Consider the following 276368-nt stretch of genomic DNA (forward strand, 5'->3'; position numbering starts at 1 on the left):
GGCCTGGCTCCTGCTCGGCAACCCATGGTGTATAAAGAAGAGGGAAGAACAGGGAGAGATGAAGCAGAACTGGCTACAAATGGGTAATAGTTGCAGCTGGGGGTGGGGCGGACAGGAGGAAGAGGGTATTCTACAATTCCCGCTTCTCTTATATGTGTTTATACTTTTCTTCTTTTGTTGTTTCATTTTTGTTTTTTGTTTTTTTTGTTTTTTTTTTTAACAGGGACAGAGAGAGTCAGAGAGAGGGATAGATTGGGACAGACAGATAGGAAGGGAAAGAGATGAGAAGCATCAATCATCAGTTTTTTGTTGTGACACCTTAGTTGTTCATTGATTGCTTTCTCATATGTGCCTTGACCGTGGGGCTACAGCAGACCGAGTAACCCCTTGCTCGAGCCAGCGACCTTGGGTCCAAGCTGGTGAGCTTTTTGCTCAAACCAGATGAGCCTGCGCTCAAGCTGGCGACCTCGGGGTCTCGAACCTGGGTCCTCCGCATCCCAGTCCAAAGCTCTATCCACTGCGCCATCGCCTGGTCAGGTGTGTTTATATTTTTCATAAAAAAAAAAAAAAGAGTGGAAGGCAAAGAACAACAATGAGATGCCACTGCACACCCATCAAAATGGCCAAAATCTGGAACACTGACCACATCACAGGCTGGTGAGGATGTGGAGCAGCAGGAACGCTCACTCTCTGCCGGGGGGGATGCAGAACGGTGTAGCCCCCTTGGATGTCAGTGCGGCTGGTTCTTACAGAACTAAACACATTCTCTGCGTAGAATCCAGCCATCACGCTCCCAAAGGAGTTGAAAACTTTTGTTTTTTTATGAAAAACATCCAGGATGTTTACGGCAGCTTTATTCATAACTGCCAAAACTTGGAAGCAACCAAGAGGTCTTTCAGTAGGTGACGGATAAATAAACAGCAGTCCATCTGGACAATGGAATATTATTTAACACTTTTTTTAAAAAAAAGCTATCAAGCCATGTGAAGACACGGAGGAAAACTAAAGACACATTACCAAGTGAAAGAAGCCAATATGACAAGAAGTAGAAGAAGAAAGAAGGAAGAAGAAAGAAGAAGAAGAGGAGGAGGAGGAGGAAGAAGCCACCAATCTGACAAAGCCTCACACTGTATGATTCCAAGTGTGTGACTTTCTGGAAAAGGTAAAACTATAAAACTATAGAGACAGTAACAAGGTCTATGGTGGCCAGGGATTTAGGGGCAGGGTGAGGGGTGGGCAGGCAGAGCACAGAGGGGTTTAAGGGCACTGAAGCTACTCTGTGTGACACTCTAATGAGACTCTATCATGACATGTACGCACATGTCATTATGCATCTGTCCAAAGCCCTAGACGGTGCCACACCGAGAGGGAGCACCCATGTGAACTAGGGGCTCTAGTGACAATGATGCTCCAGCACAGGCTCAGCCACTATAACAAATGGCTCACTCTGGTGGGGGATGTTCGTCATGGGGGGCTTCTGAGAGGAGAGGGGGTCTATGGGAAACCTCTGTAACCGCCTTTCAATACAGCTGTGCACCTAAACCTGCTCTAAAAATGGTCTCAAAAAAAAAAAACCCTGCTAGGAAGTCAGGGAGAATCAGTGGAGTGGGTGGTACTGGTCCAAGCCCGTGTGCACAGGGAGAGACAGCACCCACAGAGCCAGGGCCCTGCCCTCCAGGAAATGGTGTAAAAAGCAGAGTGGAGCTTTTCTGTTACGCGGGGCCCCTGTCACCAGGTGCAGAAAGACAACCTGACTCACCCCAGTCACACAGCCTTGGCCTCCTTCCTGGTCACTAGTCGCTGGGTCTTCTGGGGCAAGTGCCCAGGGTTGCGCCAGGTGGGACGGCCCCGCCCGTTGCCGACAGCTGTGATCCAAGCATCACTCTTCCTCCTGAGAAATGTATTATTACTTGTTCGTAGCTCGATAATAATCATACCAAGAATTTTTTTTTTAACCTCTGGTATAGAAACATACCAGCCCTTTGCTCCTGTCTGGTGCGAGCAAAATTACCCGGATGAGTTACACCTCCCTGCACAGATCTATAAGCGGTGCCCTCATATTTTTCTAATTTGTCTTCCTGGTTCTTGTTGCCCTCTCCTCAGCGACACAAGTGGCCAGGCGGTGTCACGGCTCATTATTTACATGCAGACCAGGGCTCCAGGGTCATCGTCCTCTGTTCCCTAGAGGAAGCCAGGCCGATGTCCTCTTTGGCCAGCTGCATGGAGTTTTGACCCGGTGGCTCTCCCAGCCCTGAGGAGAGTCTCCCGTCTGCCCTTCCTGTGGGTGGGCATCCCAGGCACCACAGCAGTGCATGCTGTAGGTCATCATGTAGAAACGACCTCTGGCCCGAAGGAGTGACCTCCTCAGCCTGCCCTCTGTCTCCTCCTGTCTGTGCGGGGACTTCGCTGAAGCCAGGAGCTCGAGTGTGGGCAGACAGACCCTCCCACGGCTGGGGAGGGTCAGACAGAGGCAAAGTCTGGGCTGCAAGAATCCCATTTTGCAGATGGCAGAAACACGCCTCTCACATTGGGATAACCAGTCATCCAGAGAAGTGATTCACCTCCCTCCCTAACCATCTTCAGGGCGCCGCATTTTTCTCTTTTATGACCTACGTACACCCTATGGTACTCTTTCTTTATGTTTTTCTTCTTTTTCCAAGTGACAATCATCTTCCTCCTTTTTTTTAAAGTACAAGATAATACATTATCACACACATCACACAAATACAACAGAGCAGAGAGAACTTAAGGAAAGCCACATTTCCACAGACTTGGGGGAAAGATATTTGTCCTCTCAGTGTAGGCACTTCAATATCACTTTATTTCATTCATTCGTTCATTTTGCAAGGGTGTTTTGAGCTGTTACTATGTGCCAGACATCAGATACAACGTCATCAAAATAGGGCTCCTGCTCTAAAAGACATCAACCAATGAAGACAGAGAACCAGACAGGCAATGGTGCACAAAGACTGACCGCCTGTACAGGTGTGTACAGGTACCACAGACACAGGTGCCTTCTTTCCAAGTGCAGCCCCGTCATGCTCGCTGTATGCCTGGGTTTGGGTCTCATATAGCAGAAAAAATCATTCATGTCAATGGATTCATTTCAGAACAACAAAGACAAAGCCTTAGAACTCAACCTCATAAGAACTGTAAACCCACATGAAGAAAATCAAATGATTTTTACTGAAGATCTTTCAAATAAAGATTTCTAAAAATCAAGATATAAATCACATGCAATGCCTCAAAGCTGTCAGATTGATTCTCTACAAATTAACCTCTGTTTTGATCAACCCCAAACAACGTCCACATAGATTTTGTTAGGAACTTGTTCATGTTCTCAAGATCATCTGAAGTGTAAATGCCAAGAATAAAATACCTGTATTAAGAGCCGTTGGAAAGATTTTGCCTGCAAATACCTAACTATGATTTAAGAAGCAGCAGGCAAACAACATCATATGGACGTAAGACTATGAGAGATTGGTGAAGGACAGAAATCCTACAAACTGCTCTTCAATAAAGTTTGGTTTTAATTTGGCATTTCAAATTAAAGAGGAAGCAGTCATGGAGTATTTATTTGATAAACACAGTTGGAATAGTCACATGTTCTGAAAATGAATCTTGCACCTAACTCCAAATAATAACCCCAAACTAATGTCCAATGATTTAAAAACTCAAAACAGTAAAAGTAGTAGAAACATAATAGAAGAAAATATGATAAAATTTTTAAATGTTTTTTTGGGGTGGGAAAAGCATCCTCAGGCAAATCTAGCAGATGTAAAGAAAAATAACAATGGTAGCTTTAAATTTCTCTCTATAAAGATACTACAAAGTTTTTTTTAAAAAGCCTCGGAATAAAAAAATATATTTGCAATATGTTTAACAGAGAAGAGAGTAATAGGTAGAATGTATGAGAATCTTCTACAAATAACCAGGAAAAGACAAAATGTTTATGATAACATTGAACAGAAAACAGGAAGAAACAGCTCAGAGAGGAGGAAGTATGAATGGCCGATGAATGTATGGAAAATTATTAAAGTGCTCCAATGCTTGGGAAATGCAAATGTTAATGGACATTGTATTTTATTTATTGGATTGATGAAAATTAAATACTTTAACTTCGGGTGTTGGAAACTGTGAGGAAAAGGAGCTTATTAACAGCTGCCGGAACGTGATTTAGGAATGGCATTTAAAATCTGTAAATGTGTGAACCCTTGGACTCCGCAATTTTCCCTAGAAATAAACCGTCTAGAAAACATAACATTACAACTCTATCCAACATGAGCAAAGATGCTGACAGCCACTGGGCAAGATGGCTGTTGACTGGCCAAACTTTTACAGAAACCCTTGCCCCATTGGTGGACACCGCTGGACAGCGAACTCGCAACTTAGAAACGCCCGCTCACCACTCGGACCCACGAATCTTTCCAAAGTGCCTTTTTCATGATCCAAACCGTGAAACCAAGTATTCGGATGAAATAAAACCAGGACCACACTTCTAAACGGCTACATCAGAAAGCGTTAATCAAGGTTTTCAGAAATAATGAAACACATTTAATCACGTTGCCACTCACCAAGAATAATATCATAATTAATATTTGGGTGAGAGCAAAAGAGATTGTGTTGCTAACAAAGAAGTTATTTTAAATTTTGTTTATTTTACCTCTTATCTTATTCTCTTAAAATGTGTGCTTGTGTCCCGTTTTGTGATAGGCCCAGTGGAATGGCACCACAGTGTCCAGCAGACCCTGGGTGCGGGGACTTGGGTGCAGGCCATCTATGTGGGAGGTGATCTGGGGGACCTGGAGGGAGGGGTGGAGGAGGGAGACAGAAAGGGGGAAGAGGGGATGGGCCCCCCACCCTGCCCCTGCCACTCCCACAGAGGCCAGCAGAAATAACATATAGACTGTGGTCGAACTGTCCCACCGAGGGACAGGGGGAGAAAGAGAGGGGGTCCCACCGAGGGACAGGGGGATAAAGAGAGGGGGTCCCACCGAGGGACAGGGGGAGAAAGAGAGTGGGTCCCACCGAGGGACAGGGGGAGAAAGAGAGTGGGTCCCACCGAGGGACAGGGGGAGAAAGAGAGGGGGTCCCACCGAGGGACAGGGGGAGAAAGAGAGGGGGTCCCACCGAGGGACAGGGGGAGAAAGAGAGTGGGTCCCACCGAGGGACAGGGGGAGAAAGAGAGGGGGCCCAGACTAGACCCCAGAAGAGGGAACTGTGAGGAGGACTGAAGCCTCCTGATTAAGGGGTACGGGAAGCTGGGAGCTGCCCTGTGGTGAGACCATGGTCCAGGTGCATGTGGGTGCTGGAATCTGGGACCGTTCGGCCATACTTGAAAAGAAGCGGGGGGAGGTATCTGTGTGGCGGGGTGGGGGGCCGGGGGACTCCCAGGTTCAGTGCTCCCTGCCTGCATTGTCCCGGCTCTCGGGCCCGGATTCTTCCACCAAGACCCCTCACATGCCTGACCAGGCAGTGGTGCAGTGGATAGAGCATCGAACTGGGATGCAGAGGACCCAGGTTCGAGACCCCAAGGTCACCAGCTTGAGCGTGGGCTCATCTGGTCTGAGCAAAGCTCACCAGCTTGGACCCAAGGTCGCTGGCTCGAGCAAGGGGTTACTTGGTCTGCTGAAGGCCCACGGTCAAGGCACATATGAGAAAGCAATCAATGAACAACTAAGGTGTCGCAACGAAAAACTGATGATTGATGCTTCTCATCTCTCTCTGTTCCTGTCTGTCTGTCCCTATCTATCCCTCTCTCTGACTCTCTGTAAAAAAAAAAAGACCCCTCACAGGCCAACGCTGGGACTGCCTAGGGCCCCTCAGCTCCCTTTCTCAAAGCCTCATCTGTGGGAGGAGGGGGTGTCCGCCAGGCAGCAAGGACCCTCCCTGTCAAGTCCTGCCTGATTCTGCAAACCCCCAGACCCCGACCACTCTCCCCACCCCACCCCACCCCCATCAGCTTCTCCAAGGCCTTGGAGACCTCAGACCTACATTCTCACCTGGCCCAGACAAAGTCAGGAAACAAAAGACAGGGGGAAAAAAAAAAGTCTTTGGAGGCAAGAGTAATATACTGGGTCATGAATATGGTAAACCACATTACTAGAATCTGCTGATTGATTGATTATAGACTCGCTAATCTCCTGGATTCAGACACACCTGAAGAAGATGTGAAAACTTGGGAATTCTTTTCAAGTATTGAAGGGGTCCAGCTAACTGGTTTTCTTTCAAGGGACGGAACCAATCATTTTTGGCTTTAAATTCTACCCGAACGCTTCATTAAGTATCCCATACATTGACTCTTTTAACCATTTTACATCACAGCTACAGGATGTGAGTACCTGACTTGTATATTTATGTGACTATTGTTAGAAGTGACTAATTGGGTTTGATTAGCTCCACCATTAATATTCTGTCCATAATTTAACATGCTTCAATAAAATACCCTAAAGCAGTATAATGATTAGATTTCAGGAATATGTGTTTTGCAATTAAGTTCTTCTTGATTTTGATATGCAGATGAAGAAATGGTGGTCTCATTTAAAAAAAAAAACTGCCCTTATTAACTCAGCAGTATACTCTGAAGATTAGGTAAGAAATCCAAGATTTTCTCTTTGTATATGCTAGTTAAAATGTATTTCAATCAAGCCTATGTGGGCAAATCAGATTTGATTAGTTTAAGTTCTCAAGTCATTCTATCTAAATGAATAATGTGTCACCTAACATTGCAAAAATTTGATTAATAGTTTATCAGTTAATTAAAAACAGGTTTAATTTTTTCTTTTTTAGGAAAACGCAAGGTAGATATTCCTTGTCTTCATCACGAATGCAAATGATTTCAGTTTGAATCTATTGTTCCTTTTTGCTTCTTAGCCACACTGGCAAGAGAAATAAAGCTCTCAGAAGTACCTCTGGGAAGGCGGGGCAGGAAAACTTTCTCTGCCTCCACCAGTGTCCTTCTGCCTTGGGAGGCGGGGGGCTGCCGCCTGGGCTTGGCTTCTCCAGGCCCCTCCCTCCCTCCCCCTTGTCTCCCACTCCCCATTCTCCCCCCCCCCCAGGCTTTGGCCACAGACCCTTCCAAATGGCCATGTTTGTCACCCCTTTCCACAGGACCTCGACACATGTCACCAGAGGTATAGGAGACCACCAGCGCACTCCTGTCTCCTTGGAGCAGGTGAGGACCCTAGGTGCCCTTTGCCATGGGTGGATTCACCACCGAGAGGCTGCTGGGCAACCTGAGCAAAGGGGGTTCCCCCGGGCACCGGCCGGGTGGGAGGGGGTGGTGTCACCAGACAGGGAGGGGGAGGAAGCCCGCTCCTGCGCGGGACCCAGCAGACTGCCTGCCCTCAGCCTTCCCAGGGGCAGGAGGACAGGGCCCTTTTCCACAGCTCTTCTTGTCATGGACTGGACGCTGCCCCCTGGGACCTGAGCTCCTGGCGCCTCCGTGTGTCCGGCACACACAGGAGCAGAGCAGGCGCCCGCAGCCTGAGCTGGCCCCCGGCCACTGGAGCCTCCCCCAGGGGCTCCTTGCTAGGGTGGCAGTCCTACTCGCCCTCCTGAAGTTAGTCTTAGCTTTGGGAGGCCCTGCCAACGCGGGCTTCCCAGGAACCGACCCTGTCCGGGCTCAGCTGGGAACAAATCCCGCCGTGGGGGTCATGCTCCCATTTCTACGTTTCTCTTCAGTCACCTGCATTTCAGCCACAAGTGTTTCCCATACACCCTCCCCCATCAACCCCACTCCTGCTTCTCAGAGCTCGGAGCTCAGGACCTGGTCTGCACCCGGGACACGTCACACGCGGGCCTCTCTCCACAGTGCAGGAGCCTGGACACACGCCCACCCATCCCACCCCGCCCCCGCTGCTCCAGGCCCTGAGAGCAGACAGCCAGGCAGGCTGCCGGCCCCTGAGCCCTGGGAACTGGCTGTGCCTCCTCTAGAGACCGAGCCGGCGCTGGGGACTCACCTTGTTTCCTCAGCCACAAGCAGGTGTGAGGCTCTCCAGCTTCTTTGGAAGTTCACTTGAGGAGCGAAGGACAAGTCTGTCTGCAAAGTCCAGCAGCCTGGGCCTGACCCGGCGATGGTGCAGTGGATAGAGCGTCGGACTGAGATGTGGAGGACCCAGGCTCGAGACCCCGAGGTCGCCAGCTTGAGCGCGGGCTCATCTGGTTTGGGCTCACCAGCTTGAGCCAAGTAAAGGGTCACTTGGTCTGCTGTAGCCCCCTGGTCAAGGCACATATGAGAAATCAATCGAACAACTAAGGAAGCACAATGAAGAATTGATGTTTCTCATCTCTCTCCCTTCCTGTCTGTCTGTCCCTATCTGTCCCTCTCTCTGACTCTGTCTCTGTCTCCAAAAAAAAAAAAAAAAAGTCCAGCAGCCTGGGACCCAGGGCTCAAACAGCACACCAGGTCCCCGCTTCCCACAAGAGGCTCAGCTGTCCTCCGGACGTGGCTCCTTGAGACAGGTTCCCTGAGCTGATGGACCAGGCAGAGCTGGGGGCAGGGGGGTGGAGGGGACATTTCCTCAAGCAGTTCCTGAGTCTGGTTCCGATGGTCCTGGCTTCCCTCCGCCCCCTTCCCCTTAACAACAGGTTAGCTCCACCCAAAACTGCATGCAGGAAGGAAAAGTCCCCGAAGGAGGCATCAGGGAGGTCCCCACGGTCCAGACAGGTGGCAAGGAGGAAGTGACAGGTGGACAGCTTTAGACACGGGGAGCTCTTGAGAAGAGTCCACCTGCTCCTTCTCTCCCCTGCAGGTGCCTCTTCCCCAGTTCCACCCAGAGGGCACGGGAGAGGGTGCCAGCGATCTTTATTTTCCGCCCTGAGCCCGGCGCAGGTGACTCACCAGGGGCATCTTTCTTTTTTTTTTGTATCTTTCTGAAGCTGGAAACAGGGAGGCAGTCAGACAGACTCCCGCATGCGCCTGACCAGGATCCACCCAGCACGCCCACCAGGGGGCGATGCTCTGCCCCTCCGGGGCGTCGCTTTGTTGCGACCAGAGCCATTCTAGCACCTGAGGCGGAGGCCAAGGAGCCATCCCCAGCGCCCGGGCCATCTTTTGCTCCAATGGAGCCCTGGCTGTGGGAGGGGAAGAGAGAGACAGAGAGGAAGGAGGGGGGGAGGGGTGGAGAAGCAGATGGGCGCTTCTCCTGTGTGCCCTGGCTGGGAATCGAACCCGGGACTTCCGCATGCCAGACCGACGCTCTACCACTGAGCCAACCAGCCAGGGCCCAGGGGCATCTTTTTTAATGAGGGAAGGAAAATGTCAGAACAGCGATCAGCCGCAATGCACCCAACAGACTTAAAAATAAGCAAAAAATAACGTGAAAATTCACTTTGCATTAGCTGCTGTATGCATCACACCCTGATTAGTAGGGGAATGGTATGGTGAGCTCCGTCACGTAGGGGGTGGGGAGGTGTCACCCTCTCCAGGGGACATGCCTTACAGACAGGACAGTCCTTCCAGGAATCATTTTATCCCATTTAAACCCAGAGCTAAAGTTGGAGGCCGAGCTCCACACCTGCTCCTCCCATACCTCCAGTTGTCTGAGGTCTGCACCCTCAGCCCCCTCCTGGGAGGCTCACCTTCTTGCCTTTGAATGTGTATTGGGGGGGTCCCTGCCACTTAACAATGCCAACGCTCTGTGAACACACATCGCCCCTAAGCAACCCTGCAAGGTCCGGACTGTCTCCCTGTTTAAGGCTGATGCAGGCTTATCCACAACCTCCCTGCCTGCCTGTCTGTCTGCCTGCCTGTCTGCCTGTCTGTCTGTCTGCCTGCCTGTCTGTCTGCCTGTCTGTCTGTCTGACTGCCTGTCTGCCTGCCTGCCTGTCTGCCTGTCTGCCTGTCTGCCTGTCTGACTGCCTGTCTGACTGCCTGTCTGTCTGTCTGCCTGCCTGCCTGTCTGCCTGTCTGCCTGTCTGACTGCCTGTCTGTCTGCCTGCCTGCCTGTCTGCCTGTCTGACTGCCTGTCTGTCTGCCTGCCTGCCTGTCTGTCTGTCTGCCTGTCTGACTGCCTGTCTGTCTGCCTGTCTGCCTGTCTGCCTGTCTGACTGCCTGTCTGACTGCCTGCCTGTCTGTCTGCCTGCCTGCCTGCCTGTCTGCCTGCCTGCCTGTCTGCCTGCCTGTCTGCCTGTCTGCCTGTCTGACTGCCTGTCTGCCTGTCTGCCTGTCTGTCTGCCTGTCTGTCTGCCTGCCTGCCTGTCTGTCTGTCTGCCTGCCTGCCTGTCTGTCGAGAGCAGACATTAAATCTTCCCTGGCCAGCCTGACCAGGCGGTGGCGCAGTGGATAGAGCATCGGACTGGGATGCGGAAGACCCAGGTTCGAGACCCCGAGGTTGCCAGCTTGAGCGTGGGTTCATCTGGTTTGAGCAAGGCTCACCAGCTTGGACCCAAGGTTGCTGACTCGAGCAAGGGGTCACTCACTCTGCTGTAGCCCCCGGTCAAGGCACAGAAAGCAATCAATGAACAACTAAGGTGTCGCAACGAAAAACTGGTGATTGATGCTTCTCATCTCTCTCCGTTCCTGTCTGTCCCTGTCTATCCCTCTCTCTGACTCTCTCTCTGTCTTGTTAAAAAAAAAAAAAAAATCTTCCCCGGCCAGATGAACACCCGAGGTCTGGCCCAGAACCGGCGAGGCGGCCCTGGGGCCCTCTGTTGAGACTACGTGGGTTTGGGGGAGGGGGGCCCTGCTCCCACCGGACCACGTGCCCTGAGCGCGGGCACCCACCTCACAGGCAGGCTGGGCACAGCAGGAGCGCCCAGCAGGGGCTTGCCGGTGGCGGCGGTGCTGCCAGGAGCGGGGGCTCTTCCTCCTCACTGATTCCAGGCTGAGGAAGCAGCAAGGATGAAGAAAGGGGCCGAGCCCACCCTAGAAGGGACAAGATGAAAGTGTGGGTGACTAGCCTCATGTAGAGCCGCACAGAGAAGGAGAGTGAGAGCCACTGAAGGCCGTCCCCAGGGCCTGGCCCTTCTCCCTCCTCTAGCCGTGGAGGTGACAGCGGGGACAGCAACTGGGCCACGAGAGAGAGGCGCATGGCAGCCACCCCCACCGTCTTCATGGCACAGGTGCGGGGGAGAAGGTACCGGGGGAAACTGAGAGAAGGAGAGAGTCGGGGAGAGAGATGACAGCTGGCACAGGGAGGGACAGCAAGGGCGAGCGAGGAGGAGAGGTCCAAAGAGAGGGACAGGCCTGACCAGGCGGTGGCACAGTGGATAGAGCATCGGACTGGGATGCAGAAGGACCCGGGTTCGAGACCCTGAGGTCACCAGCTTGAGTGCAGGCTCATCTGGTTTGAGCAAGGCTCACCAGCTTGAACCCAAGGTCGCTGGTTCCAGCAAGAGGTTGCTCAGTCTGCTGAAGGCCCGTGGTCAAGGCACATGTGAGAAAGCAATCAATGAACAACTAAGGTGTTGCAACGCGCAATGAAAAACTAATGATGGATGCTTCTCATCTCTCTCCGTTCCTGTCTGTCCCTGTCTATCCCTCTCTCTGACGCACTCTCTGTCTCTGTAATAAATAAAAAAAATAAATAAAAAATAAAGGGACAGGCGGTGGACTGTGTCCCCTCTGCACCTTCCCCCACAGGGACAGAATGCACCTTCCCCCACAGGGACAGAATGCTCTGCCTCTGGTTAGGTTGGACCCCGGCTGTGGGCGGGGTGGGGGGACCCTAGCAGGAGACTGGGAATGGAGGAGCATCATTGTGTGGCCAGTCTTACGGCTCCTCCTCCTTGGGTCGCCCCCTGTCACACCTTGGTCTCCAGATGGAGGTAGCTCCACCTTCCTGGGACACAGGACCCAGAGTGCTGCCTCTCCTACATGGGTTCCCTTGGTAACGAAGTCCCTCCATTAAATGCTCCCCAGATGGCCGGAATGAGCATGCCACCTGCCTCCTGCCAGACCCTGGCTTCTCATGTTGAAGGAAAGAGACAGAGGTAGAGTAAGAAGGCCCTGGCCTCTGAGGTGAGAGGCTTGTATTCCCATCAGAGGTCAAGGACCCAGGCTGGGGGCCGGTGGGGAGCGGTCTTGGGAGCAGACTGCTCCTCCTTTGGAAGGTCCCAGGAGGCGGTCTCCCCCTCCTGCAGGCCCCTGGACACTTGAGCCAGCCGAGTGCATCTCTGAGCTCTCTTGCAACTGTCCCCAGAGGATGGCCCTCTAGATAAATAAACGACTTCACTGACTGCATGCAGGTGTCCGGACTCCGGGGCCTATTCTTAGAATATAGGACGACTTCCTCCCAGAATAGACAAGACACGCTAATCCGGGAGGGAGGCCTGGCGGAGATGAAGACGTCGAGCCTAGATATGAATTAGCCGTGAGCATATTATTTGAAGAAATGTTGAACAGCTAGGCAAATATTTGATACCTTTGAATTGGAGCCGGCGTTTTCCTGGGTGGAGCGGCGGCAGCTGCCTGAGACGCCCCCCTCCTGGCGCTGGCTGGTGTACCTGGCTGTCACACCCGGTTCTGAGCGTCCCCCCCCGGGGGGGGGGCACATGCTGAGAAGTAATTAAAGTGGGAATTGTGTGTGAGAGGCAGTGTGCACACACACCAGACCTGTGTCTAGGGGGGCAGGCAGTGCCCAGGGCACAGAGGGATCCAAACTGCCTTTTCTTTCTTCAGGAAGCTTTCTTTTCCTTAAATAGTCTACCACCCATATCATTAAAGGGATGAGTCACCTGCTGATTCTGTGGAGCCTTTTTTTGGTTGTTGTTTTTGGAAGAGAGCATGACCCCCGCTTAAGACCCTCTGTCTGTGACCCTGGGGAGGGAGGTTTGCTGGAAAGCCACCATGAGACCTGGGGCACAGCCTCCAGATTTGGTCAACAGCTGGGAGAGGTTTTTGTTTTTGTTTTTTCTTTTAGAGAGAGAGGAAGGGGGTGAGGGAGAGAGACTGAGATTCGTCGTTCCACTTATTCGTGCATTTATTAGTCGATTCTTGTTTGTGCCCTGACGGGGCACAGAACGCGCAACCTTGGCATATCGGGGTCATGCTCGAACCAAACGGACCTACCCGGCCAGGGCCCGGAGCGTCTTTTTTTGTTCTGGAAGAAAATTCACCGCTGGGAAGCACGCGCTGCTGGGTGGTAGACAGAGAGAGAGGGAGGAGAGAGAGAGAGAGAGAGAGAGAGAGAGAGAGAGAGAGGAGGCTGAGGTGGTAGAGGAGCAATGCCCAGACAGTCCTTGCACAGGCTCTGCAGGCCGCGCTTCTGCCAGCCCCCTTTACAGATGAGAAAACCCGGTCTAGATGAGAAAAGGGGGTCCTGCTAAGCGTCACCCACCAGCCGGTAGCCGACCACTGCGCGGCACTGCCCCTCCAGATACCCCACTCCGCTAGGAGAACGCGGAGCAGCACGGAGGCGTGGGGCCGGTCCGGCGTCGCAGGACGGGAGCTCGGGGCTCGGGACCCGCGACCTTGACCCGCGCGCCCCGCTCGGCCTCCCCGCGCGCCGCCACCAGATGGCAGCAGACGCCTTGCGATCTCTCCGCCGGGAGGGAGCGCATCGCGAGGCCGGGGCTGGACCGGGGCCCGCGAGGCCCAGCCGCCGCGCGCTCCCCGGGAGCCGGGCCGCCTCCTCCTGCCGCCCGTCCGTCCTGCGCCATCCCCGCGGGCAGCTCAGGCCGTGCGAGGGTCGGACCGGACCCTGGCCCGTCGTCTGGCCGCCGCCTCCCGCTGCTCCACGCGCGTGTGCTGTTTGGCGTTGGCGGAGGCCGGGGCGCTGGACGAACCATCGACCCCGCGGCGGGCGGCGGGGACAGAAGGACAGCCACCCCGCAGCGCTCCGTCCAGCCAGCCGGTTCACACGCCTCTCGCTCCGCCCCTATGAGAGGGGACTGTCACACAACTGGCCCTCCCCCGACCCCGAGGAAAGCGTGGCGCGGACAGTTCCAGGGCCTTGCCAAGAACGCACCGGTGGCGGATGGCTGAGCGGGACCTTACTCGGGGCCTCCGCGCCACGAGACCCCGGCCGGGGCTCACCCTGGACGACGCCCAGCGCCTGGCTGCAGCACGGACAGCGATGCGCTCGGCCAACCGGGGCAAGCGCTGGACACACTCTGAGCCGGCTGGAGGGACGGGCGACAGAGGGGGGGCAGGTTCCCACCTCCAAGCATTTGGGGAGAGTTCGCCTTCCGAGCAGGGCGCGTTTGGAGCGGAACAGGACGGGTTGTGGGCTCCGCTCAGCCAAGGGACGATGAAGGAACCAGGAGCCCGCACCCTCTGCGCCCGGGGCGCCCACCCCGCGCCCTCACTCTGCAGAGCGACCGCGGGGGGACTCGAAGGGGTGGGGCGAGCACAGAGGAAGAGCAAGCCCGGAACCTGGCTCCCGCGGACGCCTGTAAGGGGCTGGAGACAAAGTGTCTCAGAGGGGCCGTAAATAAAAAATGACCTTCTCAGGCCGCGCCACGCAAGCCACCGGCCGTGAGCACTTGGCGCGGCCATCACACCCTCCGCGGCCCCTGGGCCGGCAGCCAGGCTGTGCGGAGGAGGGAGGCCCGGCGGCGGTGCCAGCGGCCCCCTGACCTCTGGCTGCCCCAGCTTGGGCCCCATTGGCTGCCGCGGTCTGGAGCTAGACCCCGAACTGGCCGTGGCAACGACAGGCCAGGAGAGCCTCTGGGACCTACTGTATGCGCAATGCTCACCCACACATTACGCAGGGGTCCTCAGACAAAGGCTAAAAAGTTCAACAAAATACAGTGAAGAGAAATAAGGGGAAAATACTTTTAAAAACAGTGATGTGGAGTCAAGACAGCCTCAAGCCCGTTCCTGGCTCCGTCCCTCACGCCCTCAGTGCTCTGGGTCTACCCAGAATCCCAGCTAAGTGGGAGTCACCACGCGCAGCCAAGATTGTGTGGGCGGTGTAAGGCAGGGGTCCCCAAACTTTTTACACAGGGGGCCAGTTCACTGTCCCTCAGACTGTTGGAGGGCCAGACTATAAAAAAAACTATGAACAAATCCCTATGCACACTGCACATACCTTATTTTAAAGTAAAAAAAAAAAAAAAAAAAAAAAAAAAAAAAAAAACGGGAACAAATACAATATTTAAAATAAAAAACAAGTAAATTTAAATCAAGAAACTGACCAGTATTTCAATGGGAACTATGGGCCTGCTTTTGGCTAATATGATGGTCAATGTGCTCCTTTCATTGACCACCAATGAAAGAGGTGCCCCTTCCAGAAGTGCAGCGGGGGCCGGATAAATGGCCTCAGGGGGCCGCATGTGGCCCCCGGGCCGTAGTTTGGGGACCCCTGGTGTAAGGCCATGCGCCCGAGCGCCTCAGCAGGAAGGCTCCGAGATCCTCCTTCACTCCGCAGTCTCACTCCCGGCGGCGTCCCTGCCTCTTTCTCGTTTCACTTGAATTTTGTTATACTTATTTCATTGCTTTTATTCTTTGTCTAAGGAGTCTAGCATCATGCTGGCGCACCCCCACACCCCTGTCCCCAGCCCTGTCCAGGCTGTGAATGTGTGGGGGTTGGGGCTGCCGGAGCCCTGGGTCATTCTGGCAAGCTCTCTGGCCAGGCCCTTGGGAAGAACCCAACAGCTAGCTTGGCCCTGCTCACTTGGTCCTTGTCATGTCCCATGCCTCCCTGACCTCTAAACAAAAGGCTCCTACAAATTAAGAAGAAAAAAAGCAACTGATTCATAGAAAAAATGGGCAAAGGTAGGACCAGCTGCCCATGTCCCATAACCGTGTGAAAAGACCCTCAACATCTGTGTCAGGACATTCGATGAATACAGCACCCACAAGGGTGACAAAAAAATTCAAAAGAACAAGAGCATTTGCAGCTGGTGAGGTAGGAAGGAAAGAGACACCCATAGAGGTCCTTAGAGAACTGCTACATATTTTCAACTGTGTATGTATTATGTACTACAATGTTCATGTGTCTGTAGCAGAATTTTTACATATTACCCCATGTGACTTCTCTTCGCCACCATGGCCGCCGCTGCCCTGTCCAATGCAGGCAGCTGGGCCGTTCTTTGCTCACTATCTCAGGAAAGAAGTGGGAGGGTGAAGACAAAGTATTTTTAAAACTTTGGTTCCCTAAACCCAGGCCCTTAGTGACAGAGAAGACACTGGGCCCAGAGAGAACATTCGGAGAAACATGAGAACAGAAAGGGTTGAAGGAGAAGGAAGCTCCCCTCTCCGAACCTCCACCTTGCCCTCCAGAAAAGACTTCTCCGGGCTGGGGTCCAGCTGGGTGGCCTTCTTGGAGACAGAGAAAATGGCAGGGGATGGCCCTGGGAGAGCAGGGAAGGGCTGCTGGACCAGCCTCTGGGGGTGTCAGGCCCTCACCTGAGATGAAGAGCTACAGCAGCTGTGTGGGCAGAAGTTCCCTGGCTGATCCCAACCCTCAACCACACACCCCAGAACCAGGACAGACTGCTGCTGGGCCTGTAGAGTCCAAGAGCCCGTGATGTCGCTGAAGCCGGAGAAGGACGCATTCCCACCACCACCCTGGACCTGGGCGTTTGGGGGACCCAAGCGTAGACTCCAAGTCAGAAGCAGAATCCTAAATTCCTAGGATTAGCTGCCGACGTGAAGCTGAAATAGGTTTTTGCAGGAAGACACATGGCTGTCCTGTGCATCGCAGGGCCCAGCGCCGTCCAGCACGGACGTCTTCCTGAGCCAGCACTCCCGCCCCCCAGACTGGACCTCACAGAGCATCACAGGCAGACACCTGGGCAAGGTATGGCCCGCCGCTTTGTGGGTAAGACAACAGAGCTGGAAATAACCCAACTGTCCATCGATGTGGGGAAATCAATTGTAGAGACAGAAAGGACCATCTTCATATTCAGATGCTAAAAACACACACACACAAAAAAGAGATGTTGAAAGGTTTCTGGATTCCAGATTCCTGCCTGTCCCCTGACGGGTTGACTGTTTAAATGGAGAAGTCACTTTATTTCTTCATTCCTGCTCTCCTCCCCTACCCCTGCCACCCAGCTCCTCGCAAGAACTCTCACACTCTGGCTGTCGCTCCCTTGCGTCCTCAGGAGGACCGCTGTCTTGGTCCCTTGCTGCTGACTGCTCCCCCCCAGGGCTCCTGTGTTCTCAAAGAGGGGGTGCCAGTCTCCCCGGCCCTGCGTGGCTGGGGGTTCTCAAAGACGGGGTGCCAGTCTCCCCGGCCCTGCATGGCTGGGGGTTCTCGAAGACGGGGTGCCAGTCTCCCCGGCCCTGCATGGCTGGGGGTTCTCAAAGAGGGGGTGCCAGTCTCCCCGGCCCTACATGGCGGGGGGTTCTCGAAGACGGGGTGCCAGTCTCCCCGGCCCTGCATGGCTGGGGGTTCTCGAAGAGGGGGTGCCAGTCTTCCCGCCCTGCACGGCTGGGGGTTCTCAAAGAGGGGGTGCCAGTCTCCCCGGCCCTGCACGGCTGGGGGTTCTCGAAGAGGGGGTGCCAGTCTTCCCGGCCCTGCACGGCGGGGGGTTCTCGAAGACGGGGTGCCAGTCTTCCCGGCCCTGCATGGCGGGGGGTTCTCGAAGACGGGGTGCCAGTCTCCCCGGCCCTGCATGGCTGGGGGTTCTCGAGGGGGTGCCAGTCTTCCTGGCCCTGCATGGCGGGGGGTTCTCGAAGAGGGGGTGCCAGTCTCCCCGGCCCTGCACGGCTGGGGGTTCTCGAAGACGGGGTGCCAGTCTTCCCGGCCCTGCACGGCTGGGGGTTCTCGAAGACGGGGTGCCAGTCTTCCCGGCCCTGCATGGCTGGGGGTTCTCGAAGACGGGGTGCCAGTCTTCCCGGCCCTGCATGGCTGGGGGTTCTCGAAGACGGGGTGCCAGTCTTCCCGGCCCTGCATGGCTGGGGGTTCTCGAAGACGGGGTGCCAGTCTTCCCGCCCTGCATGGCTGGGGGTTCCCTGGACACAGGCAGAGACTCTCTACTCCACCAAACTCCGCTCTGGCTCCCCTGAACTCCTTCTCAACTAGACTTCGTCCTGTGGAATCCCGTGTTTGTCTCTGCAACGTCCAATCTCAGCAAGAATCCAGCTAGGTCGGTTCAACTGGAACCCCCGTATCTGATCACCCTCCATATCCAATCAGGTTCCTCATCATCCTTCACACTCCTTACCCCCCCACCCCCCAAGGATGCCCACTTGCCCTGCTTGCCCTCAGCAAGACCTCTGTCAGTTCGGTTTAGCCAGAATCTCCCGTACTCATGATGTTTCCTCAATGATTTTCTATCCGCTGACCCCACCTGCTCCCTGACTATAAATTCCCACTTTCCTTGTATTCAGAGTTGAGATCAATCTCTGTCCTGCAGGTCAAGAAGCACTGCAGTGGGGTCACACTACCTCTGTGCCCCCTGGAGTTAAGGTCTGCCTCACCACCATCAGCAAGCGGCATGAGTGGTTTTTCCATAACCACCATGCCCCTGCAGGTTGGGCTGCTCGCGTCTTCTGGGCAGTGGCAAAGCAGCCCTACAGTTTCCGCCCTTGTGGGCATCTCTGTGTGCACTGGGACATCCCTACCCTTCCCGCGGGTGCTGGTGGTGCCCGCCCAGGCTGTGCAGGCAGCAGCCCCCCAGGTTTCCAGAGACCAGCAGAGATGCACAGACCACCTAGCTCCCTGGAGCCCGGACAGACTGAGGGCCTGGGACGCAGCTCTGGGTAGAAACTGAATATTGGCGAATTGAGTCCAACTCATTAAAAATATATTTGTGGCACACCTACTGTGCCAGGAACGGTCCCAGTGTGTGCATGTGGGACGTAGTGAATGATCTCTGGGGAGGCCGCCGGTAGTCCTCCCTCCCAGTCTGTGCAGGGCCCTCCTCCCAGCAGGAAGGTCTCACTCCCCTGCCCTGCACCTCACCGTCCCTGTGACTTGCTCTGACTCACTGAATGGAGAAGTTAGCTGGGCCAGCTTGGGGCCCAGCTGTCAGGAGAAGTGGCAGTCTCTGACTTGGGTCTCTTGGACCCCAGGGTAGGATGTCAGAAAACCAATTCCCTCACCCAGAGGGAGCCCAGCCAGCCCTTGGCCATTCCGGCCACGCCAGCTGCAGCAGCAGACACATCAGCAAAGCCATTTCGTGTTCCAGCTCCAGCTGGGCTCCAAGCTGGATGCAGCCATCTGAGTGACCCCGGCCAACACCACGTGGAACAGAGCTGCCCAGGGAGCCCCGCCACCCACATGGTCATTAGGAAGAATAGACTGCTGTTGCCCTTAGCCACCAAGGCACAAGGTGACTGCAGCAGCAGACAGTGGGACAGCAGGGGTCAGATAATAAACAATGAGCATAATAAAGATTATTTATTATCGATCATGTTGTTTATTTTCTGTGATCAGTCAGTGACTCCCAATTCTTTGGCTTTATGGCCATGAATGCTGGCCTTCCCTTCTCCTGGGGGTGAACGTCCCTGTGCTCAGCACCTCCCTGCTCATCTCTGCCCCACCCCCACCCCCACCCCCAGGCACAGTTAGATGGCTGCACAGGTCACAGCAGCACAGACCCCCAGACCTGCCCAAATCTCCCCAGGTGTCTGGTCCACAGTGGGGGCTTTCTCAGTGCATCGGGCTGGCTTGGTCAGAAACCCGCCATCACCAGCCTCTGCCCATGGGGGGGGGGCCCTACCAGGGTGGGGCCTCCCACCCTCCTCTCCACCCCCCCCACCAGGAGAAGGATCAAATGACCCCTACACCCCTCCCGGCTGGGGAACCCACGACGTGCTCGGGCTGCCTCCCCCCTGCCCTAGCCTGGCCACCTCTCCCGCACCCGTGGGGCGTCCTCTGCAGCGTAAGGCCCCCGGGCAGTGGGCCACCCTCCTTTCCCCCACACCCACTCACTCTCCCTGTGGTAACAGCACTTGGACTCTTCTTGGGGGGGAAGGAGAGTGTCCTTCTCTTTCTGGGTCCATCTGACTGCATTCCCACTCCGGGCTGGGCACTTGGCTCACCCGAGTGGACCAGGGTGCCTCGGCAGGGTCCAGTGACCGGTTCAGGAGTGGGCCCCTAACCAAAGCCGTCCAATGAGAGCTGACGGCAGAAGCTTCCTGCTTCTCTCGGGAAATGAGCTGCCTCTGCCCCAGAGACATCCCTTTGTCAGGATAAGTAAGCCAGGAACCCTGGGGCCACGGCAGCCAGGACAGCTGGCGCAGGGACCGGCAAGGCGGAATGCGGGGCAGAGACACAGTCACACAGCAGGAGACACCGTCAGCACAGGGACTCACCCTTCCCGGCACAGGTGCCTCCTCCATCCGCACGAGCAGAGGCCACACTCAGGGAACCCTAACGCACTGTGCTGGCAGGTGAACGAGCTGCCCTCAAGCATCACTCACAGTGAAACAATTAGAAACCATCTTATCTGTACACAGGAGGCAGGGTGGCAATGGGCGGAGGGCGCTGGCCAAGCCTCTGTGGTTGTGAGTGGCAGGAAGACGATTTCAATTGGCTTAAACCAGTGGTCACGTATCGGCCCACCTGTCCTAACACGGAAGGAACAGCTGGATCCAGAGACGAGAATACTGTCTTAGGCGTCATCTTTTCTCTTTGCAGGTCACGTGCGTTCTTCCGTGGGGTGGCTTCCTCTGGCTGTTGGGGAACATGGCCTCGTGCAGTCCCCAGCTTACTTCCTCAGAGATTCATCACCAGAAAGAACAACAGTCGTTCTCCTCTAACCTCACTTAGAAAAATCCCGAAGAAGGGTCCTGATGGCCCAGCGGGGACCACTCGTCCATCTGGGTGGTCAAGGTCAGAATCTGTTATCACCCGCAGAAAGACTGGTGCCCACAGGGCCTCCAGGGGAGCCCAGTAGCCAGCCTTAATTGTGCCTACACAGAGAGTGGGGGAGGGTGGGGAGGGGAGAGAGGGGAGGGGAGAGGATAGAGGGGAGGGGAGGGGAGGGGAGGGAAGAGAGAGAAGGGGAGAGGAGGGGAGGGGAGAGGAGGGGAGGGGAGAGGAGGGGAGGGGAGGGAAGAGAGAGAAGGGAAGAGGAGGGGAGGGGAAGGGAGGGGAGGGGATAGAGGGGAGGAGAGAGGAGAGAGGAGAGGGGAGAGGAAGGGAGGGGAGGGGAGGGGAGGGAAGAGAGAGAAGGGGAGAGGAGGGGAGGGGAAAGGAGGGGAGGGAAGAGGAGGGGAGGGGAAGGGAGGGGAGGGAATAGAGGGGAGGAGAGAGGATAGAGGAGAGGGGAGAGAGAAGGGGAGGAGAGGGGAGGAGAGGGGAGGGGAGGGGAGAGGAAGGGAGGGGAGGGGAGGGGAGGGGAGAGAGGGGAGGAAAGAGGATAGAGGAGAAGGGAGAGGAGAGAGAGAAGGGGAGGGGAGGGGAGGAGAGGGGAGGAGAGGGGAGGGGAGGGGAGAGGAAGGGAGGGGAGGGGAGGGGAGGGGAGAGAGGGGAGGAAAGAGGATAGAGGAGAAGGGAGAGGAGAGAGAGAAGGGGAGGGGAGGGTGAGAGAGGGGAGGGAAGGGGAGGGGAGAGAGAGAAGGGGAGGACAGGGGAGGGAAGGGGAGGGGAGAGGAGAGAGAGAAGGGGAGGAGAGGGAGGGGAGGGGAGAGGAAGGGAGGGGAGGGGAGGAGAGGGGAGGGAAGGGGAGGGGAGGGGAGAGAGAGAAGGGGAGGACAGGGGAGGGAAGGGGAGGGGAGGGGAGAGAGAGAAGGGGAGGAGAGGGGAGGGGAGGGGAGAGGAAGGGAGTGGAGGGGAGAGAGGGGAGGGGAGGGGAGGGAGGGGAGAGAGGGGAGAAAGAGAAGGGAGAACTTTTGGGGGGCAGTGGGGAGAATGTCTCCTGCACAGCCAGCCTATACCTAACCAAACAGTGATGCCCAGGGCATGGGTGTCCTGAGTCCCAGAATCAGACTGCAGAGTGGGGTCTTCCCACCAGACCCTAGGACGGCTGCAGTCTTAGGAAGGGGGTGGGCAGACCCAAGAGGAGGCTGACTTTTCTTTGAAAGATGCAGAGTGGAGTGTCACAGTGGCTTTGATGGTGTTTAATTAAATGTTTGCCACACTTAATTAAATATTTAAACATTAAAGATGGGTTCTGGTGGGACTTGGTGGACATTATAGCTCAACAGCCATCAGCCCCTCACCAGCCCTCTGACCAGAGCAGCCTTGGCCTCCCTCCACCGCAGGAGCAAGGGCCCTGGAGACACTGGGCAGCATCCCTGGGCTGGGTTGCTTCAGAATGCCATGTGTCCCCTAGATGGGGGCCTCTGATTGGGTCCCAGGCAGGTGGGAGAGGTAGGAGCCCAACCCCTGCATGGCAAGACCTACCCAAACCTACACAGGCAGCAACACACACCTGCCGCCGCCTCTATCCGGAAACAGTCCCAGCACCCCCAACGCCAACAGATTGCCTCCTTGGTTTCAAGCCACGTCCCCTCCCCATGACCCGCCGTCACCCTGGGGCTGGGAGCTCCCTGGTAGCCTCCGAAAGGGGCAGGGCTTCCTCCAGTAGCCCATCATGAAGTGCGGTGCCCGCACCCACCCCCACCAAAGCCTCAGAAGACAGGGTGGGAGGGAAATCTAAAGATGGCTCTTCCAGCTCCTCCTGGGCCAGGGGGGATGCTGGGGGACTCCCCACGTCCCTCAAGGTGAAGTCCAGACTCTTCACTCAGGCTGCCCTGGCCCTGCTGCCCTCACCAGTGTCCAAGGTCAGCCTGACCCCCCAAGACCCATTCCAATATGCTACATTCCAGCCACACCAGCCGCCACCGACCAGTTCCTCAGGGCGCCAGGATATCCGTGCCCTCCGGACCTGGGCGTATTTCTTTCCCTCTGCCTGAAATCTTTACTATCTTTCAGGTCTCACCTAAGATGCCAACTCCTCCAGGAAGTCCACTGGGCTTGTGCAGGGACCCAGGCATAGAAGGGTGGGTGGGCAGTCCCAGGCAGGGGCAGCTGGACGTCACTGGGCTGCTCCATCTGGCTTCTCTCCACATCCCAGGCGCACACCAGGACCTCTGCCCAGGCACCTGGAGACCCCAGGCAGAAGGCTCAGAACCACCACCTACTGGCCACTGAGAAGAAAGGGCCTCGGGATGCTGCCCAGAAGCAGCGGTGAGGAGGGTCCGGGAGCCCCTCCTCACCCCTACCTCCACACCCACGGAGACTCTGTGACCAGAACTGGAAAGACATGCCACAAGAAGGTTACAAGAGCCATCGCCTGTTTAAAATGGGTAAGATGAACAATCTTACGCTGTTTAATACCAAAATGCCTACAGCACAATACAAAAAGAACATGAAGAATTTACTTAAAAAGCATTTGCTCAGAGAACACTGCAGGTGTGGGATGGATGTCAGCATCTCTTCCCTCCTCTAAGAGCAACCTCACTTGGGCACTACAGTCCTGTGGGGACCCTGAGGCCTGGGCCCAGTGGCCGGAGAGGCTCCTTCCTCTGGGACCCACAGAGCTCTGCTCCCGGTCCCCAACCACCAACCCTAGCAGAACCGGACCTCTGTGACTTCAAGATCCAGCCACTGCCCTGGCCGGTTGGCTCAGCGGTAGAGCGTCGGCCTGGCGTGCGGGGGACCCGGGTTCGATTCCCAGCCAGGGCACATAGGAGAAGCGCCCATTTGCTTCTCCCCCCCCTCCTTCTTCTCTGTCTCTCTCTTCCCCTCCCGCAGCCAAGGCTCCATTGGAGCAAAGATGGCCCGGGCGCTGGGGATGGCTCCTTGGCCTCTGCCCCAGGTGCTGGAGTGGCTCTGATCGCGGCAGAGCGTCGCCCCTGGTGGGCGTGCCGGATAGATCCCGGTCGGGCGCATGCGGGAGTTTGTCTGACTGTCTCTCCCCGTTTCCAGCTTCAGAAAAATAAAAAAATAAAAAAAACAAAAAAACAAACAAAAAAAGATCCAGCCACCCCTTCCACCTCCCTGGGGGGCCCTCTCTACCTACGGCATCCAGCGTGTCCCTGACCTTTATGAATATGCATTGGCCCAGAGAAATGGAGGGGGGACCTCTTTTCTGAAGGAAAATTAACCACAATGACAAACTTAGTTATTCATGCAAACCATCAGCCTGTTATCCCTGATTACGCAGGACGCAAACTGTGAGTATCTGAGGGGCTGCATGCCCATCAAAAGCGCCATGGGCAGCGGCAGCGGCCAGCCCACCTCGCCGGCGTGTGAGCCTTTGTAACCCCCCAGCCCGCCCCGCCCGGTGCGGGCCAAGGGGCCGCCCCCCTCTATCAGCACCCGGCGCCCACCTGGCAGCGTACTGTATTTTAAAGGATTAATTAACCTTGTGAGATTGGCGGGGAGGGCTCCACCTGGCTGCCTACTTCATGAAAGCATCCACTCACCAGAGTATTTTAAGCCCACAGTGCCGACCATATGGTATTTCAAAGAACAGAAGTTGAAAGTACCATACATATTTTATTCCTTCCACAGAGAGCATTCAAGGGGTTGAAGTATTTCATTAAAGCCTGTATGTGCGGGCGGGTGTGTGTGTGTGTGCATGTGTGCGTGCATGTGCGTGTGTGTGCGAAGCACACGGAAATATACTTCACGCCGAGAGAGAGAAAATAGGCGACACAGATTTATTTCGCCTCTCCACCAACCCACCCCATAGCAACAGTGAAAACTTGCTCCATGTAAACTTGAGAAAACAAGAAATATTTTATCGCGTCGTCTGCACTCAGGGCCACTGCCAAGTCCTTCTTTTCCAAAACTGTAAGAGCTGTCTCCTGGGTGTCAGGATGGCAGGCAGGCAGGCAGAGGGGAAGGAGTGGCCGCCCTGCCTTGGCAGAGCCCCGAATCTGGTGTTTGGAGAACTTGCTGCAGGAGGCCGTTGACGGCATCTTTATCTAGCATCCCAGCTCTTGGGAACAGCCCCAGCCTTTTCCTGGAAAGCCCCTTTCTGTCTCTTGGTCCAGTGACTGGGGTGGCCAGTGGCCAACGGTGCCCATTCATAGCCCTGCCTCCAGCTCGCTGGCCTCGGTGACCACCAGTTCAGGAGTGGTCACATGACCCAAGACAGCTCAATGAGGCTCAGTCTCGGACTCTGGCTGGAACTCCTGGGAACCAAGCTGTCTCTTCCCCCAAAGGACTTGCTCAGCTTGGGAGCGTGGAGCGCATGGCCCACCCAGTGTGCGCAGAAACCCAGTGACAGAGTCTCGGGCAGTGCCAGGTTCTCCAGGAGGCTTGGCGCTTTGTTCAGTGACTTCGATTTCAACTCTGGGCTTGGGGTCCCCTCTGCACCCTCTCCTCCCCCTGAGTTTCAGGGGCTAAGAGAGAGTCATAGCAGTGGGGACACTGGCAGGGAAGAGAGATCTTCTTGGCTATCCAGTGTCATTCCTCAGAGGTCCTGCTCTGGTCAGGGCCAAAGAGCTCCTATCTGGCCAGCCTTCTGTCGGTCACAGTCACACAAGTTCTCACACGGACAACTGGACACAAGGCAGGGACTCAAGGCAGGCAGAGTCGATGCCCGCGGGAAGCGAACAGCACTGGGTAAGTATCCCGTTCTCGGATGGCTTTACACCCAAGGGCAGGCAGCAAGTAAAAACTGGATAGAAGGGTCCTTACTGGCTCAAAGAACCAGGGGTCAGAGCAAGGACAGCAGATTAAAAAAAGTCACTGTGGGGACTCCACAAAAAAGAGAGAGCCACAGCAGGCGAGCCCCAAACCAATCTCCTCCCGAACACGGTATGCGAAACCCATCACAAAATCGCAGCAAATCAAATCTAGAAATACGTATGTGTAAAAGTGGATTTTAATGGCAGGACCTCTGGGCTTGTGTGCTATTCAAAAGTCCGTGGCTTCACGGTGCTAATCCGACAGAAGGGGAGACTGCTACGTGGTCATCTCCACGGGTGCAGAAAACACAGTGGAAACATTCCGTATCTGTTCACAGAGCTAAAGAGAGGTAAATGCTACAAACGAGGGATAAAAGGGAAGTTCCTCAATCTGACAGAAAGCATCTCTGACAGGCCTCACGTCCCAGCATCACTCTTAATCGGGGAGAATGAACGCCTTCCTTCCATCAGCAGGAGAAAGGCAGGGGGCCCCCTCGCCGCATCCTCAACACAGTCCTGGAGGTCCTGGCCAATGAAACAAACAGGAGGAGAAAGGAAAGGCGTACAGATTGGAAAGGAAGGCCTGAAACGATCTTTCCACAGAAGACATGATTGTCTTTGTAGAAAATCCCCTACAAATGTACAAAAAAAAAAAAAAAATAGAAATTGTCATTGGTCATCAATACTGCTTAAAATGACACACACAAAAATGAAATACTGAGGGAGGACTCTAACAAAAACACATTTAAGGTTTGTATGCTCGAATGTACACTATAAAACCTTGTTGAGCCTGACCAGGCAGTGGCGCAGTGGATAGAGCGTCGGACTGGGATGCGGAAGGACCCAGGTTCGAGACCCCGAGGTCACCAGCTTGGGCGCGGGCTCATCTGGTTTGAGCAAAGCTCACCAGCTTGGACCCAAGGTCACTGGCTCCAGCAGGGAGTTACTCGGTCTGCTGAAGCCCCCCCCCCTCCTCCATCAAGGCACATATGAGAAAGCAATCAATGAACAACTAAGGTGTCGCAAGGAAAAACTGATGATTGATGCTTCTCATCTCTCTCCATTCCTGTCTGTCTGTCCCTATATGTCCCTCTCTCTCTGTCCCTGTAAAAAAATAAAATTAAATTAAAAAACCTTGTTGAAAGAAATGAGAAAGGCCTCTAAGTGAACGGAGATAGGACCCCTGCTCATGGATTAGAAGTCGCAACAGCGTGAGATGTCGGTCCTTCCCAAATTAAATTGATCTATAGATACAATACAATCCCAATTTCTATTCCAGAGGGTGGGGGGCTTTTGTGGGATGACCATCTAATTTTTAGTCTTATTTTTAAAAATGCAAGAAAGGCCCTGGCTGGTTGGCTCAGCAGTAGAGCGTCGGCCTGGCGTGCGGGGGACCCGGGTTCGATTCCCGGCCAGGGCACATAGGAGAGGTGCCCATTTGCTTCTCCACCCCCTCCCTTCCTCTCTGTCTCTCTCTTCCCCTCCCGCAGCCAAGGCTCCATTGGAGCAAAGATGGCCCGGGCGCTGGGGATGGCTCCTTGGCCTCTGCCCCAGGCGCTAGAGTGGCTCTGGTCACGGCAGACGCGACACCCGGAGGGCAGAGCACCGCACCCCCTGGTGGGCAGAGCATCGCCCCCTGGTGGGCGTGCCGGGTGGATCCCGGTTGGGCGCATGCGGGAGTCTGTCTGACTGTCTCTCCCCGTTTCCAGCTTCAGAAAAATACAAAAAAAAAAAAAAAATTAAAATGCAAGAAAGTTAAAATGGCTACAGCAACTTTTTAAAAAGGTAAATTTGGAGGAGTTTCACAACCCGATTTCAAGACTTCTCCAGCTATGGTCGTCAAGACAGCGTGTTATCGATGTGTGGGTATCAGAACTACGGACTGGGGAGAGGGGTTACCAACCCTGCCCACCCCCACAGAAGGCTGCTCCAAACTTTCCAGGGTTGGGCAAACCCCAAAATAGTACAGGAGTTGAGACTTGAGTGGTCTGGACCTGATGGATGAGTTCATTACCCACTTATAAGCAGCAGTCCCTGGCCATGAGCTTCTCCTGAAAGGCCTCCAGACTGCTAGCAGGTGATTAGAAAAATGTGTGAAGACCCCCCCAAAGAATGAGGGTCTCCATCAGTCCATGCTGTTATAAAACAAGAGGAAGGCAGGGAGGGAGAGAACAATTTCAGATACCACCTCTCCTTTGACTCCCAACCCCAGCTCTCAAAGTTCGACCTTGTTTTTGTCTCCATGTCACTGGGCAGGAAAACAAGGTTCACTGTGCCTGGGCTTCCGGCCCTAGTTTGTGCCTCCACAAAGTAGACAAGGGATCAGCACCTACGTGTGTGCACTCCAGAGCTGGAGTTGGGCCCTCCACACCCCTTTCTTCTTCGATACCGGGGCAAGATCTTGAACCCTCTGAACGCCGCCTCCTTATAGAAAAGTGAGAATATGCCTCATACTTCACAAGTGACCCCAGGGCACCTGCCAGCTTTCTCCTCTGCCAAGTTCCAACGCACGTCCCGGTGGGAGGGGCGGGAGACTTGGTGACGAAGGTTCAGAGACCTAACAATGCACGCCCAGAGAGACGCAGGTGTCCTCCCTGATGGTGTCTCACTCTGGGGAGGCGAATGGAAGTCCTTCTGTCCTGCTCACAGCTTTATTCAGCAGGTCCCTTCCCCCCCTTCTCAGAGGCCAGCGCTGGGCAATCTCGTCCTCCATGAAGGAAGGTCATTATCTTCATTCACCAGATACTACTTGTCCAGTTCCCTCCTCTACTGTCATAGCAACACTTAGAATGGGCATCCTCTCCTGTCCATCACGCCAGCGCTCAGTACCACCCGTCACTTGGTTGGGGTGACGTGGCATCTCCTTCCTTTACTTTGCCTTTCTCTGATGTCCAGGAAGGATGAGCCTCTCTGAAAATCTTAGCTATTCTAATTTCTCCTTCTCGGAATGGCCTCTACATACTCTCTTTTTTTTTGGGGGGGGGGGACTCCTGATTTGCAGGAGTTCCTGACTTTTCCAATTGCAGCCTTTTGTTGGTTTAAGACATGGAGAGTATCTTCTGGTTTACCACCTAATATGTCCATTCTTGTCTACAATAAAGCAGTACTTTCCATTTTGATGTTAAATCCATCATTTTTGTCCTCATGGACTAAATTCTGGAGGTTATGATAACTCCTTTCCTATCACTGGGATGTTATCCTACATTATAATTGATCAGCTTTATCTTTTAACCTCTAATAACTGAATGCTTAACCTATGTGTAGTTGATGCATATGGTATGAGGTAGGGATCCAATTTCATTTTTTTTACTCTTCTATAGTCAGTATTGCCAGTGCCATTCACCAAATAATCCAGCCTTTCTGTAATTAGTTGTAATTTTCTCTCTATCATTTTCCAAGTTAACCACACATAAATGAATTTATTCTGGACTCTCCAAACTACCCCCCTTATCTATTTGCCTCTGTACCTTCATTACTATGGTTTTGTATTAAATCTGTTTGAATTCCTGTAGAGGAAGACATTCCTTTTATTCTTCCTTTTCAAAACTGTCTTAACAGATTGTAGACTTTTATTCTTCCACATACTATATTGCAGAATCAGTTTCCCAAGTTCCAGTACAAACTGGGTTGGAATTTTTACTGGAATTACATTGAACAGACAAGATCATTTGGTGGAGAAGTTACAGTCTTTCGAGGTTAAGATATTATCCCACTCTTTGTGCATTCAGGGTCTTCTTTAAAATCTGTATGTCCGAGTTTCAGATTTAGCTCCTTAAAGATCGTGTGCATTTTTCATAACATTAATTCCTAAACATCCCAGTATTGTGCAGGATATCATATTTTTTTATACTTTCAAGAAATGTGTTCTTACTGCAGGGACCCCGTTATTGAGTCTACATTCTGATTCTGCTCGCGTCACCCTTGTTGGACTCTCTTATCAGGTTAACTTGTCTGTTGATTCTCTTGCTGCCCGTGTTGGGGCTCACCTGACAATCACTACTGCTGCCCTTTTTGCTTCTAATCCTTCTACCTGACTGGACTTTCTCACGTGGCCTTGGCCAGGACTGTCAAGTACCACGCTAAGTGCCAGGGTCAGAGAACATCCTTGTCATCCTTCCAACTTTTAAAAGGATGAGGAGAGGCCCTGGCCGGTTGGCTCAGCGGTAGAGCGTCAACCCGCATGTGGAAGTCCCGGGTTCGATTCCCGGCCAGGACACAGAGGAGAAGCACTCATCTGCTTCTCCATCTTTCCCCCTCTCCTTTCTCTCTATCTCTTCCCCTCCCTCAGCCGAGGCTCCATTGGAGCAAAGTTGGCTCGGGCACTAAGGATGGCACCATGGCCTTCGCCTCAAGCACTAGAATGGCTCGGTTACAACGGAGCAACGCCCCAGATGGGCAGAGTATCACCCCCTGGTGGGCATGCCGGGTGGATCCCAGTCAGGTGCATGTGGGAGTCTGTCTCTCTGCCTCCCTGCTTCTCACTTCAGAAAAAAAAATTAATAAATAAACACAAAAAATATATAATATAATAAAAGGATATTATATATAAATAATAAAAGGATGAAAATATTTAGGTGTTAGCCTAGTGCTTAAATCAGGCGGCTGCAGTCACTAGAAATACACTCTCTCCAGGAGACTCCCGCGTAGTCCATGCAGGCTGGCCTGGGGGGAGTAAGGCCGAAGACAGGCAAGACAGAGACCCTCCAGGAACAGCGTCAGGTGTCCAGGTGTAAAGAATGACCTGGTCCGCCTGACCTGTGGTGGCGCAGTGGATAAAGCATTGACCTGGAATGCTGAGGAGGACAGTTTGAATCCCTGGGCTTGCCTGGTGGTCAAGGCACATATGGGAGTTGAAGCTTCCTGATCCTCCCCCATCTCTCTCTCTATTCCTTCTCTAAAATGAATAAATAGAGTAGTGACGTCAGAGAAATGGCGCTGTAAGGACCGCTACCGATAAAATGAATAAATAAAATCTTTAAAAAATAATAAACAGCCTGACCAGGCGGTGGCGCAGTGGATAGAGCGTCAGACTGGGATGCGGAAAGACCCAGGTTCGAGACCCCGAGGTTGCCAGCTTGAGCGCGGGCTCATCTGGTTTGAGCAAAAAGCTCACCAGCTTGGTTGGACCCAAGGTCGCTGGCTCGAGCAAGGGGTTACTCGGTCTGCTGAAGGCCCGCGGTCAAGGCACATATGAGAACGCAATCAATGAACAACTAAAATGTCGCAAGGAAAAACTGATGATTGATGTTTCTCATCTCTCTCCATTCCTGTCTATCCCTCTCTCTGACTCTCTCTGTCCCTGTAAAAAAAAATAATCATCATCATAATAATAATAATGATAATAAAAAACAAATAATGACCTGGTCTAAACTGGTGCCATGGAGATGAGTGTAGCTGAGAGTATTTTGGGGGGGAAAGAATAGCTGGGATTTGGGGGCAGATTAGGTTCGGAGTGAAGAATTAAGATGCAAACCCTGTTTGGGGGAGGGGGTGTTGGCTGGGAGGAAGTGATCTGGGAAGGAAGGTAGGTTCCACTACAGACACGTCCGCTCCAGCCAGCACGGGGTCCAGCAGGCGCGCGCACGGGGCGGCCAGGAGCCCGGGGAGGGGTCCGGGCCAGCGGGCAGAGGGTAGGACGAACGAGCGCAAAAGGAGGCTCGCGCACATGGCCGTAGCGCGCTAAGGGAAGCGCCTGGCGCACGTGGGCTGGCTGCCGCCGGGACGCTCGGGGTGACCCGCGCAGGGGTGGAGTTAAAGCGAAGGAGCGGCCCCCGGGCGACAGCAGGAAGGACGGCAGAGGAGACTGGCTCCGTCCAGAGGTCAGAGGAGCCCGGGCGCGAACGTCCGAGCTCTGCGGGCCTCTGTCTCCCGTGACGGGCTGGCGCGCCGCGACCCGCCTACCTGACTCCAGCCGCTCCGCCACACGCGGGACAGGCGGCCAGGACCACGCTGGCCACGCCCACCGGAGGCCGACGAGCGAGCCTGCGCAAGCAGGCCCCGCCCACCGCACGCGGGCCACGCCCACAAATCTCAATCACGCCCCTTCCGCGGGGCGCGCTCAGTGGCCGGGCGGGGCCCGGGCGGCGTCACGTGGGTAAACACGCGCACGTGGAGCCGAGGCTGAGCGGGGAGGGCGGTGCCGGCTCCGGGCTGGCGGAGGGCGGCTGGTGGCTGCAGCGCGCGGCCCGTGGGCCGGAGGGGAGCGGCTGGGAGGCGGTGGCCCGGCGCGGGCCACGTGCGCCCTGCGGAGCCTCGGTCTCCGTTCTGGTCAGGCCGTCCTTGCAAAGGCCCAGTGGTGCTGGCCGTGCCCTAAGGGACGTAATCAACCTGTGACAAGCCGGCGACGCGCACACCGGCCCATCTCACGGACCCAGACAGCGAAGGCCGGAGCGGCTAGGAAATGCGCCCAGAGCCACGTGGCCAGAAAGGGCCGCGCTCAAGGTCCGAGCCCGGGCGGTCAAGCTCCTCCCTGCAGGGGCCGGGGTCCTGCTCTGGCATCCTGCCCCCGCCCTTGAGGTTCGGCCTGGTCTGGAACATGCGGGAAGGCCTATATTACCCGATTGTTCGGTGGGGTTGACGGTGGTGCCCGCCTCCGGCGGAGGCTCAGAGGCGGCGCTCTCCAAATCGTCGCGATAGCTTCCGCCGGGCGTGGCGTGGATGGAGCTGGAGGGGCCCCTGGCCTGATGTCGCTGCTTACCCGACGGCCCCTCCTCCGGGACCCACCTGTCTCTTCCTAGAGCCCGGGGTCGCCAGCGACCCCAGCAGCATGGCGGCTCCCGGGACACTCGGCTCTTTCTCGGAGTAGACTTCTCCCCAAGCCGCCCCCCCTCCTCCGCTTTCTCCTGCTCCTCCTCCTCCTCCTCCTCCGTCCACCGCGTGACTGGGAGGCGCCTCAGTGGAGCTGCGGTGTGGTCTGGGAGAGGTGTCCGGGGCACCAGAGCTGAGCTATCCGATTCCGGGGGTGAGATTCGCTCTTCCCAGGCCTGTGTAGCCCAGCCTCCCTAGGCACACCGTCTTGGAAAGCGATACTTGGGCCCCAACCCTCAGTTGGGTTTGGTGGTTCGAAAGAGCTGGTGAATGGGGTTAACCAAGCTTGGGCTTCTCACGCAGTGTGACCGTGGGTCCGGAAGCCAGCACATTCCCGCCCGGGTGACCTTGGTTAAGTTTCTGAACCTCCTGGGGTCTCGGTTTCCTCCTCTCTAAAATGGGGTTGTGAGGAATGAAATGACTAGACTGAAACCTGGACACCAGTGCCGTGAACGTCGTGAACACTGCCGGTGAGTGCGCGTGGGGGGGGATGGGGCAAGGAACTGTCCTTTCCAGCTCTCTGAACTGAGCCCCAGCCTCTGACCCCAGTTCTTCTCTCCAACTGTATTTTATAGCACTTTCCAGGCCGGCAACTTCAAAAGCATCTTATCCTGATGCACGCACTGAGACAGGTCAGGACAGTGACCCGGGCCTGTGTGGTGGCCGCTCCTCCTGCTAGCCTGCTAGCTCACGTCCCTGCTGGTCAGCCTCAGCACATGTCTCTCAGTGCCTCTTCCCCACCCTGCCCTCATCTCAGGACCAGTGGCCACACCTGGTGGGGAGCCTCCCTGAACGGCAGTGTCATGTTGGACTGGGCACCCTTATTCCACTGAAGAGGATGAGTCCACCCAGAGTGGTCATCTGGGTGGCAGCCTGAGGCTTTGTGCCTGAGGGGACCAGGAGGCCTGGAGCTTTGGCTAGTGAGGACCCTGCTGACCTCTGTCTTTTTCCTCCAGAGCAGGTTGGGAGACAGCGGGTGACGGTGTTGGGAAGAGAAAGGTGGAAGCTAAAACGCAGGGAGAACTAGGAGACAGCAGGGAGGAAGCTTGGGGTAAGGTTAGGAGCGAGGCAGACCTCATGGTGAACAGCTCTCACACTTGGGGCTCCAGGCCGTGTGCTGGCTCATTTGGGGGGGACACAGCCTACGAGTGTCTCCATAGTGTGTCTGACAGAGGCTTCTGCCTCCTCTGGTCTCTCTTCTGCCTCCTGCTCTGGCTTTCTTGCCCAGAGTCTGTGGCCACTCAGCCCACAGATGCCCTTCCCTGTGTGTTCTCTGGGCCTGACTTGTCCCTAGTTGGATCCCAAGGGGCCTGGCAAGAGGCTCTCAGCAAACGTGGGTGGTAAAAATGAACCGGTCATCGAAGCATTGGGGGGGGGTGTTCAAGAAAGCGGAGTCCCCAGAGCTCCCTCTCTCCCATCTGCCACCTGCCCTTGGCCTTCTTACAGCCCCTGCGCCCTCTTCTACCGGTCACCTGACCTGAGACCTTGTCCCAGTCCCTTCACCATTTCATGGATGACAACATGACCATGGCACCCCAGAAACACTTGCAAGGACACTCCCTGGGGGACACTCCCTGGGGGCCGTGGCTGCATCCCACCAGCACGCCAGAAGGGGTGAGAACACACAGGAGGTGCGGACGCTGGCGGAGCATTCCCAAAACATCTGTCCAGAGAAAAAAGGGGGGGCCCAGAATCGCAAGCTTTGTTATTTTCACTCTGTGGTGTGAGGGGCCATCTGTGCAGGTTGGAGCTCGTCTGGAGGAAACCAGGATTTGGAGATGAAATTCACACATAGGAGTGCCGTGCCGGCTGTCAGGCCGAGGCCGTCCCCAGGAGTCGGGCAGCAGAGTGTGCCGGGGCCCAGCAACAGTTCGGGCCGAGCGGGCACGTGCAGCCTCTTACCCGAGCATCGTTCCCATCTCAGCCCCGTCTTCTGGGTCCCAGCTCACCAGGGGTGCGCCGGCAGGGGCCTGGCCCATCAGCTGTGCGAAAGGAGCAGCTCCATCCTCAAGATGTGCCTACAGCCCGCCACTTTCAGCTCAGGTCACCCTCGAGCCCCCTGTGTGGAAATTCCAGAATGGCCCTTCCTGAGCTGCCCTGGAAATGGCCAAGTAGGGACCCTTTCTAGAATCTTCCCACACACCAGCGTGACCTGGGATGGGGTGAGGCATGCTAGTGTGTGAAGCAGGGCAGGCAGGTCATTGAAATGCCACCTGCAGGTCCTTTCCAGGGTGAGAGTCCTGGATGGCGCTGGCATTTGAGCTGGTAGCCGTCTCCCTGCATGGGCTCTCCCGTGAAGCTGGTGCTCCCACAGTGTGGGCATTAGGTGTGCCCGTGTGCCTGGCCCCTCTGTACCGGCAACATCCTTTAGTGCCTGGAGGCTTTCTCTCTTGGGCCAGAGGGGCAGCAGTCCCGTGTGGGGTCACCGGGGAGGGGGACGAGAAGACACTGACCATTAGTGAACTCAAATTTGGGGACTCTTCTTCAGTGCCATTCCTGACAAATCCTCCTGGGTTCCTAGGGTGGGAGGAGGCGACAGATGTGGGCCAGTGGCCTGTGTCTCTCAGTCATCACTCTGTCCCCCAACACACATACCCTTTACTAACTTAGGCCAAATAATAAAGTCTGATAATGATAGGGATTGTGGGAAGAAAGTCCATGACCTATATTTTTCTTTTTCCAAAAAGAACCCACAGTTGAGGAATGTGATTTCAGGTGTGCCAAGGGACATCGTGGCTCTGAAGTAGAGCTGGACATACACTGTACACACCACACATACACACTCCACACATGCAATAAACATGTGACTCCACCCATGTCAGAGTACCTTCGGGGGAGTATTCAAAAGCGGAATGGAGGAGCGTGGGGACAGGGCCTGGGGACCCAGCGAATGGCCACTACCAGGCAGCACTGCGCTTGGCACTGTCAGGGAGAATCAGGACACTAAACTGAAAGGGAGAGGGGCCCAGGAAGGGCGCCCAGGGCCACCGGGCTGAGGAGCTTGGGCAGAGACCTTTCGCTTTTCCTTTCTTTAACGGAAACAAAAGGATGAAATCTTCAGCATCAATGGGGAATATTCAGTGTAGATCATGGATGTGCCCTCGTCCTGAGGATAAGAGCAGCACAATGAATAACACCTTCCCAGCCCACCTTTTGTGCTTCCTGAGAACTCGTCATTGGTGTCCACAGCGATCTCGGTCACCGACGGGCCATCGTCCGTTGCCCTGGATGTCGCTAAAATGAGCAGCACAAAAAAATATCACTCCCTTGACTGGAGAAGTTGTTTTGTGCTGCCATTTGTCGTGCCTCCGTTTTCAGGGTCACAGGGACAGAGAACCGGGGAGATGGTGTTCCCGCAGCTCGGTGCGGGGCTCCATCCCAGGGAGAACACAGCCCCGTCGCCGCGCTGAGGCTCTGAGGAAGCCCGATGTCCCTCCCACCAGGACCATGACCAGGGCCACCTGGCAGGGCCAGGCACCAGCCTTCGGTTGGGGAACCGTTTTTTGGGCAGCAGCCCTGGAATCACATCTGCCCCACCTCTGACCTTGACCTGCCCTAGATGGGCTGAGTGTCAAAGGTCACACTGGGGGTCACCCTGAGGACCAGGTGGAGGTGAGGCTGCTCCCAGCCCACCTGCTTGCTGGTCCTACTTTGCGCCATCCCTCCTGCTGTCTAGAGAAATGAAACCTCCTTTGCATGACAGGAAGTAGGGGAGGTTCCTAAAGTGTGACTATGAACCTGAAAACACCCCAAACTCAGCTTTTATTGCCACCTGGAAGACGAGAATTTGAAAAAGAAACAGAAAGTGGCCCCTGTGAGGCTGGGCTCACACAGGGCATGCAGACACTCCACACCCCGGCCTTCCTGCCCACAGGGCTGAGAGGAAACAGGCCCGGAATAGGTAAGGGATGAGCAGAAAGCCCCACACCCCCACCTGTAAATCCAGGAATCTGAAACGAACACCTGTGAGAAGCAGGTTGCGTGTCTTCGGGCTCAGAACTTTGTCCTGGATATTCAACGTGTTTAGGTATTCTGTGCGTCCAGGGAGCGTGCGCTTCCTCTGTCGCTGTCCTGTGCGTCCAGGGAGCGTGCGCTTCCTCCGCCGCTGTTCTGGACACCTCCCACCTCCTGCTCTAACCTGTGTTTTTAGGTACAAGAAACGCACGTCCTCTCAGGAAGGTGGACAGCACCTGGGGCCCTGAGACAGTGCCACGCCAGGTGGGGATTCCGGGTCTGTGCAGGGACTTAGACCTGCCCTCCAGCTGCCCAGAGCAGGGCGCCAAGTCCAAGTGGGAGCTCTCCCGAGTGTGAAAGGTGGAGTCAGTGTTGCAAAGCTCCGTTGGAACCCAAACACTGAAACCCCAGGACATCACAGACTGGCACCCCCCGCGTGTGGCCTTTCCTCAGCTCTGACTGTTGCAGGGACCCCCCCCCCATAGCCCCGGGACAGACGGGGATGGATGGAAGACAGAATTTCAGGGGTGGCTGGCTCTTCAGACCAAGTCATCGTCTCGCACAGAGAGACACAGAGATCTTTCTGGATGACTCAGGCTAGGAGTGCTGGAATATGTTAACTTTGGATTCCTGGTTTTGTCTTTTAAGGGGAGGGGGCTGCTTGGCTGGTTCATCAGTCCTGGGGACTGGACTGTCTGTCTGTCCAGCCCTCTGTAAGCTCACGCGTGGGAGCCAGGGCGCACGTGCCAGCCCAGCCTCGCCATCGTTGCAGGAATTGGAATTCAATGGGGAGTGGCATCTTTCCTCTGAAAGGCACCAGAACGATCATCCCTGTTAGTGCCGTGCTGTTCCGTGTTCGCGCTGATCTTTTGCAAGTATGCTGCTCACAAAAATCAGGGTCTATTTTATTGCTTTATATTCATTTTGAAATATCCCCTAACTTTTGTGGGCAGTATAGAAGCTAGCCTAGAGTCTTCTGCAATAGTAAGATGTTTCATGAACGTGACTGTTCCGTGTTGTAAGAATCAACCCAGCTGTCTGGTCATTCATGGAGCAGATATTCAAGGAGCACCTGTTAAGGTGTCGGGTCCCGACGGTCTGTGTGGAGCAATGAAACCACTTGGCAGGTGCTCACTGAAAAATAGCAATAAAAAGAAGTGAGCTTGTAGGTGCAGGTGCATTTAAAACCACTGAGACCCTGGGCCGGATAGCTCGATGGGTTCAAGCATCATCTCAAAGTGCAGAGGTTGCTGGTTTGATCCCCAGTCATGGCATTTATGGGAACAGATCAATATTCCTGTCTGTCTGTCTGTCTGTCTCTCTCTCTCTCTTCCTCTTGCTGAAATCAATAAATAAAAATAATGATACTAAAAACCACTAAGAGATGATACAATTGGATAAAATAGCCCCATAGGAAAATACTTGCATTTATTCATTTGTGAGTGTATGTAAAAAATAAAAATAAAATAAAAAATAGTGGAGCAATCTACACTAGTTTAGCACCAAAACTGTTAAGCATGGCATCTCTGGAGATTCTCAGATCTATATTGTGTTCGTGGTTTTCTAACTTCTTACAACAAGCATGCTTCCCTTGCATAACCTGTGGTCGTGACAACACTGGAAAGTGACCCGTGGGCCAGCGATGGAGGGCTCACGTGCACATGGTGCGACCACACAGAGCAAACTGCACCACAGTCAGAGAGGATGAACCCAGCCCCATGGCCCCACGGGCACCAGTGGGGAGAGGGGTGTATCCTGAAGATAATGCTAAAAGAAATGAACAAGAAGCAGGAGGGTGTATAAGGCTTGATTCCATCTATGTGAATTTTTCAAACACCCAAAGCAGTGTTTTCTGAAAATCGATGGCTGTGGATCCAAACAGAAATGATAAAACGTGGGGCGGTGCTTTTCTCTGAGGAGGAAAGCCCGGAGAGGGAGATAGGGCTTCACCTGTGTCTGTAACATTGTATTCCTTCACCGAAGTGCCATGAAACCAACAGGCCGGCCCATCCCTCCCCTCTTCCCAAACGCTGGCCCCTGCTGCTGGGACCCTGGGCTCTTCAACTTGACAGCGAACGCCCTTTGGGACCTGTTCTCGTCTGTCCTTCTGCCTGGTGTCCCTCCCTCCTCCATCCATTGGTGACCGCTTGCTCCGGCCGCAGGAGTCCTGTTCCCACGCTCCACTCGCCCTTCCATGCCACCGCCCGCATGGATTCCAGCTCACCTGTGTCCCGGGCTCACCTGAGCTCTCCCACTGCACCCTGCCTGCCGGGCAGGGGGTACCCAGCACAGGGTAGAGGAGGCCTGAGGGAGGGCAGCTCATGTGTCGTAATAGGGAAGCCAACCCTCACTCACCCGTGAACCCCAGCGCAGTCGGATGCTACCCGAGTTTGGGGGTTGGCATCGGTCAGGAAGAGGATTTAGTAGTGGGGAGGAGGGAGCATTTATTCAATGAAGGGTATCACCGCCCTCCTGTCTGAGGCTTTGGGGAAACGGACCCTGGTAAACGCGTGGATCTGAGCACGTTAGAGCCTCCTGCAGTAAAATTTGGAACGGAGATGAGGTAGAGGAAAAAAAAAATCTATGCTCATTGAATACAAAATACAATTGCCTGTCGGCACAGGAGCTGAAGTATCTGCAGCAAATTATATCTAAGACTCTATTGTCACAGGCAGATTAGCTAATGCGTGGTTTTAAGTACAGGCGTCTAATGCCATTACTCCTGGTTGGCTCTGCCTGGCAGGTAACCCTTGTGGAACAAATGACTGCGTGGCTTGAATAGCGTATTTGATCAAACAGGACAATTCTTTTAAAAATTGAGTTCTCTGTGGCAATTTGAGACCCCATAATCAGCAAATTAGATGATTACAGCAGGGATAAAAATAGTCCTCTTAACAATGTCCAAGGTAGAAATGTGATTTGAATTTCAAAATGTAGCAGGAGGACACATTTGGGTAAATGTGACGAGACAGGATGCGATTTGAAGTCTCTTCCCATCCCTGCTCAGAGCTGGAGCCCGATTTTGGCCGAATACACTCCAGTCTTGTTGGTGTCTCGGTGAGGGGACAGAAGCGTGTCTCACCCGAAGGTCTAGGTCTTGAAGGGTCCTCCCTACAGCTTGATGTATCTGCCCCCCCATACTTGCACCGCCAGCATGAACTCTGACAGCATCTATTACCCATTGGCATGAAGGGACCTCATGGACCAGGAAGAGTGTTCCACACAGGGCAGGGGACACTGGAAAACCTTCCACCACATCCGCTGAAGACACGTGTACTTTTTCTCTTTCTCGGGCACAGGGGACGGATGTGAGCACGGCTCTGATGTGAGGTCCATGTGAGGTCTGGGGGTGACTTCTGAGAGCTGGGGCACATGATGAGGACGGTCAGTCCTCCCATGGGTCGATCGGTGGTTCTGTTTCTCTGTCTCTCTCACAAGGAAGACGCACAGAGGGCCATATGCCTCCCCCTCTGGGTCCTTCCTGCCCAGCAACCAGGGAGTGCACAGCTAAATGGAACAACAAATGAATGCCTCTCTCTCTCTGTCTCTCTCCCCTTCCTCTCTCTGTCTCTCTAAAATCAATAGGTAATAAATAAATGGAAATTCACTTACCCATCGTGACTTACCCTTTACTAGCAGAGACAAAAGAGCTTCCTGTGGCAACACTGTCATTGAAGAAAAACTGATTTCAGCCTTGGCTGGGTTGCTCAGTGAATAGAGCATCATCCCAGAGTGCTGAGGTCATGGGTTCAATACCGGGTCAGGGCACCTATGAGAAGCAATCGGTGAGTGTACAACTAAACAGAACAACTAAGCGGAACAATGAGCTGATGCTTCTCTCTCAAATCAGTAGGGGAAAATAATTTTTATTTTTTATTATTTTTTTTAATTTAATTTTTTTTAATTTATTAATTTTAGAGAGGAGAGGGAGAGACAGAGGGGGGGGGGAGACAGAGGAGCTGAAGCTCCTCTGAGAGAGAGAAGGGGGGAGGAGCTGGAAGCATCAACTCCCATATGTGCCTTGACCAGGCAAGCCCAGGGTTTTGAACCGGTGACCTCAGCATTTCCAGATCGACGCTTTATCCACTGTGCCACCACAGGTCAAGCTATTTTATTTATTTTTTATTCATTCATTTTAGAGAGGAGAGAGAGAGAGAGAGAAAGGGATGAGGAGCAGGAAGCATCAACTCCCATATGTGCCTTGACCAGGCAAGTGCAGGGTTTTGAACTGGCGGCCTCAGTGTACCAGGTCGACGCTTTATCCACTGTACCACCACAGGTCAGGCCAAAAAAACTTTAAATACAGACTTCCAGAAATGCATCATTCTAACAACTTAATATGTAAGGCAGTTTCATTTCATCAGTCGATAAGACCCTGCAATATGATGGCTCACCAAAAGGTCTGTAAGTTAATATTTACCTCCAATATGCTTTCCCACCAGCGTGACCTCACTTAGAGCCCTCAGATGTATAAAACTTTGCAAAAATGTTTTTAGTGCCAGCTTTTTTACAAACGTAAATGAACTACTTTGAGGATTTTTGCAAGTCACTTACCAAATGATCACTGTTAAAAATTAACTTTTTTTTAAATTTAGAAATTAAATCTAATGGGGTGACGCTGATTGATAAGAGGACCTAGGTGCCAGGGGAACATCTCTACAGCACTGGAGCTGTTGGGCCGTGTACTCTCACCCAACGTCCTTTTCCATCACGGTATTTCTATCCCTCTTTACTCCCCCCCACCCAAATCCACTGCTTTGTAAGATGAGAGCACCGCTGCCTGAAATGGAAGAAATAATTAGGAGTGTCATTTCAGGTTAAGTAGCAGCACACAGAGACTTACAATGAATTTTTATTAGGAAACCGTATTAGAACTTGCCAGAACTGTGTGACATCACGAGAAAAAATACAGTCACTGCCCAACGTCACATAAATACGACATGTTTAAAGTGGCTATTTTTCTACTTCAGACAGATTTTTTTTTACAGAATAAAATGACAAGTTGAAAATATGTTTATTTCCTCATTCACCCTGCCTTGCACAAACCCACACACATACACCAGAGCATCAAGGAAGAGGCTCAGATACGACAGGCCTCCACGCTGAGCGCTCAGCACACGCTGTGAGCCGTGGACACGAGGCCTCCAATGTGGGCCCCCGGCCATAGACGGGGTCCCAGCGGCGTGTGCGCCAGGGCGGAGCGCACACCTACCTCGCGGCCTTGGGCAGGTCGGGGAAGGCACGGAGCTGGGTGCTAAGGGAGAGGCTAAGTTGGAGCCACCTCTCTAGCCTCCAGCCTGGGCCCGTGGAAACCCAACGCTCACTTCATGGGCTTTCTCTTATGTGTATCTGATGAAACCTTGAACATCAAGAACCACGGAGTTGAGCCCGAGAGCCCGACACTGCCCCATTCAAGCTGACTTAGAACTGAAATGACCAGACACGGCTCATCAACCAGCTGTCTCAAAGACAGTGTCATCTTTATTAAAAACGGACAGACATAGCAGCACTTAGAAACAATAGTTCATAAAAGGCATTGTACATTGTCAACAGATAATGCGGAGGGCGCCCCAGCAAGGCTGCAGCCGTCACAGCACCAACAAGCACCTGTCCCGCACCCAGGACACCACGGGAGGGCGGCAGCACCCGGGCTCCTCAGCCCCGAGCTCTGTGGCCTGCGTGGACGGCAGTCGGTCAAGCAGCACCTTCCTTAGCAGCATCGCAGCACTCACGGTGTCTGGAGGTGGCTGGTGCACCTGACCCACTCACTAACTAAACCTAAGCTTCCGCCAACACGCTCCCCCATCCAGCGCCGTCCACAGAGCATGCGTGCTGCGCCCGGAAGCGGAGGGGCCTCGGGGCGCGCGAGGACCGGAGCAGGCACTTGGGCACAACTGTCTTTGGTGAAGAGGCTGACGGGTCACGCTGTTCCGTGCTCACCGTTCTGCTTCTTACCACTCGGTGGCGGGGTGAGGAGCCCGGAGGGGAGAGGAGAAGCCCTATTCTGTTCAGACAATATGGCTTTCTTGCCTTGGGCTTTGTCCTGTTGGTAAGAAAAGGAAACAGTGTTACCAAGGGAGAATATGTCCTTTGGGCCTGACCAGGTGGTGGCGCAGTGGCTAGAACGTTGACCTGGGACACAGTCCCAGGTTCAAAACCCCGAGGTTGCCGGCTTGAGCATGGGGTCTCCAGCTTGAGCATGGGATCAACATGATCCCACGGTCACTGGCTCGAGCAAGGGGACACCAGCTCGACTGCTGCCTGCCCTCGGTCAAGATCAAGGCATGAATGAGAAGCAGTCAATGAACAACTCAAGTGCCACAACTATTAGCTGATGCTTCTCACCTCTCTCCCTTCCTGTCTCTCTCTAAAAAAAGAAAAAAGGAAAAATGTGTCCTTCCGGCTAAACTGTGTGCTTTTTTCCACGGAGGTAAGGGGGGAAATAGCAAAGAACAATCTAGAAATCTAGAAGTCTGCGCGACCCAATACTTAGATATGAAATTAAAGGGATCGGGGCCGCCGGAAGGCAGTGAGCGTCTGCGCGGGGGACAGGGCGGGGCACTGACCAGCAGGTCCAAGCTGTTCAGATGGGTCTGGATGTTGTGGGCGTCTTCAGGAGGCACGCCCCGGAACTGCTTCAGCTTGCAGCTTCCTGCCTCCCTTATGACCATGGCGAACGGGACCATCCACCTGACGCACTTCTCAATGTCACACCACTGGTACCCTGCAGCGGGCACACACGTCAGGCTCCCCAGGGCCGAGGCGGTCTGAGTCCAGCGCGCCCGGGGGTGCCCGAGAGCAGACGTACCTGAGACCTTCTGCATCAGCTCAGATGAGGAGAAATGGTACAGGGCAGAGGCAGCAAGGACGCCGTAGGGGAATTCTAAGCAGCCAACGTCCAGGACGCAGAGGTCCAAGAGCTACGTGAAAGAACAGAACGCTGAGGGACGCTGACTCCTGCTTCCACGAGCTGTGGGCGGGGGGCTGGCGGCCAGCAAGGCACGGGCACACCCCAGGCCACGGGCACTGACCTCGGCGATCTGGATGAAGACATGCTGGGGATACTGAGGCAGGAGCACCTCGTAAAAGTCGTTCAGGTAGGCCACCTGCATGTACACGTTCAGCCAGGACACAATGGTCAGGGGACTTAAGCTCCACTTGAGGGCCTGCGGGAAACAGCAAAGAGAGGCCTGTGCTGAGAAAGTATGGAGACTTCCACTCCCCTTTGTCCTCCACAGGAGTGGACAACACAGCCCCGCCCGGGCCATGGCGTGTCCCGCGGGGAAACACATCATCCCACTGGGCCACAGCAAGTCCTGCAGGGAAACACCTCCCAGAGCGCTGCCCTCCAGGGAGACACCCCCAGAGCGCTGGCCCTCACAGGGGGACACCCCCAGAGCGCTGGCCCTCACAGGGAGACACCCCCAGAGCGCTGGCCCTCACGGGGAGGGACGAGGTGGGGGTCAGTGGCTAAGGCCCGAGGAGCGGAGCTGGGACCTACCTTCATGATGATCAACTCCATGGTCAGAATGTCATCTCCTGAACACGCCCCATCTGTCACGTAGGCGAATTGGTGCAACTTTGGAGGATAGATTTCCTGAGGGGAAACACAGGAAGAAACGACTAGCCCGGTGTTAACTATAATGAACACCCAAAGTTATTCCTCCTAGTGCCAGCAGGGAAAGACAGGGGGAGGGTGCTGAGGGGACCACCCTGGAGCCACTGCAGGGGTCCACACTGCGTTAGATGGAGAGAGATGAGACGCCCCCTCGCCAGTCACTCAGTCAGTCAAACTGCTAGTCCTGGTGAAGGCTGAAACGTCCATCTTTCCCGATGCCTCTAGCAACATCTTTGCAAGTTGGGCCCATCCATCCTTCTAATCACACTAAAATTTTAATCCCTTTAGGTCAAGGTTTCGAATTTTTGCTTAAAGTAACGACAGTAACACAAGCAAGCGGCTCACCCCTCGACTCGGGGAACCAGTACCTGCCCGCCGCCTACCTCGAGCTTGGCGGCAATGAACAGCGACGAGATCCCAATGAGCTGCAGCAGTGTCTTCACGATGTCTTGTTGGGTCGCCATGTATCGATCGAAGAAGTCTTGTGCCAAGTAGAAAGTCTCTCTGTGCAGCTTGTAGACTTCACACACCTGAAGAAACATTGAGAAAGGTTTGCAACGCTGCTTGAGGAAAAAAGAAAGAAACGTGCTCTTTCTTTGGTGAAGGACACTTGTCACAGATTGAGACAGAAGTTAGCTCTTCAGAAAGGACGGTCACCCTGCTTGTCCCCAAGTACAGGAACAGTGCAGACGGACTCGGAAGGGGTAAGTGTGCCGAGATCTGCAACAACTTCAGAGCAAAGTTCTGAAAAAAAATTCCCAGCGTGGAGACAGCAGCATTTTCACGGAAAAAGGAGACTTTTCTCAGCCTGCTGCCTCCCCCCCAGTAAGTTTCACAGTGACTTGGAAGCACTAACATTTCTTCAAAACTGGGCAAGAGCAGAACATACATTTATGTAAAGACTACAGCATATCCAAACTCAATCACAAAAAAGCAAAGCTTTCTATGTATTAGCATTTAAAAAAATTGATTGGTTTGAGAGAGAGAGGGAAAGAGAAACATTATTTGGATGAGATGCTGTGGGGAGAGAGACGTGAGTTCCCAGGCATTAACAAAAAGCGATGCAGGACTACCGACTACAGAAGGTGAGCTTGTTCATACATTTTTAAACCGTATGGCGGCAGCTGTCAAATAGCTGCTGCCTGCATTCCACCGGATACGTCTAAAGGCAATGTAATCAACAAAGGTCAAATATCAATTTTTACAGTTCACTGGAAAAGACCACCTTCTCAGTGACTAAAACCGTGATGAAGAAAACGAGGTGCCTATTCCACTAGATGCCAAACCAGGACATGAGACAGAAGGCTGAACCCGGATCGTGAGAGTTCCCAGGACAGACATGGTCCGGGGTGCTTCTCACAAGGAAGGCCATCCATGTGCCTTCCACTTTCCTGCCCTTCTGTTTTTGGCAAAAACGCACCCTCAACTCAGACCCCACGGCCCCAGTGGTACCCCAGCCGCCCTGTTCAACAGGAAAGCAGTGCTGAGACTTCCCAGCGCTGTGAGGCCACACTATCCGACCAAAAGGCTGGTCGTCAATGCATCTTTCTGAATGACTTATGACCAGAAGGGGGAATTGTGGACAGAAAAGGGGTCTATGGGAAGGAACCTCCCAGGGTGGCCTGATCATCAGTTCCTAACTGGGCGGGTCACAGTGGGTGGCTGTGCCCCAGGCACAGAACTTACTTAGTGGAAGGTTTAAGCAGCCCTGATCATTGTTTTTTTGCATCTAGGTGAACACACCTTTGAAATGCCAGAAGTAATATCTCTCAAAGGTCCTGACTCTCAAGAGAACCCATAATCTAACAATCCTGTAATCCCGTCCCCGCGTTGCTGCCTCCCACCCTCCTGGACTCTTCCTTCCGTCCCCTCCTGGATTCCAAACGCACAAAAGCTGCAGAAGTGTAAAGAAAACAATTAGATGCCCACTGAAAACTCTCCGGGGGGTAAAGAGACTTCAGAAACTCTGCTGAGGAAGCCTGCAAGCTCACGAGAAAGTTAGACGGTGGCAGCGCGTGACCACTGCCTCAGGCGTGACCACAGCCTCAGGAACACGCCAGCCAGGGCACAGCCACGCAGGGGAACGGTGCCACGGTCCCATACAGGGCACCGCTGCCCGCTGCCGGACCCGCTCACCTCCATCAGCCAGTCCAGGAGGATGGCTCGCATCTTGGGCTGCAGGAGAGGGTGCCGCTGCAGGAGGTGCTGGTCCCTGAGGTACATCTTCTCCTTGTTCAACATGATCTTCCAGACCTCCTCTCGGTTCGCCCAGCTACGGAATACACCAAGCACAGAGACCACGGGTCAGCACGCCCCCACAGCCCCAGGGGGCAGGAGGCTGCCCAGGGAGGCCCAGGGCAGACGCTCACTTCAGCACGGGCAGGGGCGAGGCTCTGGGCGGCCTGGCGCTCGGAGGCTTGTGCGAGGAGCTCGGGGACAGCAGCTCACCCTCCTGCTTGTCAGGCGTGGGGGCCAGGGGGCAGGGGTTCTCAGGGGCGGCGTCACTGTCCCAAGTCTGAAAAGGAGAGTCACGCTTGTAAGTGTCCGATGGAAACCAGCTAGTTTTACATTCAGTGATTTGTACAAGAGCCTGTACTTCAAAACATGTCCTCGGACGAGAGAACAATCTCCAGGCCCAAGCAGAATTCTGGCTGAGGGCCGGATGGAGATGGCACAGGCAAGTAAGAGCCACAGGAGTGACCCCAACCTTCCCTGTCACCTCCCTTGTAGCTTGAGTCTGCAAAAATGACAAGGTCATGAGCATTTTACCCTCCAATCACCACTCTCACATGAGTGTATGAGCAGCGAAAGGGGTGCAGGAGGCTGTGACATCCCGACCAAGAGAAGGGACACAGACCCGAGCGTGGCTCAGCGAGGCGCTGGGCTTGACTCCACTGTGCACGTGGGATTACTCGGTCACGGCTCAGAGACGTGTTTTTTTAACAAGGACAACTTGTATAAAAATTTCTGAAAAGTGCAACATACAGTTTCCAGTAAAAGCATTTACATTAGCACTTCCCCATTCACAAGTATAAAGGAGCGACCGGGTACCTTGCCATCGATAATTCATCTCCCCATTTTAAAACAGAATGTCACTCGAAATATGACATCTTCCTTGGGTGGTGGGACTAGCCAAAGGCATTATGTCACGGGGACCTCTCTTTCCCTCAATTCAAAACAGAACAAAAGGACGTCTGCCCAGTTAAAACCCAATCAGGCCATGGTCACAGGTCACGCCGAGCCTGTGGAGACAGCAGAGCCTAGATGTCCCGGGAGACCTGGGACTCCTGCCCCGAAGCCTGCACTCGGGGCAGAAGACACAAGTAACTGATGAGTGAATGCACCAGCATGACCAAAATGAGGCTCTTTTAAAAGATTCCAAATATTTCATGTTACTAATTTTCAATACCTGGAAAATAGCAAGGTCATTTTGCCATTTAGGAAATTTTCTTTTTAAAACTACTGTTTATCGTCCTCCTCTAAAAAGAAGCCTATAATTGGTTTGTTTTAGTTAAAAAATTTTAAATTGTTATTGAGTGTATTGGGGGTAACACTGGTTAATAACATTATATCAATTTCAGGTGTACAACTTTATGACACCGGAATGCTTCACTTGTGCGCACACCAGCCATCACCCCTCCTACAGTTGACGCTTTCCCATTTTGTTCTCGCCCACCCCCTCCCCCTCCAGTAACCACCATTCTGTGGTCTACCTATGGCTGGTTTCTTCAATTGTAAGATGGCGACGCAGTTGACAATACGAGCAGTAACAATCCTGCAGGCGTGGACGCCCTATCCAACTGACACCCTTGCCATGTTTTGTTTTTTAAAACTGAGATCTATCGTTAACGTTGACCAAAGAGATCACTGGAGTGACTATAAGTGAACATGGATGAACATGGAGACCTGGGCTCTAAGTCTACCTGTCACAGCTCAGCGGCCGCTTCCAGAGGGAGCCAGAGCCCTGCAGCCCTGAGGAGGGCAGAGCCAGGTAGAGCTGTCTCCCTCCCAGGTGCAGGGAACGGGCATGCAAGTGACCACAGCACACGGCAGGGTGGGGGGAGGCAGCTTCCCAGGCCACGGTGCGGGGAACATTTCCTTCTCTCAGAAGGGGTTCAGTCGCTCTCTCTTCAGAAACGGAATCTCGTTTTGAAGGCAGGAGCTGGGAGCCACCCCTTCCAGCCCAGGGGGCCTTTGGACATGAACTGGCAACAGTTCCCAACCTGCAGCTCGGGCAGACGGGGTGATCAGCGGACACGGGGTTCCAAGGTGGGCCTTTATAGGAACCAGTGTTCAAAGCAGATTAATCAAGTCTGTGTCCTGAAACCTCAGTATCTACCATGCTGCAGAGGAAGCCCGACCGGTCTGGCTTCAGGAGGAAATGGGGTGGTAGCCAGAGGCCCACCCTGACTGCTCTAACCACCTGCGTGTCCCTACGCCACGTTCACGAAGAACAGAACTCCTTATGCAAAACGACATTCTGAGCCAACAGAAAGTCCAGGGTGCCACCTCTATAATAAAGTCGTATCATGTGCAAAAAAAGTAAAACCAAACAACAAAAATGGGTATGATGAATGGACTTTAGGTCAAGTCCGTTTTCTTTAAGGCCCAGGGAGAAGATGAAAGGTCCCGTGTGTTCCTGACACAGCAGTAACCCATGAGTTTAGCACCATGGCTATAAGTAGCCCAAGGCTGTTATACTGGGCTGAACGATAACTTGTAATTCTGTGTAGTTAACAGACAAAAAGGTGCAGTGTTAGCCCAAAATTCCAGCTTCCTGAATCGATCACTCCTTAAATAGCTGGATAATTTTCACGCTATCTGCGCCATAAAATGCGCACAAACATGTTATCACTGATCTCTGGACGACCAGACATGCCTTTTGGTAGGGTATACTAACGGGTATTCACATATCACCACTCCCTGCTGCCCGCAGTGAGGGGACAGGGCCACCTCCCCGCCACGGGCATCCTGGACAGCACACAGGTGACCCTTCAGAACAGACACTACAACGGACGACGTTGACATGGACGGCTCTGCTGCTCCCTTGGCTAGAAATTTCAATTCAAGCACAGCTGGAAGAATAATCTTAAATTTTGCAAAGCAGAGATACATTCTGTCATACCCAAAAATCAGCTTGCTTGGTTTGAAGATTTAAGGGGGGAAAAGGAATTTGGGCTGCACTGTCTTATTTCCTGTCCTCAAGTGAAACAGTTCTTCTAACAGAGTAGGGAGTCATCAACCCCTTATTCGCTCTTCAGGGGAACTGGCCCAGAAATACTAATTCCTGGGGTCTGACAGGCAGTAGTGACACTATGACCGCCCAGAATGTGGACCACAGCTTTGAAGCCCTCCACTCTCCCACACCCAGCTGCCACGGCGGCTGCTCAGGGCTGTACAAAGCAATGTGCTACCCACTGCTCACCTGTCAGGCCCACCCTCGGCTCAAATACTAATCCTGCTCAGCTCTGATCGGTGCGAGGGTCAGAGGCCCAATCAGCTACTTTGGAGATAGACAGCCTTCCCCACTGGAGCCCTAACTACAGTCTGCAGCCATTTCTGGAGGTAAAGAGATAATACAAGCTTTTTCTGCCAGGAACTTCTGATATTATAATGATATCATGAGCATGCAGGAAATTTGGCGGGAAGTCCATGAAGGAGGGGCAAGAGACATAGGCTAGTCGATAAAAAATAAATAAAAGAAATGTACTGAGACACACATATTACACAGGATGTTCCACTAATACTCTGGCTGAGGCCAGGCCGAGCCCCAGACGGCCGTGATCACTATGGGCAATTGCTGGATGTGCAGGAAGAACGTCCAGAAAGAGGATTAAAGCTTTAAACCTGACCTACAGAGACAGTGAGAAGGGGCCAGGGAGAGCCTTACGCTCCACGGGGTTAAAAGACAGGTGTGCATGGGAGAAGCCGTTTATAAACGCACAGAAACCCCCATTACTGCAGTTACCCAAAGAGCTGTGTGTCAGGAGCCCCCCCCCCCCCATTTCAGCAGCCCAGCGACGAAGCTGAAGGAGGGACTCCACCCCGGGCTTGCACAGGACTCCAGGGAGTTTCTTCCTGAGTCTCGGTTGCCTCAAAAGCAAAGGAGAGGACCGAGCCACACTGGATGTCCATGCTGGTTCTTCCAGACATCCGCACGTATTTGGAAAACAAGACCTTCCTGGAAACCCACGCCTGGCAGAGGTCCCTGGCCACTGACAGGCACAGAGCTCAGCCACGGGACCACAGCCACAGAGGACAAGCCTTCAGCAAGCAGCAAGACAGGACGAGACCCCTGTGACCCACCAGAAGCAGGCGCCCCTCCACTGAGGCCCAATCAGCGAGGGAACGTACCTCACTGCCACACTGGCTTTTCTCGGTCTGGTCAATTTTGGCAATTTCTTCATCTGGATCCTGCAAAAACTAACATACAACAACCCCCACCCCCAAGGAAACAGCCCAAACAGCCCCAAGACAAAACACAGAGAGAAAAAAAAGAAAAAGTTGGTTAGGTTATGAACATCATTTCTGCAAACGCGGGCCGCCAGTAAAGGTACCCCCTATCAATAAATACGTGGGCAGAGCCCAGTCCTGGTACCCAGGTAAGATGGGGGGGCGGCATCTGCCTCCTTTGTACTCACAACGGCCACATTGGCCTTCCTCTTCCTTGGGCGGGCAGAGACATCGGTGCCGCTGTCCTCTTTCATACTGTCTGGCTCCGTGGCATCCCTGCACAGCCCGGTTGGCAGAGAGGTCAGGGTGCGCTGTCCCCCCATGCGGGCCCGCCCCTCCCCCACCGCCGCACAGCCTCCCTTCCCCGCAGCGGACGGGCCGCTCACCTCTCCGTCCTCTCCATCGGCATGGTGCAGGGCGCAGGATCAGACCTCGGGCCTGGGGGGCACGCAGCGGGCAACGGGGTGAGGCCGGCGTACGGAGGGGACCAGGGCCCGCCGGCCCGTCCCGGACACCCCTCCCCCTCCCGCGCGGCGGCGGCGGCGGCGGCGGCGGGAGCCTCCCGGGCCGGTGGGGAAAATGGCCGATGGGCCCGGGGTGGCTTGTCACCCACGGCGCCGCCAACAGCCCACGATACCGGGTCCGAACCCAGGGCGTGGGGGGGGCCCCGACGCCTCCTGAAAGCCCTGCCGGCCCATCGGCGCCCTCGGGGCCTGGGCTGCCTCAGTCTCCCCCTCAGCTCCTCCCCGGGATCCCCCTGAAACCCCCAACCAGGGCACCCCGAGCTGACGCCCCCCGGGAACCCGGTGACCCGACCGCGCCCCACCCCCACCCACCCCACCCGGCCGGGCCGGCGGGACCGGGAGCTCTGGCCGCCGCGCCGCACCGCCCGCGGCCGCGAGGGCCCTCACCCGGAGCCGGGTCCGCGACAGGCAGGCAGCACGCGCCGAGGCCGGACGCAGGCGGGCGGGGAGCCGAGCGGAGGCCGGGAGCGGGGCGGCGGCGGCGGGCGAGCGCGCGGCGGTGGCGGGATCCGCGCCTGCCCCCTACACCGCGCTGGCGGTCGAGCCGGCTGCTCCTGCGCCCGGCGGAGAGCGGGACATTTAAAAATCTCTGCGCGCGGAACCGGCCCCCGGCCCGCCCTCGCGCCCTCCCGCCACCCTCCGCCCCGCCCCGTCAGCCCCGGGCCGGCTCCGCGCCGCCTTCCGCCCCGCCCTCCGCCCCGCCCTCCGCCGCGCACACTGGCTGGGCCGCGCGGCCGTCGGGGGGCGGGGACCGCTGAGGGGCGGGGAGAGGCGGGGCCAGCGCGCCAGGGGCGGAGCTAAGTGACAGGGCCTGCGCGCCGGCGGGGCGGGGCCCAGTGACAGGGCCTGCGCGGGGCGGGACGCGGGAGGATGGCTGGCGCGCGCCGAGGAGGGCGGGGCCGCGCCGGGCGGACGCGGCCAGAAGCCGCGTGGCTGGTGCGGGGGGAATGTAAACACGGCGGGCGCCGAGGGTTCGGGTCCGGCCGCGGTCCGACAGGGTCGGGGCCATGGTTCGGGCCATGGTTCGGGCAGGGGCCCGGTCCGGAGACCCCGCTGGCCGCCAGGCTACCGTGCGTGCGCACTGTCTGTCCCTCCTCGCACGTCTTCCCCGCCCCCGCGACGCAGGGTTCCGGGGCCCTGAGTTGGGGCGGGGATGTGCCCAAGGTCACAGCGCCAGGTCGCTAGGCCTAGAGCCAGGGCCTAAGGCCCCCGTGGGTCAGCTGTGATTCCTCGACACACGTCCGCCCAGCCAAGCATGCAGTCATTCATTCATTGGACTAATAGCGCCGCACCTTACACGTGTGCCCCGACCCCACCAACTAGGAGCATCAGAAGACCCCACTGGCCTGGATTCCACGTGGCCCTCTCTAGCCTAAAGCAGTGCGAGTGTTTCCCATCAGCCTTAGGATCAGATCCGCACTCCCTGCCCTGGCCTCGGGGACTGCACACAAACTGGGATTCAGCCCCTCTCCGACCTCCCCCCTTCTGCCCTCTCCCCTCACAGCTCCTGCCACCCTCTGTCTTTTCCGACCTCAGGCCCCTGGAGCTTGTTGTCACCTGCGCTGGCCCCTTTGGACTCCCCCGCCTTCTTGAGACCTGGTCTCAGTGACCAGTGACTGCAGCACCTCCCTTCCCAGTTCTCTCCGCCTCCTGGTCCCCGCTCTGGTTCCCTCACAGCACTGTCAGTCCCTCACACCCGTGTTTGTTCCACCCGTGTCTGTTGCTCCTTGGTTGTTGCTTTGGTTGGTATTCCTCTCTCCACTTTGTGGGTCTTGTTCACTGCGTACCCCCAGGTCTTGGCTTAGTGCCCAGAGGAAGGGAGACACTTAAATCCTATTTGTGAATGAATGCCTGCAAAACATACCTAGATCAAACTTTTGAGGAGATTACAGGCTGTGAGAGGGACGGGTATAAACCAATTGTAACCTGACAGTACCTTCCGCACTCAGCTAGAAGAAGCTGAAGTAGAGGGCTCCTCCCAACGTCCTTCCTGATATACAGCCTCAGTCTTGTGTCCACTCCCCTGCCCCCCTCCCCACCGTCTTCCTGAAGTTAGAGCCTGGTTCTTACTGAAGAGGATAACTGTGCCTCCTGCACACAGACCATTGGCTTTTCAGAGGCTCTGAAGTCAAGGCAGATATCACAAACCAGGATTCCAAAATGGCAGCGGTGGGCTCAGTCCTTCAAAGTGTTATCTCAGTTAAACATCACAATAATCCTGTAACACTGATGCCATGATTGTCCTATTTTACAATGGCAACACCTGCCTACTTCCAAGGGTCCTTCTGAGGATTCACTGAGACAAGGCAGATGAGTGAGCACAGTGCCTGGCACACAGTAAATGCTCAATAAAGGACAGTCATTATAACAATGATAGACAAGACAGAGTTTTCTTTAGTGAGTGTAGCAATCTACACTCCCACAAGCAAAGACTGAAGGTGTTTCATATCCTGGCTGACATGCTCGGCTACGGGTACAATGGAGAAATAAAGTTGGTATGTTCACTCAATGGAATACTACACAGGAATGAAAAGGAAAACCGCTGAGACAGGAGCAATGTGAATCAATCTCTCAGACATAATGCTGAGCAAGAAGCTAGACACAAAAGCGTATCACTGAAGTTTCATAAAAGGCAAACCTGTGGTGACAGGGGTCAGAACAGCAGTTAGTTCTGGGTGGGGATAATGACTGGGAGCAACCAGGGGACGTTCTGGGTACGATGCATGTTTTATTTCTTAATCTGAGTGGTGGTGACATGGCTGTGTACATACATAAAAATTCATTGAGCTATACATTATAATGTGTGTACTTTACTGAGGGTGTTATACTTCAATAAACAATTAAATTCCCTCCTCCCTCCTCCACCAAAAAAAATCTATTAAAACAAAGTAAAGCAAGACTTTAGTAATCCCTGCCCACTGGGGAGCTTCCAGAGTAGAAGGAAGCAGTCGTCAGCGCAGTACAGAGCAGCAAGGACCGAGATGGGAAGATTCTGGGGGCTGTGACTTCACGTGGAGCTGTGGAGGGCAGGGAGAGGGCATCCAACACGCTCCTGGGTGCCAGGAAGGCTGCAGAAAGGAAGCAGCCATTGTGCAGGCAGGATGAATGAGTTTGGTAGAGGCAAGAGAAAAGATAAGTCCGAGGCAGCGGAAACAGCCTGTCAAGGGCTTGGAGGATTCAGAAGTCACTGGTGGTCACTCGTCTGGGGCAGTTCACCTTTGGCCATCTGGCTTCAGAGTGTCCAAGCACTGGCTCAGCCTGGAGGGGGGGGCGTGGACTGGACTAGAGGTGCTGAATCAGCTGCTGGGAAGGGGAGCGGTAGTGCCTTCGCTATGAGACTTTGGGAAAACTCCTTAACGTTTTGGCACCCCAATTTCCTCATTTGTAAAACGGGGTGATTCTCATCATTCCCAGCCTCCAGGATTGCTGTATTAATACCCATCATACATTTGCCATAGTATCTAGCCTGGAGTAAGCTCTCTATGGATAAACAATTATCATTCATAAAGAAATGTGGGGGTATTTGCTAAGCTTCATGTGTGGTTCAGGCCTGACCATGGCAAAATGGTCAGGACTGGGGCCAAGACACAAGGCTTAAGGGGAAGTCAGTTCCCGGGGGGAAGTCCTTCCAGTTGGGCTTCCTTCACTTGGGACCCTAGACAGCCTTCAGGAGCCCCGGACACTGCCTGCTGACCATCCGAACTTATTGTGTGCCCTTTGGGGCAGCTGGTGTATAACCTTTACCATCTCCTTAAAGGCACCAAAAGAAAAGTCAAACAGTGCTACTCTCCAAGAGGACTGATCCGGGAAGGCATGCTCCGGGGCCCGGAGTGGAGCTGGGGGCCGGGGCACTTGCTGTCAGACACAGCTGGACAATTGGCACGGCCTGGTCGAGCCAACAAAGGGTGTCTCTGGAGGCTACAGACTGGAATACCAGAAGGAGAGGGGCCAAACTGGCTGTACCAGCGTGACCTGGGGGGTGGGAGTCAGGGGACCCGAGTGTGGGAAGGGCCCCGGAGGCTTGGAGCCTGCCCTCCCTCGGTCCTGGAAATCGGTCTGCACAGGTCCCAATCTAGGCTCCGGAAGGGGAGTAGGGGGATTGGCCAACCCATGGGTGGTCCCAGCCCTGGCCTAACCTCCTTTACCCTGTAGAGCCCACCCACTCCGTGCTTCTGGAGAGGCTCCGATCAATTTAAAAACTCCATTGAAAATTAAAATTGACCTTTAAACTTAGCACATGATAAGCAATGAGCTGATATTTATAGATCCTATGCCAAACTCAGGGTTGCCGGGAACAGAGACTAATTGGGAGACACTTCAAGAAGTCTGTGTGTGTGTGTGTGTGTGTGTTTGTGTGTGTGTTTGTGTGTCTATGTGTCTGTGCGTCTGTGTAGCGTGTGGGGGGTGTTGCCAGCTCAGGGGTCTGTCATGCGGTAAGGAGCTACCTCTGCAGCATGGGCTAAGATACAAGAGGGCAAGAGGGCCCAGCTTTCACTTAAATGTCCCTATTATTTGTTTGTTTTTAATTCATTCATTGATTTTTAGAGAGAGAGAGAGAGAGAGAGAGAGAGGAAGCACTGACTTGTTCCATTCATTCATCCAGGCATTCACTGACCAATTACTGTATGTGCCCAGACGCGGGATGGAACGCGCACTGGGACACTTTAACCAACTGAGCTACCCAGCCAGGGCTAAATGTCCCTGTTTTGGGTTTTCTGAAAACAGGCACAGCTACTTGACACTGGAGGGTGTGGGCGGGAGGGGGGAAGTCTGGAAAGAGGAGGCCTTGGCCCCACCCGGCTGGTCAGGGACGTACAGTTTCCTTTAGGCACCGCTCTGTGCACTTTGATGGGCGGAGGGTCTTAGGCAATCAGAACACCACATTCCAGACGCTGTGATTGGTGCAGGGATAGGCACGTGAGCCCAGGCTTGGCCAATGAAAACCCTCCTGTGTTGCTAAGCCGGCAGGAAGAGAGCCTGGGATCAGGAGGCCATCTTGCCACTCAGGGTGACCCTCCTTGGAGGGAAGCTGGCTTCTGATTGGCTGAGTTCCACTCCGGCTTAGGACCCGGTTACTAGGAAGTTCCCAGATGCTAGAGCCATTGAATCATTTCCATGTATTTATTTGGCCCTGTTGGGGTTGGGTTCCTCATAACTTGCAACCAAGGGAGCCATGGGTGAGGGACAGGCCACCTTTGACCTCCAGGCCCCCAGGGGCCCTTGTTTATAGGGTCAGTAAACGCACACCGGCTGGTTGTGAGGGTGCCCGGTGAAGTGACTGGCTCCACTCCCCAGCCCCCACGTCCTCCGGCGACATTCCTCAATCATGTAGTGATGTCCTTGCCAATCAGCCAGTGTGAGTGGGCCTGGCCTGACCGGCCTGGACCAGAAGCTCCCAAGGCCACCTCACACCTGCTGGGCACGAGTGGACACAGCCAAGACTTGCCCCAAACATGACAGGATGGAGATCACAGACTATGCTGGTGGCCCACTGTGCACTGGGCAAAGCTGGGCCCCCACCTGTGCGGCGCACACAGCTGACCTCTGTGGCAGGGGGCAGCTTCACCCCAGTCTCTCCTGCCGCAGGGGCTGGCCTGGCCACTCGCTGCCTGACGCTGAGACCCCCACCTGGGAAGGCAGAGCCGGCCTGGCGCCTGCAGAGCCAAGTCTTACACGAGGGAGGGGCAGGGTTCAGTAACCAGCCTGCGAGAAGGCAGAGGGGCAGAGGAGGGGGCGGACTGGGCCTGACCCCCGGGGCCGGACCCCAGAGCATTGGCTAAAACGCAGCACAGGGTCTAGACCAGGTTTGCTGAATAAATAAGTGGATGGGTGGACGCAGAGGGAGCAAAGGTGAGAGGCCCAGAGAGCCTTTCCCAGATGGTGACAGGAAGCCGAGGAGGCGGGGGCATGGAACGGTGGGCACATTCTTCTGCTGAGGCCCATGGGGGGCTGGTATCGGAGACACGCGGGCTGGGCACAAGGAGCCTCCCAGCTCACGGCAGGCCAGGCTGCCCCAGCTCCCACCTGCCGCCACCCTCTCTCCTCCCTGGACAGTCTCTCTGCCCTCAACCCTTCACGACAAACGGTAGTCCCCCCTTCAACCTGTTTGCTTTGAAAGGAACCCCTGGATGGAAACCACGCAGCCCCAAAGAGACGGGGAGCAGCCAGGCGTTGGTAACGACAGATGGAACAGCGTGGGGCCGCCACGAGCCCCGAGGCCTGGGCCCTCTCCGTCCACGCCAGGGGGTGACTGCACGATTCCACTCTGATCAGGTGCCTGGGGCAGTCAAGGTCACAGGGCGGAAAGTGGACGGAGGCGGTCAGGGCTGGGGGGTGGGGGCTGGGGGCGTCAGTGTTCGATGAGGACAGGGTTTCCGTTCTGCAGGGTATCGAGGTTGTGGACGTGGACGGGTGGCGATGGTTGCACAACAGGGTGAGTGTCGTTCACACCACTGAACTGGATGCTTAGGATGGTAAACGTTAGGTGACGTGTATTTTCCCACAATTTCTTTTCTTTTAAAACGGAGGGGAGCAAACATCGGAGAGGCGACAGAGCCACCTCAGCTGCAAGCCGGGACTGTCCCCCCCCCCACCCCCCATGAAGCAGAGTACGTGAGGCAGTTACAAATGGAAGGACGCACGTGTGACCTGCTCTCTTATTTAAGTTAACATATAAAACTGTGGTCAGGAAGGAAAGGGATAACTTGGGGGAGGGGAGGGGTGTTCGATGTGCATCCTGCAGGTGGAGGGCCTGGAGTGGCCGGCTGCCCTGACCACGCTGGGAGGGCATGGCCCAGATGCCCTGGCCCCATCTCCATGTGACCCGGGGACGGCTTCCAGCGCCTGGCTGCCCCCTCGGGCCACGAGCATGGTAAAGAGGGTGGAGGTGAGGCCCAAGGGAGACGTGTGGGGGCATGTCGACGGGTCCAGCACACATGGTCCCGGGACTGAGAATGGCTGTCTTTTCAGCGTCCGTCCCCCAGCTCTATCAAGGCGCCCCTAGGTTTGTGCTGGTCAGTTTTCAGTGGGGCATGACGAGCTCACTTCCCTGCGTCACATCATGATGCCGGACGACAGAGGAGTCGGTGACGGGGGGCTATTTAACTGGGCGCACCGGTGCCTTGCCCACTAGTGGTGCTCATTCAGGGTCCACTGACTGGCTACAGGGGTGAGTTCTGCTCCCGGGGCCTGAAGGCTGAACCAGGCAGCCTGCCCTCGAGGTGCCCAGCCCTAGTGCAGGGGGAAAGCAACCCACCTGCCCCTGGCTGGGCAGCTCAGTTGGTTAGAGCGTTGTCCCGCTACACCAAGGTTGTGGGTTTGATCCCTAGTCAGGGCACATACAGGAACCAACCAATGAATGCATAAGTAGGTGGAACAACAAATCTCTCTCTCTCTCTCTCTCTCTCCCTTCCTCTTTCTCTAAAATTAATCAATAAATTGAAAAAGGTTTTAACAAAATAAAAAGAAAAGCAGCCCACCTGTCCTGCATCCCAGCAAGAGGCATGCAGGGGAGGGTCCAGCCCAGGGGAGTGGAGGGGCAGGAAGTGGAGGTACTGAAACGGGCTTTGTCAGGGCCACTGATGCCCTTCACCTCGCCCACTCCAGAGGGCACCCATTCCCGGCCCTCCCAGGGGTGCTGGGCGTGGTGGCCCACTCCTGTCTTCCAGGGAACACAGGGACACTCTCCTCAGGCCTTTCCTCCTCCTCCTCCTCCTCCTCCTCCTCCGGGTAAGCCATGGGAGCTGCCTCCCAAGGTCCCCCCCCAGGTGCTCTCACCATCCCTGCCCCTCCATGTCTCCACCTGCTGCCCCCCAGGCCTCCCGCTGTAAGAGACCTGCTGGTGAACTCAGACGCCCCCCACTGCCCACCCGCCTCTCCGCCTGCTTCCCCCGCTCGCTCAGACGCTCAAACCCCAAACCCAGAGCGCCTGCTCCACTGTCCATTTCTCTCACCCTCGGCACTGCGGACCCCCGGCTCTCTGCCCCCCAAATACTTTCAGGTCTGCCCTTCTCCGCCTGCCCAGTCCTGGAGGGACCCCTGCTGCTGCCCGAGGGCCCCACCAAAACGCCTTTGTCATGAAATAGCTCGGGTCACCTCTTTGTTTCTGAAGAAATGGACTTCTGTCAGTGTGCAATGCAGGTTACCCTTCCTTAAAACTGTCCGACAGCCGCCCACCAACGGCAGAATGACATGGGGCCACCCCGGCGCCAGCTCTAGGGCGTCGTCCTGTCCTGGGACTCAGGGGCCTATCCACCTCCCCCATCTCGGACACGCCGCACCCTCTAAACCGGGATGCCCCTTCTCAGGACTCTTCTCGGACACGCCGCACCCTCTAAACCGGGATGCCCCTTCTCGGCCACGCCGCACCCTCTAAACCGGGATGCCCCTTCTCGGAACTCTTCTCGGACACACGGCACCCTCTAAACCGGGATGCCCCTTCTCGGGACTGGCCAGCTCTGTCTTGCCTCCCCCCAGGCTCCGCCCAGCATCCTGTTTGGGTTTCTGTTTTGTGAGTTATCAGACATTCTTCTGCACAGGGCACTGCGGGGCGAGGATGGCGAGGGAGCCCCCGTCCCGTCCTGTCAGCCGCGGATGTCACCCTGGGGGCATTGTCAGACCTGCTTCCTGGAGCCTCGTGGCCTTTTGTTCCCCGTGGCGGAAGCATTTTAAGGCGAATTCCAAACATTTACACGATTTCACTTTTACGTACTTGGGTACGCATCTCGGAGAAGTCCGGATGTCTCCTCACCCGACCACAATGCAAGCAGCACACCTAATAAAGTGACACTTCCTGCTGTCCCTGGCTCGCAGGCTAAAATTAAACTTCCCAGTTGTCCCGAGTAGGTCTTTTAACTCATCAGGGGAACCCCCCCCCCATCTCCATAGGGCCTACGTGCGGCCTCTGTGCTGCTGTGTCCGATGCTGTCTGCGCACCAGAGCGGTCCCTTCTCCCCACGGGGGGCTGCAGGCCCGGGCGGGTGACCTCCTACAGAGCCAGTTCACCCTCTGGGCTGGCCTCTTTGCCCTCCCCCCCATTCTCTGCTGAGGGAAGCCGGTTCTGGGAAGGGATTAAGTTCATGGTGTAGATGCCGCCTCACGGGTCATCGCCTCCAGAGAGAGGCCCCCGGTGCCTGGTCGTCCCGTCGTGACACGCCCCCGCCCACCCCCAGCCTGTTCTTCCATTGTCGGGCTCCCCGCCGCTGCCCTCAGCTCACACTTTCACCCATGCAGTTGTGCCCTCATCTGTGCCCCGATTGCGGGGGGGGGGGGGCGGGGGCGTGAACTAGGTGCACTAGCGTGACGCTATCCACTAAGCAACCCTGCCAGGGCCCCGAGTCGTTTTTCTTGAGTAGGGTTTGCAAAGTGGTGGTTTTTCTGTTTCCTTCATTTCTCCTCAATTAGAGGCCTGGTGGGGTGGGCAGGGGAGGGGGGGGGAGTGGGGTGGGAGCTGTCCACCCTGGTGCAGGCAGAAATATGCATTGTCTGTTCATAACTTTTAAGTCCTGTGCTTTCCTCATTGCCACACCCTTGCTGTTCTGCAGGGTGTCCGTGACGGGACGCGCTCCTCCCTGGGCAGAGGGCCCGGGCCCCTGTCCTCTCCGGGGTCCACTCTTCCCCATTCATTCACTGTCAAGAAATTTTTTGTATCACGCTGGGCTCTTTGGTTGTCCTGACACGCAGCTCACACGGTGGAATAAATGCCTACTTCTCCTTCTCCCCTCTTTTAAATAAGGCCCTGACTTCACTCCTGCCCAGCGCTGGGGCCGCTCGCTCATTGTGCGTTTGTTTACTTGTTTGGGGCCCTTCGGAAGGAAGCCGCCCAGAGGCGCAGGGCAGGCCCCCCGCACTCAGACACTAAGGGGAAGATTCCGGAATGAGGGCAGTAGGGAAGGTCAGCCGGCTGGCCGGGTCAGGGGTGGGGGTAGGCGGAGGAGGTTGAGGGACAAGGCCCGAGCCTGAGACAGCGTGGCATCCTGGGACATGTCTGGGACAGAGCAAGGATGGGGTGGGACGGGGCAGCAGAGAAGGAGCCCCCCGGGGCAGAAGACCAGGGCAGTGCCCCTGGTGCTATGCTTTGCACAAGGACTGGGGGCCACAGGGTCTCCGTGCCCCCCGTGACCTCCGGGATGGGGCCTGCTCCTGGGGGAAGCACTCCATCACAAGACGTGGCCTCCCTCTCGCTCTCTAATCGCTGTGTTTTCCTCCCACTTTCACAAGCGGTTGGCTAATCCCACTCAAGTCTGTTGTATGTACACACAGATAGCCAGCAAGCACACACACGCGTGTAAAGCAACACCGCGGTCCCTCTGCCCATCATTAACACACGGCCGCCGGGAAGCTCCAAGCTGGAGCATCTGCCCTTGGGCCCAGCGCAGAGAGCCAGAGGGTGCAGACAGGAAACGGGAGCCGGTCCCTCACCCGCTGGGACCACGGGCTCCAACCCGCCCCCCTCCCTATCACCCATCCCTTGGGTCTTCACTGAGCTCCTGCCGTGTGACCGGACCGTCCCCTCACCAGGAATCCAAGGAACCAAGACAGGCGCAGACCTGTCCCGGGGGTGGGAGAGAGGTCAGGACGTAAGTCAACTGGCCCGAGGACCAGGCAGATAAGACAGTGCGCACAGTCATACGCAGTCTTGGGAAAGGAGCTGGCCAGGCGATAGGGAGGGAGTGGAGGCTTATCGCGGAAGATAAGGCCCCTGGGGAAGGCCTTTCTCAACAGGAGACATCTGAGCCTTTAAGTCCAGGAGCATGACAAACATCCACCAGGCAGAGCCTCCGCCGCGGGGAATGTATCCGGGCAGAGTAGTGGGCCCGGCCCCGCGCGGCCAGCGAGCGTTAAGACACCAGCAAGCAGGCCCAGTGGTCGGGAGGGCGGAGGCGAGAGAAGATGGGGTCTCGGGGGGCCTCGTGGGCGCTGGCAGGGAGTCTGACTTCACTCTAAGGCTGTGAGCCGCCCCTGCAGGGTTTAAGTAAGAGGGTAACTGGTCCAGGCTACACGTGTACGGCTTGCCCTGCTGCTGGGGGTTGTGGATGGGGAAGCGGGCGTGTCCTGGAGGCAGACAGACCAGTGGTCTGAGCCGGGCAAGATGGCGGCTTGGCCAAAGTTGGGGGGGAGGTGGAGGGGTCACAGGGGTTAGGTATATTTCCAAATAGATTGAAGGTGGGGTGCCCGTCACCTGCTAAGAATGCAGGCCCACGGCACTGGGGCCCCGCGGAGGCTGACCAGATCCTGGGCTCCCCTCCCTCACAGACAAGGGGCCCCGTCTGTGTCTCCCACGCCGTGGAGGGCCTAGCTTCCTGTTCCCTCGCCTCTGTGGTCATGAGCACAGCGACATGCCGTGTCATAGACACATGTCGTTCCGCCAGGGGAAAGTCTGGAGAGGGGAAGTCGCTGCCCAAGGTGACAAGAGGCACCTCCAGAGGGCCCTGCCCTGGAGACAGCGAGATGCCTTGGGGTGTCAGGCGGCCCTTCCCGGGCCGGCCTGGCTGCTCTGCCTTCTGGCTGGCGGGCGAAGGCCAGCAGGCCGTGTCCACACTGGCAGGGACACGCGCTCATGCGCAGCCTGAAGCGGCAGGCTCTGTTTGGAGTGTCTTCTCGCCTTCTCTTGGAAGAGAGAAAAGGGGGGTTCTCTGGGAACAGAGGGAGCGTCCAAGGACCAACCGCAGGGGCCAGAGGAGGGAGGAGCAGCAGCGCGCCAAAGGGCAGGGGTCACTGGTCACTGCAGAGGGACAGCCCAGCAGGGCCGCTCTGTGGCTGAGCCGGCCAGGGGCCCTGACGGCCAGCAGTCGGGGGCTGGCTCAGCCACTGGTCAGTGTGACCTTCAGGGGGCTCCCGGGCGGTGCAGCGCCACTACCATTACCTTCGCTAACCCAGACCAGACCGATGTGTAGACCAGCCATTGGGATTGTGCTGAAGACACAACTTCCTTTTCCTAAAACGGGGCTAGTCAAAGGTCCACGGCCAGCAGCCGGCAGGCGTCAGACGCAGTGGGAGTTCCATTGACGTGTCCACAGCGGAAGGGGTGGCTCATCCTCCGTCACGCGGGGCCCCCGTCTCAGACAGCCCCGTGCTGACCTGACTCAGTGTCCTCGCTGTTCTGTAGAAACACGGACCGCACATCTGTGCCCAGAGCCCGCTGAGCAGGGAACTCTGGCCGTCCTGCCCCCGCGGAGCCCACGGGCTCGTGGGACGGGGAGACACTGGCCACGGGACCGCGCCGGGGCCACGCCAGGAATCCCGGTTTCCCGTTTTGTGCGTCAGATGCACATTTGGGCCGGTGTGAGGTATAATCACACACTGTCCTCAACTACCTGGGCCCCGTCTCTGGCCAGAGCGTGACCACAGAGCGGTCACTGCCCCATCCGGCTCACCAGTGAGGGTGCTGATGAGGGTCGACGGGGGTCCTGCAGGTGGGAACAGAGCCCTCCGGAAGCCCACCTGGACTGGGGAGGAAGGCAGGGGAGGGAGGGCGGCTCCCCCGAGGAGAGGACAGGACGCTGCAGCTAACAGGAGGCGAGAGAGAGAAGGCCGGAGGGGGGCCTCCGCATGGAGGGCGGGCAGGAGCCCTGGGCCAGCACTGGCCGGACAGGACTCACTCAAGGACTGGAGGTGGGGGGGGGGCTAGGAGGCTCCAGCTGGGGTGCAGGCCACCCCGAGCCCCGGGAGGCAGTCAGGGTACATCTTGGGAAGAGCCCTCAGGCTGCCATGTGGAGAACAGGCTTTTGGGAGCCAGGTGCTGGGGGGAGAGGATGGCGGGTGGGGGCACGGCGGGCCTGGCGGGACGGCTGGATCGGGCAGGATTGACTTGACGATGGGGAACGGGGGTCCGGGTGGTGTCCAGAGACCCGGTTTCTGGACCACAGAACTGGACTCCAGGGACAGCCTTCCGTGAGATGAAAAGACCCAGGGACTTGCAAGGTCTTAAGGATTGACACGAAGGCAGAGTGACAATTTTTTCTCTGATTTCTCTGTGTCAGATAGATCAGAACAGCTAAAGAACCGGATCACGAACACCTAGAACCACTCGTTGTTAATGTCGCGCTGTTTGCTTTTCCCTGATCTTTCTACACACACACACACACACACACACAACTTTCTGCTGTACAACAGCAGACACCGTGACACTTCACCCCCAAATACTTCTGTATGTGCCCCCTGAGAGTCAAGACATTCTCCTCGGTAAGCACAGCATTTCTGCAGGTAAGGAAGGATATTAACAGGTATCCCATAATACCATTTGATATCTAGCCCATGTCACATCCCCCCCACCCCCCCACCCCCATTGCCGTCACTTGTGTCACTTGTTTTCTTTGCAGGATCCACTCAATGTCCTTGCCCCTGGCTGTTGAGAATGCACTTTGGTTTCTTTCAAAGGGGGCAGCCCCCTCCCCCCACCCCTCCTGACCCATGACTTTGGTTTTCGGACAAGTCCAGCCCCGTTATCTCGTAGGACATCGTTGGCTCTGGATCTGATAGTTGCAATTCTTTGGCTCCTTCTTCTATTTCTTTTTTTTTTTTAAGGTAGCTTTATTGAGGTAATTTGCATACCAGTTCCCCTTACTTTGAAAAAAAAAAAAAGTTTTCCCATTGATTTCAGAGACAGAGAAAGAGGAACAGAGAGAGAGAGAGAGAGAGAATCATCCACTTGTTTCACCTAGTTGTTCCATTGAGTTGTGTGCTCATTGGCTGCTTCTTGTACGTGCCCTGACCAACGCTTTATCCACTGAGCCACCTGGCCAGGGTCAGTTCACCCATTTTTTGTTATTTTTGTTATTGTTATTAATGAGAGAGAGAAAGACATTGATTTGTTGTTCCACTTATTTATGCATTCATTCACTGGTTGATTCTTGTATGAGCCCTAACCAGGGATCGAACCTGAAACTTCGGCATCTGGGGAGGACACTGTAACCAACCAGGCCAGGCCTGACAGTTCACCTATTTAGAGTGAGCAATTCAATGCCTGTTAGTCTGTTCACAGGTATGCACAACCCTCACCGTGGGCCCTTTCAAACACTTCCATTGCCCCAGAAGGAAACTGTTAACTCTCACCTACTCAGCCTCCAGCTCCTGCTAATCGAAGCTCCCATCTCCTCTGATCTTCCTGACCTGGATTAGCAAACGGATGGAGTCACCCACCACGTGGGGGGCTTCCTTCACTCAGAGTCCCGGCAGCATTCCTTTCTGCGGCTGAATAATATTCCTTCGTCTGGACACACCCTGTTTTGTTCAGCCTCTTGTCCATGGGCAGAGGCCGGGGCTGTTTCCACCACCTGGTTGTGACCATCGATACCACAGTGGACATTTATTTGTGTACAAGTTTTAGTGGGGACCCACGTTCTCCATTTCTCGTGGGCACACACACCTAGGAATGGAAGTGCCGGGTCACATGGAAATTCCGGGTTTAATCACTTTCCCCGCTCGTTTACATTCTGTCTCTCTCCCAGCCCCCCCAGCCCCCCCCCCCGTGACCTGGTCAGCTGCAGGAGAGCAGGTTTCAGCACCTGCCCTGTCCCAGGTTGGCATAGTGCCCCACAAAAACGGGCCCAACACATATCCACTAAAGGATTGTGCTCCAGGTCCCGCGCCCATTGGAGCCCGGCTTTGGGAAGAAGTGTCACGGTGCCTAGCTAGGTCCAGGGCTGGTACCAAACTGCAGGAAGTTCTTCTACGGCTGGTGGTCCTCTCCCTCTGGAGACTCCTAACGACCCCAGAACCCAAGCCTTTGGGTGACAAAGGCTGTTCCAGAGACATGAGAAATAACTCATTCTAGGCTGGGCATTTCAAGAGCCAGTCCTCAGCAAATCCACCAATAACGCCACAGCAGAACCTGCAGGTGGCAGTGGAAAGAGCTGAGTTTCCCGGGGGTACTACCCTCCCTTTCGCCAACGTTCTAGGCTGCCCCCGGGCTCCCCGAGACTCAGCACCCCGTCTGCATAGCCTGGGGCCTCTTCTTCTCTCTCCTCCCCTCTCCCTGCCCTGCTGTCTTTCTTACCTCCTCCAGTTCTCCCGTCACCTTCCCCAGCCACTGCACAGCAGGCAGCACACAGTAGGTACTGCAGCAGCCATCTGCTGGTTGATTCCATTTATAACCTTTTCCCCTAATGGAAAAGAGATAGAAATGTTCCCTCCCAACCCTTCCCCATCATCTTTCTTCATTCCCAAGGTTCCGGATGCAGAGTAGCTTGATGCCTAGGTGTCCGTCTGTCCTATTTCATTTTGTTCATCTGTCCAACCATTCATCCATCCATCCACCCACTCATTCATTTATCCACCATTTATTTATTTATCTATGTATCTATGTCTGTATCTACCTACCTGTCATCCATCCACCCACCCACCCAGCCATCCACTCTTCCAGCCACTGGGCATGGACTAGCCCTGGATGAATGAATGACCCAGCAGGCAGGGCAGTGGCCGGAGGAGTAAGACCACGTGCACCCCGATGTCCTGGGAAGTGGGGACCACACATTCAGGTGCTGGAGGAAAGTGAAGGAGGCTGAGGGTAGGACAGCTGGGCGTGGTCCCTGCACAGGCATGGAAGCTTTAACCCACTCAGCCAAGAGCGCAAAGCACACCCTCAGCCTTTGATGTTCCGCCGGCTGCCAGTCTGAGTCCAGCATGGAAGGAGGCTCAGCGGAGGGGACGATCTCATGTGGTTGGGAGTGTGTGTGTGTGTGTGGGGGGGGGGGGCTAGGCAGGACCTCCAAGAAGAGGAGACGTTTGACTCGGGCCTGAGGGCCGAGTGAAGTCCACAAGCCCCAGGGCAGGGGGCTTTGAAAGGACGGGGAGCAGCCTACTGTTACCCCATTTCTTGGCCAATACATATGTGATTGTTGCACGCTCAGGGGTGGCTTACATACTGTCCCCAGCCTCTCTCTCACCATCCTTCAGCTTAAGGGCAAAGGACAGTCACTGTTGTTCCCCTGCCCTGTCACCAGGCGCCCAGCAGGACACACACACACACACACACACACACACACACACACACACACGGGAACTTCTGGGCAGGGGTCCGTCTGTATGTTCCCTGCTGCAGCCTGGACCCCAGAGTGGGCGCTCAGTAAATAACGTGTAAACAGATGCCAGGAGAATGGCACCGACTGAACGAATGGGTGGGTGGGCAGGCCAGCTACGCTGATGGGCTTCACAGTGGTCGGGTGGGTGACCGGCCCGTCCCCCACCGCAGTCCAGAAGGTGAGCGCCAGAACCAGCTTCCTCTGCTTCTCCTTTCCTTTAAAAGAATCATTCATTTTTAATTACAGAAGCTTGTGCGTTGCACCCTCCCAGTTGGGAAGAATGCGGGAGGTGCAGATAAGACCGACGCCCCCTCTCCTTCCGGCCCCAGACCCTCTCTCATTCCAGAGGTGGACGTGACCGATGGGGTGAGTGTTGGCTTCCACAGCTTTCTCCGCATACTTGGCATACTTGTGCGTGTGCGTGTGTGCGCGCGCACGCCCGGTCACAGTTCTACAGCATAGTTTCGTAAGATTAAAAAATATATATATATATACCAGTGGCATAACATGGTGTGGTTTGTTCCTTAACTTTGTTTAAACTTACTTTCTTTTTCAGGATTCACGATTCCTGGTGGCTTCCTCCACTCACGCCTCTTCCTGCTGCTCGGTGGCCCCGAGGGGAGCTCCTTCCAGCCCCAACCGGCCTGCTGCCCCTGGACCACACTCCTAAAGGCGTGTTCTCACGGAGAACGCTTCAGAGAGCGAGAGTTCCTGTGCCCGACGCCTTGTGTCCCCATGCCGCTGCCTGTTCAGAGACTGGCGTGACGATACTTTCTTGATGATCCCCAGGGAAGACGCCCCCATCCCCACTGCCCCTACCCACAACCGGCCTGTCCTCTGGGCCTCCTGCGGGTAATGCACCCTCACAGGCCCTGGAGAGCCAGAGGCTGCCCAGGCTGAGAGTCAGTGTGCAGGGCCCACTCCCCAGAGGTGGGGGGTCCTCTGGCCGGGCCTGGACTCAGCCTGGGCGTCCTGCCCCAGCACCTACGATGCCTCCTGTCCTAGGCAAGGCGCTGAGAAATGTGGGCAGCCTCACTCCTGCTCACGGGGCTCCCAGGCCACTCCGCATTTGTGTAGGCGCTGGGCTGCAGTCCCCACGTCAGGACTGGTTGGGGTGGCTGCCATCTGGCACGAGTGATTTCTGTAGGACCACAGAGACAGGGCATGTGAGGGGTGGACAGTCACCTCCCCCCTCCTCTAGCTCTTCCGCTGGCGGGCAGCCTGGTCTGGGCTCTCAGAAGCCCAGGAGCCACCCCTCCTGTCCTCTGCCCCTCCCTCCCCCAGCGCTGGGAAGCAACTCCGATTCCTGCGGGCGCCACGGCGAGCAGAGCCTCCTCCCGCAGGCCCCGCACAGGTGCCGGTTGTTACTCACTTCGCAGCCTCCATCTCCGCAGCCGGCACCTGCAACGCTCCCATCAGAGAGTCCTGCGGGGGCGCGGGTTGGGGCTGCTCGTCGGCTGCCCTGCGCCGCCCTGCAAGCGTGAGCCACGTGCCCTTCCGCGGATGCTCGCAGGAACCACGGGGGACATTTCCAGCACAAAGACCATGTGCCCCAGAGCGAGGGGGATTGCGCAGCAAACTTCAGAAACGATCAAAATGTCCTTCCCATAAAGTCTCGGCTTAACAAATGTTAGCAGGTGCGCGTACAATAGCGAGTCAGTCGGGATAGGGTACTATAGAATTCCGCTTCCGCCCGTTCCCAGATTACGAATTCAGAGCATAATGGTCTGTAAATTGTCATTCTTGTCTGGTAAGCAAAGCCCATTTTTTCCACATACATGAAAAATAAAAGAAAGAAAAAAAAAACCGACACCACTATCCCGGCCACTGCTCCCTGGAACCCAGCCTGCTGGAGTCCCCACCTCCCTTGGGGACACCTGGGTGGGCCGAGGCCAGAGACAACAGGAGGCATTTCATGCTCGGGTGAGCAGGGCCCAGCCGGCCACAGTGAGGGGGCTCTGGGGAAGGAAAGACCCCCGACCCCGTGTGTCCTAGGGACAGGCCTTCTCTGGAAGGGAGGTGGAGGTGAGGTGGGTGCTCCAGGTGTGTGCCCCGAGGAAGAGGCTCAGGGAGCCAGGAGGGAGGGCTGGGGGGTGGGTGGCAAGGCCTTGACCCTCACATGGGCCCTTCTCCAGGCCCTGTGGTCACAAGCAAGCAAGAGACAAGGGGCGAAGGGGAGGAGGAAGCCACAGTGACTGAAGGGGCCACAGGAAGGCCCCAGGGGAGCAGCGCAGGAGGAGCCGGCCATGCGGGGTGAGCGGCATTCCCACTGAGCTAAGTGGGAGGCCTGGAGGTGAAGCAAGCTCGGGTTTTAGATAAGAGCACCGGCCCAGAGGAGAGGAGGCTGCAGCTCGGGGAGGGGGGGAGAGAGCGGAGGCCGAGCCGGGGCCACAGCACCGGCCTGGTACCACCTCCGGGCACGAGAAGACACTGGATCGTTTCGAGCAAGAGACAGCCATGACTGGTTCCTGTTAGGTCCCCACTGGACCTCTGTTCTTTGACCAGAGTCTCCTGGGTGCCTTTGGTGGGGGTGACTCTGGGCCAGCTGCCACCTTCTCTCGATTGAACTGAAGGCGGGACAGCCCCCTCGGCGGGTGAGAGCTGCCCTCCCCACTGTGAGGGCAGGAGGAAGCCAGAGCTTCTTCTCGGGTGGGTCCACATTCATCAGATTCCTTCAGAGGAAAGGGACAGAAACCCGAGTCAACGGGCTCCAGTGAAACCTGAAACACCACCAACAAACAGTTGGCTCTTACTATCAAAAAGCCCAGGGACTTCAGGCCCGGCTGGATCCAGGGGCTTCGAGATGGGCAGGGGTCTCCTTCTCAGCCTCTGCTTTCCTCAGTGTTGGCTTCACCCTCAGGCCGATGCCCCCCCCACCCCCCCAGTGGGATCCGGTCTGAGCCCACCTGTCTCCACGGTGCGGAGGGGCAGCCGGAGGCAGGCAAAGGGGGGTGGCCCTCTTGCCAAGACTGTACCCCCGAGGGACACGGGGAGAGAGTGGAGCCCAATGCCCCGTGCTTGGAAAGGATTTGCACTGTCATTTTTGGCAGCTCTTTCAGCTCAGGCTGGCGGTCAGTGCCCAGGGGTCGGGAGCACAGCTGGGGAGGCCTCGGGGGTCTGTCCCTCCGGGGGCTGGTCCTCCGTCCACCCTGCCTCCGAGCTCCGGGCACTCCAGCCCAGGAGCAGGACCGGGCCGGCAGCAGGCCTGCCTGCCACCACCGGGAAGGAGGCAGACGCTCCCACCTTTCTCCTGGAATGTCTGGAATCCGGGGCAGGAGGCCCTGAGGTGGGTCCCTGCAGTTTACTGCCTTCTCCTTTCCATCTGCACAATGGGGCCGGCCTGGCTCCCTCGCCCTGCACGCCCTGCACGCCCCGCATGCCCCGCACACGCCCTGATGTTGCATCTCCAGCCTCGTGCACCGAACCCCGAGCATAATTAGAAGAGGCCCCGGGGACACCAACGTGCTATAGTCACTACATTGTCCCCAGAGCTATAAACGAACGCAGATCTGCAGGTTGGGGGGGGGGGCACGCTTCCTTCGGGGGCCAGTTGAGGAGCCTCTTGCAGCCTCAGACCCCAGCAGAGGGAACAGGCTCCTCCACGGGACCCTTCAGGAGCAGAGCCGCGCGGGGCCAGGATGCCTCTGATTACCTACATCTGTTTTTATGGAAACTTCTGGGAGGCTGGGAGGGGAGAGGAAGTATAAACAGCCAGATTGCTGATGGGGAAGGGCCCCGCGCGGCCACCCGCGTCCCGCAGACCTGGCCCTCCGTCTGCCGCAGGAGAGCCCTCCGTGATGCGAGCACGGGGAGGGAGAGCAGGACCGGGCCCCCGAAGAGGAGTCGGGGCTGTCTGCCTCGCACTTCTGCGCAGTAAAAGGAAATAGCCCCCTTAAGTGCGAATTAATTGGTTCCCGTAATTGGCGCCTGGCGCTGCCTCGGGCCTGGCGGCGGGGGCGGGGTGAGCGGAGGCCCAGTCCACTGGGCAGCAGAAGCCCGGAGGCCCACGAGCAGGCTGGGAGTCCACGCAGGCCCACGCGGCGGACGGGCGGTTCCGTTTGCGGGGCCGAGCCCGCGTGCGGGCCCCTGGGCGGCAGACTGGCAGAGCTGCCCGCCTGGCTCTCGGCTGTGGGGCTGCCACCTCGTTTCTGTTTGCCTCTCGCTGCGGGAGGTGCCGTGGGACACACTTGCGCTTCAGCTGCGACCCTGACACCCGGGTGGAGGTGCTCCTGGCAGGTTGTGGGCAGCCGGGCCCCGCCCGCCCGGCACTCCGTCTTCATCTACCCAGCTTGCCCCTCTGGACGGTGCCTGACCCGGAGGACACCTTTCTGAGGGCACGGTGGCAGCTAGCACAGACCTGGTCCTGGGGCTCTAACCCCCCACTCCGCCACGCTGCCCACAGGGCAGCCACACCCACTGTTCCCCGTCGCCCCCACAGCACGGAGCCTGTGCACGCTCTCCCTCCCTGGGTCCGCTGTGGTTCTGGTTCCCCTTCCTGTCTGAGCGGGGCCCACTCTGCAGAGCCCCCGCGAAGGCCTCCTCCCCCGCCAGCTCCTCCGGGTGAGCTCTGCCTGTCGCCCCACCTTCCTTCTGGAAGCAGTAACCTCCCAACCCCCCAGATACGCGCCCTTTGGAGTGGGGGACCGGCTCCCACGCTCTGGCAGGGGCCAGCCCAGCAGCAGTTGACTGGTCCCGGTGGGCCCACAACGGACCCCAGAGGCTGAGTTCTGGGCTATTCCAATAGGGCAGCTGGAAGGAGAGACTCGGTTCTCTGGGGAGGAGCAAGGCTGTGAGAGCCCCAGGGCCTTTGCCCAGGAGTCCTGGTCTCTGAGGCTGGGCCCGGCCCAGAGATCCCTCCTGCACTGAAGTCCTGTCCCCAAACTGGGAGGCAAGGTGGGGCTGAGCCCTGCCTTTGCACAGCTCAGAGCCACCGTTCTCCGAGGGCTGTGGGCAGTGTGGGCCCCAACGGGGTCTGAGGGAAAGGGGGTACAGAGACGGGGGAGAGGGGGCCACAGAGGCACAATCCTGGCTTCCTTGCTCCCCTTCAGATGGGCAGGGACGGACGGAGCCATGGGGAGCAGCCACAGGGTCTGCTGGAGAACCCGGGACCAGCTGTTCGCCCTTCCCTCGCCACCCCCCCAGGGGCCAGGCGGAGGCTGCGGGCACGTGAGACTGTCCCGGGGAGGTGGGGGCTGCCCCTCCCTGTGCCCCTGACACAGCCCCCCTCGCCCCCTATCATGGAGTCCTCAGCCTCTGTACTCTCCAGTCTGCTTCCCAGGAGGGCGTGGCTAGTCATGCGTGGGTCCTGTGGACACGGTGCTGCCCAGGGAATGGTGGAGAAGCAGGAGGTGCCCAGGGAATGATGGAGAAGCAGGAGGTGCCCAGGGAATGATGGAGAAGCAGGAGGTGCCCAGGGAATGGTGGAGAAGCAGGAGGTGCCCAGGGAATGATGGAGAAGCAAGAGGTGCCCAGGGAATGATGGAGAAGCAGGAGGTGCCCAGGGAATGATGGAGAAGCAGGAGGTGCCCAGGGAATGGTGGAGAAGCAGGAGGTGCCCAGGGAATGGTGGAGAAGCAGGAGGTGCCCAGGGAATGGTGGAGAAGCAGGAGGTGCCCAGGGAATGATGGAGAAGCAGGAGGTGCCCAGGGAATGGTGGAGAAGCAGGAGGTGCCCAGGGAATGATGGAGAAGCAGGAGGTGCCCAGGGAATGGTGGAGAAGCAGGAGGTGCCCAGGGAATGATGGAGAAGCAGGAGGTGCCCAGGGAATGATGGAGAAGCAGGAGGTGCCCAGGGAATGGTGGAGAAGCAGGAGGTGCCCAGGGAATGATGGAGAAGCAGGAGGTGCCCAGGGAATGGTGGAGAAGCAGGAGGTGCCCAGGGAATGATGGAGAAGCAGGAGGTGCCCAGGGAATGGTGGAGAAGCAGGAGGTGCCCAGGGAATGATGGAGAAGCAGGAGGTGCCCAGGGAATGATGGAGAAGCAGGAGGTGCCCAGGGAATGATGGAGAAGCAGGAGGTGCCCAGGGAATGGTGGAGAAGCAGGAGGTGCCCAGGGAATGATGGAGAAGCAGGAGGTGCCCAGGGAATGATGGAGAAGCAGGAGGTGCCCAGGGAATGGTAGAGAAGCAGGAGGTGCCCAGGGAATGATGGAGAAGCAGGAGGTGCCAGGGCTCAGGCCCTCCAGAGCCAGGTCAAGGCGGGTCTAAGTGGGGGCTCCGTCGTTCACAGCTGTGTGAGCTCGTGCAAGTCACTTACTTCCTGCCGCGGAGTTCAAGGTCCCCAGGACAGTGGGGCCGGGGTGGGGTCTTGTCAGGCTGTACTGGTCTCCTGTGAGAGAATGGCAGCCCGCACACACCTGTCCCCTCCTTCAGGAGGCAGGGGCTCGTACAGTTTCCTGCCTGTTCATATCTGATGACCCCTCCTCTCTACCAATCCAACACCCCAGGTGGAGAGCTGGGGTCTGAAGTACCGGCCAGAAAGCCACTCTGGTGGAGCGTCAGCTGCCCCGAAACTGGACAGCTGCCCTGGGCCTGGGCGCCACGGGAGGACAAGGTGACATCTCTCTCCCTGCTTCTGCAGCAGAAGCCGCCCAGGGCCCCCTGGCTGGCCCCTGCAGGCTGAATGGGATGGAGCCTTAGGAAATTACAGGCTGAGCAATATGTTGAAAAGTGTCCAATTGTGTCTACAATGTAGCAGATGTCTCCATGGCCTCACAGGGTGTCAGAACTCTGGAGGGCCCCAGCCAGCGGCAGAGGGAGCCTGGGCCTGGCTGCCCTTCTCGACAGGGCCCCTGTCCCATCCATAGTCCCTTCCCCTCTGCCCTGGGGTGAAACCCGACTCCCTCCCAGGGCTCCGTGCCCCTCCCTCCTGCTCCCTGGACCTCCCGGCTGCAGCCACAGAACCTTCCTCTGCCTTCTAGACCCGGCACACTCATTTCTACCCAAGCATCTCTGACGAAGTGACCCCCATTTCCCCAGCCATCCCCCCTCAGGCCAGGGAGGCCCTTGGGCAATAAGGAGCTGAAATGTACGTCCAGGTGAATTAAACTTTTCTTCCCATGGGAAAGGAGGGTGGGGAGAGGGTGCTCTCCTGCCAAGGGCGCCAGTCATTGGGCCTGGGGCCACCCTAACCCAGCATAATCCAGGTTGAACTTGCCTGACCAGGCGGTGGCACAGTGGATAGAGCGTTGGACTGGGATGCGGAGGACCCAGGTTCAAGACCCCGAGGTCACCAGTTTGAGCGCAGGCTCATCTAGTTTGAGCAAAGCTCACCAGCTTGGACTCAAGGTTGCTAGCTTGAGCAAGGGGTTACTCAGTCTGCTGTAGCCCCACGGTCAAGACACATATGAGAAAGCAATCAATGAACAACTAAAGTGCCACAATGAAAATCTGATAATTGATGCTTCTCATCTCTCTGCGTTCCTGTCTGTCTGACCCTGTCTATCCCTCTCTCTGACTCTCGCTCTGTCTCTGTAAAAAAAAAATAATAATAAAAATAAAGTTCTCTTTAATCTAGGTTGAACTTGGTGACACCTGCCAAAAACCTGCTTCCAAATAATGTCGCTTTCCTAGGTATTGGGGCATTGGGGCTTCAGCACATCTTTTTGGGGGACACAATTCGAAACCCACCACACTTCCAGTCTGGAAACCTCCCCTGTGGTCTGGGGAGGAAGTGGGCTCAGCCTCAGTCAGTAGTGACTGAGGAGCGTATTGGCATCCAAACCCGACTGAACAGAGCCCACTGAAATTGAAAAGGCGCACCCTGGCCGGTGGGCTCGGTGGGAGAAAAGGCGCACCCTGGCCGGTGGGCTCGGTGGGAGAAAAGGCGCACCCTGGCCGGTGGGCTCGGTGGGAGAAAAGGCGCACCCTGGCCGGTGGGCTCGGTGGGAGAAAAGGCGCACCCTGGCCGGTGGGCTCGGTGGGAGAGCGTCGGCCCGGCATGTGGATGTCCCGGGTTCGATTCCTCCAGTCAGGGCACACAGGAGACAATGCACGCACCTGTGAGGCAGCATCTGTGCGTCTTAGTGCTGGCGGGCACTGGGGCAAGGGCACCCAGGGGCAGGGCAGGCAGATACCGCTGCAGGGTGGGCAGCAGGAAGGCCAGGCCCCACGGCCTGCAGAAGGGGAGGGGGAGGGGTGGAGAAGCAGCCGGTCCCTTCTGTGTGCCCTGACCAGTAATCGCACTCAGTGGGCCGAAGCTCTACCACTGAGCCAACCGTCCAGGGCCAGGATTTTTTAAAACACCAGCTAACCCATGTGAGGGGCCAGCTCCCTGGCTTCCCTCATTGTTCTAGATGGGGCCTGAGGTCCCGTCCCCACTCACACAAGCCAGTCTTCACCCTCACGATGCACCGCCTTCCACACGTCATTGGGACCCCACGCCAGCCCTGCGGGGAGAGTCTTGTCCTTCTCATTTCTTAGCCGGTGCAGTGGACGCTCAGAGGAGAGGTCATCTCTTCAAGGTCAGGTCAGGCGGAGCTGGGGTTTGAATTTAAGCCGGTGGGTTTAAGAGCCAACAGCATGAGACCATCGGGAATCCCTTGGCAACTTCCTTGCTGGCTTACGAGCCTGTCTGCACCTCTGAGCCACCGCCTTTCGGCCCTGAGATCCTTGGCCATCTGCTCACCATGTCGAAGCCAGGGTCCCCCCCCCCCCTTAGAGTGCTTGCTGGGGACCAGAGCTACAATGCCCGCCCAGGAAAGCACCCTGGACACAGCCCTGCGCTGTGCTGGAGAGGGAGGCCCCCTTAGCCTGCCTTGAGGGTGATCCTGCTCCCACTGTGCCTGGTAGGAACCCAGGACACCTGGTAGGGTCCAAACACTGCTGCTTTCTCACGCAGCCTCCCTGACTTTCTCAGGCACCGGGCAGCACGTGGGGGGACCGGCTGCGTCCTCTCCGGAGGCGGACTCATCTCTCAGCCACGGGAGCCCCGACCTGGCCAGAGGAGGCGCAGAAAGAGCTCGGCAGTTTCTCTCCTTCCTCGGGTCAGAACGTCACGTGCGCCTGACGATACGCGTGGTGCTGTGTGTGTTTTTTTTAATCCCGCTATCATGAGCAGCAGGTAGCAAAGTGTTGATCTTCAATGTGTTAGTAAAACAGCACACATTCCGAATCCTGACTTTTCCTGCCATCTGCATCGCTTGACACTGTTTTTCTTCCCAGCTTATTACATTTCTTGTACAAACATACTTTTTTTGGGCGTCTCTGTTGATTTATGCTATAGATGCTCTGGTATTTGTGTTAAAAGAGCATTTTAAAACTCTAAAATATTGCCACCCATCCCGCCCTTGATTCTTTGCCGCTTGACAAAGCTTGGGAGCAGCGGGTGTCTCCGGGCACTAAGTTCGCGAGCGTGGGTCGCTTGGCGGTTGGGGTGGGCAGCGGGGCGGGTGAGTTGGGAATGGCACGGGACCGGGTTCAGCTGGGCATGCATCTCCACGGCGCCCAACGCATGAGCACCCTTGGGGCAGACCTGCAGATGATTCCGGGTTATTTTGACCCCCCCCAATGGAGAAAAATGGAGATAATATGGTGGGTCTTCGTGAAGCTAAATTGGCTCAGGTTAAAGACCTTTGCATTCTTTTTTTTTTTTTAATAAATAAATTTTTATTTTAATGGGGTGACACCAATAAATCAGGGTACATATATTCAAAGAAAACATTTCCAGGTTATCTTGTCATTTAGTTCTGTTGCATACCCATCATCCAAAGAGAGATCGTCCTCCGTCACCCTCTATCCAGTTTTCTTTGTACCCCTCCCCCTCCCCTTCCCCCTCCTCCCTTCCCCCCACCCCCCGTAACCACCTCACGCCTGTCCATGTCTCTTAGTCTCGTTTTTATGTCCCACCAATGTATGGAATCCTGCACTTCTTGTTTTTTTCTGATTCACTTATTTCACTCCGCATACTGTTATCAAGATTCCACCATTCTGGCCCTGGCCAGTTGGCTCAGCAGTAGAGCGTCGGCCTGGCGTGTGGGGACCCGGGTTCGATTCCCGGCTGGGGCACATAGGAGAAGCGCCCATTTGCTTCTCCACCCCCCCCCTTCCTCTCTGTCTCTCTCTTCCCCTCCCGCAGCCGAGGCTCCATTGGAGCAAAGATGGCCCGGGCGCTGGGATGGCTCCTTGGCCTCTGCCCCAGGTGCTGGAGTGGCTCTGGTCACGGCAGAGCGATGCCCCAGAGGGGCAGAGCATCGCCCCTGGTGGGCGTGCCGGGTGGATCCCGGTCGGGCGCATGCAGGAGTCTGTCTGACTGTCTCTCCCCGTTTCCAGCTTCAGAAAAATACAAAAAAAAATTTAAAAAAAATTAAAAAAAAAAAAAAAATTCCACCATTCTGCTATAAGTGATCCGATGTCATCATTTCTTCTAGCTGAATAGTATGCCATGGTGTATATGTGCCCCATCTTCTTTATCCAGTCTTCTATTTTTTTTTACAGTGATTAAAAGCCTTTAAGCAAACTCTTGGCCAATACAGCAAGAATCCATAAAAGAGTAGGGTCCTTAACATGTTCACCAAGTCCAAGTTGGCCCCATCACCATGCCAAATTCCTGAAAAATGCAACCCAACCACAGTTCAGTCTGTTAGGAGCTGTCACAGGGAGCAGGAGTCCAGGAAAAGTCCACATCCAGGAAAGGTCCGCATGGCACTGGAATTGTTGTCACCATTCTATACTTTGCAGCTCATGTCCAAGTCCCAATGACCGCTGCTTCTAGCTGGTAATGATTCAGGTAGACTGGAGACCTTTCCATTCTGACTTCTTCCTTTTCTGAGGTCAACTTTGCCTTTCTTTGGTGGTTGAAGGGGACCATGGATGATTGGATTTTTTTCTTCACCTAGATTAGCTTTCTTTGGAAAAAAAAAATCATAAGTTCCCCAGCTGGGGTTTTTTTGGGGGAGGTTAATTTTATTGGTCTGCAAACCCACTAATCTGGGACCCACTGTGCAGAGCTGAGAGCACTGAGCTCCTCTGCCAGATGCCACACTCCGCAGGGGTGGGGGAGGGCTGCAGTGAGGTGTGGGGCAGGGGGCCTCACCATCCCCCCCACAGAAGGCCGTCTGTGGCAGTGCAGGGTGCCTGCCACCGGCTGGCGTGTGGGCGCGGCGTTCTGCCGCCCCACAAAAATCTGTGCAAACTGCCACAGATGGGAGAAGGAGCCGGCACTCACACTGGGGGCTGTTGTGCTAACACGTTAAAGATGAACGTGCTTTCACTGGCTGACACGTACTGCGGCAAGATGAGTTTTCTTTCTAAAAAAAAAAAGGGACCGAGGAGAAGGAGAAGCAGCCTGTTCGGGTGGGGCAGGACAGAGAGTGCTGGTCAGTCTCTCGCTGCCTCCTCTGGTGCCCGCAGGGGCCGGAGGGAGCCCGGGGTTCCACAGTGCAGCCTCAACTGCAGCCCCAGCGCCCTTGCCCGTCACTGAGAGACACCCAGCCCACCTCTGTGCCTCCACCCAGGCTGTGCCTCCTTGCTTCTGCCTGGAGGTTCTTGTCCCCTTTTCTTAAGACTCAGCCCAAATACAATGATACACACACACACACACACACACACACACACACACACACACACACAATGATAACAAGAGCTAAGAGGTATCACATCCTGACGTCACTTAGCACGTCCCTGTGTGGCCCTGCTGAACCCCCCCGAGAGGCACTCCAGTGTCCTTGTTTCTCAGAAGGGTAAACTGAGGCACTGAGAGACACCCCCCCCCTTTATTTTTTTAAGAGGAAGGGAGGGGTAGAGAGAGAGAGAAAGATCCATTTATCTGCTCCTGTATGTGCTCTGACTGGGGATCGAATCGGCAACCTCTGCACTTTGGGATGGTGCTCTAATCAACCAAGCCATCCAGCCAGGGCGAGATTTTTTTTTAAAACGAACCGCCTGAGCCCATGCCCCCGGGCAGTGGGGTTTGAGGGAAGGCACGGGGGTCCAGAGTCCGTCTCTGGCGACGGTAGCAAAGCTCAGTGGCTCCCCCACGCCCGAACTCTCTCCCAGCCAGCGAGCCCCTCCCCCTCCCCTGGGCCCAGCACACCTGCTTGCACCCACGTTCTTATCCCCGAGTCCCAGCCTGGGCCCAGAGACACGAGCGGGGGTTCAGTGGGTCTTCGTGGGGGACATGGGCTCTCCAAGGGAATCTCATTATAATTTTTGGAAAATGGGACCTAAGGTGGGGGACTCAGTCTGGGAGGTTTAGCACAGCGCAGCTGTGATTGCAGAGAGCCTGATGAACGGCACTGAGAGCGCCCATCAGGCCAGAGTCGGGGAGAGAGGGGCCAGAGGACTGCCCAGAGGCCTGGGGTCCCCTTTCCTCCCTGGAGATGCTTTGGGCAGGCTTCCGGAGATAAGGACCCTGCCTGAGCCCTGTCCCGGCCAGCGAGCGCCCTTCCTAGCAGCCTCTGGGCCGGGCGCCCTCTGATGGTCAACGGCAGTAGTGCAGCCAGCCTCATTCCTCAGGCCGAAGCTCCAATAAGGGGGGACCTGGGACCCGCACCAAGTAAAGAAGGGCCTTCTCGTGGGGACAGGAGGGCCAGGCGGAGAGGTGGGCACTTGCCCACCGAAGACTAACGCCCCTGAGGAGTTCACCCCTGTGCCCTCTGTGGGTTAGGGCCAGTGGTGACTCATAAATTACAACACAGGCCAGGTTAGGATGGGGGCCCGGAGGGTGGCTTTCTAGTTTACTGACGCTGAACCAGGACCATACCTGGGAGATTCCAGAACACTGGTATCTGCGCAAGCCCTCCCCACCCACGCCCTGCCTAGGGGCAGCCAGGGTGGGGAGGGCGCCCGGCAGGCGGCTGAGGCAACCGGCCTGTCTGGCTGAGCTAGGTGTCCTGTTCCCTCCAGCAGGCCTTATGCAAATCAGGGCCTCACTTTCCTTATCTGTGAATCGGGTACAGGGATGACCTCAGAGACGGCTGCTTTCTGGATTCCAGGGGACTGTTCTCCCTCGGGGGATTCTGGGAATGTGTCAGGCTGGCCCGGAAAAGGAGAGCCCTCACCTGTGGGGACGGGGAGGGGGCCAGAAAGGGTCATTCAAGGGCAGGACTCGGCAGGGGGCAGCTGGAACTCCACATTGCCCACCATCTCCCTCCCCTGCTCCAGGAGAAGCTGCACGGGCAGGTTTCGTCCCACACTGGCCTCTTGTCCCAGCCAGTGAGTCTCCCTGCACCCAGCACGTTGCCTGCACACACTCGGGTCCAACAAGGACCTGCTGGGTGAGCAATGACTCAGGAGTCACTCAGCCCAGCCCCTGTCCACAGGGCCCCCGCAGGGGCCTGGGGTCCTCCCCTGGAGCAAGGGTAGAGTAGGCTGAGGCTGTGTCTCGAATGACTAAACACTTCAGCAGCAAACATGCTGAGAATGCTTCAGTAAGATGTGTCCTGCTGTTGCCTTAGCGGTTATGACCCGGAAGGCCAGGCGGCTGCAGGCTCTGGAGTTCTGCTAGCCCTGGGCTCTCACCCACCCCTCTACCCTGCCTTGCCCTGCTTCTAGGCGAGGGCACCCCTGTGTGTGTCCAGGGCAGACCCTCGGTCCCCAGAACATGGCCTTCGCTGTGCCAGGGCCCGGGGCCAAGCTTTCCTACCTGGACACTACTGAGCTTGAGGGCCCCACACTTCTTGGTCCTGGGGCCACATGCACAGTTGGATGTTGTAAAGCCAGTAGCCATGGCCACCATCACAGCCGCCTGTAAAGCCAGAAGCCAAGGCCAGGGCCACCATCAGAGCAGCCCAGCCCATGCAGGTTCGCATTGGATTCGGACAGTCGGTAAAGAAACAACGGAGCCAAAAACTGATGGGCCATAGTCTTTAATTCTAGCTTGCACCCGGTGGGCAAGTAAAAAACATACACTGGGCTCCAAAACCCACTCACATTCATGCTCACAAAGCCACTGACTTATCCGAGTTTCCTAGAATCAAAGGTTTCTAGCTCACCAGCCTTATTCTCCTCAGTTCCCCATCTCCTTCCTTATCCAGATACAAACTCTACACAAACTGGCATCTCACTCAGCACTCTGCCATCGTGGCTGCTTCTCCTGGCCACATAGCCTCTTTCTGCTCTCTGCTCTGCTCCCTCTGCTCTCTCATGCTAATCATCCCAGGAACCAAGAGCACAAACTCTTGTTCTGCCCCCATTTTATATTGTAGCTTCACAACCTCTAATCCAATATACAAAATGGGGAAGTCTCCAATACAAAGCCACTTCTCCGAGGCATAATTGGATTATACCACCTCACATCAAAAAAGGGTAGGAAAGGCTTAATCCCAAAACCAAGCCCCAGGCTACAAGGATTCCACCTGCCTTTAGCCCACCCCAACACACATTAATATCACCTGGGCGACGGCCTCCTCGTGGGCAGCGTAATCTTTAACAAAGTGAGCATAATACATTTTATCTGCCCAACACCGCCTGACCCATGCAGGTTCACATTAGATTCGGATAGTCAGTAATGAAACATCGGAGCCAAGAACTGGTGGGCCATTACCTTTAATCCTAGCTTGCACCCGGCAGGCAAGTAAAAACATACTGGGCTCCAAAACCCACTCACATTCAGTGCTCACAAAGCTACTGCCTTATCCGAGTTTCCTAGAATCAAAGGTTTTTAGCTCACCAGACTTATTCACCTCTGTTCCCCATCTTCTTCCTTCTCCCTACACAAACTCTGCACAAACTGGCTTCTCTTTCAGCACTCCACCATCTTGGCTGCTTCTCCTGGCTTCCTCCACGTGGCCTTTCTCTGCTCTCCTCTCTAATGTGAATCTCAGGAACCGAGAGAGCAAGCTCCCTCTTTGCCTCACTTTATAGTGCAGAAATCAAAACCTTTAATCCAATATACAAAAGAGGGAAGTCTCTAATTCAAAGTCACTTATCTGAGGCATGATGGGATTGCACCACCTCACATCAAAAAGGGTGGGAAAGGCTTAGTCCTAAAACCAAGCCCCAGGCTACAAGGATCCTGCCTGCCCACAGCCCGCCCCCAACACACATTAATATCACCTGGGCGATGGGCTTCCACGTGGGCAGCGCCATCTTTAATGAAGTGAGCATAGTACGTTTTATCTGCCCATCAGATGTGCACCCGCTACACCCTCAAACCTCCGGATGCCAGGTGTACCCTTCCCCCCGCTGCAAAAACCAAACACGTCTCCAGATGTTACCAAATGCCCCCCACCCCCAGGCAGCAAAATCATTCCCCCGGCCCCCTCAGAACCATGGCCCTAGGGGTTCATGGTCCTGAGGCCGGTTCAGGTCCCAGCACGGGTCTCTGTACAGCCTTTGTCCACCCAAACCGCGCGGCTGGCCCCTCAGTGCCATGTCGGTAGGAGGGAATAAATAGCACCCCCACCTTGTGAATTTGCTCCTGTCCTAATTCTGTCCCCAGAGCCCCCGGGGCAGCATCCGTGACTCTACCCTCACTCCCCAGACCCAGAGGGTCCCTGGATCTGTGGATATTGCCCACTTAACCACGTCAGGATCCGTGCCAGGACCCCCCCCAGCCCTGGCCCCCAGCCAGGCTCTCTGCCTCCCCGACTCCATCAGGCGCCGTGGGACTGCGGCATTGCCTGCCCAGCCTGCCTGCCCCACACGCTGGCCAGGACCTGGCCAGGGTGGCGCCCCAGGCCCCTGTGAACCAGCAGCAGCCCTTGTCTGACACAGGTGCACCTGGGTGGGTAGGGACAGGCGTCAGAACCCCAGGAGCCCAGCCTCCACGGACTGAGACCCCCATTCCTCTATGAATAACCCAGGGAGTCCCCACCCTGAGCACTGTGGGGAGAGCGCTTTGTTGCGATGCAACATTTGTTAAGTTTTTTTTTTCTTTTTAACGTTCAAGCTGTCAAAAAAGCATGTTTGCCGAGTTGGGATGTTTGTTTTGTGTTGTTGTTCTCTGGAACGACATGGGAGGCAGCAGAAATAACTTCCACACAGCCGGGATGGCAGGCAGTGAGCGGCGGGGTGGCCTGAGCCCCCGGGGATGGCCAAGACCTCCCTTGAGGGGCCCGGGGCCCAGAGCATGCCACCTGCACCCCACCCAGCCCTGATCCTGCTCTTCACATGGCCAGGATGCCCCACGTGGGGCAGAGTGCCGCTGGGTATGGTCCCACTCCAAAGCCCACCCACCTCCCACTGGCACAGCCCGGCCCTGAGACACTGCCCCATCCTGGCCCTCTCCCTTCCGGACTGCTCTGCCATCGCCTCTCCCTGCTCGTGGGGCAGCGGGACTTACCCGGTGCCGCATCATCCATTGTAGAGCTGACCGCTGATGAGATTTGGGAGGACACCGGAAATAAAGCCAGGTCCACGCTGACTAAGACTTCACACGCCAAGGGGTGGAAGAGAGCTCAGACCAGAGAGAGCTGGCGATGACTTACGTGCTCAAGGTCCTGCGGCCACGGAGCTGAGAGCCCGGGACCCCCTGCTGCATGCTGGGCCCCGCTGGGGGTGGCGATAGGGCGCACTGGACGCTGGGAGTGTCAGACCTCCAGAGTGCCCTCCTGGCTGCCCAGGAGGTGAGCGGGAACAGGCCTTCCTGCTCTTAGAGGACGGGCAGCTGAGGTGGGGCAGACTGCCGGCCCCGGACCTGCAGGGCCACAGCGTCCAGACCCCGTCCCTGTGCTACAGGGTGACCAGAATCCTGGGAAGATGTCCCTGCCGATGGCGCGTTTGCCAGTGTGGGTCAGTGCCCCCTGCCCATGGCGATGTCCTCACATCCCCTTCCTGCTTGATTTGAATGGAAGGGATTTTAAAATCCGGGGTCTCTGCCGCTTGGCCGGTGAGCTGTGTGACAATGCCAGGCAAGTGGAGGGGGCGGGGGAGCCCGTGCTGGGAACCGGGTGGCCCTGAGGGACCCTGCCTGGTGCCTGCTCTTCTGCTTCCACAGCTATTATGTTTCTTCCGCCGCTCAAGGGACGGTCCCGCTGGTATTTTCTGACTTGCCGCAGGACGCGGGGGCGAATTCCCAGTGACCTTGCAGGTGCTCTTCCTGAATCTCACCGTCGTCTCCGCCGTGGTTTCCTCACCTGTGAGCTGGGGATGCCAGCAGTCCCGCCTCCGAAGGTTTGGTGGTGAAGAATGAGCGAATACTTGGGAAGGCTTGGGCTCTGGAGGCTGGTGATGACCGCTGTGGGGATTATCATGCGATCCACGCACGCCCCAGCCCCCTACCTCACTGTGGCGCGGGCCCAGGTGAGCCCGCACCTGTCGTAGTCCACGCCCCGGGAGCAGAAGAAGTAGAGACGGAATCCTGCAGGCGGCGGCTGGCTTGAATTTTCAAGAATTTATCAAGACTTGAGAGCCAGGCTTCCTCTGGGAAATGTCGGCGCTGAGGTTTACAAAGTGCCTTGGCTGTAAATAGCCATAAAAACGACAAATGGTTGGCCCATATTTATTCTGCAGCCGGTCAGGAGATATTAGCGCGTCCGACTGTGTAAATCCGCCAGCCCCCGAGTTCCCACCGCGCTCGGCGTGGCCCCCGCCTGGGTGCCCCGGCTGGGCTGATTCCCTGAGCCGTCGCAGGGCGCGGAGCAGGCAGTTTCCCCAGGGCGGGTCACGGTCCATCAGGGACAACCTTCACACGGTGGTCCGGGGCCCAGAGCAGCGAGAGAGGCCAGCGATCGCACCGCTCCACGCAGGCTGGGGGCCGGTGGACGAAGTCAGGCTCCCCGTGTGGCCGAGAGTAGCCCCTGACCCTTCCCCGTGGACTTCACCTCCATAGACCCTCCTTCCATCTCCCAGAGACCGCCTGCGTGGACACCGCTGCCCCCCTACGATGCCGCCTCTGTCCATCGGTCTGGAGGCTCAGCCAGGCCCTCGTCCGCAACCTGCCCGGCTCTAACGACACCACCCAGCACGGCCTCTCTCTTCCTTGTCCAAGAGCCAGCAGAGACTCCTGAGGCCCGCGGCCCTCGCGCGCCCAGGACGGAGCTGGGCCCACAGCCTCTTACCTGGCCAGCCCTTCCCGCGTGGGCGCCCGCTGGTGGAAAACACCAGAGCAGCGCGCGTCACCGTTCGCCAACCATCTGGCATGGCCCGTTCCTTCAGCCGCGATGTCATGACGCGTCCCAGCAGGCGGGACGCTTAGACTCGTCCTGGAGATGTGGAAACCGAGGCTGGGAGAGACTAAGTGGCCCGGACAGGGACGAGCAGAGCAAGGACTGACATCTGGGCCACGGCGACCCATCTGGCCAGACAGCGTCACCGTGACTGCGCAGGCGGGAGGGCGAAGCAGAGACGGCGGCTCCCGGAGTGGCTCAGGTGTGACGCAGGAGGGGCAGGGAGCCCTGCGGATAAAAGGGGCCGGGCTCGCGCTCCGTCCCTCTTCTTGGGTGTAGATGGGGCTCCGGAGATCCTGGCCCATTTCTAGACCGCGATTTCTTCCCCTCGGGAAATGCTGAGATCGGGCCGGGGTCTGTGAGTCGCCGCCGACGGGGCCGCAGGCAGGCATAGAGGTGGCATCGAATGAAGGCTTGAAGGTGGTACTGATGAGTGGCTGCCCGTCGTCACTGTAACAACCAGCGCCAGATGCCTTATGGGCTCCCATCTCGTCACCTGGTGGGTGGTGGGGCGGGCAGGGTTTTCAGGAACAGGAAAGAGCTCAGAGCAAGCACAGCCCAGGGGCAGCACACAAGGGGCCTGGGCTGGGACCGGACCGGGTGAACCCTGGATTCCATAGCTGAGGACGTCCGGAACCGCATGGCGGGCTGGGGGGGACCCTCCGCCTCCCGGGTGGGCTCTGCCCACTTCCAGTTCTGCCATCGCTCCTAATAAATCACGGCTTCCTCCTCAACACACAGGCGCTCCTCACCTTTTTATTCCAGACGTTGAACTCACAGAGTTGATGGAAAGGCGACCCATTTCCTGCCAAACACCCATCGGCTCCGCCATTTATCTACTTCGATCTGAAATCCAGGCTCCGGCCGGGGAGGGCGGGGTGCCCCGGGTAAATCAAGCATTTCCTGCCTTTTGAAAGGGTTTGCATCGCATATTTCACGCCAACACTATCTCTCTCTTTCTCACGTAAATCAGAAAAGTATCTCCTATTCATCCCCTTTAAAAGTGATGCCTTTCTTATGCATAATTACCCACGCCCAGTGGAGGTCTGCGCGCCTGTAAATCCCCTCCTTTGAAAGATCTCCCCCAAGCACGCCCGTGACATAAAGGAGAGCAAATTTATTTATTTAATAGGTTTTATTCTTTTAACTGGTCCTGGTAACCATTCCTGTTCACGGTTTGGTTTGGGATGGGTGAGCGGGAGGGAAGGAGAAGGGAATTCTTATTAATTTACTGGATTTCTTTCTATGGCAGGTATTTACGTGAAACGAGGGTGAACATGATTTATGGGTTTGGCAGGTCTGTTCTTCACTGTTGTTGGGCAGATAAAATATATATATTATGCTCACTTTGTTAAGATGACGCTGACCATGTGGAAGCCCGTTGCCCAGGTGATATTAGTTGCCCTTCTTGCTTGGAATGGGCAGGATTATATTAATGTGTGTTGGGGGCCGGTAGTGGGCAGGCAGGATCCTTGTAGCCTGGGGCTTGGTTTTACGACTAAGCCTTTCCCACCCTTTTTGATGTGGGGTGGGGCTCTCTCATGAATAATCCCATCATGCCTCAGATAAGTGACTTTGCATCAGACTTCCTTGTCTCTGATTGGATTAAAGGTTTTGAATCTGCACTACAAAGTGGGGCAGACAGGGAGCTTGCTCTCTTGGTTCCTGAGATTAGCATTAGAAAGGAGAACAGAGGTGAATAAGTCTGGTGAACTAGAAACCTTTGATTCTAGGAAACTCCCGGATAAGTCAGTAGCTTTGTGAGCACTGAATGAGTGGGTTTTGGAGCCCAGTGTGTGTTTTTACTTGCCCGCCGGGTGCAAGCTAGGATTAAAGCTAATGGCCCACCAGTTCTTGGCTTTATTGTTTCATTACCGACTGTCCAAATCTAATGTGAACCTGCACGGGCCAGGCGGCTGTGATGGTGGCCGTGGATACTGGCTTTACAACCGTCCTTCCTGCTGTCCTCACGGTCTTCTCAGAGGGGAGAAGCTGTGGGGTGCAGCAGAGCAGAGAGAGGGGATTCTGGGAGTCTGCATGTGAACAAAACTTTCCCTAAAGTCCAGAACAAAAGGGGCACACATCATAGACCTGAAGGGATTGGAGAAGGAAGGAAGGAAGGAGGGACAGACGGAGGGAAGAAGGAAGGATGGAAGGAGGGCGGACGGAGGGAAGAGGGGAGGGATGGAGGGAGGGGGGGAAAGGCAAGAAGGAAAGAAGGAAGGAAGGAAGGGAGGGAGGGGAGAGGGAAGAAGGAAGAAAAGTGGGGAGGAAGGGAAAGAAGGAAGAAAAGAAAGAAAGAAGAAAGGAAGGAAGGAGGGAGGGAGGGGGGAGGGAGTGTTGGTCAAATAAGTTTGCATATATGATGTTGGGCAGATAAAATGTATTATGCTCACTTTGTTAAAGATGACACTGCCCGCGTGGAGGCCTTTGCCCAGGTGATATTAATGTGTGTTGGGGGCAGGCAGGATCGTTGTAGCCTGGGGCTTGGTTTTGGGATTAAGCCTTTCCCACCCTTTTTGATGTGGGGCGGTACAATCCAATCATGCCTCAGAGAAGTGATTTTTGTATTAGAGACTTCCCTATTTTGTATATTGGATTAAAGGTTTGGATTTCTACACTATAAAATAGGGGCAGAATGGGAGCTTGCGCTCTTGGTTCCTGAGATTATCATTAGAGGAGAGAGCAGAGCAGAGAGCAGAAAGAGGCCATGTGGCCAGGAGAAGCAGCCAAGATGGCGGAGTATTGAGTGAGAGGCCAGTTTGTGCAGTTTGACGCTGGAGAAGGAAGGAGATGGGGAACTGAGGAGAATAAGGCTGGTGAGCTAGAAACCTTTGATTCTAGGAAACTCGGATAAGTCAGTGGCTTTGTGAGCACTGAATGTGAGTGGGTTTTGGAGCCCAGTGTGTATTTTTACTTGCCTGCCGGGTGCAAGCTAGAATTAAAGACTATGGCCCACCAGTTTGTGGCTCCGTTGTTTCTTTATCGACTGTCCGAATCCAATGTGAACCTGCATGGGCCGAGCTGCTCTGATGGTGGCCCTGGCCTCTGGCTTTACATATGATATATATGTTTGCTCGCTTATAGTTTACATTGGGTGTGGGGGACAGGCTGTAAGCAGGCAGGGTCGTTATAGCCTAAGGCTTAGTTTTAAGACTAAGCCTTTCACACCCTTGACTGTTGCATGATGTGGGTGGTGCACTCTCATGAGGAATCCCATTATGCCTCAGATAAGTGACTTTGTATCAGAGACTTCCTTGTTTATATATTGGATTAAAGGTTTGGATTTCTACACTATAAAATGGGGCAGAGGAGGCCATATTCTAGGAGAGCAGAGAAAGGCCATGTGGAGGAGAGGAGAGGCAGCCAAGATGGTGGAGTGCTGAAGGAGAAGCCAGTTTGTGCAGAGAGAAGGAGATGGGAACAGAGGTGAATAAGTCTGGTGAGCTAGAAACCTTTGATTCTAGGAAACTCGGATAAGTCAGTGGCTTTGGGAGGCCTGAATGGAAAGGGAAATGTTTTCCCACTATGTGGGAAAACCGCCGGGTGCAAGCTAGGATTAAAGCTACTGGCCCACCAGTTCTTGGCTCTGTTGTTTCATTGCCGTCTGTCTGAATCCAATGTGAACAGCCAGGTGGCTGTGATGGTGGCCGTGGCTACTGGCTTTACAGGGAGGAAGGAAGAAGAAAGAAAGGTGGGGAGGAAGGGAAGGAAGGAAGGAAGGAAGGAAGGGAGGGAGGGAGGGAGGGAGAGAAGGAGGAAGGAAGGAAGGAAGGGAGGGAGGGAGGGAGGGAGGAAGGAAGGAAGGAAGGAAGGAAGGAAGGAAGGAAGGAAGGAAGGAAGGAAGGAAAGAAAGAAGAAAGGAAGGAGAAGGAAGGAAGGAAGGAAGGAAGGAAGGAAGGAAGGAAGGAAAGAAAGAAAGAAAGAAAGAAAGAAAGAAAGAAAGAAAGAGAAAGAAAGAAAGAAAGAAAGAAAGAAGGAAGGAAGGAAGGGAGAAAGGAAGGAGAAAGAAGGAAGAAATAAAGAAAGAAATAATCCCAACGATACAGCCCGAAATGTCTGGGCAATAGCAGCTAGCGGAGAGTGTGCTAACCAGGCCCGTGTACACTTGTTCGCTCTGTAAATCGCGTGTGTCGCTCCTGATGGTGTTGGAGTGACAGCAGACAGGCCCAGCTGGTGCGGGTGAAGGAGAGAAATGCTGAATTTTTAGCAGCTCAGGTTTATTTTTAGGCCTTTAAGGGTATCTTTAGCTTCCCAGTAAACGAGTCCATCAGAAAGGCCGTCTACAAAATATCAGACTGCGGAAAAGACAGGACAGAAACCCGAGGCCCCCTGACCCGCCCGCGCCACACGGGCCCTGCCCTCCCCGGGGCGGGCACAGGAGCAGACAGGGCCCTGGGCACCCCCTCGCCGGCATCCCCCCTGACCCGCCCGCGCCACACGGGCCCTGCCCTCCCCCGGGCATTGGGTGTGGGGGACAGGCTGTAAGCAGACAGGGCCCTGGGCACCCCCTCACCAGCATCTGACTCGGCCCTTTCTCCATCCGTGCTGGAGGGGCAGTGATCCCGGCCTGGCGGCCAGTGTGCAGTGACCTTCTAGGAACTGGGAGCAGGTCTGTGGGGCAGGAAGTGGGTGACCATGAGGGTGATGATGAGGATGGGATGACGTGGCCTTGGCGAGTGCCCAGAGGGAGTGAAGGCTGGCCCCTGGGGTATAAGGAAGAAGGGAGAGTCCTGGAGGATCTTCGGACTCTGAGGGCCTGTTCCTCGGGGGCCTGCCCGGCAGAGGCCCTGAGGCTGGTGACGGCAGGTGACTCACTGGCTGGGCCCGCAGCAGACCCAGCCCGTCTGTTCACACAGAGACTCCGTGTTTCCAGGACCTCGATTACCCCAGAACAAAGCGGCCTCTCCCCGCACTTGGTGTTCCCTAAAGGCTGACAGGAACTTTGTAAAAGACGGAACTATTTACGCACGGGGAGGGCGCTGTGCCGGCTGGGCCGGTGACCCAGCTCTTCCGGCCCCTGCCCTCACCGTGGGCTCCATGTCCTGGGGAGATGAGCAGACCGACGGTGACAGGGCGCTGTGCCGGCTGGGCCAGTGACCCAGCTCTTCCGGCCCCTGCCCTCACCGTGGGCTCCATGTCCTGGGGAGATGAGCAGACCGACGGTGACAGGGCGCTGTGCCGGCTGGGCCGGTGACCCAGCTCTTCCGGCCCCTGCCCTCACCGTGGGCTCCATGTCCTGGGGAGATGAGCAGACCGACGGTGACAGGGTGCTGGGGAGGCTGGGGCACTCTGGAGCTTTCGTCCACTCTGTGTCCTTGAGGCCAGAAACATGGCAGGTGATCCACACGTCTCTGACGAATGCTGAGTGACAGACAGACCCAGGGAGGCGGGTGGGGTGCAGAGTGGCCTCCCGAGTCACAGATGTGCAGATGGGGACATGCTAAGGCCTGTGTGGGGCCACCTGCACAGTGGCTCGGCCGGCTGCCCAGAGGATCACAGACGCACCTGGCCAGGGGACACTCTGGGTCCCCCATCTCTTCCTGGTGGCCCAGGACACGGTGTGACGGCCTGCCGGGTCCCTCATCTCTTCCTGATGGCCCGGGACATGGCGTGGTGGCCTGCCGGGTCCCCCATCTCTTCCTGGTGGCCCGGGACACGGCGTGGTGGCCTGCCGGGTCCCCCATCTCTTCCTGGTGGCCTGGGACATGGCGTGGTGGCCTACTGGATCCCTGTGCGTCTTCTCCCTTTCTTGCGGCCATCGCTGCCAAGGAGCCCACAGCCTCAGCTTCTGTGCCCGGTGACCGGGTGCCTGGTGACCGCCTGGGCAAGAAGATGGCCAGCTTTCTGTCCACATGGATAAGGCCCTGGGAACATGCTCAGTCCCTCTCTGCAGCTGGAGTCTGAGGCCTGCAGTGGGTGCAGCCTTTAGCGTTGGAAAGAACAGAGCGGAGGCCCGGGGTGGATGCCAGTGGCCGGGTGTGGCGCTGTGACTCCTAGGCCCGTCCCTGCCCACCTGCTGATGTCTTAAAACTCAACCCTCCAGGAGCATTTCAAATCTTGCTCCCTGGCATATGTTTCTAGTTTGGCTCAAATAAACTAAAAAATTCTCTAAAAAAACAAAAACAAAACCATGGTAGAAGCATAGCAGTGGAGGCCTCTTTATTTTCAAAGACAAGTTCCAATTTCTGTATCTCTATCTGTCTATCTATCCATCTATCCATTGATTCACCCATTCATCCACTTGTCCATATACCCACACACCCATCCATCCACCCATGGTCCATCCATTCATCCATTCATCATCCATCCATCCATCCATTCTTTTTTTTTTTTTTTTTTTTTTTACAGAGACAGAGAGAGTGTCAAAGAGAGGGATAGACAGGGACAGACAGACAGAAACAGAAAGATGAGAAGCATCAATCATTAGTTTTTCGCTGTGACACACTAGTTGTTCATTGACTGCCCTCTCACATGTGCCCCGACCGCGGGACTTCAGCAGACCGAGCAACCCCCTGCTCGAGCCAGCGACCCTGGGTCCAAGCTGGTGAGCCCTGCTCAAACCAGATGAGCCCGCGCTCAAGCTGGCGACCTCGGGGTCTCGAACCTGGGTCCTCGGCATCCCAGTCTGATGCTCTATCCACTGCGCCACCGCCTGGTCGGGCAGATCCATCCATTCTTCATCCATCCATCCATCCATCCATCCATCCATCCATCCATCCACCTATCCATTTTCTATCATCTATCTATCCATATCATCTCTCTAATATCTCATGTATCCCCTTTCATTTCAGTATTGTGATCTGAATGACCTTCTTTATCTCGTTGGCCACCTCTCTCAAGCATGGACCCTTCTCTGTGGCTCCTGCTCAGATCAGTGCTGAGAACGGGCTGGTGCCTGTGACGGGGACCCTGGAGCCTGAGCACCTGCCTGAGACAGGAAGCTGAGGCTACAGGTCGTGGGACCCTGAACAGGACACCGGCCCCCACCTTGCCCTCACCTGCAGAAAAGCCTTTCCTGAATTATTCTGATAACTCCTCCCTGAAAAAAAAATCTGGTTAATTGAGGTCTACGGGTTGGGGGGTAAGTGGTTTAAATTTATTTTCATTGTGGTTGCCTTAATTCTCCCATTTTCTGGGTTCTGAGGACCAGCCAGAGCTGTCCAGGCCCCCTCTGTCCTGCTCCATGATGTCTGGGGTGGCCGCCTGCACCCATCTCTGCCCTGATGGGACATGTTTCCTGCCCAGCACCTGGTCCTCCTCCCTGTCGGAGCACCCAGATTTCCTCCAGAAATCCCCCCCCCTCCTTCTCCAGTGTCGCCCTTTGTGTGGGTCCACTGGTCATTCCACCCAGGAGAGGGGAGGACCCTGGAACTACAGCCGGAGCTGTGCTGGGTGTTGGGGGCGTGGACAGGAGCCACGCTGCTGCAAGGGTGGCACCAATGCCCATGAGGGGAGGCCCTGAATCGAGCGGCCCGAGCAGGCCCAGCCACAAGCTTCCCTGTCCTGAGACTCGGCTGATGTCTGTGCTCTCCCACACACGACGGAAGTTCCTCATGGTGCCCACGCCTCTCCGGCCCTGTGCTCTGGGCACGTCTTCGCCTGTGGACGCGGCTCAGGACGCCCGCCTGCCCATTCCTCAGAGAGGAGAGTCCCTCCCACCGACGTGCCGTGACTCTCTGTCCCGGAGAACTCCGGCGGTCTTTGTCGCCTGTTTGGCTCAGGTCCTTGGTCACATATCCACGGGGCCATGCCAGACCCGGGACGTGGCTGTGAGGGGCGTCCCTGAGAACCAGTTGTGCCAAGGGAAACAGTTCAGGGACCCCCTGACCACAAAGAGGGGGTGTGGGGCTGGCAAGAGGAGATGGTGGGGAGGCTAGGAAACCCTTCGCCCACGCCTGGAACCCTGTGGCCCGTGACCGCCCCACTCGTGCTATACTGAACTGTCAGCTGGGTTATTTTAGCTCAGAAACTCCCGTGTCAGTCAGCTCTGACAGCACTGTAAAGCCAGTAGCCATGGCCACCATCACAGCCGCCTGGCCCATGCAGGTTCGCATTTGATTCTGACAGACGGTAATGAAACAATGGAGCCAAGAACTGGTGGGCCATTAGCTTTAATCCTAGCTCGTACCCTGAGGACAAGAAATACACACAGTGGGAAAACAATTCCCTTTTCATTCAGGCCTCCCAAAGCCACTGACTTATCCGAGTTTCCTAGAATCAAAGGTTTCTAGCTCACCAGCCCTATTCACCTCTGTGCCCCATCTCCTTCTCCTTGCACAAACTCTGCACAAACTGGCTTCTCCTTCAGTACTTTGCCATCTTGGCTGCTTCTCCTCTCCTCCACGTGGCCTTTCTCTGTTCTCTTGCAATGCTAGTTTCAGGAACCAAGCGAGAAACCCCTGGTCTATCTCATCTTATAGTGTAGAAATCCAAACCTTTAATCCAATATACAAACAAGGAAGTCTCTGATACAAAGTCACTTATCTGAGGCATAATGGGATTCCTCATGAGAGTGCACCACCCCACATCATGCAACAGTCAAGGGTGGGAAAGGCTTAGTCTTAAAACTAAGCCTTAGGCTATAACGACCCTGCCTGCTTACAGCCTGTCCCCCACACCCAAAGCAAACTATAAGCGAGCAAACATATACATCATATTTGCAAACTTATTTGACCAACAAGCAGCAAGGATGTTTTGGGGCAGAAGCTCATCTTCGTGCACTGGAGTGCAGGGTCCAGCATCTGAGCTGCAAACACTCCACTACTCGCAAGAGGTCGGCCAGTATTTTCAGATGAAGGTAAGTGCCAAGCTCCGGATCACGAGCGGCCCCTCAGCTTCCCACAGCCCCTCCTCTTGTCCTGTTCTCCCGCTGGAGGCCTCAGAGCAGGGGCTGTCCTTAGGGGCCAGGCAGTCTGACCTTCCCCGTCGCACCCCTAGATGGGGTCGTGCACCCCCTTCTTGCTCGCCCCGAGGGATGAGCTGTTCACTACCTTCCAAGTTGGTACGCGCTCACGGCCAGGCTGTTCTGACTGTCGGGGGACGACGTCCTGAGCCCGCCCCGCCCATCCTGTGCGGCGGGGTGCCCTCACTTCATCACCAGACTTCCTCCCTCATCTGCCTGACCCTTCGCCCAGAGCCCAGGATTCGGATGAGAAGGCGGTGCGACCCCTGTGAGTGAGGAGCTCACCTCCCGGGAACCGGATGAGACCCACTCAGCTCTTGTGCCCGAGGGCTGAAGAGGCGGGGGCCAGAGGCACTGGGGACTTCAGAGAAGAGAACGGGGGACCCTGAGGACAGCCTCGAGGGACTGGCCCAGCACGAACCCGCAGGGCTGGGGTCAGTGTGTTGGGTGAACAGAGTCTACAGAGGCCTCACCACGCACCCCACCACTGCCTTCCTCCGAGACTCTGTCTGCGCCAGCTCGCTGACCCTCGCCTTCCCGACTGCCCCAACCTCTCGATGCCTCCGTGACCAGATCTGGTGACTGCCGTGCTCGGAGCGGGACCTTCCACAACACAGCTCCACTGCAGAACCTGGCACCTCCCGCCCCTACGGCCTGAGCGCAGGCCTGGGGCTCATTCCTGACGCCCGTCTTTGTGCCCCTCACATCCACACCATCGTGAGGCGGGTCCACCCTCTGGCGTGGCTCCAAGCTGTTCTCATCTCTCTTGGGCCCGGACCTCGGGCTGGCTCCCGGAACTGTCCACTCCCTAACAACGTGCGCGGGCTGGCCGGCTCACACGGCAGGCACTGCTCTCTCCCGGTCTGGGCGCCGGAGGTCTGAGAGCCAGTGCCAGCGTGGCCGGGTTCCTGTGAGGCCTCTCTTCCTGGCTGGCAGATGCCACCTTCTCACTGTGGCCTCACATGGTACAGAGACAGAGACAGAGACAGAGAGAGACAGAGTGCATGCATGTTCTGGTGTCTCTTCCTCATAAGGGCGCTAACCCCATCACGAGGGCCCCACCCTCATGACCTCCTCTAACCTTCCCAAGGTTTCCACCTCCTGACACCAGCATCACACTGGGCTTTAGGGCTTCAATATACATTTTCATTCTTTCCACATTCACTCCAACACAACACCGCCCTGTGGCCTGTGGTGTCCTTTACTCTCCCTGCCCTTGGTCCTCAGGGCTGGGCAGTCTTTTTATTTTTTATTTTTTTTTAATTTAATTAATTTATTTATTTATTTTAGAGAGGAGAGGGAAAGACAGAGAGAGAGAGAGGAGAGACAGAGAGAGAGAAGGGGGGAGGAGCTAGAAGCATCAACTCCCATAGGTGCCTTGACCAGGCAAGCCCAGGGTTTCGAACCGGCGATCTCAGCATTTCCAGGTCGACGCTTTATCCACTGTGCCACCACAGGTCAGGCCTGGGCAGTCTTTTAAACTCAATCTGATTAGTTTTCTTGTCCACCCCCTCCCAACAAGACTGCACAGCATTTAGGACAACGCTCCAAGCCCAGTGGGCCCCAAAGACCCTGCAGGCCGGGCCGCCCCTCAGGAGACGCAGCACAAAGTGTCCGAGGGCCTGGTGACCGCCGCACAGCCGGTCGCGAGAAGTGTTTGTTGAAGAAATGAAGGAAGGTGGCCCCAATCCTCCCTCCTTTCTCGCCTTCCGACCACGACAGACAGCCTTTCACAGCTCGGTGGACGGGTCACCCCGTGGGTGGGAGCCAGCATCTACCACCCCCTGCTGGCACAATACATAGTTCCCTGGTGGGTGTGGTCATGGCGACAAAGGTCAGGCTGTCACCCAACCTCTTACAGGGGCAGCACCTTGCCCCCGGCGTATTTTCTGCTCTGGGCTGGGTTTCCCCGAGGTCTGTCGGTACTCGGGGTGGCGGACGAGCCCGTTAGCCGCGTGCCTGACCCGTGCGATGTCGGTCGGTACTCGGGGTGGCAGACGAGCCCGTTAGCCACGTGCCTGACCCGTGCGATGTCTCGGTCGGTACTCGGGGTGGCGGACGAGCCCATTAGGCACGTGCCTGACCGTGCGATGTCTCGGTCAGTACTCGGGGTGGCGGACGAGCCCATTAGGCACGTGCCTGACCGTGCGATGTCTCGGTCAGTACTCGGGGTGGCGGACGAGCCCATTAGACACGTTCCTGACCCGTGCGATGTCGGTCGGTACTCGGGGTGGCGGACGAGCCCGTTAGCCGCGTGCCTGACCCGTGCGATGTCTCGGTTGGTACTCGGGGTGGCGGACGAGCCCATTAGGCACGTGCCTGACCGTGCGATGTCTCGGTCAGTACTCGGGGTGGCGGACGAGCCCATTAGGCACGTGCCTGACCGTGCGATGTCTCGGTCAGTACTCGGGGTGGCGGACGAGCCCATTAGACACGTTCCTGACCCGTGCGATGTCGGTCGGTACTCGGGGTGGCGGACGAGCCCGTTAGCCGCGTGCCTGACCCGTGCGATGTCTCGGTTGGTACTCGGGGTGGCGGACGAGCCCGTTAGCCGCGTGCCTGACCCGTGCGATGTCTCGGTTGGTACTTGGGTTGGCGGACGAGCCCATTAGGCACGTGCCTGACCCGTGCGATGTTGGTTGGTACTCGGGGTGGCGGACGAGCCCATTAGGCACGTGCCTGACCCGTGCGATGTCTCGGTTGGTACTCGGGGTGGCGGACGAGCCCATTAGGCACGTGCCTGACCCGTGCGATGTTGGTTGGTACTCGGGGTGGCGGACGAGCCCATTAGGCACGTGCCTGACCCGTGCGATGTCTCGGTTGGTACTCGGGGTGGCGGACGAGCCCATTAGGCACGTGCCTGACCCGTGCGATGTCTCGGTTGGTACTCGGGGTGGCGGACGAGCCCATTAGGCACATGCCTGACCCATGCGATGTCTCGGTTGGTACTCGGGGTGGCGGAGGAGCCCATTAGGCACGTGCCTGACCCGTGCGATGTTGGTCGGTACTCGGGGTGGCGGACGAGCCCATTAGGCATGTGCCTGACCCATGCGATGTCTCGGTTGGTACTCGGGGTGGCGGAGGAGCCCATTAGGCATGTGCCTGACCCATGCGATGTCTCGGTCAGTACTCGGGGTGGCGGACGAGCCCGTTAGCCGCGTGCCTGACCCGTGCGATGTCGGTCGGTACTCGGGGTGGCGGACGAGCCCGTTAGGCACGTGCCTGACCCTGCGATGTCTCGGTCGGTACTCGGGGTGGCGGACGAGCCCGTTAGCCACGTGCCTGACCCTTGCGATGTTGGTCGGTACTCGGGGTGGCGGACGAGCCCATTAGACACGTTCCTGACCCGTGCGATGTTGGTCGGTACTCGGGGTGGCGGACGAGCCCGTTAGCCGCGTGCCTGACCCGTGCGATGTCTCGGTTGGTACTCGGGGTGGCGGACGAGCCCGTTAGCCGCGTGCCTGACCCGTGCGATGTCTCGGTTGGTACTCGGGGTGGCGGACGAGCCCGTTAGCCGCGTGCCTGACCCGTGCGATGTCTCGGTTGGTACTCGGGGTGGCGGACGAGCCCGTTAGCCGCGTGCCTGACCCGTGCGATGCCGGTCGGTACTCGGGGTGGCGGACGAGCCCGTTAGGCACGTGCCTGACCCGTGCGATGTCTCGGTTGGTACTCGGGGTGGCGGACGAGCCCGTTAGGCACGTGCCTGACCGTGCGATGTTGGTCGGTACTCGGGGTGGCGGACGAGCCCGTTAGTCGCGTGCCTGACCCGTGCGATGCCGGTCGGTACTCGGGGTGGCGGATGAGCCCGTTAGGCACGTGCCTGACCCGTGCGATGTCGGTCGGTACTCGGGGTGGCGGACGAGCCCGTTAGCCGCGTGCCTGACCCGTGCGATGTCTCGGTTGGTACTCGGGGTGGCGGACGAGCCCATTAGGCACGTGCCTGACCCGTGCGATGTCGGTCGGTACTCGGGGTGGCGGACGAGCCCGTTAGCCGCGTGCCTGACCCGTGCGATGTCTCGGTCGGTACTCGGGGTGGCGGACGAGCCCGTTAGCCGCGTGCCTGACCCGTGCGATGTCTCGGTTGGTACTCGGGGTGGCGGACGAGCCCATTAGGCACATGCCTGACCCGTGCGATGTCGGTCGGTACTCGGGGTGGCGGACGAGCCCGTTAGCCGCGTGCCTGACCCGTGCGATGTCTCGGTCGGTACTCGGGGTGGCGGACGAGCCCATTAGGCACATGCCTGACCCGTGCGATGTCGGTCGGTACTCGGGGTGGCGGACGAGCCCGTTAGCCGCGTGCCTGACCCGTGCGATGTCTCGGTCGGTACTCGGGGTGGCGGACGAGCCCATTAGGCACATGCCTGACCCGTGCGATGTCGGTCGGTACTCGGGGTGGCGGACGAGCCCGTTAGGCACGTGCCTGACCCGTGCGATGTCTCGGTCAGTACTCGGGGTGGCGGACGAGCCCATTAGGCACATGCCTGACCCGTGCGATGTCGGTCGGTACTCGGGGTGGCGGACGAGCCCGTTAGGCACGTGCCTGACCCGTGCAGCCTGGAGGGCCGGGGACACCGGTCCCGGTGCCTGACCCGTGCAGCCTGGAGGGCCGGGGACACCGGTCCCGGTGCCTGACCCGTGCAGCCTGGAGGGCCGGGGACACCGGTCCCGGGAGCTCTCGGCATCGAGCCTCAGGCAGGACATTCTGGGGGCTTCCCGTCTCCTGCGCAGAAGCCCCCTCGGGGTTGAGCTGCGGCCACCTTGCTAGGGACCCACTAGCCTTGACAGTGAATCCTTGGACTGGCTTCTCCTCCGTTCCCCGGTCACTCTCTCTGGTGCCCCGGCCCGTTTCCGACACCGCCTTGCAGATAAGCTGCCTTTGCCCAAATTGCTCTCTCGGGCTCTGCTTTTTGGGAAAGACCCAGGTTATGCGAGTGTCTCCAAACTCCGACCTTCTTGGGAAAGAGACCCAAAGTAGCCGCGTGAAGCGTCTGTCTGTCCCCCTTAAACACAGGAAGAACGTGACCTAGGAGGGCACTTGGTGTTTATCCTGCAGACCCAGGTCCTGGAACCTGTGGCCGGTCTTGAAAGTCCCTGTCGTCACAGGGCACGCAAATGCACCCGTCGGGCATCCATAGAACGACGTCATTGCGGCAGAAACGGCGGAGACCGGGGCGTTTTCCGAGGCGCATTTCTCACCACGTGAAGCACCCGGTTTGTTCGACGAAAAACCCAGAGCTCTGCCCAGGACAGGGGTTCCGGATTCCCTGACCTCTAGCACCCCCTGGTGGCCACTGCGACGCATGTCCCCAGCTCAGCGAGAAAGCCCGCACTTCCACGTGGTGAGCGCGCACTGGTGATTGGAAGTGTTCCTCTCCTCGCTTTTTCTCTCCAAGGGGGGCCGACATCGGGGTGTTTGAACCTCTGGAGGATGAATCTGCGTCACCTGTGAGTTTAGGATCAGGTGCCCTGTTTCATGCCTCGCCTGCTCTCCAGTGCGCGATCGGGAGGCGTCTGTGTGGTCCGACAAAGACATCATGCCGAGTGTGGGGTTGCAGCGGCCGAGCTGTGATTGCCACAGAGGGACGGACAGACGGACGGACGGGGAAGGGAGGCTGTTAGACCGGTGCCCAAGCAGGCGTGTGCCGGGGAGACAGATGCCACCGCCTGCCTCGGTCCCACATCAGAATTAATTCATCGTCCTGTCTGGCACGGGGACAGACACGGGAGCAGATGCTGTGTTTATAGTCCGCCCCTCGATCGATGTCGGCGCATCTGTGCAGCTGCGTGACGCGAACCTGTTCTACATTTCCTAAAATAAATTTAAAAAAATAAAAATAAAAGACGCCTTTGCCTTGATCCGGGCTGAGCAGCTTTACCTGAGGTTGGGTTGAGGCCCTTGGTAATTCCGTACGCATGAGAAGGCCTCACTTTTGGTGACGTCTGAAAGGAAGTATTAAGGGCAAAATTCTGATTTTAAGTGATGGGAAGAAGAAGAAGAAGAAGAAGAGGGAGGAGGAGGAGGGGGAGGAGGAGGAGGAGGAGAAGGAGGAGGAGGAGGAAGATAAAAAGGTGTGATTTAGCGCCAGACTCTGCAGAGGATGAAAGATGTTCTATTTCCGCCTGAGACATTGCAAATCGCTGCACGTCCTCTGAGCCCCCTCCCGCCGCCCCCGTGGGTGGCACCCTGAGATCCACACACGCCTCAGCCCACCTGTCCCCAAGGCGGCTGGGTGGCTCTCCACCGCCCGCTGCCCGGAGAAGCCCTCTTTCAGAGCACGGTCTCAGGAAACCCCTAACGTCCCCGCACGTGGGCGACAGACTGTTCTGTAATGTGAGGGTGTCTCACAAGCCAACAGGTCTCGAAAGAGACTTTCTCGGGATCTTTGTTTTCGCAGGATGACACCTTCTTTGTTTCAGCCGGCAGTCTCGTAGACATGTCTACACATCTGTGTATGGCCGGAATGAAAAATCGCCACTTAACAAAAGAAAAACAACAGCAACAGAGAGTGTGCCCAACCACGCCAGCACCCTCGTCAGCCGGAAGGGGCCGTCCCACGATTCGTGCTGGAGCTCCGGGGCACAGAGCTAACCTGTAGACTCGCTGCGCCCCTCCACTCCGGAGAAGGGTGGGCACCCGCCTAGGGACGTGCCCAGATGGACGAGCCTCTTCCTGACTCCGGCTCTGGGGAGGGGGTCCAGGAGAGAATGGAGAAGGGGAAGGTGAGGCGGGCCCGAAGCAGGGAGACAGGGCCAGAGGGTGAGCCCGGCAGGGTCTGCTAACTCTCCAAACACCAGGATGTCTCCGTCTAGGTTCCTTGACGGATCCTGCCGTGACATTCAACCCTCTCAGGCCACTGCAAAGCCTTCAGTTCAGGGCTAGGGCGCCCAGCAGAGGTGCGATAAGGAAGTCCCAGAGAGATCTGGGGTTCCCCCTTCACTGGGGCAGGTGAGCGGAGAGAGGACCCTGTAGGGCAGCTGCAGAGGGAGGCTGGGGGAGGAGCCGGGAGGAGTCCGCTGGGGGGAGGAGTGGAGAGGAGAAGCCGGGAGGAGTCCGCTGGGGGGAGGAGTGGAGAGGAGGAGCCGGTAGGAGTCCGCTGGGGGGAGGAGTGGAGAGGAGGAGCCGGGAGGAGTCCGCTGGGGGGGAGGAGTGGAGAGGAGGAGTCCGCTGGGGGGGGGAGTGGAGAGGAGGAGCCGGGAGGAGTCCGCTGGGGGAGGAGTGGAGAGGAGGAGCCGGGAGGAGTCCGCTGGGGGGGGAGGAGTGGAGAGGAGGAGCCGGGAGGAGTCCGCTGGGGGGGAGGAGTGGAGAGGAGGAGTCCGCTGGGGGGAGGAGTGGAGAGGAGGAGCCGGTAGGAGTCCGCTGGGGGGAGGAGTGGAGAGGAGGAGCCGGGAGGAGTCCGCTGGGGGGAGGAGTGGAGAGGAGGAGCCGGGAGGAGTCCGCTGGGGGGAGGAGTGGAGAGGAGGAGCCGGGAGGAGTCCGCTGGGGGGGGAGGAGTGGAGAGGAGGAGCCGGGAGGAGTCCGCTGGGGGGAGGAGTGGAGAGGAGGAGCCGGGAGGAGTCCGCTGGGGGGAGGAGTGGAGAGGAGGAGCCGGGAGGAGTCCGCTGGGGGGAGGAGTGGAGAGGAGGAGCCGAGAGGAGTCCGCTGGGGGGGGAGGAGTGGAGAGGAGGAGCCGGGAGGAGTCCGCTGGGGGGGAAGAGTGGAGAGGAGGAGCCGGGAGGAGTCCGCTGGGGGGGAAGAGTGGAGAGGAGGAGCAGGGAGGAGTCCACTGGGGGGGAAGAGTGGAGAGGAGGAGCCGGGAGGAGTCCGCTGGGGGGGAGGAGTGGAGAGGAGGAGCCGGGAGGAGTCCGCTGGGGGGGAGGAGTGGAGAGGAGGAGCCGGGAGGAGTCCGCTGGGGGGGAGGAGTGGAGAGGAGGAGCCGGGAGGAGTCCGCTGGGGGGGAGGAGTGGAGAGGAGGAGCCGGGAGGAGTCCGCTGGGGGGAGGAGTGGAGAGATGGAGCCGGGAGGAGTCCGCTGGGAGGGAGGAGTGCAGAGGAGGAGCCGGGAGGAGTCCGCTGGGGGGAAGAGTGGAGAGGAGGAGCCGGGAGGAGTCCGCTGGGGGGGGAGGAGTGGAGAGGAGGAGCCGGGAGGAGTCCGCTGGGGGGGGAAGAGTGGAGAGGAGGAACCGGGAGGAGTCTTCTGGGGGGGGAGTGGAGAGAAGGAGCCGGGAGGAGTCCGCTGGGGGGGAGGAGTGGAGAGGAGGAGCCGGGAGGAGTCTTCTGGGGGGGGGAGTGGAGAGAAGGAGCCGGGAGGAGTCCGCTGGGGGGGAGGAGTGGAGAGGAGGAGCCGGGAGGAGTCCGCTGGGGGGGAAGAGTGGAGAGGAGGAGCCGGGAGGAGTCCGCTGGGGGGGAGGAGTGGAGAGAAGGAGCCGGGAGGAGTCCGCTGGGGGGGAGGAGTGGAGAGAAGGAGCCAGGAGGAGTCCGCTGGGGGGGAGGAGTGGAGAGGAGGAGCCGGGAGGAGTCCGCTGGGGGGAGGAGTGGAGAGGAGGAGCCGGGAGGAGTCCGCTGGGGGGAGGAGTGGAGAGGAGGAGCCGGGAGGAGTCCGCTGGGGGGGAGGAGTGGAGAGGAGGAGCCGGGAGGAGTCCGCTGGGGGGGAAGAGTGGAGAGGAGGAGCCGGGAGGAGTCCGCTGGGGGGGAGGAGTGGAGAGGAGGAGCAGGGAGGAGTCCGCTGGGGGGGAAGAGTGGAGAGGAGGAGCCGGGAGGAGTCCGCTGGGGGGGAGGAGTGGAGAGGAGGAGCCGGGAGGAGTCCGCTGGGGGGAGGAGTGGAGAGGAGGAGCCGGGAGGAGTCCGCTGGGGGGAGGAGTGGAGAGGAGGAGCCGGGAGGAGTCCGCTGGGGGGAGGAGTGGAGAGGAGGAGCCGGGAGGAGTCCGCTGGGGGGGAAGAGTGGAGAGGAGGAGCCGGGAGGAGTCCGCTGGGGGGAAGAGTGGAGAGGAGGAGCCGGGAGGAGTCCGCTGGGGGGGAAGAGTGGAGAGGAGGAGCAGGGAGGAGTCCGCTGGGGGGGAAGAGTGGAGAGGAGGAGCCGGGAGGAGTCCGCTGGGGGGGAGGAGTGGAGAGGAGGAGCCGGGAGGAGTCCGCTGGGGGGGAAGAGTGGAGAGGAGGAGCCGGGAGGAGTCCGCTGGGGGGGAGGAGTGGAGAGAAGGAGCCGGGAGGAGTCCGCTGGGGGGGAGGAGTGGAGAGGAGGAGCCGGGAGGAGTCCGCTGGGGGGGAGGAGTGGAGAGAAGGAGCCGGGAGGAGTCCGCTGGGGGGGAGGAGTGGAGAGGAGGAGCCGGGAGGAGTCCGCTGGGGGGGAGGAGTGGAGAGGAGGAGCCGGGAGGAGTCCGCTGGGAGGGAGGAGTGCAGAGGAGGAGCCGGGAGGAGTCCGCTGGGGGGGGAAGAGTGGAGAGGAGGAGCCGGGAGGAGTCCGCTGGGGGGGGAGGAGTGGAGAGGAGGAACCGGGAGGAGTCCGCTGGGGGGGGAAGAGTGGAGAGGAGGAACCGGGAGGAGTCCGCTGGGGGGGAGGAGTGGAGAGGAGGAGCCGGGAGGAGTCTTCTGGGGGGGGAGTGGAGAGAAGGAGCCGGGAGGAGTCTGCTGGGGGGGGAGTGGAGAGGAGGAGCCGGGAGGAGTCCGCTGGGGGGGAGGAGTGGAGAGGAGGAGGCCTCTGGGGAGGGGGGAAGAGTGGGGAGGAGGAGCCGGGAGGAGTCCGCTGGGGGGGAGGAGTGGAGAGGAGGAGCCGGGAGGAGTCCGCTGGGGGGGAAGAGTGGAGAGGAGGAGCCGGGAGGAGTCCGCTGGGGGGGAGGAGTGGAGAGAAGGAGCCGGGAGGAGTCCGCTGGGGGGGAGGAGTGGAGAGGAGGAGCCGGGAGGAGTCCGCTGGGGGGAGGAGTGGAGAGGAGGAGCCGGGAGGAGTCCGCTGGGGGGGAGGAGTGGAGAGGAGGAGCCGGGAGGAGTCCGCGGGGGGGGAAGAGTGGAGAGGAGGAGCCGGGAGGAGTCCGCTGGGGGGGAGGAGTGGAGAGAAGGAGCCAGGAGGAGTCCGCTGGGGGGGAGGAGTGGAGAGGAGGAGCCGGGAGGAGTCCGCTGGGGGGGAGGAGTGGAGAGGAGGAGCCGGGAGGAGTCCGCTGGGGGGAAGGAGTGGAGAGGAGGAGCCGGGAGGAGTCCGCTGGGGGGGAGGAGTGGAGAGATGGAGCCGGGAGGAGTCCGCTGGGAGGGAGGAGTGCAGAGGAGGAGCCGGGAGGAGTCCGCTGGGGGGGAAGAGTGGAGAGGAGGAACCGGGAGGAGTCCGCTGGGGGGGGAAGAGTGGAGAGGAGGAACCGGGAGGAGTCCGCTGAGGGGGAAGAGTGGAGAGGAGGAACCGGGAGGAGTCCGCTGGGGGGGAGGAGTGGAGAGGAGGAGCCGGGAGGAGTCTTCTGGGGGGGGAGTGGAGAGAAGGAGCCGGGAGGAGTCTGCTGGGGGGGGAGTGGAGAGGAGGAGCCGGGAGGAGTCCGCTGGGGGGGAGGAGTGGAGAGGAGGAGTCCTCTGGGGAGGGGGGAAGAGTGGGGAGGAGGAGCCGGGAGGAGTCCGCTGGGGGGGAAGAGTGGAGAGGAGGAGCCGGGAGGAGTCCGCTGGGGGGAGGAGTGGAGAGGAGGAGCCGGGAGGAGTCCGCTGGGGGGAAGAGTGGAGAGGAGGAGCCGGGAGGAGTCTGCTGGGGGGAAGAGTGGAGAGGAGGAGCCGGGAGGAGTCTGCTGGGGGGGGAGGAGTGGAGAGGAGGAGCTGGGAGGAGTCCGCTGGGGGGGAGGAGTGGAGAGGAGGAGCCGGGAGGAGTCCGCTGGGGGGGAGGAGTGGAGAGAAGGAGCCGGGAGGAGTCCGCTGGGGGGAAGAGTGGAGAGGAGGAGCCGTGAGGAGTCCGCTGGGGGGGAGGAGTGGAGAGGAGGAGCCAGGAGGAGTCCGCTGGGGGGGAGGAATGGAGAGGAGGAGCCGGGAGGAGTCCGCTGGGGGGGAGGAGTGGAGAGGAGGAGCCGGGAGGAGTCTGCTGGGGGGGGAGTGAAGAGGAGGAGTCTGCTGGGGAGGGGGGAAGAGTGGGGAGGAGGAGCCGGGAGGAGTCCGCTGGGGGGGAAGGAGCAGGGAGGAGTCCGCTGGGGGGGAGGAGTCCGCTGGGGGGGAAGGAGCAGGGAGGAGTCCGCTGGGGGGGAGGAGTCCGCTGGGGGAGGAGCAGGGAGGAGTCCGCTGGGGGGGGAAGAGTGGAGAGGAGGAGCCGGGAGGAGTCCGCTGGGGGGGGAGGAGTGGAGAGGAGGAGCCAGGAGGAGTCCGCTGCGGGGGAGGAGTGGAAAGGAGGAGCCGGGAGGAGTCCGCTGGGGGGGAGTGGAGATAAGGAGCCGGGAGGAGTCCACTGTGGGGGGAGTGGAGAGAAGGAGCAGGGAGGAGTCCCCTGGGGGGGGAGGAGTGGAGAGGAGGAGCCGGGAGGAGTCCGCTGGGGGGGGAGGAGCAGGGAGGAGTCCGCTGGGGGGGAGGAGTCCGCTGGGGGAGGAGCAGGGAGGAGTCCGCTGGGGGGGAAGAGTGGAGAGGAGGAGCCGGGAGGAGTCCGCTGGGGGGAGGAGTGGAGAGGAGGAGCTGGGAGGAGTCTGCTGGGGGAGGAGTGGAGAGGAGGAGCTGGGAGGAGTCTGCTGGGGGGAGGAGTGGAGAGGAGCCGGGAGGAGTCCGCTGGGGGGAGGAGTGGAGAGGAGGAGCCGGGAGGAGTCCGCTGGGGGGGAAGAGTGGAGAGGAGGAGCCGGGAGGAGTCCGCTGGGGGGGAGGAGTGGAGAGGAGGAACCGGGAGGAGTCCGCTGGGGGGGGAAGAGTGGAGAGGAGGAACCGGGAGGAGTCCACTGGGGGGGGAAGAGTGGAGAGGAGGAGCAGGGAGGAGTCCTCTGGGGGGGGAAGAGTGGAGAGGAGGAACCGGGAGGAGTCCGCTGGGGGGGGAAGAGTGGAGAGGAGGAACCGGGAGGAGTCCGCTGGGGGGGGAAGAGTGGAGAGTAGGAGCCGGGAGGAGTCCGCTGGGGGGGAAGAGTGGAGAGGAGGAGCCGGGAGGAGTCCGCTGGGGGGGAGGAATGGAGAGTAGGAGCCGGGAGGAGTCCGCTGGGGGGGAAGAGTGGAGAGGAGGAGCCGGGAGGAGTCCGCTGGGGGGGAGGAATGGAGAGGAGGAGCCGGGAGGAGTCCGCTGGGGGGGAGGACTGGAGAGGAGGAACCGGGAGGAGTCTGCTGGGGGGGGAAGAGTGGAGAGGAGGAACCGGGAGGAGTCCGCTGGGGGGGGAAGAGTGGAGAGGAGGAACCGGGAGGAGTCCGCTGGGGGGGAAGAGTGGAGAGGAGGAGCCGGGAGGACTCTGCTGGGGGGGGGAGTGGAGAGAAGGAGCCGGGAGGAGTCTGCTGGGGGGGGAGTGGAGAGGAGGAGCCGGGAGGAGTTCGCTGGGGGGGGAGTGGAGAGAAGGAGCCGGGAGGAGTCCGCTGGGGGGGAGGAGTGGAGAGGAGGAGTCCTCTGGGGAGGGGGGAAGAGTGGGGAGGAGGAGCCGGGAGGAGTCCGCTGGGGGGGAGGAGTGGAGAGGAGGAGCCGGGAGGAGTCCGCTGGGGGGGAGGAGTGGAGAGGAGGAGCCGGGAGGTGTCCGCTGGGGGGGAGGAGTGGAGAGGAGGAGCCGGGAGGAGTCCGCTGGGGGGGAGGAGTGGAGAGGAGGAGCCGGGAGGAGTCCGCTGGGGGGGAGGAGTGGAGAGGAGGAGCCAGGAGGAGTCCGCTGGGGGGGAGGAGTGGAGAGGAGGAGCCGGGAGGAGTCTGCTGGGAGGGAGGGGAAGGGAGGAGGAAGGACGGAGGGAAGGGGAGAGGGAGGGAGGAGGGGGCTCTACCTGCAGAGACAGTCTCACCCCCGCGCATCCCGCTTGGACTGAATGCCCCCCATTATGAAGGGAGGCAGACTTACCTTATGTAAAGATAATAAAAGCCGGCCTTAGTGCATTCATTTGGTTGAAATGGCCCACACAGGACCTGATGGCAGGTGGCAGGTGGCAGAAAGCATCAGGGTGCCACCCACTCGGTCGAGATCCACACACGCCATCTGTTCCCGCGGAGGGCAGGGCTGGGCTTGTGTCTCGCTCGCTTTGCTAGCTTACCTCCCAAACCATCACCCCCAAAGTCACCCTCATCAGGGCCCGAACATCGCCCGAGGTCCCCGGGGTGACCGGCAGTGACAGGGTCACCGGGGAGTCTGCACTTCCCCAGCAGAGCAGGGCCTTGTCACCACGGTGTCCATCGATGTCAGGAGGGCGAATCCCGCCCCAGAGCCCTGATGTTCTGCAGTGGACAGCTGTGCTGTAGGGTGGGCACGGGCTGGGGGACACGGTGGGACCTCCAGAGCCACCTCCCAAGGCACTGAGCTCCCAAAGGCTCAGCGAACCCCAACGTGCCTCTCTTCTGGGTGCTCTGCGCCATCCGGTTGTGCTCCGTGTCGCAGGAGTCCTCTGTGTTCTCCACACTCACAGTGTGTGTGTGTGTGTTCAGTGTGTGTTCAGTGTGTGTGTGTGTGTGTGTGTGTGGCCACCCTCAGCCTCCAAGGCTCAGCTACACCCCCTCCCCACCCACTCTGTACCCTCCAGGTCACCTTCCCTCTCAACCAGAGAGTGAGCTGTGGGTAGAACCGAAGCCAAGGGTCTGGACTCTTGTTCTGGTTCTGTTCCCGACAGTGTAACCACGGGAAGTGCCTTCCACCCTCCAGTTCTTGGGGAGCCTGGGAAATCGTTGGGAAAACCAGCCGGGGTTGGGGTAGGGTAGGGGAGGAGGAGCTCAGGATGATTTGAGCTCCTCTAGGGGGAGCCACTGTCCTCCCAGGCCCAGGACTCGTCCCACCGCCAGCGGTTCTGGCCTCTTGGCTGGACGGTGGTACTTCGGTACTTCACCGGGAACACGCAGAAATGATGGCTAACCTCAGTGGGGGTGGGCAGGGCTGTCCGATGCCTGCTGGTCCTTCGCACCTTCCAGTGTGGGAAGGCTGATGGATGCTGGACCCGGCATCCGAGACTTGAGGCTCGCCCTTCCTAAACCATCGTGTTGACTGCTGCCTCCACCAGCTGGGGTCTGTCTGAGGCCAGTGGGTCAACCAGCCCCCACTTTCCTCCCCATACAACCCCCCCCCCCCAGCCGTGGGACTACCAACCGAAACAGTAGGCAATACCTACTCAAACTGTGAAGTTCCAAGTTCTCTGTGGTCCCTCGCACGAATGTTACTTAATTCCTTCTGAAAAGAAAGCTTATCAACTTCAGTTACTACAAAGGCTCTGGGGTTTTCTTCAGCAACAAGAATAAAGGTTATGCAGCCCCTATGGACTGAATTATGTGCCCCCTCACCCCAAATCTGCGTGTCGAAGCCCTGCCTTTGCCGTTCCCCGCGCGCCCAGAGAGGATCAGGCCAAGGAGAGGGGCCTCGGGTGGCACCTGCCGTTGCCGGCACCTGGATCTCGGACTTCCGGCCTCCAGAACGGTGAGAAGTAAATGTCTGTTGTCTGAGCCCCCGGTCTGTGGTGTTTGCTCTGGAGGCCCGAGCCGGCTAACGCACGCAGATACAGATAGCACAATCTAGACCAGGGGTCCCCAAACTTTTTACACAGGGGGCCAGTTCACTGTTCCTCAGACCGTTGGAGGGCCGGACTATTAAAAAACTATGAACAAATCCCTATGCATACTGCACATATCTTATTTTAAAGTAAAAAAAACAAAACAAAACAAAACAAAAAAAACAGGAACAAATACAATATTTAAAATAAAGAACAAGTAAATTTAAATCAACAAACTGACCAGTATTTCAATGGGAACTATGGACCTGCTTTTGGCTAATGAGATGGTCAATGTGCTCCTCTCACTGACCACCAATGAAAGAGGTGCCCCTTCCAGAAGTGCGGCGGGGGCCGGATAAATGGCCTCAGGGGGCCGCATGTGGCCCGTGGGCCGTAGTTTGGGGACCCCTGATCTATACTGACATTTAAAAAAAAAATTGCATGCACCATGTCCCAACTAGGAATGAGCACCCTGTGTCAGTGGTGACTCAGCCCCACACGTGCAGAGAGCAAAGGAAACCCTCTCATTGAGTAAAATCCCAAACAGACCGAAGTTTAACATGCCCTGCCACCCCCCACCCCACCCCACCCCCACCCCCGCCAAAGGAAACTCGCCCAAACCTCAGAGCGGCATCCCGCCAATAACTCCTTGGGAGAGACGGAGCCCTCGAGCCTCGGAGCAATTTCAAATAAAAACTCCAGGATCATCATAGTGACTCTCCCATAATTTTCTGTTATAAAACATCTATTATAACAGATACGGCAATACAATAAAAAGTCCCATTGTTCCAGAAACTGGGTTATAGCGGAAACAGGATAATTATAGAAACACTTGCCTGAGAACGACACGTTCAGCAGCACCGCGGAAGTTCATTCTTCTCCGAGTGAAAACACGTCTTCCGGGGACAGACGAGCTCTCCACGCAGACCTGGAGGGAGGAATGGGTGGATATTCCTTTTTTTTTTTTTTTTTTTTTTTTAAGTGTTCTCTACCGGCAGAGCCTTGTGGGAGCCCCTTGGGGCCACAGGTATGTAACCCGGGCCCAGGGCCCGGCCTGAGCGCCACTCTGTCTTTGAAATATTAATACTCACTTCTAACAGGAGAGCAGGAAGCAGGGCGTCCGCTAGTCTCCCCACGCTCGGATGCTCGGGGTGAACCTCTGTCCTATCGAGTTCCTCTTGGACATTCTAACCCAGAACTTCTAGCCTTTCGGACAGCGGAGCTGGGCGCGTCTGGTGCGGATGCCCCGCCCTGAGGCCCCCACAGGGGGCATCCCACTTGCCTCAGCTCAGGGCCCCCACCCCGGCCCCGGTGGCAGAGAGCAAGGACTGGACCCTCATTCTGCAGCTCAGGAAACAGAGGCTTCCCTGCAGGGCGGCAGGGGTGAGGGGCCGGGGCGGGGGTGGTCTGAAAGCCCCATGTGCACTGAGGACGCAGGATCTTCACTTGCCTTTTCTACTTAGTCGATGTGGCTCTGGGGGAACTGACGATAGTTTCAGAGGTGTCGGAGGATCCGAGGGGCCCCGCGAGCCACCTCTTGTCACCACACTGACTTCTCATGTTCCATCCTGGGGAACCTGGTGCATGAAAGGCTGGGGACCCAGAAGGGACTCACAGCTGTGAAGGTGGCCGTGGGACAGAGGAGCGTGCTGGGAGGGGACAGGGGGACACACACTCCTTGCCACCGGGGCAAATCGGCAGCGTGCGGCTAAGTGATGGCCGCAGGGGCGTGATGACCGTCTGCGGATATTTAATGGATGTGAACACCAGGGAAGAAGAACAGTTAATTATTCCGGAAAACGGCCCTGGCCGGTTGGCTCAGAGGTGGAGCGTCGGCCTGGCGTGCAGGAGTCCTGGGTTCGATTCCCGGCCAGGGCACACAGAAGTGCCCATCTGCTTCTCCACCCCTCCCCCTCTCCTTCCTCTCTGTCTCTCTCTTCCCCTCCCGCAGCCGAGGCTCCATTGGAGCAAAGTTGGCCCAGGCGCTGAGGATGGCTCTGTGGCCTCTGCCTCAGGTGCTAGAATGGCTCTGGGTTAAACAGAGCAACGCCCCAGACGGGCAGAGCATTGCCCCCTGGTGGGCATGCCGGGTGGATCCCGGTCAGGCGCATGCGGGAGTCTGGGACAGTCAGTTGCCTCCCTGTTTCCAGCTTCAGAAAAATACAAACAAACAAACAGGTCTGACCTGTGGTGGCGCAGTGGATCAAGTGTCGACCTGGAAATACTGAGGTCGCCGGTTCAAAACCCTGGACTTGCCTGGTCAAGGCACATATGGGAGTTGATGCTTCCAGCTCCTCCCCCCTGTCTCTCTCTCTCTCTCTCTCCTCTCTAAAAAATGAATAAATAAAATAAAAATTAAAAAAAAATTAAAAAAAAAAACCCAACCAAACAAACAAAAAAATTATTCCAGAGAACAGTGACGGAGCCTTGGATGAGCTCATTACCGGTCCCAAAGCCACCTTGTCCCTCAGCAGCCTTTCCTGAATGAGCTCTCGCCAGACTGAGGGCAGGCGGCGTGCAGATCCCTGCACAAAAGAACTCTGACCCGAGGCGCAGGGAGGCTGCTCCTTTTCCCGGGCGAGTCTGTGAGCTCCGAGCAGGAGCCGGGAAGCGTCACCACAGCCGGCTCCCGCGGACTCCTGGCCTGGGTTGAACGGTGTTGCCCTGAAAGACATCGTGAGGCCCTGACACCAGGTACTTGTGAACAGGACCCTGGCAGAGAAGCAGGGGCGCTGCAGGTGTGATCGAGTGGAGGTCATGGGGGGCCCTCACCCCAATGTGTCTGTGCCATTATAAGAAGAGGGGCATTTGGGTATAGACACAGACATGAGAGGGAACCCCACGCAGTGACAAGGTAGACACGGAGCCACGAGTCCAGGGAGGCAAGGATGGACGGCCACCCCCCAGGAGCTGGGAGGCCCTGCTGACAGCTTGGACTTCTGTCCTCCGAAACTGTGAGACAGTCCAGTTCTCTTTGCAGCCACCCAGCTTGTGGTACTTACTACGGGGCCCCAGCACAGGAACGGACCTGGAACGCACCCCAAAGTGTGCTGAACGTGTGACGAAAGAAAGAAAGGGCGTGCATCCTGGGGGGACCTCCTCCGCCTCAGGGTGTGCACTCAGAGACCCCAAGAAGGGTGACCTGAGACGAGCACGTGGGCTTGAACGTCTCCTGACTCCAGCCTGGTTCTGTGGGTGCCGGGCTGCAAAACTTGATCAGAATTTTGGAAATCCCTAAGCACCAGACTATGGTGCCTCCTTAGAGGTAATTGAAAATAAAAAGAGCCCTGGCCGGTTGGCTCAGCAGTAGAGCGTCGGCCTGGCGTGCAGGAGTCCCGGGTTCGATTCCCGGCCAGGGCACACAGGAGAAGCACTCATCTGCTTCTCCACGCCCCCCCCCCTTCCTCTCTGTCTCTCTCTTCCCCTCCCGCAGCCAAGGCTCCATTGGAGCAAAGATGGCCCAGGCGCTGGGGATGGCTCTGTGGCCTCTGCCTCAGGTGCTAGAATGGCTCTGGATGTAGCAGAGCGACGCCCCAGATGGGCAGAGCATCGCCCCCTGGTGGGCGTGCTGGGTGGATCCCGGTCGGGCGCATGCGGGAGTCTGTCTGACTGCCTCCCGGTTTCCAGCTTCGGAAAAATGAAAAAAAACAAAAAACCAAAAAAACAAAAAAGAAAAAAGAAAATAAAAAGAACCTGACCCGGCGGTGGCGCAGTGGATAGAGCATTAGACTGGGATGCGGAGGACCCAGGTTCGAGACACCGAGGTCGCCAGCTTGAGCGCAGGCTCATCTGGTTTGAGCAAAGCTCACCAGCTTGGACCCAAGGTCGTTGGCTCAAGTGAGGGGTCCACGGTCTGCTGAAGGCCCGTGGTCAAGGCACATATGAGAAAGCAATCAATGAACAACTAAGGTGTTGCAACGAAAAACTGATGATTGATGCTACTCATCTATATTTGTTCCTGTCTGTCTGTCCCTATCTATCCCTCTCTCTGATTCTCTCTCTGTCTCTGTAGAAAATAAATAAATAAAAAGAACACCAACCATACAATTTCAGTTTTCAAAATGATAAGTTTACCCATGTGCTCCAGTAGAGAGATTGCAGGTGTGTGTGTGTGTGTGTGTGTGTGTGTGTGTGTGTGTGTCCTGTTCCCAGGTTCATCCAGCCTCGGGTATGGTGAGTTTCTCCTGAAAGAGCCGTGTAAGGTAGCAGCTGGCACACTCAGCTTCTGAGACAAGGGGGTGCTGGCCTCAGGGGACCCCATCCGAGTTGAACACAACCTAGCACTTTGGGGAAACAGTGGGCCCATCAGGAATGGGGTACACTGCAAAGAACGGATGGGATGGGACTTCCTGACCCTTTGGGTATGTCTGGCTCATGTTTGGGATTTTACAAATGCTGTTTACCTTCACATCTTACGATATAAACAAAAATAATTTAGATTCCTACACAGTATTGCCGTTAATCTTCAGAACTATTCAATGAGACGCCCAGGACAATAATTGTCATTTTCCAAATGAGCAAACCGAGCACTGGGAAATCCAGCGTCATTCCCGGGTCACCCAGCTGGACCTTACATCTGTAGCACTCTGCGAGCTGGCTGTGTGCCGGGACCCCGCAGTGCACCCCATTCCGGGACCCTGTGCGGGAGGCCCGGCTGTCACACGGATGGACTTGGTGTGTGAGTTCCATGACGTCAGACCTGACGGGTGGAAGGTTTGTGTGACTTCTTACAGCTAACCTTCTCCACCTGTCCTGACCTTGAACTTCTTTCCCTCCTGCATCTTCCAGTCCTCCTGGTGCCCACCTTCTGTCCCTGGGAAGGAGTGAGCTGACCGTTATCTGACCAGCCAGCAGGGGACGCTGCCCGCAGAGAAACAGAACCTCTCCCAGACCCAAGCCAGGGGCACCCAGGCAGGTGGGTTATTCTTAACCTGCTTAGCCTGTACTCCTGACAGTCACCCAAACTCAAGCACAAAGACTGAGTCAGGAACAGATAAGGTTATCTCACTGGGGCCAAGGAACCCTGGAAAAGACTTTAGGTCATCTCACAAGGGAAAGAAGCATGGAGAAACAGAAGTGACAAATAATGACAAAGACACAAAGTCTCAGTTCTGTAAGACACAGAAACCCTAGAGGTCTATCAGCATCCTGCTGACACTCCTGAGCTGTGTGCTAAGTCCACCAAGGACACAGGTCTTCCATTCCGGGTCCTTAACACACACGCACCCACTCGATGCTACAATAAGGGGCAGAAGAAAACCTCAGAGGTGACACAGGTATTTATGGTCTGGATGGGGGTCATGGTTTCATGGGTTTCAACTAGTCCTCAGATTAATCCAGTTGCATTCATTAAATAGGTAAAGCTTTTTGTGAGTCAATTGTATCTCAATATAGTGTTAAAAACTAGATCTATATACAAAGTCACGTGTCACCTAGTGATGGGGACACGTTCCTGGATGTGCGGCGTTAGGCAGGTGTGTTGGCTGTGTGAGGAGCTCACAGTGCACCGGTGCTCCTGGTGGCACGCCTTCGCAGACCAGACTGTCCCTGTGCTGGCACCACAGCACCTGTCCCACCAGGGGAAGGACCGGCGTGTCCACACGGATGTGAACACAGACAGGGACCAGCAGCCATGCAGAGCAAAGACTCAGAAAAGGCAGGTTGCTGGTTACAAGCCAGGCTTTAGAGCCAGGTGGGCTCAGGGTAGAGTCTGGACCCTACCCCTGCCCGTGGGATGCCTCGGGCAGACCTCGGTGCCTCGGTTCTCCTGCCTGGGGTACGGCCACGACAGCCGTGCCTGCCCCGCACGGTGGCAGTTGGGATTAACTGGGAAGCTCATGGAAATCCCATGATCATTTTTCCAGATTTCAGATGGTTCAGGGCCAGCTGTGGGTTGTGTGTGGGTGGCTCTCTGTATGCCCCCTAAAGTGCAGTGCACCCCCTTACCAGCAGGTCCTGCAGATTCAACCAACCTGAGATGGAAAGGTCTTTTAAAAAATGTCACGTTGTTGCTGACGTGTACTAAACTGGCTCTGAAGTGAACAAGTACAGGCATTTTCCCCTCATTCCCTACACCAGGGGTCCCCAAACTTTTTACACAAGGGGCCAGTTCACTGTTCCTTAGACCGTTGGAGGGCCAGACTATAAAAAAAAACTATGAACAAATCCCTATGCACACTGCACATATCTTATTTTAAAGTAAAAAAACAAAACGGGAACAAATACAATATTTAAAATAAAGAACAAGTAAATTTAAATCAACAAACTGACCAGTATTTCAATGGGAACTATGCTCCTCTCACTGACCACCAATGAAAGAGGTGCCTCTTCTGGAAGTGCGGTGGGGGCCGGATAAATGGCCTCAGGGGTCCGCATGCGGCCTGCAGGCCATAGTTTGGGGACCCCTGCCCTACACAATACAATGTGACAGCTATTCACACAGCCCTTGCATTGTATTTGGTATCATAATACTTCAGATGTTTTGGTATCTGCGGGGGGTCCTGTTACCCCACCTCCTCAGGCCCTTTGCATCCTCCAGGCTCCCCAACATCAGCTTTGTCCTGGAACCCTGGGAGTAGAGCCTGCACTTGACTCCTCTCCAATAGTCCCAGAGCGCCCCCACCCGACGACGTGTCCCCGGAGGGCCCTGCCATTGCATTCTGGCATGCGGAACCACCCACCCTAATGTAGCGCTTTATTTCCCAAGCCTGTGTGCTCTCCCCGGCTGCGGGAAGGAGTGCGCCCCTAGGCTCCAGGATCCACAGGGCCAGCGGGAGACAAGGACACAGTGCGGGATGGGTGAAGGGCAGGGGTGGCCCTGGGGCACGCAGAACAGACCGATCCAATCGCGCACGGTGGCCGCGACGGGATGGAGGGGGGCGCGCCGGGCCAGGGGTGCCCCGCGCAGAGGCCGGTGGTCAGAGGCCTGAGCGCGGTGGCCGCCCCGGGACTCGGTCTCGCGCCTGGAGCCGAGCCAGAAGGAAATAGGGCGGGGCCTGCGCGTTAGGCGCCGCCTGTCCTGGTGAACTTCAGACGCCCCCTGGCAGAAGAGGCGAGCCCTGGGCATTCCTTCTCCTGGTGAGGACGCGGCGCGCGGGGCGCGGAGTCAGCCGGGAGGAAACGGAAGCGCGAGCCCGTGTGGGACCCCTGCGCCTGACCCTAGACCTGCACCGGCGCCCAGCAGGGACCCAGTGCGCGCTGTCACCTCCTGCACCAACCTGAGGTATGTGTCAGTGTGCCCTCCCGCAGTCACTGCTGCTTCTGAGTCCCTTCCTTAAGGAACGTGTGTGTGTGTGTGTGTGTGTGTGTGTTTGTCTGTGTGTCTGTGTGTGTCTGTGTGTGTGGGGGGAGGGGCTATCACCTCCCACTGTAACCCATGTCTGTGTGACCTAAGGCAGTAACCCTGCTGTGTGTGTTTTCCTGCCCTAACCTGGGGGGCCTCTGTGAGTGGGCAGGTGTTATATATGCAGGGGGTGTCCCATCGGGGCACCTGTGGGCCCAGCGCGCCTGGCCTTCCCTGTGGAGAGCCTCTGGGGGCTGGTTTGGAGATGATCAGCAAGGATTGTTAGGGAATTAGGAGGGGAGATTAGTTTTGTTCCGGTCTGGTAGCTCTTTAGCCTTTTTAAAAATTTTCCATCGAGACATCCACAGGTTTGTTCTGAGAACTGACCACTTTCTCTCAGGACTGGGAGGATAATTGTACATTAGAGACCCATCTGGATTTTCCTTAGTTCAAAAACCCTCCTGTAAACTAAACACATTGAGGGACAGAGTGTATCCACCCTCATCTTCTTCACTGGTCCCCTTAGGCACTGTGTGGGGGGGTTGGCCTTGATTGAGGGGAATGGGGGTGGGTTCAAACGGGAAGAGCCCAGGCTGGGCTCCAGCTGAAACAAAAAACTTAGTTTTGGTTTCACTTTCCTGTCCTGCAGGGTGGGAAGCTCCATCCCCCACAATCCGGTCACAGCCAGCCCTGTCCTGCCCTGACCTCTCCTGCCACTTCCTACAACCAGCCTGTCAAAGGGCCTCCTGACCCCGATGGCTGTTCTAACATCCTTGTTCCAAAGGCCCACTCCCCCTCCGGCAGCCCATCCACAGGGACGCAGATCCCTGGAATCCTGATTTCCTAAAGTCTCTGCTGTGTTGTCTCAGGGCCCCATCCGTCCCGTGAGTCCCAGTGGGTTCCTTCCCAGCAGGGATTGTGGAGCCAGTGCTGTGGATAGTAGTCGGATGTGGCTCTGGACCGTTGGGGCTGAGTCCCCAGGGCCCCCACTCCCAACACACCTGTGTGCACCCCTCACCCGGGGACCCACCTGTAGGAGGTTAGTCCACCTCACAGGGGGGGAATCTGACAGTCTGCTCTGGGTCACAGGGCGGCCAAGGCGGAGTGAGCCTATCGGGGTGGCAGAGTCCTGTGTTCCCCCTGTGGCTTGTCCTGAGCCCACACGCCCTGAGGACACGGGGCTGGGACCTTGGCACTCTCCCGGGCTTTGTGTCCCCCGTGGGGAGCTCGGTCACTCTCAGTCTCTCACAGATGAGAAGAAGTTCCTCAGAGGGCAACAACGACCCTTTCTCCACTCTGCTCACTCTGTTTGCCGACCACTGGCCACAGCCAGGCTTTCTCGATGACAGAGAACTTGTCATATGGACCGGTGCTGTCCGTCATGCACACAGCCACGCTCTGGTCCTCTGTCAAAAAAATGAGGACCGTCCTCACAGCACTAGGAAGAGTAACCTTGGGGTGTAAATACACTAACACTCCTGAAAGTCTCCCTCTGAAAGGATTTCTGGGAACTCTGCTGAGATGTCCGCTGAGGAGCCTGAGAAGGAGTGTGTCAATGTAGACGATGTCATTCAGCTGCTGTGTGACATTTCGGCAAAGAAGAAAATGAAGGCAGCCCTCAAGAGATTCGAGAGGGGCATCCTGGTCGCTGTCTCTACTCTCAGCCTTGGTTTAGTGGTCGGCTTCCCCGTCGCTGGTGAGTGCTAACGCCTCGCAGGGGCAGCCGGCCTCGTGGGGGTGGGACAGAAGCCTCCAGTCCACGGAGACCTCATGGACGTCTGTGTCCTGCGTGAGGACTTGTCAGCTGAGGTTGCTTCTGTGAAATGATCTCTGTGCACAGAACGTGTCCTGCTGACAACACGCGACGCTGGGTCTGTGTCTGCAAAGTGCAGGGCGTTATTATTTGTTCTGTTTCGTGTTGTTTTCAAGAGAGATTGAGAGACAGGAGGGGAGAGACGTGAGAAGCATTAGCTTGTAGTGGTGGCACGTAAGTCATTCATTGATTGCTTCTCATTCGTGACTAAACTGGCGGGCTCCAGCCGAGCCAGTGACCCTGTGCTGAAGCCAGCGACCATGGGGTCATGTCGATAATCCCACACTCAAGCTGCTGCCCTGTGCTCAAGTTGGTGAGCCTGCACTGAAGCCGGTGACCTCAGGCTTTCAAACGGGGACCTCGGCATCCCAGGTCCCTGCTCTGTGCACTGTGCCACCACAGGTCAGGCTATGGCTCTCTTGAAATGGCCTTTGTGTCATGTGGGCCTAGAGAACATCTGGCCCCAGGGATGTATCCTGGAGTCTGAGGACCCCTGGGTGTCCCCTGGATAGTCCCTGTGCCCCGTCGTCATTACAGGTCACTGCACGAGGGACACCCACTAGGGGCACATGCTGTCTGGCCAGTTCCCATCCACTGTTCAGAGAGAGTGTCCTCGTTCCCAAGTCCAACAGTCCATGCAGGAGGAGCAGAAAACTGCCTCCTACACTGTCACTGCCCCTTGTTTTACCACCTGCATCACATGGGGACACTTTCTGGCAAAGAGAGAAGTCTGGCAGGTTTTCCCATGATCCCTTGGAGGTCGGGTGGGCTTCATCTTCTGGTCTGGGAGCAGGTAGCCACAAGCACGGCCTGCGGCTGGAACCAGGGGCTGTGACTGCAGTGTGGGCTCTGGTGGGTCCAGGCCTGACATGGTGAGGGGCCTGGTAAAGCCTAAGGCCTCTCTCAAGGTGACCGCTATGGACCCTGCAACCCAGGGACACCTGCTGAAGGCGTGGCCTGGCCCATGGGCTCCGCAGAGATTTACTGCCAGCCCTCTGGGTGCCGGGCAGCCTGTGCTGGATGCAGGGGTCTCCCAGAGCTCAGTCTGGGGGAATTCCCTTCCGGAGGCTGGAGAGGTGACCACTGTCTGCCCTGGACGCCTCCTGCCTCCAAGCTCACGGGGCAGACCTCTGCTCGGCTCTGTCCTGTGGCTGCAGGATTGAGACCCAAAGACACGTCATAAGCTGAGCCTACCCTGGGGAGAGTCATCAGTGTGTGGGCGGCCTCAGACCGTCCATCTCTATGTTTTCCTTTTCAAACTCTGACTTAGCACAGGGGTCGAGAACCTATGGCTCACGAGCCTGATGCGGCTCTTTTGATGGCTGCATCTGGCTCGCAGACAAATCTTTAATTTAAAAAAATACTAAAATTAAAAATATAAAACATTCTCATGTATTACAATCCATTCATTTCCTACCGCTCATGTTCATGGTTGCGGGTGGCTGGAGCCAATCACAGCTGTCCTCTGGGACAACACCAAATTTTTATTAGATAAAGCGTAACGTACACGGGTTGTTGTATGGCTCTCCTGGAATTACATTTTAAAATATGTCGCATTCATGGCTCTCTCAGCCAAAAAGGTTCCCGACCCCTGACTTAGTGAGTCCTCTCTCAGCCATCAGGAAGTAAGTGGCCAGTGAGGGAGGACACAGGGCCATGCCTCCCTCCTCCCTAACCGTCTCTGTCCCAGCTCCTCTCTGCTGTGCCCGCGGGGGGCTGGCTGGCTGCATTGGTCATGGATCCGTGCCGGGATCCACTGGGGGGACATGCACTTCATAGACTGAGTCAAAGCTGGTGGAGACACGAGGTCCGCAGGAGAACTGAGCAGTGGCTCCCGGCTGCCCTCGTCCTGGACGGGAGCATCATTTGACCCAGAAAACAAAGAACCTTTCTCTTCTTTGGAGAGGTACTAATATGCTGGTTAATATTCCTGGACAGTGAGTGCATTACGAGCAGTTCTAGACCCAGTCCTCACGTCCTCACGAGGGCTGAGAGCAGTGAGTGACACTCCAGTGAGCTGTCAGCGTTTCGCCAGGGTGGCGGGGAAAAGTTCAGCGAGACTTGTGAATTCCTGGTTTTCCTCCCCGGAATGCTCCTTTCCTTCCTGGAAGAGGAGAGCCTGTCCAGGCACAGTGTGCGGGCTTCAGGACGTGAGGCTGGCCGCTCCTCCTGGGACGGGGACGTCACCAGAGACCCCGAGGACGTGCAGCGTTTAGTGCCCGTCGGCCACGTCCAGCCTGCACCTGGGTGTTTTCTGGCCTGGATGCTCTCATTTAGATAAACATCTATTTATGCTCAGTGTGAATTTACAGGGTCAGTTGTAAAGACAGTGGACAGAGTTCCCAGATGCCCCCGTTTCAGTCCCCCTGACACCGATGTCCTAAGTAACCAGGTACATTTATCAAAACTACAAAACCAGCGCTGTCACCTGACTGTTCACTGTTCTCCAGACTTTAGGATTTGGGTCCTACTAGCTTGTATCACTGATCCCTTTCTGTCCCACGGTCCAGCTCAAGGTGCCATATGGCAGTTCATGACCGTGTCCCCTAGTGCCCGGTTCTGTGATGGTTTCTCAGCATTTACGGTTTTGAGGAGTAACCACTGGGTGGGTGGGATGCCTCTCAGATGGGTTGGCAGGTATCTGACTTTGTAACATGAGGAGACTTTCCAGGACACAGATCTGGTATTCTGAGTGGCAGCAACAGGTGGCATGGGGTAGCCACTGCCCTTTCGACAGGAGCCCGCTCTCCAGGTCACCACAGGCACAGTCAGCCCACGTCACCCCTTCCAGTCACCTGCCCGTCCCCTGAAGGCAACTGAGTTTGAGACCCTCGCCCTAGATGACCTTTAGCCACAGACCTGAGTCTGACCAGGTTAGATGGGACTTTCCCGTGACCCAAGGTCCTCCCGTCTCACACAGTGCCTTGACTTTGATAACAAATGTATACTTGAAATCATGTTTATGCCCTCTCTGGTGGCAGGGGGACAAATAGTTGAATACATTATTATTTATTAGGTGTCATCATAGCACTCTGAGGGCTGTGTGGAGAACACTTATTTGAAAGAAAAGGTCCCCTTATCTGTCTGCAGGGCCCATTCACCATGTGAGCTCAGTGGAAATGTCCAAAGTTCAGGGGCTAGAACCATATCAGCTGCTTGAGAGACAATGGCCTCTCCCCGGCGATGGGTCTTGGAATGGGGTTCGCTTCTCAGGGTTCTCCTTTCTCAGGAGAGAGATTTTTATGGGAAACACGGAAATCTCCAGCCCCGTGAAGAGCATCTCTGTTAGCACAGCTCCGAGACAGGACATGATTCTTGCTGCATCCAAGAAAGTGGGGCTCGGGGAAGGACATGCTGGGGTGTCCCCTACCTGAGCCCCACGGAGGGAGGCCTCTCCCACCTCTGCCCTTGGAGCCGCCTGGCAGAGCCGCGCCCGCTGTGAGCGCTGGTGAATGTGCCCCCTCTTCATGACGGGGACGAGCTCCCCGTGAGCTCCCAAGTCCCTCATTTGTGGACAGGGTCCGACTCATAGAACCTTCCTTGTCTTCTAGGGGGCGCCGTCGGGGGGCTCCTAGGGGCCTTTGTTATGATGGGGCAATTTCAGCCCGTCGCTCTGATCCTAAACAAATTGCCCTCTCTTGAGAAACGGAAACTCTTCAACAAAGTCCGCACCATCATCGAGGGACTGGAGACCATGGACGCCTATCAGCTGACCACAAAGGTGAAGGAGGATAACAACTTGTATGAGGCGCTGGTGGAGATGCTGGAGAACTACTTCACCACGGAGCTCGAGGCCAGAGTGAAGTATGATGACTCACCCCTCGGAGCCGGGGTCACACAGGAGGTGCTCGGGAGCTGGGGTGCCACACACAGCTGTGAATCTACCTTACAACGGACATTTCTCAACCTCTCTCAGTCAGAGCATGGATAAATTCAGAAATGAATTTTTGTGGAACAACAGAAATTAAATGATCTTTCTGCCGATCGGACAAAGAATATTGCTGTCATAGTGATTCATTCACATCAGACGGTTATTGTTACGTAGACTGTTGTCACTTTTTTCTTTGACAATCTCAGGGAAGAGAGATCAGAGCCCCTGACTAAAGAGTCAGGTAATACAGGTTCTAAAGACTCTTTCAGGGCCTGGCTGGTTGGCTCACTGGATAGAGGGTCGGCCTGGTGTGTAGACATTGGGTTCGATCCCCTGTCTGCACACATGAGAAGTGACATCTGCTTTTCATTCCCTCTCACAGCCAGTGGCTCGATTGGGTGAATCATCAGCCTCGAGTGCTGAGAATAATTGGGTTGATTTGAGCATCGGCCCTAGACGGGGGTTGCTGGTAGTATCCCTATCAGGGTGCGTACAGGATTCTGTCTATCTCTCCTCCTCTCACTTAAAAAAAAAAAAAAAAGATTCGTGCAGCACACTCGTGTGACACAGCACATGGGTGGAAAGTCCCTGCCTGAAACGGAGGTGCGCATCCTGTACAGACGTCCCAGCTGTGCCGGATTGCGTCTGGAAATCACTGAGGAAGGCTGGGTGGGGTGGGACTTCCTGACCCTCTGGGCACATGAGGCCTGCATTACAGACTTACAGATGCTGTTTACTTTCACATCTTTCGATAAACAAGAATAACTTAGATTCCCACATATTACCACCTTCCATCTTGCCCAGGACAATAATTGTCATTTTCCAAATGAGGAAACTGAGCACTGGGAAACCCAGCGTCCTTCCCGGGTCACCCAGCTGGACCTTACGTCTGTAGCACTCTGCGAGCTGGCTGTGTGCCGGGACCTTGCAGTGCACCCCATTCCGGGACACTGTGCGGGAGGCCCGGCTGTCACACGGATGGGCTTGGTGTGTGAGTTCCATGACGTCAGACCTGACGGGTGGAAGGTTTGTGTGACTTCTTACAGCTAACCTTCTCCACCTGTCCTGACCTTGAACTTCTTTCCCTCCTGCATCTTCCAGTCCTCCTGGTGCCCACCTTCTGTCCCTGGGAAGGAGTGAGCTGACCGTTATCTGACCAGCCAGCAGGGGACGCTGCCTACAGAGAAACAGAACCTCTCCCAGACCCAAGCCAGGGGCACCGAGGTGGGTGGGCCATTCTTTTTTTTTTAACAGAGACAGAGAGAGAGTCAGAGAGAGAGTCAGAGAGAGATAGACAAGGACAGACAGACAGGAACGGAGAGATGAGAAGCATCAATCATTAGTTTTTCGTTGCACATTGCGACACCTTAGTTGTTCATTGATTGCTTTCTCATATGTGTCTTGACCGCGGGCCTTTAGCAGACCGCGGACCCCTCACTTGAGCCAACGACCTTGGGTCCAAGCTGGTGAGCTTTTGGTCAAAGCAGATGAGCCCGTGTTCAAGCTGGCGACCTCGGGGTCTTGAACCTGGGTCCTCCGCATCCCAGTCCGACGCTCTATCCACTGCGCCACCGCCTGGTAAGGTGGGTGGGCCATTCTTAACCGGCTCTGCCTGTACTCCTGACAGTCACTCAAACTCAAACATAAAGTTTGAGTCAGGAACAGATAAGGTTATCTCACTGGGGCCAAGGAAACCCTGGAAAAGACTTTAGGTCATCTCACAAGGGGTAGAAGCATGGAGAAACAGAAGTGACAAATGATGACAAAGACACAAAGTCTCAGTTCTGTAAGATACAGAAACCCTAGAGGTCTATCAGCATCCTGCTGACACTCCTGAGCTGTGTGTTAAGTCCACCAAGGACACAGGTCTTCCATTCCGGGTCCTTATCACACACGCACCCACTCGATGCTACAATAAGGGGCCGAAGAAAACCTCAGAGGTGACACAGGTATTTACGGTCTGGATGGTGGTCGTGGTTTCACAGGTTTAAACTTGTCCTCAGATTACTCCAGTTGCATTCATTAAATAGGTAAAGCTTTAGTGTGTCAATCGTATATATCTCAATATAGTGTTAAAAACTAGATCTATATACAACGTCACATATCACCTGGTGATGGGGACACATTCCTGGACATGCGGCGTTAGGTGTGTGTCTGTGTGAGGAGCTCACAGGGCACCGGTGCTCCTGGCTTCATGCCTGCACAGACCAGACTGTCCCTGAGTGGGCACCACAGCACCTGTCCCACCAGGGGAAGGACCAGCGTGTCCACACGGATGTGAACACAGACAGGGAACAGCGGCCATGCAATGCGAAGACTCAGAAAAGGCAGGTTGCTTTCCTTATGCCCCCCTAAAGTGCAGTGCACCCCCCTTACCTGCAGGTTCTACAAATTCAACAAGATACAAATGTTCTTTTCAAAATGTCACGTTGTTGCTGTTGTGTACTAAACTGGCTCTGAAGTGAACAGGTACAGGTTCTGTCCCTCCCCTCATTCCCTACACAATACAATGTAACAGCTATTCACACAGCCCTTGCACTGCATTTGGTATCATAAGCAATGTATACTTCAGATATGTTGGTATCTGCAGGGGTCCTGTTACCCCACCTCCTCTGGCCCTTTGCATCTTCCAGGCTCCCCAACATCAGCTTTGTCCTGGAACCCTGGGAGTAGAGCCTGCACTTGGCCTTCCCCCAGCCCTCAGGCCCAGAGGCCCCCGCTGTCTGCTGGGGGACAGCTGCTATTGCACTCTGGCCGGCACAGTCACCAAACACTAACGCAGCCCCGGTACTCCCCAGGCTGTGTGCTCTCTCGTGTGCTGCGGGGTGGGAGAGGGTCCCGAGGCTCGAAGGTCCACGGAGCCAAAGAGAGACGGGGACTCCGTGTGGAGTGGAGAGAAGCGTGGTGTTGTGGCCACACAGACTAGACTCTGCCACACGCCCTGGGCGCTGGGCCAGGTCACACGGGTTGGTATCCTGCCTGGGGTCCTTCTGCGAGGCCAGTGGCCTATGACCCGAGTGCTGCAGCGTAGCCAGGCTTGCTGGTGACCAGGACCAGGACGGTACTGGTGCCTCACCCAGCATGTGGGGAGGGCGTGGTCTGCGCAAGGGCCTAACTCCATTGGGTGAAGTTCAGCGATGGGCGGGGCTGCGCGGGTGCGCCTGAGTCCAGGGCTAGCAGAACCGACCGGCACCGGTACAGGTAGTTCCATCCCGTACTGTGGAGTGAGTGGAGCAAGAGTGGGGTTGAGACCCAGGCACCTGACCCTGAGCCCTGCACCCAGACCTGGACGCTGGCCAGGGAGTGGCCTGGCAGCAGCCTGGGTGAGTGAGTTTGTGACCCCCCTTCATAACGAACATGTGCGTCTCACTTCCCCCATTAACCCTGGTGCGTGTGCAGGTGTGCATGTGTGTGCGAGTGTTGACCTCCTGCAGTCACCTGGGTGTTCCTGTGTCCCTTCCCACAGTACCCTGGGTCCCTATGTGTCCCCTCTTTAGTCACCCCGGTGAGGCTGTGTGTGTCCCACCGCTGTACCCTGGATGCATGAGTGTCCTTCCGCTGTAACCTGGGAGCCCGCGAGTGAGGCAGGTGTTATATACGCAGGGAGTGTCCCATCGGGGCACCTGTGGACCCAGTGCACCTGCCTTCCTGTGAGGAGGCTCTGGGGACTGGTTTAGAGAGGATTGGGGACAGAGCACCTGTCACGTGGCTGGGTGCTGTCCGTCATGCACACACCACATCTCCAGTTTTTTTCATGAATATGAGGACCATTCTCAAAACACTAGGAAGTGTATTGGGTGGAATATTTGGGTGGAAATACTCTAATGCTCTTGAAACATTCCCTCTGAAAGGATTTCTGAAACGTCACCAAGATGTCCGTTATGAAGCCTGCCAAGGAGTCCACCACCAAGTGCAGGAGGAAGTGCGTCAGTGTGGAGGACGTGATAAACCTGCTGTGTGACATTGCGGGAGAGACAGAAATGAAGGCAGCGTTGAAGAAACGCAGACGCGCCCTTGTGGTTGCCGTAGTTCCAGTCTTGATTGGTGCTGCGATCGGTAACCCGATTGCAGTGTTTGCTGGTGAGTGTCAGTGCCTCATGGGGGTGGGAGAGAAGCCACACATCCACAGAGACCTCGCAGACGTCTGCGTCCCGCGTGAGGACTTGGAGGTAGAGGTTGCTTCTGTGAAATGTCCTCTGTGCACAGAACGTGTCCCGCAGACAACACGAGCCGCTGGGTCTGTGTCTCCAAAGTGCTGGCCGCTCTGAAAGGGCATCTGTGTCATGAGGGTCTTCAGCCCGGCTACAGAGATGTGTCCTGGCGTCTGAGGACCCCTGGGTGTCCCCCTGGATAGTCCCTGTGCCCCATCGTCATTACAGGTCACTGCACGAGGGACACCCACTAGGGGCACATGCTGTCTGGCCAGTTCCCATCCACTGTTCAGAGAGAGTGTCCCTGTTCCCAAGTCCAACAGTCCATGCAGGAGGAGCAGAAAACTGCCTCCTACTCTGTCACTGCCCCTTGTTTTACCAGCTGCATCATCATCATTTGGGGACACTTTCTGGCAAAGAAGGAAGTAGGGTGGGTTTTCCCATGATCCCCTTGGAGATCGGGCGGGCTTCATCTTCTGGACTGGGAGCAGGTAGCCACAGCACGGCCAGGAACCAGGGGCTGTAACTACAGTGTGGGCTCTGGTGGGTCCAGGCCTGACTTGGTGAGGGGCTTGGTAAGGCCTCTCTCAAGGTGACCGCTATGGACCCTGCAACCCAGGGACACCTGCTGAAGCGTGGCCTGGCCCATGGGCTCTGCAGAGATTTACCGCCAGCCTCCTGGGTGCCCGGCAGCCTGTGCTCAGTCTGGGGGAATTCCCTTCCGGAGGCTGGAGAGGTGACCGCTACCTGCCCTGGGCGGCTCCTGCCTCCAAGCTCACGGGCCAGGCCTCTGCTCGGCTCTGTCCTCTGGCTGCAGGATTGAGACCCAAAGACACGTCATAGGCTGAGCCCACCCTGGGGAGAGTAATCAGTGTGGGGGCGGCCTCAGACCGTCCATCTCTACATTTTTCTTTTCAAACTCTGACTTAGTGAGTCCTGACTCAACCATCAGGAAGTGGCCGGTGAGGGAGGACACAGGGCCATGCCTCCCTCCTCACTGACAGACTCTGTCCCCAGACACACTCTGTGATGCTCTCAGAGGGCTGCTGGCTAAATCTGTCATATAGCCGTGCCGGAATCCACTTGGGGGATGTATTTACTAGCTGAGTAAAAGGGGGTGGAGAACAGGGCCTCACCTCGGCGATGGGTCTTGGAATGGGGCTCACTTCTCAGCGGTCTCCTTTCTCAGGAGAGAGATTTTTATGGGAAACACGAAAATCTCCAGCCCATGAAGAGCATCTTTGTTAGCACAGCTCCAAGGCGGGACATGATTCTTGCTGCATCCGAGAAAGTGGGACTCGGGGAAAGGCTTGCTGGGGTGTCCCCTACCTGACCCCACGGAGGGAGGCCTCTCCCACCTCTGCCCTCGGAGCCGCCTGGCAGAGCCGCGCCCGCTGTGAGCGCTGGTGAATGTGCCCCCTCGTCATGATGGGGACGAGCTCTCCGTGAGCTCCCAAGTCCCTCATTTGTGGACAGGGTCCCACTCATAGCACTTTCCTTGTCTTCTAGGGGTCCTCACCGGGGGGGCTCTATGGAAACATGAGTTGCAGCGGCATTTCGAGCCCGTCGCTCAGCTCCTAAAAGCGCTGCCGGATGTCCAGCAGCAAAACCTGTTCAACAAAGTCCGCGCCATCATCGAGGACCTGGACAGCATGGACGCCTATCAGCTGAGGAAGCTGGTCAGGGGCAGAGAGGACCTGTATGAGGAGCTGGTGCAGATGCTGCAGAGATACTTCTCCGAGGAGCGCAACGCCAAAGTGGAGTGTCGCACTCGTCCCTCGGGGCAGCGGTCCAGCAAGAATTGACCGGGAGCTGGGGTGCCCCACACTGCTGTGTGTTACCTTCACTTAGTAATTTCCTTCACTTAGTAATTTCCAACCTTTCTCACTCAGTTCACAACGAAACTAACTCCTATAACGCTGTCGCACACCATAAAATAAATGACATTTTCTGCTGATCTGACAGTATCCGTGTCATTTTGATCCATTGATAGCAGATGGTTATTGTGTTGGCTGTTGTCATTTCTTTTATTTGATAATGTAATGGAAAAGAGGTCAGTGCCATCGACTAAATAGTCAGGTAGTGCATGTTTTAAAGATTCGTGTGGCACACCCGTGTGACACAGCACATGGGTGGAAAGTCCCTGCCTTAAACGGAGGTGCGCATCCTGTAAAGACGTCCCCGCTGCGCTGGATCGCGTCTGGACATCACTGAGGAAGGCCGGGTGGGGTGGGACTTCCTGACCCTCCGGGCACGTGAGGCCTGCACTGGGGACTTACAGACGCTGTTTACTATCACACCTTACGATAAACAAGAATAACTTAGATTCCCACATATTACCACTTTCCATCTTGCCCAGGACAATGATTGTCATTTTCCAAATGAGGAAACCGAGCACTGGGAAACCCAGCGTCCTTCCCGGGTCACCCAGCTGGACCTCACGTCTGTAGCACTCTGCGAGCTGGCTGTGTGCCGGGACCCCGCAGTGCACCCCATTCCGGGACCCTGTGCGGGAGGCCCGGCTGTCACACGGATGGACTTGGTGTGTGAGTTCCATGACGTCAGACCTGACGGGTGGAAAGTTTGTGTGACTTCTTACAGTCCTGACCTTGAACTTCTTTCCCTCCTGCACCTTCCAGTCCTCCTGGTGCCCACCTTCTGTCCCTGGGAAGGAGTGAGCTGACCGTCATCTGACCAGCTGCTAGGGGACGCTGCCCGCAGAGAAACAGAACTTCTTCCAGACCCAAGCCAGGGGCACCCAGGCAGGTGGGTTATTATTCTTCACATGCTTTGCCTGTACTCCTGACAGCCACCCGAACTCAAGCACAAAGACTTAGTCAGGAACAGATAAGGTTATCTCACTGGGGCCAAGGAACCCTGGGAAAGGTTTTAGGTCATCTCACAAGGGGAAGAAGCATGGAGAAACAGAAGTGACAAATGATGACAAAGATACAAAGTCTCAGTTCTGTAAGACACAGAAACCCTAGAGGTCTATCAGCATCCTGCTGACACTCCTGAGCTGTGTGTTAAGTCCACCAAGGACACAGGTCTTCCATTCCGGGTCCTTATCACACACGCACCCACTCGATGCTACAATAAGGGGCCGAAGAAAACCTCAGAGGTGACACAGGTATTTACGGTCTGGATGGTGGTCGTGGTTTCACAGGTTTAAACTTGTCCTCAGATTACTCCAGTTGCATTCATTAAATAGGTAAAGCTTTAGTGTGTCAATCGTATATATCTCAATATAGTGTTAAAAACTAGATCTATATACAAAGTCACGTGTCACCTGGTGATGGGGACACGTTCCCGGATGTGCGGCGTTGGGCAGGTGTGTGTCTGTGTGAGGAGCTCTCAATGCGCCGCTGCTCCTGGCTGTGCAGACCAGACTGTCCCTGAGTGGGCACCACAGCACCTGTCCCACCAGGGGAAGGACCGGCGTGTCCGCACAGATGTGAACACAGACAGGCACCAGCAGCCATGCAGAGCAAAGACTCAGAAAAGGCAGGCCCCCCTAAAGTGCAGTGCACCACCCCCCTTTCGTGCAGGTTCTGCAAATTAAACAAGATACAAAACAAACGTTCTTTTAAAAATGTCACGTTGTTACTGACGGTGAACAGCTACAGGCATTTCCCCCTGTAGTTCCTTAAACAAAACAATGTAACAGCTATTCACACAGCTCTTGCACTGCATTTAGCATCATGAGCAATGTATACTTCAGATATGTTGGTATCTGCGGGGGTCCTGTTACCCCACCTCCTCTGGCCCTTTGCATCCTCCAGGCTCCCCAACATCAGCTTTGTCCTGGAACCCTGGGAGTGGAGCCTGCACTTGGCCTTCCCCCAGCCCTCAGGCCCAGAGGCCCCCGCTGTCTGCTGGGGGACAGCTGCTATTGCAGTCTGGCCGGCACAGTCACCAACACTAACGCAGCCCCGGTACTCCCCAGACTGTGTGCTCTCTCGTGTGCTGCGGGGTGGGAGAGGGTCCCGAGGCTCGAGGGTCCACGGAGCCAAAGAGAGACGGGGACTCCGTGTGGAGTGGAGAGAAGCGTGGTGTTGTGGCCACACAGACTAGACTCTGCCACACGCCCTGGGGCGCTGGGCCAGGTCACACGGGCTGGTATCCTGCCTGGGGTCCTTCTGCGAGGCCAGTGTCCTATGACCCGAGTGCTGCAGCGTAGCCAGGCTTGCTGGTGACCAGGACCAGGACGGTACTGGTGCCTCACCCAGCATGTGGGGAGGGCGTGGTCTGCGCAAGGGCCTAACTCCATTGGGTGAAGTTCAGCGATGGGCGGGGCTGGGCAGGTGCACGTGAGTCCAGGGCTAGCGGAACCCGACCGGCACCAGTACAGATAGTTCCATCCCGTAGTGTGGAGTGAGTGGAGCAAGAGTGGGATCGAGACCCAGGCACCTGACCCTGAGCCCTGCACCCAGACCTGGACGCTGGCCAGGGAGTGGCCTGGCAGCAGCCTGGGTGAGTGAGTTTGTGACCCCCCTTCATAACGAACATGTGCGTCTCACTTCCCCCATTAACCCTGGTGCGTGTGCAGGTGTGCATGTGTGTGCGAGTGTTGACCTCCTGCAGTCACCTGGGTGTTCCTGTGTCCCTTCCCACAGTAACCGGGGTCCCTGTGTGTCCTCTCCTTAGTCACCCCGTGAGGCTGTGTGTGTCCCACCGCTGTACCCGGAATGCATGAATGTCCTTCCGCTGTAACCTGGGAGCCCGCGAGTGAGGCCAGTGTTATAAACGCGGACGGAGTCCCATCGGGGCACCTGTGGGCCCAGCGCAAGTGCCTTCCCTCTGCGGAGGCTCTGGGGGCTGGTTTAGAGATGATCAGCAAGGTCTTAGGGACTTAGGAGGGGAGATTAGTTTTGTTCCGGTCTGGTAGCTCTTTAGCCTTTAAAAAATTTACATTTAGACATACAAAGTGACTTGCTAGGTAGGAAGGAGGTAAGGAGCACCGGCCAGGGCCTGAGGCACAGCAGGCAGCCGCAGGGAGCCCGGGCTCAGTTGCCGAGGAGGGTGGGTCCAGGGCGGCTGGCTCTTCTGACCTTTCAAGAGAGATGGAATCCTAGGTACATGTGAAATCTTCTGATTTATAACCACCAGCACCTGTCAACAGAAATAAAAGGCCTTTCAAAGCGAGAGGCAACAAGCATTTATTTGAGATGAGTAAGAAGAGCTGTTTCAGGCAGAGGTCCAACCAGGGTCCCGTCAGAGAGAACGGCAGGGCAGTCGTGGGAAGGGGCAGGGGAACCCCATCCACAGAAGGGAGGCGAGCCTGTCGGTGCCGATAACAGGACAGAGAGATGCTGACTCCAAACAGGGTTTTAAAGTGTCAGTCCTGTAGGCTTCAGTCTGGCTGTCGTATGATCTGCTTTCTGGTCACCTGGGCAGACAGTTCTTTGGGACTCAAGGTTGCCACTCGTCGGCTTCCCTTAGCCTCACCGAGTAAATCAGTTTCACCCTCCTTCCCCCATTCTGAGGGGTTTCTTCCAGGGGCTGTCCCTTCGCTGTAATAACACGATTTTATTATTGTGACATTTGTGTGTGGACTCTTTTGACTCTGGGAGAGTGAAGAAGTCTCTCTTCCAAACAAGAGGAGGGCATGTGGTCTGTGTGCCTGTGCTCAACACAGGTGAGCAGAGGGGCGTGGAAGTCGGGGGGCGTTTGGGAGATCCAGGGCCACCTGTGAGTCAGAGTGGGGACAGTCACAGCTGGGGACAGGCATGCATGAGTTCTCCTCCAGTCCCCTGGGCAGCCCTGCAGGGCTGGTCCCTCCTCTGCCTCTCAAACCCCATCTGGCAAGCAGACACATCTGGGGGTAGCTTGTTTGCATTTTCTGGACTGCAGGCCAGAGTAGTAGACAGAGTGATAGACCCAGCGTCCTGGGTCCTGAGTCCTGCTGTGCAAGTGAGGTCGAGACCCCTTGGGCCTTGCTGTGAAAGCAGAGTGTCCCCGACATGCTGGCTGTGTTAACAAGACCGAGAGTATCCCCTGTGCCCTGGGGGACATCATTGATCTCAGGAATGTCGGGGGAAAGAGGGGGGGGTGCAGGCACGGAGCACGGGGCCCTCTCGGCTCTCCCGGGACGGCGGGAAGCTCTGAAACCTGATGTCGGGATGTGGCATCCATAGATCTGTTCTGAGAACTCAGTTATCTCCCAGGTCCGGAGGGTAATTGTATACTACAGACTTGTCTGGATTTTCCTTAGTTCAAAAACCTTCCTCTAAACAAAACACTTTGAGCAACAGTGTATCCACCCCCATTTTCCTCCTTGGTCCCCTTAGGGACTGTGTGGGGGGTTGGTCTTGAATGGGGGGGGTGTTCAAACGGGAAGAGCCCAGGCTGGGCTCCAGCTGAAACAGGGAACTTAGTTTTGATTTCACTTTCCAGTCCTGCAGGGTGGGGAGCTCCATCCCCCACAGTTGGGTCACAGCCAGGCCTGTCCTGCCTTGACCTCTCCTGCCACTTCCTGCTACCACCCTGGCCAACAGGCTCCTGGCCCCGATGGCTGTTCTAACATCCTTGTTCCAAAGGCCCACTCCCCCTCCGGCAGCCCATCCTCAGGGACGCAGATCCCTGGAATCCTGATTTCCTAAAGTCTCTGCTGTGTTGTCTCAGGGCCCCATCCGTCCCGTGAGTCCCAGTGGGTTCCTTCCCAGCAGGGACTGTGGAGCCAGTGCTGTGGATTAGTAGTCGGATGTGGCTTTGGACCGTTGGGGCTGAGTCCCCAGGGCCCCCACCCCCCACGCACCTGTGTGCACCCCTCACCCGGGGACCCACCTGTAGGAGGTTAGTCCACCTCACAGGGGGGGAATCTGACAGTCTGCTCTGGGTCACAGGGCAGCCAAGGCGGAGTGAGCCTATCGGGGTGGCAGAGTCCTGTGTGCCCCCTGTGGCTTGTCCTGAGCCCACATGCCCTGAGGACACGGGGCTGGGACCTTGGCACTCTCCCGGGCTTTGTGTCCCCCGTGGGGAGCTCGGTCACTCTCAGTCTCTCACAGATGAGAGGTTCCTCAGAGGGCAACAACGACCCTTTCTCCACTCTGCTCACTCTGTTTGCCGACCACTGGCCACAGCCAGGCTTTCTCGATGACAGAGAACTTGTCATATGGACCGGTGCTGTCCGTCATGCACACAGCCACGCTCTGGTCCTCTCCCAAAAAGTGAGGACCATCCTCACAGCACTAGGAAGAGTAACCCTGGGGTGTAAATACACTAACACTCCTGAAAGCCTCCCTCTGAAAGGATTTCTGGGAACTCTGCTGAGAAGCCCGCTGAGGAGCCTGAGAAGGTGTTTGTCGATGTAGACGATGTCATTCAGCTGCTGTGTGACATTTCGGCACAGAAGAAAATGAAGGCAGCCCTCCAGCAATTCGAGAGGGGCATCAAGGTCGCTGCCTCTACTCTCGGCTTCTGTTTAGCAGTCGGCTTCCCCGTCGCTGGTGAGTGCTAATGCCTCGCAGGGGCAGCCGGCCTCGTGGGGGTGGGACAGAAGCCTCCAGTCCACGGAGACCTCATGGACGTCTGTGTCCTGCGTGAGGACTTGTCAGCTGAGGTTGCTTCTGTGAAATGATCTCTGTGCACAGAACGTGTCCTGCTGACAACACGCGACGCTGGGTCTGTGTCTGCAAAGTGCAGGGCGTTATTGTTTGTTCTGTTTTGTGTTGTTTTCAAGAGAGATTGAGAGACAGGAGGGGAGAGACGTGAGAAGCTTCAACCTGTAGTTGTAGCACCTAAGTTGTTCATTGATTGCTTCTCATTTGTGCCTTAACTGGGGAGTTCTAGCTGAGCCAGAGACCCCTTGCTCAAGTTGATGAGCCTGCGCTTAAGCCGGTGACCTCAGGCTTTCTTTTTTTTTTTTTTTTTTTTTACGTTTTTCTGAAGCTGGAAACAGGGAGAGACAGTCAGACAGACTCCCGCATGCGCCCGACCGGGATCCACCCGGCACGCCCACCATGGGGCGACGCTCTGCCCACCAGGGGGCGATGCTCTGCCCATCCTGGGCGTCGCCATGTTGCGACCAGAGCCACTCTAGCGCCTGGGGCAGAGGCCACAGAGCCATCCCCAGTGCCCGGGCCATCTTTGCTCCAATGGAGCCTTGGCTGCGGGAGGGGAAGAGAGAGACAGAGAGGAAAGCGCGGCGGAGGGGTGGAGAAGCAAATGGGCGCTTCTCCTATGTGCCCTGGCCGGGAATCGAACCCGGGTCCTCCGCACGCTAGGCGATGCTCTACCGCTGAGCCAACCGGCCAGGGCGACCTCAGGCTTTCAAACGGGGACCTCAGCATCCCAGGTGCCTGCTCTGTGCACTGTGCCACCACAGGTCAGGCTATGGCGCTCTTGAAATGGCCTTTGTGTCATGCGGACCTAGAGAATATCCGGCCCCAGGGATGTATCCTGGAGTCTGAGGACCCCTGGGTGTCCCCTGGATAGTCCCTGTGCCCCGTCGTCATTACCCGTCACTGCAGGAGGGACACCCACTAGGGGCACATGCTGTCTGGCCAGTTCCTGTCTGCTACGCAGATCCACGTGTGGGGGACATACACTTAATAGACTGAGTCAAAGCTGGTGGAGACACGAGGTCCGCAGGAGAACTGAGCATTGGTTCCCTGCTGCCCTCGTCCTGGACAGAAGCATCATTTGACCCAGAAAACAAAGGAATTTCTTCTTCTTTGGAGAGACACTAATAAACTGGTTGATATTCCTGGACACTGAATGCATTACGAGCAGTTCTAGACCCAGTCCTCACGTCCTCACGAAGGCTGAGAGCAGTGAGTGACACTCCAGTGGGCTGTCAGCGTTTCGCCAGGGTGGCGGGGAAAAGTTCAGCGAGACTTGTGAATTCCTGGTTTTCCTCCCCGGAATGCTCCTTTCCTTCCTGGAAGAGGAGAGCCTGTCCAGGCACAGTGTGCGGGCTTCAGGACGTGAGGCTGGCCGCTCCCCCCGGGGCAGGGGCGTCACCAGATTCCCTGAGGACGTGGAGTGTTTAGTGCCTGTCGGCCACATCTAGCCTGCACCTGGGTGTTTTCTGGCCTGGATGCTCTCATTTAGATAAACATCTATTTCTGGCCAGTGTTGTGGACCATAAATGGCAGAAAGCCTTTGTAGATTCAAGGGTTAGCAAAAGGCTAAGTTCTCCCTCCTCCATCTCCATATTAGCTGTGATGCTGCCATCGGCATTTTGAGAGTCCTCCCGGTCCCATCGTTTTTTGATAAGTGTGTTTCCTTAATTCCGCACTGTTATTAGGAGCTGTGCAGGTCCGCGGCAGGTCAGTGTGAATTTACAGGGTCAGTTGTAAAGACAGTGGACAGAGTTCCCAGATGCCCCCGTTTCAGTCCCCCTGACGCCAATGTCCTCAGTTACCAGGTACATTTATCAAAACTACAAAACCAGCGCTGTCACCTGACTGTTCACTGTTCTCCAGACTTTAGGATTTGGGTCCTACCAGCTTGTATCACTGATACCTTTCTGTGCCACGGTCCAGCTCAAGGTGCCACATGGCAGTTCATGACCGTGTCCCCTAGTGCCCGGTTCTGTGATGGTTTCTCAGCATTCACGGTTTTGAGGAGTAGCCGTCGGGTTGGCCTGATGTCTTTCCCATGAGGAGACCGGGCTACGGATCTTGAGGGAACACCGTAGAGGTGGAGCACGCTGCCCATCGCACCGTTTCAGGGAGAGGTGACATCCTCCCTGGAGAGGTTCACCTCGATCATGTGGTTGAGGTCATGTTTGCCAGGGTTCTCCTCAGAAAGTTACCGTGACCTTTTCTATGCCCTGCTCTTTCAATGAGATTCCTTACATCCATGCTATGGCAGCTTATAAATATCTGGCTTTGTAACATTAGCAGGCTTTCCAGGACACAGATCTGGTATTCTGTGTGGCAGCAGTTGGCTGGCATGGGGTAACCACTGCCCTTTCGACAGGACACCGCTCTCCAGTTCACCACAGGCCCATGTCACCCCTTCCAGTCACCTGCCCGTCCCCCAAAGGCACTTGAGTTTGAGACCCCATTTCTAAGTGAACTCCAGCCACACACCTGAGCCTGACCGGGTTAGATGGGACTTTCCTGTGACCCAAGGTCCTCCCGTCCCAAACAGTGCCTTCAGTTTGATAACAAATGTGTGGTTGAAATCATGTTTATGCCCTCTGGGGTGACAGGGGGAGAAATAGTTAAATATATTAATTTTTTTTTTTTTACAAAGACAGAGTCAGAAAGATGGATAGGCACAGACAGACAGGAATGGAGAGAGATGAGAAGAATCAATCATTAGCTTTTCGTTGCGCGTTGCAACACCTTAATTGTTCATTGATTGTTTTCTCATATGTGCCTTGACCGCTGGCCTTCAGCAGACCGAGTAACCCCTTGCTCGAGCCAGCGACCTTGGGTTCAAGCTTGTGAGCTTTTTGCTCAAACCAGATGAGCCCGCACTCAAGCTGGCGACCTTGGGGTCTCGAACCTGGGTCCTCCGCATCCCAGTCTGACACTCTATCCACTGCGCCACCGCTTAGTCAGGCTAAATATAATAATTTTTTAGTCATAATCATACCACTCTGAGTGGACGTATTTTAATAGCTGAGTAAAGGGGGTGGAGAACAGGGCCTCACCCCGGTGATGGTTCTTGGAATGGGGCTCACTTCTCAGCAGTCTCCTTTCTCAGGAGAGAGATTTTTATGGGAAACACGGAAATCTCCAGCCCGTGAAGAGCATCTCTGTTAGCACAGCTCCGAGACGGGACATGATTCTTGCTGCATCCGAGAAAGTGGGGCTCGGGGAAGGACATGCTGGGGTGTCCCCTACCTGAGCCCCACGGAGGGAGGCCTCTCCCACCTCTGCCCTCGGAGCCGCCTGGCAGAGCCGCGCCCACCGTGAGCGCTGGTGAATGTGCCCCCTCGTCATGACGGGGACGAGCTCCCCGTGAGCTCCCAAGTCCCTCATTTGTGGACAGGGTCCGACTCATAGAACCTTCCTTGTCTTCTAGGGGGCGCCGTCGGGGGGCTCCTAGGGGCCTTTGTTATGATGGGGCGATTTCAGCCCGTCGCTCTGATTCTAAACAACTTGCCCCTTGCTGAGAAATGGAAACTCTTCAACAAAGTCCGCACCATCATCAAGGGACTGGAGACCATGGACGCCTATCAGCTGACCACAAAGGTTAATAAGGATAACAACTTGTATGAGGCGCTGGTGGAGATGCTGGAGAACTACTTCACCACGGAGCTCAAAGCCAGAGTGAAGTATGACTAGCCCCTCGGGGCCGGGGTCACACAGGAGGTGCCCGGGAGCTGGGGTGCCCCACACAGCTTGTATCTTCCTTAATCAATCTCTCTCAGTCAGGGCATGGATAAATTCAGAAATGAATTTTTGTGGAACAACAGAAATTAAATGATTTTTCTGCCGATCGGACAAACAATATCGCTGTCATAGTGATTCATTCACTCTGGACGGTTATTGTTGTATAGACTGTTGTCACTTTTTTCTTTGACAGTCTCAGGGAAGAGAGTTCAGGGCCCCTGACTAAACAGTCAGGTAATACAGGTTCTAAAGACTCTGTCAGGGCCTGGCTGGTTGGCTCAGTGGATAGAGGGTCGGCCTGGTGTGTAGACATTGGGTTCGATCCCCTGTCAGGGCACACATGAGAAGTGACATCTGCTTCTCATTTCCTCTCGCAGCCAGTGGCTCGATTGGGTGGATCATCGGCCTCGAGTGCTGAGAATAATTGGGTTGATTTGAGCATCGGCCCCAGACGGGGGTTGCTGGTTGTATCCCTATCAGGGCGCGTACAGGATTCTGTCTATCTCTCCTCCTCTCACTTAAAAAAAAAAAAGATTTGTGCAGCACACCCGTGTGACACAGCACAGAGGTGGTAAATCCCTGCCTGAAACGGAGGTGCGCGTCCTGTAGAGACGTCCCCGCTGCGCTGGATCGCGTCTGGACATCACTGAGGAAGGCCGGGTGGGGTGGGACTTCCTGACCCTCCGGGCACGTGAGGCCTGCACTGGGGACGTACAGACGCTGTTTACTATCACACCTTACGATAAACAAGAATTATTTCCATTTCCACATATTACCACCTTACATCTTGAGACTCGTCCTGTGAGCCGCCCAGGACAGTAATTGTCATTTTCCAAATGAGGAAACTGAGCACTGGGAAACCCAGCGTCCTTCCCGGGTCACCCAGCTGGACCTCACGTCTGTAGCACTCTGCGAGCTGGCTGTGTGCCGGGACCCCGCAGTGCACCCCATTCCGGGACCCTGTGCGGGAGGCCCGGCTGTCACACGGATGGGCTTGGTGTGTGAGTTCCATGACGTCAGACCTGACGGGTGGAAGGTTTGTGTGACTTCTTACAGCTAACCTTCTCCACCTGTCCTGACCTTGAACTTCCCTTCCCTCCTGCACCTTCCAGTCCTCCTGGTGCCCACCTTCTGTCCCTGGGAAGGAGTGAGCTGACCGTTATCTGACCAGCCAGCAGGGGACGCTGCCCGCAGAGAAACAGAACCTCTCCCAGACCCAAGCCAGGGGCACCCAGGCAGGTGGGTTATTATTCTTCACATGCTTTGCCTGTACTCCTGACAGCCACCCGAACTCAAGCACAAAGTCCGAGTCAGGAACAGATAAGGTTATCTCACTGGGGCCAAGGAACCCTGGGAAAGGTTTTAGGTCATCTCACAAGGAGAAGAAGCATGGAGAAACAGAAGTGACAAATGATGACAAAGACACAAAGTCTCAGTTTTGTAAGACACAGAAACCCTAGAGGTCTATCAGCATCCTGCTGACACTCCTGAGCTGTGTGCTAAGTCCACCGAGGACACAGGTCTTCCATTCCGGGTCCTTAACACACACGCACCCACTCGATGCTACAATAAGGGGCAGAAGAAAACCTCAGAGGTGACACAGGTGTTTATGGTCTGGATGGGGGTCATGGTTTCATGGGTTTCAACTAGTCCTCAGATTAATCCAGTTGCATTCATTAAATAGGTAAAGCGTTTTGTGTGTCAATTGTATATATCTCAATATAGTGTTAAAAACTAGATCTATATACAAAGTCACGTGTCACCTGGCGATGGGGACACGTTCCCGGACGTGCGTTGTTAGGCAGGTGTGTGTCTTTGTGAGCAGCTCACAGTGCACCGGTGCTCGTGGCTGCACAGACCAGACTGTCCCTGAGTGGGCACCACAGCACCTGTCCCACCAGGGGAAGGACCGGCGTGTCCACACGGATGTGAACACAGACAGGGACCAGCAGCCATGCAGAGCAAAGACTCAGAAAAGGCAGGTTGCTGGTTACAAGCCAGGGCTTTAGAGCCAGGTGGGCTCAGGGTGGAGTCTGGACCCTGACCCTCGCCACGGGGCAGGGGTGCCTCGGGCAGACCCGGTGCCTCGGTTCTCCTGCCTGGGGTACGGCCACGACAGCCGTGCCTGCCCCGCACGGTGGCAGTTGGGATTAACTGGGAAGCTCATGGAAATCCCGTGAGGATTTTCTAGATTTTAGATGGTTCAGGGTCAGCCATTGGGTGTGTGTGGGCTCTCTGTATGCCCCCTAAAATGCAGTGCACCCCCTTTATGTGCTGGTTACGCAGATTCAACCAACTTAATATGGAAAAGTCTTTTTAAAATGTCACGTTGTTGCTGACGTGTACTGAGCTGCCTCTGAAGTGAACGGGTACAGGCATTTCCCCCTGTAGTTTCTTAAACGATACAATGTGACAGCTATTCACACAGCCCTTGCACTGCATTTAGCATCATAAGCAATGTATACTTCAGATATGTTGGTATCTGCGGGGGTCCTGTTACCCCATCTCCTCTGGCCCTTTGCATCCTCCAGGCTCCCCAACATCAGCTTTGTCCTGGAACCCTGGGAGTGGAGCCTGCACTTGGCCTTCCCCAGCCCTCAGGCCCAGAGGCCCCCGCTGTCTGCTGGGGGACAGCTGCTATTGCACTCTGGCCGGCACAGTCACCAACACTAACGCAGCCCCGGTCCTCCCCAGGCTGTGTGCTCTCTCGTGTGCTGCGGGGTGGGAGAGGGTCCCGAGGCTCGAGGGTCCACGGAGCCAAAGAGAGACGGGGACTCCGTGTGGAGTGGAGAGAAGCGTGGTGTTGTGGCCACACAGACTAGACTCTGCCACACGCCCTGGGCGCTGGGCCAGGTCACACGGGCTGGTATCCTGCCTGGGGTCCTTCTGCGAGGCCAGTGGCCTATGACCCGAGTGCTGCAGCGTAGCCAGGCTTGCTGGTGACCAGGACCAGGACGGTACTGGTGCCTCACCCAGCATGTGGGGAGGGCGTGGTCTGCGCAAGGGCCTAACTCCATTGGGTGAAGTTCAGCGATGGGCGGGGCTGTACCTGTGCGCCTGAGTCCAGGGCTAGGGAACCCGACCAGCACTGGTACAGATAGTTCCATCCCGTACTGTGGAGTGAGTGGAGCAAGAGTGGGATTGAGACCCAGGCACCTGACCCTGAGCCCTGCACCCAGACCTGGACGCTGGCCAGGGAGTGGCCTGGCAGCAGCCTGGGTGAGTTTGTGACCTCCCTTCATAACGAACATGTGCGTCTCACTTCCCCCATTAACCCTGGTGCATGTGTGCAGGTGTGCATGTGTGTGCAAGTGTTGACCTCCTGCTGTCACCTGGGTGTTCATGTGTCCCTTCCCACAGTAACCTGGGTCCCTGTGTGTCCCCTCTTTAGTCACACCGGTGAGGCTGTGTGTGTCCCACCGCTGTACCCTGGATGCATGAGTGTCCTTCCGCTGTAACCTGGGAGCCCGCGAGTGAGGCAGGTGTTATATACGCAGGGAGTGTCCCATCGGGGAACCTCTGGACCCAGCGCACCTGCCTTCCTGTGAGGAGGCTCTGGGGGCTGGTTTAGAGAGGATTGGGGACAGAGCACCTGTCACGTGGCTGGGTGCTGTCTGTCATGCACACACCACATCTCCAGTTTTTTTCATGAATATGAGGACCATTCTCAAAACACTAGGAAGTGCACTGGGTGGAATATTTGGGTGGAAATACTCTAATGCTCTTGAAACATTCCCTCTGAAAGGATTTCTGAAGTCACCAAGATGCCCGTTATGAAGCCTGCCAAGGAGTCCACCACCAAGTGCAGGAGGAAGTGCGTCAGTGTGGAGGACGTGATAAACCTGCTGTGTGACATTGCGGGAGAGACGGAGATGAAGGCAGCGTTCAAGGAATACTTTCAGGCCCTTGGGGCCGCCGCCGTTCCAGTCTTGGTTGGTGCTCTGATCGGTAACCCGATTGCAGTGTTTGCTGGTGAGTGTCAGTGACTCGTGGGGGTGGGAGAGAAGCCACACGTCCACAGAGACCTCGCAGACGTCTGCGTCCTGCGTGAGGACTTGGAGGTAGAGGTTGCTTCTGTGAAATGTCCTCTGTGCACAGAACGTGTCCCGCAGACAACACGAGCCGCTGGGTCTGTGTCTCCAAAGTGCTGGCCGCTCTGAAAGGGCATCTGTGTCATGAGGGCCTTCAGCCCGGCTACAGAGATGTGTCCTGGCGTCTGAGGACCCCTGGGTGTCCCTTGGATAGTCCTTGCGCCTCGTCGTCATTACAGGTCACTGCACGAGGGACACCCACTAGGGGCACATGCTGTCTGGCCAGTTCCCATCCACTGTTCAGAAAGAGTGTCCCTGTTCCCAAGCCCAACAGTCCATGCAGGAGGAGCAGAAAACTGCCTCCTACTCTGTCACTGCCCCTTGTTTTACCACCTGCATCATCATCATTTGGGGACACTGTCTGGCAAAGAAGGAAGTAGGGCGGGTTTTCCCATGGCCCCTTGGAGGTCGGGCGGGCTTCATCTTCTGGACTGGGAGCAGGTAGCCACAGCACGGCCAGGAACCAGGGGCTGTGACTACAGTGTGGGCTCTGGTGGGTCCAGGCCTGGCTTGGTGAGGGGCTTGTTAAGGCCTCTCTCAAGGTGACCGCTATGGACCCTGCAACCCAGGGACACCTGCTGAAGCGTGGCCTGGCCCATGGGCTCTGCAGAGATTTACCGCCAGCCCTCTGGGTGCCGGGCAGCCTGTGCTGGATGCAGGGGTCTCCCAGAGCTCAGTCTGGGGGAATTCCCTTCCGGAGGCTGGAGAGGTGACCACTGTCTGCCCTGGACGCCTCCTGCCTCCAAGCTCACGGGCCAGGCCTCTGCTCGGCTCTGTCCTCTGGCTGCAGGATTGAGACCCAAAGACACGTCATAGGCTGAGCCCACCCTGGGGAGAGTAATCAGTGTGTGGGTGGCCTCAGACCGTCCATCTCTACATTTTCCTTTTCGAACTCTGACTTAGCGAGTCCTGACTCAACCAACAGGAAGTGGCCGGTGAGGAGGACACAGGGCCATGCCTCCCTCCTCACTGACAGACTCTGTCCCCAGACACACTCTGTGATGCTCTCAGAGGGCTGCTGGCTAAATCTGTCATATAGCCGTGCCGGAATCCACTTGGGGGATGTATTTACTAGCTGAGTAAAAGGGGTTGGAGAACAGGGCCTCACCCTGGCGATGGGTCTTGGAATGGGGCTCACTTCTCAGCGGTCTCCTTTCTCAGGAGAGAGATTTTTATGGGAAACACGGAAATCTCCAGCCCATGAAGATCATCTCTGTTAGCACAGCTCCGAGGCGGGACATGATTCTTGCTGCATCCGAGAAAGTGGGACTCGGGGAAAGGCTTGCTGGGGTGTCCCCTACCTGACCCCACGGAGGGAGGCCTCTCCCACCTCTGCCCTCGGAGCCGCCTGGCAGAGCCGCGCCCGCCATGAGCGCTGGTGAATGTGCCCCCTCGTCATGATGGCTTAGAGTTCTCCGTGAGCTCCCAAGCCCCTCATTTGTGGACAGAGTCAGACTCATAGCACTTTCCTTGTCTTCTAGGGGTCTTCATCGGGGGGGCAGTATGGAAATATGAGTTGCAGCGGCATTTCGAGCCCGTCGCTCAGCTCCTAAAAGCGCTGCCGGATGTCCAGCAGCAAAACCTGTTCAAGAAAGTCCGCGCCATCATTGAGGACCTGGACGGCATGGACGCCTATCAGCTGAGGAAGCTGGTCAGGGGCAGAGAGGACCTGTATGAGGAGCTGGTGCAGATGCTGCAGAGATACTTCTCCGAGGAGCGCAACGCCAAAGTGGAGTGTCGCACTCGTCCCTCGGGGCAGCGGTCCAGCAGCAGTTGACCGGGAGCTGGGGTGCCCCACACTGCTGTGTGTTACCTTCACTTAGTAATTTCCAACCTTTCTCACTCAGGTCACAACCAAACTAACTCCTATAACTCTGTCGCACACCATAAAATAAATGACATTTTCTGCTGATCTGACAATATCCGTGTCATTTTCATCCATTGATACCAGATGGCCATTGTGTTGGCTGTTGTCATTTCTTTTATTTGATAATGTAATGGAAAAGAGGTCAGTGCCATCGACTAAATAGTCAGGTAGTGCATGTTTTAAAGGTTTGTATGGCACACCCGTGTGACACAGCACACGGGTGGTAAGTCCCTGCCTTAAACGGAGGTGCGCGTCCTGTAGAGACGTCCCCGCTGCGCTGGATCGCGTCTGGACATCACTGAGGAAGGCCGGGTGGGGTGGGACTTCCTGACCCTCCGGGCATGTGAGGCCTGCACTGGGGACGTACAGACGCTGTTTACTATCACACCTTACGATAAACAAGAATTATTTCCATTTCCACATATTACCACCTTACATCTTGAGACTCGTCCTGTGAGCCGCCCAGGACAGTAATTGTCATTTTCCAAATGAGGAAACCGAGCACTGGGAAACCCAGCGTCCTTCCCGGGTCACCCAGCTGGACCTTACGTCTGTAGCGCTCTGCGAGCTGGCTGTGTGCCGGGACCCCGCAGTGCACCCCATTCCGGGACCCTGTGCGGGAGGCCCGGCTGTCACACGGATGGACTTGGTGTGTGAGTTCCATGATGTCAGACCTGACGGGTGGAAGGTTTGTGTGACTTCTTACAGCTAACCTTCTCCACCAGTCCTGACCTTGAACTTCCCTTCCCTCCTGCACCTTCCAGTCCTCCTGGTGCCCACCTTCTGTCCCTGGGAAGGAGTGAGCTGACCGTTATCTGACCAGCCAGCAGGGGACGCTGCCTACAGAGAAACAAAACCTCTCCCAGACCCAAGCCAGGGGCACCCAGGCAGGTGGGTTATTATTCTTCACATGCTTTGCCTGTACTCCTGACAGCCACCCGAACTCAAGCACAAAGTCCGAGTCAGGAACAGATAAGGTTATCTCACCTGGGCTAAGGAACCCTGGGAAAGATTTTAGGTCATCTCACAAGGGAAAGAAGCATGGAGAAACAGAAGTGACAAATGATGACAAAGACACAAAGTCTCAGTTTTGTAAGACACAGAAACCCTAGAGGTCTATCAGCATCCTGCTGACACTCCTGAGCTGTGTGCTAAGTCCACCGAGGACACAGGTCTTCCATTCCGGGTCCTTAACACACACGCACCCACTCGATGCTACAATAAGGGGCAGAAGAAAACCTCAGAGGTGACACAGGTATTTATGGTCTGGATGGGGGTCATGGTTTCATGGGTTTAAACTAGTCCTCAGATTAATCCAGTTGCATTCATTAAATAGGTAAAGCGTTTTGTGTGTCAATTGTATATATCTCAATATAGTGTTAAAAACTAGATCTATATACAAAGTCATGTGTCACCTGGCGATGGGGACACGTTCCTCTATGTGCGGCGTTAGGCAGGTGTGTGTCTGTGTGAGGAGCTCACAGTGCACTGGTGCTCCTGGCTGTGCAGACTGTCCCTGAGTGGGCACCACAGCACCTGTCCCACCAGGGGAAGGACCGGCGTGTCCACACGGATGTGAACACAGACAGGGACCAGCAGCCATGCAGAGCAAAGACTCAGAAAAGGCAGGTTGCTGGTTACAAGCCAGGGCTTTAGAGCCAGGTGGGCTCAGGGTGGAGTCTGGACCCTGACCCTCCCCACGGGGCAGGGGTGCCTCGGGCAGACCCGGTGCCTCGGTTCTCCTGCCTGGGGTACGGCCACGACAGCCGTGCCTGCCCTGCACGGTGGCAGTTGGGATTATGTGGGAAGCTCATGGAAATCCCGTGAGGATTTTCTAGATTTGAGATGGTTCAGGGTCAGCCATTGGGTGTGTGGGGGCTCTCTGTATGCCCCCTAAAATGCAGTGCACCCCCTTTATGTGCTGGTTACGCAGATTCAACCAACTTAATATGGAAAAGTCTTTTTAAAATGTCACGTTGTTGCTGACGTGTACTGAGCTGCCTCTGAAGTGAACGGGTACAGGCATTTCCCCCTGTAGTTTCTTAAACGATACAATGTGACAGCTATTCACACAGCCCTTGCACTGCATTTAGCATCATGAGCAATGTATACTTCAGCTATGTTGGTATCTGCGGGGGTCCTGTTACCCCACCTCCTCTGGCCCTTTGCATCCTCCAGGCTCCCCAATATCAGCTTTGTCCTGGAACCCTGGGAGTGGAGCCTGCACTTGGCCTTCCCCCAGCCCTCAGGCCCAGAGGCCCCCGCTGTCTGCTGGGGGACAGCTGCTATTGCAGTCTGGCCGGCACAGTCACCAAACACTAACGCAGCCCCGGTCCTCCCCAGGCTGTGTGCTCTCTCGTGTGCTGCGGGGTGGGAGAGGGTCCCGAGGCTCGAGGGTCCACGGAGCCAAAGAGAGACGGGGACTCCGTGTGGAGTGGAGAGAAGCGTGGTGTTGTGGCCACACAGACTAGACTCTGCCACACGCCCTGGGGCGCTGGGCCAGGTCACACGGGCTGGTATCCTGCCTGGGGTCCTTCTGCGAGGCCAGTGGCCTATGACCCGAGTGCTGCAGCGAAGCCAGGCTTGCTGGTGACCAGGACCAGGACGGTACTGGTGCCTCACCCAGCATGTGGGGAGGGCGTGGTCTGCGCAAGGGCCTAACTCCATTGGGTGAAGTTCAGCGATGGGCGGGGCTGTACCTGTGCGCCTGAGTCCAGGGCTAGGGAACCCGACCAGCACTGGTACAGATAGTTCCATCCCGTACTGTGGAGTGAGTGGAGCAAGAGTGGGATTGAGACCCAGGCACCTGACCCTGAGCCCTGCACCCAGACCTGGACGCTGGCCAGGGAGTGGCCTGGCAGCAGCCTGGGTGAGTTTGTGACCTCCCTTCATAACGAACATGTGCGTCTCACTTCCCCCATTAACCCTGGTGCATGTGTGCAGGTGTGCATGTGTGTGCAAGTGTTGACCTCCTGCTGTCACCTGAGTGTTCCTGTGTCCCTTCCCACAGTAACCTGGGTCCCTGTGTGTCCCCTCTTTAGTCACACCGGTGAGGCTGTGTGTGTCCCACCGCTGTACCCTGGATGCATGAGTGTCCTTCCGCTGTAACCTGGGAGCCCGCCAGTGAGGCAGGTGTTATATACGCAGGGAGTGTCCCATCGGGGAACCTCTGGACCCAGCGCACCTGCCTTCCTGTGAGGAGGCTCTGGGGACTGGTTTAGAGAGGATTGGGGACAGAGCACCTGTCACGTGGCTGGGTGCTGTCTGTCATGCACACACTACATCTCCAGTGTTTTACATGATAATGAGGGCCATTCTCAAAACACTAGGAAGTGCACTGGGTGGAATATTTGGGTGGAAATACTCTAATGCTCTTGAAACATTCCCTCTGAAAGGATTTCTGAAGTCACCAAGATGCCCGTTATGAAGCCTGCCAAGGAGTCCACCACCCAGCGCCACAGTAAGAAGTGCGTCAGTGTGGAGGACGTGATAAACCTGCTGTGTGACATTGCGGGAGAGACGGAGATGAAGGCAGCATTCAAGGAATACTTTCAGGCCCTTGGGGCCGCCGCCGTTCCGGTCTTGGTTGGTGCTCTGATCGGTAACCCGTTTGCAGTGTTTGCTGGTGAGTGTCAGTGACTCGTGGGGGTGGGAGAGAAGCCACACGTCCACAGAGACCTCGCAGACGTCTGCGTCCCGCGTGAGGACTTGGAGGTAGAGGTTGCTTCTGTGGCATGACCTCTGTGCACAGAACGTGTCCCGCAGACAACACGAGCCGCTGGGTCTGTGTCTCCAAAGTGCTGGCCTCTCTGAAAGGGCATCTGTGTCATGAGGGCCTTCAGCCCGGCTACAGAGATGTGTCCTGGCGTCTGAGGACCCCTGGGTGTCCCTGGATAGTCCCTGTGCCCCGTCGTCCTTACAGGTCACTGCACGAGGGACACCCACTAGGGGCACATGCTGTCTGGCCAGTTCCCATCCACTGTTCAGAGAGAGTGTCCCTGTTCCCAAGCCCAACAGTCCATGCAGGAGGAGCAGAAAACTGCCTCCTACTCTGTCACTGCCCCTTGTTTTACCAGCTGCATCATCATCATTTGGGGACACTTTCTGGCAAAGAAGGAAGTAGGGTGGGTTTTCCCATGGCCCCTTGGAGGTCTGGCGGGCTTGATCTTCTGGACTGGCAGCAGGTAGCCACAGCACGGCCAGGAACCAGGGGCTGTGACTACAGTGTGGGCTCTGGTGGGTCCAGGCCTGGCTTGGTGAGGGGCTTGGTAAGGCCTCTCTCAAGGTGACCGCTATGGACCCTGCAACCCAGGGACACCTGCTGAGGCGTGGCCTGGCCCATGGGCTCTGCAGAGATTTACCGCCAGCCCTCTGGGTGCCCGGCAGCCTGTGCTGGATGCAGGGGTCTCCCAGAGCTCAGTCTGGGGGAATTCCCTGCCGGAGGCTGGAGAAGTGACCACTGTCTGCCCTGGACGCCTCCTGCCTCCAAGCTCACGGGGCAGACCTCTGCTCGGCTCTGTCCTCTGGCTGCAGGATTGAGACCCAAAGACACGTCATAGGCTGAGCCCACCCTGGGGAGAATAATCAGTGTGTGGGTGGCCTCAGACCGTCCATCTCTACATTTTCCTTTTCGAACTCTGACTTAGCGAGTCCTGACTCAACCATCAGGAAGTGGCCGGTGAGGAGGACACAGGGCCATGCCTCCCTCTTCACTGACAGACTCTGTCTCCAAACACGCTCTGCGATGCTCTCAGAGGGCTGCTGGCTAAATTTGTCATATAGCCATGCCGGAATCCACTTGGGGGATGTATTTACTAGCTGAGTAAAAGGGGTTGGAGAACAGGGCCTAACCCCAGCGATAGGTCTTGGAATGGGGCTCACTTCTCAGCGGTCTCCTTTCTTTTTTTTTTTTTTTTCTCTGCATTTTTCTGAAGCTGGATACAGGGAGAGACAGTCAGACTCCCGCATGCGCCCGACCGGGATCCACCCGGCACGCCCACCATGGGGCGACGCTCTGCCCATCCTGGGCGTCGCCATATTGCGACCAGAGCCACTCCAGTGCCTGAGGCAGAGGCCACAGAGCCACCCCCAGCGCCCGGGCCATCTCCGCTCCAATGGAGCCCCGGCTGTGGGAGGGGAAGAGAGAGACAGAGAGGAAGGCGCAGCGGAGGTGTGGAGAAGCAAATGGGCGCCTCTCCCGCGTGCCCTGGCCGGGAATCGAACCCTGGCCCCCCCCGCACGCCAGGCCGACGCTCTACCGCTGAGCCAACCGGCCAGGGCCTCAGCAGTCTCCTTTCTCAGGAGAGAGATTTTTATGGGAAACACGGAAATCTCCAGCCCATGAAGAGCATCTCTGTTAGCACAGCTCCGAGACGGGACATGATTCTTGCTGCATCCGAGAAAGTGGGACTCGGGGAAGGACATGCTGGGGTGTCTCCTACCTGAACCCCACGGAGGGAGGCCTCTCCTACCTCTGCCCTCGGAGCCACCTGGCAGAGCCGCGCCCGCCATGAGCGCTGGTGAATGTGCCCTTCGTCATGACGGCTTAGAGTTCTCCGTGAGCTCCCAAGCCCCTCATTTGTGGACAGGGTCAGACTCATAGAACCTTCCTTGTCTTCTAGGGGTCTTCATCGGGGGGGCTGTATGGAAATATGAGTTGCAGCGGCATTTCGAGCCCGTCGCTCAGCTCCTAAAAGCGCTGCCGGATGTCCAGCAGCAAAACCTGTTCAACAAAGTCCGCGCCATCATCGAGGACCTGGAGGGCATGGACGCCTATCAGCTGAGGAAGCTGGTCAGGGGCAGAGAGGACCTGTATGAGGAGCTGGTGCAGATGCTGCAGAGATACTTCTCCGAGGAGCGCAACGCCAAAGTGGAGTGTCGCACTCGTCCCTCGGGGCAGCGGTCCAGCAAGAGTTGAGTGGGAGCTGGGGTGCCCCACACTGCTGTGTGTTACCTTCACTTAGTAATCTCCTTCACTTAGTAATTTCCAACCTTTCTCACTCAGGTCACAACCAAACTAACTCCTATAACTCTGTCGCACACCATAAAATAAATGACATTTTCTGCTGATCTGACAGTATCCGTGTCATTTTCATCCATTGATACCAGATGGTTATTGTGTTGGCTGTTGTCATTTCTTTTATTTGATAATGTAATGGAAAAGAGGTCAGTGCCATTGACTAAATAGTCAGGTAGTGCATGTTTTAAAGGTTTGTATGGCACATCCGTGTGACACAGCACACGGGTGGTAAGTCCCTGCCTGAAACGGAGGTGCGCGTCCTGTAGAGACGTCCCCGCTGCGCTGGATCGCGTCTGGAAATCACTGAGGAAGGCCGGGTGGGGTGGGACTTCCTGACCCTCCGGGCACGTGAGGCCTGCACTGGGGACTTACAGACGCTGTTTACTATCACACCTTACGATAAACAAGAATTATTTCCATTTCCACATATTACCACCTTACATCTTGAGACTCGTCCTGTGAGCCGCCCAGGACAGTAATTGTCATTTTCCAAATGAGGAAACCGAGCACTGGGAAACCCAGTGTCCTTCCCGGGTCACCCAGCTGGACCTCACGTCTGTAGCACTCTGCGAGCTGGCTGTGTGCCGGGACCCCGCAGTGCACCCCATTCCGGGACCCTGTGCGGGAGGCCCGGCTGTCACACGGATGGGCTTGGTGTGTGAGTTCCATGACGTCAGACCTGACGGGTGGAAGGTTTGTGTGACTTCTTACAGCTAACCTTCTCCACCAGTCCTGACCTTGAACTTCCCTTCCCTCCTGCATCTTCCAGTCCTCCTGGTGCCCACCTTCTGTCCCTGGGAAGGAGTGAGCTGACCGTCATCTGACCAGCTGCTAGGGGACGCTGCCCGCAGAGAAACAGAACCTCTCCCAGACCCAAGCCAGGGGCACCCAGGCAGGTGGGTTATTCTTAACCTGCTTAGCCTGTACTCCTGACAGTCACTCAAACTCTAGCACAAAGACTGAGTCAGGAACAGATAAGGTTATCTCACCTGGGCCAAGGAACCCTGGGAAAGATTTTAGGTCATCTCACAAGGGAAAGAAGCATGGAGAAACAGAAGTGACAAATGATGACAAAGATACAAAGTCTCAGTTCTGTAAGACACAGAAACCCTAGAGGTCTATCAGCATCCTGCTGACACTCCTGAGCTGTGTGCTAAGTCCACCAAGGACACAGGTCTTCCATTCCGGGTCCTTAACACACACGCACCCACTCGATGCTACAATAAGGGGCAGAAGAAAACCTCAGAGGTGACACAGGTATTTATGGTCTGGATGGGGGTCATGGTTTCATGGGTTTAAACTAGTCCTCAGATTAATCCAGTTGCATTCATTAAATAGGTAAAGCTTTTTGTGAGTCAATTGTATCTCAATATAGTGTTAAAAACTAGATCTATATACAAAGTCACGTGTCACCTAGTGATGGGGACACATTCCTGGATGTGCGGCGTTAGGCAGGTGTGTTGGCTGTGTGAGGAGCTCACAGTGCACTGGTGCTCCTGGTGGCACGCCTTCGCAGACCAGACTGTCTCTGTGCTGGCACCACAGCACCTGTCCCACCAGGGGAAGGACCGGCGTGTCCGCACGGATGTGAACACAGACAGGGAACAGCAGCCATGCAGAGCAAAGACTCAGAAAAGGCAGGTTGCTGGTTACAAGCCAGGCTTTAGAGCCAGGTGGGCTCAGGGTGGAGTCTGGACCCTGACCCTCCCCACGGGGCAGGGGTGCCTCGGGCAGACCCGGTGCCTCGGTTCTCCTGCCTGGGGTATGGCCACGACAGCCGTGCCTGCCCCGCACGGTGGCAGTTGGGATTATGTGGGAAGCTCATGGAAATCCCGTGAGGATTTTCTAGATTTGAGATGGTTCAGGGTCAGCCATTGGGTGTGTGTGGGCTCTCTGTATGCCCCCTAAAGTGCAGTGCACCCCCTTTATGTGCTGGTTACGCAGATTCAACCAACTTAATATGGAAAAGTCTTTTTAAAATGTCACGTTGTTGCTGACGTGTACTGAGCTGCCTCTGAAGTGAACGGGTACAGGCATTTCCCCCTGTAGTTTCTTAAACAATACAATGTGACAGCTATTCACACAGCTCTTGCACTGCATTTGGTATCATAAGCAATGTATACTTCAGCTATGTTGGTATCTGCGGGGGTCCTGTTACCCCACCTCCTCCGGCCCTTTGCATCCTCCAGGCTCCCCAACATCAGCTTTGTCCTGGAACCCTGGGAGTGGAGCCTGCACTTGGCCTTCCCCCAGCCCTCAGGCCCAGAGGCCCCCGCTGTATGCTGGGGGACAGCTGCTATTGCAGTCTGGCCGGCACAGTCACCAAACACTAACGCAGCCCCGGTACTCCCCAGGCTGTGTGCTCTCTCGTGTGCTGCGGGCCGGGAGAGGGTCCCGAGGCTCGAAGGTCCACGGAGCCAAAGAGAGACGGGGACTCCGTGTGGAGTGGAGAGAAGCGTGGTGTTGTGGCCACACAGACTAGACTCTGCCACACGCCCTGGGCGCTGGGCCAGGTCACACGGGCTGGTATCCTGCCTGGGGTCCTTCTGCGAGGCCAGTGGCCTATGACCCGAGTGCTGCAGCGTAGCCAGGCTTGCTGGTGACCAGAACCAGGACGGTACTGGTGCCTCACCCAGCAAGTGGGGAGGGCGTGGTCTGCGCAAGGGCCTAACTCCATTGGGTGAAGTTCAGCGATGGGCGGGGCTGCGCCTGTGCGCCTGAGTCCAGGGCTAGCAGAACCGACCGGCACCAGTACAGATAGTTCCATCCCGTAGTGTGGAGTGAGTGGAGCAAGAGTGGGATTGAGACCCAGGCACCTGACCCTGAGCCCTGCACCCAGACCTGGACGCTGGCCAGGGAGTGGCCTGGCAGCAGCCTGGGTGAGTGAGTTTGTGACCCCCCTTCATAACGAACATGTGCGTCTCACTTCCCTCATTAACCCTGGTGCGTGTGCAGGTGTGCATGTGCGTGCGAGTGTTGACCTCCTGCAGTCACCTGGGTGTTCCTGTGTCCTTTCCCACAGTAACCTGGGTCCCTGTGTGTCCCCTCTTTAGTCACCCTGGTGAGGCTGTGTGTGCCCCACCGCTGTACCCTGGATGCATGAGTGTCCTTCCGCTGTAACCTGGGAGCCCGCGAGTGAGGCAGGTGTTATATACGCAGGGAGTGTCCCATCGGGGAACCTCTGGACCCAGCGCACCTGCCTTCCTGTGAGGAGGCTCTGGGGACTGGTTTAGAGAGGATTGGGGACAGAGCACCTGTCACGTGGCTGGGTGCTGTCTGTCATGCACACACTACATCTCCAGTGTTTTACATGATAATGAGGGCCATTCTCAAAACACTAGGAAGTGCACTGGGTGGAATATTTGGGTGGAAATACTCTAATGCTCTTGAAACATTCCCTCTGAAAGGATTTCTGAAGTCACCAAGATGCCCGTTATAAAGCCTGCCAAGGAGTCCACCACCCAGCGCCACAGTAAGAAGTGCGTCAGTGTGGAGGACGTGATAAACCTGCTGTGTGACATTGCGGGAGAGACCGAGATGAAGGCAGCGTTCAAGGAATACTTTCAGGCCCTTGGGGCCGCCGCCGTTCCGGTCTTGGTTGGTGCTCTGATCGGTCACCCGATTGCAGTGTTTGGTGGTGAGTGTCAGTGACTCATGGGGGTGGGAGAGAAGCCACACATCCACAGAGACCTCGCAGACGTCTGCGTCCTGCGTGAGGACTTGGAGGTAGAGGTTGCTTCTGTGAAATGGCCTCTGTGCACAGAACGTGTCCCGCAGACAACACGAGCCGCTGGGTCTGTGTCTCCAAAGTGCTGGCCTCTCTGAAAGGGCATCTGTGTCATGAGGGTCTTCAGCCCGGCTACAGAGATGTGTCCTGGCGTCTGAGGACCCCTGGGTGTCCCTGGATAGTCCCTGTGCCCCGTCGTCCTTACAGGTCACTGCACGAGGGACACCCACTAGGGGCACATGCTGTCTGGCCAGTTCCCATCCACTGTTCAGAGAGAGTGTCCCTGTTCCCAAGTCCAACAGTCCATGCAGGAGGAGCAGAAAACTGCCTCCTACTCTGTCACTGCCCCTTGTTTTACCAGCTGCATCATCATCATTTGGGGACACTTTCTGGCAAAGAAGGAAGTAGGGTGGGTTTTCCCATGGTCCCTTGGAGGTCGGTCGGGCTTCATCTTCTGGACTGGGAGCAGGTAGCCACAGCACGGCCAGGAACCAGGGGCTGTGACTACAGTGTGGGCTCTGGTGGGTCCAGGCCTGGCTTGGTGAGGGGCTTGGTAAGGCCTCTCTCAAGGTGACCGCTATGGACCCTGAAACCCAGGGACACCTGCTGAAGGCGTGGCCTGGCCCATGGGCTATGCAGAGATTTACCGCCAGCCCTCTGGGTGCTGGGCAGCCTGTGCTGGATGCAGGGGTCTCCCAGAGCTCAGTCTGGGAGAATTCCCTTCCGGAGGCTGGAGAAGTGACCACTGTCTGCCCTGGACGCCTCCTCCTCCAAGCTCACGGGGCAGACCTCTGCTCGGCTCTGTCCTCTGGCTGCAGGATTGAGACCCAAAGACACGTCATAGGCTGAGCCCACCCTGGGGAGAGTAATCAGTGTGTGGGTGGCCTCAGACCGTCCATCTCTACATTTTCCTTTTCGAACTCTGACTTAGCGAGTCCTGACTCAACGATCAGGAAGTGGCCGGTGAGGAGGACACAGGGCCATGCCTCCCTCCTCACTGACAGACTCTGTCCCCAGACACACTCTGCGATGCTCTCAGAGGGCTGCTGGCTAAATCTGTCATATAGCCATGCCGGAATCCACTTGGGGGATGTATTTACTAGCTGAGTAAAAGGGGTTGGAGAACAGGGCCTCACCCCAGCGATAGGTCTTGGAATGGGGCTCACTTCTCAGCGGTCTCCTTTCTTTTTTTTTTTTTTTCTCTGCATTTTTCTGAAGCTGGATACAGGGAGAGACAGTCAGACAGACTCCCACATGCGCCCGACCGGGATCAACCCGGCACGCCCACCATGAGGCGACGCTCTGCCCATCCTGGGCGTCGCCATATTGCGACCAGAGCCACTCCAGTGCCTGAGGCAGAGGCCACAGAGCCATCCCCAGCGCCCGGGCCATCTCCGCTCCAATGGAGCCCTGGCTGTGGGAGGGGAAGAGAGAGACAGAGAGGAAGGCGCAGCGGAGGTGTGGAGAAGCAAATGGGCGCCTCTCCTGCGTGCCCTGGCCGGGAATCGAATCCGGGCCCCCCCCGGCACGCCAGGCCGACGCTCTACCGCTGAGCCAACCGGCCAGGGCCTCAGCAGTCTCCTTTCTCAGGAGAGAGATTTTTATGGGAAACACGGAAATCTCCAGCCCATGAAGATCATCTCTGTTAGCACAGCTCCGAGGCGGGACATGATTCTTGATGCATCCGAGAAAGTGGGACTCGGGGAAGGACATGCTGGGGTGTCTCCTACCTGAACCCCACGGAGGGAGGCCTCTTCTACCTCTGCCCTCGGAGCCGCCTGGCAGAGCCGCGCCCGCCATGAGCGCTGGTGAATGTGCCGCCTCGTCATGACGGGGACGAGCTCTCCGTGAGCTCCCAAGCCCCTCATTTGTGGACAGGGTCAGACTCATAGAACCTTCCTTGTCTTCTAGGGGTCTTCATCGGGGGGGCTGTATGGAAATATGAGTTGCAGCGGCATTTCGAGCCCGTCGCTCAGCTCCTAAAAGCGCTGCCGGGTGTCCAGCAGCAAAACCTGTTCAACAAAGTCCGCGCCATCATCGAGGACCTGGACAGCATGGACGCCTATCAGCTGAGGAAGCTGGTCAGGGGCAGAGAGGACCTGTATGAGGAGCTGGTGCAGATGCTGCAGAGATACTTCTCCAAGGAGCGCAACGCCAAAGTGGAGTGTCGCACTCGTCCCTCGGGGCAGCGGTCCAGCAGCAGTTGAGTGGGAGCTGGGGTGTCCCACACTGCTGTGTGTTACCTTCACTTAGTAATTTCCTTCACTTAGTAATCTCCAACCTTTCTCACTCAGGTCACAACGAAACTAACTCCTATAACGCTGTCGCACACCATAAAATAAATGACATTTTCTGCTGATCTGACAATATCCGTGTCATTTTCATCCATTGATACCACCAGATGGCTATTGTGTTGGCTGTTGTCATTTCTTTTATTTGATAATGTAATGGAAAAGAGGTCAGTGCCATCGACTAAATAGTCAGGTAGTGCATGTTTTAAAGGTTTGTATGGCACACCCGTGTGACACAGCACACGGGTGGTAAGTCCCTGCCTGAAACGGAGGTGCGCGTCCTGTAGAGACATCCCCGCTGCGCTGGATCGCGTCTGGAAATCACTGAGGAAGGCCGGGTGGGGTGGGACTTCCTGACCCTCCGGGCACGTGAGGCCTGCACTGGGGACGTACAGACGCTGTTTACTATCACACCTTACGATAAACAAGAATTATTTCCATTTCCACATATTACCACCTTACATCTTGAGACTCGTCCTGTGAGCCGCCCAGGACAGTAATTGTCATTTTCCAAATGAGGAAACTGAGCACTGGGAAACCCAGCGTCCTTCCCGGGTCACCCAGCTGGACCTCACGTCTGTAGCACTCTGCGAGCTGGCTGTGTGCCGGGACCCCGCAGTGCACCCCATTCCGGGACCCTGTGCGGGAGGCCCGGCTGTCACACGGATGGGCTTGGTGTGTGAGTTCCATGACGTCAGACCTGACGGGTGGAAGGTTTGTGTGACTTCTTACAGCTAACCTTCTCCACCAGTCCTGACCTTGAATTTCTTTCCCTCCTGCATCTTTCAGTCCTCCTGGTGCCCACCTTCTGTCCCTGGGAAGGAGTGAGCTGACCGTTATCTGACCAGCCACCAGGGGACGCTGCCCGCAGAGAAACAGAACCTCTCCCAGACCCAAGCCAGGGGTACCCAGGCAGGTGGGCCATTCTTAACCTGCTTAGCCTGTACTCCTGACAGTCACCCAAACTCAAGCACAAAGACTGAGTCAGGAACAGATAAGGTTATCTCACTGGGGCCAAGGAACCCTGGGAAAGATTTTAGGTCATCTCACAAGGGAAAGAAGCATGGAGAAACAGAAGTGACAAATAATGACAAAGACACAAAGTCTCAGTTCTGTAAGACACAGAAACCCTAGAGGTCTATCAGCATCCTCCTGACACTCCTGAGCTGTGTGCTAAGTCCACCAAGGACACAGGTCTTCCATTCAGGGTCCTTAACACACACGCACCCACTCGATGCTACAATAAGGGGCAGAAGAAAACCTCAGAGGTGACACAGGTATTTATGGTCTGGATGGGGGTCATGGTTTCATGGGTTTAAACTAGTCCTCAGATTAATCCAGTTGCATTCATTAAATAGGTAAAGCGTTTTGTGAGTCAATTGTATCTCAATATAGTGTTAAAAACTAGATCTATATACAAAGTCACGTGTCACCTAGTGATGGGGACACGTTCCTGGATGTGCGGCGTTAGGCAGGTGTGTGTCTGTGTGAGGAGCTCACAGTGCACCGGTGCTCCTGGTGGCACGCCTGCGCAGACCAGACTGTCCCTGTGCTGGCACCACAGCACCTGTCCCACCAGGGGAAGGACCGGCGTGTCCACACGGATGTGAACACAGACAGGGACCAGCAGCCATGCAGAGCAAAGACTCAGAAAAGGCAGGTTGCTGGTTACAAGCCAGGCTTTAGAGCCAGGTGGGCTCAGGGTAGAGTCTGGACCCTACCCCTGCCCGTGGGATGCCTCGGGCAGACCTCGGTGCCTCAGTTCTCCTGCCTGGGGTACGGCCACGACAGCCGTGCCTGCCCCGCACGGTGGCAGTTGGGATTAACTGGGAAGCTCATGGAAATCCCATGATCATTTTTCCAGATTTCAGATGGTTCAGGGCCAGCTGTGGGTTGTGTGTGGGTGGCTCTCTGTATGCCCCCTAAAGTGCAGTGCACCCCCTTACCAGCAGGTCCTGCAGATTCAACCAACCTGAGATGGAAAGGTCTTTTAGAAATGTCACGTTGTTGCTGACGTGCACTAAACTGGCTCTGAAGTGAACAGCTACAGGCATTTTCCCCCTCATTCCCTACACAATACAATGTGACAGCTATTCACACAGCCCTTGCACTGCATTTAGTATTATAAGCAATGTATACTTAGGATATGTTGGTATCTGTGGGGTCCTGTTACCCCACCTCCTCAGGCCCTTTGCATCCTCCAGGCTCCCCAACATCAGCTTTGTCCTGGAACCCTGGGAGTAGAGCCTGCACTTGACTCCTCTCCAATAGTCCCAGAGCGCCCCCACCCGACGACGTGTCCCCGGAGGGTCCTGCTATTGCATTCTGGCATGCGGAACCACCCACCCTAATGTAGCCGCTTTATTTCCCAAGCCTGTGTGCTCCCCCCGGCTGCGGGAAGGAGTGCGCCCCTAGGCTCCAGGATCCACAGGGCCAGCGGGAGACAAGGACACAGTGCGGGATGGGTGAAGGGCAGGGGTGGCCCTGGGGCGCGCAGAACAGACCGATCCAATCGCGCACGGTGGCCGCGAAGGGATGGAGGGGGGCGCGCCGGGCCAGGAGTGCCCCGCGCGAGGCCGGTGGTCAGGAGCCCGAGCGCGGTGGCAGCCCCGGGACTCGGTCTCGCGGTGCCCTGCTTGGTGGCGACCCGGAAGGTTCACGCGCCCGGAGCCGGAGCCGGAAGGCGATAGGGCGGGGCCTGCGCGCTGGGCGCCGCCGGGTCCCGGTGACCCTCGGACGCCAAGCAGGAGCGGCGAGCCCAGGGCCTGTGGAGCCTGCCCTGCAGTCGCGGCCTGACACGTAGCGGAGGTCCATTCATTCTCTGGGTGAGGACGCGGCGCGCGGGGCGCGGAGTCAGCCGGGGAGGAAACGGAAGCGCGAGCCTCTGTGGGACCCCTGCTCCTAACCCTGGACCTGCACCGGCGCCCAGCAGGGACCCAGTGCACGCTGTCACCTCCTGCACCAACCTGAGGTGTGTGTCAGTGTGCCCTCCCGCAGTCACTGCTGCTCCTGAGTCCTTTCCTTCAGTAACGTGTGCGTGGGGGAGGGGCTGTCACCTCCCACTGTAACCCATGTCTGTGTGACCTAAGGCAGTAACCCTGCTGTGTGTGTGTTTTTATGCCCTAACCTGGGGGCCTCTGTGAGTGGGCGGGTGTTATATACGCAGCAGGTATCCCATCAGGGCACCTGTGGGCCCAGCGCACCTGGCCTTCCCTGTAGAGAGCCTCTGGGGGCTGGTTTGGAGATGATCAGCAAGGGCTGTTAGGGACTTAGGAGGGGAGATTAGTTTTGTTCTGGTCTGGTAGCTCTTTAGCCTTTAAAAATTTTCCATTGAGACATCCACAGGTTCGTTCTGAGAACTGACCATTTTCTCTCAGGACTGAGAGGATAATTGTACATTAGAGACCCATCTGGATTTTCCTTAGTTCAAAAAACCCTCCTGTAAACTAAACACATTGAGGGACAGAGTGTATCCACCCTCATCTTCCTGGCTGGTCCCCTTAAGGACTGTGGGCGGGGTTGGCCTTGATTGAGGGGAGGGGGTTCAAAGGGGAAGAGCCCAGGCTGGGCTCCAGCTGAAACAGGGAACTTAGTTTTGATTTCACTTTCCTGTCCTGCAGGGTGGGGAGCTCCATCCCCTACAGTTGGGTCACAGCCAGCCCTGTCCTGCCCTGACCTTGCCTGCCACTTCCTACAAGTAGCCCAGGCAAAAGCCTCCTGACCCAGTGAACTGTTCTAACATCCTTGTTCCAAAGGCACACTCTCCCTCCGGCAGCCCATCCTCAGGGACGCAGATTCCTGGGATCCTGATTTCCTAAAGTTTCTGCTGTGTTGTCTCAGGGCCCCATCCGTCCCGTGAGTCCCAGTGGGTTCCTTCCCAGCAGGGACTGTGGAGCCAGTGCTGTGGATTAGTAGTCGGATGTGGCTCTGGACCGTTGGGGCTGAGTCCCCAGGGCCCCCACTCCCCACACACCTGTGTGCACCCCTCACCCGGGGACCCACCTGTAGGAGGTTAGTCCACCTCACAGGGGGGGAATCTGACAGTCTGCTCTGGGTCACAGGGCGGCCAAGGCAGAGTGAGCCTATCGGGGTGGCAGAGTCCTGTGTTCCCCCTGTGGCTTGTCCTGAGCCCACATGCCCTGAGGACACAGGGCTGGGACTTTTTTTTTTCTTTTTTTTTTTCTGAATATGGAAATGGGGAGAGACAGTCAGACAGACTCCCGCATGCGACCGGGATCCACCTGGCACGCCCACCAGGGGCGAAGCTCTGCCCACCAGGGGGTGATGCTCTGCCCCTTCGGGGCATCGCTCTGCCACGACCAGAGCCACTCTAGCGCCTGGGGCAGAGGCCAAGGAGCCATCCCCAGCGCCAGGGCCATCTTTGCTCCAATGGAGCCTTGGCTGCGGGGGGGGGGGGGGGGAGGGAGAGACAGAGAGGAAGGGGGGGTGGAGAAGCAAACGGGCGCTTCTCCTATGTGCCCTGGCCGGGAATTAAACCCGGGTCCCCCGCACACCAGGCCGACGCTCTACCGCTGAGCCAACTGGCCAGGGCCGGGGCTGGGACTTTTTGCTGAAATGGGTCACTTCTTACTTTGTCACAGATTGAAAGTTCCTCAGAGGGTAGGGAGGACCTTTCCTCCACTCTGCTGATTCTGTTTACTGATTAACTGACCACAGCCCAGCTTTCTCGGGGACAGAGGATTGGTCACATGACTCGGTGCTGTCAGTCACGCCCATAGGATTGCTCCAGCACTTTCTGAAAATAAGGACCTGCTCTGAAAAGTTAGGGAGAGTTCCCTTTGGTTGGAAATACTCTAACACTCTCAAAACTCTCCTCTGAAAGGGTTTCTGGGAAGCTCACTGAGATGCCCGTCGTGGTGGCCGACATTATGAAGCTTCTGTGCTCCATTTCGGCGGAGAGGAAAATGAAGGCGGCTGTCAGGCACTCAGGGAGGGGCGCCCTGGTCACTGGTGCTGTGGCCTTCGTTGGCGGTTTGGTTGGTGGCCCACCGGGAATAGCTGTGGGTAAGTGCCTGTGCCTCGCAGGGGCAGCCAGCCTCGTGGGTGTGGGACAGTCCCCCAGTCCACAGAGACCCTACAGATGTCCTGTGTCCTGCATGAGGAGTTATTTGAAGTTGTGTCTATAAATGATCTCTGTGCACAGAACGTGTCCCGCTGACAACACGAGCTGCTGGGTCTGTGTCTCCAAAGTGCTGGCTGCTTTGAAAGGGCATTTGTGTCATGTGGGTCCAGAGCCCGGCTCCAGAGATGTGTCCTGGAGTCTGAAGACCCCTGGGTGTCCCTTGGATAGTCCCTGTGCTCTGAGGCTTCACCAGAGACCCCGAGGGGGTGCAGCATTTAGTGCCCGTTGGCCACGTCCAGCCTGCACGTAGGTCTCTGGCCTGGTTGCTCATTCAGACAAACTTTTCCTTTCCGGTCAGTGTGAGATTTACAGGGAGCTCCAAAGACCGTGGACAGAGTTCCCAGACACCCTTGTTTCAGCCCCCCCACGCTGATGTCCTAAGTGACCAGGTACATTTGTCAAAACTACGAAACCAGCGCTGTCACCTGATTGTTCACTGTTCTCCAGACTTTAGGATTTGGGTCCTACCAGCTTGCGTCACTGATCCCTTTATGTCCCACGGTCCAGCTCAAGGTCCACGTGGCAGTTCATGACCATGTCCCCTAGTGCCCGGTTCTGTGATGGTTTCTCAGCATTCACGGTTTTGAGGAGTAGCCGTCGGGTGGGTGGGACGCCTCTCAGATGGGTTTGCAGATATCTGACTTTGTAACATGAGGAGACTTTCCAGGACACAGATCTGGTATTCTGTGTGGCAGCAACAGGTGGCATGGGGTAGCCACTGCCCTTTCGACAGGACCCCGCTCTCCAGGTCACCACAGGCACAGTCAGCCCACGTCACCCCTTCCAGTCACTTGCCTGTCCCCTGAAGGCAATTGAGTTTTAGACCCCACCCTAGATGACCTTTAGCCACAGACCTGAGCCTGACCAGGTTCAATGGGACTTTCCAGTGACCCAAGGTCCTCCCGTCCCAAACAATGTCTTCAGTTTGATAACAAATGTGTATTTGAAATCATGTTTATGCCCTCTGCGGTGGCAGGGGGACAAATAGTTGAATACATTATTATTTATTAGGTGTCATCATAGCACTCTGAGGGCTGTGTGGAGAACACTTGTTTGAAAGAAAAGGTCTCCTTATCTGTCTGCAGGGCCCATTCACCATGTGAGCTCAGTGGAAATGTCCAAAGTTCAGGGGCTAGAACCATATCAGCTGCTTGAGAGACAACAGCCTCTCCCCGGCGAAGGGTCTTGGAATGGGGCTCGCTTCTCAGCGGTCTCCTTTCTCAGGAGAGAGATTTTTATGGGAAACATGGAAATCTCCAGCCCGTGAAGAGCATCTCTGTTAGCACAGCTCCGAGTTGGGACATGATTCTGGCTGCATCCGAGAAAGTGGGGCTCGGGGAAGAACATGCTGGGGTGTCCCCTACCTGAGCCCCACGGAGGGAGGCCTCTCCCACCTCTGCCCTCGGAGCCGCCTGGCAGAGCCGCGCCCGCCGTGAGCGCTGGTGAATGTGCCCCCTCATCATGACTGGGACGAGCTCCCCGTGAGCTCCCAAGTCCCTCATTTGTGCACAGGGCCCGACTCATGGAACCTTCCTTTTCCTCTAGGGGGCGCCGTCGGGGGGCTCCTAGGGGCCTGGATGACAAGTGGGCAGTTTAAGCCCGTCCCTCAGATCCTAATGGAGCTGCCGCCCGCCGAGCAGCAGAAGCTGTTCAACCAGGCCACCGCCATCGTCAGAAACCTTGACTGGTCGGACGCCGTGCAGCTGACCGTGCTGGTCATGGGCAGCGAGGCCCTGCAGCAGCGGATGCTGGCCATGCTGGTGGGCTACATCAGCAAGGAGCTCCAGGCCGAAGTCCAGTACGGCGATTAGCCCCTCGGGGCCGCGGTCCTGCTGCTGGGGACTGGGCTTTCGGGTGCCCCCCGATGCCAGGCGTTACCGGAAACGGCCATGAGCTGCCTGCTGGTCTGCATCGCGTTCTGGGAATCAGTGATGAGGACCTCACGTGTGTGTGTGTGTGTGGGGGGGTGGCCACTGTCTGCGCCCCCTCTCCTGGCTCAGACTCTGGAGGAAGGACAGCGAGTGCAGCAGCTCACGTGTGACGCTGACTTCTGTCTCAGGGACCTGCTGCAGGACTGGACACCCTTCTGGGCCAGGGTCTTGGGACTGGCGGCCAGCCCTGCTGGAATCCTGTTGACCTCCTGAGCGGGTCCCTTCCCCTCTACCCCCCAGTCCTTTCCGGGCAGCCTCAGGGAGGGGGAACACCAAGTGCTCTGGTCCCTCTCCCAGCACCCGGGGCCTTCCTGTCCCCATCGGGGACCCGCCTGTGAATCTACTTCCGTTAGAAGGCATTGCTGTTTGTAAAGTGCTGGGGTCACAAACCATCTCTGAGAAGTTTCCCCCCTGAAGTTCCCACACGCTGTCTCCCTGCTGGTAGAACCACAAGTGCACTGTGCTCAAATACAATCGATTTTTCTGAACAGTCTTTCTCCCACGCATTTCCTGTAAAGCGTCTCCAACACGGGGGTCCTTCACGCCCCGTGTCAGGGGACCAAAGGGCAGGGACGGGGTGGGCGGCTCTAAAACATGCGAGGAAGCCCCCGGTTCCCCGACACCTGCCTCTCCAGGCTGCTTCCCTGGGGGTACAGGGGGTGCCGGATCCCGGCATCTCCACCTGCGTAGAGAGAGCGAGAGGGTGGAATGGGACCCATGGGGCTTCCGGAAGGGTCGAGCCTTGCCCGGCAGAGCGACTGCTCTCCGGTGGGGTGCATCCAGCACGGGCCTCACTCCGGAGGTGGCCCGCTGCCGTCACCATCTGTGTGGCTTGAGGGGCGGGGCAGGGCGGCCTGCTTACAGGGCTCTCCTCACTCAGGTCACAGGGGAGGTGGGGGATGCCTCTGTGTTCATCCCTCCTGGTGGCTCATATTCTGCCAGAGCCTGGGACGCAGGGGGCCTCCGCTCAGAGGTCCCACACCGGAGTCCACTGAAGCCCTCCCCTGGGCCACCTTCCTGTCCCCCTGGGAAAACAGCCCAGAGAGGAGATGGTCCCACACCCGACCGATCTGGGCTGGAGGCAGCAGGCCCTGCTGAGTGCAGTCACCCTCGGCGTGCTGGATCCTGGGCCTCGAGTCCCCGCTGCCCCGGACTCTCTCGGCCCCAGGCTTGTAGTCTCTGCGTTTCAGCATTTCTCCCTGAAGTCTTCATTCACTTACCTTTGACCAGGGCCACGCCAGCCTGGCACAAAACCCTGCCCCAGCCCCTCCCCGGATGCAGCCACGCTTATTGCCAACATGTTGGGCAATTGCTGAAAAACTTGCAAGGATCCAGAACAGCATAATGAAGTAAAAACTGCTACAAATTCGCCCAGGCAGACAACCGCCGTTACCCTTGGGATGTGTTGTGTTTCTGTTGTATTTGCATTGGTGCTGTTTGGGCTTCTTTGAACCCTTTCACCGGTTACAGCTGGTGATGTAACTTAGAATCCTGTGGGCGCGTGTGACCGCTGCAACTTCCCGTTGCATTTAACCGTGCCTGGTGTGGGTGCCTGTGGAGGTCACGACCCTTGTAATCCGGCATGAACTTACCTGTGTCAGTGTTCTGTTTGTATTTGTCTTTGGCATAGACCCCTCAAAGGGAGGCTGCAGGGTTAAGACGCTGCAGGATATTTTAGGGGCATTGTGACAATCAGTCAAGATTCCTTTCTGAGAGGCAGGACTGTCCCTTCGTCTTCCAGCAAGAGTTTGTCTTAAACCCTTTTTTAATTTGACAGCTGATCACCTGTGTCTTTTTTTTTTATTATTTATTTATTTATTTATTTATTTCAGAGACAGAGCGAGAGTCAGAGAGAGGGATAGACAGGGACAGACAGACAGAAACGGAAAGAGATGAGAAGCATCAATTGTCAGTTTTTCATTGCAACACCTTAGTTGTTCACTGATTGCTTTCTCATACGTGCCTTGACTGTGGGCCTTCAGCAGACCGAGTAACCCCTTGCTCGAGTCAGCGACCTTCGGTCTAAGCTGGTGAGCTTTTTTGCTCACACCAGATGAGCCCACGCTCAAGCTGGCAACCTCGGGGTCTCGAACCTGGGTCCTTCCGCATCCCAGCCCGATGCTCTAACCACTGCGCCACCGCCTGGTCAGGCTGATCACCTGTGTCTTGTTTTTTTGTTTTTTTTTTTGCATTACGAGTGGGGCTGGCCAGTGGGAGGGTCCCCAGGTCTCTGTGGCCGAGGCCTAGGGAGGGTGCAGGGGGCCTGGCCGGAGCAGAGGGCTAGCCCCACTTGTGGCTTGCAGGGTGGCGGTGAGGTGGTCGGGCTGGCATTGCTGGGAAGAAACCAGGGGGCCTTGGGGCGGTGGCCAGCTTGGTTAGGCGGCCTCAGGGGAGGAGGCCTGGTGGGGGGGGGAGGCCTGGTGGGGGGGAGGAGGCTTGGTGGGGGGGGGAGGAGGCCTGGTGGGGGGGGGAGGAGGCCTGGTGGGGGGGGAGGAGGCCTGGTGTGGGGGGGAGGAGGCTTGGTGTGGGGGGAGGAGGCCTGGTGGGGGGGAGGAGGAGGCCTGGTGGGGGGGGAGGAGGCCTGGTGGGGGGGAGGAGGCCTGGTGGGGGGGGAGGCCTGGTGGGGAGGGAGGAGGCCTGGTGGAGGGGAGGAGGCCTGGTGGGGGGGAGGCCTGGTGGGGGGGGAGGAGGCCTGGGGGGGGGAGGAGGCTTGGTGGGGGGGGCCCGACAAGAATGAAAAGGCTCCAGCTCCGTCTGCTCCAGGCCGGTTACTGACCTGCTTCGGGTTTGGATGTGTCAGCGCCGTGTGAGTTTTCAGAGGCAGACGGTGTATTTTTAGCCAGAATGAACTTTCTGTGTTGCTGTTTTACGCGGCCCCGCCCGGAGGTCAACACGAGGGTGTGTTGCAATGGACAGGCTGGAGAACCGAGCCAGGGCTGGAGGACAGCTGGCCCCGTGGTCCCGGGAGACGCCATCTAGCGGGTGCGTGCGTCTCCTGCCCGGTCCTGGGCCCCAGCCAGGCCAGGCTGTGGCTGCGGGAGGGGTGTGTGCTGAGCTCCCCGAGGGCGGAGGGCCGGGGCTCGGGCCGGGCCGGCTTCTGCAGGGGTAGGGAGGCCTGAAGGGCACACCCACCGGGGCGCCGGCATCCTCTTCGCACGCAAACCAGGGTGTGTTTCAGTCCCAGACCAGCTGGGAAATGCCAGCATCGGCACGGCTGCACAGGGAACGTCCTCCGTGTGCTCTCCTGTGGACGTCAGGGGGCGGTAAGTGGCTGTATCAGTGGAGGCTCCTGGACCGTGGTGGTGACAGCTGGCCAGTGGACGGCAGCCTGGGGCAGCAGGGGGACCACAGATGCTGGCGAGTGGGGAGCTGAGAGCATCCGTCTAGACCACTGAGGTGACGGCTGTTTAGTTTTTGTGGATTTTGAGGGAAGGACTTTAATCAGTGTCCTTTGCAATTAAACAAATACAAGGATAGTATCTAGGAGATGTCTGTCACATACCAATTAATTAGTAAAGATGAACACAAATGATCAAACCCAGGACTGGTAAGGCTTTGAGAAAATGATGTACACACACACACACACACACACACACGCACAAACATGCATACACATACACATATATACACCTATATACATATATTACATATATATACTCACATATACACAAACATTTGCGTACACACATTCATATGTATACCTACATACATACACATACACAAAAACACACACACACACACACCACTGGAGATAGTCTTTTGGAGGTTGATTTAAAGAAAAAAAAGTTGTAAGAACCATAAAATTCTAGTATATTCTCTCCAGCCAACACGGTTCATGTCAGGGAGAACGTTACAATAAAATAACTCACATGGAGAAAAGATGAAGACCTTCCCAGCACAGCCGCTCCTAGTCTGATGCCGGACTACCGACCGGGAAGCAGTGACACCAGGTGCGTGGCGGCCTCACCGACGCGGACAGACGGTGTCCGCAGCGTGCACAAGGTGGGCACGTGAAGTGCCGTGGAGTGTGCGCAGTGTCTCAGCCGCATTCTGGCGGTGATTCCGGGCGCCAAGGCCCTCACGCCCGCCCGCCGCTCTCCCTGGACTCTCCTGAGACCTGGGCTCCCCTCCCCCCCCTGTCAGGTGACTCGGGGCCACGCCCCCCTCTGCCCAGGGGGAGGGAGCAGCTGTCCACCCCTGCAGCCCTCAGAAGGTCCCAGGAGTCTGGGGGGCGTGGTCAGCCCCCCAAAGCACAGGGCAAAGGCGAAGAAGAAGGCTTCCCTGGTGGGGTGTGTGTGTGTGTGTGAACACTCCTGTGTCCCCTTCACGCTCACACCACCAGCACACTCACACTTCCGACACCAGATGTGGGGGTCCTTCCTCACTAGGCCATTCTCTGCACCGCCCCCTGGCTGTCTACAGACCATCGCATTGCAACACCGGCTGGAGTTCACCCCCCCCCCCCCGGGTGAAGGGCGCAGTCCCACAGGGCTGCCCGCCCCCCACTTCAGGTGCCAATGGCAAGTCCCAGGGGTCACCTGTGCTTCTGACTGACCAGCTCTCAACCAGGGTTCCTATGGCTCATCCTTGTGTTTGACAATTTGCTAGAACAAGTGACAGAAGCCAAGGAAACACGTTTGCTAGTTGATTATAAAGGGCAGAACAAGGGATACAGACGGACGCTCAGGTGAAGACAGGCACAGGGCGAGGCACGTGGGGTGGGGGAGGGGTTAGAGCTTCCACGCCTCCTCCAGGGGTCCCGCCCTCCCTGCACCCCCACCTGCTCGCCAGCCCGAAAGCCCTCTCCACCCTGCTCTTGTGGGATTCTCAGGGACCAGACGATGGAGAAATGCAATGAGATAAGCCTTACTGACAGAGCCCCCCGAAACGGGGCGGAGACCATCGGGGGGGTCTCATGGCTCCGTTCTTAGAACCACTGCCAGGCTGCTCACCTGTTGTCACACTCAGCTCGGGGCCGAGCCACAAAGCCCTGGATCAACGATCGCTATGCGACACGCGTGGACTTGACCTCCTCATCACGGTGACCAGAGCAGCTGCACCCTTCACCTTGAAAGGAACCCCTCCATTTGACGACCAGTGCCCCCACTTACGTAACGGGCCTATGGGCTCCCAGGCAGCCCGGCCAGTGTGGGTCAGCCAGTCAGTCGAGAAGGGATGACGGGTCTGAGAGCAGGGAGGTCACACCCAGGACCCGGGAGGGAAGCCCGGGGAAGCTTTCCGGGGCTCCTCCCAGTCCCTGTGACAACCCGGGGCCTGAGGGACAGGCCTGTCCCTGACACTCATGTCAGGGCTCATGCCAGATGAGCAGTGGGGGCCCGCGCCCTGTCCCCAGTCCCTCCCAGAACCTTGTGTCCTGCCGGCTCCCCCACCTCTCGAAGAGCCGGCCCTGGAATATTCCAGTGCTGACAGCAGAGAGGCCAGGAGGGAGAGCACGGGGTGGGGAGCCTGAGCCAAACATTTCTGGGCAAAAACAAGGGGAAATTTCGATCCTTGGAGTGTCTGCTTCGGGGCCCTGCCAGATGTTCTGACTCCAAAGAGCAAGGTTTCCAGAAAACGCCCCCCCACTGTGGCTCCCGAGTGGCAGGGAGGACACTTGGGGTCTGGGGCCAGTTGTCCAACAGGCCCCTTCTTTCTCAGTTTTATAGGCCTCTCTAGCTGCCCACAGCAACCGCCTGTATCTGTGGTTTGTGGGCGTGGCCCAAGACCCTGGATCCAGGCTGAGAACAGGGTCAGCCGTGGCGGTCATCTCGGCCCGCCAGGTGGCTGAGCCCATGAGTGGCCCTGAGCCCCAGAGAATGGGCTGGGGCATGGGAGAGGCCAGGCTGTCAGAAACTCTCTGATGCCCACATGAATGGTGTCCCCAAGGAAGCCCACTTCCTGCCCCTGCCTAGAAGGGTAACAGTCAGTTTCTGGGGGGGGAGTGGCTGGTCCCCCCCTCCAGAAAGAGGTGAGGGCCCTGTTCTCACCCATAATCATTGATGAAAGGCCCTAGGATTCTAGCTCAATTGCCATCTCATTATCATGCCCTCTGCCCCAATGCTTCCTGCCCCATTTCTGACTTGATTCATTTATTCAATCAACAAATGTTTACATACCGGGGACAGGAAGGGACAGTTAATTAAAACAAAAGCAAAACCCAGAGTCCTAGTCCTTGTGGAGACTACCATCCTTTTTCATAAAGTCCTGCCCTCCTCTGAGGATCAGTGAAACACCTCCTCCTCCAGGAAGCCCTCCATGACCACACTGTTCTGGGAGCTCTGTCCACTGGCTTTGTGTATTCCTCTCCATGGGCTCATGCCACAGCCCCTTCAGTCTTAGGATGGCCTCGTGTGACCTGGCTGTGCCTCCCAGGGACTGGTGCCCAGGTGGGTCTCAGTAACTGGTAGCCACTGTCCCCCTCCCCTCCACCATCAAGGAGGGGTAAGATCCCTCGGGTCCTGTGAACACCTTGCCACTGATAGGCAGAGCTGGGGTGTCTCGGCACCCGTGCAGGGGGGCCCCACATAAGAAATCCGCTTCCCTCCCTCACGCGGTGTCCCCAGCACCTGGCCCGACACACATGAAAGAAGACCCTCCAAAGGTTGCCCACCCGAGCCCGTGGGTCCTTACAGGCCCTACGGCCTTGGGGGCTCAGGGAAGCAGCAGACCTGGTGAGGGACGAGGGAAGCAGCTCTCAAGGGCCCCAGGCGGAGGACCCAGCTGGCCGCTGGGCCCTGTGCTCCATGCCCTCTGGGGCTCCTGTGAAGGCTGGGAGTGCGGGGACCACCCGCAGGCAGTCTGCTCTGTCCTGTCCTGATGAACGATGACCCGATGACTGCTGCCCCTCACTAGAGAGGGAGGGTCCAGGAAGCGGGCTGTGACCAAGAGGCCTGAGCTGGCACCCCTTGTCCCAGCACCGCCCGTGGGTAAGGCGAGGGGCTGCCTGGCCTTGCTTTCTGAGAGGGCACCTGATCTGTTTTCAGGAAGTTCCCCCTCACCCCGTGACCTGTCCAGCCCTGAGCCCTCTGCCCAGGCAGAACCGGCCTAGACCGGTTGGTGTGACCCAGGGAGGCTTGTAAACAAACAGCCATTCTTAGACGCACCTCGGACCACCTCCCCATCTGGTCCCGCTGCCCCTGTGAGAAAGGCCTCGGCAGCCCTGGGTACCTCATTCTGTATCCCTCCTGCCTTCCACCAGGGCAGCTGGGTGGCTACCTGTCAACAGCAGGCTGGAGCCTTACCGCCCCTGGGAGCCAGACCCTACCTGCTGAATCAGAGTGAGAACTGGCCAGAGAGGACAAGTCTTCACCCGGGAACGGAGCCCCAATGTTGGGGTTCAAACACTGTGCTGGGTGGGCCGGGGGAAGCTTTCCTGGACCCAACCTCACTCCTCCTAGCTGGCAGCGGGCTCTGGCCAAGGCCAGCCAGGCAACAGAAAAGTTGCAGAAACAAACACTGGAGACTATTTTGAAGGGCCCCCAACTCTGTGGCCAGGTGTGGCCAGGCTGGCATGCCAGCTGCTGCCCCAGGACACCTTCGCTGCGCTTGGGGCTCCCCCACTGAACAGCACCAAGCCCCGGCAGCCCGGGCAGAAGAGCTGAGCCTGGGGGGCCCGGGCACAGCTGGACACGTGGCTCCTTGCTCCCTTGACTCCCTGTCCACCCGCTCAGAGAGCTCAGCACGTTAACGGGGCTGCAGGTGCTGGGCTCACAGTCACACCTCCCTCAAGACGGGTGTGTCCCTGGGAGCCAGTCCAGATGTGGTGGGGTCATGTGAGCCGGGTGTGTCCCTGGGAGCCAGTCCAGATGTGGTGGGACCATGTGAGCCGACCACCGTGCTGCCCCCCAGCCTGGTGGACAGCTGCCGACCTTGGCCCCCAGCTCCGCGTCAGTCTCTGACCAGGCAGCGTCTGAAGAACACAGGGACTTTTCAACCACACCAATCGATAATTGTTCCTTTTATTATTAAGTCGGTCTGGATAAGGTTTCTGTTACTTGACATTCAAGAGTCCTCACAGGAAACCCTGCCCTCCCCCAACCACAGGGAGAGATGAGGACTGACAGAGGTATCAGCCCCCTGGACACCTGGAAAGAGGGGGCACAGGGCCGGAGGCCTTGGCATGCGGCCTGGGTCACCGGGAGCACAGGCGGCAGTCCGCAGCTGGTGGTCACCCACCACGTGGCAGCCTCTTGTGGGCTCTGGGTGGGCCCGCCTGCCCAGTATGACAAGGCCCAGCTGACCAGGCAGGGAGGCATCAGCAAGGTGGGTGGACAAGCCTGGGTATTCTGGACGCCTCCCAGGAGTCACATTGTCCCCTGGGGGTGTCCTTGTCTGGGGTCACGGGCTGTGCTTCATTCAAGGCCTCAGAGAACGGAGGCTCTCATTCGGGTCCTGTCTTCCCTCTGATCCCTAAGGGCGCCTTGAGGGGTCAGGTACTTCTAGGAGCTGCACAGCTCACAGGGCTGAGAAAATGGCACTTGATCCCAAGAGGCCTAAGTGTTTCCGGTTTGCTAAGCAGAAAGATCATTACCTGAAGGGGAAACAGAAAGACGCTAATGTCCAGAAAAGAGGCTCTAGGGGTCCAGAGGCCAAGACCCGCTCCTGCTGCGCCCGCCACCCTGGGTTAGGGTCCGGGGGCGGGAGGGCGCAGGCAGCTCCGGGAACCCTAGAGACGCGCACGCGCAGTCCGCGCGGATGCGTCAGTGACTCGAGAGCCCCTCCCCCAGTCTGCAGACCAGGGTCAGCTGTGGAAGGAGGACCAGGAGACACCTGACTCGTAGAACTTCACGCGGCTGGGCCAGTCGCCATCCCCACTGCCCTCCTTGTCCTCGTCGGAGTCATCATCGTCGTCCCCACTGGACGCCCCGCAGCCCAGCCTGGCCGGGGACCCCGCGCACAGGCCCTCCTCCTCCTCCTCCTCCCTGCGCTTCTGCGCGGCCAGCTCGCGGTAGCAGAGGCTACAGACACGCAGGGGCTTGGGCGACAGGCGTGGCAGCAGGAAGCGCGCGCGGGAGCACTCCGCGCACACGACGAAGCCGCACTTGCGGCAGTGGTGGCGCCGCGTGAGCGCGGAGAAGCGTGTCTGCGTGCAGCGCATGCAGATGTCCGTGGCCTTGTCCGGAATCCAGGGCGCCGCGTGCTCCGTGCTGGGCGGCCGGCCGGTGGCCAGCAGCTGCCGCCGCACGCACTCCTCGATGTGGCTGATCCACTCCTGGCGCTCTGTGGCGGAGGCGGCCGACACCACGAAGGACTTCTTGGCCGTCCTGATCATCCAGCGGTTCTTGGCCTGCAGGGTCTCGGGCAGCGGCTCCAGCGTCACCTCCTCCAGCGGGATGATGTGCTGGGCGCGGTACTTGCGCTTGCTGAGAACGATGCTGCCGTAGACCAGGATGTCGCTGAACAGGAAGAAGACGCGCGGCTTGGCCTTCTTGCGGCACTCCTTGGTCAGCACGCCCTCGCCCAGCAGCACGCGGCCCGGCAGTGCCAGCGGCTGCCCCGACGCCCCGAAGCAGCTCTCCACCTCGGCGATGCGCTGGCTGTTGATCTCCGTGTTGGCCAGGTAGTCCACCATCTTCTCTGGCTGAAGGGGAGGGGGGCGCACACAGGCGTCAGCTGGCCCGCACTGGGCAGGACCACACTGCCCACCCCCATCACCCACCCCTAGAAGCCGACCCTTAGAGGAGTTACTGGAAGGTGTGTGGGAGGGGCCAGCCAGGGACGGGAAGGCAGCGCTAACCTGCGTGACAGCATACGCCCACTATGAGAAACAGGAAACCCCCCGGGACGGCCATGGAAGACAGGGTAGAACACAGTGCTGTCCACCGAAGGGACAGAGGCACAGAGCCCCATCTCCCAGCAGGGGCTCCCAGCAGCATTAACTCCAGGGCACGTTGGCCTATCCCAGGTGGATGTACCTACCGGGAAGTAGGGTGTCTGCAACCCCAATTATCACTGCATCCCCCACCCTCGAAGCCAAACCATCACAGACCCTGCAGCCCTCACTCAGCCCATAAACCCAGCGGTCAGCACCACCATCCCCACAGGTCCTGTGTGCCCACTGCTCCCTCCACGTTGTGCCCGGCATACCTCAGGCAGTCGTCACAGCCGCTCTAGCAGGTAGAAAGCCCCCCACCCCGGCCGACAGGAGGGAAACTAGGTTTCACTAGTAGGTAGGCGACCCAGAGCTTGCACCCCTGGAGACGGTGTTGCTACTTGCCTTCCCCCACGAGAGTGAGGCCCACACTGTCCTCCTCCACCAAGCACAACGTGTTGATGGCCCCAGATCCCATCCAGCCAGTCTGCTCAGTCCACACACACTCCTCCTGACCCAGCTTTGAAGACCACCCAACTACTGCCACCTCCGGGCCATGTGCCGGCCCCTGACTCTCCACTGAGCCGCCCGCACACTGCCACCCCCGGGCCACACGCCGGCCCCAGCCTCTCCACTGAGCCGCCCGCACACTGCCACCCCCGGGCCACACGCCGGCCCCAGCCTCTCCACTGAGCCGCCCGCACACTGCCACCCCCGGGCCACACGCCGGCCCCAGCCTCTCCACTGAGCCGCCCGCACACTGCCACCCCCGGGCCACGCGCCGGCCCCAGCCTCTCCACTGAGCCGCCCGCACACTGCCACCCCCGGGCCACGCGCCGGCCCCAGCCTCTCCACTGAGCCGCCCGCACACTGCCACCCCCGGGCCACGCGCCGGCCCCAGCCTCTCCACTGAGCCGCCCGCACACTGCCACCCCCGGGCCACACGCCGGCCCCAGCCTCTCCACTGAGCCGCCCCCACACTGCTACCCCCGGGCCACACGCCGGCCCCGGCCTCTCCACTGAGCCGCCCCCACACTGCCACCCCCGGGCCACACACCGGCCCTGGCTTCTCCACTGAGCCGCCCGCACACTGCCACCCCCGGGCCACACACCGGCCCTGGCTTCTCCACTGAGCTGCCCGCACACTGCCACCCCCGGGCCACACACCGGCCCTGGCTTCTCCACTGAGCTGCCCGCACACTGCCACCCCGGGGCCACACACCGGCCCTGGCTTCTCCACTGAGCTGCCCGCACACTGTCCACTGAGCTGCCCGCACACTGCCACCTCCGGGCCACGCGCCGGCCCCAGACTCTCCACTGAGCCGCCCCCACACTGCCACCCCCGGGCCACACACCGGCCCTGGCTTCTCCACTGAGCTGCCCGCACACTGCCACCCCCGGGCCACACACCGGCCCTGGCTTCTCCACTGAGCTGCCCGCACACTGTCCACTGAGCTGCCCGCACACTGCCACCCCCGGGCCACACACCGGCCCTGGCTTCTCCACTGAGCTGCCCGCACACTGCCACTCCCGGGCCACGCGCCGGCCCCCGGCCTCTCCACTGAGCCGCCCGCACACTGCCACCCCCGGGCCACGCGCCGGCCCCCGGCCTCTCCACTGAGCTGCCCGCACACTGCCACCCCCGGGCCACACGCCGGCCCCGGCCTCTCCACTGAGCCGCCCGCACACTGCCACCCCTGGGCCACACGCCGGCCCCCGGCCTCTCCACTGAGCTGCCCGCACACTGCCACCCCCGGGCCACGCGCCGGCCCCGGCCTCTCCACTGAGCTGCCCGCACACTGTCCACTGAGCCGCCCGCACACTGTCCACTGAGCCGCCCGCACACTCTGCCCGTGTGCTCTCGCCTGAGCCGCCCGCACACTCTGCCCGTGTGCTCTCCCCTGAGCCGCCCGCACACTCTGCCCGTGTGCTCTCCCCTGAGCCGCCCGCACACTCTGCCCGTGTGCTCTCCACTGAGCCGCCCGCACACTCTGCCCGTGTGCTCTCCCGCCCACCGGCTCCCTAGGACGCTCCTCAAACCCAGCACATCTGGTGGTGTTTTTCCACGACCGGAACCACCATCCACCTGGTTGTCCACACCCCAGATCTAGGACTCATCCTTGAATCTCCCCTTTCCGGTACCCTCGACATTCAATCCCAGCAGGCACCATGGCTTTTTCCTGTCTCACATCTCACTCACGTCCGCTGACTTCTCACCGCGGACCCCGTGTGGAGTCCACAGCCAGGTGCCTCCACCTTGGGACCGACACGGGCTGCCCTCATTCAGAAAGGGTCTAACGACTCCGCTCAGGCAGCCCCTCCCCACCTGGGGCAGATCAGCAAGGTGGCCTGATGGTGGAATCTGGCCCACAGCCTTCTTTTGTAAATAAAGCTTTATTGTCACACAGCCATGCTCATTCCTGCACAACGGTCTGTGGCTGCTTTCGAGAAGGCAGTGGCCGAGCTGGCAGTGGTGACAGAGACCCCTCAGCCACAAAGGCCAAGGTATCTACTCTCTGACCTTTCTACTGTTTGCTGACCCTAGGAGGTCATCCTGTCTGTTTCACCTTTGCAGGACTCAGGGCCCAGCATGTCCCTGTCTGTCCACTGTCTGCTTGCATGTGTTACTCCCTCCCTCAGATCTAAGCTCTACGAGAGCAGGAGCCTCTTCTCGTTCACTGCTATAGCCCGGGTACATGGAACAGGGCTGAGCACACAGTAGGTTCTTTGTAAGTGGCCCGTGGTGACCTGTCCCAGGGCCCCCATGCATGACTCAGCTCTTACCTGCCACAGGAAGCAGGTGAGAGCGGCACCGGCACACAGCGCGCCCTGGCCCGGCCAACCACACTCAGCGTTTCTGGGTCAGCTCATTGTGGCTCCGTCAGCCAGGCCACCTGTGGGAAGCCGGGACAGGGCCGTGCGGGGGCTGGGTGCATTGCACAAGGGGGACTCAGCCCCAGTCACGTCCCGCTGGCCTCTCTCAGACCACAAGGCCTCCTGAGAAGGGCCGCCCACACTGCCTTATGTAAGGATGGCTATTTTTAGTTGCTGATCCTGGCTATGAGCTGCAAACCTAGCTGATTCTTGGTGACAGCCCTGGGCCGTCCCACTAGGACCGATCACCAATGACCGGTCCCTGCTGTGGACAATCAGGCAAGATTCCAGAGGCTACACCAGGAAATCCTGGGCTGAGTGCTGGGGCCCAGGGGTGGGCTGGGGAGGAGCTCAGAGCTCCCTGGAGGGAGACACGCCAAAGACAGTGACTCGAGTCCCTGCCGTGAAGACCACAGCACTGTCTCGCAGCAGGGCAGAGGGTGAGACAGCCGGGGGCCCCCTCCCACAAGGGAGCTGTGTCTGCTGTTCTAAGAGCACACAGCCTATGTGGCTTGCCGAGAACAGACAGGACAACCAAGGCTGAGAGGACAGGGCAGGCCACAGAGCAGAACACAGAGCACCACGTGTGCAGCCATGACGGCATTCAAGCAGCGTGGCGGAACTCTGAGTAATCACGGCGAGCGGCAGGGAACCTCACACGCAGGAGGGCCGCTACTCTCAAAAGCAGGAAATGACAAGGCTGGCAGGGATGTGGGGCAGCTGGAGCCTTCATGCACTGTTAGTGGAAATTAACTTGGGGCAGCCACTGTGGAAAACAGTGCAGATGTTCCTCAAAAACAAAGAAACCCTAAAAATACAACTCCCACCTGATCCAGCGATTCCACGTCCAAAGAATTAAAAGCAGGGTCTCGGCCCTGGCCGGTTGGCTCAGTGGTAGAGCGTGCAGAAGTCCCGGGTTCGACTCCCGGCCAGGGCACACAGGAGAAGCGCCCATCTGCTTCCCCACCCCTCCCCCCCTCCTTCCTCTCTGTCTCTCTCTTCCCCTCCTGCAGCCGAGGCTCCATTGGAGCAAAGATGGCCCAGGCGCTGGGGATGGCTCCTTGGCCTCTGCCCCAGGCGCTAGAGTGGCTCTGGTCACAACAGAGCAACGCCCCGGAGGGGCAGAGCGTCGCCCCCTGGTGGGCGTGCCGGTGGATCCCGGTCGGGCGCATGCGGGAGTCTGTCTGACTGTCTCTCCCTGTTTCCAGCTTCAGAAAAATACAAAAAAAAAAAAAAAAAGAAAAAAAAAGAAAAAGCAGGGTCTCAGCGTGGTGTCTGCACCCCCCACGGGCACAGGGGCATCATTCACACTAGCCAAGGGGCGGTGGATACCCAGGTGGCCATCCACGGGTGAACAGATGGGCAAAGCGTGGTCCAGCCGTCCAGTGGACTATTACATTAGCCTTACAAAGGAAGGAGGTCCCGACACAGGCTCCCCGACATGCACGAACCCTGAAGATACTATACTCAGTGAAATAAGCCACCAGAAAAAGAGAACATTCTGTAGGATCCGACCAAAATGAGGTCTCTGAAGGAGTCAGATTCCTAAAAGCAGAGAGTAGAACGGGGGTCATCCAGGGCTGGAGGGTGGGGGAGGGCAGGGCGGCCAGCGGCTATTTTATAGGTATGGACGTGCAGTTTTGCAAGATGAAGAATTCTGGGATCCGTTTTGCAGTGATGGGAAAATGACACTCCTTTTTTTTTCTTTTACAGGGACAGAGAGAGAGAGTCAGAGAGAGGGATAGATAGGGACAGGCAGGAACGGAGAGAGATGAGAAGCATCAATCATCAGCTTCTCGACTGATTGCTTTCTCATATGTGCCCTAACCACGGGCCTTCAGCAGACCGAGTGACCCCTTGCTCAAGCCAGCAACCTTGGGTCCAAGCTGGTGAGCTTTTTTTTTTTTTTGCTCAAACCAGAGGAGCCTGCACTCAAGCTGGCGACCTCGGGGTCTCGAACCTGGGTCCTCCGCATCCCAGTCCGACACTCTATCCACTGCGCCACTGCCCAGTCAGGTGAAAATGACACTCCTGAACGGCACCCTTCAGATGGTTATGGGCACAAACCAAAGCCAGGAGGAAGTGGCTCGGGTAAGGGGACTTGGACGTGACCAGGAAGGAAGGGGGGGGGGTGAAGCAGGACTATAGCTATAGTATTTCTTTTATTTCTAAAAGATAGCAATGAAGGTGACAAGACTTCTCCCAGTCGATGCCGGGAGGCAGGAACAGGAGCTTCTTGCCTCTTTCTCTCTTTCAAATGTTAAGGCCCTCAAAAACCCAGAACTCACAAATCAATCTCTGGCTCTACTTGTGGGGGGCACCCCACAGACCTGGCATGGGCACCTAGAGGGGGTTGGGCCACCCCACGTGCCAGGTGCCCAGAGGGAGGGCTGCCACTGTGTCCTCCGTCCTGCACACTGTGAGTCAGGCACTCGGCAGGACCGGATAGGGCCACGGACCAGAGCAAATGCACTGCAGTTGTGGTAGGCAGACTCAGTGCCAAGAGGAGTGAGAGCGTCGCCCCATAGCCCTGGGGGGCGGTGAGCTCTGGAGGCCGGCTGGCCAGCTGCACCTCTCACCAGAAGACCAGGGGGCACGGGCATGGAGGACGTGAGGAGCACACCCAGGGAGGAGAGCGTTGTGGGCAAGGGGAGGCCTTCCACACAGTCTCCCCATCCCCACAGGGGGCACCAGGGTGTCCCACACAAGACCCCACGCTATTCTGTCCCCAGTCAATGACTTACAGAGCCCCTCCAGGCCTGGGTGGCCCCTGACATGGCTAACTGTGGCCCAAGAAGGGTGCGGCGTACCTGCTGATTGGTGATGAAAGAGGTCTGGACGTCCCGCTGACCCCACACACTGACTGGGCTGCCCAGAGGGCTCTGTGAGCCTGCACAGGGTCCCAGCCTGGGTGAGGGGCTGGGCAGACAGCATCCCCCCAGTGGCCCCCCCGGACATCCGCCCACCCTCCCCGTGACCCACGACTGTAACTTCACACCCCGGTTTGACGGGACCTGGAGGTTTTTCTTGTTAAACACAGCAGCTCCTCCCCCTCCACCTGGCCTTTTTTTTTTTTTTTTCTCTTTTAACTGTCTCACCAGAGAAGTGAACCTCCCTCTCTTAGCTCAGGGGAGGACAGCTGAGCTGTCTGCACCACTCCTGCAATCAGTGTGGGAACCTGCTTTGGTCCCGGGGTGCTGACTAAAGGTGGGCACTCCCGAGGGTCAGCGTCCGGGAGCAAGGAAGTGAACAGAACTTCTCTTCTTGGAGGGTTCAGAAGGGTGGCAGGCTCCTGGGCTGACCCCCTGGGCCCTAGTGACCCCACCGCCTGGGCTGGGTTGGCTGACGGGGCTCTGGACGAGTGCAGGAAAAGCCTGACAGCTTGTCGACGGCACCCCACGCTGTCAGAGGATGTGCCCACTCCCTGGACACGCCTGGCACTGGGCTGTGTCCCAACGAAGCCGTCATCCCCTCCCCTCCCCTCCCCTCCCCTCCCCACCTGCCCCCTTCCCTTCCCTCCTTTCCTCCCCTCCTCACACACAGCCTTTGGGATTCCAGAGAGGTGTCCAGGGCCCCATCCTGGGGACCTGGGAAGTAGGAGTTGGCAGGGGCTCAGGTCCATCCTGTCAGAGTTACAGCTGGGAACACTGCTTATCAGAGAGGGCAGCACCTGACCAAGGTCACAGAGGGAGGGACCAGGACGCTCTCCTGATTGGGGCAGGGCTGATTTATCACCTGCCCCTCCAGCCCCAACCGGGCCCGTCTACCTCCACACCTGCCTGGTTCCAATTTCCAAATACCTACTGAGTCCTACCACGGGCCAGGGGCAGCCCTACTGTGCGTGTTTCAGCAGGGAGCCAGGGACCAGGCCCTTTGGTAACACACTGCCTGGTGGGAGTAGTTGACTAGAACTAGAACGTAAACCAACGAGTCACTTCTGAAGGTGGTGAGTGCTAAAGCCATGGAGAAGGGGCCCGGCGGGGCTGGGGTGGTGGTCAGGGGTGACCTGGTGAGAAAATCACATGGTGCCCACCTGGATACGGAGAAGGAGCCAGCCAAGCCCAGGCCAGAGGGAAGAACGCTCTGGGCTTAGGGAACAACTCGCGGACCTGACCCTTGGAGGCCGCAGAGGAAGGAGGGGTAAGAGGTTAGGTCAAAGGGGCCAGCAGGGGCTAGCACTGCAGGCCGGTAACCAGGAGGAGGATGTGAGTTTTCCCCCAACTGCGTGCACGGGTGGGGGGCAGGGGGCAGTGCCGCCATCCAAGTGCTCTGTCCTTGCAGAGGGGCTGCCCCTCAACCTCCCCCAGCCCTGGGCTTCCTGTCAGGCCTTTCTCCGTGACAAAAACAGGGATGAGGAAAATATGCCAGCGTCATCGACTGAGAGCGTCTAGCTCACGGGGCACAGCAGTAAGCACAATAAAGTATTGTCTCGCTTAATCCTCACAAAAGCCTCAGTGGGGAGGTGGGGAAGGGACTCCCTCCATCCTCCCGGTCACTGCCCAAGGTCCCAGCTGAGTGACAGGGAAGTCCAGCTCTAAAATGACCACGAGCTGCCGAAGGCTGCTCTTGACCAAATGCCTGCTCTCCTCCCTCTTCTCTGACCCCCCCCCCACCACCACATCATGGGTCCCCTTTGGGCGGCCTGGGCAGGTCCCTTAGCGCAGCTGGGCCGCTGGCTGACGTATGCAGGGACAGAGGCCGAAGTCAGAGTCATCTCTTGGCCGGCATAGACCCCAGTGGAAATTATGTGCGCACAACACCCCAGCTCTAAGTGGAAATCATGTGGCAAGAATGACCCCCAGCAAGGACCCCCCTCCCCTTTCCTGTGGTGAGACAGCAGCTCGTGGACCTTGTCTTCCCACCTGCATAGGGGGCTGATGCCCCTGCCCCTGCAGCCAGGGATCCGGGAGAGGGACAGGGAAGGGGTTCCAGGCCGGGAAGGAACTGCCGTTCTGGGCCTGCCTCGCTGCCTTCTTCTGGGACGGGAACCCAGCCCTGTTTCCCTGGACAACTCCCACCCAAAGTCACAAACTCAGCGTTCCAGGGACCAGGCGGTTCCTAAAGGAGAGAGGCCGAGGCCGCGGGAAAAGCGCCGCCACCCTCCCTCTCCTCCCCGCCATCGGCCGGGGCAGCGGTACCCAGCCCACTTCTCCGGACCTCCCAGACTGGCACCGCCGAGCGAGGCCCCGACGGCGAGTACGCCAGCTCTCCGCCAGCCGGCCCCGGGCGCCTCCGGACGCTGCTCCGCTCCGACGCCGCGCACGCCCGGGGACCCTGCCCCTGCCCCGGTGCCCCGTCCCGGTTCTCACCGCTCTCCCCGGAGCCCTGCAGCCCCCGCCAGCCCGCCACGAGCGCCCTCTCCGCTCCAGGCCCGGGTCCGAGCCGCCCTGGTTGCGCGCCCGGCCCCGACCCGCTGCGCCCGTACCCGGCGGCCCGCTCGACCCAGAGGTGCCAGCTCGGTGCGCGCGTCCCAGCCCGCCCGGGGGCCATACCTCCTGGGCCCGGGGCCCCGCGCCCGCACTCCGCGCCGCGTCCCGCTCGCCAGCCGCCGCCGCCGGGCCGCAGCGCTCACGCCGCGATCGAACTCTCCCGGACACGCCCCTCGCGCGGCTCCGCCAATCGCGGCCCTGGCGCGCGGGCGGGGGCGGGGCCTGGCCGGGCAGGGGCGGGGCCTGGACCCCCGGCGCGCAGAGCACGAGTTCCCGAGAAGCACGCGCGCGGGCGGAGCGGCGCGAGTCCGAGTGGGTGGGCTGGCTTGGGTCCGGCGTCCCGTTGGCGGGTGCCCGGTCGTGGTCCCGGGTCCAAGCAGCCCCCGCCAGTTTCCCTGTCCACCGGCCGGCCGCTCTCACCCTGCTGGACGGGGGTGCTGGACCTCGGCCGCGCTGCTGGACCTGCGGGGGTCGCGGCCGCGGAAGGCAGAGGGTAGCCGTGGGGTTGCAGAGCTTGCTGCCTCTGGCGAGCCGCCCCGCTCGCTACCGGCAGACACGGTCATCTCCTCGCAGCCACCCAGGGGTTAATAATCACACACATTAAAGATCACTCTTTATAGCAGAAACGGTCAAACATACACAGAAGGAAAGAGGGACCCGGTTAACGGGCTCCGTGTGCCCATCACCCAGCGCCAGCACACCCGCGGGTTAGGCCGCCACCCCGCTGTGCCTCCTGGGACACTCAGCACCTCACACCCCACTGGCTTCTTCCTGGTCCCCAAAGCCCTGAGGCTGTTCCCATCTCGAGGACCACCCTTCCCAGGTCTCCACACCTTCCCAGGGTTGCATTTTTTTGGCCTCTGGGTCTCAACTCAAACCATCACCTCCTCAGAGAGAGAACTCCCGGCCTCCACCCATCACCTCACCCTGTTTTGTTATTTTGTGAAGCCTTTCTCGCAACCTGAAGTCATCTTATTACGCACTTGTAACACGGTCACAGGGGTGTCCCCCTACCTAGGCTGGGAGCCCATGGGCTGGGCTGTGGTGGCCCTGTTCATCCTTCTGCTGGAGCGCTGACACCTGAGTCTACCACTTACCCCATGCCTGAACTGGTGCAGGTGGTCTGGCCAAGTCCAGCAGACCCCAGGCACTTTGAGGAGGGGCTGGCTAGTCCCATCGGTCTGCTGGCCTGGGAGCTGGGCAAGAGACAGCACTGGAGTGGGAGCTGATGGGGCTCCAGGTGCCTCAGCTCCACCCAGGGCCTTCCCGAGGGGAGGGCTGGTGCTAGAAGGCACTGAGCTGTGTGCCCTGTCCTGGGTGGTGTGGGCAGAGGCTGTGAGGTGGGACTCGGGTTGGGACACGCCTGTCCCAGTGGAATGGGGCCAGGACATGGGCTGAGAAGGGAAGGGGTGGGGGTGAGCGAGGAGAAGAGAGGAGAAGCCCGAGAAAGAGCCGGGCTGCGGGAGACAGCGATTGGGAACGCCACCAGCTGTGGCCCGGGAGCCCCACATGCCCACAGCCGGCACCCCCTGCCTCCACCATCTTCAAAGCTGTCACCTTCATTGTCAAGGACACACGGTGCTTACTGAGCAGCGGAGAGAAGCCACAGCCTCACAAAGATACTGAACCTTTCTTCATAAAATGCGTTGCCAACATTTCATACTGAGAGATCTCTCATAAAACCCAGGACTTTCGGCTTCTTTACCCTCCAGGAGGACCTGCCTCCTTTAGATGGGGCACGTGTTTCCCCATTCACTGCCGTCCCCACTGGGCTCTGTGGTGTCCCTCTCGCTCAGTTTACCCACTTTCGTCCCTGCAGTTGAAGAAGCATGAGGACTCACGGGTCCTGATTGTGTAGCCAGCCCTCTGTGCACCACACAGAGAAGGGGACAAGGCCCCACGATCCCAGAAGCTGAGATGTAACCGTGGGAGTCTGTTGTCACATAGAGACCCTGGGGAATGCCATCCCAAGTGTATATACTTTTTGTCACCTGGCATGGTGGAAGGGGGTTCTGAGCTGAGCCCGTTAGACCATGTTCTGTGATCCCCTCAGAGCCAGAGCCCCGACATTCCTGTTAAGAGGGAGCTTCTCGGGGGGAAGGTAGGCCCTGCCTTGGCTGAGCAGCCGTGGCCAGGGAGCTGGGAAGCCCGGTGCAGTCACGGCTGTCTGGTTCGCAATGGTGCCCTGGCATCCAACGCTGTGCCTGGCACAGGGCAGGTCTTCCTCAGGAAGAGGAGGGTTTTCCATGATTCTGGAGAACTGGAGAGAGGAGGTTGGTCCTTGGAGTCAGGAGACCCCAACTCGCCTTCTCTCCTTGCAGGTCCTTCTCTCCCCTCGAGCACTCTGGGAAATGTCCTGGAGGCAGCCCAAGCTCCAGCCCTGCAGCTGTGCAGCCCACAGGGACCAGCCAGGGTGGAGGAGACCTGGGCGGAGGGCCACGCTCCTCCAACAAGAGGAAAAACTCGTGACTCAGGGAAAGGCAGAAGTTGAGTCAGCCAGGCCACAAGCTGTGGAAAAAGTGAGGTCTCCCTGAGGCGTTTTCTGCTCCTGGGGTAAGAAGGCCTATTGGAGGAAAAGCTCCCAGATGGTGGGAATCAGGGCTCAGGACTGTGCCAAGGCCCAGGGTTCTCAGGGCTGGGAAAACAAGGAGTCGGGAAAACAAATAGAGAAAAGGAAGCAGAGTCATTTTTCTTATAATGGGTGGGTCTTGAACTTGGCTCCAGATGGGTTCGATTCCCATGGCTCCTGCGCTGCTTCCTTTGTCAGGAGTCCACCCGGGACCGGGAGCCTCGCAGCCCTGCGGACGTGGGACGTCTGGGAAGATTTCTGTTCCAGGATTTATGCGGGTGGTTTTAAAGGCGGAAAGCCTGAGGTGTTTGCAAACTGCAATTTCAAAAGAAAAAAAATCTCTCAAGATCTTTGGATTTTGAGGGCTGAGGGGTTGGGTTTGAAGCGGGACCTCGCCCACTCTCGGCTGCCGCACCACAGAACCCGGGTGGTGGTGGTGGGGGGCGTGGGGGCGTGGCTCTCTGCCTCATGCCCTGCCTCCGCCAGTCAATATTTGTTCCTGTCTGCGGGTGTGTTTGCCCGTGTTTGTCATTCCAAGTCTGTGCATCCTTCTCGTGTTTGTGGGTACCTGCGGGCTGGCGTGCCATCAGGGGTTCCCCCACGGGGCTCTGAGTAGGCCAAAGGGGAAAATGAGAAAAACAAGGACAGGAACAGTGGCCTTTGAGCCAGGCTCCCGGTGTTGCAGGTCAGTAGAGTCTTCAGAGTGAGCGAGACCTTGTTTCTCTCCTCCGGGGAGGCCGAGAGGCGAGGGCCGCCGCCCCCTCCCGTGTTGCTGGAGGGAGTGTGCCCGACGGGTCCGTCTGCTTCCTAAAACCATGGGCAGCGTCTGCCAGAGCCCAGCACGCGCTATCCTGTGCCTGGAAATTCCACTTCAAGGCACCAGCCACGAGAAATGAGGGCCCCTGTCCACCAAAATGAATGTGCACGAGCGTTGGAAAAGCATAGCTCCAAACTGAACACAACCCAAATGTCGCTCAGGGGTAACACGGGTAATGAGCAGTGATGTAGCCCCACAACGGAAGACTCCCCGGTGATCGGGCCATGTCGCCGCCACGCTCCGGAAGGATTCTCGGGGGAGCAGCCAGACACAGGGGGCACATCCTGTATTAGCCAAGGTTAAAGACAAACAAACACGAAACTCACGTAAAGTGATAGAAGTCAGAATAGTGGTTACCTGGGGAGGGGGCACTGATTGGATGGGTAAGAGGGAGCCCCGGAAGGTGCTAGAATGTTTTATATAATCTTACTTATCTTGATTTGGGCGATGCTGCTCTGTGTGTGCATGTGGCAATTTCACAAGTCAGTCAGACTTCTTCCCTCCCCCCCAAACCTGAACAAGCAGAACTCGGATAAGTAAAAATAAGCCAGCATTCGATCAAAGATATACAATAACAACAACAAAAAGCAAAAACTTCTCCCACTAAATGAAATAAAACTGGGTAAAACGAAACAAAACAAAAAACAATCTAGGCATGGACACAGCCTTCCAAAGGCCAGCAGTCTTTCTAAAGTAAGGTAACCAATTGTCCTCCTTTAGGGAGGACAGTCCTCCTTTTGTAAGTTCCGTCCTCCCTCAAAAAGTGTCCTCCTACATGTACTCCTTTTTTATTTTTATTTTTTTTAATATATTTTTCCGAAGCCAGAAACGGGGAGGCAGTCAGACAGACTCCCGCATGCGCCCTACCAGGATCCACCCGGCACGCCCACCAGGGGGCGATGCTCTGTCGCGACCAGAGCCACTCAAAGGCCTGAGGCAGAGGCCAAGGAGCCATCCCCAGCGCCCGGGCCAACTTTGCTCCAATGGAGCCTTGGCTGCGGGAGGGGAAGAGAGAGACAGAGAGGAAGGAGAGGGGGAGGGGTGGAGAAGCAGATGGGTGCTTCTCCTGTGTGTCCTGGCTGGGAATCGAACCCGGGACTCCTGCACGCCAGGCCGATGCTCTACCACTGAGCCAACTGGCCAGGGCCTATGTCCTCCTTTTTGATACTGGAAGACTAATCAGGAAATGTCTGTATTAGATCGATGCAGAGTCGATCCATTGTGTGTGATGTGATGTACTTATATTTAAATGAGTACTTTTTTCTTACAATTATTATTAAAAATCAATAGGCATGTAAGCATAATTACAATATAAAATATTACAAATGTTTTTATTATGCATTTATCATATTATAGTGTATTGTTGCAATGAATAAAATGTTTTTTATTTACGATACTGTTTTCTTCAGTTTATTTTTATCCTTCTTTTCATTGTAAAAAAGTTGGTCACCTTATTCTAAAGAGGCCACTAGAGTTAAGAGACAGAAAGTGTCAGAAGTAAGCCGAGTTCTTAGGCTGCCCTGACCCCCTTGTGTTCACCCCCCAAAACCGTTGACAAGAAGGAACAGTAATATGACCAAGCCTCAGAGGGATGACTCAGGGATACCCTCCGATCGGAGACCCAGTCTGCAGTTATCAGCCTCGCTGGGAGGAGATGCTGACGTGACCAGCATCTCCCGGGTCTCAGGGGGGCAGGACCGACCACATGCCCCCACTGTGTCCCATTCTCCCTGGCTGGAATCCCAGCCAGAAGCAGGGGACGGAAGAGTCGGGTCACCATGATATCCATTTCCTGCAGCCTCGGATGCCACGGTCGTGGTTCAGCGAGCAGAGGAGGGCTGGTGGGTCTGACAACACGTCCAAACGTCCCCCCACGTCCTCCGGTTTCCTTTGTGTGAAGCAGAAAGAACGCTCTAGACTCCAGAGCAAAGGCTGCTCCTGTTTCCTGTTAAAGTCAGTTCCGAGCTGTCCCCAAGGACCACGGTGGTTGGGGGCGGGGGTCTCTCACCAGGCCAGCTGCTTTGCCCTCGGAGTGGGCCTGACCTCCGTGGTGGTGACTGGGGACCGCGCCCAGGAGCTCCGTCTGGAGCCGGGGCCGGGGCCCTGGGGGGACGGCAGGGACGAGACAGGGACGAGGCTGCTTGCCTGTGTCCTTCCTCCCTCATCTTGTCCCAGCTCGGCTTTCTGTCCCGCCGGCCAGCCTTACCCTTCTGGGGACTTGAGTTTCTTTCTCTTTTGTCTGTCATGCAGAACCAGGACGGCCACGGGTATAGGTCAGCACGCCACCCAGGAAGCCAGAATCCTTCCCCTTGCCAAGCTAGAATGACGAGGACTCCCAGCCTGCGTGCTGGCGGTCCCCGCTGCGCTGGTGAGCCGCTCCGAGCTGCTCTGGGAACGAGGGTGGCTTGCTGCCCCCGTGGAAGCACGGGAAGTACTGCTCAGCGAGATTTCCTTGCGCCCCTTTCTGTCGTTTCTGTTGAAACACACCGTTCTCTGTGTCCAGAGGCCCATCTATTTTTTAAGATGTCAGCATCCATCTGGCGGGGTGGCCCACCCAGGGGCTCCCCCATTTAAGCAGGTAGGAAGCCAGGGGCGGGTGGGGTGCAGGGCGCACTTCAGGCAGCACGCCTGCCCTGCCGGCTAGAATCCGCATTAGCCGGCAGAGCTGTTACAGCAGCCGCGAGAGGGCTCCGGAGAAGAGGGTCCTGCGGTCTGTCCGGGGAGTAGTCATCTAACCACGTTCCGGGCTGATTTGAGGCACTCATCTGGACCAAATGCCTTCCCCACACCCCGGGAGGGGCTTCATGAGGCGGCCGCCAGGCCCCATCGAGTCTTATTGCTTAATTAAAAACAAATTCCCGAGTAATTTATTACTTTACTTTGTATTTTTTTTAATTATTTTTAATTTTTTTGTCTTCCCATAAAGCCATGCAAAGGGCGCGGGAGGGGGAGCTGAGTGTTCCTGGGTGTGGGGCTGCCCCCCCCCCCCGGGCCCTCGGGGTTCTCCGTGCCCCCAGATCCTCACCTGTAGGGGGGAGTGATGCTCGCAGGGACCTCGGGGCGCTGCGCGGGTTTAGAGGAGTTAAGGCAGGTGTCGCACTCGGGACAGTGGCTTCTAACGGCTCCGTAAGCGTTCGCGCGTCTGCAAGCACGTGGTGCGTCTTCTTAAAAAGTACGTGTCTGTGAACTCCATCTCAAGTCACGCTTCCCCAAGCCTTTTATTATTATTATTATTATTATTTTTAAATTAGGGATGAGATGTCTAGAAATCACTTTGTTCCGATGATAAAATTAAGTCACCCAGAAAGAAGTGGCCACTCTTGGCGCGACAGGTCCTGACTTGTGTGGAAGCGGGCGTGGCTTACCTTGGGGGTACAAGCCAGGGAGAAATTGCACATGGAAGCCGTAAAGAAGACAGAGTTGCTGCCTCCACCTTACAGTCCTGATCGCCTGAAACGTGGGTCTCGGGGTTCCGTGCTGGCTCGCCCCGCACAGGCCGTGGGGTGGGGGAGGCTGCCTGGCCGGATGGGTCACTGGCCGGCGTCAGGGCTGCTGTGGGTGCTGACCTTTGTCCATCGTTAGGGCCACACCCGTGGCTCCTTTTTATTTTTTATTTTTCTGGTCAGACAACAAATACTTGAACACTCATTGTGTACAAAGCCGTGTCTCGATGGCACTGAGGTGACAATGGTTTTGCTGGTGAACGAGGCAGACAAGCCCCCTGGCGTTCATGGAGCTCATATTCCGGCGGGAGAAAATGACCATAAACAAGCAGGTCCGGTGGTCAGGTACCAGGAGGTGGTGCAGAAAGGGAAGGTGGGGTGTGCCGTGGATTTGTGGGGACAGCGATCTTCCCGCACACGACGCTGTTGGGCATCCAGATGGCGATGTGGGCGGGCGGTGGTGTTCATCTGCTTGACGCACATTCACTGGGCAGCCGTGAGGGTCAGACGGTGCTTCTGGACCACGAGGGGCACAGCAGCCATCACGACGAGTCACCCTTCAGGAGCTCACCTTTGTGGGGTGGAGAAGCACGGCAGGGGGTCGGGGGCTGGGGGAAGTGAGCCTGCTACCATGATTTTGAGTCTTAAAATTTTTAAATTATTTATTCATTTTACAGGAGAGAAAGAGAGAGGAGAGAGAGAGAGAGAGAGAGAGAGAGAAGGGGGAGGAGCAGGAAGCATCAACTCCCATATGTGCCTTGACTGGGCAAGCTCAGGGTTTTGAACCAGTGACCTCAGCATTTCCAGGTTGATGCTCTATCCACTGAGCCACCACAGGTCAGGCTTAATTTTTTTTTTTTAAGTGATTTTAAAGAGAGAGAAGAAGGGACAGAGAGAAACACTGATTTGTTGTTCCACTTATTTACGCATTCATCCGTTGATTCCTGTATCTGACCTGACCGGGGATCGAACCCACAACCTTGGCGTATATCAGGACGATGCTCCAATCAACCAAGCTACTGGCCAGGGCAATTTTGAGAGCATTAAGGGTCCTTGCAGTTGTGGGTGAGACCACCTTGGGGACGGATGAGATGGTGTTTGGGCCCCATCCCACATTTAGGAGTTTGGAAGATGAGGAAGGATCGTGAACGGTCCCTGAGGAGCGGCCAGGGAGGCGAGAGGGCTGTCAGGGAGAGTGGGGCGCAGCGAGGCTATGTCACCGTGTCAAACGATGACGAGACCAAGTGAGTACTGACCGTGGCGAGATGTAGTCCGTTTGAGGGAGGCCAGTGAGAGGGCTGCCGGGGCCAGAAGCCCGTTTTCCGTTTCCGCTCGCTGTGTACCTCACCCCACTGCCCACCCTTCCTTGTCCTCCCCGGACCCACGCGCCTGCTGGAATTTAGGGAGCTTCTCCGGGGGAGGACCCATTTCCTTCTCTGTCATCGTTCTCGCCTCAGCCAGGAGCCCAGTCTGAGTGACCGGGCCAGCAAATGTCTCCGGTGAAAGGTACGGGGGGCAGATCAGTGCTCTGGGCTGGAGCTGCCTTGCTGTGGCTGGAGTGTGGCATCGTCTGCGGGCAAAGCCGGCCAGGACGCAGAATGGCTGGACCCCGCCGGGGACGCTGGCCCATCTCATCGTCCGTCTTCTTAGCTGTGTCCGCCCGTCACAGCTCAGGAAAAATGACCAAGCATGTTACTGACTGTGATTTTTTTTTTTTTTTTTGTATTTTTCTGAAGCTGGAAACGGGGATAGACAGTCAGACAGACTCCCGCATGCGCCCGACCGGGATCCACCCGGCACGCCCACCAGGGGTGACGCTCTGCCCACCAGGGGGCGATGCTCTGCCCCTCCAGGGCGTTGCTCTGCCATGACCAGAGCCACTCTAGCGCCTGGGGCAGAGGCCACAGAGCCATCCCCAGCACCCGGGCCATCTTTGCTCTAATGGAGCCTTGGCTGCGGGAGGGGAAGAGAGAGACATAGAGGAAGGAGAGGGGGAGGGGTGGAGAAGCAGATGGGCACTTCTCCTGTGTGCCCTGGCCGGGAATCGAACCCGGGACTTCCGCACGCCAGGCTGACACTCTACCACTGAGCCAACCGGCCAGGGCCCTGACTATAATTTTAACTTGTCTACCACTCTGGCTAATGATGTCTATTTAAGACACCCATTAAAGGCCCATGAGGTTAATTAAATGGACAATTCCTATGCAGTTCTATTAGGACCCCCTCGATTAAATTAATATTATAGACATTTAACAGATGTCTTAATTAGGCATTATAGGAAAGAAACGCAAACTGAATTAGAACGAAAGTCATCATCCAGAAAGAGAGCTTTTTACCATTAATTTATGGCATTTTAGGGGGAACATTCGTGTTTACTCCTCAGCTCCTGAGAGAGAAGCCGTTTGGCAATCTTGTCCGGTGTCCAGAAAGCGGCCTCCCGGGAGTCCACGACCTTAACCGCGGTGTGCGCGTCAGAGCTGGAAGAGGCTGCAGACACCATCTGGAGCCACGGTCTCCACACATCAGCGGTCAGGGCAGCCAGCCGGGGTCGCACTGAAACGTGGAAGCACCTCTGCCCGTTCCACCCCGGAGTCTGACTGCAGCCCAGGACCTGGCTGCTGTCACAGGCACCCTGCTGGTCCCAGTGCAGGAAGTCCCAGGGTCCCTCTGGAACTGGCTGAGGACCCAAGAACCCTGCACAGGGTGTGGAAAGGCCAGACCAGTGTCTGAGAACGGGGGGCCAGGCTAGGGACTGCAGCCTTTCCAGGGGCCACAGCTGGTCTGTCTCGGGTGGGACAGCTCCTCGACTGTTACGGATGGAATTACCACCCCCCCCCCCCCAATTCCTGTGTCGAAGCCCTAACAGTTCCAAGGGACTGTGTTTGGAGATGGGGCTTTTAAGGAGGTAATTAGGGTTAAATGAGGTCAGAAGGGTGGGGCCCTAACCCCTCAGGACTGGTGTCCTGAGAAGAAAACATAGCAGCTCTCTCTTTTTATTTATTTTTATTTTTTTTTAAATTTTTTATTTTTCTGAAGCTGGAAACGGGGAGAGACAGTCAGACAGACTCCCGCATGCGCCCGACCGGGATCCACCCGGCATGCCCACCAGGGGCGACGCTCTGCCCACCAGGGGGCGATGCTCTGCCCCTCCGGGGTGTCGTTCTGCCGCGACCAGAGCCACTCTAGCGCCTGGGGCAGAGGCCAAGGAGCCATCCCCAGCGCCCGGGCCATCTTTGCTCCAATAGAGCCTTGGCTGCGGGAGGGGAAGAGAGAGACAGAGAGGAAGGAGAGGGGGGGTGGAGAAGCAGATGGGCGCTTCTCCTGTGTGCCCTGGCTGGGAATCGAACCTGGGTCCCCCGCACTCCAGGCCGACGCTCTACCGCTGAGCCAACCGGCCAGGGCCAGCAGCTCTCTCTTGAGCTCCACGATGCGCTCAGAGGGGGGCCGTGTGAGGACCGTCACGAGCATGGTCGAGGACAGCTCTCTCCGGACACCAACCCCGACGGCACCTTGGTGTCCAGCCCCCCTTCATCCAGGTGTGCTGCCCTGTCCTCCTGTGGAGCTGCTCTGCCTGGCCTCTGGGGGCCCTGTTCTGTGGCTGCGTCCTGCACACGGCTGGCTGGCCCCGGGGCATGTTGAGGTCCTAGGGCCCACTCAGTGTACGGGGACTGAGGGTCCCTGGCTGATGTCTTCCGGTCCCTTAGCCTGAGGTGTTCGGCACCCTGCTGCTCACGGCCTCCGGGGCATGAAGGTTTATGTGTGAGGCCAGCCGAGCTGAGTCTCACAGGAGCCTCCAGGCCCAGTGCTCTTGCTCTGCAGGGTTCTGCTCCCTGGACGTGGAGGTGGGAGACCAGGGCGCCCTCCAGGACCATGTCCCCAGCCTTGGCCTGGTCCTTGGCAGCGGTCATCACAGCCTCATCAGGAGTGCTCACTTCGAGCGGCTGTCCTGCCCGGCCTGGGCCCTTCTCGTCCTGTCTGCTGGGGGATGGCTTGTCCTTGGGGACACCCGGCGTCCTAGAAGCAGGCATGCCCAGCGCCACCGCAGCAGGTCAGCATTCTCGCCTTGGGGAGAACAACAGCTAATTCCGGAAACTCGAGTCTGTGCCAGGTGACGGGCAGCTTTCACGTGTCAAGTGGCACCCCAGCTCTTCTGGGAAGTGACTGTTTACATAACACTGGCTGCCTTTCCTGTCCGAGGGCGCCCAGCACCTGTGCCCTGCGTCTACACGGAGGATAGACTCCCAAGGGACCGGATCACAGGCAGCACACACGCGAGGACAAATGTCTCTCACCTTGTCACCACATCGCTCTGCCACAGAGTGGCTGCAAACCCCGGCTCCGCCCCTCAGGTGGGAGGCCCTGGGCCGGGAGCGCTTCAGTCAGTCTCCTGGTGGCAAAGTGAGGAAACCACAGCCGGGCTCAGTCAAGGTGGTGCTGGGACTTGAGCTCTGCACCGCGGGCAGTGATGGCTGGACTTGTGGCAGCACCCACGGCACTCAGAACCAGCCTGGTGAGCACCAGACAGCACGCACACCACACGCAGCCGCAGAGGTCGGCCTGTGACCCTGAGTGCCAAGAGCCTCGGGTCTCCAGTCGTGAAGTCAGGGGGCCCGCACCCCCTCCCCCACCACTGAGTCCCTCTCCCAGGGTGGACTCCGGGGGGGGGGACAGTGAGAAACAAAGCCCCCGGGGTTGCCACGCCTCTTGGTGGGAAGAAAAGCAGGTGACATTTGCTGCCGGTTTGCTGCCAGGAACGCTTCTGTCTGGAACTCGGACACCTGCTTCTCGGAAGAAAGGGCAGCGGGTCCTCTGAGCCACCTGCTCCCTGGCACAGGCACCAGAAGGCTGGCCCCGCCACCCTGTCCCTCAGGCACCGGCCGGCTTGGACACAGGCCCTGCACAGAAGGGCCGTCTGCTGGCCTGCAGCCACGTGGCCACAGAGCTGGGCTCAGGTCAGGGCCTGGGCTTTTGGCCATAAAAATGGAACTAAGATGTCAGCGAAGTCTGCTGTTGGGGACGCGGCTTCACCAGTGGGTCAGACCTCAGGAGTCACAGCCTTGTTCTGCTGCAGTCCCTTCCTCCACAGGTGACGGGCTCGGGCGTGAGAACCTGCTGGTTCACGCTCCATTCCGGAACCGGCGCCGAGTGCAGCCAGCCTGGCACCCTCCCCAGCCCTGTGCCGCCCGAGCTCTAATTCCTGGAGCCACTTCCATTTACAGGAAAGGAGAGCCGTCAGGTCAGTCGGGCAGCAGGTGCGACTTACAGGCACGTGTCTCGGACGCCGGGCGCTGTTGGCAGGCGTCTGCAGGAGCAGAGCGCAAGGCCAGGGGGCACAGCCCGGACCGGTCCCTCCCCGCTGCCGCCCTGCCAAAACCACACCTCTCATCCGGAGCCCACGTCTGCACGTGTGTTTTATTGTCACTTAAACAATGATTCATCACAGGACACTCAGAAGCAGAAAAAGAACCCAACATCCCACTCTTCGGCCAGCGTGGGCTTCGTGTTTCCTGCGTCTCTTCTCTCTGGAGTGATAAAAATTAAGCCCCCGCCCCCAGAGCTAGGCAGCCTCTGCTCCCTGTGTTCAGCACGGTGGTGGTGTTTCTTCCCGACAATGAACTGTTGTCACCCCACTTCCGCTGGCCAGGTGGTCCCCAACAGAACGGGAGCTGGGGGCCCGCGAGCCTGCACTTCCGTGGTCGTCAGTGACCACGTGGCGGCCAGAGCTCACAGGTCGATGCTGCCTTTCGCTTTGAACTTCTTTGCGGACCGCTCACTGGACCGAAGCTGGAATTTGCTCCCATAAATATAGGAAATGAAGCCGTCGGTTTCCACGGCGAACACACTGTTCAGCTTGGGGATCACTGAAGGAAAGGGGAGAGGGTGAGGGGGCAGCCGCACACTCTCCTTCCCACGGAGTTTGTCAGAAACACGTGAACAGGGAAACGGGACCCGCGAGGCACCAGCCGGGCTTGCTGGGCTCCTGTGCCACAGCGGACGCAGCCACATCTTAGATGCAGCTCAGCAGGGAACTTTCAGGGCTAAAGGCTCTGAGCCCAGTTCTCAGAGCCAGAAACGCTTAGGAAAATGCCAGAATCGGGTCTCCCCACTTCACTCTGACGGGCTCACACTCGATGGGAAAACTATAACCACTTTTTCTGAGGTTAAAACTCGAGCAAAATGGGAATGAAGGAAGCAGCAGGTAACACCAGCTCAAAGTCAAAGGAACCGGACCGCCAAGTGTGGTTCTGACGGGGTGGGTCCGTGTGTGCTCACGCCTGTCCACCAGAGACAGGCTCCAGCAAGCGAGAGGGCTAGTTCGCCGGCCTCCTGGAACCTGGGGGCCCCGCCAAGGACAGCTCGGGACTCCAGGGGCAGGCCCACCCTGGCCGCCTCCCTGTTGAGTGGTCAGCTGCACTCCTCCGGGTGGGCCGTGGGGCAGGTGCCTGGAACCAGTGCTGGCCGAGGCCACAGCGAGCCCGCAGACGGGCGAGGAGGGGCAGACGCCGTGGCCGGCAGGTCACAGCCCATGCGCCCGCAGAGACACGGTCACGTACCTTTCAGGCGGTCTTCTTTGGTAATGACTTTGAAAACATGCTTTGTTTCCTGTAGAAGGATCCCTGTGACACCCACGTAGGAGGGGCACTTGGATTTCGTGACTGCGGAGGAAGAAGGCAGGTCTCGCTCAGTCTCTGCGGTGTGGGGTAAGGGTGGGGGCGTGGGGGGGTGGGGCTGAGGTGCACGAGGACCCCGGCTGCCCGATCCACTGCCTGTGACCTCACAGCCTCTGCTATGGTTGGACAGGGCAGCCTTTGGAGGGCCAGCTGCCAAGGAGGCGTGGGCAGGAATGGGGAGCCAAGAGGTCACTTGTGTGTCCAGCACCAAGGCCCTGAGTCCAGTTGTTTGGATGCGGCCGTGCGAGTTGTAGGATCTGAACGAACACCACCTGTCGTGTTCCCAGGACCCTGCTCTGGCTGCAGTGGGACTGGCCACCGCGCCCGCAGTGGGGGAGGGGACCCGCTCTAGGGCAGCAGCAGACACGGGGCACCTGCGAGGGGCCCGGCCGGTCAGTGAACACAGTCCTGGGTGCTGCTCCCACAGAGCTCGTGTCCTGGCAGGAGTGGGAATGCCGACCAAACCAGACACTGCTTTCTAACCTCAACAAGCAGGAAGGGGAATCAGGGGAGACAGCAGGGGGCACTGTGGCGATGGCAGACTCTCGGGGAAGTGACGTCTGAGTGGGGACCTGAACGAGAGCCGGTCCATAGACACAGAGAGCCCGCTGGGCCGGGGGAAGGAGCAGAAGCCCAGGGCTGGTGTGTGAGCGGCAGAGAGCTGGCCAGTGTGGGGCCCCAGGAATGTGGAGAGGCCTTCAGAGCACAGCCGGGGCAGTGTGTCCACAAGGGAGGGTCCGCAGGGGAGGGTCAGCGGCCACAGAAGTGGCCCAGACTCAGGTGCCAGGAAGCGCTGGAGGACTGGGCAGCGGTGAGGAAAGAAGACACGTGGACACCTCCCGGGCTCTTGGTCTAAAGAGCCAGGTGAGCAGTGTGCCCGGAGCTGAGATGGGGAAGACCGGGGAGGGGCCCTCCCAGGAGGGGCCCAGAGCTCTGTCTGGGGGTGTGACGGGCACGCTGCCTGTCAGGGGTGCAGGAGGCTCCGTACACGGACAGATGAAGAAACGAGGCACTCTGGGTCAAGGTCAGCACCAAAGATGGCAACCTGGGAGGTGTCAGTCAGAGCTGACATTTAAGCCACGGGACTGGGTGAAAGCGGCCTTCTGTTCCAGACGCCAGGCTGTGGGCGCGCGCCTGCAGCCACCACGCCTGCTGGGACTGCTGCGGGGACCCCCATGTGGAGTCCGTCCAGAGAGTGTTCAGAGTGGCCAGAACTGGCAGGTCATCTCCACCCCCGTGCTGACCTGGGGTGCCCACAAGGCAGCCGGCTGGCAGGTCATCTCTACCCCCGTGCTGACCTGGGGTGCCCACAAGGCGGCCGGCTGGCAGGTCATTTCCACCCCCGTGCCGACCTGGGGTGCCCACGAGGCGGCCGGCTGGCAGGTCATCTCCACCCCCGTGCCAACCTGGGGTGCCCACGAGGCGGGCGGCTGGCAGGTCATCTCCACCCCCGTGCCAACCTGGGGTGCCCACGAGGCGGCCGGCTGGCAGGTCATCTCCACCCCCGTGCCGACCTGGGGTGCCCACGAGGCGGCCGGCTGGCAGGTCATCTCCACCCCCGTGCCGACCTGGGGTGCCCACGAGGCGGCTGGGGCCCGGGGGGCCAGGAGCTCCGAGGCCAGGTACCTGAGATGATGGCGCCGTGGAGATCTGCCTTCAGCAGCTTTCCCTGGATCAGCTGTGGCTGCCTGGGAGGAAACAGAAGCCTCTCTGTCCATGTGACCCCGCGCCCTGCAGGGGTGGGCGGGCGGGCCGTCCTGCAGAGAGCTGGCCGCCTCCAACAATGCTCACAAGGCAGGGTGCTGACCCGAAGGGCACAGCCTCGGGAATGCAACTCACGTGTCCGGCTTGAGGCCGCTGCACAGGTCCCGGATGTACTGTTTCCAGAGCTCATGCAGAGGGACGAAGAGGTCGTATCTGCAGCCAAGTCAGAAAAGGGTCAACAGTCAGGCAGCCTGGGAGGACAACGTCCACCGTATGGAGCCTGGCTTCACGCCAAGGACGGCCTGGGGTCCGTGCGGACTCAGGTCGGGCGCTCCCCACTCTCAAACCTGTGCCCTCGCTGGTGGAACGCGCCTGAGGCTGCGTTTCTGCTAACAGGAGGAGGAGGCACGCCTCCCGTGGCCTCCCACGCTCCCTGCCGGCGCGGTGCAGCTGGGACAGCTGGGGCTCAGGCAGCATCTGAGACCACAGGCAGCGTCAGAAGGTGCTGGAGCAGCAAGGACACAGCGAGGGCCACGCCGCCCGGGCCCCTGACAGCCGCGGAACTGCCTGCCCCACAGCCCAGCACCGGCCCACCTGGACTTCCCCTCACAAGAGAGACATGGACTTCAGTCTTGTTTAGGCTGCTGACTCGGGGGTTGTGATTACGGAAAAGCTGAACGAGGGAAGCCCTCACTGAACAGGAGGTGCCGGCTGCCACGCAGGACCCTGTGCAGGTGACAGGCCCGCCCGGAAGGGGTGTGATGAGACGAGGAAGAGCAAGCAGACGCGATGTCCCCAAGGACTTTCCTCTAGGGCCATCGTCACGCATCAGGTGCCTCGTGCAGAGCCCACTGACCAGGTGCTCTGGGTTAGGGGACGAGAACCTCGGGCTCAAACCCGCAGTGGGCTCTGCAGTGGGGACACCAAGGCACGCCGGGCAGGGCGGCCCCTCCTGCACCCAGCGCCCGGCTGGTTTCTCGAGAGGGGCTGTGGACAAAGTGACAGGCTGCAGTGGCTGTGGGAGGCTATTTGGGTGCAGATCTCGAAGTAAAAGTCCACAAACAGTCCTCAGACACGTCAACACAGGGCTGTGGCCAGGAGGGTGGCCCGTCAGCGGGAGGAAGAAACACGTCCTCCCAGGGCCGTGGCCGGGAGGGTGGCCCGTCAGCGGGAGGAAGAAACACGTCCTCCCACAAAGAGCCATGTGTCCCCTTCTGAAGCTTCCGAAACATGTGGGCATCACGTTCTTTGGCAATCAAACCCCAGTGGGTGATTCTGTCTGGTGCTATTAAAAGCTATACAGAGACATATATTAAGAAATCCCAGTTCTGCTTTTTCTAAAAAAGCTGGAAGACAAACAGCCTGTTGCCACGGGCAACAGATTCACTAAGGCAGGGGTCTCATCAGCGAGGGCTGGGACAGAAGCCAGCCAGGCCGCCGCATTAGGAAAAGCCAACCCCAGACCCAGCCTGACTCGGTAAAGGAAGGCTGCCCCCTGGTGGCAGACGAGGAGGACGCGGCCACCCAGGGTGGAGGGCCTGGTACCTCTGCTGCTCCGGCTTGATGTCAAACAGCCGCAGCTCCCTCCGCTGCCTGGCGGAGAGGCCCCGGGACTTCTTCCTCCTCTCCTTCCGCTTCCGGCGGGGGAAGTACTCCAGGACGACGGCCTTGCGCTGCAGCTGGTCCTCGCGGGCCTGCGCGCTCATGTGGGGTGTGCTGCGCTTCAGGAAGGCCCTGACGAAGGCCTCGGCCCGCTGGGGTCCCGAGTGCTGCGTGGAGACGGTGGTGTGGGACCCCGTGCCCTCCCACACCGAGGGGCTGCCTCCGCTGACCGAGGCTCACATGACCTCTCACCTGCTGGGAGCCCACCCCCCTTCCCCCCGGCCCATCGCTGTCCAGATGCAAAAAGTCACATTCAAACGCTGGCTGCCTCCTACCCTGCTTCGCTGAAATTATTCTGATGATATTAAAAAAATATGCCAACAAATAAAGCCAACAACACAAACCCCCTCTCTGTTTGGAAGAGACCTCCCTGGCCTCTGGCAGGGAGGGAAGACTGAGGAACGTTAGGGCTGCTGCACGGCGCCCCGTTGTGGCAGCTCTCTGGACGCGTCGTGGCTCCTCTCCACGTCTGCTTCTGCATCGCCTGGGGTACGGCCCGTCAGACCTCTCAGCGCCCCACCCCTCCCTGTGCTCACTCTCTCAAGCCTGCCGCAGAGTGTCCTGTGACCGTGACGGAGCACAGGCTGCCCAGAGGGCTTCTGGGCAGAATCGCTGTCACAGCTGTGAGCGTAACTCTGGGAAGAACTCCAAGCGTCACCGCCTCTCACGCCGCAGCCCCAGTCTGCTCCTCTCTCCAGTGCCTCCGCCCTACGGTCTGCCACGGCCCGGGAGCACTGTCTGCGGAGGCCCTGCCTCTTGGCCAAGCCCTTTCTTGGACACTCGCTGCACCCAGCAGGCTGGAAACACCCTGAGGCTAATGTGTCTGTGGTGAAGATGTGATATGCACAATCTTCAAGCGGCTCACAGTAAGGGGAGCTAAAAATCCCTCATCATTATGATCACTGTCAGAGAACAATTACTGGATTGTCTTAAACATATAACTGGCCCCTCCACGGAGAAGCCAAATAAAGGTATATTCGCCTTTCAAAATCTTGATTTCAAGGTATCTTCATGAGTCATCAGCATAGCTTCTGCCAATCGGACGACCACGGTCACAACACCCAGACTCTGCACCTGGGACTCTCACTTACGGAAGGTGACTTGCCTGCCCTCTTTGGGGGCACAGTGACCAGGCCAAATGACAGTGTCCACCAGGGCAGATTTCAGGTAGACATCACCTGGTGTCCCCTACCCCAAGGGGGATGGCACTGATCAGGAAGTCCCAGTGAACCAGGCCTGACTCTGGCATGACGAGAATGGAGGCCAGCACGTGGAAATGGGCTGTCAGAACAACAGACCTGGCCTGAGCCCAACACGTCTACTGGGAGGATGAGGAGTGAGGCGTGGGAAAGGACACCTAAAGCAGCTTAAGGGCTTTGAAGCCACCGAGCCATCTTTGTCATCGCCCCCACTGCTCCCAGCGTTCCTGCCAAGCACCTTACCTGAACATCAAGCTCTTTCGCCTCTTTCTGAGAGAAGGCATGGTAGATTACACCTGGGGGATTGAAAGAAACAAACAAACAAAAACAGGCACAAAATGATTCCTGTTGGATACAAGACCTAAGACGTCTTGTGAAAATAACTGCTTATCCAGAGATGGGAGAAGATGGGGTAGTACAAACAGCAGTTTCGAAGCTTTCCTGGAAGCCTCTTGTCCCGCCCTCTGGCCACACTCGTCATAGAAATCCCAAGGGTAGGTTTCAAAACAACGCTTCTCCAAAACATCAGTGTGTGTCAGAACCTCTGGGTCCTCTTAAAATATAGATCCTTGAGCCCCACCCCCAGAACCTGCATTTCTAGCAAGTTCTCAGATGAAACTGCAGGTCAGCAGATCACATGTGGAGTGGCACTGATTTAAGATACCACAGGTTAGGAGCTCAAGGAGTGGCTCTATTTGTGAAGTAACTCATTTAAAAGTCATGTGATGCAGATGACTGGGAGTATTATGTTTTGTTGATAGTAAGATGCCACAGTTTAATATCTATGAAATTGGAATGTACCATATAATTGATGGTGTCCTAAACTGATAAAATGCAACAGATGTTTCTTCAAGCTAAAAATACATGTATATATACACCACTGTGGTTTCAATCTCTAAGAACTTCCACACTCCTATTTCTTATTGAATGTGTCTGAAAAAAACCATGGCAGTGGGGACAGAGTCTGGGATGTGAACAGAGTATGAATGAGACAAAGGCCTGGTTTGAAATCTGGTTCACACTGCACTCTGTAAATTCCACCCCAGCTCCCTTGTGCATGTCTGATAAAGCAAACCAAAGTGGTTACAAGTTTTTTTGTTTGTCTGTTTGCTTTGTTTTTTTTTGTTGTTTGTTTTTACAAAGACAGTGAGAGAGTCAGAGAGAGGGAGAGGGATAGTTAGGGACAGACAGACAGGAACAGAGAGAGATGAGAAGTATCAATCATCAGCTTTTTGTTGCGACACCTCAGTTGTTCATTGATTGCTTTCTCATATGTGCTTTGACCACAGGCCTTCAGCAGACTGAGTAACCCCTTGCTGGAGCCAGCGACCTTGGGTCCAAGCTGGTGAGCTTTGCTCAAACCAAATGAGCCTGTGCTCAAGCTGGCGATCTCGGGGTCTCGAACCTGGGTACTCTGCATCCCAGTCCGACGCTCTACGCACTGCACCACCGCCTGGTCAGGCAGTTACAAGTTTTATATATTGAGTCTAGCTCTCCCTCACATGTAAGACGGGGATTATCACCTATTTGTAGAGAGAAACTTGCAAGGCCCAGAACCCTGGGGAATGACTGCTTCAACTGTCACAGGAGCCTAGACTTGGAAGTCCTTTCTGTGACAACATACATCTGATAGTGAGTTACTGAGCACCCATTACGTGCTTTATTAAAATGCGCACGTATTTTATCTCATTATTCCGTCTGAACGACCCTTGAACGCAATCGTTGTTCCTATTCTGCACGTGGGAAAACGGAAGTTCAGCTATGCCCAGGTGCATAACTTGGACACGCACGTAGGGACCGGCCGAGGTGGGACTCAGGATCCCGACGCCAGGCCCGGTTTTCCAGTGTCTACATGCCTCTGCCTAGCCCTGCCCCGCGTGCCTGCTCCCCTCCGTGGCATGTCTCTCCTCCGCCCAACTCCCAAAGCCAGCGTTAGCGGGGTCACTGCCCGGCAAGCTCGCAGAGCTTCACCCGGACCCGGGTCGTTCACAGAGCAGCAGGCTGGGCAGGCCTTGACCACGCTCAGCCAGGGAGGTGGCGGTCCGGTCGGGCGAAGGCCCTGGGCGGTCAGTCCTCGAGCACAGACACCCCCGAGCACACCCAGCAAAGCCGCCTCCAGCGCTGGCATCAACCCCCGGCTCAGGGGCCGGGCCAGCCGGGCCTCTGGCGCTCAGCTGCCCCGATGATGTAAGGTGGGATAACCCCCAGGGCAGTTACATTCAATGTCCACAGCGACCCTTTCCACCCACCAGCACCCTGTACGCGACCCTTCGCATCCAGCTCCGTGGCCCTCAAACCCACTCACTCTGCATGCTGGGTCCACTTCCGGCGCGCCCTGATGACGTCTCCTCCAGGGGCCGCTCACGCCTCCCCTCTCTCCACCTTCTTCAGCAGCCCTCGGTCACCACAGCCTCGGTCGTCACAGTCGGTGGCGGAGAGGTTCCTTGTGCCCACGCTCGCGGGGCACGCGGAGTCCACAGACGAACACGCTCGGGGGTCGCAGCTGGAGTCGCAGGCGCTCGGAGCTCGTGGGGGGGGGGGGGAAAGAGCCTCCTGTGACGTCACTGAGCGCGCCGACTTCGGGTGGCGCATGCGCCTGGAAGAGGGCGCCGCGGTCCGGGAGAGCCTGGCTGGCTACCCACGTGGGTCTGTGTACTTTTTCAGCCTCGTGTTTCGTAGGCGGGGGAGCCTGGGGACGCCGGGATTGCGGCCGAGGCGCGTGGAATGCCTAATTCTTCCCCCTCCCTCCCACAGTGCTGCGTGATAAACTCAAACACGGACACAGGTGCTTTCTTTCTTTCTTCTTTTTTTTAATTTTTATTTATTTATTCATTTTAGAGAGGAGAGTGAGAAAGAGAGAGAGAGAGAGAGAGAGAGAGAGAGAGAGAGAAGGGGGAGGAGCAGGAAGCATCAACTCCCATATGTGCCTTGACCAGGCAAGCCCAGGGTTTTGAACCGGTGACCTCAGCATTCCAAGTCAACACTTTATCCACTGCACCACCACAGGTCAGGCCACAGGTGCTTTCTTGCTGGTGATGCTGTGAACGTTCCACGGGAAGCCGGCGGCGTGGCCGGGGGACCCGTCCACGGGAGACCTGCCCTCCCGGTTGACTATATTACTGTTCACATAGACAAGAAAGGGGAAAAATTCTACAGTGAACACCTATGTGCTCTTAGAGTCTACAGTCAACGTTTTGCCCTGTTGGTGAAGTTTCCTCTGATGGCTCCTTTAAGACATTCAGGCTGTTAGGCTGAGTACTCAAGAGAAGTCGCCTAGACGTAGACAACTTCTCAGAAGGATGGAGTCCCAACTATTAAAGAAGTGCGTGTCTGTGACAATTAGGACCCTTCCAGGAGATTTCCTACCATTCCTTGGAGTCTAAGAAAAGGTTCATGGTCCTGAAGAACTACCAGCAAACCTGTAATGAGAACATGGAAGGCGTTTTCAGTGAAAGTTGTAATCCAGTTAAAAAAAAAAAGAAAAGTCAGCATATTATTTACATATCATCACTCAGTGAGATGATGCCCATGTTCAAATAAAACAGGGCCTGGCACCCAGTCCCACCATTATCTGCATTCCCAGGTAGCTAAAACAGTCCCTTGATTGTGGGGCACATAATCTTGAAGGCTCAAGATTGCAGACATCCCTGGCCCTGCTTTGCCCTTGATCTGTGTGCTGGTCCAGACGTGGTGTGTTGACGAGGAGAGCTGGAGGTGGTGACGTGGTGGAGGTGGTGGTGGTGATGGTGATGGTGGTGGTAGGGGGAACTCGGACGCAGTGACCCCAGCAGTCATTTCTTAGACTCAGTGATGCCACTGGAGACTGCCCAACCCGATAGAGAGTGAAGAGCCTGGGAAGTAAGGTGCCAGTGCTGAATGGGACATTCCTGCCAGGCACACCCTCCCCTGATGGGTAACCGGGTGCTCTGGCTACAAGAATCCAAGGATGGATGCCAATAGGAGGACGGCCTAGCAGTCCGTCTGCTCACGAGGCAGCACTGTGCTCCAAATTAGTTCAAGACGAACCAGTGAGAATTCTGAACAGCAGTGGGCATCACACGTAGCGTGTGTGGCCAAATACCAGTTTCTGAAATCCAGGTTTCTTTGTCGCTCAACCTCCACAAGTCACTCCTGGAGGCTTTCTTGATCCCACACGTCTGAAACACAGTGGTAATAGGTTCCGCCAGTTCTCCAAAGAGGTTTTACTCCGAGCTGAGCCCACCAAGGATGCTTGGCTTTAGTTTTGATACAGAGTATCTGAATGAACAGGAGGCTCTTTGGGGTGGTCCTAAGAAAGCTCTTTCTCTGGATGTTTTGGGGTAGTTCCCTAGGACCTGGAAGGGTTTGCAGGAAAGTCACTGCAGGCTGCGTGGGATGTGTGTGCACAAAGCTCACACGTCCCCTCGCCTCTTCTGACCTGTGCTCAACTTGAGGGAAGCAGCCATTGGTTCTGGGCCTGAGAACTGTGTGCTTGCATAAGTGTGAGTCCACATGGAAAAGTGGGAGGGAGAAAGGAGCTGACAGAAAATCACCCCACCCTGGCATTGGGGGCAGAACAGGGGAGCAGAGACCTAGCTTTGTGGTGTTTGACTCTCAAAGCCCCGCTGGAGAGGGAGTGACAGGTGTCTGAGGCCAGAGGGGGACTTGGAACTATTGAGAGACCTGATTCAGGGAAGGGGTCAGACCTCAGCATAGCGGTCCAGCAGTGGTCCTTCTGGGAGATGGAGACACCTTCAGTCTTTCCCAGTCCCCTTTTTCATGCATGACAGCCAGCTTTAAAGTGTAAAAGTCAGTATATGTGAAACACAAGGAAGCAGGAACCGTGACCCATAATCAGGAGAAGAGAACAGCCACTGGAACAGATGTTCTATGTGGATGTTTGAACTGGAAGACAAGGCCTCTAAAATGCTGTTATAAATACATCACTTATCTTAGCAGAACAGGTGGATAAAAAAAATGGGTGGAGCAGCCAAGGCTCCATTGGAGCAAAGATGGCCTGGGTGCTGGGGATGGCTCCTTGGCCTCTGCCCCAGGCGCTAGAGTGGCTCTGGTCGCGGCAGAGCGACGCCCTGGATGGGCAGAGCATCGCCTCCTGGTGGGCAGAGCGTCACCCCTGGTGGGCGTGCTGGGTGGATCCCAGTCGGGCGCATGCGGGAGTCTGACTGTCTCTCCCCGTTTCCAGCTTCAGAAAAAGGAAAAAAAAAAAAAGAAAAGGGTGGAAAGGTGAGAAACTTCAGCAGAGATACAGATACGGGAATTCTAGAGCTGAAGAATACTTTTAGTGTTTGCTGTGAAGGCAAACGCCTCCCTGTTCGGACTTCATGTTGTCATACCTCCTGAGAGTATGTTCCCAGGCCATACACACCCCCTTCCTTCGTCATCATAACCAAATATTTGTCTCCTGCAAGCTTGAGGCCTCCCCGGGCCCCTGCGTCTTGCTGATTAGGTGAAGGGAGCCATGGGGACTGCTTCCGGCCTCCCTGCAGCTCCTGCACCTCAGGCCCTGGAGGGCTGAGGTCCTGGGAAAGGTGCTTCACATGGTCGGGTCCCAAGGGCCACGTCCTGCGGCTGGGAACTCTCGGAGGGGCTTTGGGCAGTTGAAGGGCTGGGCCGTGCAGGTTGGAGAACAGCCCGGTCCAGGCTGGCTCTGGAGTCATTCACTCTCCATCTTCTCCGGCCCCACGTGTGTTCTCGTTCCTGTCGGTGAAGTTCCTTCTGCTGTCAGTGTGGTGACACCGGCTCAGTTTCCCCAGCACTGGTCTGCAACCCCCTTTGTGTGCTTAGAGTGGCTCCTCTGTTTCTCTCAGGTCTGTGGGCTCAGTGGGGACCCCCAGGAGCCATGGGGCACGGAGGGAGCATGCGTCTCTAACACACACCTGGGGGCCTGTTGACCTTCGCCTGGGGGGCAGTGCTGTCTGGGCGGGTCCTCCCCACACTCCCCCCACTGGAGCCAAGAGGAGGGCAGCGTCCCATTGACACCCGGGCGCAGGAGGGGCGGGAGGAGAATGTGATGGAGGAGGTGGCTGAGGTGCCGGCCGCGGGGCACACTGCAGATTTTTGACGAAGGTCTCAAGTCTGCTGTGAAACCTGTTTTCCTATACAGTGAGGCCCCTTGATGCCTGAAGAACTGGCTTCAGTGTTCACTGGGCATTTGGACTGTGGCCGGCTGTATTGGCATTTATCATTTACTGGTTTCTTTTTATCCCCGGGGAGGTCTTGGAGTGCCTGACACTTGGAGCTGCCTGCACTCCGACGCAGGAAACCCGAGCCTGTCGCGAGATGGCAGCCTACCACCAGGGTTGACTCAGCGGCGGGGGGCGTCTGCCCACGTCTGAGAGTAATTCCTTTCCAAGCCTGTCAGGAAGCCGCCACTTCAAAGAATCACAGCCCTTGGTGCTAAAAGCCACAGCCGTCCATCCATCCAACCGGGAGCAGGAGCCGGGTGATTTCTCTATAAACAATGTCACTGGGTTTTGATCAAAACGTTCCCAGCCAGAAGGGACAGTTACGGAGTCAAGTGGATTAAAGGAGGTAGAGGCTTAAAGGAGGGCAGGGGGCAAAAGAGAGAGCGTAAGAGCCCGGGGGAGGGGTGTGACTGTCGGCATTCGAAATGGATGAGGTGAGGAGAGGAGGAGGTTTGTGGGGGGACAGTGGCCGCTGCAGCCGGGGCTGCCTCCAGGGAGGGGAGGGGAGGATGTCCCCTGCTGCCCTTTTCCCTTTTCCTATGAAATGATTTTCTGCCCAACGACCATGTTATTACCAGGGAGCGAGACAGTCGTGCCCGCCGAGTCAATAATTCACACGGGGCAGCGATGCATTGACGTGAGCTCATGAATTTCATGTGACAAGTGTCCTTTCCTGTGTTTACAGAGGTGGGAACCGAGGCAGAGGGAGCTGGCGTTACTTTAGCAAAAATGCTGCCCGTTAAGCTTTATTTATTTATTTTGGACGTCCGAGAGAGTACTTGGTGACATTTATTCGTGACATCTGGGTGACGCACCACTTGATCGCAATTTCCCCTTTCTCCTTATGCAGGGGACATTGAGCACCGTGGCAAAGAGGTCCAGGGTGACTGGCATCCCAACCGAGGGGAGGCATTCTTTCCTGGGGAGGTGGCTTTCTCCAGAGTTTCATTTTGAAATGCAAATGACCCCACTGAGGTTCATAAATGAACCCAGCCAGGTGACTAGGTGAACTGCTTATCTGGCAGCCAGCTCTGACTGAGGAGTCCACGGGTTGGGTCGGGGGCTGGGGGCCAGGGGAGGACGGAAAAGGGGGCAGACAGGAATGACCACACTTTTGTGTGTGTGTGTGTGTGTGTGTGTGTGTGTGTGTGTGGCAGAGAGAGTCAGAGAGAGGGACAGATAGGGACAGACAGGAAGGGAGAGAGATGAATAACATCAATTCTTTGTTGCGGTTTCTTAGTTGTTCATTGATTGTTTTCTCATATGTGCCTTGACCGGAGGGCTACAGCAGACCGAGTGACCCCTTGCTCGAGCCAACAACCTTGGGCTCAAGCTGGTGAGCCTTGCTCAAACCCGATGAGCCCGCACTCAAGCTGGCGACCTCGGGGTCTCGAACCTGGGTCCTCCGCATCCCAGTCTGATGCTCTATCCCAGGAGTCCCCGAACTTTTTACACAGGGGCCAGTTCACTGTCTCTCAGACCATTGGAGGGCTGCCACATACAGTGCTCCTCTCGCTGACCACCAATGAAAGAGGCGCCCCTTCCGGAAGTGCAGCAGGGGCTGGATAAATGGCCTCAGGGGGCCACATGTGGCCCGAGGGCTGTAGGTTGGGGACCCCTGCTCTATCCACTGTGCCACCGCCTGGTCAGGCACCACACTCTTTATTCATTTTAGAGAGGAAGGAGGAGCAGGAAGCATCAACTCCCACATGTGCTTTGACCAGGCAAGCCCAGGGTTTCAAACCAGTGACCTCAGTGTTCCAGGTCAACACTCTTATCCACTGCGCCACCGCGGGTCAGGACGGGCACCACACTCTTGACTGATCTCACCTTTCCCTTTTGCCTTCACAGTGAAAGCCGGGACTTAGAATTTCGTCTGACGCGGAGCAAGTCCTGGGAACGTGGCTCACCTCAGTGGGGCAATCGTGGGAGAAGAAAACTGTGTTCCTTCTGTATTGCTCCTGGTCTCCCTTCCGCTGAGTATCTGCACCAACCACTCGGGGGCTGGCGGGGGCGCCCGTGGGTGCCTGCCTCTTCTGTGGAGCGGACACTGGCCTCGTCCCCCTGTGGCAGGCACCAGGGCTGGTGCTTTGGGGGGGGGGCCTGAAATTGGTGCTTCCCCCAATTTCTCCCTGTGTGTGGAAGGTCGTCTGTTATTAGTGCAAAACCCTAAACAGAGCCCTGAGGTGCCGAGAGCTCACGGGAGGCACAGAAGTCCACTCTGGTGCCAGAGCTCTCTTCCTCGATTTACTCTTTAATTAGGTAACTGGTCAGCAACATTGATCGGAAAGAATGATTCCTGGCTGACCATATTCTCGGGTGGAGATCAGTGATGCTAATGTTCCGTCCCCCCCTCCCTGTGTCGTCGGGCACTAACTGGGACGGGTGAAGCTGTGCAGTGCGGTCCCCAGGGGTCTCCCCTTTCCTGGACCCCACGTCTTGTCACCACTGTGAGGAAACCTCACGTTGAAAGAGGACAGCTGACCGCATCCAACCCAGAGAAAGCCAGAGATTGTCCACCTGCGAAGGCGTGGCTTCTGGGGGTTTTGTTTGAGTGTTGACTGTGGCCCACGCCCCTTTCAGTGTCAGTGACATCAGGCGCTGGCTGGGACGCGGATGGGAGAGGCTGTGTCAGAGCCTCTGCCGGGGAGCTCGCGTCAGCCCAGGAAGGGGCGAGGTGACGAAAGGAGGGCGCTGCTGCAGACAGTGGAGGCACAGGGTCAGCCTGGCCGTTGCACGGGTAGCTTTTTTTATTTTCCTTAAGTGAGAAGCTGGGAGAGAGTCAGACAGACTCCCGCATGCGCCCGGCCAGGATCCACCCGGCATGCCCACCAGGGGGCGATGCTCTGCCCATCTGGGGCATTACTCTGTTGCAACCAGAGCCATTCTAATGCCTGAGGCGGAGGCCATGGAGCCATCCCCAGTGCCCGGGCCATCTTCGCTCCAATGGAGCCTTAGCTGCGGGAGGGGAAGAGAGAGACAGAGAGGAAGGAGAGGGGGAGGGGTGGAGAAGCAGATGGGCACCTCTTCTGTGTGCCCTGGTGGGGAATTGAACCCAGGACTTCCACACACCGGGCTGATGCTCTACCGCTGAGCCAACCAGCCACGGCTTGCACTGGCAGCTTTTTTAAGCCCAGATTTTGGCTGAAGCTTCTGGATTCTCAGACACTCCTCACCTGTGACACGCGTCTCTTTCCTGCACCTGCCTGATGTCGAGTGGTGATGGATGGCAGTGTGCCCGTGAGGCTTGGCCATGGGACACCTGAACAGTTCCTTTTCCCGAATGCCCACATGACTTTAGAACAGTCCAGCAGGAACTGTGGTTAGAATAACCAAGCGTTATTTTTTAGTGGGACCAAAAAGTCAAGAAATATGATTTGGATGAAATGAAAGGGAACCTAGTGAGATGATTTGAAAACACGTGGTCCCCACAATTTAAATTAGACACTTTTTTTTTGAGACAGAGAGGGACAGATAGGGACAAACAGGAAAGGAAAGAGATGAGAAGCATCAATTCTTTGTTGCGGCACCTTAGTTGTTCATTGATTGCTTTCTCATATGTGCCTTGACTGGGGAGAGGGCTACAGCAGACCGAGTGATGACCACTTGCTCAAGCCAGCAACCCTGGGTTCAAGTTGGTGAGCCTTGCTCAAACCGGATGAGCCCGAGTTCAAGCTGAGGACCTTGGGGTTTCAAACCTGGGTCCTCCGCATCCCAGTCTGATGCTCTATCCGCTGCGCCACTGCCTGATGGACACATTCCTTGATAGGTACAAATCACCAAAGAAAAACGTAGATAACCCAAATAAACCTATATCTATTAAAGAAATTAAATTTATATTTAAAAACCTTCCTACAGAGAAAACTGCGGCCGATGGTGACTTTAGTGGGAGAATACTACCAATCCTTGAAGGAAGAAAATAATACCAATTCTATCCGAACTCTGCTAAAAGATTAAAAACAGGGGAATGATTCTCAGTTCATTTTTATGAGGCTCACATTACCTGTAATCTCAACACGAGAAAGAGACATCACAAGAAGACTGGACGTTGAGGCTCTCACGAACACAGATTCAAAAACGCTTCACAAAACTGTAGCCAGCGGGACGCAACAGAGCATGAAGACTACATCGCGATCCGCTGGACTTGAACCCAGGGCATCTGAAAATAAACCGACATCGTTCATTTCTAACAGGCGAGAAAAGGAGGCTCATGAGATGATCTCAGGAGATGCAGAGGAATCATTTGACCAAAGCCAACATTCGGTTGTGCAAGCCGGAACTGGAAAGATTTTCTCGGCCTGATAAAAAGTGCCTGTCCTGCTAACGTCACACGCAACGACAGCTGAAGTCCTTTCCCGTAGCGAGATCAGCGGCCAGACGGTGAGGACTCATGTGCTCTCCTGTGTGGGAGGCGGGGTTAGAGCCTGCCCTCTCCTGTGTTGGAGGCGGGGTCAGAGCCTGCCCTCTCCTGTGTTGGAGGCGGGGTCAGAGCCCGTCCTCTCCTGTGTTGGAGGCGGGGTCAGAGCCTGTCCTCTCCTGTGTTGGAGGCGGGGTTAGAGCCTGTCCTCTCCTGTGTGGGAGGCGGGGTCAGAGCCTGCCCTCTCCTGTGTTGGAGGCGGGGTCGGAGCCCGTCCTCTCCTGTGTTGGAGGCGGGGTCGGAGCCCGTCCTCTCCTGTGCGGGAGGCGGGGTCGGAGCCCGCCCTCTCCTGTGTTGGAGGCGGGGTCGGAGCCCGTCCTCTCCTGTGTTGGAGGCGGGGTCGGAGCCCGCCCTCTCCTGTGTTGGAGGCGGGGTCGGAGCCCGTCCTCTCCTGTGCGGGAGGCGGGGTCGGAGCCCGCCCTCTCCTGTGTTGGAGGCGGGGTCGGAGCCCGTCCTCTCCTGTGCGGGAGGCGGGGTCGGAGCCCGTCCTCTCCTGTGCGGGAGGCGGGGTCGGAGCCCGTCCTCTCCTGTGTTGGAGGCGGGGTCGGAGCCCGCCCTCTCCTGTGTTGGAGGCGGGGTCGGAGCCCGTCCTCTCCTGTGCGGGAGGCGGGGTCGGAGCCCGTCCTCTCCTGTGTTGGAGGCGGGGTCGGAGCCCGTCCTCTCCTGTGTGGGAGGCAGGGTTAGAGCCTGTCCTCTCCTGTGTTGGAGGCGGGGTTAGAGACGTGAGAGGATGCTCTTTGCAGACTGAGCTCTGTGCAGACAAAGGAGAAACATGCATCTTTCTCCTTTTATTTATTTATTTAACACAGGAAGGAATTGGTCTGAAGACAGTGGTGGGTTTTATGAGCCATCTTGGCCGTTGAGCCCACGGCTTTCTGTCGGGAAATGCATCGGAGTGGGAGGGGGCTGCCTCATGGAATCCGCTTTGCCCGTCCCCACCGTGCAGTGGGCTGGTCCTGCAGGCTGGTCGCGGCCCCTCTGACGCGTTGCCATGCCGTATCTGGGGACCTGGTGACAGCTGCCTCGTACCTTCCGCCCTCTTCCCTCTCCTGGGCTGGGAGGTGGCTGTTGAGTGTCACTGAGCTGGAAGAGGAGTCGTGGGAGTGGAGCCCCATGGTTGGCACGGTGGCTCCGGGGTGGACCCCCCTCTGCACTTCTTTGTCAAGTTGGGGGACGTCAGCCCTGGAGACTCCAGAGGGGTGTGGCTCGTGGCTCGCGGCTCCCGAAGTGGAACGCTGATGCCCAGCAAACGCTCTGTAAAGCGTGCTGACCCGTGTCCCGAGGCAGAGACCGTCCTGCCTGGTTCGTTAGCATGATCTTTCCCGTTGGAAATGTTGATAGTGATGGAGTCTGTCCCTGCCATGATGTTCTTGCTCATGAAAGTCAGTTTCTCAAATTGTTTCCTGTTAGGTTGAACCATATGAACTTGCTGGCGTTTGACCATAGTCTATAAAAACAGCCAATGTGCTGTTAATTTGATTATCTTGACCAGTAAAAATGGAAATTTTGGATGATTCAAACTAATACTTTTCCTAATTCAAGTAAAACCCAACATCTGGAGCCCAGATGGGGCTAGTGGACAGTCCTCTGCTCCGACCTGTCGGTTTAGAGTCGAGGTTGGTTTCTACTACTCTAGCGACCGGGGTCACTCCCCTCACGCTGGTCTGTGGGGTGGTGTGCGTGGCCCTTATCCTGCTGTCTCCAGGGTCACAGGCACGTCCAGGGTCACAGGCACGACGGTGTTCACTTGCCTCTGAGGTGGTCAGCTGCCCTGTGCATGTCGGGATGGCCCAACACGGCTCCCGTGTTCCTTCTCTGGCCCCGGTTTTTGTATCTTTGGGAGGAAGACCCGTGCTCTGGGCACTGGCGAGGTGATCCGTGAGGGACTGAGTCTTCCGTCCGCTGTGGCCACTCTCATCAGAGGCAGAACAATTGGGTCAAAAGTGCAGGAACCAGACTGTCAGTTACTTTATCGCCAGGAGATTATGCAACCAGTTTGGACGTTAAGAAAAAAAGAAGAGAAAAGAAAGACACAGTCTTAAAAAAAAAAAAGACATTAGGTTTTGTTCTCTGAAGAGGATGCCCGTGGTCCCTCCCGGCTTCTGTCCCCATTCCTCCACCAGCCAGTGAGTAGCCCCGTTGTTGTTGTTGTTGTTTTTTTCATTTTTCCGAAGCTGGAAACGGCAGTCAGACAGACTTCTGCATGCGCCCGACCGGGATCCACCCGGCATGCCCACCAGGGGGCGATGCTCTGCCCCTCTGGAGCGTCGCTCTGTTGTGTCCAGAGCCACTCTAGCGCCTGAGGCAGAGGCCACAGAGCCATCCCCAGCGCCCGGGCCAACTTTGCTCCAATGGAGCCTTGGCTGCGGGAGGGGAAGAGAGAGACAGAGAGGAAGGAGAGGGGGAGGGGTGGAGAAGGAAATGGGCGCCTCTCCTGTGTGCCCTGGCCGGGAATCAGACCCGGAACTCCTGCACGCCAGGCCGACACTCTACCGCTGAGCCAACCGGCCAGGACCAGCCCCGTTGTTTATACAGCGTTTTGAAATTCTAAGTGAGAATACTACCAAGGAGGAGAAAGAACACCATTCTCCAAGAAGACTTTGAGCCTCGTGAAGGGACTCAGGTCCACGTGCCACCCACCAGATGTCTCTGCCGACCGTGCCGTTGCCGGGGGCTTTGTGCGGCGGCGCTGCTGGTTCTCGCCGGACCTGCGGGAACCGCAAGAGCTCGGGGGACTTCAGGACCCCCAGGGGCTTGTCGTTCACCTCGTCAGTCTTTGCAAAGGGCCGACGTGGCGGTGCCTTTCCGAGGTCCCGTCCTCTGTCCCCTTCTCACTCTGGGGCGCGTCAGCCCCACCTCCAGCAGTGGCCCTGGCATGTCCCTGACCAGGGCTCCTTTGTCCAGGGCACACCGCGCCACGGGAGCCGGGCAGTTCTCAAGGACACAGATTCCCTTCTCTGGGTGTGTGTGTGTGTGTGTGTGTGTGTGAGTGTGTGTGTGTGTGTGTGTGTGAGAGAGAGAGAGAGAGAGAGAGAGAGAGAGAGACCTTCTCTTTGAGCGCCCGGGTGTCTAAGCAGGGCCCTGAGCGCAGGGGGGCAGTCGGTGAGAGCCAGAGGGCTGAAGCGGGTGTGGCAATGGGCGGGGACACGACTTTCAAGGCCTGGTTCCCGCCTCCCCCCCCCCCCCCTGTCGTGAGGCACAGCTGGAGTCGCCCTTGGGTTCCCTGAGGCTCCTTGTCAGCCTCGGCCGCCCCTGAGCAGGGACCTCGGTCAGGGTCCGGAGCGTCCCCCACGGCTGCGCAGTCACACGGGGTGCCGGGAACGTCCTGGGTGGCAGACTCAGTGCTCCGGTCACAGCACGGGGTAGCCTGGGTGTGGAAACCGAGCCGCGGACCCCACACCGCAGGGGCTGAGTCATGGTCTCCGGGGTGTTTACAAATGACCCTCTAGTAGAAGCTCCCCTTTCAGAGTCCTCCCAATGGCACCACGCGGGGCACCGGGCACCCCACTTCCAGTTACGAGCAAGGACAGAGCCCCCGAGCTCGCTCTCTCTCCGGCGTAATGATTTCTGTTGTACAGAAAGTGAGCGTGGTGGCATGCCCAACGCCTCCTACCGCTCTCCAATAAATGAGGCCAACCGCTGAAGGAGTTCCTGCCCTTCAGATCACTTTCTCAGTCCCCACCTCATGGGGGGGGGGGGCGAATGGCAAATTTCTCTCATCTGTTCGACCGATGCTCGTTTTCCACGCTGTCCACAGATGCCTCCGTCGGACCTGGGTCTGCCTGTCCGTCGGCACGAATCTCCACGTGGTCTTCCTCTGTGTCCCTGCGTGTCTGCGTTGTGGAACCTTGGCTCCCACGGCTCTTCAGCTGCGTCTGAGTGGGGTTCTCCCTGGTGTGTTTGATTTGTGTGCCTGGCTCCCCCCCACACCTGTCTCACCGCGGCGGGTGACCTCTGATTCACGTGACAAGGCACTGTCTCCCAGGCGTGGCTCCCTGTGTGTCCAGAGACGCTCCCGGCTCCCGGCGTGGGCTGCACGCCACACAGACTGCTATTTGCTCAGACACCCTGAGACCCAGGCGTTGTTCCCACCACTTGGCTCAGCTCACAGAAAGATGCAGGGAGGCGGCCACTCCTGTGTAGACAGCCATTACGAAATAGCTCTGAGCCGGTCCCCAGAGCCGGTCCCCAGAAATAGCTCTGAGCCGGTCCCTGAGACAGCGGTGCCAGTGGAGGGACACCCAGCTGAGTGTGTGTCTAGGAGGGACTCTCTACGCACCAGAGACAGAGAGGGGGACTCTGAAGGCCCAGCTCAAATGCCACTGCAACTCATTTCCAGGGACGTTTGACGGCCCCTTGCTAGTCCCCCTCCACAGCCTGTCCCCTGGGTCCCTTTCTATGCTATTACTTGCTTATCAGGGTTGAATCTGAATTCCAGTGAACTGTGACATGCTCACCCCTCTTGGTGGCCCACCAGCTCTTTTGAGGGGGGGGCTTCCACAGTCATCTAGTTTCTCCTACATAAGGCCGTTTACAGAACAACAATCACAGTGTGTTTGTTGAATGAATCAAAGTGGCTAATGACAAGGTTCTGCAGGCCTCGCACCCCCAGCCTCCCTGTTCCCCAAGTCCTGTTGCCAACCCGACCGTGTTTAGGTCAAGCATATCCAGCTCCTTTATGCCATCTTCTGGGGGCAGTGTGGGGTGCAGATCACCCACCCACAGGTGCGAGCTCCTGCCGCTGCCACCTGCACCGAGCCCCTTCCCTCAGCCGCCCTGGGGCCAGGTCTGAAAAGACGGGGTGCCCCGCGAGCCTCTTTTCACAGAATAAATGTTCTTCTGAAAACCGCTGGGAAGTGTGGGGACTGCTGTCTCATAGAAGACATCTTTATAAATTGAATTTTCCTTTATTTGGTAAAATTGTCTTTTCTTTAATTAAAAAATATTTTATTGCTTTTTCTCTTATTACAGAAGTAATAAACGTTCACCACAGAAGAGTCAAACCTCACCGTCGGGCTTTACCGTACACACAACCCCACCTGTCACGGAGACATAAACGTTTCACACCTTGGCGTGCAACCTTCCAAATCTTTATGTGTGTGTGTGCATGCGTGTGCATGTCTGTGCATGCGTGCGTGTCTATGTCTGTGTGCGTGTGCATGTGTGTGCGTGCGTGTGTGCACGTGCGCATGTGTGCCTCACTTTCTCCGTGTCATAAAATCGGGATTCAAATCCTATTTTAAACATGTGACAGGAGCTTGCTATTTAAAATAGTTCTAAAGCAATTTCTTTTGGGATGTGAATGATTCCCCCGGGATTTATTTGTACGAGTGTTTGTGGTTGGGTGGGTGTGAATCTCACGGTCTTTGAAGATTTCTATCTCTTGTCTTTCCCTCCATATCCCTCCATCCATCCACTCACCTCTCTATCCATCTATCTGTCTGTATGTCTGTCCAACCATCTATGCATTCATCTATACATCCATGATTCAACAAACCATCCACCCATCCATTTATCCATCCATCCATCCACCCACTCACCCATCCATCCATTTATCCATTTGTCCATCCATCCATCCACCCGTCCACCCGTCCGTCTGTCCATCCATCCATGATCCACCCGTCCTGTATTATCCTATCCTATATCCCCTGTTTAGTGTTGAGAGACCGACAGACAAGCGACAGGAAGCCTGGGCTAGCTTGACTGAGTGCCCTCCGCAGGGAGCGCCAAGCTCTCCGTGCCACCTGGCATTCCCCAAGGACTGGATTACACGGTGTGGGAGGAACCTCCCTGCTGCACAAATTAAAAACCCTCTGTCGTGTGCGGCACGGGCGACCAGCTGAAGACCGGCACCTTCTCTCTGAACAACATAATTGAATGTCTCTCAGCCTGAACCCCTCGCTGTACTGACTGGAGTGAATTATTTGTGCATTTGTAATCTGGCTCCTCCTGCCCCGAAGTGCCCCGCATGGCAACACGGCGTGGCCGCCTCCTCCCCAGCGCTGCCCTCTGGCTGGGAAGCTTCTGCGGTTCTGAGGACAGTTAATCACTCAAATGGAATCAGTTTTTGCTGATAAAGGAGAGCCTTCCCTGTACAACTGACCGTCCCTTTAATGGACATGAACATTCTGAGGAGTGACTGTGTGTGTGTGTGTGTGTGCCTCAGAGAAAAGCATCCCTTCACTGGGACCCCGTCTGGAGAAGCTCTGGGAGGTGGCGGCGGCAGGGTCAGACTTTTCCCCTCGAGGTCACAGCGCTGAGTCGGCGGAGGAGGGGCCAGACCACCAACAGCAAGCCTTTCGGCCCTTTCGGGTGCAAGAATACATTCAGCTGCAAACAGCCAGACAGGGAATCAGTCAGTCAGGTATACAGATAGGACTATGTTGGTAGATGGTGTTGTGGACACACTGCAGACTTTCCAAAGCAAAATGGAAGATGTTGACTAACTTACTCTAAAAAAAGAAAAAGGAAAGAAAGTAAGGCACAGAAAGAAAAAATCAACATTTGCAAAAAATAAGAAAAATCCAGTTATCTACAAACCAATTGGACTCCTTTGCCGTGATCTTAAATAAAAAACCAGACCTGTGTTATTCAGGACACCCATTTCCGGCTTTGGGGACGGGAATCTGGTTAACGCTCATCCTCCCTGGCTCCAGCCCTCTGCATTCTGACCGGCTGCCCAGCCTCCTGGCCCTGCAAGGCCAGCCGGATGGCCATGCTGGCAGAGGAGGCAGGGGACAGGGCAGGATGGGGACATGGCGCACACACAGGTTCGCCCACAGGTGCTCAGAGACGGGGGCTGGGGGTGGGAGCGGGGCTTGTAGGGAGGCGTGGAGACTGCCGTCCATAGGGGACAGCTGCTGCGTGCTGCCTGAAGGACCCATGTGGGTCAGCAGCACAGGGTGCTGTCCACCAGGGACCGCCAGGTCTCACAACTGTAGAATGCAGGGGCTCCTTCCGTGGGCGTGGGGCCTGGCTCCCTGTCCCCAGCGTGCGCCCCTCCCCTCCCCACCGCCCCTCGCTGAGCCTGCAGTGGGGGTGGCCCGCCATCACCTCCCTCCTCCCTCCCCGTCTGGCCATGGGGCTCTCAGTGGTGTTCCTTGCCATGCTGACCCACAGTTCCTCAGTCCCTTCCTCACAGCCTGGGACCAGAGCTCCTGATCACCCTCCGTGCTGTCGTCCCAAATGGAAAGAAACAGTCTTGTGCTTGAACTTCTGTCTGCCCTGGGCTGGGAACAAACTCCAGAGGAAAAGGTGTTTTGGGTGGTGAGTATGAACTGGTGGTTTTTGTTTTGGGTGGGTACTTGTCCCTCCTGGTTTGCACAGACCCCTTATGGTCCACGCAGGCTGCCCACCTTTTGTCTTCAGCTTGGGTTACTGCATGCAGGACCCCAGAGAGCACGTGCCCAGGTGCCCATCATTTCGTTTGTGGACCTGCAGGTGCCCGTCTGACTGCTCCCTCCTTCAAGTCCAGGGCGCTGAGCCAGCAGGGACGCCGGCCCATGGGGATCCCGGCACCAGAGGGATCTGCTCTGGCCCCCTGCGGACCGAACTCCTCCTCAGCCTCAGTCTGACTCCCACTCACTTCAGTTGGGGCGGGGGAGGGGTTAAGCTCCCGCTTCAGGGAACGTGCTCCACCTCATCCATGAGCTCGTTCCTGGAAATCTCTGGCCCCCAGGTGGAGACCCAAGGGCTGGTTCCTGTGCGTGCCAGGTGCTGCCAGTCTGTGCAGAACAAGGGGCCGCCCGGGGCGGGGGCAGCAGCGCCCGGAGCCCACCTGCCTCCCCGCTCCCTGTCTGTAAGCACGACTGCAGGGCCGGCTGGGCCGACGGGGCCTCTGCAGAGACAGCTGGTGTGTGTGATGGGGAACAGCTCCGCAGCTCCCGTCCCCCGCGTGATCTGGCACGATGTCTGCCCATCCCTGGTCACTGATGCATCCTCTCCGCTCCACCTGGCCTCGGGGAGGCGCCCTGCTCGCGTCGAACCCCGAGGACCTGTATTTATTAACTTGTTCGCCCGCCGCAATATTGAGCTAGCTATAAAAGGAGATGAGCCTTCCGGGCAGAACCACTCTCCACCAGACACGGGGATTACATTTACAGCTCGACGGGTGCTGATCGATAGAAACGAAATGTGAGACCGCAGAATGTATCCACCAGACACGGCAGGCCGGAGATGGCCTCCCTCCTTCCAGCAGCCCTGCCCGTCGGCCCCCCGCTGCTCGCGAGGGATGGTCCAGATGCACTTTTGTTTTCCTGTCCCCCAAAGGACAGCCGCTGTCCTCCCCACAGCAGCGGGCGGGCCGGATTGGGCTGCAACCAGGGCTGGGTCCTTGGTGGGGTGCAGTTCCAGCGCCGGCCAGCAGGGGGCGGGGCTCCGCACCCCGTGGGAACGCAGGATGGGGCTGACCCAGTCAGTGTTGACCATGTTGCACGTTGCTCGTGGTGGTATCCCGGGCAGAGTGCCTGGGAGAGTCTTGCATGAGCAATCAGATGCCCCTCCCGTGCACAGCGCACCGGCCAGAGCTCAGCACGCGGATCCAGGGAGCGCAGTCCTAACCTTGAGCCGGCCGGTGCTTCAGTGAGCGATGTCCTCGAGAAGCTCTCTGGATTAAAAACTGGGCAGGTTTTGAGCGAATCCGAGAGATCTTGGCTCTTTAGTGCAATCCCGCCAAGGAGCGGAGGGTGACACATGCATTTCAGAGGCTCAAAGCAACCTCTTCTAGATGCTCTGAGGAGGAGGGCGGAGGGCCTCCTCTTGTCCCCACATTCCCCGTTCAGTGGCAGTGACTCCGGGAACAGTCAACACTCCTGCACGTATGATCTCCAAAGGGGCAAACAGGTTGGTCAATTCGTGTAAACCCGAAGGAGACAGGCTGGTGTGATTAATATCACACCTCCTTCCGGCAAACTCCCTTCCGGCGGACTCAAGCTCGGGGCTCCTGTCATTCCTGGCTCCCTGTGGTCCCCTATCCCAAAGGGAGGCTGGGCGAGCACTCCCGTCTGTGGTGTGGCCTTGGCCAGGTGCCCTGGGCTGTCCTCCCGTGGAGGGTGCAGCTGGTGTCAGGGGACGGGAGGCCACAGAGCATCCCGGCTGCGCTGGGCCCCCGGGGCCTGCCTCACATTGATCCATGCCTGTGGAACGCTTCTTTCAAAGTCCTCTTTTTTTATTCAACTGCTATACAGCAATATACAATACGGTGTATAAACAACTGTCTGACCTTGTTTCCAATGTTTATTTAAAAATAAATATTATTGACAGTGGATTTTAATTATGATAAGATGTATCTTCCTTTTTCATCAAAGTGTCTCAAAAGAAATAATTTAATTTAAAAAAAGGTAAGTCCCACCCCACCCCCGCACCCAAGGGAAAACAAGTAAACTGAAAAGAAAAAAAAAATCCTAAACACAATAATCTACTAAAAATATTTTGCTCTGTCAGAAAAGGCTGTGTGTGACCCAACATTTTTTTTTTATATCGTATCCTAAAGATAATGGCTCAACTGTTCGTGCAAAAAAAAAAAAAAAAAAATGAATACCGAGAGGGGAACTGGAGAAAGGAAACGTACACAGAAGGAGAGGATCGTGGACCCCGGCGCGCGGCGCGGCACGCGGCACGGGGCACGCAGTACGCGGCACGCGGCACAGGGCACGCAGTACGCAGCACGCGGCGGCGGCGCTGGCCGACCTCCCCATCTCCTTTGGAAACTGGATGCATTGTTGTGGGTGTACCACATTTGTGTGACTTTCCCCCAAATCGGATTTGTTTTCCATGTGGACTTTATCATGCTTCCCTCAGTCTCTCTGTGTCCATCCGGCGACACGGTTCTGGTCCTCAGCCCGGATCCGGGAGGCGCCGTGGCCCGGCCGGGGTGTGCTGGCCGTGGGGACGGAGTGCCCGTCAGTGCCCCAGCAGCAGGCCCAGGAGCTTATGCAGAGCTAACAGCAGCAGGGACAGGAGTGGGTCTGAGGTGTAGGTGGGGCCCGTGCCTGCAGGGGACAGAAGAGAGCGCTGTTAGCGCCTGATTCACGAGAACCTAGACGGGCCCATGAAACTTCCCACAGCCTGGGCCTCTGGACGGGCTGCTGCGAGGGGGCTGTTTCAGGAGCCCGCTGTGGTCAACACAGGGGCACGGGGCCTCATGCGGGGTGTGCTAAATCGGACGTCTAGAGTCCCAGTTGTTATATTGTTTGAATAAAAAGACAGTGTGCTCCCTCTCCCATCCCCGAATACTATGCTGCAAAGTGCCCTCGATGTTTGAGGCCCAATTCCCCCCTCCTCCAGGAAGACCCCATGATTGCACACGACTCCAGACCCTCCCACCCCTGCCTGAATGAACTGCATAGCCTGGCATTCACTAGTGCCTTGTCTCAGGCATCCTAGCAATTCTGCACCAGTCCAGTGTTTGGGGTCGAATCAGGGAGCTCAGAAATCTCTGGTTGGTGGAGGTGAGTGGGCTAGGGTCCCCGAAAGTGAGTCTAGCACCATGCCGGTGGGAGGTCACTTCTGCCTGGTTCACCAACACGGTCACAAATTCGGTCCCCTGGCCTGCCCTTGGGATGGTCACAGGTGCCTTCCTGTCTCACTTGGGCTGCCTGCCCAGCTGTCCGCCTGTCTGTCATTGGGATTTTCATCTGTTGGAAGTGGAGGAAAGCTCACCCAGATACCCCAGACTTCTCACCTGGAAGGTGGGTGCTTCCCCCAGAATTGCTGAGGAGAGGGTGTGTACAGGCTGCCCAGACCCTGGATGGCACCGCTAACCTGCTCAGTCAGGCTGCATTCCTGGAGGAGGCTGCCCGCTCACCTGGAAACCCTGTCCCCCACCTCCTCCCCCAAACCCGTCACCTGACCCTGCCTTCCTGTGCCAAGCAGAGGTGGTACTGCCTTCACTCAGCTGCCCACGCGAGCTGCTGCCAGGGCAGCTGGGTTGGTGGCTCTCCTGAACCCACTGCCTTTCCCCCAATCCCCAATCATCTGTGCCCTGGTGGTAACTGTCCTTGTCACGAGGCTCAGTCCTCAGACCCCAGGGCTCCTCTGTAAAAGTGGCGCGGGGCCCTTCCAGCGTGAGAGTCAGGGCTCCATGCATCATTTTGGCTCAATAATCCCGGTGCAAAGGGGGCAGAGCTGTGCACTGGGCCCGTCCCGTCTCCAAACACCATCTGAGCAGCACAGGCAGCACGGAGTCGCATGGGCTCGCTTTGCCCGTGGAGATCTTTCCACCGTGGTCTCCAGCCTTCCTTGCAGCTTGCCCAGGCTCCATGCCATCCGTCCGCGGGGAGGACCGGGGTGCAAGTGCCGCCCCAAAGACGCACGTCCTCCTCTGCTGTTCCTCACCGTCACCCGTCCCTGGGACAGACGACGGTGGATGCAGTGACGGGTGATTTGATGGACGGTCAGGTGCCCGGTGGAACTCACCCAGGCTCAGGCGCTTGGAAGACGGGGTGTGGCCGGCAGAGCGCTGTGTCCTGGGCATGCGGGGTTTACAGGCACCCAGATCACCTGGCTGAGATCTTTAAGCTCCCCCAAATCCTGACCCTCAGGCAGTGCCATGAGACCGAACAGCCACAGGAGGTGTTTAAAAGCAGCTAGTGTGTGTGCACTAGGACTCCAACCCTCCGGGCACACGGGGGGAGGGTGAGGGGGAGGGGGAGGGGGGGGGAGGGGGGACCGCACATGGGTTGACAGCCAGGCAGACCCAGCCCGACCCACGGGTCCCTGGACACGGCAGACAGCAGGGGACGCTTTAATTTGCCTCTAAATACTGCCTACGGGTATTATTCTCGCTGTGACAGTCTCACCTACTGGTGCTTAAGAGTTTTAAAGATGCACAAGGCATTCAAATGCCCTAGACAGAAACACCCAGCCTGCTGCTCTGCATGGGGACAGGGCAGGAGCAGCCGGGGCTGCAGGGAGCCCTGAGAATGGGTTAGAATTCAGGAGCCCGGCAGCTCAGTGTCCGCACCCCCCAGGCCCCCCGCTGCTGTCTCCTTGGAGGGAGAGTGACGTCTCTCTGGCACTCAGCTGCTGGGCCCCAGGTCCCTGCCTCACTGTTTCCCGGAGGGAACCCCGGGCCACCCACTGCTGTCTGGGGCTCAGCTGGCCCCTCTCGGGCAGGGGTGGGAGGGAGCTTAGGGCTCAGCAGAGGAATGTCTCCTGTTGTTCTGGACTCTTTCATGATGCGTCTGTGTTCCAGGGACGGGAGGCTGCCTGCCATGCTGATTGGATGCTAATTTCTCTACTTCCTCCTTTCCCCAGGAGGAGCCGGACCAGCGCTGGAACACAGAAGTTTATCCGTCACGACCGTGCGGGAAAGCCAGGCCGCCTGAGCGGGGAGGGGGCGGCCGGAAGGAACAGGTGCTGATTCACTCTTTCACTGGGCGAGTAGCGCCGCTCTGCTCACCATTCTTTTTTTTTTTTTTTTTTTGTATTTTTCTGAAGCTGGAAATGGGGAGGCAGTCAGACTCCCGCGTGCGCCTGACCGGGATCCACCCGGCATGCCCACCAGGGGGCGATGCTCTGCCCCTCCGGGGTGTCGCTCTGCCGCGACCAGAGCCACTCTAGCGCCTGAGGCAGAGGCCACAGAGCCATCCCCAGCGCCCGGGCCATCTTTGCTCCAATGGAGCCTTGGCTGCGGGAGGGGAAGAGAGAGACAGAGAGGAAGGAGGGGGGGTGTGGAGAAGCAAATGGGCGCTTCTCCTATGTGCCCTGGCCGGGAATCGAACCCAGGTCCCCTGCACGCCAGGCCGATGCTCTACCGCTGAGCCAACCGGCCAGGGCCTGCTCAGCATTCTTATAGAAGCCAAGGCCGCTGGGGCAGCGCTGTGGACGTGAACACCTACCCCTGCGACAGCGGGCGGGGGACAGCAGCCCCCCGAAGCCCCCGAGGAGGCTCCCGGAGAACACAGCGCCCAGCCCCCGCTGCGGGCGAAGGCGCCACCCCAGTGGCCTTCCGCTTATCTGGCAGGAGCGGGATTCTAGAGGCCCCGTCAGGACACCTGGAACCCTGAGGCCATTCAGGGTCTCCCGACGGGAGTGAAGGAGGAAGCTTTGCTCGGGCCGTCCTCTGGGGGCCTGGCTCTGACCACGCTGCCCGCAGGCCAAGTCGGAGAGCCAGGTTCCAGGAGGGATGCAGGCCTGACCCCAATTCTGCCTCGGACTCCCCTAGGCATGGGGGCACGGAGGGGGCTGCCCTCCACTCAACGGGCATCAGGGTCACAGGGGGCTGCTCCTCTGCTGACCAGCGGGGACAGCCGGTCAGGTGGGCTCTGCAGTCACCTGCCCTGCCCGCCCGTCCAGGACCGTGGATGGTCCCCTCGGCCTGCAGGTGCTCTGCAGCCTGTCACCTGGCTGTGGACGGGACAGAGCCGCAGCCCCGGTGGGACCTGGCTGGGTCTGTCCCCAACGGCTGGGAGGCAGTGGCCCTTGGCCTACAGGTGCTCAGAGGCTGCTTCCCTGGTTGTGGTCGTCGACCCCACTTACCAGCTAAGATTTATTTCAGGTTTGAGAACACTAAGCAAAACTCAACCACAACCGAGGCCCGGCTCTGCCCACAGAAACAGGGAACAGGCCGGTCCTGGCTCCTGTGGCCCAGGCTGAGTGGGTTGACACGGGGACGCCTGGCCTCGGCCCGTCCAGCACCGCCCTCGAACACGCACGCCTTTGTGAGGCAGCAGCCTCCGTGGACACTGCTGCTGCACCAGTAAGCACGGCTGTCCGAGCACAGGGACAACAAGGGGACAGGCCCAACCTGTGTGACGCAGAGCAAAGCCGCTCGCTGTCACAACCTGTCTTTTGAGCAAGGGCGTCTGGGCTGGAGAGGTCAGCCAGCCGGCCGGGGCGCCCTGGCCCAGCCCTTTGAGCACACTGGTCAGTTCCCCTTCTGCTGCGTCAGGGGGCCAGCCCCTAGTGGCCCGGCTCCGAGCTCCGCTGGCCCTGAGGGCTGCACTAAGGACGTGGCTCAGCATGGGGACGGGGGTCTCTCTGCCGGTGGCAGCTGGGTATAGACCGACTTTTCACCCTGTTCCTATCACTGCTCACCCCACTCTGCCCGGCTCCGTCCGGGACCACACTGTGTGTGCGGTGGGCGGCGGGGCCCTGCCAAGGAGAAGGCTCCCCCTCGGGCTTTGTGGGGCCAGGCTGCCGGAAGTCCCTTCCTGGGTTTGCAGGTGCAGCGGGGAGTCGCCCTGGCCACGGGCAGGCACCACCCTCTTGTCTGGGCGACACGGGTGCAGTCCCGGGCCAGGCGCAGTGCGGGGCTCACGGGAGGCCGGCCCCTCAGGCTTCTTCACCTTCCCACCCCCTGGCCGCAGGGGAGGGACACGAGTGCCCTCTCCTACGGGGCCCAGGGCCAAAGCAAAGGGACCAGATGGCCGCTTGCGGACTCGGTCCGGTCAGCAGAAGGGGCTGGCTTAGTGCACACAGAGGCTTACACATTGTAAATCGTGACCAAACGCATACGGCTCAGGAGACTTTTACATAAAAGCACGATTTGGCGTCCACTGGGAAAGCCCGAGACCCGGGACGGTGGGGGCAGCTTCCCCTCAGAGCTATAGGACCAGCAGCCGCTGCCCTTCCCAGAACAGAAGCCCCTCTCGCTGCTACCCACCCCCCACCCCAACCTGGGCCCAGGGTGGCCGCCAGGTGTCGCCCCGGCCCCTGGTGCCGACGGGCCTCCCTTTGCCGGCTGCTCAGGCGTCTCCGCCACCCAGCCTGGCCCTCGGTGGCTGGCTGAGTCTGTGGTCTCGGAGCCAGCGCCCATGTGGGATCCAGGAGGCCAGGCTCTCGTCCCACCTGTCCCCACCTCGCTGTGCGACAATGGGGGGCTGCTGCTCCTCGCTCTGACATTCCTGATGGCTGTACCCCCCCCCTCTCTGCCAGGTAGCCCAGTCACAGCTGAGTGGTAAGATGTCACCCTGCAAGGAGGCCACTTTCCCTCCCACTGTTTTAATTAAAGCCTCTTCACAGATATTTATTCAAAGGGAGTCGGGAATCATCGAGCTAACAGAATTGGAGAGAATTAATTCCTGCCACAAAATTAAGGTGTGCTGGTAACTAGGGCAGAGACGAGAACAACAAACACCCCTGGGTCTCAACGGGGAATCGAGAAGGCGGAGAGAGAAGTCGAGTGGGCGAGGCAGCGGCGCAGGAGAGCAGGCGGGAGGCGGGTCCCTCGTCCCGTGCTGGCCCCGCCCTGCCGGCCCCGCCCTGCCGGCCTGTCCTGCCCCAGCCGCAGGCAGCAGGCCCCTGGGCTTGCAGACAAACCTCCTGCTGGGTGATGTCCCCTGGGCGATGCCCACGGCAGCCTCGGTGACCAGGAGCCTGAGTGCGGGGTGAGCGGGCAGAGGCCGGTATTGCACACCGGTTCTCGCTGGCCGTGTCTGCTCCCCACCCTGAAGGCCCCCGCGCAGCAGTGACCTCCAAAGCGTTTTCCCGCTGCCATGCCGTGCCCACCTCACTCCTTCACACACGCCTAGAGAACGCACCTAACGGGTGGAAACTTTACGGGTTTCCTCGGCCCACAGGAGGAAGAGCCACCGTCTCACGGCCACAGCGGGGGCTTCTCGCGATCCTCTGTAACAATGTTGCCACGCGGCACCTCTGCCGCCAGGCCTGCGTTCTGGCCCTCCTTTCCCTGTGAGCACCTCGGACATACTCCAGCATACTCCGGGCTCACCCTGCAGGACTGCTAACCCTTCTTCTCCTGTGTCCAGGTCTGACTTGTGCCTCCAGCCCAAATCAAACTGCTGCCTCCTCTAGGAAGCCCTCTGTGAGCACCCAGGCACAGAGGAAGACTTGGCATGAATGAATGTCTGTGCTGCTTCTGTGACCCTGACTTCTTCCCCCTTCTCTCTTCGCCTTGTGAACACGTTCTCACACCATTTCCTGTCCCTGCGGCCATGGTGGCAGCCCACGCACCAGAGAGAGCATCGCTGCGGATCGCAGGAGGCTGTCTAGGGCCTGTTCTAGATCTAAGACTCACGCCGGGGTGCTGGAGTGCCCAGGTTGCAGACTGGGGGAGCGGGAGACCTGCAGGATTTCACATGAGTGGGCCCTGCCCGTCCTTGGGGTGAAACAGCCCCGTTTAGATCCAACTCACCCCCTCCATGGCCTCCACACCCCTCAAGGCAGAATGCACCCCAGGTCCCTCCAGTTAGGCAAAGAGTGGGTGATCACTAAAGGCTATCAGCGTGCGGACCCGGGGCCTCAGCCTCCTCGTCCTGCTCAGCGGAGCCGGCCCTGGCCGAGCGGAGGCAGCAGCAACGGCCAGACGGCCAGTGGCCGGGACACAACAGCAGCTCCTTCCCCCGGCTCCCTCCCCGAGGACGAGGATGCCTGGAGACTTCCCTCCGTTTCCCTCTGAGGACCAGTCTTGAGAAACACCATTTAATGGAAAAGGTTAACACACATTTTAACTGCCCAGGGATACTGTTCTGAAAACTCTGCAACATGTGCTCATTAAACAAAACCAGCGCAGAGGAGCTGCCCGGGTCCCGTCGCGCCAGAGCAGGGCGCCGCGGACCAGGCTGCGTTCTGAAGCGCCGGCTTGTGTGTTTCTCTGAGGTGGGTCTTCAAGGCCACCACGGTGATTCATCTGCCCGCCTGCAGATTTAATTTGTTAAAATGCTTGGAAAAAAATACATCTACATTCATTCACTTGTACACGGATGTTAGTAATCCACCCCTGCGTGCCCAGGATCCGGCAGAGGGCTGGGTCCCGCGCTCCCGCCCTCACTAAGGAGGTGGAGGGGTGGGGAGCTGGGGACAGCAGGCAGAAAGGGCTGGCATGGAATTCTGGGCATGCACCCCTCCCCCTGTGGGACCTTTCTCCCCGACACCTCCTTCCTGCAAGATTCGGGCTGAGTATGCCGTGCTCGGCAAGGGGCTGTCAGTCCTGGGCACACCGGCAGCCCCGACCACCTGTCCTGCCAGACCCAGGCTGCAGCCCACACACACTCCTTCCCACTCACGTTTCATCCACGCCTCCACTCATCCTCCACCCCACCCCACCCCCGTGCTCGCAGCAGCCGTCCCTTTGCTCACCCACAGCTACTGATTTACGTTTCTACCCGTCTGTCTGTCCAGACAGTGCGTCCACCCCGTCATCTACTGGCTGGGCCACTGTCTCTAATGTGGTCTCCCTGCACCCACTTGTCCCAGCTCTCCAATCGCCACACTGCAGCCAGGGTGACATTTCCGAAAGCATCGTGCTCCGCTGCCCACTGTTCCCTGTCCTATGGCCAAGGGGACAAAGCCACAGCTCCCATTCTTGTCATGAGGCCGCACAGGGTGTGACCCTTGACTGCACTTGGCTCGATCCCCCCAGCTCTGCTTCCTGCCTTCTCCGCTTCAGCCAGAGCTATATTTGATCAGGACTCGGTACTGCCCTGTTTTCTCCTGCCACAGGACCTTTGCACATGCTGCCCCTCTTCCCAGAATGCCTGACCCTCTCTCCTCACGGAGCCAACTCTTAGCCATCTTTCAGATTACAGCCCAAGTGCCTCTCCCTCAGGGACCCAGGGGCTCAAGTTCCCCTAGTGTTAGCTCCCCATGGCCCACGGGTCTCTCCTTTGGGGAGCCAGCCACGGCCTCACATTTCCACTTGTCGGCGACTATTTGATCAGTGCCTGACTCTCAGGACCTGGCTGGTCTTATGCCCGCAGTGTCCTCAGCGTCCAGTATAGTTCCTGCACAGAGAAGAGGCTCAAGAGACTCTTGAATGAGGAGTGAAGGAATGACCTGTGTCAGGCCCAGTGGCCACGGGGGAGCGGGGACACAGACACCGGACTGCCTTCCCGGGCATCAGTCTGGATGGGTGCTCAGCCGCGCCCGGACTCCAGGACACGGAAAGAAATGATGGGGTCCCGAAACAGCAGCGTGGTCCTTCTGGGTGCTCAGGTCAGAGAAACCTTCCTCCCCGCTGTGACGTGATTCCCAACTACCAGTGGGGTCCCCATCTTTCCTGAGCCCCTCTTGTGCCCCAGCTGAGGCCTGAGCTCAGTCTCAGAGCACCTCCTGCTCGGTCTGGCCACCAGGGCGAGACCGTGAGCTCCACCCCCCACCCCGAGTCAGGGCTGGTCTGTGAATGAGGCCCACAGCGAGACCCGAAGTCCAGGGGGCGTTTTCTAAGCCTCCGGGCCCTGAGCTAAGCTCGACTCCGTCTGTGACTTGTCTGATGCTGTCGCACTCTCTCCACCATGGGTCCCAGTGACACCCAGACCCTAACGGATGTGGGAGCTTGCGAGGGAATTCTGATTCACACCCCGTTGGGCTGGTGTGGGAAGCAAGGGCGGTCGTTACGAAGGGGGAGGGGCACAGGGCCTGGACGATGCAGGATTCCGGGTGGCCGCAGCTACGGAAGGCCCGGAGACAGGGAGACTTTTGTTGGCATGCACACTCTGGCGTGCCGACGAGCAGCTGGCTGAGCAGTGAGGAAGATACAGAATGCCAGGAGAAGAGTGAGATGGTGGAAACGGTGAGGAAGACACGGAATGCCAGGAGAAGAGTGAGATGGTGGAAACGGTGAGGAAGACACGGAATGCCAGGAGAAGAACGAGATGGTGGAAACAGTGAGGAAGACACGGAATGCCAGGAGAAGAGTGAGATGGTGGAAACGGTGAGGAAGATATGGAATGCCAGGAGAAGAGTGAGATGGTGGAAACGGTGGGGAAGATACGGAATGCCAGGAGAAGAGTGAGATGGTGGAAACGGTGGGGAAGATATGGAATGCCAGGAGAAGAGTGAGATGGTGGAAACGGTGAGGAAGATACGGAATGCCAGGAGAAGAGTGAGATGGTGGAAACGGTGGGGAAGATATGGAATGCCAGGAGAAGAGTGAGATGGTGGAAACGGTGGGGAAGATACGGAATGCCAGGAGAAGAACGAGATGGTGGAAACGGTGGGGAAGACACGGAATGCCAGGAGAAGAACGAGATGGTGGAAACGGTGGGGAAGACACGGAATGCCAGGAGAAGAACGAGATGGTGGAAACGGTGGGGAAGATACGGAATGCCAGGAGAAGAACGAGATGGTGGAAACGGTGAGGAAGATATGGAATGCCAGGAGAAGAACGAGATGGTGGAAACGGTGAGGAAGACATGGAATGCCAGGAGAAGAACGAGATGGTGGAAACGGTGGGGAAGATACGGAATGCCAGGAGAAGAACGAGATGGTGGAAACGGTGAGGAAGATATGGAATGCCAGGAGAAGAGTGAGATGGTGGAAATGGTGGGGAAGACACGGAATGCCAGGAGAAGAACGAGATGGTGGAAACGGTGAGGAAGATATGGAATGCCAGGAGAAGAGTGAGATGGTGGAAACGGTGGGGAAGATACGGAATGCCAGGAGAAGAACGAGATGGTGGAAACGGTGAGGAAGACATGGAATGCCAGGAGAAGAACGAGATGGTGGAAACGGTGAGGAAGATATGGAATGCCAGGAGAAGAACGAGATGGTGGAAACGGTGAGGAAGATATGGAATGCCAGGAGAAGAGTGAGATGGTGGAAACGGTGAGGAAGACATGGAATGCCAGGAGAAGAACGAGATGGTGGAAACGGTGAGGAAGACATGGAATGCCAGGAGAAGAACGAGATGGTGGAAATGGTGGGGAAGATATGGAATGCCAGGAGAAGAGTGAGATGGTGGAAACGGTGGGGAAGATATGGAATGCCAGGAGAAGAACGAGATGGTGGAAACGGTGGGGAAGATATGGAATGCCAGGAGAAGAGTGAGATGGTGGAAACGGTGGGGAAGACACGGAATGCCAGGAGAAGAGTGAGATGGTGGAAACGGTGGGGAAGATACGGAATGCCAGGAGAAGAGTGAGATGGTGGAAACGGTGAGGAAGATATGGAATGCCAGGAGAAGAACGAGATGGTGGAAACGGTGGGGAAGACACGGAATGCCAAGAGAAGAGTGAGATGGTGGAAACGGTGGGGAAGATATGGAATGCCAGGAGAAGAACGAGATGGTGGAAACGGTGGGGAAGATACGAAATGCCAGGAGAAGAACGAGATGGTGGAAACGGTGGGGAGTCAAGCTTCCTCCCGAGCTGTTCTCAGGCTTTCCCGGGTTCACGCGCTCTCTCCTCCATCACAGGGGGCAATCCCTGGGGGACCGGCCTAGCCTAGGCCCCTGCCCCGGGCCTCAGCCCCTCCACGGGCGCTGGGCGTCCTGCTGGGTGCCCTCGGGAGGGGCCCTGTGACCGTCAGCCTTTATGGACGCGCCAACCCTTCTGGCAAAGTGATCCCGTCTGCGCTGCATGGGGCAGAGCTCGCGGGCGTGGGTGACGCGTGGGGGACGTCCTCGAAACGTGCAGGCCTCACGCTCTTGCCGGGCGCCCAAGCACCCCCTGAAGCTACTTCCGTGGCTCCTCGCTCGGCAGCAACTAAACCCCTGACCCAGAGGAGGTGGAATCGGGCCATCCGTCCTCGTGGTGTGATATAGCACACCCTCCCCGAGAACACCCAAGCCGAGGACAAGCAGGGGCAGGTCCGGATGGGCAGTTCCGGGGGCCGGGCCTGTCTGCCTGCCACCTTGCACCTGCCTGCGCCCCCACTCAGGACAAAGGGGAGCTTCCTACTGCTCTGGACCAGAGTTTCCGAGGGGTGCCTGGTAACAGTCAGCAAACACGGGAGGGGGGGTGGGCAGAAAAGATGATACCCCCTCCACACCTCCACCCTGCCACACGCCCCATGCTGCAAAGGTGTCTTAACACCCAGCCAGCATCTCTCGTAAAGCGCAGGGGTTTAGGCCACAGCCAAGCCCTTGCCTCTGTCCACACCGGGCAGAACTAATCAATATCGTATTACAACGGCACTTGACCTCGGTGGTCCCCCGGGTGCTCGCAGAAGCCTTAATATTCAGAGCTTTAAACATGTGCACCTGGCGGGTTTAATGAGATGCGCCCTGCCGGGTTTGGCTCCTGGTGACATTTAGAAAGGCTGGCTCTCCACTGGCCCCGCGGGGGCTGCCGCCCAGCCGGGGAAGGGGTCTGGGCTCCGGGGAGGGAACTATTAGATAAAGCAAGGCAGAAGGAGGTTGGCAGGACTGCAGAGAGGAGGGAAATCCACGAGCCGGGCACAGAGCACCTGGTAAGTGCTCAGGAAAAGGCAAGTTCTGTCAACGTGTCATCTGTCATCGTTAGAGTCCACAGGAGAGCTGTTTTGTCCTTAACTGGGGGTCTTCTTGCGAGTGAGAGAATGGCCATGAGCTGGCTGACCCTCCAGGGACGGACAAAGGCCACTCGATCCATTCGGTGTGATGTTCTCATTCCATAGGGTGCAAGGTCGGGGGTCAGGTGGGGAAAGAGAGGCCTTCAGAACAAAGATCCCTGGAATCTCACACCACCTACAGGAAGCCTCCGCTGATTGCCTCAGCTGGATAGGGGCCATCCCCGCTTGGGAGTCCCATGGACACAGACGGCTCTGTCCTGGGTCCGTGGCAACCACGGGACTGGCTGACGGGAGGATGACACATGGCTGACAGTCCCCCACGCTGGCCACTGTCAGGGAGGACGCTGGCACCTCTAGCCAGCTGGGAACCCCCCCCCCCCCGATTTCATTCTGAGACCCTTTCCTTTTCTCTTTCAGGTGCTTGGAGAGCCTCGGCCTCTCTTCCCGGGGCAACGTCATCTGTCAGCTTTATTTTCTCTTTAATTATGATCCTCGGGTCACAGCAGAGCTTGGGGGAAGAGCAGACTGTGTATTCACAGCGTCCTCCTGAGTCCGGGGAGATGGGAAGACCGGGTGACCGCGCCTGGCCGCGCCGTACCATTTCCGCCAGCTCTGTCATGCCCGGGCGTGGAGGGGTGATGCGCTGAGAGTGAGAGCCTTCACCTTGTCCAGGGCCCCCTTGGCTCCTGGTTGGTGGTTGCCATGGAGACAGCCGAGGCTGCTCCCCCGGATGGCTCCCGGCAGCAGCAGCCTCTCTCTCAAACTGCCCGCCGGCACACCCATGGCCTTGGACGTCTTCCTCTCCTGGTTAATTGAAATACCGAGAGCATGCTCTCCGTGTGGGCCCCGGGCAGCAGCGGGCCACCTCCAGCTGGTGCTCTGCGGGGGCCGGCGCCTCTCCCTGGAGCCGGAGCCCCGAGGCTCATTGGAAGGGTCACATGCCACAGCTGGGAGCCCCAGGTCCCTGCAGAAGGGAACCTCTTGCCCCACGCAGGAGCCGGTCAGTGACAAACGGCATTCTTCAGAGCCGGGTCTCCTCAGCCTCATCTCCGCGCCTTTCCCGGTTTAAAAGGTTTGCCTGAAAGATACTGTTTTGTTTCTCTCTCTCTCTTTCTCCTCTCTTTTTTTTCCAGCAACGGCGACCAGCAACAAAGTGCTCATGAAAAATAGGTCAGCATTCAGATTAATTAGGAGCCAGGTTGACGAGCGTGGCGGGAAGGGGCCCTCTCCCCTGCCGGCTCTGCTGTGCTAATCCAACCCGTGTTATTTTTAAGCACAAATATCAAAATGTCTCTTGGCAAATGGGACGTGAAATGAATGAGGTTTTGCACATAAACTTTTAGTGCAAAAGACGTATCTGGCTGCTTGTGGCACGTGTGAGGCGCAGGAAGGGTTTTCTGGCCGGGCCGTGCGGAAGCTGCAGCGTGGGGATTCGTGTAAGCGCCCCCCCCCCACCCCACCCCCCGACCCCGGCATTACCTACATGGTTCACTTAAAAGCAACAGAGCAACACAGCCTCATCCGGGACCTCTGACTTCAGAAATCGCTTAACAGGTGGCTGTCTGGGGAGGTGGGCTGCGGCCATCCCTGATGTTGCTAATCTGAAACAGCCAGAGGGTCCACCTGACCCCGGCCTACAACCAGCTTGATAATTAGACCACCTTGTTCATTAAACCCAGGTCAGTGACCCAGCCTCGTGACCACCTGCTATTTAGAAACTCAGCTCTGGGTTTGTCCTGGAGAAGGGATGGGGTGGGGTCCGTCCTTCTCCCCCTGAGAGCTGGGGCATTCCCCGTGCCCCTGGTCCCCTGCCCACGCTCCTCTACTCCGCCCTGAGCCCTGGAGGCCGCCCCTGCAGGCTGCATCACCTGGTGCCCTTGCCCCTAGCTCCCAGGAGGGTTTCGGCCAGTGTGGGGGGTACAAACCAGAGACGGAAGGGCAGGAAGACAGGGAGGCCCTTGCTGCACCACCAGGGTTGGCTGTGTCTCTCTGCTAAGGCCCCAGCCCCTATCAGACTGGCCTCTGTGGGTACTGCTAACTGCTTCCTCCCCTTGCTCTTGGGGACCAGCTAGGGACCACTCTCGTCCTTCACTGGCTGCCCTAAGTTTGTCCACACCTTAAAAAACCACACTCTCGGCCTCTCCCCTGTGCCCCTGTTTGAATGTGCCGACCGCTTTGCCAGCACTCTGACGGATGCACTCCGTAAACACTTGCCCGTAGACCAAGTGGCAGCAGCCCCTCCCTGCGCCCTCCCCTCTCAGCTGCTCAGAACTGGGAGCTCCGGAGACCACGCCTGAGGTCGCTGCCTGGGGTTCCTGTGTGGCCCGTGCAGCTGGGCGCCCGGCTGGCCTGCCGCGTCCCAGGGAAGCTCCCCGCCCTCCAGCTCCAGGACCAAGTGCTGCTCACGGACTCTTACCCCACAGAAGCTTTACCAATGCCCCCCACCCAGACACGGTCTGCAGGCTTCACCCATCGACGACAGCCCACAGCCTCGGTGGCCTTCGGGGATGGGGCGAAATGGGACCTCCATGATGGCAATGCTCCCCCCGTCTTGGGGTCATGGCCATTGGGGTGAGTCTGTCTCTTAGAAGTCATCAAACCCATTTGTGCCCAGAGTGGGGCACAGAGGTGTCCCCAGCACAGTGGCTCTCTCAAGAGTGTCGCCCAGAGAGCAGAGGACCCAGGCTTCTGCTCTCCCAGCGGAAGGTCTGCCTTCCTGGCCTTCAGAGGGTCAGCTGGGGACAAACTAGGGCTTCTTTCTGAGACAGGTCTGCATGGTTCCTGGCCTGTCCAGGATCTGGGAAGGGTTCTGGGGTGACAGAGACCTCAGGGGCCACCAAACTCCTAGAGTACTGCCCAGTCAGCCCTGGTGGGAACCCAGCCGGCTTCACTTTCTGGAAGGAAGTGAACATTACCTCCCACTCCAGGGAGGCCAGAGGAGCCCCTGGCCTGGGCTGCTGCCCTGATCTACGTGGGCATGAGCCTGTGGGAAACCCTGGGTGCTGTGGCACCGGAACTGAGCTGACCTGGGGACCTCCAGGTCTCCCAGAAAGAGGGTTACTGTCCATTCCACCTTCCATGCTGGGTAATCGCCGTGGAGGTGTGCTGGCCCCTGTGGCCAGCCCAGAGACTAGAGATCTGACCAGCCATGTCAGGCAGTCAGCTCAACCAGTGGCTGGGCTCAGGGATGCAGGCTCCGGCCAGGACGAGAGGGAGACTCAGCAGGAAGGTGATCCTGACTTTGGCCTCATTAACATCTTTGTGAGCACTACCAAGTTCACTGTCAAAGATCTCTTTCCCACGGGGCTTCCTGGACTATAGCCTTCAATGGTCCCTGTGGCCTCCACTGCGTGGCCTCCAGCTGCCAGCCACTTAGCTTTCCCCTTCATGTCCTCTCCTGCCGGGAGAGGTAAGGACCACGGTGATGACAACAAACATTTACACAACCATGTCCACACCGAGCTCCCTCTGAGGTCAGGGATTACCTCGTCTATCTGACAGATGCAGAAATACGTTCAGAGAGGCTAAGCCACTTGCCTCAAGTCACACAGCCAGTGAGTGGCAGAAGCACCGCTGATACCTGCCTTCCAAATACCCTGCCCAGGGGCACGATCTAGCCTGAGACACACACGTTTACTTGTTGGGGCCCAGGGATGACACAGACAGGGTCTTTTCGTCACCAACCAGCATCAAGTAAGCTAACCACTCTGCAAGTCCGTAAGCCCTTTCTCACTAGACCTACTGTGTGCTAGACGGAGGCCGCTCCCTTGCCCAAAGAGTCCTCCTCCCCTTCGACTGTGACCAGCCGAGGACTACATTTCCCAGACTGCCTGGCAGCTAGGTTGGCCCAGGTGACTGAGTTCTGGCCAATGAACAAGGGCGGAAGTAGCATCTACCACCTGGAGGCCTGGGAGGCTTCTAGAACTTTGTCCGGCCACCGTCTACCCCAGCTCTTCTCTGAGAGAATGCAGCCCTACCAAAATGATTGGAGCGGCTCTTTTCTTAACCTTTCAGGAATGACACAGGCTTGGAACCCTAATACACGCACAAGAAAGAAGGCAGTTCATTGCAAACGATGAAGACTCTGAGCACCAGAGCTTCTCATTCTCTCTTCCCTGGGCTATTGACGGTGTGTTGCTGCCCAGAGTGACCCTGGAAGCCACTTGCTGAGGACAGTAGAGTCTCTGTCGGCTTGGGTCCCTGAGTGACTGCATGGAACAGAGCCACTGCAGCCCGTACGCTCCAATCCAGAGCAGGACCCGACATGAACTAGGAACATACATTTTCCTGGGGAGGGGCTGGTTATCTGTCACGGCAGCTAGGATGATCTTAAACTAGTACGGAGAATAGAGAGTTCCGGGTCAGCCGGGGGAGCCGGGCCCTGTGGAGATCCCAGCTGACTCACCTTTCCCCACAGCCTGGGGGAAAGTTTGGTGGGTTCCCGTATGGCACTTAAGAAGGGACGTGGCTTTCAAATCTAGCCAGTGGCCTGACCCACAAGGAGAAGCCCCCACAGGGGTGTAAAGTGACTGAGAAACAACCGGACTGATGTAGAAGACAGACTGGTAAGTCTCAGCCGTCTGGAGGCTGGAGAAGCAGCCAGGGAGGTAGGCTAGGAAGTCCAACGCTGCAGACCCAGCGGGTGACCCAGAGCCCGCCTCCTTCACAGGCTCTGACGCTGGCGGCAAGGGGACTGCACTCTGAGAACCAGGAGAGCAGGGCACGGCAGGGTGCTCCCCCACACCGGGAAGGATCGCCCGCTGCCCGCTGCCCCTGAAGCCCAGCCCCCCTGTGCTGCAAGGCCCGGAGGGGTGCTCCCCATGGAGCCCAGCTATGCCACAAACCAGACTAGCGGTGGGTTCGGAGAGGGCCTGGCGGGCCTGAAGTCGAGCAGGGAGTGAGCAGTGGGTTCAGCACAGCTCCGCAGCCCATCTTGAGAAGCGGAGGGTCGGTGTGGTGCGTTGGGAGGGAGGACACACTGGGCAGAGGTGTGCCCACCCTTTATACCCCCCATTGCTACCCATGGCCGCTCCTCCCCAGAGATGCCAGCCCACCTTCGAGGATGCAGTCATGCCATGTTTCTGACCTTCTGCTCTGACTCCCTCTGTCTCCCGAGGAGAGCAGGCCTCAATCTCTGGGTGCCCTCCTAACAATGGAAGAGCTCCAGCCTCACCCCAACCCCCACCACGAGGACCCCACGGGGACTGGAGTGACGACGTATCGCCCCGCCGGTGTCTGGGACCCAGCCTCTCCCAGCCGGGCCCAGCCATGCTGCGTGGACCATCTGTTCAATAGCCAGGCGGCACCCCCACACACAGCCTGCCTCCCAGAGAGGGCTCCCCACACTCCAGCTCCAACATCCACAAATACAAGTGGCAAATGCTTCCAGAGGCCAACCATAAAGACAGGCAAACAGTGAAGACAGCCCCAGTGTACCAAGTACCGTGAGACTCGTGCAGAAATGACTATAAATGACCCCAGTGGGGCCACCTCTGGGCTCAGCCCCGCACCCGGGGTTATCACCCCGCAGCCTCGCCGGCCTGTCCCCTCTCGACGCCCACCCTTACCGGAGCCGTGCCTCTGGCGCAGAAGGACCGCCTGGCCGCGTGGTGGCGACGCTGACGATGCAGCGGCGGCAGCAGCCACGGTGGTGGTAGCTGTGTGGGCGGCGGAGTCCGTGGCGGCGGCCTCGGGGACTCTGGGCCCTGGACCAGGACCGAGGGCGGCGGAGGGGCTCCCCGGAGGCGGGTTCTCATCGCCGCGGCTGGGCGCGGAGGTGGTGCGGCCGGCGGTGCGGGTGGCGCCCACGTGGTTGGCGTTGGAGGCGCTGGCGGCGCTGGCGGGGCCGTGGCGACGCGGGCCGCTGCTCTGGATGTGGGAGACGGCCTCGGCCGCCTGCATGTTGGGCGGCGCGAAGCGCGAGAGCACGCGCAGCAGCGCCTGCGCCTTGTGCTCCTGCGTGTCATCGTCGCTGTAGTCTGACACGCGGCACTCGTACACGCCCTCGTCTTGCTGCCGCACGGCTGACAGCCGCAGCCGGTGCGAGATGTCATTGCCTTGGACACGCACGGTCTGCAAGAGAGCCGAGCTGGGGTCAGAGGCCAGGGTGGCCAGGCTGCCCTCCCCACCGTGGCGCCCCACAGCACCCCAACACTTCTCCCTCCGAGGTGTGCCCATTGTCACCCCTCAGGTTTCCTTCCTCCCCTTGTCTTCCCCGTGGTATGGGGCTCCCCACTCTGACTGGGCCCAGGGTGGCCCTGCCCATCGCACTGTGTCCCCAGGTCCCCATCATCCTAACGGAAGGCTTTAAAACGGGGCGTGCAACAGGCAGCGTGGGCTGCGGCATGACCTTCAGCCCCGCCTCCACATCTGCCACCATGACGCTTCTTCATTCTAAAGTCCGCAGGGCCTGAGTGGTGTCCGCAGGACACAGCCCTGCCCTTGGGGACATATACCTGCTCACATCCCACAGCCCCTACAGAGCTAGCCCTCCACCCTCCCAAACGGGCAGGGGACGCTGAGGCTGCTGCCGGCCCTGTGGCTCCCTGTTCCTTATGAACCTGCCCTTCTCCTGGTTAGCCTGACGCTCCCAACAACTAAGGGCTCACCTCCCCACCCCTGCAGCTCGGTGGGCTCCCTGGGGCAGTGCCCCATCTGTGGCCCTCACCTTGCGCCTGGGGAACCCTCACCTCTGAACCTAGTGCAGGAGGAGGCCCTGGCAGTCTTCAGACCCTCGTATTTGCACCGTCCAGCTGAGGAAGCTTGGGCGCATCTCCTCCCTGAGTTACAGACCCCATGAGCCCCGCTCGATGAAACCTGGTCAGACCACTCGCCACACCCCTGCCTCCCCTCCCCGGCAAGCCCACGCAGGACACCTGTTTACTAGACCTGCAACCCAGGCCAGAAGAAGGCTGCAGGAGGGCACCGGCTAGGCCTGGGGCAAGGGTGGAGCCCACCAGCCAGAGCAGGGTCTCAGCCAGGGCGAGGAGCAGCCGCTCCACTCGCTGGGAGAAACCCTCCTCCAGCGGAGGAGATGCAGGCCGACAAGCAGGGCCTGAGCGGGCCGCAGGGGAAGGAAAGGTTTACAGGTGAGCGTGGAGGGGAGGCAGGAGATTCAAGCCTGGGACCCTCGATTTATACAAAAGAGAAACTGATCCCGCTACTGGCAACAGATGGCGCCCGGACACACCGAGCAGCCGCCAACGCAAGGCTGCGAGGAAGTCCCTGCATCAGCAGGGCTGCCGAGCCTTTCTAACAGGGAGGAAGCTGCGGGGCGCGAAGCGGCCAGAAGGGGGCTCCCGCGGCCCGCGCCGGGCTCCACACTTACACTGATTTTAGTTGCATCCTTATTTGTTACCTAAAATGCAAAGAGGGAGAGAGGGAGACATTAGGCTCTCAGCTTTCAGGCCGGGGGAACGCAGATGTGCCGCCAGCCAAGGGACTCTCCGAGTATGTGGTCTGGGACTCAAAACCGCTGGGGTGTGGCAGGGGCTGCGTGCGCGGAGCACCTCGGGATTTCCAGGAGTGAGTCGGGAAGGAGGCAGGGCGGGCAGCTAAGCATGGTGCTTGGCCAAGGAAAGGCTGCCCTGGCACACCTGCTGGCCAAAGAGGGGAGGCTGAGGGTGGGAAGGAACGACCATCCCCACCCTTTGCAGCATCTCCGTTCCTGCTGTGTTTTTCTAAACCTTGTGAAAAACTGGATGGAAGGTCTGGTGTGTCTGTGGGATGCCGGGTAGAGGGAGACGCGAGTGTGTGTGTGTGTGTGTGTGTGTGTGTGTGCGTGTACGTGTGCATGTGTGACAGTGTATATAAGAGACTGTGGGTTGAGGCACGGCGGCTGTGGGTGCCTTCCTCCTGACCCTGTAAGGATTGGAGGTGTGGTCTGGGGGCTTCCGGCTGTACAGGGTGCCCTGCTGGTCTCTGGAATGCAGCCCAGAGGAGATGAACTCTTTGGCCTGCTGCCCTGGGGACCTCAGAATGGCAGAGGGCAGGAAAAGCCCAGCGGACCAAGTGGTCTTTCCTCACCAGCCAGCACCCATCAGACTCTGGGCCCGCAGCCAGCCAGCAAGAGCAGGCCAACCGGATGAGGTGTGGCTTTTTAGGGGAGAGGTGTGGACTTCGAGGAGGTTCCGGAGAAGGGAATGAAAGAACACGATTTGGGGGTAACCACTGGTGTTGTTGAAGACGCCACTGGGATGGGGAGGGTGGGAGATGGGCCGCGCCACAGGGCGGCGCTCTGCCTTCCTGCCGGGTGACCCACCCACCGCCCAGCCTGGCCAGGGATCCCCGTTACCTTGCTCCGGGCACCGGGCACGCTGAGCGCCAGTTCGTGCAGCAGTTCCCGGGGCGGCTCTTTCAGGTACCACCACTGAATCTCCAGCGAATACGAGGTGGCTCCGCTGGCCCGGAAAGCGCAGGGCATTTCGATGTCGTCTCCCTCCAGTACTGTCACATCTTTGGGGACTTCGGTAAATGTAGCTGGGGGCGGGGAAGAGAGAGGCGTGACCAGCTGTGGGGCGGAGGCCTGGGGCAGCCCGAGGGGAAAGGCTCGCCCCAGCTCGCGGGCCGCGCGCTTCCCGCCTTGCGGCTCCAGGTGCCAGCAAAGTTCCTTCAGCAGCTGCGGGGCCGCCACAGAGACCCGCTGCCGCAGCACGCTCTTCCCTCCGGGGCGGCCGGGGCGCCCTGAGCGGCGCACGCTGCTTACCCGCGCCAGCCGCACTACCCGAGCTGGGCTGGGGCGTGCCGACTCCCGCGCCCCGCCTTTCCGCAGCTGGATCCCGGTCCCGCTCCCAGTGACCCGGGGCCGCGGCGGTGGCGACCCTCCGCCGCTCTCTTCCCCCTACCCCTCGGGGCCCGGCTGCACGCCGGGATTGCTGGAGACCGGGAACCTTCCCCTTCTCTTCCTCCTTCTCCGCGGCGACCCCGGCAGGCCGGCTCTGACTGCCCTGGCAAGGGTCACCCGAGCCCCCACGGCAGCGAAGTTCCCGCGCTCACCGTCGGCCACGAAGAGCAGCAGGGCGTGCAGCAGCAGTGGCGGCAGGTATCCAAGGGCGCCGCGCTGGTTCCGCTGTTCCATCTCCCGCGGGGGGCGCGGCGGCGGCGGCGTGGGCTCGGATCCGGTTGGGGCTCCGGCTAGGACGCCTCCGAACCTGCCATGGCCCCGCGCGGAGCCCCCTCCCCCGGCCGCCAGCGGCCGCCAGTCAGTCCTGCTCCCTCGCCGGCTTGCCCGGCGCGGCTCCGGCGGGGTGGGGGGTCTGCGCGAGGGGCGCAGAACGCGAGGTCCCGCCTGGAGACTACTGGCGATGGGTCTGCGCCTCCCTCTATCCCGGCGTCCGCTGGACGATGGGGAACCGCAGGCTAGTCTCTGCCCCGCGGGCCGGGTAGGAGCTGGGCCGGGCCAGGACTCATCTCTGGCCAGGAGAGCGCGCGCCTCGGAGATGCGAGCAGAATTCTGCCTCCTGGTCTCCTTCTGGTTGGGGACTGCCACCTCCTCCGGCTCCTGCTGAGCTCCCCCGTCTCCGCCTCCGCCGGTCGCTCCGCGGCTCTTTCCGCAAGGCGAGTGGGCGCTCAGCCGCGGCGCGCAGACCTGGCGTCCGACCCAGGGCAGCGCAGGGAGAGCGGGTCCGGTGTGGCGGACCCAGAGCCGGAGAGAGGCGGGGAGGGGGGGGGAGGAAGGGGGAAGGGGAAAGGGAGAGGGCGGTCAGTGGCTGGGTGCCGAGCCGCCTCCGCCGCTGCATCACCCCGCCCTCCCCTCCCCCGCCCCGCCCCCGCCCCGAGCACCCCGTCCCCCCCGCCCTCCCCGCACCGCGGGGGTCGCTGGCTGGAACCACAGTCTCTCCGGTTGGAGCGCAGCCCCGCCCTGCACCCGCTCCGGCTGGGGGGCCCTCCCACCCAAACTCTCCCTGGCTTCTTCCCAATTTCCATCGCCGGAGACGGCCGCTTATCCCCGCACGCCGCGTAGCCCTCTCCGCAGACCCCCGCCCTTAACTCCTTACCCCGGTTTGGGCAACGTGACAGACCGTTCTTTGTCCCAGGCCTAGGCCATGGCTGGTGGGTGGGCGCCCGGGGCCCAGGAGAAAGGCGGAGCGCTCTGTCCGGCCGGGGACAAGGCCGGGTGACGGCGGCGACGCTGGGAGCCTGCAGTGTGCGAGCGAGAAGTGAGCGCAGAGCGCCGGGCGAGCAGGTGCCCGTGGCGCGGAGAGCGCACGAGCGAGCCAGCAAGCAGAGGCCGTGAGTGACGGCAGAGGGGCGGGCGTGGGGTGGGGTGGGGAGCGCCCCGCACTCAGGGCCCCGGAGGTTTCCGGGGGCGGGGGGGGGGTCCTGCGCCTCAGTCGCTGGTCCCTGCGTCCCCAGTCGTTCTTCGCTGGTCGCGGCCCTCCGACCCCCGCCCCGCTTCCTGGGTGTGCTGGGGATTCCCGAGGCGGCGGGGAGGCAAAGGTTGTGTCCACAGCCGCGTTCCGGAGCCCAGCCCCCGCATCCCGGTACCTTTCCCGGCCCTCACCGGAAGCCTGCTCCCGCCCCAGCCCTCTGCGGGAGTGCGGTCTGGTCCCCAAGGGGAAATGCGGGGTGGGCTTGTGGTTCGGACGGGCGTACAGGTAGTTGTAGGGGCGAGTCTGGGCTGGGTTTGGGTCCTTCTCGTTCTCTTTCCCCACGGGAGCGCCCCCCCCCCCAAGTCAGTGCCTTCCAGTATCTCTGCCCCTTATCCCTCTGCTTCTAACCGCTGGCTCTGACCTGAGGCTGGGAAGGAAAGACCCCGTGGACACCCCTGACTATTGCCCTGTCCCCAGCGTTTCCCAGGCCACAGGGTGGGGTGGAGTGGGGGGTCCCTGAGAGCCAGGGAGCCAGCGCAGGGAAAGAAAACCTGCAAGGCAGATACCTCCCAGAAGCCGTCTGGTCCAGGCCGCCATAGTACAGCCTCACAGGGGAAGGAGCCTCAGGCCGTTTCAAAGCTCTGTCCTTACCCACAGGGGTGGCCCTGGACAACGCCCTTTGCCCCCTTCCAGGCCTGGGTTTCAGTATTCTCACCTGTGGCCAGTGACAGTCCCTTCCTCTCAGGCCATCTGTTGAGCCTCCTTGGCCCCTGTCTCTGGCCAGGACAGGGAGGAATGTTTAGGGCCTTCCTGCTCCCCTGCGGTTTCTCTCTGGACCCAAAAAGGCCGTGGCCAGCCGCCCTCTTTCATTTCATCCCCCATGGGCCTGGAACTTCCCTTTAGAAATCCCACTGTCCTTTAGAAAAGGTCTTTGGATGGTGACAGTAAGGTCCTGCTGGCCCCCACTGCTGTCCTCGGCTTCTGAAGGGAGGGGGCAGACGTGCTCTGTGCTTGCCAGGTGTGGGTTCTCAGGGGGGACTCTCGGGAAGCCGATTCATTTGGGGACTGGTTCTGAGCAGGGTTCCGATGGCAAGAGCTGGCCCATGGCCGTTGCCTGTCGGGGGGGCAGGCCTGAGCCATGGTAGAAGGCCAGTGATGGGGGTGCATTGCGGGGAATTCCTGCAGCAGGAGAGGGAGTCAGTCTAGTCTTGCAGAGCTGAACCCCCTGTGAGGCAAGGTGTTTCTCACCCACTGCGTGGTTGGTGTTACTACAGTGAGAGTAACAGGTACACTTCTCTGCGTGCTTCTCGTGCGTGAGGGGCCGGTGCACACTCTCCCTGCCTGAGTTCTCAGCACGGCCGACCGCCACCTGAGGCTTCTCCTGCAGAAATCAGACCCCCCACCCCCTGCTCAGAACCCTGCAGTGGCTCCCTTCCATTCAGGACAAACACCAGTGGCCCAGCAGTGGCTGACAAGGTCAAATCCCCTGCCCCCCCTCCCCCGTCCTCACCTTGTGTTTTCTGTCCTTTCCCTGCTCAGACTCTTCTGGCCACCCTGGTCTTCTTCCTCCTAGGAGGGGCGCCCAGCCCAGGGCCTTTGCACCAGCTGTATCTCCTTCCTGGATTGCTCTGCCCCTCTGCCCCGATGGCCAACCCCGTCATGTTCCTCACTGAGGCCCACGGGAGGTCTGTGCTACTGCTGCCCCCCACCCAGCACTCCCACCCTCACCTTGCCACCTGGTTCCTCCTGTCACTGTCTTTTAACATAGGAGGAACATCCCGGTGCAGCGGGCTCTCTGTTCATGGGCCGGGGCCCGCTGACTGCTTGGCTCACAGCTTTGCTCTCCGGCACCTAGGACAGGGTCACGCATGGAATAGGAATTTCGATTCAGTAAATGTTTGCGGAGTGAATGGATGAGCTCACGGAACCCCAACAACAACCCTGTGGGGTAGATGCCGTGATTTCACCCCACATTAGAGGTGAGGTGGCGGATGTGCTCGAAGAGCGTCAGGAACTTGCCCAAGGTCAGGCAGGTGGTGGGTCTTCACCCAGGTCTGTCTTGACGCTTGGATCCTCATTTTTTTTTTTTTTACCTCCGACACCCAGCTTTGCCCTCCTCCGGGTGAGGCTCTGGTCCCTGCACGTGGCGTGGGTGAGGAGAGCAAGGTCCCTCATCCCGTGGCTGCTGGGAGCCCGGGCTAGCCTGGTGGCTCTTCCCTGCCGGCTGGCTGGCAGCAGAGCGGCTCTGTGGACAGGGTCTGCTTGCTCTGCTGTCCCCACTGGTGGACTGTGAGGGCAGCAGCTGCTCTGAATTTCTTCTCTACGTCTTTAACTCTCCGCCGGCCTGAGCCATGCCGAGGGCTCAGGAAGCATTGGAACTGGGAGCACGGTTGGGGGTGCTGGGAAGGGACACGTTGCCTGTCCATTGCCGGGGTTTCCTGGAGGGTCTTCTGCCTCCTTGACTGAGCCCTTTGTCCAGTTGGAGGATCCGTGAGCTGAAACCAGGCTGCAGTGCCCGCCTGCCTTTGCCTGTGCCTGGCCGGCACCCTCCTGCAGGGTCCCTGTGTCCTGGTGGTGGTGGTGTGGGGGGAGTATGGTCACGGGAGGCTGTGAAGGAGGCATATTCATGATGGAGTATGTGTGTGGTTTCCCCAAAGGGAGACTTCTCTCTGGGCACACAGCCACTCAGCTCTACCAACTGCCTGTGTCCCTTGGGCTCCCACTGCAACGGCCTGTTTAGAGTTGGTTTCCCGCTGATGGACCTGTGGGAGTATTTCAGGACTGTTGTGTCTCCAGTCCTTAGCACTCAGCAGAGGCAGTTCAGACAGCCTTCGGGCTACAAGGTTACCCCTCTCTCTCTCCATCCACACACAGACCCTGAGATGCGTGCGGGGTCGCTGGGCCCAGGGACCTGGAAGAGAGCCCCTGTATCGTGATCATAGGCCACACGCAGTCTACCCTACCCACCCATCTGGCTGTGCCCGCCCCCTACCTTCTTCCTCCTGCCCACCGTCCCTCCGCGCCCCGCCAGGGTCAGGGTCGGGGTCGGGCTGCGCATTGGGGTCTGCACTGCCCGGCAATCCCATCTTGTGGACGGATTCACTGAACTCGCAAAAGCATGTTCGAAAGTGCCACTTAAAATGACTGCCCGGCCTCTTGTGAGAGCACCCTTAAATTACTGCGCTCGGTGAAGATTCTCCCTGGAACACACTTGCAGAGTTTATTTATCGTGATGCTCGGGGTCCTCCCGCAGCGCCGGTTCCGAGATCCTCTTCACGGCTGACCTTTCCTGTCCTCCCGCGCCACGTAGGGCAGCATTGATTTTGGGTAAATGTATTTTGAGTCCACGATGCAGCCCACCTATACACTTTTCTATCAATCATCCCGGCATACTCTGTGTACCTGAGCGCTTACAGGGAAACACCAGATTTATGAGGTCTTTTATTTTTGGCCAATTTAGTCATTTACTAGCCATCGGTGTCAGGGGGATAAAGGCCTCGAAGTCGTCCCCCAGGAAGACACCTCTGCAAGGGGCACCGGTCAGGTCAGCTGCTCCAGGTGGGGGCAGCGGTGGCCGAGGCGTGGCACTGCCTGTGTCCTGGATCATGGGGACGGTACCCTCTAAGGGGCCGAACGCTCTAGACGTGAGGGGAGCAAGTGGCAAAGCTCAGCTGGGTTCCTGTTGCCTCTTTGGCTCCGCCTTCCGTCCGAGAAGGACAGCAGCTCCTGCCCCGTCTCAGAGCCATCAGGGAGGCTGGCCACCCTGCGCGTGCACCCCACAGCACAGGCCGGGGTGGCAGTCAGCCTGTGCCAGGCCAGCAGCGAGCAGTTAGGGACGCACCGTTGTCAGGCCCCCAGGGTCGGCCTGTGTGGGGGTCACCAGGCTGGGTCCCTGAGCCTGGGGCTGTTTGTTTGCTGGTCGGAGGCAGGATGGGCTGGGCTCGGAGACTGTCTGCAGAGGAGAGAAGCTCCAGGCAGAGCCTGCGAACATTCACTCAGCCAACACGTCCTGAGAACCTATCGTGCATGAGTCCGGCACACGTCTGTGGGCACCGACTCCGTGTGCGCCCGGAGCCGGGGACCCGCGGCATCTGGCTCGCAGGGCACCTCATTTCAGCCCAGAGGGGCACGGACGGCCCTGCATGGAGGTGGCAAAGACCGAGCGCGATCACCTCAGACAGAGCTGTTGACATGCAGCACGCATGCGCACAACGACACATGCACACGCACGCACAGACACGCACGCGCACGCACAGACACGCACGCGCACGCACAGACACGCACGCGCACGCACAGACACGCATGCAGTGACAGTCCCGGGGCCGGGAGAGGACCTGGGGGAGGAAGGGTGAGTAAGGCGGGGTTTCGGAGGGTAGAAGGCGGCCCTGCGTCGTGAGGGAGGGGTGCACGGTGGGGACAGGGCCCCAGCGCCGCTGGCGAGGGCACACGGGGGGCTTGGGCCACGCAGGGTTTCTGTGCACAGAGCACTGGGGCTCAGGGCCCACAGTCTTCCACACGCTTCCACTCGGGAACCTTGACTGAGGAGCCAGTCAGGCAGAGGTGACCCCAGCCGCGGCCGAGACCTCCAGGACGGTGGGGGGTGGGTCCCGGCTGGGAAGACATCCTCCACGTGAGGCCTTTCCCGCTCAGCCCCGAGCGAGCACAGAGCGGAACCCGGACCGACTTTGGTGGGACGGGGCCGGGGTGCCCGGCCTCCCAGGTGAGCAGCCAGCCGCCTGCGTGCATGTCCGTGTGGAGGCAGGAGAGGTGGGGCCGCCGCGGGGACCCAGAGGAGCGTCCGGAGTGACAGGGTCGTGGGGTGCGCTGAGGGACAGGAAAGGCTAAGGCTTTGGACTGGAAAGTGACAAAGAGGCGTTCTGACCCTGATGGATGGCGGCGTGAGGCAGGGGTGGGAGCCGGGAAGCTGGGGTCCTCCGGGGGCCGAGGGCCAGGAGCTGGGGGCAGCGGCCTGGTCGTTGCCACGGACCCTCCTTGTTTGGACCTGGCTCAGAGGACAGTCTTGGACGAGCGCGCACTTCCTGCCATTCTCTTCTCTCTGCTTGCTTCCTCCGTGAGGAGGCCTCTGATGGACAGCAGCCCCTCTAGCTTGGTGTAAGGAAGGGGTGAGGGGTTCAGGGCCAGCCGGCCCCATGTAGCCCAAGTCCCAGGGCAAAGTGCCTCGTCCGGCTCTCCCTGGTTCCCCCACCTGCCCGAGGTGCCTGGGAGGGTCGTCGGGGTCTGAGTGGGACAACCCTCAGTCTCTCAGTCTCTCCAACTGCGATGTGGGATTTTAATTCCTCCCGGCCCCCCTCCTATCCCCCACCTCCCACGGAGATGCTCAGAGGTGCTGCTGGTCCCCGATTGGCCAGAGTAGCAGGTGGGCAGCGGCCATCCCTGACCAGCCGAGCCTCCTCTGGGCGAGCCCCTGCCTCAATGCCTCCTCCGTGGCTCCCGCTGGGAACACAGGGGGTGGGACAAGGTGATGTCCCAGGCTGTGGAGTCGGTGGGGATGTGGGAGGCTGGGCGAGCTTTGATTCAGACCCTGGTCTTGCCTTGGTCTCCTCGGATAGCCTCGGTCTCCGCATCTGTACACAGGGCACCAGCCTGGTTTGGGGTCACCCAAGGCTGAGCGGTACCGGCAGTGGCCACGTGCTGAGGCGTGACCCCGCTGGCCTTGCTGTCATGAGGATGGAGGAGGGGGACCTCAGGGCCTTGTGTGGCCGGCGTCCTTGAGCCCGAGTGCTTGGGAGGGGTGGTGCTCTCGGGGTGAGGTGACCAGTGGAGCTGAGTGTCCCTTGAATGGATTTTATTGCCCGCCGCTGTGTGTGCTGTTTATTTAATCATTTGCTGGAGTAAATCTTACAGAGACCCATGGAGAGTTTATTTTTTAATTTTTAATATTCTCTGTACACTTGGGGTTTTTATTTCCCACTAGATCTATTCGTTTAATTTAGTAGAGGACAGACAGTATACTTAACCAAAAATTGCTTTGACATTATGGAGAATTAAGAGGCTGGAGCCAGACGGATCGGAGCGGATCGATCTGTTTGAAATAAAGCTCTGTCATTTCCCCGTGTACTCTCTCCACCTTAATGGCGAGGATGGTGATTAGAAAACACGGGCTTGGCTTATAACGACCAGGGTCGGCCAGAAGGTCAGGGTCCTCGCTCCCCTGCTCCCCCCCAGAGACCCGGAGAGGTCTGCCCCTTGACGAGAGATGTCGGGGTGGAGATGCTTTTGGGGGCAGAGGCGTCTGTGAACCACCAGCCTTCTGAACAGCTGTCTCACCCACTGGTCAGAGAACCCAGGTGAGCACAGAGCACTGAGACGCCGATTCCGGGGTGGCGGGAGCCGGGGACTCTGGTGAGTTTCCCCACCACGCCGGGCTGAGCCTCCGCTCCCCGTCAGAGGACGCTGGCACCTCTGCTTCCCTGGGCTGGCTTTGGGATCACAGGAGCCTCTGGCCGGGAACTAGCATTGTGAGTTCTTGGGGGGGAAGTCATGCCTATGGCCCCGTGTCCTCTGCGTCCCTGAGTGTTGGGAGCCGCTCAGGAGATGGCAGCAGGGCTGACAGATGGCTCCATTTCTAAGGACCCCAAGACTTGACACCCTTCCACAACGTTCTGAGCCACCACCTAGAAGTTTCTGAGCCAAGCATCTCCGTTGGGAGCCCGGGGCCCACAGGAGGCTCCCGGGCACGCGTGGGGGCCCCCGCATGCAGCGTGGGACTTGCAACGGGGACTTGCGGGGAAGTGGCGGGGGCTCCAGCTCCGGCCACCATCTCGGGCCTGCGTGAGGCTCACCCAGGAGGCTGTCCAGCGCCAGGCTCAGGATGCAGGCTCGGTCCCGTCCACTGCGTCCTGTGGTCCTGCCACCCAGCCCTGCTCACCTGCGGGTCCATCCCGCTTTCCAGCCGTGCCCTCTGCCCCCAGGAGAGGCCTTCCTCATGGTCTCTTCCTCCGTGTGTGGCTGCTCTTGTGTGGTGACCCTACGCCAAGAGTGTCCCCCATGCCTGGGTCAAGTGCCTATTTCAGGAAGGCCCCGGCCTGCTTTCATCTCACAGGTCGACTCCCGTGTGGTGCCGGTGACTCCGGGCTCAGTGTGGACAAGGGCCTCGAGGACACACCTGGGCTCGGCAGCAAGTGTGCTGTGGTGGGCAGTGACACCTGCCACTGGCGTGAGGGGCAGGGAGGTGGGCAGCAGGGTCGGTCACCGCCGACGTGGCTTCCGGCCCCCCGGGCTCTGGACAGAGCCTCCGCCTCCTGCTCGGTCCTCGAGGCCGGCAATGGCTCTGAGCCCTGGTGGCAGAGTCCAGGGGTGGACAGGAGGGCTCTCTGCTTCCCCTCGCTGTCCACACATTGTAGCAGGGACAGGCGCCTCGGGTAGGGAGCCGGCCTCCCTGCTCCTACCACGGGGGGTTACCTGCAGGGAAAGAACACTGGTCTGTACCTGCCCGGACACCTTGCCTGGCATGTGGCGGGTGCCCCGTGGGTGCTGGTGGCAGGCAGTGGAGGCCCCTGCTGAGTTACAGGGCCGACTGTTATCAGAGGACCTCTGCCTTTTCTGGTTTCACCCTGCATAGTGGCCTGTCCACACCGTGAAGCTACAGTAGGTACAGTGTGGAGGGGGAGAGGACAGGAGCAAGCTCCCGACTTAACATCCTCTTTGATGTCGGAGCCCAGAGGGCCTGGGGCACCCCGGAGGTCAGCTTCGTCACCTGCTGGGGCTTAGTCCCAGGGGTCAGCTCCGTCCCCTGCTGGGGCACCCCAGAGGTCAACTCCATCCCCTGCTGGGGCTTAGCCCCGGAGGTCAGCTCCCCACTCCTGCTGGGGCTCTAGTCCCGGAGGTCAACTCCCCGCCCCTGCTGGGGCTCTAGTCCCGGAGGTCAGCTCCCCACTCCTGCTGGGGCTCTAGTCCCGGAGGTCAGCTCCCCTCCCCTGCTGGGGCTCTAGTCCCGGAGGTCAGCTCCCCTCCCCTGCTGGGGCTCTAGTTCTGGAGGTCAGCTCTGTCCCCTGCTGGGGCTCTAGTCCCGGGGGTCAGCTCCCCACCCCTGCTGGGGCTCTAGTCCCGGAGGTCAGCTCCCCTCCCCTGCTGGGGCTCTAGTCCCGGGGGTCAGCTCCCCTCCCCTGCTGGGGCTCTAGTCCCGGGGGTCAGCTCCCCTCCCCTGCTGGGGCTCTAGTCCCGGGGGTCAGCTCCCCACTCCTGCTGGGGCTCTAGTCCCGGAGGTCAGCTCCCCTCCCCTGCTGGGGCTCTAGTCCCGGAGGTCAGCTCCCCTCCCCTGCTGGGGCTCTAGTCCCGGAGGTCAGCTCCCCACTCCTGCTGGGGCTCTAGTCCCGGAGGTCAGCTCCCCACTCCTGCTGGGGCTCTAGTCCCGGAGGTCAGCTCCCCTCCCCTGCTGGGGCTCTAGTCCCGGAGGTCAGCTCCCCACTCCTGCTGGGGCTCTAGTCCCGGAGGTCAGCTCCCCACTCCTGCTGGGGCTCTAGTCCCGGAGGTCAGCTCCGTCCCCTGCTGGGGCTCTAGTCCCGGGGGTCAGCTCCCCTCCCCTGCTGGGGCTCTAGTCCCGGAGGTCAGCTCCCCTCCCCTGCTGGGGCTCTAGTCCCGGAGGTCAGCTCCCCTCCCCTGCTGGGGCTCTAGTCCCGGGGGTCAGCTCCCCTCCCCTGCTGGGGCTCTAGTTCCGGAGGTCAGCTCCCCTCCCCTGCTGGGGCTCTAGTTCCAGAGGTCAGCTCCTCTCCCCTGCTGGGGCTCTAGTTCCGGAGGTCAGCTCCCCTCCCCTGCTGGGGCTCTAGTCCCGGAGGTCAGCTCCCCTCCCCTGCTGGGGCTCTAGTTCCGGAGGTCAGCTCCCCTCCCCTGCTGGGGCTCTAGTCCCGGAGGTCAGCTCCCCTCCCCTGCTGGGGCTCTAGTTCCGGAGTTCAGCTCTGTCCCCTGCTGGGGCTCTAGTCCCGGGGGTCAGCTCCCCTCCCCTGCTGGGGCTCTAGTTCCGGAGTTCAGCTCTGTCCCCTGCTGGGGCTCTAGTCCCGGAGGTCAGCTCCCCTCCCCTGCTGGGGCTCTAGTCCCGGAGGTCAGCTCCCCTCCCCTGCTGGGGCTCTAGTCCCGGGGGTCAGCTCCCCTCCCCTGCTGGGGCTCTAATTCCGGAGGTCAGCTCCCCTCCCCTGCTGGGGCTCTAGTTCCAGAGGTCAGCTCCTCTCCCCTGCTGGGGCTCTAGTTCCGGAGGTCAGCTCCCCTCCCCTGCTGGGGCTCTAGTCCCGGAGGTCAGCTCCCCTCCCCTGCTGGGGCTCTAGTTCCGGAGGTCAGCTCCCCTCCCCTGCTGGGGCTCTAGTCCCGGAGGTCAGCTCCCCTCCCCTGCTGGGGCTCTAGTTCCGGAGGTCAGCTCCCCTCCCCTGCTGGGGCTCTAGTTCCGGAGTTCAGCTCTGTCCCCTGCTGGGGCTCTAGTCCCGGGGGTCAGCTCCCCTCCCCTGCTGGGGCTCTAGTTCCGGAGTTCAGCTCTGTCCCCTGCTGGGGCTCTAGTCCCGGAGGTCAGCTCCCCTCCCCTGCTGGGGCTCTAGTCCCGGAGGTCAGCTCCCCTCCCCTGCTGGGGCTCTAGTCCCGGGGGTCAGCTCCCCTCCCCTGCTGGGGCTCTAGTTCCGGAGGTCAGCTCCCCTCCCCTGCTGGGGCTCTAGTTCCAGAGGTCAGCTCCTCTCCCCTGCTGGGGCTCTAGTCCCGGAGGTCAGCTCCCCTCCCCTGCTGGGGCTCTAGTTCCGGAGGTCAGCTCCCCACTCCTGCTGGGGCTCTAGTCCCGGAGGTCAGCTCCGTCCCCTGCTGGGGCTCTAGTCCCGGGGGTCAGCTCCCCTCCCCTGCTGGGGCTCTAGTCCCGGAGGTCAGCTCCCCTCCCCTGCTGGGGCTCTAGTCCCGGAGGTCAGCTCCCCTCCCCTGCTGGGGCTCTAGTCCCGGGGGTCAGCTCCCCTCCCCTGCTGGGGCTCTAGTTCCGGAGGTCAGCTCCCCTCCCCTGCTGGGGCTCTAGTTCCAGAGGTCAGCTCCTCTCCCCTGCTGGGGCTCTAGTCCCGGAGGTCAGCTCCCCTCCCCTGCTGGGGCTCTAATCCCGGAGGTCAGCTCCCCTCCCCTGCTGGGGCTCTAGTTCCGGAGGTCAGCTCCCCTCCCCTGCTGGGGCTCTAGTCCCGGAGGTCAGCTCCCCTCCCCTGCTGGGGCTCTAGTTCCGGAGGTCAGCTCCCCTCCCCTGCTGGGGCTCTAGTCCCGGAGGTCAGCTCCCCTCCCCTGCTGGGGCTCTAGTTCCGGAGGTCAGCTCCCCTCCCCTGCTGGGGCTCTAGTTCCGGAGTTCAGCTCTGTCCCCTGCTGGGGCTCTAGTCCCGGGGGTCAGCTCCCCTCCCCTGCTGGGGCTCTAGTCCCGGGGGTCAGCTCCCCTCCCCTGCTGGGGCTCTAGTCCCGGGGGTCAGCTCCCCTCCCCTGCTGGGGCTCTAGTCCCGGGGGTCAGCTCCCCTCCCCTGCTGGGGCTCTAGTTCCGGAGTTCAGCTCTGTCCCCTGCTGGGGCTCTAGTCCCGGGGGTCAGCTCCCCTCCCCTGCTGGGGCTCTAGTCCCGGGGGTCAGCTCCCCTCCCCTGCTGGGGCTCTAGTCCCGGGGGTCAGCTCCCCGCCCCTGCTGGGGCTCTAGTCCCGGGGGTCAGCTCCCCTCCCCTGCTGGGGCTTAGCCCTGGGGGTCAGCTCCCCTCCCCTGCTGGGCACCCCGGAGGTCAGCTCCCCGCCCCTGCTGGGGCTTAGCCCTGGCCATCCAGACCCCGGGAGAGGCTCCTTCTCAGCATTTTTGTGACCTTCATGCCTCACTCATCCCTTCAGAGTCCCTCCCGCTGATGGACTGGCAGCTGCCAGCGCCGCTCAGTTTGTGAAATGTCAGTGGTTTAATATCAATTCTGGAGGTTTTATGACCGCCCTCCCCCTTCTCCAGTGGGATCTGATCCAATCGAGGCCGATCGGAGTGACGGTGGACTCGTGTCCCCGTCCGAGGCTGACAGAAGGTCACCGTGCGTGGGGAGCAGGGCTGCTGCGACTTCGCAGGCGTGTGGTTCCTCGGCCGACCCCCCCGGCCCCCCGCCCCGGGCCCTGCAGCCAGCCATGCTTTCCGTTTTCCCTAGGACAGCAGCTGCAGGTGGGGTGGGGGCCAAACCCCGCTGGGGGGGCTGTCGGCTGGGCAGAGACGCCTGGGGGCACAGGGGGCGGTCGCCAGCCACAGCGTGTCCTGGTTTGGTTTTTCGAAATGTCTTTGATGCTTTAGACCTAAGTTAATTTTTCACAGTAATGTTTCATAATGGTTTCAAAATGTCATTTTTCCCTTTCCAAAAAAAAAAAAAAAAAGAATAATAAGGAGAAGCTGTTGAATGAGGCTCTGGGCTGAGAGCGCCCAGGCAGCAGCCGTGCGGGGCTGTGCCCCCTCGCCCTCTCTCCGGTGTGGCCCCCGCCCCCCTTACGAGCGGAGCTCCATCCCAGGGGCTGCCCAGGGGGGAGCAGGGTTCTGATCCTGCCCTGTGGCCTTTAGAGAGGTGCTAGGCGGAGACTCAGCCCCGCTCAGCAAGCCTGTCTGCAGAGGGTGCCCGCTGGGTGTGGGGCTCTGCGAGCGAGCCTGGACACGGCAGCTCTGTGGGGGCCGTGGGGAGACTGAGCCAAGGCAGAGGGGCTCCGTGGTGCAGCCCTGGCTTCCACCGCCCACCCAGTGGGGGCGGAGGTGCAGGGAGACCGGGGTGGCCGGGCGAGGGAGGGCACCTTTGTGGAAGGGACAGGGTTGGGGGCAGGGGGCTTTGTGGTTAGAGAGAGAGAGGCAGCGTGTACCTGGATAAACCTGGAGGGGTGACCCAGGGGTGCAGCTCTCCCGCACCTGCCTGCCGTCTCTGGGCCTGGGCGGGGACGTGGAGGGTGGCTGGCCCCGTCCTGCCACGTCACACCACGCCACACCACGCCACGCCAACCCTTTCTCTTGTGCGTACCGTCCCCTCCAACTGTCTGGTGTGGGCACCTGTCCAATGGGCCCCAAGCTCCTACCCTGACCCTTTCTTCCCGGGACTGGAGTTCCAGGGCAGAGCCTGCAGGACACGGATGATGGACACGTGTGGAGTGTTTCTGTGCACATGCGTGAGCAGACAGGCAGTATCCCCATCTACAGTTGGTATGCTCACGGGTGAGTGAACGGACAGCACATGTGTGCATGAACAGTGAGTGACAGGGGTGCAGGGAGACAGCAGAGGTGTGTGTGTGTGTGTGCGCGCGCGTGGCACGTGTGTGTGCAGGCTCGTGCCGTATACACAACGGCAGGGAGGAAGGATGCTGCCCTGCGCCTCTGACGGGCGAACGGGGAAGAGGAGACTCTGCCCCCTCCTTCCTTCCTCCTCCCCTTCCTCCTCTTCCTCCTCCCCTTCCTCCTGCCCCTCCTCATAATCCTCACGTCTATTTACGGAGTGTTCACTGGGTGTGCAACAGAGAGCAGATCTGCAGCAACCGTTTCTTGAACAAGTAACGAGGAAGGCAGGAACGTGCCGGCCCTGCGAGAGACTGACGCATCCCTGCCGTCTTGCAGATGATGGGGCTGAGTTCCGGAGCAGTTTAGTGACAATCACAGGGCCCGGTTCTGGTGCTGGGTGGCCCCGAGGTGAAGCCTGTCCCGCCCGCCAGCGAGGCCAGCCAGCCGGCGCTGTCCGGGGTGCCTGCTCCGTCCCTCGCGCCCTGGTCCCCTCTGTCATCGTCCCCTCGCGGGGTCTCACGTCGGAGGCTGTGTAGACACAGCCGGTGGCTAGTCAGCCCAGACTCTGCTGAGCAACTGGCTAATTATTTCAGAAAAGATTGACTTGTAACGTGGAGAAAGCTCTTCTGCATGCCCCTGCCCCCCACCCCACCCCACCCACCACCGTCAGCAGAAAATTGCCTTTGGTATTAACGTTTCATCATCTGCATAATGTGAATTGATGTAAATGCATAATTAGAAAGAATAGCCTGGGAAAGCTCACTCTTATTTATAAAATTGGGTTTGTTAGATTAAAACGAGAGCGAATGACTTGCATTTCGCTCCTTCGACCGCGTCCGGGGCTCAGGCCGCCCTGCCTTGCCGGGATGTGGCAGTGGGGTGGGGGGGGGGGCTGGCTACAGGAGCAGCAGCTCTGTAGGTGCTGGGGGTGGGGGGGGCTGGCTATAGGAGCAGCAGCTCTGTAGGTGCTGGGGGTGGGGGGGCTGGCTACAGGAGCAGCAGCTCTGTAGGTGCTGGGGGTGGGGGGGCTGGCTACAGGAGCAGCAGCTCTGTAGGGACGCCCTGGAGGTGGGGGGGGCGCCCTCTGAGGAGCTGGCACAGACACCACCTGTCCAAAAGGGGGCTCTCTCGTTTCACGAACGGGCTGCTCCAGAACATCTTAATCAACGTCTAAGCCAGTGGTTCTCAAACTCTTTGAAGTGGGGGCGCATTTAAAACCCTACAAATAATTGTAGGCGCACTATATACAAATTTCTGAGAAGTATGTTATAATAATTAAGTCAAATATTAAAGAAAAAAAATATAAAATATATATACTGTCCAAGTGTGCTTTTATGATAATTAAACGAAATAAATACAACAGAATTAAATTTATTCTGACATTAAAAAAATTTTTTTTTTTCCAGAGACAGAGAGTCAGATAGAGGGATAGACAGGACAGACAGACAGGAAAAAAAAACATTTTTGCCCTGGCCGGTTGGCTCAGTGGTAGAGCGTCAGCCTGGCGTGCAGGAGTCCTGGGTTCGATTCCCGGCCAGGGCACACAGGAGAAGCGCCCATCTGCTTCTCCACCCCTCCCCCTCTCCTTCCTCTCTGTCTCTCTCTTCCCCTCCCACAGCCAAGGCTCCATTGGAGCAAAGTTGGCCCGGGCGCTGAGGATGGCTCTGTGGCCTCTGCCTCAGGCACTAGAATGGCTCTGGTCGCAACAGAGCGACGCCCCAGATGGGCAGAGCATCGCCCCCTGGTGGGCATGCCGGGTGGATCCTGGTCGGACGCATGCAGGAGTCTGTCTGACTGCCTCCCCGTTTCCAGCTTTGGAAAAATACAAAAAAAAAAAAAAAAAGACAAAAAAGTTATATTTTTATATATACAGATACATTCTTAGTAAGATTTAGTAAATTCGGCAGGTCCCAGCGTGAATGTGTTAAGTTTTTTCATTCTTGTGTTTATGAGAAACATAACATAGAAGCCTGATGTGTCCTAGTGATTTCTTCAATGTTTGGGCATCTATTTGAAAGGCAAACTCTCATTTCCTTGTCAATACATTGAAGAATTTCTCTCTTTTTACTCTTAATTGTGTTGAGTGCAGAAAATCCCCACCATACATATCATCTTAACTTCACACCAAACAAAGGATAGAAGAAACTTGCCTCCGGTCTTTCTGGGGAACATGGGGGGTAGTGTAAACAATCCAGCACCACAGCTTAACAGCCTTTTGCAACCTAATCAGGCAAGTGAGGTGGGGGGTTGGGCAGACTGTCAGCTTACAGCCAATTCCCCACATCTCTGTCCCTCAAAAATCGAAACTTTAAAACCCTGTTGGTCTTTTGGTCCCCAACAGGCACATATTTCTCTGGAATACCATAGGGCGCACCTGGAAATCTTCTAGGGTGCACCAGTGCACCCTGGCGCACACTTTGAGAACCACTGGACTGTCAGCAATGACAGTCCCCGAGGAAAGGCGTCTGGTCTGAGTAACAATTCCCTCAGCCCCCAGGTGTTGTTCTTGAGCAGGGGTGGGGGCCAGCCCACAGCCCCGCCCAAGCCCCGGGGGTGTAGCGGCGGATACAGGCCCGTGCAGGTGCGGTGACGGGCAGGGGGCGTGCTCCTCGAATGCAGAGTGTGCAGTGGGCCGTGAGAGAGGTGCCACCGTTGGTGTCGGTGTGGATACTTGTTCACAGGCCCTTGTGCGTCCTCACTGCTGCTCCTCGCCAGCCCTGCGCCCGGTGTGCGGAGACGGCGGAGCTGAGCTCCCTGCTCCCGTGGACCTCACCGTCCAGGTGGGCAGGACAGACCTGGCACACACCTTTGTGTTGGCGACAGAAGGACAGTTTCATGCTGTCTGAAACAAACAAAGAGGGGAGAAACCTGCAGAGTCACAAGGGGCGTGGGTTTCAGGCTGAGCTCGATCCAGGGACGCCGGCTCATTCCTCAGGACTCTTGTCCTGTCTGCTTCTCTCCCTGGGCTCCTTCTCTCTACCCTCGTAGGCTGTGCCCCCCGCACTCCTTCAACCTCACCCCCACGGTGGGAAAGGCTGATCTGGGTATGCTGTTCGCACTGACTGTAAATGGCTGATTTTTATTTTATTTTAATATTTAAGAAAGATTTCATTTATTGAGTTTAGAGAGGAGAGAGAGAGAGAAAAAGGTGGAGGAGGAGCAGGAAGCACCAACTAGTATAGTAGCTTCTCATATGTGCCTTGATTGGGCAAGACCAGGGTTTTGAACTGGTGACCTCAGCATTCCAGGTCGATGCTCCATCCACTGCACCACCACAGGTCAGGCTACATGGCTGCTTTTTAAAGGAAAAAGCTGCAGCTCTTCCAATGTGCAGGTACCCCCCCCACACACACACACACATACCATGTCCTTATTTCCAGCTTTGGAGGTGGAAGGGTGACCCAGAACCCCTGTCAGGACGTTCTGGCTCCTGACCACAGTCCTAGGTCCAGGGACGTGCAAGGCCCTAGCTGGACAGAATGTCCACGGCATCATGAGGAGTCTGGCCAGAGTCCCCAGGACGGCAGCACTGTTTGGTCCCCAGAAAGATGGACCGTGGGGACAGCCAGGGCTGTGCTGGCACCGTCTGAGACAGAGAGAGGCCCCCACCTGTGCCCCCGGTGCAGCCAGGCCTGCGGGGAGCTGCACCCCAGCCCCCCCTTCCATGGCCTCAGTTTCCTGTCAGCTCCTCCTGGCGGTGTCTGTCCAGGTCTTGACCCCGATTAAAAATCACTCATCACATAGCGGCCATTGCTGCCCACCTAGGCTCAGCTCCCCGAGCCCTCCCCCCAGAAGCCCTTGCTGACGTGCTGTCGGATTTGCCTTCCAGCCCCGCTGACCTGACATCGGCCCTTTAGGTGACACAGCCCGCGCCCTCCTGGGAGGGTGGGTCCCGGGGCTCCGTGGCGCCCTCCGAGGCTGTGCTGTCTCCACCCTGTCCCAACCTGTGGTGCAGCCCAAGGGGGGCTCTGTCCCCATGCCCTGGGGAGGGGGGAGACCGGGACAGAAATGTATGGATTTCTTATTTCTGAAGAACGAGGGGCAGGATCATTGGTGAGGCCCAGGGAAGAGGGGACACGAAAAGGGATCCGCCTTGGATAGTTCTTCTCTGGGTTTTTTTTTGGGGGCGGGGGTCTGAGGTCCCCTCTTCTGTGATGATGCCTCTGGGATCCAGGAGCAGAATTGATCTTCACTCCACCTTCAACGCCTGCTCTCAGGGGCCACACACCGGGGTGGCTGTCCACCCTTCTCCCGGACCCAGCTGACATGGTCCCCCGGGGTGGCTGTCCACCCTTCTCCCAGACCCAGCTGACATGGTCCCCGGGGTGGCTGTCCACCCTTCTCCCAGACCCAGCTGGTCTACCTTACAGGCAGACGTGGTCCCCGGGGTGGCTGTCCACCCTTCTCCCGGACCCAGCAGACATGGTCCCCGGGGTGGCTGTCTACCCTTCTCCCGGACCCAGCTGGTTGACCTTACAGGCAGACGTGGTCCCCGGGGTGGCTGTCCACCCTTCTCCCGGACCCAGCTGGTCGACCTTACAGGCGGACGTGGTCCCCGGGGTGACTGTCCACCCTTCTCCCGGACCCAGCAGACATGGTCCCCGGGGTGGCTGTCCACCCTTCTCCCGGACCCAGCTGGTCGACCTTACAGGCAGACGTGGTCCCCGGGGTGGCTGTCCACCCTTCTTCCGGACCCAGCTGGTCAACCTTACAGGCGGACATGGTCCCCAGGGTGGCTGTCCACCCTTCTCCCGGACCCAGCTGGTCAACCTTACAGGCAGACATGGTCCCCGGGGTGGCTGTCCACCCTTCTCCCAGACCCAGCTGACATGGTCCCCGGGGTGGCTGTCCACCCTTCTTCCGGACCCAGCTGGTCAACCTTACAGGCAGACATGGCCCCCGGGGTGGCTGTCCACCCTTCTCCCGGACCCAGCTGACATGGTCCCCGGGGTGGCTGTTCACCTTTCTCCCGGACCCAGCTGACATGGCCCCCGGGGTGGCTGTCCACCCTTCTCCCGGACCCAGCTGGTCGACCTTACAGGCGGACGTGGTCCCCCGGGGTGGCTGTCCACCCTCCTCCCGGACCCAGCTGACATGGTCCCCGGGGTGGCTGTCCACCCTTCTCCCGGACCCAGCTGACATGGTCCCCGGGGTGGCTGTCCACCCTTCTCCCGGACCCAGCTGGTCTACCTTACAGACGGACGTGGTCCCCGGGGTGGCTGTCCACCCTTCTGAACCCAGCTGGTCGACCTTACAGGCAGACGTGGTCCCCGGGGTAGCTGTCCACCCTTCTCCTGGACCCAGCTGGTCGACCTTACAGGCAGACGTGGTCCCCCGGGGCAGGCCATCCAGTGTCTAGCTTCCTCTTCATCAGGGTCCCAGCTTTCTAGGTACTGGCCCGTCCCTAAAAGGATCATAGGGGGACTTCTCCAACTGCCTCCTTAGCACTGGAGAAGGCTGAGGCCAGAGCAGGGAAGGGCCAGCCCAGGGTCGCCCAGGGGTCACCGGCAGAGGCCAGGCCTTGGGCTGCGTGCAGGCTGGGCCCGGAAAGCTTGTTCAGGGGTCTGTGATCTGCCTTCTCCTTGCTGATCCCCCTGGCTGCCCTCTCACCTGGCCCCCCATCCCAGGTCACCGTGGGGACCCAGGAGGCACGTTGGACAGCCTGGCCTGGGCCTCCCCAGCCTCCTCCCCTCGGGCCCCTCCCCAGGGACACAGCTTCCCTTGTCAGGGGGGAAGAAAGCTGACCACTTGTCTCCAGGGACAGCTGGGCCTTGTCTCCTCAGCTGTGGCAGGATGCCTGTGGTGAGCTGGACAATCCCGCTGTGTCCCGGGGACCAGGGGCTGACGGAAGCAGCTTGGCTGCGGGCCAGGAGCTGTGTGTGGGGGTGTGTGGGGGGGTAGGCGCTGGGCCTGTGAGGCTGGAGGTGAGGCCTCTGCTTTCTTCACAGCCCCCCCCAGGACTGAGACCTGTGCCACCAGGGGGTCCCCTGGGCACTCTGAAAGGGGCGTAAGTGACGGCTGCGTGGGAGGTACCCACGGGCGGGGCCCTCACTGGCCTCCCTGCCCTGAGGGGGGGGTGAGCTGAGGAGTCCTCACCTTTCAGCATCCCCCCCCCCCAGAGCTCAGGGCTCTACTTGTGGCTGGCTTGCAGTGTGACCTCAGAGGTGGCCGTTCTTCCTGGCTCTTACACCTCCGGTGCCGGGGGCTGGGCGGGTCTGAATCCCACTGCCGTCTGTCCCTCTGTCCCTCTGTCCCTCTGCAGGGCGTGGCCATGGGCAGCCCCGCACGCGGACCCCTCTCCCCCCACCCTTCCCCGGCCCCCGGGGATGGGGGTCTGTCTGTTCTGAACCCGCCCCACCCCGCGCTTAGTGGACACGTCTCACTCACAGCAGGGGGCATGTGCTCCTCCTGTCCTCGCTGCGCAAGCGACCACCATTCCCGGAGTCCTCACGCTGTGCTTGCTCCCGGCCTTACATTCTAGAAGGAGAGGCAGCTACTAACGGTCTGCGTAGAGAAGAAAAGGAATGCGGATAGCGCTCGCCGCCGCAGAGAACGTGCAGAACGCCGGGCCGGGTGGAGGTGCACGGGGGAGGGAGGTCAGGAAAGGCCGCTCTGGGGACCTGGAATCTGAATGACCAGAGATGTCAGCAAAGTCCTGCTGGTCCAGGAGGAGGGCCGGGCAAAGGCCCTGTGGTGAGTGAGCTATACGAGCGATGGTGAGCGGTGGGTGTGGCACTGCAGAGTGGGTGTGGAATGGGGGACACGTGGACATGAGGGTGCTTCCGGGAACAAGGGGGAGCCACCATGTGGCTTCAGCACTAGACTCGGTCATCCTATCTGGACGTTGGATCCGCAGCCCTCTGCCACTCGGGTCTCAAAGCCAGAGAGGAGTCGTGGTGACAGGCAGACATCTCTGCTTCCGTGGCTGGAGGATCATCACAGGAGAGGGCCCACCCTGCTGTGCGTGGCCCCCGAGAGCAGACTCACACTGCCATGGGAGATGCCTTTAGGGGGGTTGATCGTCTGAGACAGTCAGGGAGGAGAATACTCACTCTGTGAGGGGGTGAGTTGCCCGTCGCTGGTGGAGTTCGAGCGGAGTTAAGCTTGGAGTCAGATCTGGTGGGACAGCTGACCTTCGGGGAAGAAGCAGAGGGGTCTCGGGGACCAAAGGCGGTGGGACTGGCTGACAGCGGGGGTCCCCCTTCTGGTCTCTGCGGCCTGGCTGTGGAAGGATGTCTGTCCTGGAGAAGGGTGCCTGCCCGGCAGGCCTGGGCCTCTCAGGGTGGCTTAGCTCAGGTGACAGAGCTGCTGCCTCTGAGCTCTGGGCGGGGAGGCGCCTGGGCGCTTGATAAATTTTGCAGCTTGATTGATTTCATTCTGGCCCTGGAGGGAAGTGAAGGGAAGATTTCTTGATTTGAGAAGACCAAAATTAGGAACAGCTGTCTTTTTAAGCTATTAATAGGTGGCGGGGATGTGTATAGGGGGGGGGGGGGGACAATGGGCCTTATTTTGAGATGAGCCCGCAGCCCGCCAGTGGCCGCTGTCCGTTTGACTGTGTCGTGTTGAGGGAGGTCTGTCTTCTTGGTGGTGGAGTGGTCTCCAGTGCATGGCGCAGCTCCTCTGGGACGCCACCCAGGGCAGTAGACAGCGGGTCTAGATTGAACCTCTTCCCCTGGACTCCCTCTCCCAGGACCTGCCAGCACTCTGAGAAACGGGTACAGCCCGGCATGACCGGAGGCGGGGTCGTGCGTGGGACGCAGAAGGCGTGCAGGGGCAGTGTCTCGATCCTCCCGTGTGGAGGTAGAAGGCGTAGGGGCAGTGTCTCGACCCTCCCGTGTGGAGGTAGAAGGCGTGCAGGGGCAGTGTCTCGATCCTCCCGTGTGGAGGCAGAAGGCGTAGGGGCAGCGTCTCGATCCTCCCGCGTGGAGGTAGAAGGCGTAGGGGCAGCGTCTCGATCCTCCCGTGTGGAGGTAGAAGGCGTAGGGGCAGCGTCTCGACCCTCCCGCGTGGAGGTAGAAGGCGTAGGGGCAGTGTCTCGATCCTCCCGCGTGGAGGTAGAAGGCGTAGGGGCAGAGTCTCGACCCTCCCGTGTGGAGGTAGAAGGCATAGGGGCAGCGTCTTGACCCTCCCGCGTGGAGGTAGAAGGCGTAGGGGCAGAGTCTCGACCCTCCCGCGTGGAGGTAGAAGGCGTGCAGGGACAGCGTCTCGATCCTCCCGCGTGGAGGTAGAAGGCGTGCAGGGGCAGCGTCTCGATCCTCCCGCGTGGAGGTAGAAGGCGTAGGGGCAGTGACTTGACCCTCCCGCGTGGAGGTAGAAGGCGTAGGGGCAGCGTCTTGACCCTCCCGCGTGGAGGTAGAAGGCGTAGGGGCAGTGTCTCGATCCTCCCGTGTGGAGGTAGGAGGCGTAGGGGCAGTGTCTCGATCCTCCCGTGTGGAGGTAGAAGGCGTAGGGGCAGTGTCTCGATCCTCCCGTGTGGAGGTAGAAGGCGTAGGGGCAGCGTCTCGATCCTCCCGTGTGGAGGTAGAAGGCGTAGGGGCAGCGTCTCGATCCTCCCGCGTGGAGGTAGAAGGCGTGCAGGGGCAGTGTCTCGATCCTCCCGTGTGGAGGCAGAAGGCGTAGGGGCAGCGTCTCGATCCTCCCGCGTGGAGGTAGAAGGCGTAGGGGCAGCGTCTCGATCCTCCCGTGTGGAGGTAGAAGGCGTGCAGGGGCAGCGTCTCGACCCTCCCGCGTGGAGGTAGAAGGCGTAGGGGCAGCGTCTCGGTCCTCCCGTGTGGAGGTAGAAGGCGTAGGGGCAGCGTCTCGACCCTCCCGCGTGGAGGTAGGAGGCGTAGGGGCAGTGTCTTGATCCTCCCGTGTGGAGGTAGAAGGCGTGCAGGGGCAGCGTCTCTGTCCTCCCGTGTGGAGGTAGAAGGCGTAGGGGCAGCGTCTCGACCCTCCCGTGTGGAGGTAGAAGGCGTAGGGGCAGAGTCTCGACCCTCCCGTGTGGAGGTAGAAGGCGTAGGGGCAGCGTCTCGATCCTCCCGTGTGGAGGTAGAAGGCGTAGGGGCAGCGTCTCGATCCTCCCGCGTGGAGGTAGAAGGCGTAGGGGCAGCGTCTCGACCCTCCCGCGTGGAGGTAGAAGGCGTAGGGGCAGCGTCTCGATCCTCCCGCGTGGAGGTAGAAGGCGTAGGGGCAGCGTCTCGATCCTCCCGTGTGGAGGTAGAAGGCGTAGGGGCAGCGTCTCAACCCTCCTGCGTGGAGGTAGAAGGCGTGCAAGGGCAGCGTCTCGACCCTCCCGTGTGGAGGTAGAAGGCGTAGGGGCAGAGTCTCGACCCTCCTGCGTGGAGGTAGAAGGCGTGCAAGGGCAGCGTCTCGACCCTCCTGCGTGGAGGTAGAAGGCGTAGGGGCAGCGTCTCGATCCTCCCGCGTGGAGGTAGAAGGCGTAGGGGCAGAGTCTCGACCCTCCCGCGTGGAGGTAGAAGGCGTAGGGGCAGAGTCTCGATCCTCCCGCGTGGAGGTAGAAGGCATAGGGGCAGTGTCTCGACCCTCCTGCGTGGAGGTAGAAGGCGTAGGGGCAGTGTCTCGATCCTCCCGTGTGGAGGTAGAAGGCGTAGGGGCAGCGTCTCGATCCTCCCGCGTGGAGGTAGAAGGCGTAGGGGCAGAGTCTCGACCCTCCTGCGTGGAGGTAGAAGGCGTGCAAGGGCAGCGTCTCGACCCTCCCGTGTGGAGGTAGAAGGCGTAGGGGCAGCGTCTCGATCCTCCCGCGTGGAGGTAGAAGGCGTAGGGGCAGCGTCTCGATCCTCCCGTGTGGAGGTAGAAGGCATAGGGGCAGAGTCTCGACCCTCCTGCGTGGAGGTAGAAGGCGTGCAAGGGCAGCGTCTCGACCCTCCCGTGTGGAGGTAGAAGGCGTAGGGGCAGAGTCTCGATCCTCCCGCGTGGAGGTAGAAGGCGTAGGGGCAGAGTCTCGATCCTCCCGCGTGGAGGTAGAAGGCGTAGGGGCAGTGTCTCGACCCTCCTGCGTGGAGGTAGAAGGCGTAGGGGCAGAGTCTCGATCCTCCCGTGTGGAGGTAGAAGGCGTAGGGGCAGCGTCTCGATCCTCCCGTGTGGAGGTAGAAGGCGTAGGGGCAGAGTCTCGACCCTCCTGCGTGGAGGTAGAAGGCGTGCAAGGGCAGCGTCTCGACCCTCCCGTGTGGAGGTAGAAGGCGTAGGGGCAGCGTCTCGATCCTCCCGCGTGGAGGTAGAAGGCGTAGGGGCAGCGTCTTGATCCTCCCGTGTGGAGGTAGAAGGCGTAGGGGCAGTGTCTCGACCCTCCTGCATGGAGGTAGAAGGCGTGCAAGGGCAGCGTCTCGACCCTCCCGTGTGGAGGTAGAAGGCGTAGGGGCAGAGTCTCGATCCTCCCGCGTGGAGGTAGAAGGCGTAGGGGCAGTGTCTCGACCCTCCCATGTGGAGGTAGAAGGCGTGCAGGGGCAGCGTCTCGATCCTCCCGTGTGGAGGTAGAAGGCGTAGGGGCAGTGTCTCGACCCTCCCGTGTGGAGGTAGAAGGCGTAGGGGCAGTGTCTCGATCCTCCCGTGTGGAGGTAGAAGGCGTAGAGGCAGCGTCTCGATCCTCCCGCGTGGAGGTAGAAGGCGTGCAGGGGCAGCGTCTCGATCCTCCCGTGTGGAGGTAGAAGGCGTAGGGGCAGTGTCTCGACCCTCCCGTGTGGAGGTAGAAGGCGTAGGGGCAGCGTCTCGATCCTCCCGCGTGGAGGTAGAAGGCGTAGAGGCAGCGTCTCGATCCTCCCGCGTGGAGGTAGAAGGCGTGCAGGGGCAGCGTCTCGATCCTCCCGTGTGGAGGTAGAAGGCGTAGGGGCAGCGTCTCGACCCTCCCGCGTGGAGGTAGAAGGCGTGCAGGGGCAGTGTCTCGATCCTCCCGTGTGGAGGCAGAAGGCGTAGGGGCAGCGTCTCGATCCTCCCGCGTGGAGGTAGAAGGCGTAGGGGCAGCGTCTCGACCCTCCCGTGTGGAGGTAGAAGGCGTAGGGGCAGCGTCTCGACCCTCCCGTGTGGAGGTAGAAGGCGTAGGGGCAGAGTCTCGATCCTCCCGCGTGGAGGTAGAAGGCGTGCAAGGGCAGCGTCTCGACCCTCCCGCGTGGAGGTAGAAGGCGTAGGGGCAGTGTCTCGGTCCTCCCGTGTGGAGGTAGAAGGCGTAGGGGCAGTGTCTCGACACTCCCGCGTGGAGGTAGAAGGCGTAGGGGCAGCGTCTCGATCCTCCCGCGTGGAGGTAGAAGGCGTAGGGGCAGCGTCTCGACCCTCCTGCGTGGAGGTAGAAGGCGTGCAAGGGCAGCGTCTCGACCCTCCCGTGTGGAGGTAGAAGGCGTAGGGGCAGAGTCTCGACCCTCCTGCGTGGAGGTAGAAGGCGTGCAAGGGCAGCGTCTCGACCCTCCTGCGTGGAGGTAGAAGGCGTAGGGGCAGCGTCTCGATCCTCCCGCGTGGAGGTAGAAGGCGTAGGGGCAGCGTCTCGACCCTCCCGCGTGGAGGTAGAAGGCGTAGGGGCAGAGTCTCGATCCTCCCGCGTGGAGGTAGAAGGCGTAGGGGCAGCGTCTCGATCCTCCCGCGTGGAGGTAGAAGGCGTAGGGGCAGAGTCTCGACCCTCCTGCGTGGAGGTAGAAGGCGTAGGGGTAGCGTCTCGATCCTCCCGCATGGAGGTAGAAGGCGTGCAGGGGCAGCGTCTCGATCCTCCCGTGTGGAGGTAGAAGGCGTAGGGGCAGCGTCTCGATCCTCCCGCGTGGAGGTAGAAGGCGTAGGGGCAGCGTCTCGATCCTCCCGTGTGGAGGTAGAAGGCATAGGGGCAGAGTCTCGACCCTCCTGCGTGGAGGTAGAAGGCGTGCAAGGGCAGCGTCTCGACCCTCCCGTGTGGAGGTAGAAGGCGTAGGGGCAGAGTCTCGATCCTCCCGCGTGGAGGTAGAAGGCGTAGGGGCAGTGTCTCGACCCTCCCATGTGGAGGTAGAAGGCGTGCAGGGGCAGCGTCTCGATCCTCCCGTGTGGAGGTAGAAGGCGTAGGGGCAGCGTCTCGATCCTCCCGCGTGGAGGTAGAAGGCGTAGGGGCAGTGTCTCGATCCTCCCGCGTGGAGGTAGAAGGCGTAGGGGCAGCGTCTCAATCCTCCCGCGTGGAGGTAGAAGGCGTGCAGGGGCAGCGTCTCGATCCTCCCGTGTGGAGGTAGAAGGCGTAGGGGCAGCGTCTCGATCCTCCCGCGTGGAGGTAGAAGGCGTAGGGGCAGCGTCTCAATCCTCCCGCGTGGAGGTAGAAGGCGTGCAGGGGCAGTGTCTCGACCCTCCCGTGTGGAGGTAGAAGGCGTAGGGGCAGAGTCTCGACCCTCCCGTGTGGAGGTAGAAGGCATAGAGGCAGCGTCTCGATCCTCCCGCGTGGAGGTAGAAGGCGTAGGGGCAGCGTCTCGATCCTCCCGCGTGGAGGTAGAAGGCGTAGGGGCAGTGTCTCGATCCTCCCGCGTGGAGGTAGAAGGCGTAGGGGCAGCGTCTCGATCCTCCCGCGTGGAGGTAGAAGGTGTAGGGGCAGCGTCTCGATCCTCCCGCGTGGAGGTAGAAGGCGTGCAGGGGCAGCGTCTCGATCCTCCCGTGTGGAGGTAGTAGGCGTGCAGGGGCAGCGTCTCGGTCCTCCCGTGTGGAGGTAGAAGGCGTGCAGGGGCAGCGTCTCGATCCTCCCGTGTGGAGGTAGAAGGCGTAGGGGCAGTGTCTCGATCCTCCCGCGTGGAGGTAGAAGGCGTAGGGGCAGCGTCTCGATCCTCCCGCGTGGAGGTAGAAGGTGTAGGGGCAGCGTCTCGATCCTCCCGTGTGGAGGTAGAAGGCGTAGGGGCAGCGTCTCGATCCTCCCGCGTGGAGGTAGAAGGCGTGCAGGGGCAGCGTCTCGATCCTCCCGTGTGGAGGTAGAAGGCGTAGGGGCAGCGTCTCGACCCTCCCGCGTGGAGGTAGAAGGCGTGCAGGGGCAGTGTCTCGATCCTCCCGCGTGGAGGTAGAAGGCGTGCAGGGGCAGTGTCTCGATCCTCCCGCGTGGAGGTAGAAGGCGTAGGGGCAGCGTCTCGATCCTCCCGCGTGGAGGTAGAAGGCGTAGGGGCAGCGTCTCGACCCTCCCGTGTGGAGGTAGAAGGCGTAGGGACAGCGTCTCGATCCTCCCGTGTGGAGGTAGAAGGCGTGCAGGGGCAGCGTCTCGATCCTCCCGCGTGGAGGTAGAAGGCATGCAGGGGCAGCGTCTCGATCCTCCCGCGTGGAGGTAGAAGGCGTGCAGGGGCAGTGTCTCGATCCTCCCGCGTGGAGGTAGAAGGCGTAGGGGCAGCGTCTCGACCCTCCCGTGTGGAGGTAGAAGGCGTGCAAGGGCAGAGTCTCGATCCTCCCGCGTGGAGGTAGAAGGCGTGCAAGGGCAGCGTCTCGACCCTCCCGCGTGGAGGTAGAAGGCGTAGGGGCAGCGTCTCGACCCTCCCGCGTGGAGGTAGAAGGCGTAGGGGCAGTGTCTCGGTCCTCCCGTGTGGAGGTAGAAGGCGTAGAGGCAGTGTCTCGGTCCTCCCGTGTGGAGGTAGAAGGCGTAGAGGCAGTGTCTCGATCCTCCCGCGTGGAGGTAGAAGGCGTGCAGGGGCAGTGTCTCGGTCCTCCTCGTGGAGGTAGAAGGCGTAGGGGCAGTGTCTCGATCCTCCCGTGTGGAGGTAGAAGGCGTAGGGGCAGTGTCTCGACCCTCCTGCGTGGAGGTAGAAGGCGTAGGGGCAGTGTCTCGACCCTCCCGCGTGGAGGTAGGAGGCGTAGGGGCAGTGTCTCGGTTCTCCCGTGTGGAGGTAGGAGGCGTAGGGGCAGCGTCTCGGTCCTCCCGCGTGGAGGTAGAAGGCGTAGGGGCAGCGTCTCGGTCCTCCCGTGTGGAGGTAGAAGGCGTAGAGGCAGTGTCTCGATCCTCCCGCGTGGAGGTAGAAGGCGTGCAGGGGCAGTGTCTCGGTCCTCCCGCGTGGAGGTAGAAGGCGTAGGGGCAGCGTCTCGATCCTCCCGTGTGGAGGTAGAAGGCGTAGGGGCAGTGTCTCGACCCTCCTGCGTGGAGGTAGAAGGCGTAGGGGCAGTGTCTCGACCCTCCCGCGTGGAGGTAGAAGGCGTAGGGGCAGTGTCTCGACCCTCCTGCGTGGAGGTAGAAGGCGTAGGGGCAGTGTCTCGACCCTCCCGCGTGGAGGTAGAAGGCGTAGGGGCAGTGTCTCGACCCTCCCGCGTGGAGGTAGAAGGCGTAGGGGCAGTGTCTCTATCCTCCCGTGTGGAGGTAGAAGGCGTAGGGGCAGCGTCTCGATCCTCCCGCGTGGAGGTCTGGGCTTGGGCTCTTAGGCACAGGCGCGTGGACCGCGTGGAAGCCCTGAGGAGCGTTGCTCACCGTTGCGGTTGTTGGGAATTGAAACTGTCGATTGCTCCCTCCGTGTGTACGCTCTCACGCTTCGCTCTCTATCTCCGTTTAAAAATTAAAACCACTTAGCGCATTACCAATAATACCAGTGAGGAAAATGACTTTTCTTTGGGGGAAAAAAATATCTCTAGCCTTTGTGGTCATGAGTTCCTCTGGAGAAAGTTAATTACGGGGCTGACAAGAGAAGTGTCTGACTCGATCTCACAGGGCGGCGGATGGAGTCTGTGTCTCTGCCCTGCCCTGCGGGGAGAGGGCTTCTGTTTGGGGGCAAAGGGTACTTCTGAGCAGCAGCAGCCGTGGGCACGACAGCTCCCTGCACTCACGGCGGGCGGACGGGGGCCTGCGGTTAGAGCAAGTGGTGTCGTGGTGAGCTGCTGGCTAACCTTTCAGGGTCCTACTCAGCGTCCTGGGAGAAGGAACCCCGATCTGGGCAGAGGCAGGAGGAGATGAGATGGTGGTGGTGGTGGTGGGGGGGGGGCTGCTCTGTGTGCTGGGTGGGCAGACGTCACTGATGCCCAGGGAAGCATGTGGCCTAATGGGATAGGATGATCCTTGCCAGTGACGAGGACAGATGTGGACTGAAACTCTCCTGATTTCAAATAGACCCCTCCCTCCGCATTCACACACATCCTGTTGTCGGCCCTGGGGTCCTGATTAGGGCCTCTGGTCACCATAGAGACAAGATGTGCTCCTGGGACATCTGACAGCGTGGTGGTTCTCGTAGCTTCAGAATGAGAGGAGGAGACAGACCGGCTTCCACTAGCCACACAGGGAGGGAGGCTGGGGGGCAAGTCCCCCTCTCTGGGCCTCGGTTTCTCCGACAGGAGAATGGGGAGTGTGAGCCCTTTCCTTGTACCCGCTCAGGAGCCTGGGTGCATGGCTCACTGTTTCTTAAGGGGTGAGTTGACCGGCTCTCTCTCTCTTTCTTGGGTGCACATAGAAAGTCCCTGGACTTATTTGACCCTGAGTAGCACCTGAGTGGTCCCCCTTGTCACGCAAACAGAGAACCAGGGGATCCCTTGGCCCCCAGAGGGGTCCCCCAGGGCCTCTCGTCCTAGCCTCACCGAGTCTCAGAACTGGTTGCTAGGGAGGAGAGGACTAGTTGGATAACCCACCAGCCCCTTTGGAGCGTCACACCGAGCTCCTGGCCGCAGTAATGGGTTCTAGATTCCAATACACAGATCATGGTGCTCCTCTCCACGGGAGGACACTATGGGAAAGCCCGTTTCAGACCGGGGCCGTTGGGGACAGGTTGAACTGTCACCACAGGAGCTCAGGACCGAGGGCTGTTTCCTCCCTGGGGGGTCCTGAGCTCAGGCTGCCTCCCTGGGCTTCCCCGCGTCCATTCTGCTGCTCAGAGAAACCTGGGAGTGAGCGTCTGGTGCTCACGCTTGAAGAGATCGGCTCGGACAGGAGCGGCTCCGCGCTCGTTAGGAGATCAGGCTATCTGGAGTGGCAGCGGCTGCCGAGGCGGTCGGGTGTCACGCGCGCCCGCCCAGATGGCCTCTGCTTCCCCTCGTTTAGGGGTGTGCTCTGAAGGAACGTGAACCCGTGGAGCAGGGACCTGCCTGCTTCCTGGAACCCCCAGAGCCAAGAACAGGGCGAGGCCCCCGGCCCGTGCTGCATTCATTCCCGCATTCCTTGGTTCTCTTGGCTCCGAACACCGGGCCGAGCCGGGCCAGGGTCTGGGCTGAGGGTGTTCAGAGATGGCCACATTCAGCTCTTTGTTCTGAGCTCACGGCTGGAGAGAGGCACCCTCTGCCCCCCTGCCTCCCCACGACAGGCGGGGGAGGGGGCTGGCATGAGCCGGGAATTCCAGTGCTGGGCCCCCCAGGCTCCGGGGGAGAGTCACCTGCCCCACCTCATCTTCTGGGCCCCTGAGGAGCCTTGGGCCCCGCTGGCCTCACCAGCAGCAGCCTTTGGGGCTGACCACGCACAGCTCTCCCTCAGGGCAGTCGGAGGTCGGAGGCTACTGTTACCTTCCGCACTGCCTAGGTGAGCAGCGGGAGGGAGACTTGGCAAGGCCGAGGAGGGTGTCCAAAGTCCCACAGGAAGAGACAGAGCCGAGGTTAGAACCCCTGTCTGTGGGAGGAAGAGACAGGCTCTCACCGCTGGGTGAACCTGCTGGCTGGGTGACTTTGGGCTGGTTCCTTCCCCTCTCTGGGCCTCCATTTCCCCGAGGAAGCCCTGTGCCTGCTGGGACGGGCGAGGGACGTGGTGGTCCGTCTCCCACCCCAGGCGGGGGGGCTGATGTCCAAGGGTCGGACTCCCCGGCGGGCATAGCTAGCTCCCTGTGCACCTTCTTCTTTAAGCACCGTGTCTGCTTTTAAGTGGGTTACGCTGACTGTGTCCTGTTCGCGTCCTTCTTTGCTTGGGAAGCAAACTCTTTCTTCAAAGCGAAGCTTTCTCCTAGGCCTGTGGGATTAGCACCTTTTCCAGATTAATGGAGCTCGAATTAATGTGATTTATCATCACGGCTTTCAAAAGCTTTGGTCTACTTATACAGTCCCCCCCCCCTTTTTTTTTAAATTTTATTATTATTTTTTTTATTCCGGACCAGAATGTAGGACACATGGACCCACAAAAGCCAGCTTTCTCCGTCGTGCATTGAGAAAGGCAGGCTGTCTTACAAAGTTACAGAAAGCGCAGGGCACTGACTGACTCTCAGCTGTCGTGCGTTGGGACGAAGGGATTGGTGGTCAGCCTCCTCGAGGAGCCCAGTGGTGCTTGCCGGGCGGCTCTCGGCTGTGAAACAGAAAGATCCATGTCTTCCGCCGGATGATGCTGGAGAAACTCCAAAGGGTGGAGCGGTCGGCGTCCCCTGCGTGACACAGACAGGGCTTCTGGGGCCGCAGAGGGAGCAGGAGGTGGACTCCACGCACACTGTCCTGTCCAGGTGTGCGTCTGAGGGCTGGCTGGGAATGCCAGCTCGGGGCTTGCTTGGATGTTTCCCCTGGCGTCCGTGATGTCTGCGGTGGACCGATGCCCGAGACATGCCCGCTGAGGAACTCGGGGTGTCCAGATTCATACGCCGTGGTGTCCGGGCTCAGCTGGCATCAGAGGGGGTCTGGGAAGCCTCTGCTCAGCCAGAGGCACCCCACACTTTCTCCTCGCTGCTCTCTCCGGAAACGGCGCCCTTTTCCGGCGCCATTCTGCTCTAAACGACCGTGTAATTATGTTTGTGGATGCAATCCTGAGGGGCGTTATTTTAATTACAGCCCGCCAGCCTGTTCAGCAGCTTTCAGAGAAATGATTCATGCCACGAAGTGGGGCTCTCCGCAGGCTGCAGGGAAGTCAGGGGCTCCTGGGCGGGCGCCGCGGGCGCCTCTGCTTCCTGGAATCCACACCGCCTCCCTGTTTCTCAGGAAGGGTGTGGGGAGTCCAGTCCCTGGAAGCCATTCCGCAGGGACGGTCTTCAAGCAACTTCAGAGAGCACCTTTTCTGCCAATAGCTTTGCTCAGCTCCTAATAGCTCGTGATGCATTCTTTAAAGGTAGTTCTGGGCACCGACTGGTTAGCTCAATGGATAGAGCATCGTCACGGCAAGCAGACGCCTCAGGTTCAATCCCCGGTCAGGGCACACATGAGAAGTGACCATCTGCTTCTCTTCCCCTCCCTCTCCCCCTTCTCTTCCTCTTCTCCTCAGCCGGTGGCTTGATTGATTCAAGCGTTGGCCCTGGGTGCTAAGGATGGCTCCTAGGTCAGCCTCAGGTACTAAAAATAGCTCCGTTGATTCAAGCATCAACCCTAGATAGGAGTTGCCAGGTGGATCTGGTCGGTCTGGGCTCATGCAGGAGTCTGTCCTCTTTATCTCCCCTCCTCTCACTTATAGAAAAAAAAAAAAAGTACTTTTGGGTGAATTTTTATGATAGGTAAATTATACTTCAGTAAAGCCACTAAAAAAGAAAAAGATAATAAAGTTCTTCCTAAGTTAATTATAATCAAACACAGAAATGGTGGCATACATCGTAATCATTGCTGTAAGCCCCGGGGGCATCGAGCAAGGTGACAATCAGCTGGGAAGGTCTGGAGGTGACGGGAGTGACTCTAAGGTTTGATTAGCAGAGGTGTCAGAAGGAAAGGCCAGGAGCTGCTTGTGTCTATAATGAGCTTTGCTGTCTCTCCCGCCCCCCATCCTCTCCTCTTCTCCCTCGTCATTTATTTTTTCAGCCATATTTAATGAGGGGGGTGGGATCTTTCCAGCCACGCTGAAGTTTTACAGTGTTTGCTTACTGTGCAGTGACTTGATTTATTTATTTATTTATTGTTTGTTTGTTTTTTCTGAAGTGAGAAGCAGGGAGGCAGAGACAGACTCCTGCATGCACCTGACCGGGATCCACCCAGCATGTCCACCCAGCATGGGGGCGATGCTCTGCCCATCTGGGGCGTTGCTCTGTTGCAACCAGACCATTCTAGCACCTGAGGCAGAGGCCACAGAGCTATCCTCAGGGCCCAGGCCAACTTTGCTCCAATGGAGCCTTGGCTGCAGGAGGGGAAGAGAGAGACAGAGAAGAAGGAGAGGGGGAGGGGTGGGGAAGCAGATGGGCGCTTCTCCTGTGTGCTGCCCTGACTGGGTATCAAATCCTGGACTTCCACACGCCAGGCTGACACTCTACCTCTGACCCAACCATCCATGGCCTCCTGTGTGGTGACTTAAGGTTCAACACCATGGCAGGCTTCCTGGAGGGTTTCCTAAGCCCCCCACTTCTGGCCTCGGCCCCCTGAGGTCACGAGCAGACTATATAGAGGATGTCCTGTCTGGTGGGCCTGTTCCCTGGGATGGTTCGGCATGCAGAGGGAGCTAGCTGGCCCCATGGGGGAGGGGATGAAGTCACCCACCCAGCACGGGAACTGAGCGGAGGCTCGGGGTTGACAGGTCTGGAGATCCCAGGGGGGGCATCAGGAGACCGGCAGGAAGGCCCCACTCCCCTCCTCTCCCTCTGGGGGGGCTCAGGCTTTGTGAATGCTGGTCTGCAGAACCCTGAGGACTTCCCAGAGCCATGTCCAGTGGTTGGGACGAGCTGGCCGCCTGGGTCTAGCAAGGGCTCCTGCTGGCCGGCATGCGGTGTGCTCATCCTGATGTGGTGAGAAATGGCCGATCTGGAACTCAGCTGCAACCAGGGGCGCCCAGAAAATAGAATTAAGAGCCATTGGAAAGAGCGATGGGGTTTTCTCACTCCCATTTACTCAGCCCATTCCACGGCACTTACCTGTCTCACATGTTCATGGTCAGTGCCTGATAATTAAGCCTGGGAGGTGGGAGGAAGGGGTGGGCTCTTCCTTACGAGGCCCCCCCTGGGGCGTGAGAACTGGGGTCTCATCTCCAACAGGCTTGGACCCCCCCAACCCCTGGCTGCGCGTGCGCTTGGGACTGCTTCTCAGGGCGGGTTTAGGACTTTGCCTACAAACCGGCTTCTCTGCTCCGTGGGTTCCGGCGTCTCCCGTTCCTCCGTCGGGGTCTGGGTGACCTCCCGGTGCTGCCTCTGCCGCGCTCCTTAGCAGCACGGCCCTGTCCATGTGTGTCCACGTCTCTGAGTCCCTGTTTTCCCTGTGAGGTGGAGACGAGACGCAGACGTCCCCGACTTGTCTCGGGAAACACCCGGCTGGCATCACGTCCGGGTGCCGGGGGGCTTTAGAAGACGCGTTCATGTCTTCAAGGACACCGCAGAGACCTTTCTTGCGGAACCTCAGCAGTGGGGATGGCGACCACAGTTTTCAAGAATGATTTTCAAAAAAGATTTTTCAGAGCAAACAGCAATGCCGGGTTTTATCTCCCGCTGCAGCCGCCGCCCTCTGGGAGGCAGGCCGAGAGACTGGGACTCCTGGAGCCCTCGCCTGCTGGGGCCGGGCCTGAGAGTGAAATTTCTATCCATTTATGCCCTTATCACCTCCCCCAGAACCCTGTCTCGGACAGGCCGCCCTGGGAGCTGGCCCACGTGTCCAAAGCCCACGGTGCGGCCTTGTGAAGCACAGAAGCTCAGCAAGGGGCTTCTCAAACGGCATTCATTGTTTTCTGTTTGTTTTTGGGTTTTTTTGTCCAGATTATAAACATTGTACGTGCCTCCTGGAGGCAATTTAGAACACACGTGAAAATGTTAGGAAAAGAATAAAACCCCCCATCATATGCTCTAAATCAGTGGTCCCCACCCTTTTTTGGGCCACGGACCAATTTAATGTCAGAAAATATTTTCACAGACCGGCCTTTAGGGTGAGATGGATAAATGTATCACGTGACCGAGACAAGCGTCAAGAGTGAGTCTTAGACGAATGTAACAGAGGGAATCTGGTCATTTTTAAAAAATAAAACATTGTTCAGACTTAAATATAAATAAAACGGAAATAATGTAAGTTATTTATTCTTTCTCTGTAGACCGGTACTGGTCCGCGGCCCAGGGGTTGGGGACCACTGATCTAAAGGGTTGGTTCTCTGGGTGTTTGGTGAATTTCCTTTAGTCTGAAATAGGAAGAAGTCCAACAGAGCGGGAAGTAGAAGGATGACCCGTGTCCTCCTCATCGGACCATGGTCTCGCCTCGGTCCCTCTCTCCTTCCTTCGAAGGTGTCTGTGCACCGCCAGGGCCACTCCCTGCGTGGGGTGTGTGTTTCCCGGCCAGGGGTACCTCTTGTCTCGTGTGGTACATATCCACGAGTCGCCTTGTGTGTGTGAGCTCGCGGTTTCCGGAAACTGTGTCACATGCTCCATACGTGTCCGCTACTTATTTTTTTTTCTTCCTCATGGTGTTTTTTTTGTGTGTGTTTTCTTTTTTTTTTTTTAGATTTCTGTATGTGGATACGGACACTATTCAGTCCATTTGTTTTTGTGATGGGTTGAAACTGACTGTATGGGTGTTCATTCTGCTTGGGGAACTTGCCCCTGTGGCGGCCACCACCCGTGGGGAGCATGGATGTCACCTTCCTCTCCGCTCGACCCCGGGGGAGTGGAATTCCCAAACCCTGGGGGACCTTGTCCTTCCAACCTCAATGGATTTCGTCCGTTGTTTTTTGAGAAGTGGTCCTCTCGGGGCTAACTCTCACCAACAGTCTGAGCCTGCCCACGTCCTCTCAGCCCCCACAGCCGCTGGATAATGCCGAATTTCAAACTTGTAGCCAATCTGGTGAGAGGCTTTGATGTGGAACCATCACATCTCATTGTTTTGATTTGAATTCTTCCTGGAAATCGATGGAAATTAAGCAGCATTTCGTAGGCTTATATGGGTCATTAGGGTTTTATCTCTTTATGAATTTGACCATTAAGTTGTTTATTTCTAATTGCCTTGTAGGCGTACTTTGTATTATAAGAGTAATAAACAAACGGCCAAGAGTAAGCAAAGAGACAAACGCACTAATATGTTGGTAATGTGGGTTTGAATACGTGCTATTAGATTATGACTTATTTTTAAAATCTGCTAATGGAGTCTCTGACACAGAGAGGTGTTCAGTTTTAGTGTAATCACATTTATTGTTGGATTCCTTTGCACGTGCGTCTTGGTATTGTATTTAAGAAATGCATCTCTAAGCCCTTTTCCAGGTTCACATTTATAATTTTTCAATTCCTGGATTGCATTTTTGTAAATAGTGCAAGTGTAAGGCTATAGGTAGATAGATCTATATATCTCTACCATTGTTAATGTTCTTATAGTTACACACATCTATCCAGAGAGATACAGATCAGTATCTCTGTATCGCTATGTGTCATCTGTGGATATGCAAATACACTTCGGTACATGAGTATAGACACATTGTATATGCCGTTGTCCCAGCACTATTTGTGGACACAGCTCAGCTTTCCCTGCTAATTTGTAACTCCACTTCTGTTGTATACTACCTTTCTATATTACCTGGGTGTGTTTCCTGCATGGTTTTCTGTTGCCTACCAACAAAAAGGTCCTTCTTTCTTCCTCTGCAATATGTTACCTTTTATTTCCTTTCCTTGCTTCACTGAATTAGTTGGAGCTTCCCCTCTGATGCTGAATAAAAATGACAAGCCGAGACGTGCTTGCTTTGTTTCTGGTCTTAGGGGGAAGCATTCCATCTTTGCTATGACATTTGTGGTTAGCTGTAGCTTGTTCGTTTATTTTGTCATATGCCCTTCATCAGGTGAAGGGATTTTAGGCCTTTTAAATTCCTAGTTTGCTGAGAACTTTAAAAAAACGACAAGTTATTGAATTTTCTCAAGGGTATCTTCTGCACCTGTTAGAATGATCGCATGCCTTTTCTTCTTTTAGTCTGTTAATACAGGGACTTACATGGATGGCAAAGTTGAACTAACCTTGCGTTCCCAGGATAGACACCATGGGATCATGATGTATTATTTTTTCAACAGTGGTATTAAAATTGATTTGCTAGTGTTTTCATAAGAATCTTTGCCTCTACCTTCATGAGAGATAGTGGTCTGTAGTCTGTTTGTTACTCTCACAATGCTTTTGTCAGAGTTGGAATCATGGTAATATGGGCATCACAAAATGAGTTGGAAAACATTAATTTCTTTTATATTCTGGAATAATACTGGGTAAAGTTGTTATTTCACCTTTAAGTATATATTTGCACAGCATACAGTCAGGCCCCTTTTTCTTCTGAAATCCAAGCTAACAATCTCTGTCTTTTACATGGTATGTTTAGACCATTTATATTTAACATAATTATTAATATGTTTGGGTTTAGGTCCTAGTGTTTTATTGTTTATATTCTCTGTGCTCTCCGTTCTTCCTTTCCTGCCTGCTTTTGTATTATTTCGGATTTCAGCGGCATATTTCACTTTAATGAATTTATTGAGTCTTATTTTAGTGGCTGCTCTAGAATGAATAACTCTTCCAGGTTCTCAGGTAACAGCTTTTTGTCTTTGGTCCAGAATTTGTGATGGTGCTGTGATTTGCCCAGAGTTGTGTTGTGATTGGGGTGGGGGAGAGGTAGTCTGTCCTGGGCTTAGTCCATCTTGGTGACTTAAATGTTGCTTTTCCCAAAGTGCACTTTGCTGCTTTTCTTCGTCTGTTTTTCTAAACATTCTATCTGCTTTATGGTTCTTTTAAAAATAACCAGATTTGTGTGTGTGTGTGTTGAGCTGAGCATCTCTCTCCTAGTGTTGCCATGTTGTTTTTTTCCCCTAAGTGAACTTCTGCAGCATCTCGGTCGGTGCCCTTCCCCCATGGGTTCCTTCAAAGACAGACTCTAACCCTTACCCCGGGCGACTCGCTTCCTTTTGCTTTTCTTTAGTTTACTCTTCTTCTCAAGTCATACGACTAACTTATTTATTTTCACCACACCGCCCCTTCTTTTTTCTTACGGAAAGGAATCTATCAGGCACGGTACTGAATTTATCCCACAGCTGACGGTAAGTAGAGCTCTTACTTGATGGGGAGGGGGTATTCCCACTTTGAACGCGAGTCATTCAGGAATGTCATTTAAAGCAGTGTTCTCTCGTGTTGTCCGAAAGGTCTTTTAATCGTCAGTTTCTTGTATCATTCCCCTGGGATCCAGGAATGAGCTCTGCTGGTATTTGACGCACTGGGATTGGTGGGGACTTCGGTTGTGTTCTCCTGCCGGGCTGCTTGCTTGTAAATATTCCCTCCTGTTCTGGAAAATAGCCCGTACTTTCCGTTTGTCGACTGCCTGGTTCTTTCTCCATCTGTTAGATCGCGCTGGGCGCAGTGTTGTGCAGAATGCCGGGTCCTCGGTCGTTTCCGTCTGCAGGGCCAGCCCCGATCCGTGAGTTCA

General features: G+C 57.9%; 10 protein-coding genes and 1 long non-coding RNA gene across 25 annotated transcripts in view; 5 read left to right on the forward strand and 6 right to left on the reverse strand.

The window, feature by feature from the left end:
• LOC136380949 (uncharacterized) overlaps positions 1–2099 on the reverse strand; it is a 6859-nt gene extending 4760 nt beyond the window's left edge. Inside the window, exons 1-2 of the long non-coding RNA XR_010746999.1 lie at positions 1976–2099; positions 1760–1891 (exon numbers count right to left, since the gene is read on the reverse strand). This is a non-coding gene — a long non-coding RNA (uncharacterized lncRNA). The remainder of the gene's footprint in view (positions 1–1759; positions 1892–1975) is intronic.
• A 39530-nt stretch (positions 2100–41629) lies between these two features.
• On the reverse strand, positions 41630–51401 carry CCNE1 (cyclin E1). Its single transcript, XM_066348631.1, has 12 exons — positions 51173–51401; positions 50648–50699; positions 50450–50537; positions 50163–50231; positions 46178–46323; positions 45945–46080; positions 44192–44338; positions 43692–43787; positions 43222–43356; positions 42999–43110; positions 42757–42914; positions 41630–42233 (listed from the first exon to the last, which is right to left on the reverse strand). Exons 2-12 carry the CDS (start codon positions 50668–50670, stop codon positions 42111–42113), a joined length of 1233 nt encoding a protein of 410 aa, XP_066204728.1. The 5' UTR covers positions 50671–50699; positions 51173–51401; the 3' UTR covers positions 41630–42110.
• Positions 51402–115229: 63828 nt separating this feature from the next.
• On the forward strand, positions 115230–162280 carry C9H19orf12 (chromosome 9 C19orf12 homolog). 9 transcript variants are annotated; one of them, XM_066350151.1, is made up of 4 exons: positions 115260–115529; positions 122375–122497; positions 125125–125353; positions 126934–127381. In XM_066350151.1, the coding sequence occupies exons 3-4, from the start codon at positions 125146–125148 to the stop codon at positions 127227–127229; spliced, it is 504 nt and encodes a 167-aa protein (XP_066206248.1). In that variant the 5' UTR covers positions 115260–115529; positions 122375–122497; positions 125125–125145; the 3' UTR covers positions 127230–127381. The 9 variants fall into 9 exon arrangements, 8 of the variants coding, with proteins under 8 accessions (XP_066206246.1, XP_066206245.1, XP_066206251.1 ...); XM_066350150.1 differs by lacking the exons at positions 115260–115529; positions 122375–122497; positions 125125–125353; positions 126934–127381 and adding exons at positions 157379–157684; positions 158554–158724; positions 159557–159738; positions 161402–162280; XM_066350149.1 differs by lacking the exons at positions 122375–122497; positions 125125–125353; positions 126934–127381 and adding exons at positions 117075–117285; positions 120954–121392 and having other exon boundaries at positions 115230–115529.
• Positions 129785–142721, forward strand: LOC136381424 (protein C19orf12-like). Of its 3 annotated transcripts, none has more exons than XM_066350161.1 (3): positions 129785–129909; positions 140475–140690; positions 142291–142721. In XM_066350161.1, the coding sequence occupies exons 2-3, from the start codon at positions 140483–140485 to the stop codon at positions 142584–142586; spliced, it is 504 nt and encodes a 167-aa protein (XP_066206258.1). In that variant the 5' UTR covers positions 129785–129909; positions 140475–140482; the 3' UTR covers positions 142587–142721. The 3 variants fall into 3 exon arrangements, with proteins under 3 accessions (XP_066206258.1, XP_066206257.1, XP_066206256.1); XM_066350160.1 differs by lacking the exon at positions 129785–129909 and adding an exon at positions 137835–137957 and having other exon boundaries at positions 140464–140690; XM_066350159.1 differs by lacking the exon at positions 129785–129909 and adding an exon at positions 138307–138321 and having other exon boundaries at positions 140464–140690.
• On the forward strand, positions 132619–136714 carry LOC136381425 (protein C19orf12 homolog). Its single transcript, XM_066350162.1, has 2 exons — positions 132619–132872; positions 136408–136714. The coding sequence occupies exons 1-2, from the start codon at positions 132782–132784 to the stop codon at positions 136668–136670; spliced, it is 354 nt and encodes a 117-aa protein (XP_066206259.1). The 5' UTR covers positions 132619–132781; the 3' UTR covers positions 136671–136714.
• On the forward strand, positions 143736–148750 carry LOC136381423 (protein C19orf12-like). Of its 2 annotated transcripts, none has more exons than XM_066350158.1 (3): positions 143736–143931; positions 146072–146301; positions 148298–148750. In XM_066350158.1, the coding sequence occupies exons 2-3, from the start codon at positions 146091–146093 to the stop codon at positions 148591–148593; spliced, it is 507 nt and encodes a 168-aa protein (XP_066206255.1). In that variant the 5' UTR covers positions 143736–143931; positions 146072–146090; the 3' UTR covers positions 148594–148750. The 2 variants fall into 2 exon arrangements, with proteins under 2 accessions (XP_066206255.1, XP_066206253.1); XM_066350156.1 differs by lacking the exon at positions 143736–143931 and adding an exon at positions 145550–145577.
• Positions 149742–154629, forward strand: LOC136381168 (protein C19orf12-like). Its single transcript, XM_066349563.1, has 3 exons — positions 149742–149952; positions 152103–152332; positions 154334–154629. The coding sequence occupies exons 2-3, from the start codon at positions 152122–152124 to the stop codon at positions 154627–154629; spliced, it is 507 nt and encodes a 168-aa protein (XP_066205660.1). The 5' UTR covers positions 149742–149952; positions 152103–152121.
• Positions 162281–169727: 7447 nt separating the features above from the next.
• Positions 169728–180060, reverse strand: PLEKHF1 (pleckstrin homology and FYVE domain containing 1). Of its 4 annotated transcripts, none has more exons than XM_066349503.1 (2): positions 179965–180060; positions 169728–171367 (listed from the first exon to the last, which is right to left on the reverse strand). In XM_066349503.1, exon 2 carries the CDS (start codon positions 171356–171358, stop codon positions 170528–170530), a length of 831 nt encoding a protein of 276 aa, XP_066205600.1. In that variant the 5' UTR covers positions 171359–171367; positions 179965–180060; the 3' UTR covers positions 169728–170527. The 4 variants fall into 4 exon arrangements, with proteins under 4 accessions (XP_066205600.1, XP_066205602.1, XP_066205601.1 ...); XM_066349505.1 differs by having other exon boundaries at positions 179898–180004; XM_066349504.1 differs by lacking the exon at positions 179965–180060 and adding an exon at positions 174383–174600.
• On the reverse strand, positions 172136–186863 carry LOC136381170 (uncharacterized PE-PGRS family protein PE_PGRS54-like). Its single transcript, XM_066349566.1, has 5 exons — positions 186854–186863; positions 185296–185390; positions 180999–181097; positions 179611–180444; positions 172136–173620 (listed from the first exon to the last, which is right to left on the reverse strand). Exons 1-5 carry the CDS (start codon positions 186861–186863, stop codon positions 172136–172138), a joined length of 2523 nt encoding a protein of 840 aa, XP_066205663.1.
• A 5252-nt stretch (positions 186864–192115) lies between these two features.
• On the reverse strand, positions 192116–200503 carry POP4 (POP4 homolog, ribonuclease P/MRP subunit). Its single transcript, XM_066349188.1, has 7 exons — positions 200272–200503; positions 198210–198262; positions 196651–196874; positions 195241–195318; positions 195028–195089; positions 193285–193386; positions 192116–192591 (listed from the first exon to the last, which is right to left on the reverse strand). Exons 1-7 carry the CDS (start codon positions 200276–200278, stop codon positions 192455–192457), a joined length of 663 nt encoding a protein of 220 aa, XP_066205285.1. The 5' UTR covers positions 200279–200503; the 3' UTR covers positions 192116–192454.
• Positions 200504–218261: 17758 nt separating this feature from the next.
• Positions 218262–239908, reverse strand: VSTM2B (V-set and transmembrane domain containing 2B). The gene is made up of 6 exons (XM_066348983.1): positions 239735–239908; positions 238734–239325; positions 238033–238217; positions 237067–237096; positions 235307–235811; positions 218262–218557 (listed from the first exon to the last, which is right to left on the reverse strand). Exons 2-6 carry the CDS (start codon positions 238813–238815, stop codon positions 218469–218471), a joined length of 891 nt encoding a protein of 296 aa, XP_066205080.1. The 5' UTR covers positions 238816–239325; positions 239735–239908; the 3' UTR covers positions 218262–218468.
• Between the last annotated feature and the right edge of the window lie 36460 nt (positions 239909–276368).

Source organism: Saccopteryx leptura, chromosome 9 (assembly GCF_036850995.1).
Source record: "Saccopteryx leptura isolate mSacLep1 chromosome 9, mSacLep1_pri_phased_curated, whole genome shotgun sequence".
Lineage (NCBI taxonomy): Eukaryota > Metazoa > Chordata > Mammalia > Chiroptera > Emballonuridae > Saccopteryx > Saccopteryx leptura.

Coding starts and splice junctions, on each gene's coding strand:
- CCNE1 (XM_066348631.1), bottom strand. CDS start 50,670: ATGCCGATGGAGAGGACGGAGAG. Junction 43,788..44,191: donor TCATTGCCGCCAAGCTCGAG/GTAGGCGGCGGG, acceptor GTTTCCCCTCAG/GAAATCTATCCTCCAAAGTT. Junction 43,357..43,691: donor TGGAGTTGATCATCATGAAG/GTAGGTCCCAGC, acceptor TGTTTCCCGCAG/GCCCTCAAGTGGAGCTTAAG.
- C9H19orf12 (XM_066350149.1), top strand. CDS start 117,111: ATGTCCGCTGAGGAGCCTGAGAAGGAGTGTGTCAATGTAGACGATGTC. Junction 117,286..120,953: donor GGTCGGCTTCCCCGTCGCTG/GTGAGTGCTAAC, acceptor CTTGTCTTCTAG/GGGGCGCCGTCGGGGGGCTC.
- LOC136381168 (XM_066349563.1), top strand. CDS start 152,122: ATGCCCGTTATAAAGCCTGCCAAGGAGTCCACCACCCAGCGCCACAGT. Junction 152,333..154,333: donor CCCGATTGCAGTGTTTGGTG/GTGAGTGTCAGT, acceptor CTTGTCTTCTAG/GGGTCTTCATCGGGGGGGCT.
- VSTM2B (XM_066348983.1), bottom strand. CDS start 238,815: ATGGAACAGCGGAACCAGCGCGGCGCCCTTGGATACCTGCCGCCACTG. Junction 235,812..237,066: donor AGGATGCAACTAAAATCAGT/GTAAGTGTGGAG, acceptor GCTCTCTTGCAG/ACCGTGCGTGTCCAAGGCAA. Junction 218,558..235,306: donor GCGCCAGAGGCACGGCTCCG/GTAAGGGTGGGC, acceptor TGTCCCCTGCAG/GCACGGGCCCCACCTACACC.
- LOC136381170 (XM_066349566.1), bottom strand. Junction 181,098..185,295: donor AGGGCAAAGCAGCTGGCCTG/GTGAGAGACCCC, acceptor TCTCTTGCCCAG/CTCCCAGGCCAGCAGACCGA. Junction 173,621..179,610: donor GGTCCGGAGAAGTGGGCTGG/GTACCGCTGCCC, acceptor GGAGCGTCCTAG/GGAGCCGGTGGGCGGGAGAG.
- LOC136381423 (XM_066350156.1), top strand. Junction 146,302..148,297: donor CCCGTTTGCAGTGTTTGCTG/GTGAGTGTCAGT, acceptor CTTGTCTTCTAG/GGGTCTTCATCGGGGGGGCT.
- LOC136381424 (XM_066350161.1), top strand. CDS start 140,483: ATGCCCGTTATGAAGCCTGCCAAGGAGTCCACCACCAAGTGCAGGAGG. Junction 140,691..142,290: donor CCCGATTGCAGTGTTTGCTG/GTGAGTGTCAGT, acceptor CTTGTCTTCTAG/GGGTCTTCATCGGGGGGGCA.
- POP4 (XM_066349188.1), bottom strand. Junction 195,319..196,650: donor ATCAAGCCGGAGCAGCAGAG/GTACCAGGCCCT, acceptor ACTTGGCTGCAG/ATACGACCTCTTCGTCCCTC. Junction 195,090..195,240: donor AGCGGCCTCAAGCCGGACAC/GTGAGTTGCATT, acceptor GTTTCCTCCCAG/GCAGCCACAGCTGATCCAGG.
- LOC136381425 (XM_066350162.1), top strand. CDS start 132,782: ATGAAGGCAGCCCTCCAGCAATTCGAGAGGGGCATCAAGGTCGCTGCC. Junction 132,873..136,407: donor AGTCGGCTTCCCCGTCGCTG/GTGAGTGCTAAT, acceptor CTTGTCTTCTAG/GGGGCGCCGTCGGGGGGCTC.
- PLEKHF1 (XM_066349503.1), bottom strand. CDS start 171,358: ATGGTGGACTACCTGGCCAACACGGAGATCAACAGCCAGCGCATCGCC.